The sequence below is a fragment of the Carettochelys insculpta genome, chromosome 2 (assembly GCF_033958435.1).
Source record: "Carettochelys insculpta isolate YL-2023 chromosome 2, ASM3395843v1, whole genome shotgun sequence".
In the NCBI taxonomy this organism is placed as follows: Eukaryota; Metazoa; Chordata; order Testudines; family Carettochelyidae; genus Carettochelys; species Carettochelys insculpta.
In genome coordinates this window covers 184,590,399-184,850,202 of record NC_134138.1, presented here as the reverse complement: position 1 = coordinate 184,850,202, position 259,804 = coordinate 184,590,399, and the positions used below count along the sequence as shown (strand labels likewise).

Below are 259,804 nucleotides of genomic sequence, written 5' to 3'. Positions count from 1 at the left end.
TTAAAGGTGACCCTAATTTGGGTGTCTCCACTTTGTGGGCACTCAGAGCAAGAAACCACATGATCCAATTTGCAGAAGTGCTGAGCACTCCCGCAGAAGCCACTGATGTCACATGAAGTTGTGAGTGGCTGTATAGGCAACCTGTTCAAACTAGGCTTCTTATAGCAAGGCATCTAAATCTATAATTAGTCATCCCATGGCATCTAGTCACCTTGTTTTCAGTATTCAGTACTCCCATTGGGTATGTTCAGCAACGTGAGTTAAGCATCTGTGCTCTGCATATCTGAAAAATCAGGCAATATATCTAAATCTATACTTAGACATCTAAAATAACTAACTTGGGAGCAAACTGGTTTGCAAATGTTGCTTCTATCTCATAAAACAAACATTTAAAAAAATCTCAGTTAAAGGCAAGCCCCAATTTTTTAAAAAAATTGTGTGTCTTGCTCAAGTTCAAAATCAAATATGTGGTGGAACTAAGAATACAAGCAGAGTCTCTTCTGCCTTACACAGAAAAAAAAATATTAATCCTGCCCCAATCCAGTTACCAAAAAGTCCACAGCATACCATTCAGCACCATGACCTAATGATCAAAAACACTTGACTTTCAAGTCTAAGAAGCTGCAGTCCATGAAAGCACTTAAGCACTGGCTCCTAGCCTCCCAGCTAAGACTTGCATCCATGAGTGCTGAATGAAGTACAAGCTTGCCTGCACTGGATCCAGAACGTTATAACACAGTTACATAGATAGGGCAAGCAGAAGGAAACACTACTGTGCTCCAGGCTCTGCATCTCCACATCTTCCTCTACATCAAGGCACTGATCTACATGGGTAATTCTTTTAACTGATTTTTCAAATGTTTGCAAGCTAGAAGGTACCATCACCACAGCACAAAATACAGAAACATGGGCAAACGTCATAACCAAACATCCTTAACTACGGCGAAGTAGCCGTGTTAGTCTGTACCCTAACAAAACAAGGCATCAGTTATGTAGCACTTTAAAGACTAACAAAACAATGTATTAGGTGGTGAGCTTTCGTGGGGCAGACCCACTTCTTCAGATCTGGAGATAGTGCTGTGCTGGAAATGGCATGATGGTTTATAACACAGAGATACAAAAATTGTGACATAAAAACTGAAAAATCAGATACATAGGACAGAAGGGGTGGTGCAAAGTGTCGGGGGGAGGAGTGAGAATTACCATCTGTCAAGGTCCTACTTGAGATCACTACAAATATCAAAGGTGGAGAAGGTGTCTTTGTAATCCATAAGGTAATTGCTGTCTCTTTTAAGGCCAAGTGTCAAAGTATTGAATCTGAACTTGTATTGCAGTTCATGTTTCCCTTTGTAATCTGCTAATCAAGTATCTTTGTTGTAAGACTCATATTCTCAGGTCTTTAACAGTATGGTCCACTTATAGAAATACTCACTGTGAGGTTTGTGTGTATTCAGATTCCTAATGTCTACTTTGTGACCATTCATTCATTCTTTGGCAAAGTGATTGTCCAGTCTGTCCAATATACATAGCAGAGGGGCATCGCCGGCATATGATGACATGTATAACATTGGCTGAGGTACAGGAGTATGAGCCCCTAATCCTGTAACTAATGTGATGGTATCTCCAGAATTAAAATCTGGACAAAGTTGGCAGCAGGGTTTGTTGAAAAGAAAAGTTCCAGGATTAGTATTACTGTGGTATGGCATGTGGCAACGAGTGAGAATTTTCCTGAGGTTAGGTGGTAGGAAAGAACAGGCCTCTCAACCAGCGCCTCTCAGAGTGTAGCATTATATTCCAGTATAGGTTGTAGGTTGTTGATGATGCGCTGCAGAGATTTGAGCTGAGGTCTCTGGTAATGACAAGTGGTGTTCTGTTATTGACCTTCTTGGGCCTATCTCGAAGTAGCTGGTTTCTGGGTATTTGCCTGGCCCTGTCAATCTGTTTTTTTAACTTCTCCCTGTGGATAATTAATTTTTATGGATGCTTGGCAGACATCTTCAAGTTTTTGGTCTCTATCAGTAGGATCAGAGCAGACGCGATTGTATCTAAGGGCTTGGCTATAAACAATGGATCGTGTGGTGTGTCGTGGATGGAAGCTGGAGGCATGTATGTCAGTAAAGCGGTCAGTAAGTTTCTGGTAGGGAGTGGTATTGATCTGGCCATCAGTGATTTGTACTGTGGTGTCCAGGAAATGTATCTCTCATGTGCAATGGTCAAGGCTCAGATCGATGGTGGGGTGCCGGTTGTTAGATCTCTGTGGAATTCTTCCAGAGTCACTTTGCCATGAGTCCAAATGATAAAGATGTTGTCGATGTAGCATAAGTAAAGGAGAGGTAGTAGGGGATGACAGCTGAGGAATCCTTAACTACAGCCACAGACAAGAAGCAGGCACAGCAGTTGCATGCTTTCTCAATATCCATCACGTGTCAGACATCCATGACAAAGCTCCCAAGTAAGAGTAGGCATTTAAGATGCATAGATAGCCCATGTGCTGTTTACTATCTTTGAGAGGCTAGAGGCTTTCTATGCTCAAGGGTAAATATAGTCAACTCCCTGAAAAGCAAATTACCCTTAAAAATCCAAACAATATGCCAGCAGAAATCAATACAAGTTTAGTTTGGGCAGTACATCACAGCACTGGGTCAGGCTGTACGTGCAATACGAAGGATGAGGTATGTGGATTGCCGCTATCCAGCTGGTACTATGCTGCTTCCATGACCAGTCCTGTGCCATGAGAGGAGGACCATTTGCAATCAGGGACCCACAGCAGAGGTCCTAGATCAACCTTCCACGCTGCTTTGCAAGGAGCAGGATTGTATGCAGTAGGCAGAGGGAGGGGAGGTGCACCTGCACAGGCTTCTTTCCTTCCCTCTTAGCAGAGCCATACAGGGACTTCTGTGGCCTTGGGGAGTATGCAAAACGTGCCCTCCTCAGTGTAGAGCTTCGTGAAAAGGTATTTTGCCATGTCCATTAGTTCTGCCTGAGTATTAATTACCAGACAGCCTCTGACTTGTGATATTTATACTCGCAGGGTTGTGTGAGAGCACTACCTTCAGTATGCAACCATCACTGAGATTCTGATTTAAGGGAACCTGTTGTGGTCAGGTTAAAACTATTTTAAAAAAATAAAGCTAGTAATGTTTTAGCCTCACAGAGAAAGAATTTGAAAAAAATTATTGGTGTTTGTGGAGGTTTTGTTTGTTTATTATTTATACTGTTTACTCTGATATTTATCTCTGTTTAGACAATGAAAATAAGATTTAATTTTACTTTTCTTTCCCATCAGTTTTCTATTTTAGCTCTCTAGAACTAATACAAAATGACAAATGTTTATGTTGCAAATATGGCACAGGATGTTTGTTTTTTTTAAATGTTTCCATGGGAATATTTATTTTAATTTAATTAATGCAGTTCTAATAGTCTTGCTAGGTGACAATCATGGATTACTCAAAAAGAAAGGCAGAGACACATTTCCTGCATTCTTAATTCAACAAAAGTTGGATTTCTAATTAAACAATTCTGCTCTTCACATAAATATAGCACCAGATTCCGAGCTGGGTGTACATCAGCATAATGAAGTGATTGGTCTTCTAATATCACATGGGAGATGGAAAATACTGTAGCATTATAACTTTACATTTTGCAGCAGACCTCATTTAAAAGTATATTTTTCTGGCCAGACACCAAACCCTTTAAATAAAATCACTTTTCATTTCTGTAATGCCTTTTATCCAAGATCTCAAACCATTTTGCAAACATGGATATACTATCACAACCCATCAGTGAGAGATGGGTAAGACAGATGTAGTCATCATTTTATTCAACACTGGAATTGCACTTAACTGATTACAGCAGAGCAAGACTTTGAGACAGGAAATAACACTACAGCCAAACAAAACTGCAAGAAAACCTGGGAATTGAAGCTGCATTGAAACTGGGGCTTTTAATAGGCAGAATGTATTTACATGAGTTAAATTCCTGTTGTGACAATTAGATTACAAATTACGTAAGGAAGCATAAGGTGTTTAATGACCATGAGCATATATTACTTCAATTTCAAACCTCCTCTGACAGACAATATCTCCCCTGCTCCCCTAGTATTTTGCAAGCAGTATTACAGAAGCACAGACTCAAAGGGAAGAGGGCTACTTGCAGAATCATAAATAACACTTTCTGCAGCACCTAGATGCTTCTTGAAGTTATACCGTGGGCATCCTGACCCATATTGCCAGGATCACAGCACCAGGAGGTATGATTGTAGGAAGTAAACTTGAACCCACACCACAGTAACTGTAATAAAAAAAAATCCTCTGCAATATTAAGAAATAGATGGGCTGATCGTTTGGGACGCAATGCATCACATTTCTGATTACTTCAGGATTTAGGCAATTAAAACAACTATAATTTCAGCCAACGTTTTATGCTTTTCTGCACTCGTACTTTAGAATAATATTTCTATCTGTTTTATTGTGCAATCACTATGAGCCAGTAGATAATTTCTGGGACAAAACACTGATTATATAAGTGGGAGACATTATTAGAGCTGATTAGAAAAAATATATTGGCAAATCCCTATTCAAAAATGCCAGTTCATCAACACTGCTAGTGAAGTCAGCACTCGTAGATAACTTTCTCAATTCAAAAAGTGTTGAGAATAGAAGTTTTGAAATTCTCGAGATATTTTGTTTTTGAGATTTTTAAAACTAAAAATCACAGGTTAGGGAACCAAAACAACTTTGTTTCAGGAATTAAGCTAATTAATCCCCCAAGAACTTTTAAAAATGAAATTGAAACTAAACATTTTAAAATTAGCAAAATGAAATGGTTTGTGGCGAGGACATCAGTTTTGATTCAGAAATATTTTTGAGATTTACACTTTACATCCTGATTCAAGATAGGGGCAGGAAAACTCTTGAAGGCATTTGTGGAATGGGAAAATAATTTCCCACACAGTTATATGTAAGTGCTGTGTGTACCAATTTATTTAAATTTAATTAACTCATCAGTGAGATACACTATGAATTTGGGCAGGATTTCTAGATCATTCAGCACTTGCTTAACTCAGTCCCCACTGGTGTCATTTTACAATTCGTTTCAATGAAAGCAGAGTTTAGTCAACCCTGAGTGCTTTCAGAAATTCCATCTGCAAAGTTCCTATGTGAGAAGAACTAATATTTGTATGGGATTCTTCCTGGGTGATATTTACCCATGCACAAGGCACTTAGGATGTGTGCTGGCCGTCTGCTCTGAAGTATTTCTTACACTTCTGAAGAGCCTGGGCTGCATGATTTGGCTTCAAATAAAACAAAGCCAGCACTCTAGCCACAGACAAAAAAGTACATGGATGAAACCACTGTAGCATTAATGCAAATGCCTGCAGACATGATCAGACATGAGACACAAGCCTGAAACTTGTGCTGTAACAAAATGTCCAACAAAGGCCCATTAATATGTCTTGAGGCATTTTCCCACTATACTAACATGGGGTAGTTTTACTGTTTAAAACGCATGCTTGAAATTTCATTAAAACATATTTCAATAAAAACAATGAGAGGGTTAAGAAGTTCCCTTGGCAATAAGAGTGCTTTAGATTTTATTCAGATAGGAGAAGTAAGTATCTTACTCTTGGGAGGCTGGATAATACATGTCAAAAGAGTCAAAATGAGTGCTGGGCAGCATGGGGACGATATGATCATTCAGAACTCATGCTTTGGCAACATCCTGAACAGTCTGACTTTAATGGATAAATACAGGAAATCTTCTAGAAAAAAATGTTGTATGGCATTGCTGCCAGCTTGGGATTCTAAAAGGATGAATTTTTCAACTGTTAGGCCCAAATTGCTTGACCACAGACCCAGACTGTATAATACTAGCGCAGAACCCCCACCCCCACCCAGGCCAGAACCAGTCAGACCCAACCCTTTGAACAAATATTTGAAAGGGCAGATGATCTTATTGAAGGACTTTTTACTTTGTTATGGATCTCCTGAGAGAGAAAAAACTAACTTATTTTTTCAGAAGCTCCTACCCCCACATTCCTAGCAGACAGTTTTCCTAATAGATAGTTTTTGACTGGGGCTCTGGAACAAGATACTCCTGTTCAGAACTAGAAAAGATCGCTCAGGACAGGGGATGTTGGCGAATGGTCATCAGTGGCCTATGCTCCAGGATGAGTCAAAGAGGCTTACTGCTGTTACTGAAAGGAAATATCCTTCATAGGGGAATAATCCATTGGTGCTTAAGTCTCTGACTCCAGGTGCATATTAATTAGAAAGTGCAAATTACTATTTCATCCACCAGAACACAAACAGTGAATAAAATGCCAGGAACTTGGAAGATGACTCAGAAACTGAAAAATGAACATGAAGCAGTTCATCATAATTATGCACAAACATGTCCATCAGGAACAGTTCTTCCTAACCCTCAGTAGTCAGTGGTTGATTTACGTCCAGACCCATAAGGGCTTATATTCGTTAGAAATGTTATCTTAGTTGATATAACTCAGGATACTCGTATGTCTATATGCACATTTAACCTTTTTCACAATCTTACCAAGCCCTTTGTTTCAATAATATGTTGCAGCAGAGAGATCCTCCGGTTGGTTATTCATTTTGTAAAAAGCAGATGATGCCACTTAACTGCATTGAGTCTCACTTCGTTTTTGTATTTTGCACCAAAGATATAATAAGGTTATTTAGTCGCCTGCACTTTGTTATTAATACACATTTATACAGTGATGTAACTTTGTGTCCTATTTGACAGTGATGCATTGGGGGTAGAGAAAAATCTTACGGTCAAATATAGAGAGATGCAGAAGAGTAAGTGGACTGAAGGAAATCAGTAGCAGAGCTGACCTTTGTAAACTCACATGCTTGCCTCTATAGGCCTCCTAACCTGGAGGGCTTCAAGAAAGGACAATTTCAGCTTTATTTAAGCAAAGGTTAGTTTATAGTCCTTTCCCTTCTGAAGTAGCCTTGACAGCACAGTAACCCTTCGATTTTATGGAACCTGATATAACAGGCTTCAGCCTGTCTGCCAGCCACCCCTGCTTTCCTTTAAATAAATGCTGGAGACTGACTAGAGCCGCTGCTGGGGCTGAAGGGGTCTACGTAGCAGCTGGAGCCTCCGGGGCCAGAGGACCTAATGGGGGGGGCTGCGGTGGGGTGCAGAAGCTCTCCTTCCCCAGCCCCAGTGGCGCTGAACAGCAGCATTGGAAGTAGAGGCTGCTGCCCACTGGCAGGCTGGGGGTAGCCACACTCTACCTTTGTGTGGGCGGCTCGGAGCTGGGGGCTGGAGGAGCCACAGGGCTGAGAGGTGCAGGCAGTGGAAAGACCCAGGCAGGGATTCAGCTCCTCTCCTGGTAATTGGGAGAGGGAGATGGAGGTGTGAGGGGAAGAATGGGGCAAGGGAAGTGGGGGCAGAGGACAGGAGTGAGTGATGGGCTGGGAAGATCAGTGCATCATCACACAATATAACTATTCAGATATAACAGACTTTTGGCAGTAATGGACACCCCTACCCCCCATTAGTCTGTTAAATCAAGGGCTTACTGAATTACAAATGCAAACCACTCTGAAGTGAATGCTAGGAAGGCGTGAAAGCTCAATATTGATTTTCCTAAAAATCTGCAACTTATTTATAGACTTGTTATAGCCACCCTGAGTTGGGCTTTGGGGTTTAGAAAATTCATGGGTCAAGATGTTCATTGACTTCAGCTTTATTGACATCAGCTGAGGATCTCACCCTGGAGCTAGCGGTATCACTGGGAGAACACAAATGTGTTCACAGGTGTGGGGAGAAGTACCACCCAGGTTACCACTTAAGGTTCTAGGACAACTACCAGCTTCCTCCATTGAGCATTGAATGATAGTTTAATTAAGAGAAGCAACATAGACTACTGGATTTAGCAAGTGACCAGTTCCAGTGCAGACACGTTCTCTCCATGGTCACCATGAGCAATACTCGCATATCCATAGGAGCGCTCTACACAATCAACCACTGCAATGATTATGTTTGGTTTATATTTTCTAGACTTTTTTTTCCACCACAGACAGAGAGACTATTGATCCTGGCCACTCTGCAATTCTTTCTTAATACAGCTTGTTCCTGATGACTTCAATCTTGTCCTTAAATCTCTTCTGTGCTTTATGAAAATCTTGAAATAGAAAGTCATGAACTTCCAAGGATATCTACGTGCATCAGTTTTGCATTGAATTTCAGGAATATTAGCACCCAGGGCAATTTATTTTTATGTATACACTTGCATTTGTACAATACCTGCACCTTGCATCTTAGAATCACAATGCACTTAAATCAACATTAGTACATTGGACAGCTACAGTAAAAAGAAAAATCTCATCTTGCACACAGTCATATCTTTTCTTTACAACTGCACCCACTCAGAATTAAATCCTAAGCCCTCATACATAATTCTGGCATGGAGCAGGCATGACAGCAGACCCAGTAATTGTATCTGCTGATGTTCTGGCTGAATTAATAGACAATGTTTAGGGTGGCTAGTTTCCCGTTTGACTTGGCATTGCTGCCCCAGTTTATTGGATGTATGCAGATAAATGTATCGCTGCAGTTCTTTAAAAACCTATGAACAAACAGTCTTCATCTTAGTGTATCCACAACAAGCCTCAGGTGGCACCTGACCAGGATTTATCTCTCAGTTTAGTCCACTGGTTGGGATCATTAGTTACCGCAGCTTGCAATGGGTACTGACAGGATGCTCATAAATTCTGATCTGTGCCCTCCTCGCCCCCCGCGCCCAAAAAAAAAAAGACAGTAGGAACTAGAGATAAAATAATACACATCTGGATTCTAGCAAGACTCTCTGATATGCCTCCTGACCCTTTCAGATACAGACAGTGTATAGCATATTAAATAGCTCTGCGTATGCAATGGCTACTGCTGAAAACATATTTTTCTTGGCTGCTACAATCATTATCTAAAATACCCTTTAATCTCTTAAAAAGCATTTCCAATAAATATCACTATAGGAACCGAATTCTACTACTATATCTGGCTTCCCTGTAGTTATAAGGTGAGACAGTGACTTTTCTCACTCTCTCTTTGCAAAAATCTGTTCAGCTAATACTGTTTTACAAGTCTTATTTTAGAAGCCTCTTTCCACACCTTTCTTCAACAGTAATAATAGTAAAAATTATAACTGTACACCATCAAAATTCAGTTTTGACATGTTTCTCCCCCTTTCAAGTTTTGTATTGAGTTTTCACACATCCTCACTGTTCTCGCCAAGCTAGCACAGAAGTCATGCACAGCAGACGAGGAAAGAACCAATTACGCCAGAATTACATTTTCTAACCATATGTCTATTCCAAACAGTCCTTTTAAAAGGAAAACTCTAGTAAATTCATAATTGAACCATGAATAATTCCATGACAATACATATACACAAATTCAAAAACATTCATATACCTACTCAATACTTTTCATAAGGAACAGTAATGTTTTGCTCCTGTCTCATCTCCCCAACTATATAGTACTTCAGAAATATTTGTGAATTAAGCTTCACGGCATCCTTGTGAAATAGGAAAGTGGTATGAGTTTCATTGTACTCAGGATAAATGGGGCACCAGGTCACACAGTAAAGCTATGAGAGATTGAGAGAAAGAGAGCTCAGGTCTCTTAATTCTTGATTATGTGCTTTAGGCATAGTTTCCATTGGCTGGGACATTTTTACCATGGAAGCTTTAATGAGCGGTAAAAGGAGGAAACTAAAATCTATTTTCAAGTACATTTCAATGTCCACTGAAATATTTTATTTGTTCTGAAATTATATCTAATATTCTTTTACACCTTTTCAGTCTTCTTCTAAACTTGTTCAGTTTTTTTAAAATTAAAGACCCAATCCTACTCTTTTTGAAGTCAATGGAAAAATTCCCATTGACTTTATTGATGTAAAATGGGGTTTTGAGAGGGTTAATAGCATGAATGGAGAGTTAATAGTTCAAGGAAGTGGAGCAGCCACTAGGCCGTAAGGATAAACTGAGTGTTAATTGGTTGGCAAAAACAACTTACCAGGAATATTTATTTCCTTTGTAAACTATTTTGTCAAGGGGTTCGTAATTCTAAGCAAAGAGATGAGTTGCAATCAACAGGAAACAGGAAAAATGGAGTCTCCCCTCATACCAACACCTACTTTTATGGTGCAGATAATGATTGGGAAAATTAGCTACAGACCATGTCCGTAAGTGAGATATTGTATGTATCTTTCAGGAACACTATGACTAACTCAAATGGATTAAAAAAAGAGGAAAAATAGCAGAAGATGCCAGTACTAAAACCTTCAGTATTGTATTTGGATTCAACAGGAGTTAAGAACTGAAGAATTAAGCCCATCCACGTCCAAAATTCTGCATAAATCTATTGTCCAAGTCCTTTGGTCAAATCATGGCAGCAATTTGGAGCTCTGTTAACATCAAATTTAGCTTCTACTACACCATCAACAGGCAACTACCAACTGCTAATGGTCAGGTAGAAGGCTTGCTGGACTACTGGGAATGGGATGTGCCGGTGTTTAATCTTGTATGTATTTTATTTAAATTACAGTAATACAGAGCCATCAAGTTGTGCACATAGCTCATTTATGGACCCACTTGCTCATTTCTGTTACTCTTATCATACCCCATCAGTATTTCTCTCTCTCTCTCTCTCTCTCTCTCTCTCACACACACACACACACACACACACACACACACACACACAGAGGCTATGTCTACACCAGCGAGATTTTTCAAACAAAAAGATGGGTCTCTTTCAAAAAATCCTGCGGCGCATCTACACACAAAATTTGTTCTTTCGATATTAAATCAGAAGAAGGTAGCACTTTTTCCAGCACCCACTTACTCTCTTAGATGAGAAAGAGTTCCTTTTTCTGAAAGATTCTTTCAGAAAAAAATGAGTGCGGATGCCCCAGGGGCCCTTTTTTACAAAAGAGCAGTCCTCATGGTACCAGATTTCTCAATCACTGGCTCGTTCTTTAGAAGGAGCGTGGGCTGTGTGGATGCTCTATCTAAAGAGTGGATCGATGTTTTTCAGTCCACTTTTTTGTGTGTGGATGTGCTCTTTTGAAAAGTTTTTTTCTGACGAGATCTTCTGGAAGAACGTCTTTCAAAGGATTGCTGTAGTGTAGACGTAGCCTCAGAGTCTGGAGGACCTAATTCTTCAACAAGCTCTCTGTGCGTGGATCTTCTGAACCTATATGAAGTACTTTACAAGACTGGGGCTTGAGTGCCCAAAGCCCTTGACTGCAGTGGTTGGCCCCTAAGATTGTCAGCCCTTTGAATCAGAGAATGTGCCTTCAGATGTATTTGTACAAAGGGGTCCTAATTCTGTGTGGGCTTTTGGTCACTACAAACAGCAAGACAATGCAGTAATCTTTTTCTTTTTTTTTTTTTTTTTTTTTTTTTTTTTAACTCTGAAAGCTACAATGAAAATCAGATTAAAAAGAATATCTACTATAGAAGTTCAAAGTATTAATTATTATTACAGTAAAAGCTCGAGTTACGTGAGGGTTGCATTCCTGCAACCCCCATGTAACTCAAATTTTCATGCAAGCTGGCGTAGAGAGCCAGGAACCAGTCTGCCACTTGGTTCCCAGCTCCCTGCCGCTTGTAGGACCCAGAAAACTGACCACCCCTGAATGCAGGGCGGGGCTGTTCAGTTTCCTGGCTGCCTCCCTTCCTTCCCCCAGCTGCGCAACTGTCTCTGGGCAGCTAGGCAGGCTGACAGCCGCAGAGCAGCTTTAAGTTGTTCTTAACTTGCATTAAAGCAAGTTATGCACAACTCAAAGCTGCCTATTTCAAGGGTTTACTGTAGATATAGAGAGTTTGCTGGATGAGGCAGGAGGAACTAGTTAACTTATAACCAGGGACAATGCCAACCTATCTGCTAAATGGATTGAATAGAGCAGAAATATGCTCCAAGGCCTTTCTCCCTTTACTTCCTGACTATATTTTAAGATTAGTTGCATCTGTAAATTTAGTACATCTATTTGATTTGTCACCATGGTGGGGTTTTTGTTTTATAGCTAGGTTGGAGGCCAAATACATTTTTATTTCTTGTTCATTATAAAAGGAAACTTTTAACTACAACTGCAAGTTCCAGAGGAGCACATAAACAGTGTAGTGAATCAAAAGTCTTCGAAAATCTTTTCCATAGTTTCTAAAGTAACTTCTGAAGATAATGAACTGGTGGTGTTTATAACAGAATTCTAACAGATTATTATTATTTGGTGCCTGAAAGATAAGATTGAAACCATAGGAGGAGGGAATATTATCAAATGATGCAGCGACATGCAATTAAACTAGCACAGTTCAGACAAATGGCCAGAATTCAGCAGCAAGGGTATTGATGTCAGAAGTGATATGAATATCCTTCATAATTTCAAATGTTTTTTGTTTATAGATGAAATGCAAAGCATGGCAGAAAATAGACAGGCGTGGTGGTGCCTGGTTCACAATCCAACTGACACTGATGGAAAGCGAAGTATTGAGATTCATAATTTAGTTTGCATTTGTTTTGTCTATTGAAAGCACAGCAACAATGGCATAAAGGTTACAGTGGTCATTGATCATAGATGTGAGAAATTTATGTCTCTAGATTCATAACAGATTAGCATCTCATTAGTGTTTAGTATAAGCCTCACATTTTAATGTAACATTAAAATAAATCAGACTATAGAATTTATGATTATGCTAGAACATTTGTCACTTGAGGAAGATATAAAGAATGGTCATTTATTATTCCTAAGACATTCTATATGTAATGCTGAATGGAGCAAGAAAGTACAGTACTGAATGTGATTTGACATCTCTCAAAACTGGAGAAGACAACAAAAATTGACAAGTTCGAGCTCTACTGGCTTTTATTATAGGCACAGACATTTTTCCAAAGGTTGCAAATAGAGCTCTTTAGGTGTTGTGTCCTTATTTGTTTTCTATTTAATCTATCTATCTTGAGTTATGCAAGCGTCAGGGAGATTTTATGACAGTTTTAATCTGTATATAGGATTGGATCCAAAGCCCGTTTAAGTCAATGGAAGCACACGGTCTAACCCCTTCGAGTTATGGCGCAAGCCTACTGTTGAGTTGAGTTTTACATAGAGTGTTGACGAGAATACCCAATGCACATGGCTGCTCATAGCTAGTAGTGTGTACCACAGTTCTAGGCATCTGCAATGGTCTTTTTCTTCAGTAGCCCACTGAGGGCACCCACGCTCTGCTTCTAGCTCCCAGCTGTTGCCTTTCTTGGGTCGAGACCCACTTCTGACTAGGATATCTCTGGACTCAGCAATTTTCTTGCCTTCACCATGGTATCCCTAGCACAGTCTGCCTATAGAGACCTGCTTGCTTTCTCTTCAGAGACTGAGAACAGAGGGATAGCTAGCATTATAAGTTACCACGCTGTTCTTTCAAAGCAAAGCTACAGCATTCTTAAACTGTTACAGAGAAAACAATAAAAGAACCAATGATACATACATACTAATAAACCTGCTAGGCATCACCTCACCCTAGGGGTTTCTTTATGGTCACGAATTCATCATAGCTTCAGCTCTCACCACGCACCCAGTTGTAGGAACCCTCACTAAGCCAAGTCCTTCCTATCCTCCACTAATGATTAGAGCCTTCCATGGCCCAAAGGTCAATTCAACCATCTTTCCTTTGTCTGTTGGTCTTGGGCAAGGTGTGAGAGGTGGGCCTGCTCTACACTCCCAGAAGAGGCAGGGCCTCTGGCAGAATGGAAGAGGTTGGGTAGCCAGTCTTCTGCACTGCCCAGAGTGCAGTGCACCCACCTTTCCCCCACTTACTCCAGCCTACTCTGGCAGGAATTTAAAGGGTCCAGCGCTCTGGCAGGCACAGCTGTTGCAGTATCAATGGCAGCTGGGAAACCCAAGCCCATTTAAATTACCAGGCCCTGGGGCAGCTGTCTTTTCCCCTCACCCCCTGGTGGGCCAAGTTCTTTGAAGAAACCTATTTGACCTAGTACATGCCTATAGGCCCAAGGGGTGGCTCCCAGAGGACTGATACAGGAGGAAACCACAATAACATACACACAATTACTTTTCTTATATTGCATCCCAGAGATGGCAACCCCAGTTTGAAAAGGTTTAATGTAATTCTAGAAAGTGTATCTTAAGTCCATAAGGTTTGTTCTGGATATTATATGATATTGTCAATTGATTAATAATTACTAGTATATTCAAATGCATTTAATATAGCACAGAGTCTGCCAATACATTTCAAAAATTGTGTATTTCACAAGCCATTATTTTAATCAGAATGCTTAATAATTTGCTTGATCTTTGGAGGAATTTTACCTAACCAGGGATTATTATCAGAACATTAGAAAAAACTATTCCAGTTGTTAGCTCAAAGCAGTACCAGCTTTATGCACAGGCTGAGTAAGATACAGTTTAGGGCCTCAGATTATGAGGGGCCTTTAAGAGAACAATACACATTTTTGGTAATGCTACAGAGCCTCTTAAACTTGACATAACTCAGAACCTCATCATGTCTTAATCTGGCCCAGGCTCAAAGATTAGGATCCAAATAAAAAGTGGAGGAAATACTTCCCAGTGGAATAAAATTCACAATTCAAGAAGCTATATTAGTGGCACTGCCTATCAAGGGCATGTTTACAGCTTATAAAAAGTTTCAATAAATAATTAATAGATGTTATAAGCAGAGCCTGTGGATGATGGCTGCTGTAATTAGTAAAAAAGGTTTTGAGAATTCAATATGTCTGTTCCACATTGGAGTGAAAACAAGAATTTAAAATGAAGAAGTCTCAATCCTGTCAATTGAAATGTTTTATTTGTGTGTATTGTTTAATTTTGCATATTATAATAAATACAAAGTAAAAAGTGGGTTCCAAAAAAAAGTACATTTTACTGTGAAAATGATGAAATAAGATGGTTTTCACGTTGGTGGAACTCCCCTTCCCTCTGCTCCTGTTGCCTTCTGAAAATAAATTCTGGTAAAACCAGTCCAATTTCATGATGCATTTTTATTTCAAAGGAATTCAATATTCTGACTGCATGGTGCTCTAAGGCTGTGGCTAGAGAGCCCCCAACTTCAAAGGGGGCATGGTAATTAGGGTGTCGGGAGATTACTAATGAAGTGCTGCGGTGCATATGCTGCACTTCATTAGGCTAAATCTCCCCCGCGGCAACTTGGAAGTGTCCAACTTCGAAGAGCTGGCTTGCGTGCAACTGCAGGTCCCTTTACTTCTCAAAATCCGAACCAAAATTTTGAAGAGTAAAGGGACTTCAAAGGAGCATGAGCACTTCAAAGCACCCGCGGCTACACGCAAGCCGGCACTTCAAAGTTTGACACTTCCAAATTGCCGCGGGGGAGATTTAAGCTAATAAAGTGCTGCATGTGCACCACAGCACTTCATTAGTAATCTCCTGATACCCTACTTGCCATGCTTCCTTCGAAGCTGGGGGCTAGTCTAGACATAGCCTAAATGATTATAGCCACATTAGAAAATGGATGGTTCCAAGACATGTAGCAACATTTTGGACTTTATAACAATTGCATAACCACTTATTGAAATATCTGTTAGTTGTTTAACTCTTTATAAACTGTTGATGAGTCTGTCCTTCACAGAAAGTGTCATCCTATACAGCGTTTTAGATGTTTTAAACTAGAGATGTGCAACGTGGAGGGTGGGCCCCTCAGGAGGCCATAAAATTTCCTAAGGGGGACTCAGCACAATCAGCTACTGGACCTCAGGCTAATCCATCTTATTAAAAATGTTGAAATATGTTACTTTTTTATGTATGTGTATTCACATTTATATAGTAAACCCTCGAAATACGTGATTTCAAGTTTCGCTTAACTCGCATTAGAGCAAGTTAAACGTAACTCAAAATCCCGCTCCTCCGGCCCTGGTTCAACCCCCACACCTGGCCCCATGTGGCCCCTTCTCAACCCCGCCGCCCCAGTTCAACCCCTCCGGCCCCAGTTCAAACCCCTTGCAGCCTGGCTCATCACCCGCACATGGTGCCGGCTCCAGCTCACCACCCCCCACACGGCTCTGGCTCAATTCCACCCTCCACCCCCTTTGCAGCCCTAACACATTCCAGGCTTAATACCCCTGTCCCCCTCCTATGGCCCCAACCCACCACCAGGCTTAACCCTCCTGAACTGCGCCCCCCCCAAACCCCAGGACTTACCTTTCAAAAGGAGGTCCAGGTGCTCCTGCGGCTTCCCCAGCTGCAGAACATATGTTCTGAGGGGGAAAAAAAGCCACTCCTCCCCAACCTATGTGAAATTCGAGTTATGCAAGGACGCATGGGAATACAACCCTCACATAACTCGAGGGATTACTGTATACCAATTAATAAAGGTTTACATTCTACAGACTTATTTTCTTTTATGTCCTGAAAGGGTTTCTCTCATATGAACAAAACTGAAATTTCCATCTGTTTGGATTACATTAGAAAGGTTTGGGGGGAGCCTGCTAATTGTATGGAAAAAAGCAGTACCCTACATAAAAAGTTTGCTCACCCCTGTTTTGAACAATAAGACTTTTTCTGTAGGAGACACTGCAAAATGTTACTTTGCAGCAAGTTCTCAGAGTTGCTCATGGCAGGATGCAAAACTCCCAGAAATCCTTGCAGTGCCAGACAGCATGTTATTTTCACCTGCTGCCTTATTCTAAAGCAGGGCTCTTTTTTTGTCAGAATGCAGTGGAACTATATTCCAGAAGCATTTTTCCCTGGCTCGGGATCCCACAGCTGAGGCTGCTGGCCAGGGCTCCGCACCTCAGCCGGCTCCCAGACTCACAAAAGCAGGAACCACCCCCACCATCCCCCAGCCAGGGTTCCTGCAGCTGAGGCTGCCAGCTGGGATCCATGCCCTACCTGGCTCCTAGCTATTGGACAGTGGGGTCCCCCTCTTGCTGGGGCTCCCAGGGCTGAGGATGCCAGCAGGACTTGAGTTTCAGTCCCACTGCTGAATCTCCGGACTTCCATCACTCCCTTTCCTATTCTCTGCACCCCGAGCCCCTATTCACAGGGAAGTTCGGTGGTTCCTTCTCCCACACGGCCCAGATCCTGCCTTAAAGCAGGGATTGGAATGAGTGTTCCCTCTAATATTTCCCATGGATATGCAGAATGAATTTTGTTACATACACCAAGATGGAGGGCCTGTGTAAAGCATCATCTCCATATTGATATACACAAAATTGATAGGGTGGGAGGGGGCTTGTGGCTGGGGCAGCGGGTTGGTGTGTTGGCAGGGAGGGGGAAGTGAGAGCTGCAGCTGGGAGTGCAAGTTCTAGGGTGGACTCAGGGATGAAGAGCTTGGGGTGCAGGTGGCCAGAGGGGTGCAGTGGGTGGAGATGCACCTCTCTGTGCCATGGTGTGTCTACCTGGCACTGCCCTGAACACTTGCATGGCTGCACTTCCCAGAGGGAATTTAGGCCAGAACTAGATGACTTCTTGAGGTTCTCTCCAGCCCTAGTGTTCCATGAGTCTAAGTTTATCCAGACTCTTGAAAAACGGGCATTGAAAAAGTAAAAAGACATTTACCTAGAGCCTGGATATTTTGTACTTATTTCACTCACATTTCTGTCACGTTGTAGTCCATTATCTCTGGAACAGTTCACTTGTTTGCCTTCTCCTCTCTTCCCCTTCTTGTTCCTTTGACCTTTGTAGAGTTGCTCTCAATCTGCTTTGTTAAGCACCAAAACATTTATGCTGGTAAAATGAAATGCAGTGAATACCACTCTTTCAGATAAAAACACAGACCCAAGCCTAGAGTAGTTGTGAAGTTGAATGCTGTACATTCATCATACTTCACAAATGTTTTAACTGCACTAGAAACACAAGCTGTCTTCCCAGCCCACTGGTTGGACCAGCTCTTCCCATAACAGTAGCGCCTACCCCTCCCAATAAAGATCAGGGCTTTGCTATGCTCACCACTGTATGCAACAAGTAAGAGATGCTCCTTGTTTCAAAGAGTTTATAATCAAAGCAGACCAGCCAGAACAAGCAAGTGTTTATTTTCTCATTTAATCAGTGGAAGACTGAGTCACAGAGATTTTCTGAAGGTTACTCATCGGAAAGCATGGCAGATCTTCCTTAACCGTGAAACCCTCTTTCCTATCCTGCGACTCTAGGAATGACAAGGTGGCACAAAACAGAAGATTATGCCTACCCTAGCAGGTAGATCAGCTAGGAAAAGGATTGAGGATAATAGCGAGTCACTGTAAATAATAAATGTCTTTAATGGGTGTGGGGAAATACAAACTCAGAAAATTTATCTAAGAAAGGGACGAGTTATTTTCTTTACCTAAAATCACTTTGTAACACCACTAGATTTGCCTTTTCAAATCCACAGTATTAGTATCACTATGCAACACTGAAATGGAGCACATGGAATAGGGTGATCATCTATCCCATTTTCACTGGGACAGTCCCATATTTTAGGCTATTTTTAACAAAAGAGCTAATTGTCCCATATATTCACTCCCCTTGCTGAGCTGCCCTTTCCCCAGTCAGCACAGGTACATGTAAAATCAAGGAGCTGGCTGGACAGCATGCGCAGCACATACTGACTTCGGTCGGACCACTCACATGCTCAAAAGTAGGAATGCTTATAGTATGGGGGCCACGGACATTTGCAGTAAAATCTTGGCTCCAATGAAATTAGAGAGTGTTGCCACTGATTCAGTGGGGTCTGGATTTTATTTCAGATGAGGCCATTGAACACTGGTATAAAATTCTCTGGATTTTAGTTTCCTTTTGAGTGGCTGTGATTGTCTCTAAATGCCTTTGTGCACAAAATCACTTAAATGGCTCCGCACCATGGTCACTTTAAGCATTCGCTGCAAAGATTGTCTGAATCTCTTCTACCATTCTAGAGAACAGTAACCCCATTGTTGTTCAACTAATATCCACTTCCAAGTATGTCTGTAAAATTCCCCAGAGACACAAGGGACTTTAGATGTTCTTCATATCAAAAGTTTTAACTCCAGATGACCCATGCCCTTTAAATGGGTAGATATTTGTTTTTTTTTTTTTAAATGTTTCCATGTTAGAGTGATCATGTTTCCCAGGGCCAAATACAGGACACCTGTAGGGCCGGGGTGCTCTCTGGCTGCAGCTGCCAAGCAAGTGCCTCCCTCTGACTGCCCCATGCCACGGGGTGCTGGAACAGGGTTGCTGCCCCATGTCTAAGCAAGGAAAATCTGGCAAAAGATTTTCATCTGCTGCATTCAAAGCTCTCATGATTTCTGGTGGGTTTACAGCTTAACTGACATGGTGTGAAAAGTTTTGAAACTTTGGATGCACTAGTACATGTGAAGCTGCAAAGGTGCTAAGATCAGTGGGGATTTTTGCTAAAATTCCCCAGTGTAGACAAGGTCTTTAATGCCTCTGAGTCATGGTGGCTTTTTGAAATTCATAAAAGGTTGGCAAGCATAGAGGGGAGCTCACATGCCAGGCAAAATATTCACCAAGCATTTGGTCAGATCACCATAACCTCACTTGTTTTTCAACATGAGAAATTAATTTTTGGGTGGGAGTCTTCATGTTAGTATGTGAAGCAATTTCTATGCTTTTATAGAGGCCTAAAATAGTTGCTCAGGCTATTATTTAAACTTGAAAGTGAATATGGCTCAAGGTAGCATCTGATGGCTGTGCTGTTGTTTTTTGTGCCAACAGCCTGGTCTACATGCAGTTTACCAGCACAGCCTTGTTTGTTGGAGAGAGGGAGAGAGCGCGAGCGAGAAAGTGTGTTTGTGTGAGAGAGAGAGAGAGAGAGAGAGAATTTTTTTCTACTGAATGAGCTTTACAAGTACATTCCCATGAGTGTATAAGATGCCTTATGCAGTACTGCCACCTCAAAAACTATGAGTCAGCCTTCCCCTGTCCCCAAAATATCATGAGATTGATCCCAAAAATCACATTTGAAAAAATTATGGTGTGTTTTTGGTTTTTGAATTCCCCTGCCCATGACCATTGTGTATAAGGATTAGTGCTGGCCATTCTCCCAAATTCTTGGGGTCAGGTAATTTTACCCCTGCTAACGGTGTTCTCTCACCCCCACCTCCCATTCTGCCCACTCCCTGTCCAGCAATTAATTCTGTCCCCATCCTCCAAATTACTCCTGCCCCCAACCCTCATCAGTCCAGTCCCAGATCCCAATCAGTTCAGTTGCCCCGCCAGACTATCTCTACATCAGTTAAGTGGGCCCACACTGCTCCCGTCCCCCCTCAGTTCAGCACCCCTGGCCTCAGCTCTGCTCCTTCTGGAGCTGTTTGCCCTGCTCCCAGGCCTGAGAAGGGATGCAGGAGTTTCCCTTCTCCCTCTTCCAGAGTATCTTGTCTCATGGGGCGAGTAGCTCCAGCCCCAGGCAGAAGCTGTCATGTCTAGGGTGGAAAGTGCAAGAGTACGTTTACAGCAACACAAGTTTTTCTGCTTCAACAAGACCTATTTTTTTAACCTTCTTTTCCTTAAGCTGCAATATAGTCTTCCTTCATTCCACTTTACTCCCGTCTTCTCCCCCCGTCCCCCAAAAATAGGTGGGAGCATGTTCTTCAGGCATTCATCCTCAAACAATCTCTCATCTGAATACTAACAGAGAGGGAGCCGTGCTAGTCTATATACTATCGAAAAAAAAAGCAGTCAAGTAGCACTTTAAAGACTAGCAAAATAATTTATTAGGTGCGCTTTCGTGGGACAGACCCACTTCTTCGGACCATAGCCAGACCAGAAGAGACTCAATATTTAAGGCACAGAGAACCAAAAACAGTAATCAAGGAGGACAAATCAGAAAAAAATGATCAAGGTGAGCAAATCAGAGAGTGGAGGAGTTGGGGGAGGGAAGGTCAAGAATTAGATTAAGCCAAGTATGCAGACGAGCCCCTATAGTGACTCAGAAAATTCCCATCCCGGTTCAAACCACGTGTTAGTGTGCTGAATTTGAATATAAAAGACTGCTCAGCTGTTTCTCTTTGAATAGCGGTGTGAAAATTTTTTTTCAGTAACATGCATTCTCTTAAGTCATTAACAGAATGGCCTATTCCATTAAAATGTTGACTAACTGGTTTGTGGATCTGGAGTGTTTTGATGTCTATTTTGTGCCCATTAACCCTTTGTCTAAGGGAGTTAGAAGTCTGTCCAATATACAAAGCATCTGGGCATTGTTGGCACATGATGGCATATATGATGTTAGTTGAGGAGCATGAGAAAGTGCCCGTGATTCTGTGAATAACCTGGTTAGGAACCTGGTTAGGTCCAGTGATGGTATTTCCAGAGAAGATATGTGGACAAAGCTGGCAGCGGGCTTTGTTGCAAGGAAAGCTTCCAGGACTGGTATTGCTGGGGTATAGACGTGGCTGTTTGTGAGGATCCTCATAAGGTTGGGAGGTTGTCCGTAAGAGAGAACAGGCATGTCACCTAGGGCCTTCTGGAGTGTGGCATCCTGATTAAGGATAGGTTGTAGGTCTTTAATAATTTGTTGCAGTGGTTTGAGTTGGGGGCTGTAGGTGATGACCAGTGGTGTTCTGTTCTTGGCTTTTTTGGGCTGATCTTGGAGTAGCTGGTCTCTGGGTATTCATCTGGCCCTGTCAATTTGTTTTTTTACTTCTCCTGGTGGGTAGTTCAGGTTTATGAATATTTGGTAAAGATCATGTAGTTTTTGGTCTCTGTCAATTGGATCAGAGCAAATGTGATTGTATCTAAGAGCTTGACTGTAAACAATGGATCTAGTTATGTGTGCAGGATGGAAGCATGAAACCTCACCTAATAAATTATTTTGCTAGTCTTTAAAGTGCTACTTGACTGCTTTTTGTTTTGATAATCTCTCATCTGGTTTGTCACTGCAGTAAAAGGGGCCAATGGCTACTTTTTCATTAGCCATTGAGGTTACCGCTCAGAGGGGCCTTGAAGAGATATTGTGAGGCAGTCATCTTATCAGAGCTGTGTGGCCCAGAGTATGATGTGGCACTATATGGTTTCACTAGATTCCAAAGGCAGTGGGCCACGGGTTGGTTACAGGTAGTCTGACTTGAAAGAAGTAAATCAGAAGGTGGGATTCTGTGTGATTCTGAAAGGAAGCAGATCCCTTCTTAGGCTGGAAGGGTTACTGGGGGATTTCTGAACAAGGACACCATCTGAGTAGGGTATGTCCCTATGCTTGCCCAGAGAAACAGAGGTGTGTGTGTATTTCTGGCTGTAACCCACATAAAAGACTGATTAAATTGAACTCTTGTGTAGTAACCTCTGCAAGTACAACTTTCTACCATCAGCTGTTGGCTTGGAGATTATCTCCGATCCTGGTGAATGGCAAGCTGGCCTCAGTCACCCATTATTTTTGACTGGACTACAGCAATGCAATAGCTTTAGGCATGAAGGTTTCAATGCTTTGGAAACTACAGTGTATATTTGCTCACTACACCAGCACATCATGCCTGGTCTCCACTCCATACACTGGCTTCCCATAGAATTTTGAATCAAATTCAAGAGCTTGATCCTTATTTTCAAAGCACTGCACTTCCTGGGACCAAGTTCTTAATTCCATGGTGTAGAGAATATCAGAGAGCTTTCAGCTGTATGCCCGGTGGAACGCTCTACAACAAGAATAAAACTGGTTTGCACAAGAGTCCAAATTATGTCTGCAGTGTGGCCCAAGATCATGGAATGAACTCCACCAGGAACCAGCTATCATCACAAACTGCACCAACTTCTGATCCAAGTATATTTCTTTGACCCCACCTTCCTAATAAATTTATAGCAGGGTGCATGTGTGTGCGAACACGCACACACACATTTGTGCAATTTTTAAAAGTCCCCCACAACACGCTCAACAGCTCATGCTTCTCTTTGGGAGAGAATGAGAAAACAAACACAACAGGTTTACAGTCCTGTAGCTTAATGCAGCCCTGAAAGGTGTCCAGATACTATGGTGATAAGCACAGTATGAAAACCTATGTAAAATTATCGTAGGTGACTCATGCAAGCACTCCAGAGGTGCATTACCCTCCTGTGCTCCTGCCAACATTTTAATTGCTAAATGTGGTGTCCACACGTGCCCCGTCCCTGTCCTCCTGGGTGACCTCCCTACAACCTATCCCTTTGCAGGCACCTGTTACCTCTGAGAGCATTACACCACAAAACGTGCTTCCTGGCCCACAGTTACTGATTTTTTTATTCAAAGGGAAACCATTCCACAAGACCCTCAGTTATGGATATCTGCTCCATTTAAGGGCCCACCTTTCTCTGAAGCTCTTTTTGTGGAGCTTTGGAACAGAGCAGAACAAGAACCACTTGATGTTCATATCAGGAGAAGAAAGGGGGGATGGCTAGTCTGTCATGCTTTCACATTGAATCTGCAAGGAAAACACAAAAAAGGAAGATCTTGGACAATGTGAAGATCTACTGAGATTGAAGGACAACAACGGGGGTACACTTGGAGCCAGCTAGAAGTTTTGTCTCAAGACAGAGTGAAGAGGAGGAGACGTGTCGATGACCCATGCTCCACTCGGAGTACAAGGGTTTAAGTAAGTAGTAGTAGTTTTTCTGCCCTGCTCTCCTCTGTGCAGTCTACTCACCGATTAAATTCCTTGCTTGCCAGAAGTCAGCTTCTATATGCTGGCATTAGATACACCAGGAAGTCCTTGCTAATGTTTTCCACCATTATGGAGCAGGAACAGCAGAAGTTGGTGTGTATGGAAGGAATACTTGAGGCTGCTGGCATTTCAAACCCCATTTTGTGCAGCCGTGGATTAAACAGGATCTAGGACTTCAAGTGCAGCCATGGAAAAGCAGGTCTGTTGGGAATTCACACCAAAGGAAGCAGAGGAGAAGTCACCACAGAGGAAAAGTGGAACCAAGTGGAGAGCTGGACTGGCAGTAGAGATCAGGTAGGCAGAGAAGCCATCATGTGCAACAGGTGGAGGACTAAAATTGGGATTAGAAAACAAGCACTCACAGGGTTAATATTGGTTAGGAGCACACTCTAAAAGCTAGCTACTATATTTGAAAATTAATTAGTTGTATATTATTTGGCTCTCAACCATGCAAATAAAACTACATTCCCTCCTTACCTAATTCCTTTCCGTTTGGCAAACCCTTTACTTTGGCAGATGTAATACAGAGTGGAAAAATAGTAGAGAGGTTCATCTCTCTCTCCGTCTGCACAGTGCTATTGGACACCACTGTTAAATATGTATGAGTACAGGGCCCATTTGTGTGCTAGCAAACTCCTGAGCATACTACTCATTGTTTCTCCTCTGAATGTGGCACAAATTCACCACTACAGCATTCGAGGGAGCATTCCGGTAAGCAGGGCGCATCCCATCCTTACAGGATTTCAGTGAACACGGCAACAATTTATTCTTGGTGAGAGAGATGTGCATTTAAAAAAAGGGGAGAATCTGGCAGGTTATGCTAATTCACATGCAAGTCAGAATTGGGGAAGAGATGAGTTTGCAGCAGCCCTTTTTAGTATGTTATTGATGACACCTGCCCAAAAGCAGCCTTTCCCACTGCAACTTGGATAGTGGCACATCCCCATTCTGAGGAGATTCCTCTATGGTAAACTGGATGGCACTCATGAACACGTAACCTAAAGTCTGAGTTTGTAGGACCAATACAACTTCTCTGTGTGTACTGCAAATGGCTTCTTTTGTGTGGCTGCCAATATCAGCTCTTAATCCCCATCGTTATGACAATCAGCTTTGCTAAGTTAAAGTTCTTCCTCTGCCTCTAGGCAAGTAGGAAAGAAAAAGACCTTCATTCTTTTCCTGTTCTTGCTTCCCTGCACATGCTTTCTTTCCCCTCCCCCTGCTATCAAACACAGCAACACCTCCTCTTTGTCCCACACAAACTGTTGGCCCCTTCTCACCTTGGAAGACTTGTCCAAATTTGAATATATGGGTCATGTTTAAATACCACCGGAAACCCTCAAGCCAACTGCCTTGATGCTACAGGCTGCAGTCAGTGTATTGAAGGCTAGATAATACAACAGAACCTCAGAGTTAAGAACATCTTGGGAATGGAAGTCATTCGCAACTCTGAAATGTTCACAACTCTGTACAAAATATTATGCTTGCTCTTTCAGAAGTTTACAACTGAACAGTGACATGAGTAGTTTTGAAACCTCACTATGCAGAAAGAAAAAATGTTGCTTAACTTTAATTTACATGAAACAAGCACAGCAAGTTCCCCTCCCTTTTTGTTGTTGTATGTGTGTGTGGGCATCTCCCTGCAGCTGTCTGATTGTATACTTCTGGTTCCAAACGAGGTATGGGGTTGGCCCGTTGGTTCAAAACTCTGAAGTTCTGCTATAATCTCTTCTCATTATCTAACAGGAAATACATCCTGTGGGATCACAGGTTAACCAAGAGTAGGAGAAAAGATCTCTCTTCTATCATTTTCTCCAGCACCATTTCCCCACCCCCCCGGTCATGCCACCCTTTCCACTTATTCCAAGACACTTCTGCCACTAGCCGCTATGCCAAGTTACTGGAAAATTATCCAGAATCTGGTGCATTGTGGGGCTCTGCTACACTGCTCCACCACTAATGTGGTCAGAAACATAAAAAGCAGCAAAAACTGCTGGATGTAGTGGAAGATGGCAGTGCCAAAAATCTAATTTCACTGGTGTCCAGACTGCTATAGGAAGCTGCAATGAAACAAACTAGAATCTGGTAATTGTGAACTCAATTGCTACCTGATTTTTCCAGGAATGTTTCCCAGTTCTTCCTAGTGCAAATGCATTTGTCATGGTTTGCTTCATGACATGTATGCAGAGAGATGAAGACAATTTGTTTTTGGTGTGAGGACCATTTTGGTTCTGTAGGTATGGCACCCCATTCTCCCAGGTGCTGCACCAACAGAACCAAAATCGTCCCCACCCAAAAACAAATGATCCCATTTTTCTGTATGTTTATGTCTTAAACTTTTCCAATTTTTTCTTCAGTATAATTTAATTTTGGATTATAGCAAAAGGAAACAAGTGTTGACTTGAAAAGCAGAACAAGCAGCATCTAAGTATTTATCTGGTGCCAAAAGAAAATTAATTTTTGATGCCAATAGACCGTGAGACTTCCAAAAAGCAAAGAGCTACAGATAATAGGGGAAGTTGGTGTAAAGCCTGCATAATTATAATCACTTACTCACCAAATGTTTTATTACCCCCTCTATAGATTATATTTAAGTTCTACCGGAAGAAAACTAACTGATTTAGATTTTGCATTTGGAAGAGGTCTGCTCCAAGAAAGAGACTCATCCGTATCCACCCTAAATATACCATGTCCATCATTTATAAACATTCAGTGAGAAGCCATGCTGAACATGGCCCTCAAAGGATCTAAGCCAGAGCAAAATGAAGGAAAAGAGTATTATCCCTGCTCTTTTCCTTAGTTGACTGAAGCTCCTTGTTCTGTGTGAGGAACAGTCACTTCCACCTAGCTCCTCAGCAGGTATTTAGGCATCCAGCTCCCATTAACATCAGTGATTTAGGCACCTTGAGATTTGTGTATCCCTACCATGGTCACACGACAGAGGGACAAAGCTCTCTAACTTCAAATCTGCCAATAGGTGATGTAAGTCATTGAGGTGTGTGACAAATGTCTGAAATATGGAACATCTGTGTTGAATGTTGCTGCATGGATTTTTAACATAATATCTTTTTTAAAAAACATGGCTCATTGTGTCAACCAAATAATCCCACTTTTAAAATGGAAAACAAAAAAAAAGGTACTCTTTCTGGTAAAGTGGAAGAGGTCTGTGCTGGAAAATGGAAGACCCATGGTCCACATTCTGCTGGTAATGTATGTTCAGAGGGCCTTTTTAGATGCATAGAATAGAAATTGCTTTTTAGCTGGACCAGCCATAAAGATGGTCCACACCTCACCAGGGGGTAACTTCAATTTAATGTACAATGCTAAATTATTGGCGGAATCAGGATTTCTGGGTTCTATTCTTGGCTTGGAAAGTGGACATGGAAATGTCCAGTGATTGTGTTTTATAAAACATTTAAAAGTATATGGTGCGGTCCCCATTAATTAAAAGCACTTGAGAAAACTGGCTCCCTTTATTGCTTGTGAGTTATTCCCAGAAGTGTGAAATCTAGTAATGAGATTTCAGCAATTCAGATTTGCGAATTTCCCTATTGGACTGTTAGCTGTATTGGAGAAACTGCCCCCAGGTGGTGGAAGTGCTAAAGTGTTTGCAGCATAAGTTGGCACTTTACCAAAACTGGTTATGAAACAAGGAACCAGAAGAGAGCAGACAAACAAAATTTGAATTGCCAAGTACATTGAAGGACAGACTTAATTACAAAGTCTTTCCCACATAAAGAGGAAACAACACAGCAGCAGAGGAGAAAACAAAACAAACAAAGCAAAATCAGAGATTCTAAGAATCAGGAAAAGATGAAGTGGAGAATCTATTAGGAAGTCCTCAGCAAACACTGCTGAACAGATCAATATAACTCGATTGAGCATCTGGATGCTACAGTAAGGGACACCATATTACTTAATGTCGCAGAAAGATGAAATTAAGATTAAAAAAGGGCTTTGCTTAGATACCACATTCTAATTTTTTTGGATGTGGTAATAAGTGACATACAAGCTGGAATGCAATAGAGGACCACATGAGATATTGCAGTCCAGACCACAAAAGCTTAAGCCCAGGTAAATGAATTAGATTTAAGGTGCCACAGGACTTTTTTTTTTTGCTGGAACAGACTAATATGTCTACCTCTCTGAAACGTGCACACAAGCAAACTTCTGGCACTATAGATTCTAGATAATGAGACACACAACAAATGAGCACAGGAGCTGGGTATAAAAACAAACCGGAGGAGTTGGGGCACTTTTTGGCTAAAAATACTTGAAGCTCACCAGAATGCTTTTATTAAAGCAATTCACTTAAATACAAGGCAGAGAGTACACATAAGGCCACACACAGGAAGGTGTTTCTGGTTTGTATAATGAAAAAATGCTGCTGTATTGTCTTCTTGCATATACATTTATATTGTAAAAACAGAATTTTAAGAACTCATGTAAAACGCTTTAACGACACTGTCTGGAAGTGATCTCTCAGGATTTATAAAGTTTATTTTTGTTCCAATCCTGCAAACACTTCTGAAGAAATAGCATGTCAAAATAGTTGCTCTGCCTCATTGGTCAGATGTGACCAGAGAGCCCAGTACAGAAAGCACCTTCCCAGCAAATGCTGTTGAAACTGGCAAGTTTCCAGGAAAAAAAAAAAGTCTTGCTTTGGCAAAATACCGTATTTGATAAAATTTCATGCAATCCAACACGTTCCGATTGTGGACAAATTTGGGTTTTAACATTCTTATATAAATAACTTCCTAATCAAGGCTCTAAGCACTTGAGAAATCAAATCTCACCATTGTAGTCTGATTCTAAGTTCATTTACATTGGCATAAGTGATTAGAATTGGGTCATATCCCACTTTCCTTGACTGTTTTGGGAGGCTATAACCACAATAGGAAAGGGATTTTGGTGAGAAGGCAGCTCTCCTCAAGATGGTCTGGCAGAATTTCTCTTGGACTACCTTTAGGGTAGATTGCAAGTACTATTTATTTCCACTTACTTTTACTTTTTTCAGATCTGCCTTCCCATTTTGCTTCATCTTAGCTCTCAGTCAGGGAATCACCCCCTTTCATAAGTGAGACAATTAACTTCTGGGGACAAAGGAAGGGAATGCTTCTGTTTCCATGAAAGCCTGACAAGACAAAGGGTATTTGAGCAGGATGGCTCCTTCTGAGTGATTTCTATGTTTTATACCCTTGCAGTCATTGGTGAGAATAGAGAAGATGTGAAACAGGTGGAAATAAAAGTTTACGCACACTAGTCCAATTCCTTTCAGGCATTACAAAAATTCACACAACTGAAGCAATTAGGTAGTGAAATGGTGCATTTAACAATATCTGCCTGTAATATATGGTGACAACCTGGACAAAACAAACACACACACACACACACACACACACACACGCGGACAATAATCAAATTTTTTAAGTAGAAACGCACTAGCCCACATCATATAACCAGCCCACAGTATTGACATCTGGGGACACTGCAGGGAGGCATCCTATTGTTTTACATTTTTTACAAAATATACCTTGCTTCTCTATCTTCCTTTGCTTGATAAATTTGTAAACAGGAGTCATTTGCAATGAGCATCCATGATATATGACCACAGTATAGGTCAAAATTAGGGATGTTAATGTTCAACTGGTTAGCCTCATCCTAAACAGATGAGGCTTTCTGGTTATGGTTAACCAATGGAGGGCTGGAGCAGCCCACTCCCCACTGCAAGCAGGGGGTTGCTCCACCCTCTTAGGGCCACTGCGGCTGCAGGGGAAGAGGGCGTGCTCCAGTACAACTAGAGCAGCCCACATCTGCAGTGGGCCTGGCCTGGGAACGCCATGGGCAAGGGCACTCCAAGCTTGCATAGCCCCCACCCCTGGCACAGGGAAGGCTCCAGCCCAGCCAGGCTGGAGTGCTATCCCCCACCTCCGGTTTAATCAGTTAATCAGTTTACACCCCTAGTCAAAATGACAGGGAAGGAACTGTCACGGTGGGACTGTCACTTTAGAAGTATGAGTCTTGCTCTGTAAATCAACTAAAGGCTGAACATTTCTTCTTGACTGCCACATGCTTATTTAGAGTTACGGTCTCCGAGTTCAGTGACATATAGTAACTCCCTTTTAGTTCTGTTACCACTGCAGCCAAAACAGTTGAGTGAGCTGCATTCTGCTGCTCTCTGTGTATGAACAGAATGCCCACTAAGTTCTAGCCTGAGGGCGATAGGACAGACAAGATACCACTGAGGGTGTAATAAGATGAAAAGCACTGGGCATTGCACAGCACTAATCCTTTACCTTATCAATGACATGGGGAAGGAAAGACCCTGGCTTGACCTGTACTGAGTCCAGGGCTGGTGAGTAATAAAATGTCTTTATTTATGAAAAGAGCATATCTGATATGGAGTCACCGAACTAACAATAGATATGAACCCCCCACACTGTGATTTTACAGTGCCTTTGAAGTCCTGTGGTGAAATCAACAACAATCCCACTTACTTCCCTGGGACTAGGATTTCACTCAAGGGTCCAATATCTAACTTCACTGGGAACTGTCTGCATGCAACTGACAGGAGAAGCAAGGCTTTAAAACCACCGATATCCCAAAGCAAATGTGTGGTTCTCAAAGTAAAACAGGAAGACTGAGAAAATTAACTGAAGCCGAGTCATTGTTGAAATAAGTTTACCTGGCCAGGACACCTGAGTAAAAAAAGCTCAGCCATCCCTTTCTACCTGCAATTCATTACTGCTCCTCAGAAGCACTCGGCATTGGTCCCAGTTGATAAAGGACTAGATAGGAATTGTTCTGAGGGCTTATTCCTATGTATCTTTAGAAGTTAGTTTACCTTGGGCTGCAGCCACATTGATAAATTGATTGACAACTCAGCATTTCACTGGAGCTTCAATAAATTCTATTCTTGCCGCTGCTGAAATGTTATGTAACTTTTTACAGCTACCTCTCAGTCCAAATCTGACCATTAAAAGAAAAGCAACAGAGTTGCTGAATATTTTAGACCAGTGGTTTTTGAGCTTTTTTCACTTGCAGACTCCTAAATCATTTCAAATGGTGATCCAGATCCCTTTGGAAATCTTAGGAATTGTCTGTGGACCCTCAACAGTCTGTGGACCACAAGTTGAAAGCTATGGTTTTAGACATTAAACAGGGATGCAGCATACAATTTAAAAGCTCACAATCAAATGATTCCATACCAGCTCTATGCATCCATCACCTTATTAAGGAAGAAGATAATGAGCTCTTCTACGTTTGGCTAGCACAAACAAGATATATTTGCAAAGTCTGCTCTGTCTGGAGGGATGCCTTATCATAGTATTCACTTACAGGATCATTTTCACTGCTTACATCTGTGGCTTCTTTGAAGATAAACTATTTCTAATGAAACACTTCAATTATATTTCCAATATTAACTGATATACAACATTGCTATTGCCAGAGGTAGCAAAGCCCATTTATAAATGTATTTGTAAAGCATAAACAGGGGATGAAAAAGGATTAAACACTGATTTGTTACATATTCTGGCCCACGTCATCAGATGATGATGTAGGTTAGCGTTGCTCCGCTGCCAGCGTACATCAGCTGAGCAGCTGACAATGTCATCTGATAAGAGTGATCAGTTGGAGTGCTCACGTACACTGCATGTACCTTCTGTATACTAGGAAGTGTCAATAATTCTGAAGTGTTGCCTGTATAAATTTGAGAGATTTTATCATCAGTTATTCTTTTGAAGATCGAGACCCTCTGGATCTCTATGTTGTATGTCAACAATCAGAAAAGTGGTAGGGAAACAAAAAATTCACTACCTTTTGTTTGAAAAAACTAGTTATTTGACTCTCTCTCTTTTGGTTTATCATGTCACAGGAAGCTTTTGGAAGTTTTTTTTTTTTTTTGTAAAGCCCAGATGTTCTATACTTGAGCAACTCAAGAGAGATACTGTAGTTAGTTATTAAGCAACAGACTAAAGGTGCTCAGTGGTAACATCTGAAACTTTCCAGAAAAAAAAAACAAACAAACTACCACCACAAAACCAGAATGGTTTGCTTAACTTATAGTAATGAACCAGACCAAAGCACCATGGAGGTCATGTTTGCAAGAATATTTTAAAAAACAGTTTTAACAAGAGGGTGAAAATGTACAGTCACAGGAACTTAATAACTCATTTACTTGGGTATCAATTCAGGAAGGCATTTCCTAACTGCTCCTACTTGATTATTTGAAGAGTCCCACTGAAAGCAACGAGAATCATCTATGCTGAACTTGCATACAAATATCCAACTGTGGTACACGTATTCTGTAATATGTACCAAGAAAAATCTCCAAATTCATTTTTTTCCACTTAGGTTTATATTTTCATTATTTATTAAACAACACACATGACTGGTGAAATCTGCATTATGTAACCGAGACATATCAGGTGAATATATATATATGGTTTTGCCACTTTTTCTTTCTGGAGGTACAGGAGGAGATTTCAGTAAATTGGATAACTTATAGACATTTGTTTTAAATCATGCTCAGACTTATACACAATCTCTTAACAGCATCATCATCAATGGCACGGCACAGAGCCACAAAAAGGTTGTCACAGACATGCGTGAGCATGTGCTGACAATGCTATTTTTTCATCTCCAAGATTGCACTGCCTGGTCCTCTGTGCTTTGCACTGCAGATGTTGCAGAATGACAATGGGGACATCTGCAAATTTAAAAAAAGGGACATTAGTGAAATATTTCTCTGTATTCTGCAAGAAGACAACTGTTATAAGAAAATTTATTTTAGAATTTGGGAAGGTAAATATAAGTCACTCCATGAATTCTACATGTGCTCACTAATAAGCTCTCCTGTGCATGTTCACACATACAAATATACACAGGAAAGCGGTACAACAGAATGTATTATGCATGGAGCCAAGCAGCAGCATATTCCTCCTCGTCACTGAAGTGCTCTGAGAGAAACACTTCAGAACAGAGTGTATGTATATAACAAACATATATGGAAGCCAAATTCTGCCCTTGTGAGGATTAAACACTTATGTGAATATCTCTGTGGAACAAAGACAGCATAAATAACTTGGCGCGCAGTCCTGGCTGTTTGGAAGATCTGTGCTGGTGGATCTTGCTGTGGGTGGGTTTCTGAGCCACATCCCCAGATGGTGTATATTGGCATGGCTTCATTGATTTCAAAGGAGCTATGCTGATTCGCACTAGCTGAGGATCTGAGCCAGTCTCTCTCTGTTTTGCTATCCAAATCAAACATTTTAAACTCATGTTTTTACCCACATATATTCCTTACTTTTGCATTATTCTTCCTCCAATATGCCCCACTATGACTATATGCATTAAATAAGTTTTTTATATCTATAACTGATGCAACCACAAACAGCCAGTACTCAGCAGAAATTCTGTGTAACGATAACTAAACGAAAGAATATTGAGACTCCCACAGTACCAATTACAATAAATGTCAACTTTTTAAACAAATCCCCAGCCCTCTCTGTCTAGGAGCAGTAATTCAGACTGGCTTTTGACATTCTGGTCTTTTAGCCAAAATTTGACAATTCTTCAGATAATTCAATTCATAATGACTACTGCTAGTGAATATTGCCTGGTCCAACAACAAATAACTGTTTTCAAGAGAAAAAATTAAGAGGATTTATTAATTATGGGAACACACTAGTAAAAGAGAGGGAAGAGTTCTTTAGACAATGACTTGACTTTCGCACAAAAAGCGCTTTAGCTAAAAATAAAAATCTTCAGTACCAATTGATTGTCTTCTTTTAACTTTCTGATGTTTTTACTTCTAAAATCCCTGTCCAATTTTTATTGTCTGTGGCCACAGTTGGCCAAACTTTCAAAATGGCCATGCTAATGGCCAAATTGAAGAATATTAATGAGGCGCTGAAGTGAATATTTAGTGCCTTGAACGCATAGCTCGGCGCAGCTACACAGGGGTCCTTTAGGACCCTGCACATTTCAAAATCCCCTTACTCCTCTCAGCTGAGGGGAATAAGGAGATTTCGAAATGTGAGGATTCCTTTTGAAAAGGACCCTCATATAGCTACGCATGTTTGAAAGCAGTGTTTTCGAAGCGCTGTGGCTCGAAGAGTGCAAATGCTAATGAGGCGCTGAATATTCAATTCAGCGCCTCATTAGTATTTTTCAGTTTGGCTATTAGCATGGCCATGTTGAAGGTTTGGCCAAGTGTGGCCACAGCCATATTGCATAAAGTTGTTTATTGTGTTTTCACTTTACTGCCAAAGAATTTGATTTAAAAAAAATGAGAAAAGTGAACATAAACCAAGTTATTTAAATATTTCTTCACTAAAATATGAAGATGCTTTCCTCTGCAGAACAAGTCACTGAATGTAAATTTCTTATTTTATTCTGGAATTCAATTAAAGTAAAACGGGTCAGAGAACTACAATGAAAAAGCTTTTAAAAAAATCAAATTGCTCATTCACTAAATCTCTAAAATACATTTCATGTTTAGATTTGAGAAAAGTCAAAATATTTGTCTTATCTAAAAGCAGCATTTTTAATTTAAATTATACGTATTTTGGTTGCAGTTTGGTTAACCACTCTTCTCCTAAACACATACTGAGATATAGTCAGGTATAATTATAATAATAATTTTATAATCCTCGATAAACATGTGCCCTTCTCTGTGGATGGCAAAAGCAAAGCATTTGTTCTTTTGTCCTTGATAAGGGTGATTTCTCATATCCATGGAGATTAAGTTGGTTGCTTACTGGGCTAGGTATGGGAAGGCACTCTTTATGAAACATATGCCTGCAATGGAACACTGTCACACTGAAGGATTTGGATGCATCTGGTGTGGGGGAAGAAAATAAACACATTACAATGAAATAGTAAAACAACGTAGCTTGTTTAAATTTATTATGATTATAATAAATGTACCTACGAAAAAGACACTACTGACATATTCCATCATTTATGCAGAACAACAACATTAATGTCCTTCAGCTGAACATATTCTGAAAAATTTACAGATTATAGGTGGCACAGGTAGCCTCAGAGTTAATACTGCCCGACACCTTCCATCAATGGAGCTGACAGCCACCATGGGCCTGGGAGCAGGGTGTGCGTGGGGGCGTCGCTCTGCAGCCTGAAAAGAGCAGAACCTTGGGCAGAAGGGGGCAGGGATGAGGGCAGTCAGCCCTTAGCGCTCCCCGGTGCATGGTGCTGCCCATCCCCACAAGCCCTCAGAGCTGCATGGAGGAGCACTTCTGTGGTGTTTCAAAGGGGTCAAGTGCTCCAGCCACCACCACAATAGCACCAGTGATAGGTGAGAGCTCCAGGCCTCTTTGAAATGTTGGGCCCCTTGTGCAATTGCCTCCTTTGGCCAACCTCCTTCCTCCCCGTCCTCCAGCACTGGGCTTACAGCTTTGCTAAACTTGATCCATTTGGACGGAACTTTTCTATGCTGCATGTCTGCCTAAGACTGATTTTTTAATTTCTTTGGTGGTTTTGATAGGGCAGGGTGGGGTGGTGGGGTGGGAGCAGGGAAGGATGTCAGCTAAAACAGTTCAATCATTCCTGACAACAAGGCTGGGGAAAATACCTTGTTTTGCTCATTCTGCAATTCTTTTTTCTACAGCTGTGCCTTTTGATGTCCACATGAAAATTCAGCCAACTGATAAGCATCTGAATAACTTTCACAGGACATAATTTGCCCATATATACAGAAGTATCACTTCACCAATCACTAACATGCAGCTGTCTCTGAGGTAGAATGCATTAAAAACAGGCAACCGTCCATCACTGGAACATCCTCCACTGCGCCAGATTCTCTACCACCAGAAGCCTGTGCTAAGCTTGATGTTGGTCAACACAGTAGAGTCACACTGTGAATCCAGCTTGTTGTCTGACTGAACACCCCATTTCAGTCTTACCTTCTCTTTTACGCCACATCAACATTAATTTGGCAAATGATGAAGAAAAACCAAAACTGATATTAAAATGCTTCCTCGAATGCTCACTATCTGGCTTTTTCATTGAGAAGAAAGTAATCTTATTCAAATACTTAAGTCAAAAGTATTCTCAATTGGAGGGCTCAGGCCAACTTACAACATTGAATCAAGTTGTAACCTTCTCATGCTGATGGACAAGTAAGTGAACAAGCATCACCACCATACGTTTTTGGTGACATAGCACCTTTTCAAAATATCTCTTTTTAGGCTTTGTTATAATTTCTAATTTTCAGTGATAACTTGAGAAAATGTTTTAAAACTGCAGTCTACGATAAATGCCAATAACTTAGCACTGAATGAAGCCACGCATTTTCAAATACTCAGCAGTAAGAGGTTTAGTCCATGAACAACAATAATTTTGTATCTGTATTTCCTAAGAAAGGATTTTCTCTCACATGATCTCTTTGTCACTGAATGTCCTACCTGTAGGAAGTATAGGGGAAAGACATGATTCGCAGATATTCTCCTCTGTTAGAAAGAAAGAGCATTTAAAAATTAGGGACAAAGACCACACTATCATTAAGTCTCAAACAGACATGAACCCTGTTTTTATTACAGAAATTCCAGCATCCACTGCTCAATCTTGAGAAAAATTAACTTTGAAACAGGAGCAGCCTTATTTTCATCATGAAAATATGTAATAAAGTGCTCAAATTCTGTGGTGAATGGACCATTTAAGTACCGTGACTGACAGTCAGATCAGAACCACAAACTCACAGAAAGAGGTCTGAAAGTGATATGGCGGGTTCTTCCATGTACAGCATGCTGTGTGAGAAGCTCTGATGCTCTAACTTTGCAAATGTCAGGCTCTCTCCTGTTGGAAATACCATGGCATTTCCTCGGAGTTACACAACTTCGGACTTCATCACCACTGGTACTTTTGAAATAGTTTCAGATATATTTGAAAGCTGCATTGTAATTTCTTGTTTAAGTTACATATTCTCAGTAAGGGCATATTTGAGTAGCCAACAGGTTCCCAGGAGGCAATACTTTTACCTTGATCAGAGCAGAGACTTCTCAGATCAAGTATGGACATTGACTACCTGTACTTTCCAGAGGATAAGAATTCCTCAGTAAAGATAAGTTCTAGCAGCATCCCACTCCAATGTATGTAAATTAGGTATGAGGCTCAGCCCCATGGCAAGCTTCTAATATGGCCCTTGGCTGGGTACCAATATTTAAAAAGCAAAAAATGTAGTTTTGGAGACTACTGCATTTTGTTTGTACCAACCATCCACACGGACACCCTTCATTTGAGTTCGGTGCATTTTCTTCAACAAGGACAGTGAGTCTGCAACAAGTATCTTCTTGCATCCCTCACGCAGCAAAATCTATCGCATAAAGAACACAACCAGATAAGTTTGTTAAGTCAATTATGACACACAAAGATGGAGAAAACTGCACTCAGATCTGGTAATATGTGATGTGGCCAACCTTAATTTTTTTTTCATTTGACTATTAAGAAATGCCAATTCAGCATTCCCTGTGTCAATGCTTTACAAGTTCTGAACTCAGGGATTTCCTGCAAAACTGAGAAATATTTGATTACCTCCTTGTGAAAAATATCTAAGCAAGCAAAATTTGTTATCAGAATCAAACCACAAGCAAAGTTAAGTTTCAAAAGGCAAATTTAATTTGGCAGGAGGGGAGAGATCATAAAAAATTTAGGTTCCCACTCAATTCAATATAGTGGATGAACTTGCTTATGATAAGCTTCCAAGGAAAGAATACCTAAGGAGAAAAAATGCTCAGAAGAACTTCTTACAAGTTCCTCGAACTACCCCAACATGAAGGAAAGATGGGTAGAATACTAAGAGGTCACTCTGACTGCATCAGACCTGATCAAAAAGGGATCCTACAAAAAGTAGAAACATGAACAAATTTCTAAGGATGAGTATAAAAATGTAGCACGTAAACATACTGTAATAAAATCAGAAAGGCTAAAGCACAAAATGAGTTAGACCTACTAAAGGACATAAAGGCTACGTCTACACGTGCACCCAACTTCGAAATAGCTTATTTCGATGTTGCGACATAGAAATAGTCTATTTCGATGAATAACGTCTACACGTCCTCCAGGGCTGGCAACGTCGATGTTCAACTTCGACGTTGCTCAGCCCAACATCGAAATAGGCACAGTGAGGGAACGTCTACACGGCAAAGTAGCACACATCGAAATAAGGGAGCCAGGCACAGCTGCAGACAGGGTCAAGGGGCGGACTCAACAGCAAGTCGCTCCCTTAAAGGGCCCCTCCCAGACACACTTTCATTAAACAGTGCAAGATACAGAGAGCCAACAACTAGTTGCAGACCCTGTATATGCAGCACGGACCCCCAGCTGCAGCAGCAGCAGCCAGAAGCCCTGGGCTAAGGGCTGCTGCCCACGGTGACCACAGAGCCCCGCAAGGGCTGGAGAGAGAGTATCTCTCAACCCCCCAGCTGATGGCCGCCATGGAGGACCCCGCTATTTCGATGTTGCGGGACGCGGATCGTCTACACGTCCCTACTTCGATGTTGAACGTCGAAGTAGGGCGCTATTCCCATCCGCTCATGGGGTTAGCGACTTCGACGTCTCGCCGCCTAACGTCGATTTCAACTTCGAAATAGCGCCCAACAGGTGTAGACGTGACGGGCGCTATTTCGAAGTTACTGCCGCTACTTCGAAGTAGCGTGCACGTGTAGACGCAGCCAAAATGTGATAAAAGGTTTTTATATATACATACATACATACCAGCAACAGAAAGGCCAATAAAAGTGTAAGTTGTCTACTTAGTATGGACAAAGTACTACTAATAGATGACATAATGAAGACTGCAGTATTTCATGCCTACTTTGTGTCAGTCTTCACTAGAAATGTAAATTGTGACCAGATACTTAACATGATTAGTATCAATAACACGGGGAAAGGAACATAAAGAAAAAGAGAGAAAGAACAGGTTAAAGAATATTTTCATAAGTTAGATGTATTCAAGTCAGTGAAATTTAATGAAAATCACCCTAAGGCACTTAAGGAACTGCCTGAAACAATTCTGGAGACATTAGCAATTATTTTTGAGACCTCATGAAAGATGGATAAGGTGCCAGAGGGACAAAGAAGAGCAAATACAGTACTTATCTTTAAAATTGACCACTGAGCCTAAGTTCAGCTCCTCTAGCAAGCAAGACAGCCTAAGTGAGCCACCCAAAATAAATAACTGAAGGCATCAGTAAGGGGACAACTCATCACTGAGGGGAAAAAAAAAGTCAGCATGTTTGTTCACATGGATTTTCTTCTTGATGCACATGCTTCCCACAAGTGCTAGATCAGAGCTGTTTGGTCAGCCGGTGTCAGCTAGAACCATGACTGTGCCCTGAATGTCTCTGCTCTATACCCTCTTCCCAGGACACAGAGGGATGAACAAAGACCAGCAAACATGAAATGGAGAGCTGCACGTTGTCTATGGTTGGCTCCCTCAGTCCTCTCTCTTCTCATGGCCCATAGGTCATCCCACTGGGTCTTCATGACCCCAGAAATATATTTTTTATTTACCAAGCCTGATTCCAAGTCAGATTTTGTTGTCTTCCCATAGAGAGGAGAATGCCTCCTAAATATACTACTGTAAAAATCTGTACCCTTCCCATTATTATTTCCCTCACTCCTCTCATGCCTCACTTTTCACCCCCCTCAAAAAAAAGGGGGTGGATAGGCATTTTCCTATAGTACCCTAACACTTCCAGCCATTTATACCCTCCACTTTACACCCACATTCATCACTCTTTTCCCAACTTCCTTGCCAGTTTAATTCCCTCACCCCAGCCAATGTGTACTACTATTTAAAAACAAAACACAAAAAACAAACAAAAAAACAAAACAAAAAAAATGAAAGAGAAAAAGGTAACCAGTCTGTTACTAAAATTCCTTCTACACCCTCCAAGAAAAGACACTTAGGAACACATTACTTATAATAAACATTTCCAAACACTGACAAGTTAGATCCTTCGAAGTTTATTTTTGTTTCAAATGCTTTTCACACTGACAAGTCATTTATACAGAAGCACTGGGTGCCAAGAAAATAAATCAAAGCTTTAGCTTTCAGCTCTTGTTAGAGAAAGTCTCAGCCCTTCTACATGTCTTGCACACATTTCATTAGATGGATACCGCTGTTTAGCAATACTGAAAAATGCAAGCCTGGAATCAATAGTGTTGAATTATGTGCAATATTATTACACAGTCCCTAATGATGCAGAAGCAAGGAAAAGGACATCTAAATTTCCAAAACATGAAACATGTTTGTGCAAATATAACAGTCTTGAATGAGTCCCAAGTCCCCATTTGGCTATACTGCATGGCTGGTTTGAAATAACTGATTTCCATGAAACCAGTCTCCAAAACAGCACTCTCGATCAAAGTTCTTCGTTTAGCCTGAGCCCCTTCCACAAAGTGGGCTGTCTGCTGCCATGGAGCCAGCTGTCCAGGACTGAGGGCATGATTATCCAACCTCAGGTATCACAGGTGGTGTCAGATAAAACAGACTGTTGGATAACCAGGGGTCGGATAATCAAGGTTGTACTGCATTTGATACCTAAACTGTAGGCAGTAAGCGTTGAGAAAGAGATAGATGTACCAATACACACATGGCTGTGGAAAACCTGTACAAGACTAATACCACAAAGCAAAATAGATAGAAGCTGTTAAGAACTAATGAATACTTGACATTTACGATGTAAGCTGCACAAAGAGTTTCTGTATAACATCAAATGACTAGTTGGCAGGCCTTATTCTGCTAATAATTGAATAGAATAGGCAAGGGAAAAAAAGTATGGTGCAAAGATGTCCTACATCAGAATTCTGCTGACAGAGATTCAGGGAGTTCAAGGGAAGACTGGGTTATTTAATATCCACTTAGACAAAAAAGAAGCAACAGAGGGGAAAAAAGTGAATGTTTTGGAAGAATCATTTACCATTATTCGGCCAAAAAGGGCATACAGGTAGGTCCCATTAGACATGATTGAGCTATGCTCACCAACAGTGAAAACGGGGAAAATTTACAAAAAAACCACAAATACAGCTAGATAAGTTCTTGGAGAATACAAAAAAAGGGATCTATTCTGGCGATACCATCACTGGATCTAACCGGGTTATTCACAGAATCACAGGCACATTCTCATGTTCCTCAACTAACATCATATATGCCATCATGTGCCAACAATGCCCAGATGATTTGTATACTGGACAGACTTCAAACTCTCTTAGACAAAGAGTTAATGGGCACAAAACACATTAAAACACTCCTGATCCACAAACTGGTCAGCCGACATTTTAATGGAGTGGGCCATTCTGTTAATGACTTAAGAGTCTGCATCTTACCGAAGAGGACTTTTCACACTACTTTGGAAAGAGAGGCTGCTGAACTCTCCTTTATATTCAAATGCGACACATTAGCATGTTGTTTAAACTGGGATGTGAATCTTCTGGGTCATTATAGGGGCTCTTTTGCATACTTGGCTTAATCTAATTCTTGACTCCCCACCCACCCTCTACTCTCTGATTTGCTCACCTTGATCATTTTTTTTCTGATTTGTCAACCTTGATTACTCTTTTTGGTTCTCTACACCTTAAATATTGAGTCTGTTCTGGTATGGCTATGGTTGAAGAAATGGGTCTGTTCCATGACAGCTCACCTAATAAATTATTTTGTTAATCTTTAAAGTGCTACTTTACTGCTTTTTTGTTTTGATAGCATTTAGACTAGCACGGCTTTCTCTCTATATAAAAAGGGATTGTTTCTCTGCAGCAAGTGCCCAGGAACCTTAGCTTATTTTCTAGAAAAGGACATGGTTATTAAAAAGGGAAAAAAAATCAGAAGAATGAGGGAAGAGGGAAAACATCAAACCTTTCACTTCATTTAGTAAATAACCTCACGAACCAAGCCCTTTGAAAATAAAGCGAATTGCATCCTATGTTTTAATTACATTACAATGCATTACGCAGACACTATTGGATAATCTGACTGCCAGCCACGCAAACTGTCACTTTACTAATTAAAGGTCTGATTCAGCATAACACAAATATATCCTCAAGTCATCCCTATATTCAAGAAAGCACTTAACCATGTGCTTAAATTTAAGGGCATGCTTAAATTCCAGGAAAATCAATGAGCACATGCTTAAATTCTTCCCTGAACTGGGACCTAAATGAATACAAATTTCTGAATGAAATCAAGGAAGACAAAAGATCTGTCATAATTAAACCCATATCATGGAGCTACTGTTATAAATAGAAACAGGTAGGCTGTAAAAGTTGCAATGTGCCCCCTTGTGGTCACTCAGAGAGTCAACAGCTTATAGTGTATTTAGGACAATAAAGAATGACGTAGACTAAATAAATGGAAAACGATCATCATAAATTTTCCTGATAGGTTTAACCATTCTTCAGCCAGTCATGCCTGGCATTGGAAAAGCTTCAGAAAAAGGCAACAAAATGATTAGGAGTTTGGAATGGGTGCCATATGAAGAAATATTAAAAAGAATGGGACTTTTCCGCTTAGAAAAGAGGAGCATAAAGGGGACTATGATAGAGGTCTATAATATCATTACAGGTATGGAAAAAGTGAATAAGGAAAAGTTATTTATTTGTTCGCATACCATAAGAACTACGGGGTCACCAAATGAAATTAATGCATAACAGGTTTAAAACTAACAAAAGGAAGTTTTTCCTTCAAACAACGTAAGCAGGTTTGTGGAATTTCTTGTAAGAGGATGTGAAGATCAGGACTTTAACAGGGTTCAAAAAAGAACTAGATAAATCCATGAAGGTTAGGTCCATCAATGGGTATTAGCCTAGAGGCTGGAAATGGAGGATAGGAGAGGGATCACTTGATGATTATCTGTTCTGTTCACTCCCTTGAACATATGGCATTGGCATTGGCCATTGTCCGAATACAGCATACTGGGCTAGATGGACCTATTACCATTCTTACGTTCTTGTGATAGATAAGTTAGGATCAGTCAATAAATATTATAATAAAGTCATAGAAGCCGAGTCAACTCAACATTTAATAACTGAATAGTCATAGTTATTAAAATACTAACTAAATTTGATTATATATTTGATATAAACTAAATAAATCTTGGATTAAAGGATGTCTTTGGCACTATCCTTTTGATACTCATAGCAAAAATGAGTATAAATTGAAGTTATTTTTAAAAATCAGATACCATCCTCAGTGAGGTATATGTAACATTTGCTAACTCTGTGTTGATGTATAAACTACGTTTCACATTCATACATATTGAAGATGAAGTGACTCCTATTTTATCAATGTAGAAAAAGAGATATGATTAAACTGTACAACAAGTGACTGAATACAAAGATTATTTTTATTGAGCTTTTCTATATCAAGAACACTTACTGAGGCAATAGCCTTATTCAAAAGGTAGCTTGACAAAAATTAGGTCAAAATTTTCAGATATGAATGTTTAATATTAGGCATCCAACTTATGTTTAGGCACTTGTAACTTCCACTGTTATTACTAGTGGGGAAGAAACAGACTGAAGGTTCAGAATTTTGGGTCTAGGGACTCTGCTATGTGTGTAGTACTAAGCTTATTTGGACACATCAGCTGTGCAGGTCCGTATTTTCAAATGTTTGAAGTTCTTCTAAGAGTAACCTTAATTCTGAATGCCCTGGGTTTTAATCAGAGGATGTTTAGTAACAAAAATATTCTTGTAGTTTTATAGTACTTGCATGTTCTCTAGTTTAACCTAGTGTAGGTCTGGGAATTGACAGTGTATTCAAGGTCTTAACCAGAATTTAATACTTGATTTGGTAGGAAAACATTGGGGATTGGTATTCTAAAAGAATGTGCAGGTTGTGGCATAATAAATGACTGTGTGTTGATTGGCAAGAAATCCTCTCCAACACAAGTGACATTAATTAGTTATTAAAGACATTCTATCAAAATTATTACACACACACACACACACACACACACTCTCTCTCTCTCTCTCTCCCTCCCCTCATAGAGCTGGAAGAAACCATGAGAGGTCCTGGAGTCCAGTCCCCTGCCCTCTCAGCAGGACCCAGCACCGTCCCTGACAGATTTTTTTTTTTAAGTAGTCTGTTTGCCCCAGACCCTTAAATGGCCTCTTCAAGGATTGAGCTCACAACCCTTGGCTTACAAGCCTAAACACGCAAACCACTGAGCTATATAAGCCACATCTATATGAGTGGCTTTTCCCAGCAGAACTGGGCTTTTGTCAGAAAAACCCGTGGAGTGCCTACACGCAAAATGTGCTTTGTCAACAGTTTGCTGACAAAACCCAGCACATCTGCCGGCAGTGTTATACCCCTCCCCATTCAGGTGTAACGCCTCTCTCAAGAGCGTTCTGTTAATAAAAGAGCCATGTAGATGGCCTGGGGCCCTTTCGTTGACAGGCAGGGTTTCCAGTTCACTGGGAATCCCTGTTTGCAGAGCTTCCAGTCAGCCACTCTGTCAAAAGAGGGATGGGCAGTCTGGCTGCTGTCTGTCGACAGAGCCGATTGCTCTTTCCATTTACTTTTGTGGGTAGATGAGATCTGTCGACAGAGGCTTCCCATACAGATGCGGCCATACAGTCTTGACAACTAACAGGTTGTTTCTGGCTGTTTTCCAAAGAAGAACTGAATGTTTTAAGACAGCTGAAAACAAATTTAAAATTAATTAAATTAAAAAATAAAGGAATTAAAAATAGTATAATACTGCTTTATCATCAGACTTTCAGTGTAACCTTGTGCAATTTGTTGTGCCTGCCAGAGTTCTGACTAGAACTTAACAATATTACAAATGCTGGCAGCAGAACAGCAATTTATTCTGTTAGATAAAGCACTGCTCCAAGGCCTGTCACTTTTGATTCATGAGTGGACCCACTTTTAAGAGAACGCACAGTTTAATGGCTATATAAATTAAAATGTAGTTGTCAGTAGCCTACTTTATTTATGATTTAATATTCACCTCATTGAAAAGTTAGATTTAAAGAGTCAGACATAGAATACAAGAACTTTCAAATTGTGGTATTAGCCTACAATTTATTCAATGTAATACTTCTGGAAGAACTTCAAGAACAGTTCTCTATAAGCTTGAATGCTTGTCTCTCTTTCCAACAGCAGTTAGTCCAGTAAAAGTATTGCCTTGCTCACCTGGATCTCTAAACTACTAACCAGCAGATAAACACAAGTTTAACATACTTATCCAATAATGAATTTATGCATAAAGATGGGTAATATAGAAATAAATGCTGCTGGTTGTGGAGGCCATGAGGTAGAAAAGAGTCATTTAAAACTCTAAAACTAGGGCTAAATATATAAATCTCACTGTAAATTATCAATAACTCATTTTTATCCAGGATAGCAACAGTGGAAGTGCCCAGTGACCTTTTCAGTAAACATCTAAGGCTGCTCAGGATAGGTTGAAAACCTCTGGTGTGGAACTATTGATCATTGTGGGCTGCATCTAAGAATACCTGTATGGCACTCAGGATGTCACATGGACCACAGTTCTATACTGATAAGGAAAGGCAAAACTGGAGTTAGGAGATGCAATATATGGCTAAGGAAGAGAAATTGGCAGAGATTTGGAAAATGCTAGTGGACGGGGAAATCAAATGGGGATGAGGATGCAAAGAAAATGAAGAAACTTCAAAGTCAGCACCGTAGCAAAGACTGTAATTTATCTTTCATTTTCGGCACTCTGGCTTCATATACAGTCCCATTACTCTCAAAAATACTAAAAGATGGAAAGGATTATCAGCTTACCTGTACAAAGCTGCTCAAATTACCCTATCCCCACTGTTACCAGTACCATGTGTACTCCAGCACAGAAGAGAATTTGTCAACTTCAATACATGTGAAATATCTTGATGAACTTAAACACAAAAAAACTATGGATAGAGTCCTCAGATATTACTTCTTGCCATATGTTCTAGTGTGTGCGCACACACACACGCCCATCTCCCATGCACTCATTCTATATAAATACACCTACAGTTAAAACAAACCTTAGTTGCACATGAAGACAAATACAGAAAAAATTACTATACTAATCCCTCAACTTATGCGGAGGTAGCATCCTGGGCAACCTCTGCGTAAATCAAATTTCACGTAAATTGGGGGGGTTGGCTGGGGGAGCAGGCAGCTGGTGAAAGTAGGGGGGGCAGCCACATGGCCCCCAGCTTCTCCCAGCTGGGGGGCACACAGCTGCTTGTACCGCGGTTTCTCCCAACTGTGGGACCCACCATATTTATACTACATTATTATTTGGTAGCAGAATAAATACACTAAACACTCAAGAAACGTGATTTCGATTTGCGCTTAACTGGCATTAAGTACAACTCAAAACCACCACCTCTGCCTCCAGTCCCTGGCTCCCCCAGCTGGGGAGGCCAGTGCACAGACAGAGGCTTGCAGCATGGTTTCTGCCAGCTGGGAGAAACTGCACTGCAAGCAGCTGGGTGCCCATCGGGCTCGCCAGCTGGGGAACTAGGGGCTGGAGCCAGGAGCGGTTCGACCTGCAGTTAACTCACGTTACTGCAAGTTTAACAAAAATAGAAATTGTGCTTCTCAAGAATTAACTGTATTTATTCTGCTACCAAATAACGATACAGTATAAATATGGTGGGTCCCACAGTTAAAATTCTTGACTGCCACACAGTGGCTTCCATGGCATTCTACTTGTCCATCACATCATTTAAGGATGAAAGATTGAACTGATCACATTGGGATGAGAACCTGCATTTCCAAACAGACCCATGTGGTCAAAAGTGATGCTTCATATTTATCAACATAGCAAATCCCCAGTGTGTGTGTGGGGCCTCTGTACAAACTGAGCACCACCTGGATGGATCTCTGGCAATGTTGTTCCACTACAGAAACTTGCTTGCTAGCAGCAGGCTGACATTCCTTGGTATAACGATTCTTGGAATTCATTAATCTTCCATTCTGACACATCCTCACCAAGAAAGTGCTGGTGGAAGCAGTTCCTAAGTTTGGCTTTGGATATGGGTGTTTCCTTATTTTGTCCTGCCACTTCTCATGGAGCTGCTGACTGACACAACAAGAACTGAAACCTCAATATTGTGGTCTTTAGCCTTCATCAGTACCCCGTCTCACTTCCATACCATAGATCTGGTGTACCCCTCATTCTACAGAAGCTGTAAGTTTGAAGTAAGCTTGATGTCAAAGTGTTCCTCACACAGGTTGCTGAAGGATCTGAAATGCAGCATCAGCTGCTCTTACAGGAGCCTCTTTTGAGCATCTTCTCATCCCCTTGATTGGGGCTGGTGCGGCAGCAGCTGCTTAAAGGCTTCTTATCTAGCACTCTGCCTCAACTTCTATAGCTGGTACATTCAGCCTCACCACTCTTCTGAACAGAGGAAGAATAACACTTCCATTTCCCCCCAGATCTTGCAGACACTTGGGGTAATACTAGTATCCCTGTTGGTCTGGGAAAGCCTATGCAATTACAGTACTACAACATCATCTGTCTTCTGAAACTTAGAAGTAATGCTACAAACCCTCTGTGCCTTCCCAGACTTCAATTCATGGATTGAGAGCTGCATCTCTTCTGGACTGAAGTAGGTGGGTCTGCTGGAACTTCCTGCCCCACATGTAAAAGAAGGTCCACAATTGGGAGACAAGTAAGAAACTTCTTGAAGTGATCTTCCCACTGAGACAACTGAGCCTGAAGACTCTGGCCAATTCGGACATCCAGATTCATTTTACTGAACAAGCTGAACAGACACCATAAAGTTGAGTGCAGGATGAGGAGACTGTGTCTGGCAACAGGCTTTTGTAAACTAGCTATGTGAACCTACCATTGCAATTCCTTTTTTTACATGATTTTCTGAAGTCACACCTATTCAGCCGTAGCTTTCACTCTCAGCAAATGTCTTTGAGCACCCAAATTGCAGCTTTGCTTCTTCTTTCGCTGCAGCTGCTGTGAACATCTTCTGCCTTATCCGTGGGTGACACTTGAAGGGCTGAAGCCCTGGCAATGCGCTTGCAGTAGCCACTACCGATGCCTTGAAACATTGTCTTTCCTCATCATATGACAGAGGGAGTGAAACTTCAATCTCTAAAGCTACAGGCAGTTCAGAAAGGAAGGCATCTGATAGCTTGGTTGTAATAAAAGTTTTTGGCCCTTCAACAGGTCATCTTTGAAATTAGAAGTGCTCTTTTAGTCAGCAGTAGCTGATGGGTTATAACTCCTAGATACCCCTAATTTCAAGACTGTGTGTGGGTTTGTATCAGAGTTGGTAGGGAAACCTAAAAAAAATGAGGATTGGTATTTTATGCTTACAACACAAACACTCCCACACATGCTGAAAATTCACTCATTGCTTGTTCCTTTTCGGTCTCAAGAGTGTTCATGGGGTTAGAAAATAAGGAGACCATTTAATTAATACCATAGAGATAAATAATACTAAAGGAGTATAATAGTTTTTCTTTTTGGACTCCAGTGACAAAGGTTTCCCCAAAGCCAGTGTAGACTCCAAGGTACTCGTCTGGGAGTCAGGAGAATGATTTCTATTCTCAGCTATGCCATCCACTTCTTGTGTAAGGCATCTCTTTCTTGTGTTCTTAGTTTCCCCCATTTGGAGAATAAGATAGAATGTGAGTAGACATAGTTAACATGCTCTTAGATGAAAGGATGAAAAATGGCATAAAGACCTGAACATTCATATTAATAATAAGGCACAGCAAGCAGCTAATTTGGTTTGCTGCCCAAATCTGAAGCATCAAATAAATGAGGCAAGATGCCCACCTGTATAAATCAGCACAGTTTAACTGAAGTCAATGAAGATGCAGCAGTTTAAACCTGTGGGAAATTTGACACACGAAATTCAAACCTTGCATGCAAAGATGCATTTTACACCAATGACATTTCAGCAGCAGTTTTACTTCAAGCAGCAGCTTATAGATTCTTCTGTAAGGGGAAATTAGTCCCTGTTTGATTTTTCTTTTGTTATATTGCTGTAATAGCAAGTCAAGCATACATTTCAATAGGTTCCCAAACTTCTATTAGCTCTATGAGATATATATATATTAGCCCTAGAGCTATCTGGATCTATTTAAAATTAAACCACTTAAAAACCACAAAGCATTTCAAGTCTAATAGATTATTTTAGATACCCATTTGCACGGTTTATAATAAATGATTTTCGGATAAAAGCTATCTAACAGCCACTTGAAGGCAAAAATGAAAAAAGTAAATTCCTTTTATGGCATATTAAATAAGCTTTAATTTAAGTCACATTACTGCCATTTAACCTTTCGGGTATGTTATGCACACAGCATCTCTAATGCTATTTGCCATATGGGTCAGGCCACCATAGTCCACCCTGATGTCAACAGAATGCTGTAAGAACAGAACCATCAGTACAGGCAAAAAAGGAGTCATGTCAGAAGTCAAGAGGTTACTACACAGATGCTGTATGTAGTGTTGTATCTGGAAGCTATTTACTTAAAAAGCAATTGCATTTAATGAGATCAATGCAAATCACTACAGGGAAGAACTAGTAGGAGAAACAGTAGTGAGTGGCAACCTGGGCTATAGCTACTGAGACAGATTTCAGGATCCTGACAAAAGGAAGAAGGGTGAGCAGTAAAATACAGACCCTTGATTTCAGAAAAGCAGACTTTGACTCCCTGAGAGAACTGGCAGGCAGGATCCCTTGGGAAATGGATAAGAGGAGGAAAGGTGTTCAGGAGAACTGGCAGTATTTTAAAGAGGTCTTACTGAAGGCACAGGAACAAACCATCCCAATTCGCAGTAAGAAAAGAAAACATGTTAGGCAACCAGCTTGGCTTAACAGGGAAATCCTTGGTGATCTGAAACTCAAAAAGCATGCATATAGGAAGTGGAAACTTGGACAGATGACTAAAGAGGAGTATAAATATACTGCTAGAGAATGCCGGGCAGTAATCAGTGAAGTGAAAGCACAATTGCAGCTACCAAGAAATATGAAGGTTAACACAAAAGGTTCCTATATGCATGTTAACAATAGGAGGGTAATCAGAGAGGGTGTGGATCAGTTACTGGATGAGGGAGGTAACCTAGTGACAGATGATGTAGGAAAAGCTGAAGTACTCAATGCTTTTTTTTTTTTTTTTTTTGGCTCAGTCTTCACAGACAAGATCAGTTTCCAAACCACGGCACTGGGAAATGCAGTATGGAGGTGGGCAGCCCTTGGTGGGGAAAGAACAGGTTAAGGGCTACTTAGAAAAACTACTGATGCACAAATCCATGGGTTTGGAATTATTGCATCCAAGGGTACTGAGGGAATTGGCAGATGTCATTTGCAGAGTCTTTGGTTATTATCTTTGAAAACTTGTGGAGATCAGGAGAGATCCTGCATGATTGGAAAAATGCAAATGTGGTTCCCATGTCTAAAAAAGGAAGGAAGGACATTCCAGGCAACTATAGAACAGTCAGACTTACCTCAGTCTCTAAAAAAATCATGGGAGGATCCTCAAGGAATCCATTTTGGAGCATTTGGAAGAGGGGAACGTGATCAAGAGTAGTCAACATGGATTCCCCAAGGGCAAGTCGTGCCTGACCAATCTGATTAGCTTCTACGATGAGGTAACTGGCTCTGTGGACATGGGGAAGTTAATGGATGTGATATTCCTTGACTTTCGCAAAGCTTTTGATACAGCTTCCCACAACATTTTTGCCAATAAGTTAAGGAAATATGGATTGGATACATGGTCTGTAAGGTGGATAGAAAGCTGGCTTGATGGACAGACCCAATGGGTAGTGGTTAATGGCTCAATGTCTGGTTGCTAGCCAGTTTCAAGTGGAGTGCCCACAGGATTGGTTCTAAGGCTAGGACTGTTCAACATCTTTATTAATGACCTGTATGAGGGGATGGATTGCACCCGCACCAAATTTGCAGATGACACTAAGCTAGGGGATCAGGTAGATATATTGGAGGGTGGGGATAGGGTCCAGAGTGACCTAGACAAATTGAAGGATTGGGCCAAAAGGAAGTCATGAAGTTCAACAAGTGTAGCATCCTGCACCTGGGATGGAAGAATCCCAAGCATTGTTACAGGCTGGGTACTGACTGGCTAAGTAGCAGTGCAGCAGAAAAGGATCTGGGGATTATAGTGGATGAGAGGCTGGATCTGAGTTAACAGTGTGCGCTTGTAGCCAAGGAGGCTAATGGCATATTTGAGTGTACTGGAAGAATCATTTCCAGCAGATCTAGAGAAGTTATTATTCTTCTCTACTCAGCACTGGTGAGGACACATCTGGGGTATTGTGTCCAGTTCTGGGCCTCCCAGTATAAAAAGGGTGTGGACACATTGGAGTGGGTTCAGCAGAGGGCAATGAAAATGATTAAAGGGCTGGAGCACATGACCTATGAGGAGAGGCTGAGAGATTTGGGCTTATTTAGTTTGCAAAAGAGAAGAGTGAGGGGCAATTTTACAGCAGCCTTCAACTTCCCGAAAGGGAGCTCTAAAGAGGATGGAGACTGTTCTCAGTGGTGAGAGATGGCAGAACAAGGAGCAATAGTTTGAAGCTACAGAGGGAGAGGTGTAGGTTGGATATTAGGAAAAATTATTTCACTAGGAGGGTGGTGAAGCACTGGAATGTGTTACTAAGACAGGTGGTGGAATCTCCTTCCCTAGCTTTTTAAGTCCCGGCTTGACACAGTCATTGCTGGGAGGATTTAGCTGGGGTTGATCCTGCTTTAGGAAGGAAGCTGGACTAGATGACCTCCTGAGGTCCCTTCCAGACCTAGAATTCTATGATTTTATATAATTAAATATACCGACATAGGTGGTAGTCACTTCCATTTAAATGACAATGCAACTAAAAGCAAAGAGAATTCACTGCTTATAAAGCTCTCTTCGTTTTCAAAAAATCATGATCTAAAATGTATGTGCTAAACAAGACGACGCTTTCAAAGACTTTGACCGGTCTATGTGAAGGAGACCTCGCTCCCTGCCATTTTATCACAGTCTGTAGACAACAAAAATATTCAAGCTGAATCCCATTTTGATATCTGAAACAAGAGGATAGTGGTAAAAATCTCTTGACAGGCCAGCAGAATAAGCATCTAACATGGTACTGAAATAATCAGGGACTGATGTCCTTCATGGCCCGGTATAGGGCCATCTTTTGCCTCAGCGTCCGAAGAGGACAAGCAAGGATGGGAGTGACAAAAGTTGGTATAATCTACCCATTGGGTTATGTTTGGAACACAGTATTTATAGGACTTTGTAATTGTTTAAAATAATAATGTAACAAAAATAAAGATTTCTAGGGTAGCTGATGGGCCCTATTTTTAGTTATTATAAAGAGGAATCAAATCAATAGAATGGTTACTTCTGTGTGTCTGTGCAAATACATTGGAGGCATATTTGAATTTCTGTATCCCACAATGACAATATCCTTATCCACAAAACCATACACTTTGCTCAAGATAGACAGGGAAAATGGCTTGGTTTGTAAAATTTACTTTCTTAGCACATCATCATCATCAAGAACCATGGGCTCAGCGCCTGTTGGTGTCTGATGCCTCTCTCACTGTTTCCTTCCACCTCTCCCTGTCCATTGCAGAGATGAATTTTCTTTCGGTAGCCAATTTATAGACCCAACCCCAATCGCTCAATCAGTGTCACAGACCTTGTTTACCTGGGCGATGTCAAAGCCCGCATCTTTTATCATTTAGTCGTACTGGCAACAGATTTCATTCATATTGTTGTTTCACGATCAGCCCATCATCACTCATCTGACCAACCCTCCTCCTCTATCCAGGCTTGGGAATGGCATGGAACCCCTAGAGGCTTCATGGCAGAGTTTTCTTAGCACATGATGACACTGAATGGGTGCATCTACACCAGCCCCCTTCTTTGAAGGGGGCATGCTAAGCAGGCAGGTCGGAGGAGGCTAATGAGGTGCTGCAAATCATATGCAGCACCACATTAGCATAATGGCCACCGCGGGAACTTCAAAGCTGCTAACTTCAAAAGCGCTGACAGGCAGTGTCTGAAGTAGTGTAGACATACCCAATGGGTAGCATTAGAACCTAGCACAAGTATCCCGGATGCTCCTCATGCACCACCTCATCTGGGACCAAGCAAAAAAGTGCTGATCATAGGACTCACGAGACACGATGTAATGAAAAGAATATTGTATGCAACAGCCCAAAGCCACCCTTTGCTTGGCAGTCCAGATGCAGAACAGAAGAGAGAATCAGAGTTGCAAACAGCCGCAAAAATTGCTGTGTGAAGTCCTGACACTCATTTCTAAATTGTTTTTGTCAAGATTGTACATTGACACATGGCTATGTCTATACTACTAACTAGGGGGTGTGATTCCTCTGCTCATGTACACACATTTGATAGCAGTGTAGCTGTGGTCTCATGGATAATGGAAGTGGAGGCATGTCTGAGTCATGCTGATTTCATACCCAATGGTTCCAACTGGGTTTCTCCCAGACGTGGCTCAGCCATGCTTCTGTTCGTGCTACCAGTGCTAATGTGACTGCACGACTATTTATACTCACTCCAGCAAAATGCGAACTAGGGTGAATACGTATACATGAGCAGGAGAATCACACCCCTAATTTTTAGTATAAACATAGTTCAAGTAGAAATAATGAAAGGCCGCAACCCAACCCTTTAAATACAGTGAGTCATGACTGTCTAATTTATGTGGCCATCTCTGGCTGTTTAATAACTGAAAAATCACCTTGTCCTTTTGAGAATAAATACCACAGAGGCAGAAATAAAGAGATCACATGAGATCCTTTACCTGCAAATTGTAGTCCTGGAGAATTTTCACCAGTGAATCTCTCAGATTAGGAATCTCCATGCCTTCCTTAATGCGGTGAATCAGAAGAATGGGGTCGACATGGGTTCCAATGTTGTTTAATAAGCCAGTAATAAATGCTGTAGAAAAAAATATGTAAATAAGTCGTAATGTGATGCCCCAGTAAGATGCCCAATACGAGAGTGCTGATAACAGTATCTGCTTTTTAAGGAAGGAGCAGTTATAAAATCAGCAACGTTAGGTCACATTTATATATTTCTTGCACACTTGTCTCTTGAGGAAGGAAACAAGACATACTGTGATTGGTTGACTAATACAAAAGCCTTTGAACCTCTGAAAAGGAAACCTGGAGTATTTAATGGGCCGAGTCTTCAAAACAGAACAAAAATAACCCACAAATTTGAAATTACAGTGCACCCATGGCTAACTGTTTTGGAGGCACTTGAACACATTAAATCACTTTATATTACTTTATATCACAGTATAATTACTTTGGAAGCATGGGATAAAAAAATTAAATATTTTAAGCATGTCTATGAACCTTAAGTAGCCTTTCCTTGCAGGAGTGAAATGCTGTTTTATGCAGTGCTGAGTCAGCCCTTTTACTCACAGATGGATCTCTCATGAGGAGAGCATCTCACAGTTCAGCATCTTCTCTCTGTTCAGGGACTGAGCAGGTCCAACTGAGCAGCTGTGTACACAGAGCAAGAGGGCTGGTGGTTGCAGGGTAAGAAAGGTATTGACTCTTGGTTACCTGATTCTGATTTGAATTAGTGGTCAAGTGGTGAAAAGTTGTGTATAGCAATCCCTAGATTTAGAGAGGTTGCGTCCTGGGTAACCTCTGTATAAATTGTATTTCATGTAAATTGGAGGGGGTGAGGGTGGCTGGGGGAGCAGGCAGCTGGGAGAAGTGTGGGGGCAGGGGACAGCCATGTGGCCCCCAGCTTCTCCCAGCTGGGGGTGCAACACAGCTGCTTGAGCTGCACGATAAACAGCGCAGCTGGTAGAAACTGTGCTGCAAGCAGCTGGGAGAATGCAAGCAAGCCACTCTGCATGCCAGGCTCTCCCAGCTGGGGGGAGCCAGGGGCTCGAGTGGTGGTGGTGGGCGATTTCAATTTGCACTTAACTCACATTAATGTGAATTAAGCACAAATCGAAATTGCGCTTCTCGAGGGTTTACTGTATCTCAACAGTAATCCCATGAGCCATTCAGTGCCTAGGAAAAGGGAGTTTAATCAAGACAGTTTTATAGCCCTGGCTTAAAAAATTCCAAAGGCAGATACAGTCGTATACTGTAGGCAGCTTTAAAGATTTCCCAAGTAACTTAAATTCCCAATGATATATTCTCTCCTGAATTCATTCTCTAATCAAAAATGATGTTGGGTTAACATTCTAGCAGCAACCATGCTGATCTGTAAACCCAGAACAGATGCTTAGATCAGGGCAAATAGGAAAAAAAATCAACACTTAATGATATTAAAGAACTTTTGTCTTCACAAGACAAAACAAAGAATTCCACACTTTAACTCAGGTGTAAAGGTAAAGCTTTCTATCCTGATCTAGATTTTTAGAAATTTGCAAAGTGAAACATAAACTAGAGTAAAACATATGCAATCCCTCAAACTTTCTGTCAACGTTGCCTGAGGATCAACTTTTCAGTAGGTATAAAAATACAGCCTCACTTCAAATCAACATGAAAGAAATAGAATATTTCATGAATTTCTGTAGGTAGCAATATACTAGTTGGACACTAGCATCATATTTTTAAATACTTGGCCCTTTCCTGCCCTGAGATATTGCAACACTGGAGAATTTTTTCTTCAACATGGCAATACTAAAAAATGTTTAAACTACTGTAGAGCCTCTTGTACTAGGTAACCCACGATGGCTCCAAAAATAAATCTGAACATATTATTTGTGCCAGGTACCGGGATAATGGGATAATTCACTTCCTGCACTTCATCAAACACACACGTTCTGCTTACGTGGTTTGTCGATAGAATATAAAATGAGATCTTCCCATAGTTCTCCATCATCTTGTTCTTTAGCAAATTCAATAGCTTTATCTACATCCTGCAATTCTTCCATTATCATCTTCAGTGCGCTACGGCTATTACCCATTCTGCCTAAAAGAAAAAAAAGGAATATGGGAATTATAAAATACAAAGGAAAAAATGCATAAAGCACCTTGTTTATTCTGTGCCTTGATCATGAACAACAGAAGGGTGAAGTTTGAGACCCTAATTCAGCAAACACTTAAGCAGGAGCCTCACTTTAATTACACGCTCAGGTGCCTCATTATTCAACAATGCATTTGAGCATGTGCTTAAGTAAAGCCTCTGCTCAAGTCCCATTACAGTTACTAGGATTGCAGTACATGCTTTAGTGCTTTTACAAACTGGTGCCTTTTGTTACAACACTGAGGGAGGTTAAGCAAGGTGATGTTAATTCTCTCTCTCTCCTGCACTGCAGGTACATCTGAGGTAGGGTAAGTCAAGTGTTGTACTATATATCCACATGTATACACGTGTGCTGACAGAGACATATACATACACCAGGGTGCAACAAGATGCATAGGTCTTGCACCACGTGTTTCTGCTCTCAGGGAACATCTTATAGTCTTCTCCCCAAACCCACTTCCCATCCATATCCATTTGTTACCTTTTGTTTCCTATCTTTTAACCAGCTATTGATCTACGGAGAGGACCTTTCTTTTTATCCCACAGAGCCTTACTTTGCTTAAGAGCCTTTGATATGTAATCTTGTCAAAGGCATTCTGAAAATCCAAGCACATTACTTGTACTGGATCAACTTTGCCATGTTTTCTGACCCCTTCAAAGAATTCTAATAGACTGATGAAGCATGAATCACCTTTACAGAAGTTGAGCTAATACCACCCCAACATTTTACATTTCTTTATGTTTCCGAAAATTCTGTTCTTTACTGTAGTTGCAAATAACTTGTCTGGTACTGAAATAAAGCTAAATGGCCTATAACTGCCAGGATTGCCTCTAGAGCCTTTTTTGAAAAACAGCGCTATCCTCCAGTTCTTTGATTTCCAGCTCTCTACAATTTTGTACCTTGAGTTTTATGAACTCTGAGATGAACACCATCTGGTTCTGATAACTTATTACACTCATCCCTTGCTATATAAGGACAATTGGTTCCCAACTGTTCGTAGGTGAAAACTCGTAAGAGGGGCACTAAATTACCATTAAAATACATGTAAAAGTTTCTGATTGGTTCCTAGTGCTCCCAATTGGGGGAAGGAGTGGCAACATGCAGACTGAAAAGTAAGTGAACCTTAGGGGGTGGTGGTGTTGGAAAAGGTGCACTACCTGTGGGGGAATGCAGTGGGCTGGGGGGTTCCAGGCCTGTGTGGGTGTTGGGAGCAGGCAGGGCTGGGGGTGCATGGGGAGTTGCAGGCCAGGGGTGTTGGGAGAGGGCCGGGCGGGGCTGTGGGTTTTCCCATGTCCCAGCTGGCTGCGCTCTAGCCGTGGGACTGTGGGTTTCCCCACACCCTGGCCAGGGACCCTGCGGCTGGCTCCGCTCCAGCTGCGGGTCTTCCAATGCCCTGGCCAGTGACCCCATGGCTGGCTCGTATAAGCAGGGGGAAGTTCACTCTTTCAGTGAACAAATGTATGTATTTATGTCCCTTGTTTTAGCAAGTACTCGTAAGTCAAGTACTCGTTAAACGAGGGATGAGCGTACCCTATAAATGTAATCAATTTGTTCCACAATCTACTGGTACTTCAGTCTGGCATTAGGTCTCAGATTTATTCCAAAAATACAGCTAAAATGGATGGTTCACGTGGGGGACTCTTCGTCACATCCTTTGCAGTGAAGACCGTGAAAAGAATTCATTTTGCTTCTCTGCAATGAGTTTCTCTTCCCTGAATGCTTCTTTAGTATATGATAATCGATTGGCCCGACTGACTGACTGGTTTTTAAATACTTTTTTATTTACTTAAAATAAATTTGATACTAGTTTTTGTGTCTTTATTAGTTAGTCCTCTAATTTCTTTTTGGCCTGCCCTGCCAAAGTTTATGGTCCTTTCTATTTTCCCTCATAGGATTTGACTTCCAATGTCTAAGGGTGCTTTTTTGCCTTTGACTCGTTTACTGTGTTGTTTAGCTAAGGTGGCTCCATTTTTTTTCTGGCCCAACTCCATTTCTTTTTCAAATTGAGGGCATACATTTATGTTTGAGCCTCGAACAGAGTTTTAAAATACTTATCTTGCGGACATTTCATTCTAATGATGGTTTCTTTTAATTCTTGTAATTTCTATTAATGAAATAGTTTCCTTATTTTTGTGTAGCTTCCTTTTTTAAATTAAATGTTTCTGTGGTAGATTTCTTTGGCAAATTCCACCTTACAAGGATGCTAAATTTAATTAAGTTTTGATTGTTACTACTCAATGACTCAACTATATTCACCTCTTGGTGATACATTTAGGATTAAATCAAAAATTGTCTGTCCCTTTGTAAGATATGGATATATAAGGTAGTTGTATTGACTCTACACCAACTTTGTTTCTAGAAGAGTAAATGTGTTATATGCTAAGATTTAATACTTTACACGTACTTTCACAGCACAGACTTTATGACAAGATTAAAATTATCTTGCCATTTATTACAATGAAAGTTACTTACTCAGAAGGTAGACTGTCTCTTCTACAAAGTACCTCTGTTGGCAGATTTCAAGAGCCTTAAAAAGAGAATATGGAGAACCATGCCATAAAAATTATCAACCACTCTTCCAAAGGCCAAAAAGATAAAGATGCATTACTCTTCTGAACAAGAGAACAGCTTCATTAATATGTACTAGTAGAGTCTTCAGAATTAATTAAAAGAAGAGATTTTTTGGCACGTCTTTCCCTCTGAGGTGGAAGATTTAAGAGCTCCCATTCCTGAGACAAGCAGGGGACACAGGAAATCTCATGTTTTTTTTTTCTTGCATACAATGGGCTACATATTAGTCAAGGGATTGTCTCATAGACCTTCTGCCCTTTCAATCACATAAATCCTAAATGGCAACTATAGTAATGGCTTACATGGAAAAGTAATATAAAAATATTTTAGCTGCTCTTATATGATTTAGCAGCTGGACACAAGTAAGAGATCCTGTACCACATGGCTAGAAAACTTTCCACAGATGACCAACGTTCCAAATTTGAGACCTACTAGCTCCTGGGAAGAAAGTTCTGGACAGTGGACACTCATAGCAAGCCCTCCTCCTGACCAAATAATGGAGAAAGTAGCTTCACTTCTTCAACATCCAGAACTGGAGAAAGTCACACTGAAACTAGTCAGCAGACTGAATGAAGAGACCAGCATTTGCAGGTATTCTAAAGAGGTGACATAGCCCAAGGAGAAAGGATGGGGGGGAAAAGGCACAAGTGGAAACATGTCAGTTGATCTGTACTAACAGAGGAATCCATAATACGAGTCAAGTTTTTTATAACAGGGTTTTCTTCCACCCACTCAGGCAAAGTAGGAAAAAGGTAGGAAGATATGAGTAGGGTTTCATACAGACATCATGAAGATCAGAGAATAAAAGTCAACATCTTTCTGGGAGCACCCAGGTAGAGCAATGCTGTTGCCAATGGAGCTATACCAATTTATACCAGCAAGGAATGTGACTCCTGAACATCAAAAGGAGAATGACACAAGATTGAAGTCTGACACATGGGGTGGATTAAGTCTCCTTCCCACACACACATAGCTCTGTATGGACTGAAAAGCAGAAGAGAGAGAAAAGAACGTCCTGTTGAATACAAAGTCATACTGGGAAGTTCTCCACACTATCTACAAACAGAAAACCAAAATGAAAAAAAAAAAACAAATAAAGCTAGAACCACAGATGCCCAGTCGTCTTCCACTGTGAAAAGAAGAATATAAGGTAAAATAGAGTCTTCATTATTACTGCATCTGGCATGTTTATACACTATAATGCTCCCTATAGAAGGAAGAAAAGCAGATAAATATTTCTCTTGCAGTTTCTCTGATACAACATTTGTGTTGTGAATAATAGCAATTCCTCTCCCCCAAAAGTTTTTTTAGTATGCAAATAATCTCCTCTTGGCCACTTTTTCATCGATTGATAGTGAGTGAGTAGATTTATGCATCTATAATATGGGTCTATAGAATTTATACAGGATAGATGGCTAATTGGAGTGAAAAACATTGGCAAACTGTAAATTTTTGTTCCTCTCATTATTTCTCAGCCATGTGACAGCCTAGAATGATGGTAAATTCAATAATGTTATTTGTAAACTGCTTTGGCAATTTTTCTCTTTTCCCTGCCCACTCGCTTGCTGAAAATGTATTTAGTAAACATAAACAAGATCTGTGGAGTTTAAGGAACTTTCATTTTAATGCAGTGTTCTTTTCTCATACGTAAAATCTATTTTTGCACCTGTCCATTCTACCACCCACTACCCCAAATCACATTGTGCTTTATTTGCAGCCAAGCAGTGGAGCAAAATAGCTTTAGTTTTGCACTTGCAAAATTTACACACTTCCCCCCTCACAGCCACCAGTTCCATCAGTACTTTGAGATACATGTTTTCTTCGTTACTCAGCATGTCATTCTTGAATTCATAAAACATTGCATTTCATCAAACACCTAGAAGAAAAACATTATGTGACGCTTCCTATTTTTCTGGTTAAGTTCAATTGATTGGATGACCATGGGGAAAATTGAAAAAATGAATCAAAAGAAAAATGCATCACTAGTGCACACAAAGGATAGGACAGGGGTCTGCAACCTGTGGCTCTCTGAGGACTTCTTTGTGTCCTGAAACTATAATTACAATTTTTTTAAAAAAAAAACAAAACCCTCCTGATTATTTTTGATAAATGATGAGCATCTAAAAGTACAAATATGAACAACTCATATCTAAATAGCAAACGATATGTGATCTCAAAACATTGGCTAACCCCTCCCTTCGCATCCCCCCAGAAATAGAGAAGGTTCAGGAATGAAAGTCAGGTAGACAGTGGTGCAAACACACATGTAAACTGTGAGGAAATAGAATACGTAAAAAAATTGTGAACATCCTGCAGTAACCATATATTGCATTACAAACCACTGTATGCATGCTGTTCTTAAATAGGGATTACTAAAAGTATGGTTTGATGTTATTTATTAAGGACTGTCTCATATTCACGTGCATTGTGGCTCTTGAATTAATGAGTTTTTTTTTTTTTTTAAACCAAGTTGGAAAAAATGGCTCTTCTTGCTATTTGGGTTGCTGACCCATGGGATAGGAGACACATGAACAGAAAGTCACTTGCACAAAAATTTTACACTACAAATGAGCCCTGAAACATTCTATGAATGTAAATCTGTCAGTTGTATCTGTAAGTGGTGGGACACAAAACCACACGTGAAAATGATTTGGGTGAATACAAATGGAAGCTCTGTTGTACCCCACTTAACAATTCATGCTAAAATGCTGATGAAATGCACCACCTATCATATACAACTTCACAGACAGATCTCTGACTTCTGCAGTAAGACCTAAAAGAGTTAGTTCTTTAAAAAAAATGACTGTTTTACACTAAGGCACTTCAAGAACCTCACAACAGAAGACCTCTATTGTGAGTGAACTGATTATTCTTTTCACTTGACCAGCAAGTCAGACAACTTAATGAGGCAATTTTTGTGTAACAAATTCAACCAACTATGCAGTACTGCTACTTTAAGAGTACATAACCCAAAGTCTCTGATGTGAAGGAAGGAAAGGGGGCTGTCACGTTGGAATGTGGAAAAAAGCAAAGCAAGTACAGCATTCTCTTATGTGTTTATGATGTCAATTAAACGAAAGGAGAATTCATTGTAAAGCACTTTGTTTAAAAATGTTTGATCATAATGTAATCACTACGTCTGCACACACTGAGAGTAGAGTGACTAGATGTTCTGATTTTATAGGGACATTCCCAGCATTCAGGGTCTTGTCTTATATACAACGCCTATTTCCTCTCCCAACTCATCCCTATTTTTGACTCTTGCTATTTGATCACCCATAGTTGAGGGCCACTTTAGGGATAGGTGGTCTGGGCAAACATCCAGGACGCCAAACACAAAGGATGAAATCCTGGCCTCACTAAACTCAATTTCAGGTATTATAGATGAATTGGTCTATGCTTTTTTTTTTATATTTTTTTTTTTTGTGAGAATGCCCCCTGAGGGAGCAGAAAGGATTAAGAATGAGGACAAATATGGTCAAGCAGTTAAAGCACAGGATGAGGAGTTAGAAGATCTTGGTTTTGTTTCAGGTTCTTGCAATTAAGTCAGAGTTGCTTTAAAAGCTACCTGGGTCTCCTTACAATAGGATAAAAAGTACATGCTTATGTACCTTGCAGGGTGTTCTGAGGTCTTGTTTGTGTATGTTTTTGGAAAGTACTTTGGGATTCACAAAAAGCTGGGGAGGGGAGCAAAGGAGAAGACTGGATGAGGTGCCTGTGGAGGGAGATTGGGAGCGCGTAGGCACAAGGACCATAAGCTTGTGGGTGGACAACTAGAGGCCAGAGGAGGGACAAATTAAGAAGCAGTGGGCCTGACTGAGCAAGAACAGGGAGACTAAAACTGAGAATGGACAGTACAGACAGGAGGATAGGGCTGTAGCCAGACAAAGTCTCCCCCTTACAAGCCAGCTTGCTCGCTGCCCCCCCTCCCCCACTGAGGAGCACACAGGGCACAGAAATGGCTGCTGACAACACAGTCTTTGATGCCCTCATTGAGGCCCAGATATGCTAGCTTATCGTGACCCTGAGAAGCAGAAAGTACAGCTAGAAGGCTAACAGGCCAGACTGTCAACATGAGGGGGGGGACCCTCAGAAATCACCCCAGCTGGCATTGATCAATATGATGCACACACACAATCACCCAGAAGGGGACGTGCCCCGCCCGCACAAAAGAATGTCCTGTACTCCTAAATTGCTTATCTCCTGTCTTACAAGTGCAAACTAAGTAACAATTGCCCTTGTAACAAACTGGCGTCACAAAGACAGACCAGTATGATCTGGCACCATAGATAAGAAAGAGAATACGTAACCCAGAAGGAGTATAAAAGGTGGGTCCAGCAGAACTCTAACTTTGAGTGCATCTCCACCAACTACCTGCTGGTCGGGTCAGGTGATTGCCTCCCGAGGTCCACTACTGGGGACGCCCAACCTCGTATTCGTCTTTCCGCGGAATTGAGTGACCGATCCAGCTTGGCTACGCTGGTATCGAGAGACGCAGAGAGGGTAAGATACACCCATGCTAGGTCTCCGACTTTTTTGTGCACAGCTAAAGAATTAGAGCTCTGTAACTAGATGTCATTGTGCCAAGATATCATTGTGTTAGATGACAACAGATATCTTTGTATTGGATTGTAACGTAACTTGTTAACTTAACCTGTACTTTGCTAGCATATAAGAAGTAAACAATAGCCTTTTGTAACCGCACGCTTATAACTGTAGCTTAATAAACTTGTAACTAGTTAAGCTCTGAGCCTGACCCTGCTGTTAACCCTTTTGTCACTGCAACGCAGCCGGCACAACAAAAGAACTTTAACCGTTTGGTTACTACAGCCTGGCCATGGGTGAGAGTGCTAGGAGCTGCCTCCTCTAACAGTAAAAAACTGGGTTGTTTAGGACCCGGGGGAGTACCTCACCGCACATTACCTGGCCACCGGCTAACAAGGGCAGAAGGGAAAATAGGATCTCAATTTAAACACTGAAATGAACTTTTTAAAAAAAAAACAAAAAACAAAAAAAACAATTTTCCCCTCTCCCTAATGGATGTTAAATAGACCTAAAGTTATACACATTTGTAATAGCTAACTATGCATGCAACTAAATCACTAAAACTATACCTGTATTTGCCCTGCTTTCAAGCAATGAAAATAAGCCCTAAACTTAGCAATAAGATTCTTAATTTCTTACTACAAGCCAGAGCTACATAATAAATGTACACAGATACTAAAGCCAATAGCTGAACTATATGTATGCAGTATATAAAATGAAGCTCAGGATCTTCTATTACAATAAAAAAAAGTCATAATCCTCTGTTTTTTCAGTAACAGAAACGCTTAGCTGTCAGCATCTCGACCAGTTCTCTTCTGATCCAGCAGAGGGCAGTGCTATACATATTAACAAATTTTCAGTACAGCACACAGCTGACAAACCAATCCAAGAACCATCTCTCAGATCTCAGGCTTACCTTCTCTAATGGACAATGTGTGCTGTCTCTGAGAAATGGCAGCAGGTTTGGACGATCATATTCGGCATACAGACTGATCTGTTTCTCATGATACTTCTGTCCTTTATGATGGTCCCTTTTGAAAAGCTTGTGCAAATACTGCAAGAACAAAAAATATCAGAAATAAACAAATAGCTACACAAACGTTCACCATAAACTGACCTGATGAGTAACTCACTTGAGAGATGTAAAATAGAATACAAGCTTTTAATAGAAGACTAGTTTATGTTTTTCCTATAGTACCCTATTATGAGATTATCCAAGGCCAACCCTGCTAAGCCACTATTTCTGTCAGTACTTTAAGATGCATGTTTTCTTTGTTACTCAGCATGACATTCTTGAATTCATAAAATATTGCATTTCATCAAACACCTAGAAGAAAAACATTATGGGCTTGTCTACACTAACACCTTCCTTTGAAGGAAGGATGGTAAGTAGGGTGTTGGGAGTTTACTAATGAAGTGCTGTGGTGCATACACAGCACTTCATTAAGCAAATTCCCCCCCACGGCAACTTTGAAGATTTACACTTTGAAGTACTGGCGCGCGTCTAGCCAGCAACAAAATTTTGAGGAGTAAAGGGACTTCGAAGTTGCCCCGGCACTTTGAAATACCGGCCATGGCTTAGTTTTAAACTTCGAAGTTGCTGCGGGAGGGAATTTGCTTAATGAAGTGCCGCCTATGCACCGCAGCACTTCATTAGTAAACTCCCAAAACCCTAATTACCATCCTTCCTTCAAAGGAAAGTGGTGGTATAGACAAGCCCTATGTGACACCTTCTACTTTTCTGGTTAAGTTCAATTGATTGGACAACCCTGGGGCAAGTTGAAAAAAGAATCAAAAGAAAAATGCAGCATGCATGTAATGCATACAGCTTGAAATCAGATATTTCAAACTACAAATTAGCTGCAGATACAAGTGCACGTGCATGTATGCAATGTGTGATGTTCCTCCCCCCACCCCACCCCCCCCAAAAAAAACCCAAGAATTCGGAAATAATTACTTTTAAGGTTATTTTTATTCAATAGGACACAAACAACATTTTGAAACTGATGCACCCTCTTAATTGTTAAGCATGCAGTTAACAAGGCTCTGACACCAAACTACACCTAATACAGGTAGGTGTCTGCTGTACTTATATTTCCATTTCATTTGACCCCATAAGGTTAAGGTTTTTCACCCCACTCCTATCTACAGCAACGGCTGCTAAACAGGACAGGCTTCCCTCCCTAATAGGCTGTGTCTATAATAAACGGCCCAAAATATGCTAATGAGGCACAGATGCAAATTCCCCACACCTCATTAGCATGAGGTCACATGATTTGGAGTCTGGAAGAAGTTCTTCTGGACTCCAAAACGCCATTTAGAAGCGCAGCCCCGGGGGTGGGGGCTGTAAAGAGAGGAGGAGGGGCGTCTTCCAGAAGGAAGTCCTTCTGGAGGCCCCTTCTTCCCAAAAATTTTCAGGACTCGTTTATTCTAAAGTGGCATGTGTAGAAAGGGCCATACGGTTTAAGGTTAACCATGTAATTCTGAATGAATGAAAAAAGTCATGGAAGTTATTGCTCTGGAAATCCAAATGGTTTACTTCTTCTATCAAGCAAAGAGAATGGAACTGTAAGGCCGTGTCCACACTGGCACAAACCTTCGAAATGGCCATGCAAATGGCCACATCGAAGATTACTAATGAGGTGCTGAAAGGCATATTCAGTGCCTCATTAGCATGCCGCCAGCTGCAGCTCTTCGAAATTGGGACTAAGGAATAAGGTGATTTCGAAGTTGGCGGCATCCTTTCGAAAAGGACCCCCGTTGGGACAAGCTCAGTTGGAGTGTAACGCAGCAATTTTGAAGAGCTGTAACCGGCAGCATGCTAATGAGGTGCTGAATATGCATTTCAGTGCCTCATTAGTAATCTTCAATTTGGCCATTTGCACGGCCATTTCGAAGTTTTGTGCCAGTGTAGATGTAGCCCATGTTACATCCATATTCCAATGTATTAGCTGAAAGGAAAGCATCACACTGGGCAACACTTCTGTAAGGGACACAAAAGAAAAAGTAACCAACAGTTAGGCTTTACAGTCCAGAACCGTAAGTGATGGTGCTCAGCATGTCATCAAGAGCATAGAAGAACTCATTAAAAAATAATTGTATTCATCTACAAAAGTCCTTAGGCCACAGTTAACCTAAAATGACAGGAAGAGCCAATATATCTCTCATCCACTCATATAGCTGATCACTGGCTCAAAGACTTCTACATTGGGTACCTTTATTCCCTGCTACTGAAGTAGGAGAGAGACCTGCATAAGAACAGCTAATTGTATTTATAAATTTATGCTAAAAGAGAGATACAGCAGAGAGTTTATTTAGCTCACAAATCAACTAACAGCAAAGCAGTTAATATTTACCACATGTTGTAATTCCGGTCTGTTTTCTAATTCTTCTACAACTTTGTCAATCTAAAAAAGAAAAAAAAAAGGAAACACATGGCTTAGGAACCTTGAGACAGTTATCTCACCTACAAAAATGAAGGGAAGACGTGTTATCCAGACAGTCAGCTAATGACAACACAACTAAGTGTCTATACTCACTGAAATTTTATCTTCATTATCCAGTAGCATATCCACTGCTTTCTGAAAGCAAAGCAAAAGGAGCACAGTTGAGAATGGGTACGCAAAGGTAGAGAGAAGTTACTCACCTGTAGTAACGATGGTTCTTCGAGATGTGTCTCCGTGGGTGCTCCACAGTAGGTGTCGGGCTCGCCCGGCGCCGCAGATCGGAATTCTTCTAGCAGTTTCCACTGGATCGCACATGCGCCGATGCGCGCCGCTCCCCTGCGCGCCCTCGGTCATGTGCGCGATCCGATCCCTGCCAGTTCCTTGACCAACTGCCTCGGATGCTCCTGAAAAACACTGGACAGAGATCCGAAGCAGAGAGGATGGGCAGGTGGTGGAGCACGCACAGGGACACATCTCGAAGAACCATCGTTACTACAGGTGAGTAACTTCTCTTTCTTCGAGTGGTCCCCGTGGGTGCTCCACAGTAGGTGACTACCCAGCAGTAACCCAAGTAAGGAGGTGGGTACTCAATTCATGTGCAGCTTGCCCCTGAGAGGACTGCTGTCGACAGACGGGTATCCTCATCGAACACTCGATGCAGGGCGTAATGGTTGGCGAAGGTGTCGTAGGATGACCAGGTCACCGCTCTACAGATGTCTGTTAACGCGATTCCATTGAAGAAGGCTGCTGATGCCACCACCGCCCTGGTAGAGTGAGCCCTAGGCGGGGCCAGCAAAGGGGTCTTTCGAAGCTCGTAGCACAGTTTTATACAGGACACAATGTGCTTTGAAATCCTCTGGGAAGAGAGGCCTTCCCCTTTCGACCTGGGAGCAAGAGACACCAGAAGCCTGTGCGTTTTCCGGAAGGACTTAGTTCTGTCTATGTAAAAGGCCAACGCCCTTCTCACATCTAGGAGATGCAGGCGCGCCTCCTTGCTGGAGCTGTGAGGCTTCGGGTAAAACGAGGGTAATACTATTGGTTCGCTAAGATGGAACTCCGAGGAAACTTTTGGAACAAAGGCTGGGTATAACCGTAAGATTATCGCCTCCTTTGAGAATACTGTGCAGGGCGGCGTTGCCATCACTGCTGCGAGCTCGCTCACCCTGCGGGCTAACGTAATCGCAAGAAGGAAGGTTGTTTTCATGGTAAGGAGTCGGAAGGGTACCGTGGCTAATGGTTTGAAGGGTGGTCCCGATAGCGCGCGGAGCACCAAGTCCAAACTCCACGACGGTGGTAGCGGTTTTCGAGGGGGGTACGGATTTACCAGCCCCGTCAAGAACCTTGTGATGATAGGGTGGGCAAATACTGTGGGCCCTTCCTCTTTGTGCCGAAAAGCTGATATAGCGGCGAGGTGGACCTTTAGCGAGGGTAGAGAAAGCCTGTCTCGTTTGAAGTCCAATAGGTATTCTAGTATTACAGTTGTAGGAACGTCAAGGGGAGCTAACTGTTTGGCGGAGCACCAGGCTGTAAAGCATGTCCATTTCTGTTCATAAGTCCTCCTGGTGGGAGGTCCTTCGGCTACATTCTAAGACTTGTCGTACTCCCGCCGTACGTGTGCTCTCTAAGGCGCTGAGCCAAGGATTAACCATGCTTGTAGGCGTAGTCCCTGAGGGTGTGGGTGCACTATGGACCCCTGAGCCTGCGTGAGTAAGTCCGGCGCCACTGGTAGGGGGAGTGGTGGACGATCCGACATGCGCAGAAGCAAGGGAAACCATTGTTGCCGGTCCCAAGTTGGAACTATGAGTATCACGTGAGCTCTCTCCCTTCTGGCTTTCTGCAGAACCTTGCGGATAAGCGTTGTGGGGGTACACATGTAGAGTAGAGGGCCCTTCCATGAGACCATGAATGTGTCCCCCAGGGACCCGCACCCTATTCCTGCTCTGGAGCAGTACTGGGGACACTTGTTGTACTGGGTGGCAAACAAATCGACTTGGGGAAACCCCCAGGCACGAAATATGCGCTGTAGCAGGTCGGAGCGGATCTGCCATTCGTGCGTGAGTGCGAAGCGCCTGCTCAGTTGATCTGCCTTCATGTTGTGAGCGCCCGGCAAGTACGAGGCTTTCAACGTTATGTTATTGGCAATGCACCAATTCCACAATCAGACTGCTTCCACGCATAACGCACGGGATCGTGCCCCTCCTTGTCGATTGATGTAAAACATAGTGGAGGTATTGTCGGTATTGATCCCGACTACTTTGCCGTGCAGGTATTTCCGAAAATGTCTGCACGCATTGAACACTGCTCTGAGCTCCAGTATGTTTATGTGCAGTGTCTGTTCCGCAGGAGACCACAGCCCTTGCGTCACCTTGCTGCCAATGTGCACTCCCCATCCTATGTGGGAGGCGTCGGTTGTAAGAAAAATAGAAATTTGTGGTTGGTGGAAGGGCACCCCCACTAGCAGGATTTTCCCACCACACCAGCGATCTCCGCACCTCCGTCGTGGGCGACACTACCCTGTGGACGGTATGGGATGCCAGTTTGTAAACACTCACTAGCCAATGCTGCAGGCTTTGCATGTGTAACCTGGCATTCTGTACCACAAACATAGCTGCTGCCATGTGCCCCAACAGTTGCAGGCATGTTAGGACCGGCACTGCGGGGCTGTACATCATTACTTGCACCAAGGAGCTGATGGTGCGGAAGTGGGCATCGGGCAGGTATACTCTTGATGCGATAGAGTTTATGCGTGCCCCTATGAACTCTATATCTTGTGTGGGTTCAGTCTTTGACTTTGCGAGGTTGATAACTAGGCCCAGCGAAGTAAACGTGTCCGTGGTGACGCATATCATGTGTAGGACCTCTGCCTTTGAGGCCCCTCTCAGTAGGCAGTCGTCCAGATATGGAAAAATAAACACCCCCTGCCTGTGCAGGTAGGCTGATACCACTGCCAGGGTTTTGGTGCTGAGGATAGGCACTCTGGGTGCCCAGGATAGGCTGAATGGAATAATCCTGTATTGGAAATGTTCCCCGCCGACCATGAAGCGGAGGAAGCGTCTGTGTGCCGGGTGGATTGTTATATGAAAGTAACCGTCTTGTAAGTCGAGGGCTGCAAACCAGTCTCCATCGTCCAGTGTCGTAAGTAAGGAGGCAACTGTAATCATCCGGAAGCGCTGCTTGCGCAAGTAACGGTTGAGGCCCCGTAGATCCAAAATCGGCCTCCAGCCTCCTGTTTTCTCCTCTGTTAGGAAGTAGCGTGAGTAAAAACCTTTCCCTTGGAATTGTTCCAGCACTCTTTCCACCGCCCCTATGAACATGAGGTGATCTACCTCCTGCTTCAGCCTCGCCTCGTGGGCAGCGTCCCTGAGGCGAGGCCGGGTGGGAGGTTTCGTCGGTGGAAGTGACTGGAAGGGGATCGTGTAACCCGTGGCTATAATTTCTAGCACCCATTTGTCTGTTGTGATCTTTTGCCACTAGGAGTTGAACGGTTTGAGGCGATGATGGAACATGAGATGAGAATGGCGTTGAGCGATGGTGTTGATAGTGCAGTCCTCGACATACCCATCAAACTTGCTGCCTCTGGGCTTGCCCCGAGGGCGTACGGCTTTGTTGAGAACGTCGCCTGGGGGCCCTGTACTGCTGCTGCTGCTGCTGGCGCCCTTGGTCATAGCCTCGCTGATATTGTGCGCGCTGTGGTTGGTAAGCGTAGAGTCTTTGCTGAGGATAGAATTTCTTTTTCTTGTATGGGGGAGTATAGATACCCAAGGTCTTCAGTGTGGCCCTTGAGTCTTTGCTGGAGTGGAGGACCGAGTCAGTTGAGTCTGCAAACAGCTTTTGCTTGTCAAAAGGAAGATCCACAATCTTCGCCTGTAGATCTCTGGGGATACCAGACATCCTGGAGCCAGGATTCCCTACGCATTACCACTGCTGTGGCTGTTGAACAAGCCGCTGTGTCCGCCACGTCCAGGGCAATCTGAACTCCCGTTCGCGATGCTGCGTAGCCCTTTTGGACAATCGCCTTTAACACTGGCTTCTTGTCCTCCAGAAGTGAATCCATGAGAAAGGTGAGTCTAGAGTAATTGTCAAAGTTATGGTTTGATAGATGTGCCGCGTAGTTTGCCGTTCTCAATAATAGGGTAGAGGAGGAGTAGACCTTCCTGCCGAAGAGCTCTAATTTCTTATCTTTATCCGACCCCCCTGATTTGTACTGGGACGTCTTCGACCTCTGCTGGGACGATTCAACCACCAAAGAATTGGTTTGTGGGTGGCTAAACAGGAACTCCATGCCCTTGGCTGCGACGAAGTACTTCTTATCTGCTCTTTTGTTCGTAGGCGGAATAGAGGCCTGAGTCTGCCATATGTTAGTGGCTGACTCCATAATGGCTTTGTCCAGCGGGATAGCGATTTTAGATGAAGCCGGGGGTCTCAAATTTTTCAGGAGTTTATGGTGCTTCTCCTGCACCTCTGCTATTTGAATGTCCTGCGTGAATGCTACTCTTTTGAACAGCTCCTGGAATTGTTTAAGGTCATCCGGAGGGGAGACATCCCCAGGGGCAATGGCCTCATCTGGGGAGGATGAGGAGGAACCGCTGGGGTAAGCCTCCCCCAAGTCCTCTGGCTCCCGAGTTCGCTGGTCTACTTGCTCCCTGGTGGGCTGTGAAGGGAAGTCTCCGGACTCTGGACCTAATTTCCCCTGGGACAACTGCATTCCTGTCCCCGAGCGAGAGAGTGTACACGGGAGTATTGACGCGTAGTGGGAGAGGACCTGCCCCTGGATCTGGACCTGCGGTGTCTGTGTTCAGCGTGATGAGGACGGCCATAGCAGCATGGGCAAGGGCCCGGTGATGGAGACCTGGACCACGATCGGGGAGTGTACCCATGATGTCTGGGAGAGTGGGATCTCCATGATGACATTGATAGTGGTGAAGCTGGTTTGTGATAGTACTCAAGGGGATCCATGCCCAAAAATGGTGAAGGTGGCCTGAGCCACGGCGAAAGTGGTTGGAGGAACGGAGAGGGAGGCCCGAAATAAGCCGGTGGAGTTGCCGCCCAGCGGCGCGGCGTATGTATCTCGGGATGGGGGTTGGGTGATAAGGGCATCGCAGCCCTGCCTGGAGATGGACTGAGGTGCCAGGTTTTGGCTCTAGCTTTCCCCCTCCCCTGCAGGGTGGGCGCCGCCCCCTCCCGTGCCGGGGATCTCGGCCCCGTTGTCGGTGCCGCGCGGGTAGCTTCCTCCGGCGCCGGTAGGCCCCGTGCTGGGTGCCCCTGCGCCGTTGGCGCCACGGGAGCCAGTGCCGTGTGTGGCGGTGCCGCTGATTCCGGCGCTTGCCGCGCTGGCGCTCGCAGCACCTTCCGTGCCACCTGCTGTATAGTCAGAGGCCCGGCCTCAGCCACGTGTGTTACTGCGCTGCCGCTTTCATCAGCTCACGGCTGGGGGCTCTGCGTCCTGCTCGTCCTGCTCGCTGGAACCACCGACAAGGATCGAGCTGGCGAGAGTTTCCTCCTCTTCTGCACAGAGGGGGTCAAAGAGGCTGCCTTCCTTTTATGCGACCCAGAGGGCCCTTCTGTGTGAGGCTTCTCCGGAGGTTCAGGCTGGAGGGCCTTATCAAACAAGATCATTTTGAGCCTCATTTCTCTGTCCTTCCTGGCCCTGGCTGTAAGCTTAGTGCAGTGTGAACATTTCTGGGTAACATGAGACTCCCCCAGGCAACAAATGCATTCACTATGCCCGTTGGAGGCCAGCATAGCTTTGCGGCATGACTCACACTTTTTAAACCCTGAGGAAGCCATCGCGGTGAGTCTTTACTGTTAATAGGGTACTTAGCCGCTAATCAGTGCGTTCTACAACCCACAATAACATTCACGGCCTTCAGGGAAGCGGAAGGCTTAAACAGCCTTCTTTGTCCACCCCTTTCTCCTCCGTTCCTCTTCTCTCTACTATTTAATATGCTCTTCTCTTTCTTTTTTTTTTTTTGTATAATAGTGACAAACAACGAACTAACAAATAGAACAACTATCTTATCTGTCTCAGGCTTTAGCCGGAGCGGATTCCGTTTGCAGTCGTTGGTGGTTGAGAAGGAACTGGCGGGGATCGGATTGCGCACATGACCGAGGGCGCACAGGGGAGCGGCGCATATCAGCGCATGCGCGATCCAATGGAAACTGCTAGAAGAATTCTGATCTGCGGCGCCGGGCGAGCCCAACACCTACTGTGGACACCCACGGGGACCACTCGAAGAAGAATGTGTGATACCCAGAAAGACTTTTATCGATGGTCACTGATGTGATCATCTGGATAGGGAGACACTTTTCACTGGCATTCATTTGGATGGCAGCCTGCAAAATGCCAGTGTGTAAAAGGAGAAATTACTTTATTTGCAAATGAAATTTATCAAATATCCTGCAGAATGCTTTTTATGAGTTCCTGTAATAAATGGAAGTCAATGTTACTTGCAATTACTATGATGTATGTCAAGCATGTCCATCAAATAATGGGTCCCAGAAGACTGAAGCCTTATGCAACAGAGTCACATAACAGCATGTTATGCAGACAGGCTCCAGGCAGTATTTAACTTGTAATGACAGAAGTCCTGATGCTCAAAGCAAAAATTTTTTTTTAACATTCATAACTGAGGCAGCAAACCTGGGGTACCATGACTATGAACTGCCTAGTCAAGAGCTGCCAGGGCTTAGTCCTGGCAAACCCTGGCATAAATTAAAAGGAAAACATCACATAGACCAGTGCATGGGCAGGCATGAATGCACAGGCATGTGGACAAATGGGTCCCATGTCAAAATCCTGATCTTCGTATTTAATCTACTGCCTCTCTCAAGTGAAATCACAGATGCACTGTACTTAAATACTTATAAAGGCAGCATACCCACAAGGATAACAAGCATTCCAAAGCCCGATTTTAACTTCCAAATTATAGCAGCAACAGCACAAGTGCCAACTAGGCCTATGGGTGGAGTAAATTGCACCCCACAAAGCTCATGTCATTCCCCAAAAGAAGCTCATCTGCCTGCACTCGATCCAGTTTGGAAGAAAGAACGCTGACTTTTGCACCATGTATTTAGTTTTTGAATTTAGTTTGATCAACTTGCACTTTTGTAAGCAAATTAGTCCTCTGAAGACACACAATAGTGGTGAAACCATCCAAGATGTGTGTGAGGTTATCCTTCCTCAAATGTGTATTAGTTTTTGGTTCATTAACCTTCCTAATTTGACTGAAAATGCAGCGAGAATCCTACGGTTTGATGCTTAAAAGGAGTTCTACAGCTGAAGGAAAAAATCCTGAAGTCAATATCCACTATGGCATTTTGGGAGAAGGATTCTGCCCTCCTACTAAGTGCCTCCAAATGTATTTAAAAACAGAACTCCAATCACTTCTATAGCATTTTGTTTAACAGGCATCTAATTTCTGACTTGCTGAAATATTTGAGGCTTAGAAAGAGATAAACAACAGTTAAAAATCATCATACCTCTGAATCAAAATCCATGAGGAGAACAATTTTGTCTCTGATAGAACTGAAAAGATTATGTTTATGGATCAACTGGAAGACATCTTTATGTCTCAGTGTTAGGTAAATTTCAAGAGCTTTGCCATAGCGTTGGTCATAGGTGTATCTGAAAGAGATGACATGATGACACAAAACTGCACACAGCTGCATGTAAGAAAATTATGCACTAGGACAGAAACTTGACATCTACTTATTTTGAAGAATAAAAATGTAAATAGAGGTTAAATAATTCACTGAAAAAAGCATGGGCAAAGTAGTTTTCAACTGTTTATTAAATTAGTAGCCAGTTGTGATTTTTGTTCCATCCCATGGTTCACTTCCAACCAGAAAAGTCTGATTTCCCCACCCTCTCTCACCAAAGCCCTACCACAAAGGCCCTGTCCTTTTGGTTAAGAACAACCAAATAGCGCTCACTGCAGAGGTCATCGGTACTACTGCTTAAAAGGCTGGGAGGGTTCATTTTTGAGCAGTAGGGATATGTTTTCCTCCTTTCAGAGGCTAAATGTGCAGCACCTTTAACTAAGCAGTCAGATTGGGCACACAGCGCACAGCCCTACCATGCAACCAGATCAAGTTAAAGCATAGTTTCCAGTCACACGCTTCAAAGCTAGTGTACAAAGAAATTAGTAGATTTGAAATAGAGAAGAAAGAAATGTCCCTGCTTTTCTCTCTCTTTGGAAGATACACTCTACAAAAGATACTTGTTCTAATAAGAGGGATGTTTTGGCAAGGGAACGAGTACATTCAATCTTGTATCAGAATTCCTTGTCTTTTCTTTACTATTTTCTTTTCCTTAGATGAAGTCAGTTAAAAATAAAGATGACTGCAATCAATACATCTACAGAGAAGTGGGAAATGAAAGTGGTTAATATTCCAGAGAACGGATTATGGTAATACCAATCAAGAGAGGCGGTCAAATACTAACATAACAGATTATACCATTTCAGTAAAGACAATCTTAAACAGTTGGGCGTGTATAAGGGAGTTTAAAATGCACTCACAGTTCTGCAAGAGTTCTGAGCAAGGTGGTGTTCTGTGGATCTTTCTTCAGATGATCCACTACTACTTGGACTATGATTGTATTGTTATAGAGATCTCCAGGCCACTCTTTTACCAGTGTAGCAAAACCCTAGAAGTGGGACAGAGCATCCATCAACAGAAAGAAAGAACTAGCTAAATATTTCCAAGCATAAGTGTCTCAGTTAGGTATCTAAAACTGAACCAGCCATTTTTTCACTCCTTATAATCTGCAAAAATATGAAACTGAGGGCACAAGTTTTGAGATCAGGGGTCTGATTGTTAGAGGTGCTGAGTGCCTCCTGTGAGGGACTCATTGTCCTCAGCTGAAGACAGGGATGTACAACCCTGTTTAATTTAGTTAACCAATTAAATGTTAAGTTCAACTGGTTAACTAATTAAATGGGGTCGAGGAGGGGATGGGAGAGCCCCCCACCAGTAGAGCAAGGCTGCTTCGTACCGGCTGAAGGGCTGTCTGCCTGTGGTGGGTTAACTAGTTCACGTCCCTATCTGAAGACATTTAGCACCTCTCCAGATCTAGTCCTAAAAAGAATTTCATCATTATGAATACAATTATAAACAACTGGCTGTAACTAAACTGACACATTCCCAAATAACCAAACTCTCTGGACTGAGACTTAAGGGATACGCTGATTGCATTCACATTTCAGCATATTTAACAGGTAAAATACTAAAAGCACAATGTGTGGGTCCCTTTAACATAGTTATCTTACCCTCCACTCATCCTTTATCACCACCTTTATTCTTCTTGTCTTCCTAAATCATATTATGCCATTAGTTAGAGACAGCAACCTCTTTGGGGCTCTATTTGTTTTGTGAAGTACCTAGCAATTTTTATACAACAAATGAATTAAACATTAAACAAATGAATGATAATGATTATGATTAGCCAGACTCAACACTTCAGTCTCTGAACAAGGTGCCGTGTTAAATATCTCGCTGTTTACTGCAAACATTACTGGCTTTCATTTTTGCTTTGTTAAACCTAGAATCAGCTCTATTTGACCACAGTAGACACTGCTACCCATTTTTATAATTGCTCTTTAACGGTATCCTAGTAAGGACTAGAACATGTGGATGCGCCGGAATATAATACCTCATAGTCACTCTCCAAAAACTCATGCAGGACCATTTCATAAATGAGAGGCTTCAGAACTGGATCCCGTCTTGGCAGATAACGGCTAATTGCCTACAGAGGGAAACAGAGTAGCACAGGGTTAAAATAAATTATTGTGCTTAAATATCCCATAGAAAGAGCAAGCAAAATGAATCCCTTCCCAACATCTGAGGTATAAAAGCAACAATAGCGCTTGGTGAGCATTAAAAATACTGTAAATCAGATTTTAGGGTTCCATCTGAAAAAGGAGTTTATCTTAAAACAACCCAAATCTGAGTTGCATTACTTACCTGAAAGAGTTTTCATAGGAGAAGATATAGGTGAGATGGGAAATCTGACCCAGTGTGGCTAGACATTTCTTCAGGTAGCAACAGGGCAGTGTGTCACAAATGCATTGCACATTATTTTATAATATTTGGGTACAGGAGTCAGTTAGCCTTCAGCCATTTGAAAAGAAAATCCTATACATTTAAAGTATGAGTTACAACCTCAAAATCTAATTGACTAAATGTGAGGCCATATTTATTGAAAGGATAGCAAAGTACACATCTTGCACAATACAGCACTATTACTTTTCACTTTATCATCTCATCTGTCTAAACAGAATGTAAGATCAGCACCATCATCAATAATCATGGGCTCAGCGCCCGTTGGTGTCTGATGCCTCCCTCACTATTTCCTTCCCCTGTCCAGTGCAGAGTGGATTAGTTTCTATAGACTAGCTCTGCACCAGTCTACTATATCATCTATCCATTCTCTGTGGGGTCTGCCTCTCCTATTCGAACCGTGCCTTATGCCAAATAGCAGGGTCTTGATTTTTTTGTTCGTCGTTCACTCTGCAAATGTGCCCAAATAGTTGTAGCTTCCGTTTTATAACTTTCTGCAGCAGGTTCTCTTTTGGCTGTATCTTTCTATATAATTCCTCATTGGTGATCTTCTGCATCCGTCCTATTCTCAGAATCTTTCTGTAACAACTCCTTTCGAATACCAATATTCTTTTTTTCAAATCTTTCATTATCACCCATGTCTCACATCTGTACAACATGCTGCCAAATACACACATTTTCAAGACGCTCAGCATCATTCTTAAGCTAATTGCTTTGCTTTTCCAGGTCATGTCCAACGCCTTCAAACTCGCTCTTGCTTTCGCTATTCTTGTTGCTATTTCCTTCTTACAGTCTAGATCATACGTTATGTTGCTCCCCAGATATGTGAACTTCTCTACATTTTCTAGTTCAATATCATCAACACTGATCTTCCTTCCTATTTCCTTATCTCCAAAAACCATTGTTTTTGTTTTATCAATGTTCATAATCCGTCTGTACCGCTTCCCTTCTTCGTTTAACACCTGCACCATTTTCACTAGCTTCTCCTCATCTTCCTCAATGACAATTATATCGTCTGCGAAGCTTAAGTTGTTAATTGTTTTCCTGTGCATGGATACTCCTTCCACCTATTCTTTGATCTTGTCCATCGCTCTCTCCAGATGTGTGATGAAGACATTTGGCAATATTGGATCTCCTTGTCTTGTACCTCTACTTGTTTTAAACCAATGTAAGATGGGACTAAATAAAAACAACCAGCACCAAACAAGAAGTAAAAAAATGTCCTTTCCATCAAACAGTGGTAGAGTGGTTTGATCTGATGTCCTATAAAAGGTACATAAAAATTACATCCTAACAATCAAGAGACAGGAACATGTTCCAGGGGTTAAATCAATCTACATCATTCAATTACGGCAGAGCATATTATTACACACTTCAGTTCCATGTAAATATAAATGATTATTCAAGCAAGACTATTTACATTAACAGATTATCAGTGCACACCTTAGATGTGTTATAACTGAGGCACATGGCTGGCGGCCACTGATCTTCAAATTAACAGAAAAAATTACCTGCAACCTATTAGGTTTAGGTCAGAAAACTGGACAATCTGGGACATTTTTTGATTGCCATATTTCATCAAAACTTCATTTTTGTTGCAATTCTCCAAACATCACTAATGTTTATTTTGAGCTGATGGGACACTAGGGCCACGTCTAATGAGTGGCTTTTGCCACAAAAAAAGAGTGCCAACATGACAAATACACTTTGTCGACAATTTGTCAACGAAACCCGGCACATCCGCTGTCAGCCACATACCTCTCCCCGTTCAGGTATAACATCTCTCTCGACAGTGCTCTACTGATGAAAGAGCCGTACAGACCGTCCAAGGCCCTTTTGTAGACAGACAGGGCTTCCGGTTCACTGGGCAGCCCTGTTTCCAGAGCTTCTGGTCAGCCGTTCTGTTGAGATAGGGCTGGGCAGTCTGCCTGCTCTCTGGTGACAGAGAGGATTGCTCTTTCAATCTGTGTTTATGTGTAGATGCGATCTGTTGACAGAAGTTTTGCCGGGAAATCCCTTTCAACAGTGACTTCTGTCAACAGAGGCTTCTTATGCAGACGTGGCCTAGATAGAGAGAGCTCTATGTTACCACAGAGAATTCTTCCCCAGGTGCAGATTTTGCCTAGGTACTCAGGGTCTGATCACCATATTTGCGGTTGGGAAGTAATTTCCCCTCTGATCAGATTAGCAGAAATCATTGGGATTTTTTTCACTTTCCTCTCCAGTTTTGGGCCTGGGTCACTTGGTAGGTTTAAACTAGTGTGAATGTTGGATTCCCTGTAACTTGATTTTTTAAAATCATGATTTGAGGGCTTCAGTAACTCAGCCAGAGGATAGGGGCCTACTGCAGGAGGGGGTGGGTGAGGTTCTGTGGTCTGCAATGTGCAGTAGGTCAAACTAGATGACCGTGATGGTCTCTTCTGACCTTAAAGACAATGAGTTTTGGTAACATTCAAAGACATTGAAGTTTATCAAGCAAAGTTGAGATTCTAAAAACAAAACAAAACAGGGAATGCTTTCTGTCTACAGCAGTTTTGTTAAAAAACACTTTGACTGACTTTTTAAAAATTAAACTTCCTTGCTCTCAGAAGATTCCCCCTCCTCTTATTTTTCTTGAGTCTGGCTACTCTTCCAGGTGATCTTTACACAGTGGCCAGTAAGTAACTCCCTCATTCTTTTGGAAAATGTCAATTGGGAATAGCACGTACAACAAACTGGGCTCCTGCCCTGCAAGCTGCCCTGCACAGGCAAGCCCCCGTACTCCTAAAGAGACCACTTGTAAAAGAAAAGGGAGCTGGAAGAAGCCCAACAAAGCAGCTGGACTCAGGGTGAGGATTAGGAGGAGAGAAATTATTTTAACTGCTCATCTCAAATGTCTATGCTGCTCCTCTCTATCACTCAGTTGCTACAGACAAAGGGCAATTTTTTTCCTTGGAGTCCCATTTTTAGCAGAGAAGCTTCAAATGGAAAACACTACTCCCTTCTGATGCTTGGGATAAAGAATCAGATGAGTTGCTTTAAAACGCACCTAAGAAGCTGGTCTACAGGCTGAGTTAAAATTCCTGTCATATTTTGTCTTAATTTAAGAACACTAGTTAAGGTGGGGGATTCAAGGGATATCAAAGACCTGTGGCTGGCAGGAAAATCAAGAGACTGAAGGACTTGGATGCTTTTGTAGCAAACAAACTCCCATAACACTTGACTCATTACTGAAATGGAATTTACAAAAAGGGGAAATCTACAGAAGCATTGTTCCTCCCTTCACCACCTCTTTTAAACATGTTTTCGAATAATCAGTGATAGGTATAAAGACTTTTTGCATGTGCTGAGGCCATCCCAGCCATAAGTCATTACATGGCTGTGATATCACCAAAAAGGCACAATGTGCCAATCAGCATATGGAGTTGAATCCTGCAGATTCTTAAGGTCTCTTCTGATCAAATCAGCTATTAGCTAAACAGATTGTCAGTTAAACTATTAAGCGTGCTTGGACAGGACTCCATTAAAAATGAGTGACTGGTGAACATGGGGCCTTTATCCACAGCAAAATGTCTGCCTTCAAAAACTATAGGACTGGGATATATACCCCTTTCACTGTTGAGGAATCCCAGAACGTAGTTTCACTACCATTCTGCTCATTTGCATATATACGAATTGGGAACATTTTGTTTATACTTGACACAGTAGCTTACACATGGAAGCTTAATTTTTAAAGATATCCCCTTCAAAACGATCAATTATATCACAACAGGAAACCATGTATATATTTCGGACCTTAGATCCTACCATCTAAGCTGATTTCATTCCCCATTTAGGCTACGTCTACACTAGTCCCAAACTTCGAAATGGCCACGCAAATGGCCATTTCGAAGTTTACTAATGAAGCGCTGAAATGCATATTCAGCGCTTCATTAGCATGCGGGCGGCCGCGGCGCTTCGAAATTGACACGCCTCGCCGCCACGCGGCTCGTCCCGACGGGGCTCCTTTTCGAAAGGACCCCGCCTACTTCGAAGTCCCCTTATTCCCATTAGCTCATGGGAATAAGGGGACTTCAAAGTAGGCGGGGTCCTTTCAAAAAGGAGCCCCCTCGGGACGAGCCGCGCGGCGGCGAGGCGCATCAATTTCGAAGCGCCACTGCCGCCCGCATGCTAATGAAGCGCTGAATATGTATTTCAGCGCTTCATTAGTAAACTTCGAAATGGCCATTTGCGTGGCCATTTTGAAGTTTGGAACTAGTGTAGACATGGCCTTGGTGTTACAAAGTACTTTTGTCTCAATTCATGATCATAACCCCCTAAAATAAATTAGAAATGGTAAAATTTTGAAACAGCAATGTTACTCCTCATGTGTTGATTGGACTATTGATCATAATACATAAAAGCTGAATTAAATTAACAGAGAAATATTTCAATGAGATAAGAAAATTACAAAACCACTTCAGGAAAATGTCCAGTTTAAGATTGGCCTGACTTTATTAACCATTCATAGCCGTCAGGTACCATGAAAACCTGAGGAAGACCATATATGATTGTAACAGGAAATGAAAAAAGAATATTCTGGAAGTTTGGCTTGAAGTAAAAAAATGTAACATATTGCATCTTATGCTCTTATACAGTCTGCTTTCAAAAGGGTGAAAACAGCAAACTGTTTAGAAAGGTTGTAATTTAACAAAGAGGTCTTTGCAGCAAACCTGCAAATATTTTTATATTTTACAGACTGCTGGATGATATAAGTGGAGACAAGAAAATATCCATTATAGACACTCATATCCCCCTCCCGTCTCCAAAAATAATCAAACCGAAGGGTGGAGGGGGAGAGTATATGACAATTTCACCTCCACACACGCTCAGGCTTCTTATTGGACTGAAACATGAGATTTCATTTTCCAATGTTGCAAAGTGCGCACCAAACCACTAAGAATTCAAATAAAGACAGTGCTGGTTGTTTACTAGCGAGGCTCTTAAAAATATAAAAAGGCCAGACATTTCCTTCACTCTTTGAACAGAACTGAACAGTTCAAAACAAGGGAAGGCATGCTGAGAGATCTTAATAATATGTCCCTTTTGTCTTATTGAGCTTGAACAGGAAGACATAAAATTCAGAAATAAATGTGCATGTGTTATCAAAAGGAGGGTACTTAATGTTTTCTACTTGTTTAGGAGAGACTGCACTTTAGCCTTATACTGTAGACAATTTATTCACTCAGAACGTGGACTCTCAGAGTAGCTCGCAATGCTAGTACTTATTTATTCTGTAGTGCAGTGACCATTAAGCAAAAATGATGTTCCATACAGGCAGTTCAGCATTTTGTGGAGGGGACAATAAATCCAGAAACGCAAACTGGCAAAGGGATTCCAGTTAGGATTTTCAAAACATCCTTACAGGTGTCAGGGAAATAAAAAAAAGAAAAATCAATGGAAATTGAGTAATCAACCTTAGACACATTTGAAAATCCTTCTCTCCATAAATAAATACCCTATTTTGTGCAGTAGGTGGGTGAAGGGGTACACACTTAGAAGTGTTTAGGTGTGTACACAATTGTATTATCCTTCAAACATTGTTTCACAACCATGTATTAACCTGCATGAGGACCATACAAATACAATCCTGGTGTTCACAGTTTACATTTTCACTTTAAAAACCATCTGCAGCAGGCTTCTGCATCTCAGATATGCATTCCTGTGTATTAGATACATCTGTAGACTTCTGATTCAGTGAATGTCACCTATATTTGGTCAATTTCAGACCCATAGAACAAATATGGGTCAAACCACACAAACGCATCAGTTAAAAATATAAGATAACCTACCTTAAGCTGTCCTATTTCTTTAAACTTATAAACTTCACATTCCCAGAGTTCTGTGTTTTTTCCAAGTATTTTCTGACATTTTCTGAGGACAAAAGACAGCAATTGAAGTTACACAGAATCATGGAACTGATAGAGACTTTGAGAGGCCATCAAGTCTAGTCCCCTGTACTCATAGCAGAACCCAGTACCATCCAGACCATCCCGACAGGTATTTTAATACAATGTTCTTAAAAATCTCCAAGGATGGAGATTCCACAGTCTCCCCAGGCTGTTTATTCCAGTGCTTAAACAGCCTGACAGTTAGGAAGTTTTTTGTAACGTCCGACCTAAAACCTCCCTGGTTGCAATTTAAGCCCATTACATCTTGTCCTAGCCTCAGAGGTTAGAGAGAACATTTTTTCTTCCTCCTTGTAAACACCCTTTTAGGTACTTGAAAGCTATCATCATCTCATTGTTCAGTCTTCTCTTTTCCAGACTAAAACCCAGTTCTTTTAATCTTCCCAATAGATCATGTTTTCTAGACTTTTAATCATTTTTGTTGCTCTTCTCTGAAATTCTTCCAATTTGTCTACATCTTTCCTGAAATATGAGTGTGGCTGGTTCTACACTAGCCTCCACTCAGCAGAGGGAGCAAGGTAATGAGGCAATTTGAAAAAGGCTAACGAGGCACTAACATGCATATTCAGAATCTCACTAGCGTAATAGTGGCTGCACAAATTTCAAAGTGCAGACTTCAAATTGCAGACAGACAGTGTAGATGGGAGCAGCTTTGAAATAAGCACCCCACTTTGATATTCCCTTACTCCCATACAACTAGATCAGAAAAAGGGAATATCGATGTGGGGTGCTTATCTTGAAGCTGTCCCCATCTTCACTGTTAATCTGCAATTTGAAGTCTGCACTTTGAAATTCACGCGGTTGCTATTATGCTAATGAGGTGCTGAATATGCACGTTGGCACCTTATTAACCTGCTTCAAATTGCCTCATTTGCATGCCACCTCTGACAGCATGGTGGGGGAGTGCAGAAGCAGCCTCCCAGAACTGGGTACAACACTCCAGTGGAGGCCTAATCAGCACTGAGTAGAGTGGAAGAATTACTTCTTGTGTCTTGCTTACAAGACTCCTGCTAATGTATTTCGGAATGATAGTTTGTTTCTTTTTCCTTCAGAGTTACACTATTGACCCATAACTAGCTCATGGTCCATCATGCCCCTTGGTACCTTTCTACACTACTCCTTCACAGGCAGTCAGTCATTTACTATTTTGTACATGTGTAGTGGAGTACTTTGCATTTGTCCTTATCATATTACGTTCTATTTAGCTCAGACCATTTCTTGAGTTTCTCCAGATCATGTTGAATTTTCATCCTAGCCTCCAAAGCACTTGCAACTCCTCCGGTCTTGGTATTCTCTGCAAACTTACTAAGCATATTCTCTACGCCATTATCTAAATCATTTATGAAGATATTGAACAGAACCGGTCTGAGAACTGAACCCCACTTGTTATGTCCTTCCAGCAGGAGAGTGAACCATTGATAACTGGCTGGATAACCACTTTCAGAGAGTAGTTACGTGCCCACTTAACAGTAGCTCCACGTTGGTTGCATTTCTCTATTTGTTATTAAGAAGTCATGCAAGACTCTATCAAAAGCTTTACTAAAGTTTACATAACACCACCTCTACCACTCCCCAACTCCCATTCACAAGGCTTGTCATACTTCCCAAAAAACCCTTATCAGGTTGTTTTGCAAGATTTGTTTTTCACAAATCCATGCCGACTGCTACTTGTTTATTTTCTTCCAGACGTTTACAAATTGATCCTTTAATTACCTTCTTCATTATTTTTACTGGTAGAGAATTTAAGCTGACTGGCCTAAAATTCCCTGGGTGGCTTTTATTTCCCTTTTTATAGATGAGCACTATATTTGCCCTTTTCCAGTCTTCTCGAATCTCTCCGATTCTCCATGACTTTTCAAAGACTGAAACATTCACTACTGAGATCTCCTCCTTGAGTATTCCAGGATGCATTTCATCACATTCTGGTGACTTGACTACAGCTAACACGTATTGCCAAAACAAAACCATAAGGCCATTTGTTATATACAGCTGAACAAAAACATGAATGCTTTGGCTATGTTCCCTCTACTCCCTCAACTTCCCCAAACTAGGCACCTTTCAAGGCCTGGTCTTGTGGCAGTTGTCATTCAGACAAGGTGTTCTGGACACCACTTTCTTCAGAGCATACCAACGCTATTCCTTTGGCATGTAAAAAAGAGTCACTATGGTAACTAGTGTGATATTCCCGTCCTCTTTTTCAGCAGCAAAATGTACCACCACAGCTTTAATTCTACCCACTGCTGATCCAGGACCTGAAATTTATTCCCCACAGTACAAACAAACAAACAAACACACCAAAACAAAAAAAAGCACATGGTTATTTTACTACTGTATTATATTATTTTGGTGTCATCAAAATAAGTAATAAATTTACTGTTTGTGATCTCCCATTAGAATTAAGGAAACTCCATCAGCTCCACAGTAGCTATTTTTCACAGCCCATATACACAGATACGTTCTCAATGGTTATGTCTACACTACCAACTGAGGAAACTTGTGTCAACAGAATGAGTCCACACACAAAAATGATCCACTCTTTTGTCAGGCCCTGGCCCTCTGCCTGGCCCTCTCTCGACAGAACGGGTGACCGGAAGCACAACAGACCGGACTACCCAGTGACCCAAATGCACTGTCTGTTGACTGAGGGCCCCCTGGAGTGTCCGCATGGCTTTTTTGTCAACTGATTTTGTTCAGAAAGGCATTCCTCCTCTAGGCAGAGAGGCAGAACGTTGTTGACAAAAGTGCCAACTGCTGTTGACATTCTGTCAACAAAATGCATTTTGTGTGTGAATGCTCTGCAAGTTTTGTCGTCAAAACCAGCGTTTTGTTGACAAAACTCTCTAGTGTAGACATAGGCAATGAGTAAAGAGTCTAAGCCACTACAGCTTCCATTCATTTAAATGAAGTTTGCCAGAGGCTAGTAGTTCTAAAATCTAGAAATCTTCAAGTGCTTAAATATGGATTTATGAAGCTCACTTCAGGTAGTCAGATTTGAAATTTTTAGTCTAAATAAAGCTGAAGTATAATTATTATTGTGACCTGTTTTCCGAGCTGGCAACAACAACGAACACTGATAATCAAGTAGATTCAAATGATAATGTAAATAGCAATGATATAATGGGGTCTAAAAGATTTAAATCACGCTCTTAAAATGTGCGTGCAGACCTGCTGATAAGGGACAGTGGGAGCAAATGGTGATGCTGCCCCACAGCCCAGCGTTTCAAAGGGGTTCAGAGCTCCAGCCATTGCTGCTGCTACCTCAGTCCCTTTGAAACACTACAGCAGTACCACTCTGCTGCTCCATGCAGCTGGGGGGGAGGGGAGTGGAAGAAGGCCACAATCTGAGCAGTGCTAAATTCTAAGTGCCCGAGGCCTTGACTCTTCTGCTCTTGGTCCTGCCTCTTCTGAGGCATGCAGCCCGCCCTATCTTGCCCCAGGGCCTGGGGTGGCTGTCAGTCCCACTGTATGTGTAGGATATTTCTAAGAACTAAAAAGATGTAAGTGACTAGGAAGGCACAAGTCACCGAAATGAACCTGCAGATGTTTCTATCTTTATAAATGAAAGGATAAGCGTAAAACAAATCATTGGACTACTACTATACTGCTTAATCTAGTTAATACATGCATTACACATAATCACATGCACAGCAAAGACATTTCTAAATATATTACCTGGCAGCCAAGTCATACTCTCCTTTCTCCACTAGATGATTTATATAGGCTAAGCCTATGTCCTATAATAAAGGGAAAAATGTAAAAATGTGAAACTACATATAAAAGTTCTAACGTCAAGTGTTCTTGAAAAATCAAATAGTTAACTGCTGTAATAAAAACCTTTCAGCTCTGTTTGCATTCACTGGCTTGTTAGGTCAATCATCAGTGTTTATGTCCCATCAATATGTCCATTTAAGCTCCTCTTTGCACTTAGAAATAAGCACCTGTACATAAATCACACTGAAATTCTGACAGTCTCGTCTCCGAAACGTATGACACTCTTAAATATTTGTCATGAGTTCTTTAATATTGAGCAGAACATACTACTTCCCAAGCTCTGAGTGGGGCTCCACACTACATCTAAGTGGTTTAGACTGAGGATGAGAAAACGTTGACTCTGAGATGGGACACTTTCTGCATTAACTAAAAAGAAAGGCTTGATGCCTGCGGCTGGAGAGAGAAAAACAGCACTTCTGCTGAGAATGTAACCCCAAGCAGTGCTCCCTAAAGTAGCGGAAATTCTGATAATTTCGCAAGCTTCTCATTTAGTACTGAGAACTAGGGAAAAGAAACTCGGCTACGGACTTTATCTAAAAAGCTCTAATATCACACCAGTGCTATCCAAGCTACTTGTAAATTTCAGGGTCCACTTGCAATTTAATTAAGAGTTAAAAAAAATGTCAATCAATGTTTTGTGCTTATTCTTTAAATACCATATTCCACCTTTAAAAAGGCAAGCCATCAACTCAACATTTAAGTAAATTAAAAAAATGGATTTAAAATATTGCTGGTTTTCATGACGTGCAATATTTTCCTAATTTTACAAAATACCTGTATTCTTCTTACTGCTGCAAGTAAGACTACACAAGCAACAGGGACAACAACCATGCAGGGTTAAACAGTGGCTATTATGAAAAAGACAGGGATTTTTAAAATAGTTTATGAGTGCTTATTTCCCACTGAACTTCAACAGGATTTATACGTCTAATACCTTCCATTGGCCCCTTTGATAATTCTAGCCATCATGTTGTCTTATGTAGAAAGTTAAGCTTTTCTCTAAAGACTTGCAGGTATTATAATATTAGCTGTTACTGGAAATAAGAGTTGGTAAAAGAAAAAATCAGAAGTATAATTTTTAAGTTCACCATTCTTATAAACTCTGAATACTAATATCCTTCTTTGGGACTGACCTCAGAAAACTGAACACTGGTTGGAAAGTATATAACTATTGCCTGGAATAATATGGACATATATAAAGAATGAATATAAAGTACCATGCAGTTATAAAGATCAAAAAAACAATGTTTATTTTGAAGTTTTTAAACTTACCAAAATCTTATGTTTTTTTATGGTCTTCTGACTGATCTCTGCAGCCATCAAAGCCTCCTATAGTCATATGATAGAAAAGTGACATACAAGCCAGATATACAAAACTTCTACATAGAAAGCTCTAGAACTGCATAAATCAATCCCTTTATATCATGCCTTGTGTTTGAAGCACTAGAATTTTTAATGCCATGGTTGGATGAACCACTTAGAATTCATACTCAAAAGCAGCCATCCACAAAGGAAACTGCTTTTGTTTCCATCTGGCTTCACTTCACATTAGTATATTAGGATCAAATTTCAAGACCATGGCACAATACATACTGCAATACCATTGGTTAATGATCAAACAAAAAATCCCTTGCTAGCAAAGCCTATAAGAAAAATCTCTGAGAAATGATATTTTCTTTATTATGTTCAACCAAAACATGGCCTCCTGTCAGATTTTTTTTTTAATAAATTTAATTTGTAGTGCTTCTTTAACTACTTCAAATGTGCAGAAACATATCTGGCTTTTTTAAAGTACAAATGAAAAAAGGGAAAACTTAATTTTGATTACAACACAAGCTATTCACAGATTATTAGACTTAGAGGGCTTTCACTAAGACACACACATAGCTATTGCTGAACAGTGCTTGAATCTTGTGGGACTAACTGAAGTGTTTTGCATAACTACAGAACTGTATTCACCATTTTTGAATTTATTCCTGCATCAGGAAAGTCAAAATTTAGTTAATCACAGAAATATGCACGAAATGGGGACGAGAGCTTTGTTCTTCCTGGAAGACTGTTTTGAATTTGGCTTTAAAATACTTGCATTCATTCAAAAGTAAATTCAAATTAGCCTCTGCAAATTTTTTTTAAAAAGCCTACAAAGTCCTTTAACCCATTCACTATGGGAAATCAGAAACCAGAAAACTTGGGGATTGCATTAATATTGCAGATAAGTGTTTTTAAGTAGAACCATTGCAAATTCCGGAACCAACACTAAGACTACGTCTACACTACACTAAATGTACTTTTTGAAAGAATGGCCTTCAAAATGGCATGGCCAAATGCACAAAGCCACGATTCCCTAACTCGAAAGAGCAGCCCAGCATTTTGAACTGGAGCATCTACACAACCACGGCCGTTATTTCAAAATAATGGGCCACGGAACACTGCAAATGGGGTCACATGGCTGCCACGCCCTTCTGGGGCCTGCAGCCAGCCACTCCCTTAAAGGACCCCTCCCAACACACATTCTGCACATGCTCCAGGCTGCAAGGGTTCTCACAGCACTGCAGGCCCTGTGCTGGGACCTGAGCTGTACCAGGGACACCATGCCTCCAGGAGCTCCCTAAGGGTGAGTTCATCCCAGCCGTGGCCAGCCTGCTGGCTGTGCTGCTTGTGGCCGTCTTCCAGCAGCACCAGAGGGACAGTCACATAGGCACCCTCCTGTGGGCTGTCTGTTAAGGGCTACTTCAGTGTCCCCGACCCTGCCAATTTGGCGACACTGAGTCTACCCCTCCAGCACTGAGTGGTGGGACCACCTCTTGCTGGGGGACTGGGGTGACAACCAGAGGCTGCAAAACTTTAGAATGACCAGGGAGACCTTCAAGGAGCTGTGCCACTGGTTCGCTCCAGCCCTCCAGCACCACAACACCAGGATGCGGCCCGTGTTCCCTTTGGAGAAGAGGGTAGTGATCGCAATATGAAAACTGGCCACCCCAAATACCTACCAGTCTGTCAGCCATCAGTTTGGGGTAGGCAAGACCACTGTCGGGGCAATCCTGCTTGAGGTAAGTCTGGCTAAGGCCACATGCACCCTAGGGAGGAGGCCACCAGAGGGAAGGGGGCCACCATAGGGAGGGGCCCAGGGAGCACACAGCCATGCACTCATGGACATGTCTGTCTTGCACTATCTGCAGGTCGTCGGGGCGATAAACACCCTCTTCCTGTGCTGGGTCGTCACCATCGGGGACCTGGACATCACCCTCGCCGGCTTTGCAGAGCTGGGCTTCCTGAACTATTTCAGCATGCTGGACTGCACACACATTGCCATCCATGCCCTGGGCCACAGCATAGCTGTTTTTGCGAACAGAAAGCGGTAGCACTCTGTGGTCCTCCAGGCCATTGTTGACACCCAGGGCCAGTTCATGGATGTGTGCATGGGGTGATCGGGCAGGGGTGATGGATGCAGGAGGGCACCTACCTGCCCCCGTGGAAGCTCCCGATAGGAGGTATCATCATGCCCCTCTCCACCCTGGCTGACGCCGCATACCCCATACACCCATGGCTCATGAGACCCTACACAGGCTGCACCAACCCGTCCCAGGATGTGTTCAGTGCGTGCCTGAACCAGGCCAGGAACACTGTCAAGTGGGCATTTGGGCATCTCAAAGGCACTTTTGCTGCCTCCTGACAAAGTTTGGAGGTCAGCCTCCATAATGTGCCCATAGTCACTGCGGCCTGCTGTGCTCTGCACAATATTGTGGAGAGCAGAGGAGCCCTTCACCCAGGGTTGGGCTGCGGAGACCAGCACTGCGTACGAGCATCCACCTGCTGCCTCATGCTGCCAGGCACAAAGCAATAGGGTGTGGGTCAGGGAGGCCCTGTGTGAGGTGGGGTTGGGTATTGGGGCAGGTGCTGCGTGTCCTGTAGATGAGTGGCCTCCTGCCAGCTGTGGCAGGGATGGGACCCCCTTCCCCAGGCCCCAGGCATCCTGAATGCCCAGTACGTACCTGCTGCTCCCTCCACAAAGGGTGGAGATGTCCATCTGGAGGGGTCCCACCTGGATGATCTGGAGGGGGCTGGGATGAGAAGGGTCCCACTGCTGGAACACTTGTCATTGCTGCCAGCCTCTCAATCCTCGTTCCTCGGGCAGGGGTTGGGGGCACCCGAGTGTCCCAGCTCCTCCTCCTCCGTGGCCGCCTCAGTCTTGGTGTGGGGGGGGTGGCCATGTCCAGGATGTGTTCAGAGGGTGGCACCTGTTTGGGCCGCAGTAGGCAGTCCAGCTCTTCAAAGTGTGGGCACCGGGTGGGAGGTGCCCCGGAGCAGCTGGTGGCTTCTTGGCTGTGGCAGTATGCCTACCTCGGCTCTTTGACCTTGGACTGCACCTGGTCCCCGATGAGGCTGGGGTGCCCCTGACACTGAGGCTCCCAGAGAGCCAGTTGAATGTGTCCGCGTTGCTGTGACACACCCTGAGTCTGGAGGAGGACCTCCTCTTCCTTGAGCTCCTCTTCGGACCAGGACGGGCTGCTTCTTGCTCATTGCTGGCTCAGTTCTTGAGAGGACTCACCAGGGTCCCCATTAATACAGGGGGATGGTGATCTCAGCCTGTTGTTGGAGGGAGGGCATGCAGCTGAGAGCTCGCGCTCTTCCTGGTGCTAGCACACTCTCAGCTTCCTGCCATGGGTTGCTGGGGGCGTATGTCCTTAAATGCGGCCGGTGGTGATCATAGAGCCCCGCCTGGTGTAGCTAGAGTGTCTCCTGTGGGCCACCACCATGGTGGACCCACTATTTCAAAAAAGTAGAACGCAGTAGGCCTACACATATCCTATTTCAAAGTTACACTTTGAAATACAGTGCTGTTCCTAATATGGGAATGGATGAAAGACTTTGTAATGCGGCCCTCTTATTTCGATCCTGATTTCGAAGTTGCACATTGGCTATGTCTACACTAGCCCCAGAACTCTGACAGGGTCATGTGATAATGAACCCTAATTGAAAGATGCCAATGAGGCGCTGCTATAAATATGCAGCACCTCACTAGCATAATGATGGCCAGGGCACTTTGAAAGTGCCACTTTTGATCGTGTGCAGCCCATCTACCCAGGGTCCTTTTTGAAAGAACCCTGCATGCTTCAAAATCCCCTTATCCCTATAACCAAACAAGACCTTGGACCACACCTGGAATTGGAATCAAATAGAAATAAGGGGATTTCGAAGTTTGCAGGGTCCTTTCAAAGAGACCCCATGTAGAAGAGTCGCGCATGATCGAAAATGGCACTTTTAAAGTGCTGCGGCTGCCGTTATGCTAATGAGGCACTGCGTATTCATGGCAGTACCTCATTAGCATCTTTCAATTACATTCATTATCACGCCCCTTTCGAAGTTCTGGGACTAGTGTAGACATAGCCAATGTGTGTAGACGCTCCGTGGGGCTTTTTGAAAAGAGACCTTATTTTGAAGTTATTTTCTAAATAAACTGCTAGTATGGACATTGACCAGGTATCTAAAAATCAAGTATCTAAATAAATGATCAGACTTTTCAAAGAAATTGAGTACATTAGGCTCCTAGTGTAGTCCCTTACCACTGCTGGTGTTCAGCAATGTTCAGAGCCAGGCTACTTCAGGAATCAAAGATGTTATATTTTGTTCTGAATTATTTAACATTTTGAAAGTTGTGCCCCATATGAAAGAAACTACTTCTTAGCTGGATCTGTGTCTTGTCATCATAAACACCCTTTCAATGTCTAATGCCTCAGAACAGTGACTTACAGTGTACCAAAACTAAACCTTTTTCCTTTAATAAGTATGGATAGTATCAACACAAAAAATATCTGATCCCCAATACTGCTCTTCAAAGCTAAATAGTATTACTAATTTTAGTGACATTTACCAATTAAAACCTGACATAGAATTCTAGAATTGGAAGGGACCTTGAGAGGTCATCAAGTCCAGTCCCCCGCATGGACACACCTTTTCCATCAACTGTGCATTTCGGCTCCAATCTTGCAAAAATGTACGCAATGGGACAGCATGTCAATAAAACTACACACACTTACGTGACTGAAGGATTGGGAAATAAGCTTAAAACAAGGCCTTCCCAATCACATGTGATGGCAATGGTTACCATGGAGAACAAGACGTTCAAACATAAATGAAAGATAATTTGGTAAAAATTACCTCATATTTCTTCTTTTCAAGAAGCCAGTCAATGTGGTCATCTTGGTCCCGTTCTTTAGCCACAACAATATCTCTTGGACTAATAATGTAAAACAGTGATTCACCCTCTGAATGCTCTGCGAACACATGAAATTTTATTATTTTATTTTTCTAAAGTGTTGCATTTTAGCTCACGTTTGGGGAACAAAAAAAAAAAAAAAAAAATCCCACAAGCAAGATGCTCCTGAGGAATATGACTACCTTGGATGTGGTATGCACCAATAAATTAAAACTGATATAAACAGCAAAATAACCCACCACAGCTTATTGAAAATTCTGATTCATCCTCTAGGTATAAACTTTATGATGGTTTAGAACACACTGTTATACTTTCAGAGGACTATTATACTACCTTGCCTGCAATACACCCTCCCAATCAAGGTCAAGGCCATCAAAAGCACAAATGATGGATGCCAGAGCCCCTGGGGACTTGATACATCCCTGTTGCAATGCATTTGCAATGCAGAAAATTAAGGCTCTCTCTCACTCTCATTCACCAACATTATAAATACTTAGTCTGATTAAACTTCAAGTAAAAATTAGCTCAAAAAAGGTCAGATGTTACACAGAACAGAAATACTCAGAACTGCATTTTTTCCCTCAAAGCCTAGTGTGGGAGAACCTTCTCAACATTCTGTAGGTACCAGGATGAAATTTCCCAACACTATGTCCATCTGCGCGCACGCGCACACACACACACACACACACACACTCTCTTACATACATACAAAACTATGTACAGTATGCAATACATTCCAAAACAAAAAGTTTGTACACGGCAGATGAATCAGAATATTCATGGAGCAGTAACACATTACAGTGGGGACGAGTTCCCCACCTCCCCTAGGCAGCAGGCAGCAGTTTACAGCATTTCCAATTATTTAAGGGATGTATATTCAGGTCTGACAGGCCTACTTTGATTTGAAGTTGACTGTATGAGATATATGTGCTGCTGGGTTAGATGATAAAAATCAGACTCAGCTTTGAGAATCCAGACCATTATGAACAGTGATTAATTTGTAATGAAAGAGGAGCCAGGATTCAATTTTTGTTTATTTATTTATTTATTTATTTTTGTATTCATAACTGAGGCAGCAAGACCAGAGGTGCCACAGCTGCGAACTGCCAAGACTAAAGGTGCCAGGGCTCAGCAAAGCCCTGGCACAAATTAAACACTGATTATGATTCTGCCGCATAACACAGGCTACAGAATTTCACCCAACAGTTTCTGCATCAAGTCTATAACCTTTGTTTGAATTAGAGCATGGCTATTTAGAAAGGCAACAAATCCTGATTTAAAGACTCGGAAAAATGGAGAATCCATCACATCCTTAGGTGAGTCATTTCTAGCCTGAAATTGTCTAGCTCCAGCTTCCAGCCATTGGATCTTGTAATTACTCGAGCTGCTGGTTTAAAAAATCTCCTGCTGACAGATCTCCTCTCTGTGTAGGTACTTAGGAGGTACATTTTCAGTGTAACAGGCCTTAGGTCAGTGGAAACGAGGATCCCAGTGCTTTTGAAGATCTCTCTCTTACAGACTACGATCAAGTCACAATCATCTTTTTGATAAATTAAAACAGATGATTCTTCTTCATGCTTCTTCATGCTGTAAAGCAGCTTTTCCAAACCATTAATAATCCTTGTAGTTATTGTTCTGAATCCATTCCAGTTTATCAACATCCTTTTTAAAGTGTGGACACCAGAACTAGGTACAGTAATGGGCTCACTAATGTCATACATCAAGTTCTGCCACCACCTTTTACTACTCTACATAAATCCAAGGATCACATTACTGCTTCTAGCCACAACCCTGTATTGAGAGCTCACATTAAGCTGTTTAGCCATCATGACTCTTACACCCTCAACAAAGGTTCTGGCTTCCAGGAGACGATCCTCATGCTGGGACAAGGCCTACTTTTTTTTAACCCCGAGGCATCTTTTGTGAATTGGCCTTAAAAGACATTTAAATATGCACAAGTAAGCCAGAGCTTGTCTTCATTACCCAGTGACTTCTCCCATTTCTGTGTCATCTTCAAACATTACCAGTAAAAAATTCAGATTTTCTTCTGGGCCACTGATAAAAGTATTACCAGTGGGCCAAGAATACATAGCAACAGAAACTCATGATATGCAACCCAACTGGATGCTGATCTGCCCACAATAAATGCTGTTTTGAAATTTGACGGTTGGTTTTTAATGTCTTAAAATATGGTGCACTGATTTTGCACAGGGCTAACTCTTTTAATCCAGGAGTCTCAAACTCATGGCCTGGGGGCCAACGGCAGCCTGAGCAGTTCCACAATCTGGCTTACACATGGTTGCTCGCACATGAATCCCTGTGGCCCTAGTGTGGGTGTCTGTCCCCATACCCATTCCCCAAACCCAGCCCCACCTCTTCCTGCCCTGCTCTGCCCCTTCCCCTGCACTGCACCCCTTTCCTCAAGCCTCCTTCCCCCAGGGAGACAGCCTCAGCAACTAGTTGGGGGCCTAGTTTGGGGCAGCAATAGGGTATAGTTCATTGCAGCAGCAGGAGCTGTGGGTAAGCTGAGCAATGCAGCATCATCCGCTCTGCCATCCTCTGCCAGGCCAGCCAGGTTGCTCCATTGCACCACAGCGGCAGGAAATGGAGAGCCCCAGCTCCACGGTGGGTTGGCTTATGAGTGGTGGTAGAGTGGAGTAGGCTGCTGCACAGCTCTGCTTCCAGGCAGCTCCTGCTGCTGCAGTGAATGCAGGGGGCCCTGAACTCTGTTGCCAACCTTAGTCCAGCCAGGGCCCTGTAAACTGCCCACCTGCTACACCTTGCTCCAGGTGATGCACTGGGGGGGGAGGGAAGTGCGTGGGCTGGAAGGTAAGGCCAGGAGACATGGTGGGGTGAGGAGGGACACAAAGACTTGCCGCCCCCACAGCCCTGCCAGAGAGGGATGCCTACGGGCTCATTAGGAGCATCTGAGGGCTGGCATTGGCTCTATGGCCAACTGAACTTGAGACATCTAGCTCTGAAGGACCCATCAGCATTGGCAGTGCCAATATGAAGTCCCAGAGTGGCCTAGGTCTGCTGTTAGAGGCGTACAGCCTGACCTAACTCCTTAAGGGCCTAATGGCCTCAGTTAGAAAACAGTGACTCGCCTTCTGCTGTGGGAGGAATGTGGAGACAGAAGCCTCAATTTCTTTTTAAGATCTGGCTCCAGACTCATGAGGTGACTTTGCAGGAGGGGAAACAATGAAAGACTGTGAAATGGAACACACAGTTGTTGCCAAAAAGCCGAGGGTGGCAGAGGGCCGCAGCCATAACTGCTCTTGGTCTCTGGAACATCTTTCGAAGTCAGATGGGTGCTGGAATCATTCCTGATGGTGACAATGACTGATAATAGCTTCCTGTCCCAAGACTCTGGTGCACAGGAGCCAACACTGAATTCCAAGGAGGATCCAGAGTAGTCCAAAAGCCACAGCGGTACTGTGCCACACTGTGTCAGATGATGCCAGCACTGGGAACAACATACTAGGTTTAGAGCTGGGCTGGGCTGGGCTGCACAAAAAAAAAAAGAGTTGGATGTGCCACTACCTTGACAATCAATCACCCGGTGATCTGCTTTTTCTACTGGCAGAAAACATATCAGAGCTTGCAGAAGAACCAATAGCAGCAGGTCTACTCTCCTGCACAACTGAAGAATTTGGCAGCACGCAGTAGAGTCTCTTGCTGCTGTGCTAATCTCAGGTGTTGCGAGAACCAAGAGAGCTCTTTGATCTGGCAGTTGCTGCACTAAGACCCTCTGTACCACAGTACAACAAGTCCTAGTTTTCTATGAAGCCTGTTGACTAGAATTAATTATGCTTCCCGCCTTTATTACTTCATTGATGGCATCCCATATCAAGAACAGGCTAGAAGACTCAGTCACAGAACCAGAGTCCCTTGTGCTAGGTTCTAGATGACGACCATTTGACAAAATATGCTAATAAAGGTTAATGCCAATGTTGTGAACAAACCTCATTGGCAACATTGGTACATTATTGTGTATTATGGCATTATTGTGGCATTATTTTGTGGTTATATGTATATATGTAATCTACATAATTAAATACTCTTACCATATAATGCTTACAGGAACTCCCAGGCAACTGAGAAAATGCAATACAGCATAGTAAATGTAATGTTGGAACTTTCTAGTTTTTTCTATGTTGGCATTCTGTAATTTTAACCTAGTAACCTTCACATTGCTTTAAGCGGTATTTTTGCAAAACACAGAACAATTAATAGCTAATGCCACAGAAAAATATCAGTAGAGGTGCTAAAGGATATGGTAGTAATTTAATGGTCTGACTTCTACAAGAATAATTAGTCGAGGCTGTTACTTACAGAAAACAAAGAAAGAAACAAACAAAAAATCCTACGAAGAGTTACAGAAATGTCTCACCTAAATGATAATCTCTGCATTCATTTTCTTGGAACCCTCTAACAGTCAGAGCATCAGAGGAGATCTCCTCACAAGACTCAGGAAGGGGCTGAATAATATCCAGTCTAGGTCTTGCACAACATTCCATTTCCTGGGAAAAATTCAACCACAACAATGTTATTTGTCTTTTTTACATGAACTGATAGTCACCTGGGAATAAGATTTAAATACAAACTTCTGTAACTCAGTTTTCCAGAATGATAGCCATTTCATAACTACAGAAAACTGGGAATATAAGTCTAGTTCTGACAGTTTGGGTGTGTCCATTGTCGACAGTGGGTATCACTACTACTCTTTCATGTTCACTTCTGCAAAGAGATCTTTGTGAAAAATTATCTTTAGCTGAAATAGTCACCAGACATGAACTTCAGATTGTATGTTGAATTGCAAATTTTGGAGTTCAAAATTTGTGCACTGTTGATTAGTTTTGGTACGTGAATCATATGGTTATTTTCCTATTCTTTCTTTGGTTTGCCATTAAGGTATGTAACCAATCCTGAGCAAAATGCATGTCTTACACATGACTGTACGATCAGAATTATGCATTCTGTTAGGTACATAAATTATAACTTTTCAGTTAAGGACACACTGAGATTTGCACTTAAAAAGATTAAAGCTGTTTGATATGTACAAAAAATATGCCATACCTTAACCAAACACACAGCACTTATTCAGGGTATGGAATTAATTTTCTAAGAATTCACCATTAAATCCGTTATTTCAGACGGATTAACTAGATTTCTAACTGGGCTCCAACGCTTTTTTTTTGGGTGTCTAAACTTATATTTGATTACCTCTTGAAAACAAAATTCCTGACTTTTGAAATGTTAAAAGTAGCTTATTTCTCGATGACAGCAAAAGGTACAAAGGTGTAAATCTATGATTTAATTTCCCGAGTCATATTCCTAACAACATAATGACGATTGTCCCTAGGATATTTATCAACTAATAGATTTCCAGAATTTAAGATTTCAGTTTAAAAATTTAAATAGTGGGCTAGATCACTATTAGATACATCGAATCTGTGCAGAATACAGCTCCACAAAGGAACAGGTTATAGCAACCTAATGCTCAGCTCAACTATATGCTGGTAACAGCCTCAGTGTCTTTTAAAGCAGAGTGCATTTCAGTATAAATTTATGCTTTAAACATCGAGTCAAAGTAGGACTATAGTAATCTGAAAACATAACATAAAATTCTTGATCACTGATGAGCTCAAGTAATGGGAACATAGGGAGTCTGTTGCAGGTATTTGTGGGTGAAGTGGCATAAAGCTTGTGACTTAACTTTTACCTGTGGCTGATTGTTTTCTGACTTTGGGGTCGGGGAAGCTGCTGGTTTTACACACTCGTATTTTTGACCATGCCTAGGCCCCAGCACTGTCACCAAAAAAACCCCACCACACACCCTGGTTATCAATCACACTCAATAAATAAGAGTACAGTAAAGCCTCAAAATGCACAATTTTAAGTTGCGCAACTCAAAATCCCTCCGCCCCCGGCCATGGCTCAACCTCCCACTTCCCTGTACAACCCCAGTTCAACCACCTGGCCCCATTCAAATCCCTCATGGACCGGCCCCGGCTCACCATCCCTGCCCCAGTTCAATGCCCCCCCCGTGGTCCAGCTCACCATCCCCACCACAACTCCAGCTCACTACCCCTGCACGCAGCCCCAGTTCAAACCCTCACACGCAGCTCTGGCTCAACCCCGCGCAGGGCCATGCATCTCTGACTCAACTCCACTCCCTCTGCAGCCCAACCCACCGACAGGCTTAATCCTCCCCAAATGCCCCCTGCCCCCTGACTTATATTTCAATAGGAGCTCCAGGTGCTTCTGCTGCTTTCTCAAGTGCAGAATGTGTGTTCCAAGTGGGGAAAAAGCTGCCCCCCGGCTTACAAAAATTTTAAGTTACACTAGGGTTCATGGGAACACAGCCTTCGCATAACTCGAGGGATTACTGTACTTAGTGAAGATGCAATCTACATTTTCCACTGGAACAGGTACTACCCAAAAAGTGCTAGCCATGTTGAAGAGAGAAGCCAGCCCACTGAGCAGCACTGTCTACACTGGCAGTTTGATCCATGTGACTGCATCACTCGGTGTGGATTTGCTATGACCCCGAGCAACATTTTTATACTGACATAACTTTGTAGCTCAAACCAGGGCGAAGAAGTGGACAGTTTAAGTCACTGGTTCAAATCTAGTCCCAGTTTATAATAACTGCAAGTTATTTGCCAGTTATGAAATGAGTTGGTGGGCACACTGATTCACAAGAAAGAGAATTCTACAACACAGAGATCATCACCAATGGTAACTGTCACCCTCTTGTTGGCAATCACAGCAAAGAGACCTAACCAAGAGGTCCTTGAGATTGAACTGAGATTAAAGACCCTCTCCCATAAGACCTGAGTTACACAGGCAGGAGAGCGAGTGGAACTCTTCACAGCAGCTGTTTGTTTGCTTTGGACAATTAGAGGGCTTCAGTTTCATCAGGTTGGCATTTTTCATAGGTTCTGCATTCACGTTTCAAAAAAAATCAACCATGTAACTACATTAAAAATCTCTCACTGCTGTGATCTACTACTGCTTCACCTGAAACTCTCTTTCCCTCCTTGCTCCCTGAAGCAGTTAGAATTTCTTTCACTTTTCCCATTTACCTCGTGTTTTATCTCAGCTTTTTCAGTACAACTTTTTCATTAGCAATGACTGTCAATTTCCCTGCTTACTAGCATTTCACCGAGCCATTGCCCTTTTCATTTGTTACCTCCAGTTCTTTCAAAAGCCTACCTCACACACCAGAGGAATTACTGTCCTAGCTCTATGGGGAAAACCTGCTGTGGCATTTTCCCCCCTTTAAAATAAATAAATAAAAATAATACTCTGACATCCTGCAATAGGGCCAGAAAGCTAACCCTATTGATTTCAATAGGTTTGAGCATTAGTTTGAGTCTACAGCATTTCATTGCCTAGCAACATGTGCATCCAGTTGCTTGAGGTTACTATAGTGATGACTGTCAAAGGGAGGCACATTATCAAAGAGATGATCAAGAACATCTGCCACACTCATACTGGGGCTTCAAGGGCTTTCGTTTCCCCCACTTTTTACTGTGTATTCAGAAATAAATATATGAGGCAGGCATGGTTGTTTCCCACCTGGTTGTCACATTAATTCCAAGTGCTACACACTTACAAAAACATACAGTGCACAAGACAGATGTCTGTGAGATGAAGGGAACAATCAACTGCTCTCCCAGTAATTTTCACTGCCAAAACTACTCTCACTCCTATCGCTGGAACTGAGTAACTTCACTCACACATTCCTGAAAACATAGTCTCAGCAAGTTGCCCCTCCTTTCAGCTTGATGTAGCCTTCATTCCTTCTTACACAGAGGGGGCAGAAAAGCCAGGGGCTCTCTTTGTTCCCTCAAAAGGAACAAAGGAGACCAGACAGCAGAGCCTCTAAAAGGTAAATACCCTATTCTTCAACATAACCTCTGTTGCCCACATAAGTCAAAGAAGCTGTATCCATTCATCACTATAGAGTAAGATAATGAAGGATTATTTCACAGATAACTGTTGTTTCTAACTTAAATCTGAGGAGGTTTTGCACTGCTGTGCAACTGTAACGCCAAAATAATTACCGTTTTCTCAGAAACCTCCTTTACGTAAGAAAGTACAACAAGCTGGTCACAGAGAGGTGCAAGTCCACTGATGTAGAATTCAGTATCAAACTGGAAAACTGCAACACAGGAAAGACATAGATTTATATAAGAGCATGAACCACTCTCGAAGAAAAACATGGATCTCATTTTCAGAGGTGGCCAGCTGTGCATGCTCAGCATTTCAGATAAATCAGACTCAAAGCACATAAAAAGACTACAGTACTCCTTGCTAGACTCACTAGGTGACAGAAGATTGCAACTTGCAAATGAAACTAAATTAAGGGTTAGAAAAAGATATATTCTCGGGCTCTACCATATGATATCAGTAAGACACTTGAAATAAGAGGGGTCATGGGGATTTTCAGTAGTTGATCACATCACATAATAGGACTTGGAGCTAGAAGCAGAGCTAGTGCAGTTTACAGAAAGTATTAAGAACCTTTTCCTATGTTCATTAAATTGTGGAAACTCACTTAGCGGTTCCCTCTAAAGCTACTGGTGTGATAAAATAATAATCTTAGGAGTCCCACACATCCTCAACTTAAGTTTCACAGTGATTTTTATGAGCAGGCAAGTTTTTTTGTTTTTTTGTTAAGAAAATGTTATCTGGTATTTCCTTCTTTGGCCTGATTTGTAACTGAATTTTCAAGATCACTCCCAAACCCGGGAACTGAATGCTGACTTTAATTTGCTGCGGGAAGGGATTGCAAGACACAATTGACTGATTATGTTTTTTAAAAAGTTGTTTCAGTATACAGTGAATCACAACTTTATACCGCACCTGAAATGGAAATAAATTACATATAGTTCTCCTGCTTGGTTTACATTTGTAACATTGAACATTAAGGAGCACTTTGCTGCTTCTTCTCTTCAATCCTTGACCACCACATAGGTAACAAACATACAGAGTGAAAATCTGCAAGTGATTGCATTTGGACTAGAGAGGTGCATTTTGTACAACCCTCAAAGTAAAGCCAGGGAACATGGATTTTAATTTCCATTTTAAAAGAATCTGACCTTAAGTAATGAATGTCTTATCATTAATTTGATCAGAACAAGAAAGAAATGCATTGTAATCTTGAGTGATAAAATAGAAGAAATCTAAAGAAATGTTCGTAAGAGAAATGGGGAGGTAAGATGGGAAATGATCACAGTCCTGCACGGATATTTGTAACTACAGCCTTATCCATAAAATGAGCTGTGGATAGCCGTAAATATGAATTCCCACTGATATAAACCAGATATCTACAGATTTGCAGGGCTCTAGAAATAAACATCCATTAAGTAAGAAAACCCCTATGAAATAAGAGTTAAAAATAAAAGTAACATTTATCTCTAAAGAAGTTAGCATATATTAAAAAAAATTAACACAGACACTGTGACATCATTGTGAGATGAATGCGTCACAAAAGGTTAAACATTCAATCTACAATATCCTTGGGGAGAATGCACTGACATTTTTAATCCTCTGTGCAATTATTTTGTTCTGTCCTGCAAGACTGACAAGGCTGATCAAAATATATTACATTTTGAGTGCTGATTTTAGAACAGCTGATGTCAGAGACATTATTTACATAATATATCTTGCTCCTGACACATAACATAGTATTTAAGGACTGAAAGGAATATTTAAAGCAGAGAGGGAAAACTTGTGCACAAAATAAAATGAACAACATTAGTTACAAGTAGGAGAGGTTATCACATTGTGGGTAAAGAAGAGGTCTCCTGCTGTGTAAGACATGTAAAAGAGATGGTGTATTCAAGTTGGGGTAAGAACATGGCACTTAGGGTCACCTGAACACCACTTTTCAGGAAAGATGTAGACAAACTGGAGAAGGTAGAGAAATGAACAACAAAAATAAAGGTCTAGAAAACAGGACCTATGGGGGAAGATTGGAACAACTGGGTTTGTTTAGTCTGGAAAAGAGAAGACGGGAGCATAGTAACAGCTTTCATGTATTTAAAAGGATGTTGCAAGGAGGGAGAAAAATCATTCTCCTTAACCTGTGAGGACAAGAAGTAATGGGCTTAAATTGCAACAGGAGGGTTGGACTGGACATTAGGAAAACTTCCTAATAGTCAGGGTGGTTAAACACTGGAATAAAACACCTAGGGTGGTTGTCAGGCATGGTCTATGATGTAGTGCTTCATTTGCCATGAGTGTGTGAGATGAACAGTGAGTCACCATACCAGATATGGACATAGAGTGGAATCGAATGGAAAACTTGTTCTTTAAACACTCATCATGACTTATTGCAGATTCTCAAATTAAAAATGGAGGAAAATAGTTCAGTGACTTCATTCATCCCTTTAGCCGTGCAAGGTGGTTCCTACATTTAATTGCAAAGTGCATAGAGAAATAGCAGCAGCACAAAGATTGGCTGTTTAACTGTACTAACCAGAATGCATAACATGTATGAAACACATACGGCACTTCTGTGGAACTAAACGAATCTTTTCCCAATACCGGCTAGTATTCTGTGGCATGTAGCAACATATTGTAATGCTGGATGATAACATCCCATCACTTTTCATTATCTCACAACAAAGTTCCCATTCAGGACTTCATTTCCTGCCATTTACAGCATACATTTCTCCAGTAAGGGCCTACAGTTTTCCAGGAAATCACACAGAATCCTCATCTTTTGTCTACAGACTAATAGAATTTTAGAAGCTAAAAATACTGATCATCTCAAAAGCAAGCTTTCCTTCACAGAAGTATATTGAAAGGGAAAATTGTGTATGTATGAAAATTACAAACAGGCAACTTCAGCAACCAACAGGCGAGGCATACGGCAGTCTTCATTTCACAGTATTAGCCTCACTTACTTCATCAGGCATTGTGCCGATTACCAATATGGCCTTTTTGTCTTCATGTGAGACTAACGGGTAACAGAGGTATTAATCACCAGGGTTTATTATTTGGGCAATATGGAGTTCTGCTGATTGGATTATTTATTTTTATGAGTTAAGATTTCCAGGGGACTCTTGATTAAATGGTTACATAAATTAATACACAAAGAATTTGGCATTTAACCACTGGTGACAATTTTCTGCTCACTGTGGTCGCTAACAAGGTTTTTATTTTCTTTTGTTTTTGTTTTTTAAGTTCTTGAAATGTGAGCATAGGGTATCCCTCTTTATGAACTAACCTGAAATATTCAGCACATTCTTCCAAAACACAAATTGGTTGTTTTGCTGTCTCCCCCGCAAATTAAACACCAAAATCTGATTAGCCAGGGTCTGAAATTCACCAGTAGCAATTTCACCAGGAAAGGTGTATGGATTGGTGGTGTAAAATTGCACGCCCAGTGTATGCCTCAATTAGAAGTATACCTGGAATGAACAAGCATCAGGAGCTGTGATAGATTGGTCAGACCCTGGAGGTGGAATAAGTGTCCTCGGTTCAAATTCTGGTCACCCTGAAGTCTTTACAAGCTTTGCCATTAACTTGAAGGGACTTTACATTTTACTCTCAGATATCACTGAGGGAGATTGGACAAATAGCATATTTCTTTGCTACTCAGTTTATTCCTCTGTAAGACAGAGCAGTCCGTTCTTACTTCATGGGGGTTCTGAGAGGACTAATTAATGGTTGTAGAATGTTTGTGATCTTTGGTGAAAGACATTGTGCAAGTGGAGAATGTTAATTATTTCCTACTCTTTAAAATGAGCATTTGGTATTGCTTTTGAGATCTCAGCTGAGGAAAGGCTCTCTCTTCAGGTCAGTGCATAAGCACATGCTCTACTTTATGCATACAAAGGAAGTAAGCAAATGCTCAATCTATGATTTCAAATTACCTTTAACGTGTTTTAAATTTAAAAAAGTAACAGAACCAAGAGACAACAGGAATGGCTTAGTGCAATATAAAAGAATATTAAGAGCTCCCGAATCAGACTGAGTAGGAACAGAGATCATAAACTCTTTTAAAATATAACAATGGTCTTTAGTCCAAGTTAAACTTGACATTCAATACTAATACTTTCTAATCAATATGGGACTTCACTGTGGTAGCTGACAGAGCTGAACTGACAAAAATCAGCTCATCTAACAAATTTTTACCCAGGCAGCAACATTTATGGAGCTTTTCCAAGAAACAGCCAACCAGTGAATTGCAGCATATAAAGGAAGAAATAAAAAAGTTAAAATTACTACATCATTGCTACAAGGCTGAAAGATACCAAGTTACTGCTGCAACAGATGCCTTAATATCTGAAACCTGTCCAGACGGCTGATTAAGAGAAATTAAACAAAGCATAAACAAAGGCATCAGCATTTCAAGAGAACTACTGTTAGAACAGTTTAGTATAATCATTTTTTTCTTTCAAGGTATGGGATAGCTTGATTTAGAAGCACAAGAGATGCCACATTTACTTCCTGGCTACACTACTAACTGGTAGCAAACCATCACAGAATGAGATTGCGAGAGAGAATTGCTTTATAATATTGGCACCTTTGCTTTCCAGCATAAAATATAAGGAGCAGGAACTGTTCAGTTTCAATTCAGCAAGCTGTAAGCTACTGTAAAACGTTTACACTCTCTTGATGCCAATATAGTCTGTACTGTTATAAACACATGAACTTCTGATGCACTAGGAGCTTGACTCTGAAGTGATGCAAAACTGAGCACTCAACTTTCAATGAGGAACTGCCCTATCAGTATCTTCAAGAGCTGCAACCCAAGTGTGCAGCTTCACAGTCTGCCTCTGGGATTCATTCCTCATGTGAATTTTGGGGAAAAAAACCAAAGCCTTAGCATAACAATAGTTAATGTGTCTGGTTATTGGTTTGATTTTTAATTTTAAACACAAAGAGGCCCAGATGTTATGCTAAACTTGTCACTAAACAAAACCAAACCCACAAACATCTTGCTTCACACTCTGCTTCACACATTTGTTTATCAGGGTTTTTCTGTCCTGTACACATTCAACAGCGATCAAAGCTACACACGACAAGCACAGAAGGGTTAGCAAAAACCAGGGTGCAGGGAAAAAACAAATTATAAAGCAACCTGAGGACACTGGAGCAGTAGAGACTGCACAACACTACACCAAAAAGAGCAAATGGAGAGGAAGTGGTGAGCAAGGTAATAAAGTGGCGAACAGCTACTACTGAGAAGATATGGGATTGGGAAGTCATTTCTTATGCCGTAGCTTCTATCTCTGTTTTAAGGAGAAGGCCACAACATGACAAAGTTTCACATCTCATGTTCAGTGACAAATAGTGATCCTGGAAATCCACTCTAAATATCCTATTATATTTATATTATAGATGTTTCTCTATATTTTAACAGGTTATTTTTCATTTTTTATCATGGATTATTGGTTTTTAGCATCTCTATATCCATGGCTACATTTTCACTTGTCTTCTTATATGAGGGTTTTAATATATTTAATACTCAATTCGGATTAGTATTACTATAGTTTAAATGATAACTTTTTCTTTTACTGGACAGGACTGCAGATTGGCTGCAAGAGTAACCAGGAAAGGTCAGATAGTCACACCTGTGCAAAAAAGTTACAGAGCTCTGAGCACTCCAAACACAGACTTAGGTAAACGTCACAGATTAAAGACCATCAAGAACTGCGTGCTATTTCACATCACTACCTCTGAATAATCCATGGAGAACTTAACTGCTCTTGCAGTTATTCATACAGAACTGGGAAGAGAGGTCTGCTTTAATAATATAAATATGGAAATTAGTGAAAACCTTTTGTTCTTTTCAAAAGAGACAAGAATTTGTGGGATCATACTTATTTCTACATAACGGCTGGGCAGGTCTCGCATTTCACTGGCATGCCGCTCCTTTACCGAACATATCTAGAAAACAAAGATTTTATTCAGTCCTTTTCAACATGAACTATTTTGCATTCTGAAATACTTTGCATTAGGCATTATTAGAGCTTTAACAAAGCCTGGGCTTTGCACTACTGTAAGCTGGGCAATTACTACTTATCATTATTATTTAGAAGATGATTAAAAACTGATAGAGCTTCAAGAAAGCGCTACTGTAACTGATGGCCACACAAATAAAGGTTGGAGGAGGAAGGAGAAATGCCTCATCATTTAAAATCTACTTGCAGTGGCTCATATAGCTTGGTAACTCTGAGTTTGATTTTGACATCATCATCTTTTATTGAGTGACCCCTCAAGATCCCTGCAGTGCAACTAAAATACCAGATTAAGTGTGGCAGAATCAGACTCTGTGAATTTGTTTAGCTGATTTAGAAAACATTCTTGATCTAGGTGCAAGAATGGTATGAAACAGATGCAAATAGCAAATGTGAAAAAAAACAGACACAAAGCTTATTAAAACCCATAATTCATTATACTTTTCCAAGACTTTAATGTCACAAAGAAGCTTGTTTATGATGTTACCTATCTCACTTTACCCTCCTGCTCTCTATTTGCTCACATCAGCCATTTTTAAAATTTCCCAATGCAGCAGTGTGTTATTAGAAAACATCCAACATTCTTGTATTCATCAGGTGAGAGTCTCCAAGAATTGTACACTTTTTTAGCGTGCCTATTTAAACTACCAGTTCCCTTCTAAAAAAAATGGGACTCAAAGAAAATTATTATTCTTTTTTACCATGGCTGAACAAAATCGTACATCCATCTGAGCAGTCACAAAAAACTCACTTCATGACAAGCTGTTCCTGCTTATGCTAATAAAAATAAATTAATTCAATAACTCTACAGGAGCTTTCAAAAGAGGTAATCTCTTGAAGGCACAGAAAAGAAAAATGTCCCTGGGGATTACACACACCATATGTGAAGAGAAATCTGTCTGACCACTGGGTGTCTGTCATTACTCCTCCTCATAAGGGTCAGCTCAACACTATTTCTATGGCAGCAGGAGTTCTGCACACAGTAGTCAAACCAAATTCCATTCTTTTCAATTGTCTTTGCTTTTCAAAACTAATCCTCAGTTTTTGTCTGTGATAACAGCAAGCATTTATTTACGAGGACAGGTAATTGTACCTTTACTGAAGTTCCCCAGCCAATAATCAGTGTTAAATTATCCTTCCAGCAAAGGCTACAGGGATACATATCTGGGCGAAGGCTTATATCATCACGAGGCACATTGGTAATTCTTTGCTTGGAGATCATGTCAAGTATCTTCACACCCTGGAAGTTAAATACAATACAGTTTCACTTAGTATGCCATAGATTCTGCAAACCACATCTCAAAACAGTTTGTAGTACGTGACAGAGCATTTTGTCTATGGTGTACATTACAGCGAACAGCTATGTCAAAAGAATATATAATAGAAAAATTCTGACCAATATAACCCATGAGAAGAGAAATAAAAAGGTACAAACAAGGAAAACAAACTTTTGACCCACTTAGTAAGTGGCAGGATAAGCTACAAACACATACATAACTGGGAAGTGAAAAAGCAAGCAGATATCAGCAGTTATCTGTGGTAGAAAGAGCTCCAGAAAAGTAGAATTTTGTGAAATTATAGGAAGGCAGGCAGGTACTGGATGTGCCGATGGAGTGAGTAGACCCAGAAGGAGGACCTTTGGTGCAACATTGGCAACTCTGAAGTAGAAAATACCTAGCTGCAGAGTTTCTTTTTATTAAGCTTGCTTGCAATTACCTACTCTAAAGGGAGGAATCTGGTGGGATTTACAGATTTGCCAGGATATTTTTGGGAAGAAGCTGACCAGATATAGGAAGAAGGTGCTACTCGCTGAGTTTCTCCACAGATGTTCACTAAGAGCCAAGGAGCAGACTCCAAAGAAGTTAATGCTGTTTTAAGCAGCACAACCTCTCCCAATGAGATCTCTTTGGGTTTACCTACAGGCAAAGAAGGAGAGGATGCTATGAAGAACGGCCAGTTCCCTGCTCCAGTCTTTACGAGGCTAGCCCCACCTTCAAAATCTGTCTGCACCATGCTGGTGGACCCTAAAAGTTCTCCAGCACATGTTAACATAGCACGGTTTCAGCAGCACCACATGCTAAGGCAGGCTAATGTTTACATCCATCTGGAGCAGATCAAAGTAGCGTATAGACATACACACAGCCATGCTAGGTCAGACTAAGGTATTCTGCCTTCCAACAATGGAAAATGCCAGGTTCTCCAGAAGAAATGAACATAACAGATAATCAAGTGATTCATCCCCTATTTCCCATTCCCAGCCCTGACAAAGAGGCCTGGTGCACCATCCCGAGTAACAGCTATTGATAGACCTAAAGCCCATGGTTCTTTCGCTCAAGCTGGAAAGGTTCATGCTTTTAGCTCTGGAAGTTCCCAATAGATAAATCCTGTGTCCCTTAAGCATACACCCTGTAACTACCTCTTGCTGTCCAAGGCTCAGGCACAGAGGGGAACATTTTGCACATAACAAAGGTGTCTGATGGCAGAATTAGGCCTTAAAATTATCAATTCAGTCTGGCAGCAATTTCAAAATATCTGAGGTCTAAAATATTGCTACGCTACCACCACCACATGTCTAAAAGAACACAAGGGGAGAATAAGACCAACACAGACAAATGGTAATATACAGCAACTTAGTGGAAAACACAAAAGGCACCCTTTAAAGTGGTCTCAACTATATGGAACCCTAGTTGCACTGGATAAGGAGTAAATTAGAAATTAAACTGGTTAGGAGAAAACCAAAGGCTAGTGAGTCAAATTTATAAAGCTTCTAAAGGACAAGCTTCTTTTCTCTTTCTATATACGGAAAAGTCTGGCTGTGACTTTTTTTGCCTCTGAAAGATGGCTTTCAGAATGTTATTAGCATTCCAAGTCCTTGTGGGGTATACTCTCTAGAGACACCTCTCTTCAGTTGTCACATCTTCTCCCAGCAGAGTCTCACAGAATATTTTATTTGCATGGTTCTGAAAAGAATGGACTATCGCTAGTGGTCTTGCTGGAGGATGATGGAGCAGCAGCTGAAGACACATTCCAGTGGGAGACTTGACCAGAGAAAGCAAGTCACCAGTAGGTCCATATGTAACCCACACACTCAGGGGTGCGGTTCACTGTCCCATGTAGCGGCACTTCGACCTCTCACACAGAGAAAGAATGAGTCTCCTCTACAGCCTTAGCTGAGAGCCAGCTGGTTTTTAGCTCAAACTGTTGAGGCTCTTCCACTAAGCTCCAGAGGTCTCAGGTTCCAGTCTGTCAGCAGTCACATATGCAGCAGATTTGGCAAGTAATTGCCGTTGATTACATGGAAATTAATCCTAAAAAAATGGATCGGAACAACTGAAAAAACTCCTTGACTACTTATACTTCAAAACTTAACAGAGAAACGCAAACACAGTCAAAAGGGGGTGAAATCCCATTTTCATAGGTGACCTGGGTTCCTAAGTGCTTAAGTCACATTCGAAAATGAGATTTAGGTGCTTTTGAAAATTCTACCAATGTTGACATATTGGGCTCTGGAGTTTTTACTCAATGTAGGCCATGACCTCTCCTGCAAATGTGAGTGAAAGTCTACAGTCTAAGGCACGCAGAGGGTCCGATTAGATGATGACTGTTGTCCTTTAAGTCGTAAGCTATGAATTATATTTGCGGTGAAAAGGGTCGATTTTCTGCTAAGCATGTTCCAAGAGCAAACCCCTTAGCCCTATCCAAACTAGGATTAAAAAAAAAAAAACCTACACCGACAGGGAACTACACAGACATTGTTACACAGGTGCAAACCTCCGCATAGACACCATTCATCTGCTTAAAGTAGGGCTCACAATAACATGACTCATTTGCGTGGCTTCCCAGTTCAAGCAGCATTGTTGTTAACCCAGGTTTCCACAATGGCAGGGCACATCTCCAAAAGGGGCCTGCACTAATGTAACTGTCTACAGTTCTGTAGAAGAACACAGTAATAAGGAGTGTACTGAAGAACAAAAGGGAGAAGGAGAAAAGAACAGACTTCAAACACACATTCTTTCCTGTGTTTGACTGCATTATAGTCTGAATACTATTGACAAATATTTTTACCATTTAATAGCAGAATATTTTATAAAAAAAGCTTTTTGATAAACTGACACTTTTAAAAATATGCTTCATGTACCAGCCAATTTGACGCAACGATACCAGTTAACTGTCCACATATATTGACCAGAGATAGCTGATCCAGCAGTAAATACTTACCATGTTATTGGCCCAAGCAATCAAGTGTCCTCTCCATTTTACATTTCTTACGTTTCCTTCTCCTTCATGTAAGACAGAAGGCTTCCATCTGTTCATCCAAGTCTTCTCGTATAACAACAACTGTGAAGAAAAGAAGAAAAAACATAGTTCTGTGACACAGTGCTATATAAAATGAAACTTTTTATTAGTGTTTGCAATCTTTGTGTTTAAACTGGAAGACAAAAAAGTGTCATCCAGCCAAACAAAATGAGAAGCAATAATGTAAAATATTTTAAATGGTTTCCAATGTCAAAGAAGTACATTTATTATTTCAGAATTAAAGATACTTCAATAATGATCAGTTGTTATATAGCACTTAGGAAACAGTTTTACAAATGAAGATATAATTACACACGTTATAAAGGTAGGGAAACCAAGACACAGGCATGCGAAGTGATTTGCTCAAGTACCTACAAGTTAGAGAGAAAGCTGAAAATAAAATCCTAATCTCCTGCCACTGGTCCACCAATTTAACCACATGACCACTGCTCCTTTCATGTAATGGGAGATAATACAAAGCCTTCCACATATCCAGCATAACTAGTGTCAATCAAGCAATGGTATGTAGGCCCCAATCTCACTGTGCAGCCTCTATTTCAATATGGCTCTAGATTTGTAAGGCTCCTCTCATGAAGATTAGATTGCAAACTCCTTGGGACAAGAGCTTGCCTTCTGTCTGGAATAAAGGTTTTTATTATATGTGAAAAACATATACAATAATGTTAAGTAATTTCTGAAAAACTGGTAAGTACTTCACTGCAACAAAAAATAACACTCAGTTCAATGAAGAGCATTTCCATGACAGCCCAACAGTTTATCCATTCTACTGTGCACCCTCCCTCCCAACACACTCCAAAATTTTATTTTATAGAGTATTAATATTTCTGTGAGTGCTGTCAGTGTGTTAGCAACATCTGAAAAAGCCAAAGTTGACTTGACTAACTTATTGAACTTATACTCATTGAACTGGCATGTGCATAAACTTATTCCCTGCAACCACTTCTGTATGGAGAACTATTACAACAAACTAAGACACCAAAGAAACACTTCAAACGCAAGAAACTATCATTGATAACCCTACCTACAGACTGAATATTTTTTCTATGAGGCTAGAGCTACACTGTCACCTGATCTCAAAACTGCGTAAGTTATTTTGAAATCAGTGCCTGTTTCGAACTTCATGCTATTCCTCTCACAACGAGCGGTAGCGGGAAGGAAACAGTGTGTTTGAAATAGCCCTGCTATTTCAAACACAATATTTGGCCACAGTTTCTATTTCGGGATACAAATTGTACCCCAAAATAGAAAACTCAGAACAACAGTAGCCTCAATGAATAAATGATTCGGGAATGAGAATTTTAAAAGCTCACTTTTATAATACCAGAGGCTTCCCATGATAGCTTTACTGACTGCACGTCTTTTGTATGACCACGAGATGGCACCAAAAGACAGACACTCCCAGAAAGTTTAGTTTGAGGTGGAAAACGGAAGTTTTATTAGCAAATTTTATATGCCAAATACACTTCAGAGTGCACATATTTTCTAACTGAACACACACTTTGCAATTTCTCCCCATCAAAATGAGATAATCTCACTGAGTCTACATAGCAGTGACACCTGTCAATGTCTACAGATAATTGCTCCTTTGTTCATATTATGTATGAATAAGTCACAAAGTGTCATGAGTCATTTGGCTTGGTTGCTTTAATATAAAATTAAGCCAACTTGAAAAATAACAACAAAAGAACTTTAATACCAGAACTCAAAAATTGCCCCTCTTGGTGACTGCATAAAATTTGAAATGATTTTTGCTAATTTCCATAATATTAAAAATAGGCTTGTTTGGAAAATATAAATTATCCCTCATGCATTTGCTTTAATTCTTTTAAGGTAAAATACTTTACGTGTGATATTTACTTAACTAAACAATGACATTAAGTTTATTACGTACACCATCACTAAGAGTGGTGCTAACTTTATTACTCACACCATTAATAAAAATAATATTGATGCCAAATTGTACCCTTTTCTCTTTGTGATCACACTGTTATGAATAACACACACCTTTTACATATACATATATAGATACATACATATATTCACTGAGTTCTCTTGGAAGAACACTTTCAAATCTCTTCACTATTATACGTGATTTGTGAATTTATGTGACTTTGTAAGGTCTCCCAAAGTGGGTGACAAACTTTTAAGATCAGAGAATAATGAACAATTAACAGTAAACTAGTATAGTTTCGTAACAAATTTTCAAGTGTTTTTTCATTCAGGATAAATTCCTGGCCTGTTCAAAATGTCTGCCCTTTAAATATGAACTAGTGAATAAGAGTAAACCAAATATAGTTACAAAAATACATACCAATCAGGGTTTAAGAACATACAGAGAGCCCTGCAAATCCTCAGATGTCTACTTTATATTACATCCTCAGATCCTTTTTACAGATGCAAATGCTGATGCAGATACCAATTTTGTATTCATGCAGGGCCCTATACATATATCCCTTTGTTTGGTCTTGCATATTACCTATGGTTGGCCAAACGAACTGAAAAAAGGTGAGCTTTTTAATCAGGAATTAAAATTAAAGCAGAATAGAGCTAGTGACAATTAAAACCAATGATTTCCAGAGGTTCTGAGACCTGTCAACTCCAAGCTCCCAAAAGAATCATGAAAATGAGGCCTTAAACTTACTGCTATTTTACAAAATTAAGACTTCCAAAATAAAAGTGAAAATGTTTAGAGTAGTTCCTATACTGGCGCTAAACATTTGTCAATAATATAAATTTAGACACCAAAGATAAATTTGAAGTTCAGCTAAATTTTATTTGAATGTCAACTCTTCTACAGCATTATATAGTATAGGCAAAGTTACACTATTTAGATCCACAATGCGCACCTATTTAGAATTTTTATGCTACTCGCACAAGTATCTGGTGTTGCTTGGCACTTTGACTGAAAGTACAAGAAAATGTATGTGCTTTTCACAATGAGAGTATTAGGCAAAAATGAAGTAAAATGAAGGCTGGAAAGAGGGTTCAGGGTAAGGAGGGGCAGAGGGTAGGTGGCTTAGAGCAGAGAGTTGATGGGGGACCCCACACTCAAGCTGCACCTACCTGGCCCTCCACTAGGCCAGAGGTCATGGTTTTGAGGGATACGCCAACCTCTAACAGCCCCCTCCATCCTGCACCCTGTTAGGTGGGGTGCTGCAAAAGCTGGTCAGGCTCTGGGGGCTACCCCCACCTCTAGTGCTGCCTGCAGCCTAAAGGCTTCCAGAGGGCACCAGGCTGTGGGGGCTGCCCCTACCCTTCAGCTGTCCCCACTTTGCCTGGAGACTGGGGAGGGAGGCTCTTGTAATTGCCCCCAGCCTCCAGTGGGCTCCCCTCCCCTGCAGGCTGCAGACTGTCTGGGGGGTGAGGGGCTCCACTTTCCCTCTCCAACAGCCCCCCCATGGCATACAGGGTGGGTAGTCACGCTCTGGGGGTATCTCCACCCTCCAGCTTTCCCCTGCAGGCTGTCTGGGTGGGGCGAGGTTCCATGGCCTGCACGCTCTCTGGGGAATGCCCCCCCCCCTCCAGCAGCCCCCTATGCAGCCTGTAGGCTCTCTACAGGGGTGGGCAGGCTCTGGGTTTGGGGCAGGAGAGTTACTTACCTGGTCTTTGTGACAGGCAAGATGGCAAAGCTCCAGCCCTGCCAGCCTCTCTCTTGGTGCCACAGCTGCCTCCAGTTGCCATTCTCTGTACCACATCCCTCCTTCTGCCCCCTCCCTTTCCATGTTCTGGGAAATTCTGTGATTTCAGGCACTTCCCACTTCCCAGGCACAACCAAACCCTGACCTTAGTTTAAGTTAGGGTCAGAGGAAGCTGCATATCAAATTTTGTCATTGTAGCTCTTAAGGTTTAAAAGGAGTTATTGAACAAATGCAGCACTGAGACAGACAGACAGACAAATGGGAATGTCCTTTATAAATTCTTATCACAGATGAAACCTCCCAAACCTGGAATTCTCTCCTCCAGCAACACCCATCATCTAGAAGGACCACGGATGTTACTGGACGAGAGACGCAGGTTGGGAGATTAAAAGAGAAGCCCGGTCACGTCAACCGGGGGAGCCCAGTGAAGCTTGTGTCCCTGGCCGGAGGTGACAGCTGGCTGGAGCCAGCCTCTGTGCGGCCAGGGCTGCACCTGGCACTCATGAGGCCACAGCCAGCACCCAAAGGACTGGGACAGTGCAGGCATGAGTGGGGCCAGGACCATGCCGGCAGCCCAGCTGGGACTGCACCAGACACCCATGAGACCAGACTGCGCTGACAGCCTGTCTGGGCCACACCAAGCATCCGTGAAGTGCAGGCTGTGGTAGCAGCCTGGCCAGCAAAGGAGGCCTCTGGGCTGGGGCCAGCATCTGCAGGTATGGAGTAGTGTCTGGCACCCCAGCTAGAGCTGGAGCTGGCCTCTGCAGGGCCCGGGCCCCAGAGCTGCAGCAATGCTGGCAGCCCAGCTGGGGTGGAGCTGGTGCCCACATGGCCCAGGCCATGACCAGGGTCAAGGCCATATCCAGCATGGGACTAGAATCAGCCTCCTCAGCTGTCAGCCAGAGGTGGCCAGGTTGGCGTCAGCCCAGCAGGAGCCAAAAATCTGGCAGGTGAGGGGGCCTTTTGGAGGGAGGTGGGTGTGTGTGAAGAGGAGCAAGCAGCAGACCTCCCTTCATCCAGCAAAGTCCCTCATCCGGGACCTGTCAGGACCCAAGGTTGCTGGACAAAGGAGATGCAACCTGTACCTATTTAAACCCACCTGCTTATAGTGAAGAATATTTTTTGTAGGGAGAGAAGATGGAAGGAATATCTACATACTGCACCACGAAAAAGCCTGTTTTGAACTCTCACTCCTCAGCCACAGACAACACCAATTCATAGGATTAAGTCCTAAACACACGTGCCTATTTTTATGTACTTCAAGTGGAGCATAGGTCATCTACAAATCTCTTCCGCTTCACCCTGCCTTGGGAAAAGACTTGTACCTGACTAAAGGAGTACCCCAGTTGCTGTTCTTCAGTTTCAGCAGACCTTCTCTACATTGTTAGAGGTCTTCCTCTTGCATTTTCCTTGTTGGTTCCTTTTGAGAACTTGACACACTATGCTAGACGAAGGTTTTCTGAGAGTGTAGCCTACCCATCCCCACTTTCTTCTCTTGATTTGAATGTCAAGTGGTTCTTGTCCTGCTCTGTTCCAAAGCTCCTCATTTGTGATAAAGTCTTGCCATTTGATGCAAAGAATGTACTCAGGTATTTGTTTATGAATGCCTGTAGCTTGTGATTTGAAGACTTAAGTACACCAGGTTTCGCATCCATACAAGAGCATACTCTTCACATTTATTTTGAAGATCCGCTGTTTCATCTTCACAGATATTATCTGTGAACTTCATATGGGATGAAGAGTCTTGAATGCAGCTGTTGCTTTCCCTATTCTGGCGTTGATATCCTTGTCTGTTCCTCCATCACTGCCCAGAATACTCCTCCCCAAGTAGGTGAACTGCTCCACATCTTCCAGGTCATTCCCTCCCAGTGTGATGGTGGTGTTGTTCGACTGGTTGATCCTCATTGTCTTGGTTTTTCCCTTGTTAATGCTCCATACTAGTCCAGTCATTGAGGCAGTTTTGTCTAGTGCCGTGACCTTTTGTTTGTGAAAGGAGGGCGACATCATCAGCAAAATCAATGTCCTCTAGCTGTTTGGAAAGTGTCCACTAAATGTGTCATCTCTTGTTCTGATCATAATCTAGTCCACTGTGATCAAGAACAGGAAAGGTGACAATGGACACCCTAGTTACACTCCTGAGAGTATGGTGAAGGATTCTGTCAAGATACCATTGTGAACAACTTCGCATGTTGAGGGTTCACACTTTAAACAGATCAAGTTAATAATTTTGCATGGGCTACCACAGTGTTGCAGCAATTTCCACTAAGTGTCTCTATCAACGCTGTCAAAGGCTTTTCAAAGTCTATGGAGGTTATGTACTGGGGGGGAGAGGTGGTTCAAGCAACTGTTCTATGATCACTTTGAGAGTTGCTATTTGGTCAGTAAGTACAAGATCTCTCACTTCAGAAGCTGGCCTGTTCTTCCCTGACCTGTCTATCAATTTCTGTCTTCATTCTCTCCAAGAGAATCCTATTGAACACTTTTCCTGGAATAGAAAATAAAGTGTTGTCCCTCCAGTTCTTGCATTCCTTCAAGTTGCCTCTCTTTGAAAGCTCTATAAGCTAGCCATGTTTCCAGTCTTGTGGGATCTTTGCACTATCCCACATATTCCCAAAGAAATTATACATCATGTTGACTGATGTCTCATTACTTGCCTTGATTGCTTCTGCAAGGATGTTGTCTGGAACAGGTGCTTTTCAGATGGGCAATGGCTTTTCTGATTTCTTCTTTTGTAGGTCTGTTGCTGTTAATTTGCAGCGGTATATTTGCAGGTGTTCACTCAGGAGGTTCCATGTGGGCAAGGCAGTTCAGTAGCTCTTCAAAGTGTTTCTTCCACCTACTCAGCTGCTCACTTGGGTTCCTTAGCACACCACCCTCCGTATCATATATTTATCCACCGTATGCCGTGACCCAGCTAGCTTCCATGTGATGTTATACAGCTCCTTCAAGTTTCTCTGTCCTGCGCCTTGATGCAATTGTTGTTCAAGGTTTTCCACTAAGTTCTTCTTGTCCCCTTTTACAGCCTTTTACACTTCTCTGTTGGCTTCTGAATACAGGCTCTGAGCTTCCACCTTGGCTGCTCTTGTTTCGTTGTTGTTGCACGAAAGCTTAAGACCTAATGAAGTCTCTAAGGTGCACAGGACTGTCTGTGATCCCTATTTTGCAGATGAACAGACAGAGACCAAACTAAGGAAAACATCCCCATACAGGAGAGCACTTGCACATGTGCCAAAAGTGAAGCATATGCACATATATTTTCCTGCACTGGCCTGTTCCATGTCACATAGGGAATCTGTAGTAGAGGAGGGAGTGGAACCCAGCCTCCTAAATCTCACTCCAGTGTCCCAATCACAAGGCCACCCTTTTGTTTCAAACTATGCAACAGTAACTAATACCGGTGCCAACACCAAGAACTCCTAATCCAGCGACTTCAATAAGACAATATTCTTCTCTCAAAAATGTGTTACTCATTTAACTGCAATAAAACTATATACCCTATTTTACTGACATTTAATAAGATCTATTTCTCTTTTCCTCACACTATGGTCACCTTGAGACTCACTGAACATGAATGTTCTACAAAGCATTTTAGGAGTTTGTAATCCATTGAGCATATTTCTCTTTAACACACTTAGTTAATTTATTTAGTTCATCTTCCACACAGCTATAATACTGAATTGTCATTATCACAAAACCAAGAACAATGTAAACTCCACAGGAGTTAGGTATGTTGAGAGAAAATGAAATGTTTCCTAGACAGGGTTTCCCCTCAACCCTCTCTGTCTTTTTTTTTTTTTTTTGGTTTGGGGAAGGTATTTGAGGGCTTTAATTCCCATAAATCCACCTTCTAGCAGCCAGCACACTCAGTACTTAGTTTTCAATCACAGCAGCAAAAACCACTTGCCTGCATTCTCTGCAATATCCTTCATTCTTCCGCGTTTTGTATTGTTATCTCTCCCTAGTTCTTTGTTACAATACAGCAGTTTTTAAGATGCATATCCTAACATCTGTAGGTATAGATAAATTATAATATGACTTCAATAAAACAATCAAGTTAAACCTGCTCTGACATCATCACACTAGATATTGGTCTTGATCCCACTTTCCTCAGTATTACTGGAGTGTGCTTTGCCCCACTGGAATCATCTGGATTTCTCATCACTTTAGTTGTTTTGTGGTGTTGTAATTAAAGGCTCCTCAGGAATTTTCTGTATGTTGAATGAGCATTCACATACCTACGTTCAACACTGTGCCAATAGCTGTTGCAACAGTAGAAGGAGAAGCCTGATGAAATGTATTTTGTTGTTTACCGGATTGAGTAGAGGACATTTTGATGTTAAAACTGAGTAAATGTAATTTAACTGGATTACTGAACATCATTCTAAGTATCCTGCACTATTACTATATCAGGTTTCTTGGAGAGAGCTCAGAGCTTTTCTATGGCATAAAGCCACTAAAGAGAACAGACTAGAGTTTTGATTTACCAGAGCCTGTCAAGCAATTAGCGCTAATCCTAATTACATGTAATCCTAGTCTTTAAACTATGTATAGGAATCCTCACACATTTGAATAAAGACACCAAAGGCTTCAGCAACTGTAGTGTCAATGGGATAAAATTGATTTTTTCCAGCTACCAAATACTATTTTCATCATAATAATGAAACAAAAAACACTCTTCCCACAAAAACAAAAGAGTTTCAAATAAACATATTGTTTTTACAGAGGAATTATACATGTAAGATGTGGGATATTACCTGTATCTATACCACGTAAACATATGATGTTTAACTTACATAAGTTATTTCTTCCTGAAGATATGAAGATTATTTTACCAAAAAAAATTGCACATTATAGTTGACAGTACTGCTCAGTAGATGTATGGAAGCACTAAACCCTTTTTTCCCTTACATAAAACCAGAGAGGTTAAGTGACAAACTCAATCTACAGATACACATTAATAATGCAACCTAATAACACACATTAAGACATATTTAGCAAGGAGCACAGAATTAGTGAATACTATATATCAAGCAAACACTTCTGTTATAAATGGCAATGCACAAAAAAGGCAGACGAGGACCGGGCCAATAAACAGAGGACTGTTTCTCCCAAATAAACTATAACTAATAACATAGCTGTGAATACATTCCATAGCTTCAAACCCAGGAGGATTCAAGGATGCTGTTTTTACTGTACTGAATCTTAATTGCGTTAATGGAGAGATTCTACTTATCACCAGCAAACCAACTGCCAAAAGCATGATTTAACCTGAAAATCCAAACTTCCCACACCAAGAAGTTAATTATTTGGTATGAAGGTATGTGTATCTTTCTAAACTTCACTTATTTTGAAACATTGTCTAAAATCTCAGGTACAGCTGTTAAATATCTTTACATACACATACTGTATTTATACACAAAAACACATGGTTTATAAATATGATTTACCTATATATACACTGTACAAGTGAAATCTAATTTTCTCTCTCTCTCTCTCTCTCTCTGCCCAAACAAGCTGAACATTATGTTGACTGGGGGAAAAACCCATCAAGTTGCATATATTTTAATATTTGTTTACTAAGTGAAGACGACATCTGTGCTATCAGAGTGCTATCAGTTGAATATCACTACATATATCTTAAGAGTATGTTCAAAACATCTTACATCTTTGTGAGCAAGTCAGAGCTACAAATTACTTTGGCCTGATGGATGCTTCAACCTGTACCTTGTTTAAGGTAAAGTACCCAAATATCTGGATGCAGCCTGCCTTAGTATTTGCTCTTACTTCACCTAAACTAGACTGCTCAGTATTTACTGACTGACATTTTACAGCTTACAAAGCAATCTGCCTTTCTTGTCTGGTACTCTTCTACACAACGCAATACAAACAGCTGACTATCTGGTTTCTAAAAATGGACTATGCTGCAAACAGCATCCTGACAATTTAATAATTTGTCAAAGTAGTCCAACCAGCTATTATGAAGTACATATTGCAGGGTTCAGAGGTAAAGGTCATCTGCTCACTCACCAAGCAAAGTTAAAGTGTATCTGCTGACACTTCAAAAAAAAAAAAAAAGCCAAACAATTAAAAAGAATAAAAAAAATCCAAGACACTGCCTGGCAGACCTGACTATAACACACGAATTTCACTGCTATGCTTATTACAGCAGTTGCAGGTATATGAGAAGAACGCTACCTTCTTCCCATTTGCAAATTGCTCGTGCTCTCTATTCCACTTCTGTGTCAGAATTCATCATAAATTGCAATTAAAACAAAGTAAGAGAAACTTTGTATATGCTGTGTCAAACAGTGACGCCTATGAATGCTGCCCTTGAATTCTAGTACAGGTTTAACCTCTCTAATCCAGAACTCTCTCATCTGGCAAACTCCATAAGCTGGCATGATTTTAGTTAGGGGAATACTACTTACCATGGGCATGGCTAAGTTTCTGATGGCCCCAGAAAGTCTGTTTACAGACACCAGTCCTGGTGCTCAGTGTTCTGTGCTGTTATTTACCTGTAATTTACTTCTAAATATCTTCTAAGATCCCAGTAAGTAATGGAAGTGTTGGTAATGTGCTAGAAAATATTGACCTCCCATCCTCTTGAAAATTCTCTTGTCTGGCACTGGTCAGGTCCTGAGGGTGTCGGACAAGAGAAGTTCAATCTGTACTGAAAAATTATTTTATATGTTTAATCTCAGTTTGCCCCACAAAAATGACTGTTCTCTGTCGTTATGGCATGTAAGATGGTGTTCAAACTTGGGCACGTAAATGAGATGCTCATCTGTCTTTTTTTTTTTCTTAAATAAATATGCTTAGAAGAGGTACTGGGAGCATCCACATTTGAAAATTATTCATGGTACCTTCAATCAGCTGAAATCTATGCCTTATATTTTAAAAAACTGAATAGCAATTTTGAGTGTTCTACTTGAAATATCATAATTTCTGGAAAGAATGATGCACCCTTAGCTTAAAAATTACACTCTTTTATAAGGGGTTTCCTATTGGACACCCAAAAATTGTGACACTCAAAATCACTAGTCAGTCTGAAAAATGTAGGCCCTAGTATTAAGTGCCTGATTCCAGGATGTGATGAACTTCTTTATCTTACTGACTTCAACAGGACTTAACCATTAGCTGAAATATAATAAGTGTCTACACCACTTGGTAAAACAGGCTAACAAAATGTTAATTAATAAACATAAACTAGTTCAGTATACACAGTCAAGAAAGGCTTCAGTAACTAATCAATACTCCAAAAGGTGCCTTCAGTAACTACTTTTTGACAGTAGTCAAAGCAAAATATGTCAAGTCTCATCAACAATATTATCATGCGATACAGTTCGGAAGAACAGGGCAATTTAAAGTATATTTAAACTAGAGGTAAGTAGCCAGTATCTTGATTTTAGAATTTACTTATCTTTCAATCTACCTTTTTAGTTAATTTTGCCTGTAACATTCTAAATGTAGAGGAACATGTATTATTCTATACCATTCATTTAACCAACTGTCAGGGCTCTGTCCCCACTCTGGCACTCCAAGTGTGGAAGTGGGAGCCTGCAAAAACTTAAAAATACCTTGCCCACGAAAGACTTTACTTTAAAAACTTCCCAAGATCACTGACTCTCTGGACCCTGGATGGTAAGGCTGCCACCACCCAAGTGAAAAAAAGAACCCCTTAACCCACGAAGGCACAACTGGGAATGCCCCCCTTGTAGGATGAACCCCAGCTCCTATCCCTCCCTTAGGTGAGAGCCTGGGAACACAGAGCTGTAATTTGACAGCAGGCTTTCTAGTGTAAGGCATACACATACACAGATCCTTCTCAGGACACAAGCATCAGATCAATTGCTTACCAATTGTAATTTATTCACAAAACAAGAGAAAATAAATCATACCGGTTACAACACAGAGAATACTTCATTGCGATTCAGCTTAAAAAGTTACAAGGGAAAAAATTAAAATTACTAATCAAAGCAACAGAAAACAGAGATAGCCTGACCATCTCAAAATCAGCCATAGAGATGTAAGTAGAAGGGAAATGTATATTTGAATGTGATCAGGTTATGGTTATTTTGAATTTGGTTGGACAGGCTATTTATGGAATTCATTTCAATTGCCTTGTAGATATCCTTCTTCCTCCATCTTCTTTCTGCCTCCCCAGTGGACAAAAGATCCTCTTAAACCACAATTGTTCTTTATTCAAAAAAGTCACTCCACTCCCATTGGCTCACCTGGGCTCAGGTTACCTCAGGAAGAGATTAACCCCTTCCCTGGACTCATTAATGACATCAACTGATTAATAAATGCCAGCATTCTAAATGTTAAGTGAAGAACACATTTCAGCTTTATCATAGTCATTAGCTAGCTTGCACTCTATTATTGTTGTTATTATTATTATTATTATTATTATTATTATTATTAAGATTAAAGCCTTTTTTTTCCTTAACAGGCAGAAGCTTACTGCTTCCAATAGCACAGTATTTGTCTTTTCACCTTGCCTCGATGCTCTACAGGTTGTAATTCCCAAATCTAGCATTCTCTCATCCAGCAACGGCTATGGTCCAAGCAGGACCACAGATCTTCCGGGACCAGAGAATCCCAGCCCTGGGAGAAGAAGCGACCAGCTAGACCTGTGGCAGGAGCACAGAACAGGGCAGCCACAGTGGGGCTGGTGGCAATGGGATGCCAGCAGCAGCGAGACATCCTTGACCCCAGAGCAGTGGCCAGGCCTGGGGAGCTGCAGCTTGCGGTGGTTCATTGCAGGGGTTGGGTGGGGATTTCAGTGGTAGAACTCTGAACAGAACTTTGAACTCATGCATCCCAAAACCTGACACACTTCCACAGATGACACTGCGTTCCTGGGGCTGGGTGGGAATCCACAGCTTGGGGAAGCTGTGACTGGGCAGGAATCTGTGGTCCAGGAAATCCATGGTCAGGGCTGGGAAGGAAGCTGAAGCCGGACCTGGGAGCTGGTGGCCAGGACCCTGCGGGAAGTGGGGGGGCAAGCATTGGGAAGCCATGGGCAACAGTGGGGAGTAGAGCCCAGGATCAGGGACTGGAGGCCAGCAGTGGGGCATAACTGATCTCTGGTTCGGCAAAATGCTAGAAGGTCCTAAGAGTGCCAGACCAGGGAGGTTGAATCTGTACTGCCTGTTCTGGTTAGGGATACCTTGTTGTTTAAAATACATGATTATTTCAGGGCTACCATCATCTGCCAAATGCTCCATTTAAAATTACAGAGTTGAGAAAGGAAAATATACTTCGTACCATATGTATCTCTTCTAGCACTTCCATAATACACCTATGCTTATAAAAAGACTATTCTGGACCAACAACCTGGGGCAATTATTTTAACCTAATTTTCAAGCACCCTGCATTTCTTAGTCCAATAAATAGCTTCAACAATGTAAGATCAATATCTTCAGGTACACATAACATTTTGTGTACATAAAAATTGGCTTTGAATTTTTATCTGACCACAGCACGTTTCCTTGACAAATGAACTCTAAAGCATCTACAGAACATTCTAAGTTTAGTAACATAGTATAACTTGTACCATATAAATTTGTTTCAACATCTAATCAGTTTAATGGCTCCTTTGGAGTACAACATTGTTTTTAAAATATGCCCACTCCTAGCACCACACATTGCTGGGATCAAGATTTTATAATTATGTTCGCTAAAACTTGGCACATTATTTAGATGTTTTTTCATGTCTATAACTGGTACATATTATTCACATAATGGATTATAATAGGTCTTGGGCATTATGACATGTTATAAGCCATATCCTTTACGAAGGACTTGACTGATTTGTCTCAAAGTAAATAGCATTAAAGAAAGGTAATTAATGAGCATAGGCCCTAATTCAGGACATGAAATGCAACAATAAAGCAGTTGCTTAATTTTAATATTAAAGTTAACAAAAGGGGATGGAGTTATTCTACATATTATCCAGACATGTAACACCAAAGTAGGTCACATTGAAATTGTTTGCTTCAGATATGACAGGCTAGATTCAAAGGGTGGGGGAGAGGCAAACACAAAGGCTATGTCTACACTAGGCCCAGAACGTTGAAATAGGCATGATAATGAGCCTAAATGAAAGATGCTAATGAGGTGCTGCTATGAATATGCAGTCCCTCATTAGCATGATGGCAGCCACGGCACTTCAAACGTGCCACTTTCGATCACACACGGCTCGTCTACACAGGGTCCTTTTCAAAAGGACTCTGCACACTTCAGAAATCCCCTTATTCCTATTTGGTTATCGGAATAAGGGGATTTTGAAGTGTGCGGGGTCCTTTCAAAAAGGACTCTGTGTAGACGAGCCACGTGCAATCGAAAGAGGCACTTTTGAAGTGCCACGGCCACCATTATGCTAATGAGGTGCTGCATATTTATGGCAGCACCTCATTAACATATTTCATGTAGGTTCATTATCATTCCCCTTTCAACATTCTGGGGCTAGTGTAGACATAGTCATAAGCTTAAATTCTGCCAAAACTAATGGGAAGACCATAACAGCGTTGGTACTGAATGCCATCTCTGCTCTAATTTGAATATGCAACAGATTAAGATCCAATTGTGTAGCAGCATGTCTGTTCAAAGCTGATCGTAGATCTGGGTATAATTTGCAAAGACAAAATATTCAGTCATATTGCACCTTTAGCACTGGGTCACAGCCTTAAGTTTAATTACACTTGAAAAAAAATAAAATAAAAATAAAAAACTAGAGGTTGAACCTCTCTTGTTAGGATATTCTGTTCCTGCAAATCATGGATGTTGCTGGACCAGAGAACCCCAGCCACAGAGGCTGCTAGCGACTAGAGCTCAGGTGCTGTAGTAGCAGGCAGCCCCGGTGGCCCAGAGTGCAGAGCCGCCGCAGGTCTGAAGTGTGCAGCTGTTGGGGGCAAGGAACCCTGTTGGTAGGAGCAGGGTGTCCCAGAGTGGCCTGACCTCCCTTCGTTTGGCAAACTCTGCCCTTTGGGACAGCTCCAGTCCCAAGGATGCCAGACCAGGGACAGTCAATCAGTAACTGGATAAAATAATAGACTTCTAGGGCTGTTTTTATTGCAACATTAAAAATCATTAGGTCAATTAAAATTTTCCTTTGGAAGAAAGCTTTTTCTCAGAAAAAAAAATTGAAGAGAAAGGATGGGGGAAAGCGAGCATGCATTAGGAAACAGTATACCATTTCCCAGAGAGAAGAATATAAAACAGCTTGACACGTAATCAGAGATAACCAGAGAGATAAATTAAATCCCTGATGGGCTTCTTTCCCATCCAGCCTCAGATGAATCCAAGTTATTTTACCACCTAAGAGAGTTTCCCCTCTCTCTGAATTCCCAGTTTCTCCTCATCATTACCACCACACAAAGACTTGACAATATTGTTGTTGGGAGAGACATTCACTGATGTGCATTACCTAAAGCCACACTCACCCTGCTGGGTTGGGCGGCCTGGTTCCCTTATCTGGGTGTTGCAGTAGGTAACACAGGTTTTGTGGCACCACTCACTTGTACTTAGCCTCAAGGGGCACCCAGGCCAAACCTGCACTGACGCTTTGACCAGTATTTTCTGTAAACTGGGCACTTGTGAGGTCCCCACAGGAGAGATTCAAATGTTACGCAGCTGATTAGCACACCACCCACAGCCAGCTTTTTGCTTCTACTGGGGGTGCACTCTCACATATGCCTCAAAGCATGTAATAATGTATTCTGCACATCTTAGGGGCCTCACATCTCTCACACAAGTGATTATGTACTCCATTAAACCACAGAAATGAAAAGCCATGACTGACTTAAAAGGACAAATGTATGATGACTGTTTGGCACACCTTGTTTTTACTTCTATAAGTAAGGGATAGAGCCAGCAAATAAAATATGCCCCAGAAGATAACACTGTTTTCATGTCAAAGGGTTGGCAGTTTAAAGAAAAATTGGCCCATGAAGTCCAATTATTTTCATCAACATAGAACACAAAACTGTTTTATTTGTTTTAGTCCTGTCTTTTAGGTAATTGAGACAACCCCCATATTTTAAAGAAAAATGCTCATTTTCCCAACCAAGACTTAACTTTGTGTATCTTTGGGCTTGTCTACACTAGCCCCCTCCTTTGAAGGGGGCATGGTAATCAGCCCAAGCGGAGAATAGCAGTGAGGTGCTGTGATGCATATGCAGCACCTCATTAGGCTAATTCCCGCTGCAGGACCTTCAAAGTCAGCAATTTCGAAGTGCCAGCAAGCTGTGTAGCTGTGGGCATTTCAAAGTACCTGTGTAACTTTGAAGTACCCTTCCTCCCAACACTTTTGGATTTTAAACAGAGGAATCCCTAAATGTAAAGGAAAGAAAAGAGAATATGCTAAATCATCTATGTCATTAAAATAACTTACCTTTTTTCCTCCTGTTACAAACTGTTTGGAGTGGGACCTTAAAAACTGAGGGTGGACAGCAACTATCTTCATTTAAAGGGGAGAAAAAATATAATTGAATTAAGTATATGTTTATTTGTTAAATTACAACATTAATACCAGTATCAACTTTCATACTGTGCAACCTGTATGATTATGGATTATGAAAGTTGCACTTTTTTGACACAGAGGGCCTTTTTTTTTTTTAAAGGTGTTCTTTTGCATTAAGATGGCATTGAATCCCCCAAGTCGCCAAAACTCAATATTGTTAGAAAAATGTTACAGCAGTTTATTTCCATAAAAAAAGAAACAGACCAAAATAAATGCCCTCTTCCCTGCAAAGAAAAAAGAAAATCAACCAATAAAACAAACAAAAACAATGACAATGCCGACAAAAAAAAAAAACCTCCTGGCTCCTCACACAACCCAACTATTGCAATTCTTTAATGGTGAACAGTTCATCTATGATAAGAGGACTATAACTGATGTCTTCCCTCACTATAGAGGGCATCATCATTGGAAAATCACCCACAGCTTTACCCCAGTGTAGATTTAAGTTTCTATCCCATTTAAAAATATGGGGCTAGCATATCTCAGATCAGAACATTTATAATCAGATCTATAAAGAAAGGAACAGTTTAAGATCTGAAACAACTAAAACATGACAATTTGCCCATCTAATTTTGCTTTTTTGTATTTTAAAAACTCAACAATACTCAGACTACGCAAAAGCTAGATCAGCTTTTCACCAACCTAACCAGTTCAAAAGTTTTGGAATGAGATAGAGGTCTATTTTATAGAGATTTAAAAACACTGAAGCGAAGAACTAGTATTTTTAGCAACAGAATCAGTTGGACCCTTGTTTTGTTGACAATTAAATATGTACTTACTTTAATTGGACAGTCAAATGTTTCATGAAATTCTTCTCCTGAATACAATCCAAATACCTGCACCTAAAGAGACAGTTAAAGTCAAAGCATGTAATACTCACTCTTCAGCAAACACTGTGAGGTGAAAGAAAATGCTTATTCCTAATATGCTTATTAAAACAATGCAATACACTAAACAATCCAAAATTACCTGAAACTTCTTTGGAGTCCATAAAGTTATCTCATGAACCTAAACAGTACCAGCGTACTTCTCTGTAATTAAGTTTTACAAACACCACAAGAAATAAGAGTTGCTTCTGCTTTAAGCTGATCACTTCTGTTAAAGCAGATACTTATCTAATAGATACGAGAAGTATTCACACATTCCTAATATAAACTCAACAAAACAAATATTTCAAAGCTTTTCTTTTCTGAAAAGCTAAGTGCTTTTTTTCCTCTTAAGGGTAAATAAAATTCAGCTTCAGAGATGCTTCTTAGAATACTTCAGGTCCTCAAAGATCTCTGAATCACAAAGCAAAAAATTGGCATGAAAACTGGCACTACACGTTGCTAACAACTCCAACTCCACAAGAGACATATCACTTAGACCATTGTATTTAGGTCAACACAGTACCCATGTAGACACTGCATTGCTTGCATGGCCTGCTGCTGCCTTTAACAGCCAGAAATGTCAGCCCAACTGACACAGGCAGCTTGGGTGGCAGGGCTATAGCGGTCAACCTAGGGTAGCAGGGCTAACAGCTCCGGTAGCCAGTCTGGGGTGGCAGGGCTCCCCCCATGATGCCCAACTCAAGACGGTACAAGAGATCCTGGAAAGGCTGCACAACACCAGCAGGAGGGTTGCATAGACACAAACAGCTGTGTGGTGCTTGTACCTTGACCTATCTTAAGTAAACTTAATTGTGTAACATAGGGTGCCCTACACACCACAATTTTCATGGCCTTTCCGAAAAGCATACAGCTGCACTGTGCTTTTTTTAACTCCTTACACTCAGAAATTCCATCTGTGAAAAATTCCCTCTTCTCTGCTAGTGTGTTGAAATAACTGGTGGTAAATGCTTTAGTTGCAACTATATAAAATAGACACTCTCTTTCAGTTAGAGACAAGCACACTAAATACAGCACCAGCGAACAAAACTATCATCATGACAGAAAAGAGGTTTAATAGGTTTTAAGAACAGAAAAATACTTTCTTCTCTTTAAATAATAGATGCGAATAATCAAATCCATGAATGCAACAGAAATGAGTTTTGCAATTAAATAAAAACAGAACAAAAAGAATATGTATTGAAGTAATGGTGTTAATGACCACGTGACTGGAAGGTGAGCAATATTTCTGGAGAAATATGGATGAAGGCAACACAAAATGGAATACATGGAAAAAAGAAAAACATTTTAAGAAACCATTATCTTATGTTCTTATAAATGGGACTCCCCTGCCCTGTCTACAGAAAGAAGAGTGCATATGTACTTGGGGAAACTTATTTAGCCTCTGTAGATTTGGGGCCAGAAAGTATAAGACACTCATCTCCCTGTTTCTAGCTAGCATCACAGACACTCAAGAGACCCACACTTTTCAAGAAGAGGAATGGAGGAGATGCTCAGGATGCATATGCCAAACAATGGAATGAGTAGATCAGTTGGACTGATCACTTTCCCAGATAACTGGACCAACAACCGTTGGCCACATGTGCTACGTTCACAAGCAAGTGAACTGTAAGCACAGCCCAATCAGGGTTGACTATATATTTATTTATTAGAGATATGGTATAGCCCTTGACTATGATGAAGGTATGCCGGGTTCGAATCACGCTATAGATAGCAGTTTACGCATGTCTGTTGAGTTCCAGTAAGAACTAAACCAGTCACGTCCTAACGTGGTTTCACAGGAACCTTATTCTAATAAATGGAATGAGTCTTTGGAGACCTTCAGTAATTGTTCATTTACTCAAGGTGTGTTTATCATCTAAGCACGGAGCAAACAAGAGTAATGTTTACCAATTACTGTGTAGGCATATAAACAGCAGGACGGTACATACACCCATGGACATCAGACCCTACTTTTCCAAGACATGTAACCCAATAAGCAAATTTTATTTTGCATGTTCAAGGGAATGGAGTCACTTATCTCACTGACTTTTTTCATCTCTCCCTTTTATCAACGTAGTCGCCCCTAATAAATCATTCGGAAATAAAGTAATGGGATTTTTTTTAAAATAAAACTGGATGGTCACCATTGACAGACCATTTCAGTGCGTCTCCAGGAAGATCAAGTCGTGCTATGAGACAACACCAAGGAGTAGAGTGGTGACTCCCCCACTCATGTATATCCACTTACATTAGCACTCATCAAGGCAGCATGAATATAAAACAACAGCTTAATTGTGAGGGCACAGACAGCAGCAGCAGCGGCATGGCTGAGCCATGCAGAGTACATAGCCACCAATTTGGGGCACGGAGAAGGTGAGATTATTTAACATGGCTCAGCCACACCTGTGCTGTCACGTCCTATGCAACTGCAGCTATGCTGCTATTGATAGCTTCACTAGCTTGATAAGAGCTAGCACAAGCACTGTACACAAATCAGGGGTATCACAGCTCTGGCTTCCAGTGTAGACATAGCCTGGTGTATTATAATGAAGAGGTCCCCGGAGAGTACCTGTAAATAGAGCATGAGAGTGCACACACACTGCTCAATAAACTTGGTCTTCCACTGTGGACTTGTGCACCTGCATGTAGTCAAGTGTGCTTTAAATAACTTGCAAGATGGGTTGAACACAGTACCATAAAACCAGTAGCTGGTGGGAGAATTAAGTCAATCTTGATCTGATTGTACATCATCCTCTCCCTGCACAGCCTGTTGCCTGTTCTCTTGCAGCATTCCCAAGTCAGTGCATTACTCATTACTGCATATATAGTTGACAATAACTTGCCTTAAAAAGAGCTGCACAAACTAACTGGGGCCAAGCTACTGCCCTGGAAGCTTGGATATTATTTTCAGACAGTGACAAGCACCACAAAGCTGCGGTGATGGAAGTCAGTAACCTCCTCAGACCAGTTCCTAAACTTTTCCTATTGTGCCCCGTCTCCCTGCCCCACACTCCAACCAGTAATAGAATCTGCCCCATCTCCACTGCTGCATAGTCCAGGCTTCCTCAGCAGAGGGCCCTGGGCTGAAGGCAGAGCTGAGATCAGAGAGAGAATGACAGCAGAGCTTGTCCAGGGGAGGAGCAGAGGTCAGAATGGAGTACGCTCGTCCCTTGCTACACAATTGGTTCCCAAATTTCTGTTCACAGGTGAAAACTCATAAAAGTCTCCAATTTGCTCCAAGTGATTGTAACTTGACATAAACCAGTTGAGTTTGGGTACTTTTCTGATGTATTTGAATAGTTTGGCACCACAAATAGAATGTAGTGTATGTATGTAGAGCAGGGATTCCCAACCAATGGGTCGGGACTCAAACATGGGTCTCATGAGATTTGTTAAAGGTCGCCAGCTGGGCAGTTCCCAGCTGCACGTGGCTGTTAAAGAAGCCATCTGCAGTTTCTTAACACTGCTGCCTCAGGCAGATATCTATCAATAGAGATATCTGCTGGAGATGGCAGCTACCTCTGTCACTAGGGATAGCAACTACCTTATGCCTAGGTGCTGAAACCTTAACACTTGAGTTAATTGCTCAGAGCAGGAGGGCTGGGGGAGCCACCCAGCCCAGCAGCCCCGCTGAAGAGGCTGCAGGAGGAGGAGGAGTGCCTAAGGGTGGGGCTGTTGAGGGTTGTGGAGGAGGGTGTTTAAGACTAGGGGAAGTTTGGGGCTGCTGGGGGGGGGTGTTAAGGCTGGGGGCAGTTTGGGACCTTAAGGGAGGGCAGATTAAAACCTGGCCAATGGCAAGGTCTGTGGGGTGGGCGGGGCGGGGCCTAATACAGTAAACCCTGGAGTTACTCAGGGTCTGTTCCTGCAACCCCTGCATAACTTGAATTTTCCTGCAAGGGGAGGGGAGCCAAGAATCACCAGGGCTGGTCAGTTTCCTGGCTCCCAGAGTGGCAGGAGCTTGGAACCAGGGGCAGGCAGCCTCCAGTCTCCCCATGGCTTGCTCATGGCTGGTCAGTTTCATGTTCCTGCCATTTCAGGGGAGGGAACCAGGCTAAGAGCCTTCTCCCTCTCTTCCCCAGCTTAAGGGCTGTCAGACAGCTGCACGTCTGAGGGAAGGGAGGGAGAAGGCTCTTGCTGCTGGGCTGCAGATCTCCCTGCTCTCTGCCTGGGACTCTGCAGCTGGCTCCGCTCCAGCCACGGGGTTGCAGGTCTCCCTACCCCCAGCCAGGGACGCTGCTCGTATAAGTGGGGGAAGTTCACTCATATAGTGAATAAAGGTAGTATAGTTGTTCCTCATTTTAGCAAGTACTCAGTAGTAAAGTACTTGTTAAACAAGAGACGAGTGTAGCAGCTAGAGCTGGAGATGGGATGGGGGTAGAGCAGGACTATGGCTAGGGACAGAATAGGACTGGGTATCACTCACTCCCACCTCTGGGGAGAATGGGTTGGCCCCCACTGCCAAATCCCCACCGTGCCCCAGTCTGGGAACGACTCGTACAGATGAATGGGTGACATTCAAGTTGAGACTGACTCTGCAGCTACGAAAATCTTTGGGAGTGGAGGTTATTGGGTAGAGTGTTTTCAATTGGCATAAAAACTCAGATTGAACAGAACGAACAAAATAGTCAAACGCAGCCAGAGGAAGGGAAGCTCACTAAGGAGATGGGATCAAAAATAAGAGGTTAAAATATGAGAATCTCCAACCCATGTTACATTTCAGCTGGTTTAATTAAAACACACATGCACCCACACATTTCTTGCATGAACTAAAACCAAATAACCAAAATTAACATCAGCAGTAACTGCTAGAGTTATACGTGCTCCAACAAATACATAGCATTCTGTTGCCCATGCACACACTGATAGACATTTTCAACATTTAGATTCTTTCAGAATTTGGAAGTAAAGTGGATCCAGTAAACTAAAGGGAAAATAACCCCACTTTATAAAACCTGTATTATGTTTACTCAGGGGACATCACAGACCCGTTTATTACTCCTTAATGTCTTTTATGCCAGAAAGAGAAAGTGATTATGTTCAAATTACAAAGCTATATTGGATTTATCCTGTTCTGCCTTCTGTCTCCACTCACATCTCCCACAACAGGAGACCATTTCTTTTAAAAATCCTCTGTATGTGCTTTTATCTACATACAATATCCCTATATCTGATTTTAGACCCACATTCTGGACCTCAATATCCCAGTACACAGCCCCTTAGGCTTAAATGATCAAAAGGGACTGGACTGACAATCCACATCTTCCAGATTTAGTTGTTTGGTTGTTTTATGCATGGGTTTGAAGTCTGAGACACTAGCTCTACAATGATCACTGACATTGGGCCAGCTGGGGCTGGAAACATTTCACTGTTCTCCTCAACATCTATGACTAAGGACCAGTGTCTTCCTCTGTCACAAAGGCTGACCCAATGCCAGGCAGAGGGTGGCAGAAGTGCTGTCTGGTCTTTAAATGACTTATGACTTTCCAGTTACCACCTTTTGGGCTGACAGGTTCTTCTTGCAGAATCAAGCCCAGCATTTAAATTATTCTACAGCTGGAAATCCTGATGTGAACAGTTGCAACACTCACACAACAGGAATTCTTGCGTTTACACACATACTTTGTTAATACATTTAGCATTGTCACAAACACCCTAACTTCCTAAGATAGGGAATGTACATGTATATTTCCATTTCATATACTCACACAATTCCTTATGGTACCACCTGAAGTGCCAGTCATCATCTCTCTCATCACCATTACCTTCCCCTTATCATCAGTGGCCATCATTCCGGCACCTCCCGAGGACCTCATCTCTTTTTCCTACCTTCTTCTAGATTGGGACGCCACTTTTTATAATGTGTTTCACTGACATTGTTATGTTTGATACATATTCAGTAGGGCACGTCTCCTTTCTCCATATCTGTATTTCTTCACCTTACTAATGGTGAAGTGTCTTCTTCCTATAGGTCAGTATATCATTGATCTCAGATTATTATCTTATTTGTTAACTCAGCATCATGGCATTTTGTGGTTATGTATCACATTTGTTCTACTTAGTTATTCAGTCTGGGCTGAACCTTTAATTTTGGGTTTTTCTAAGTACCTGCTAAGTTTGAGGGTATTCTTGGAAGCACCTATACCACATCTAAGTGAAAAGGCCCGAACACATGCACACTGACTTTGCTATCTGGGTGAAAGGTCTCAGGCATTTGTGCACTTGCTTTGTCTTAGCTCAACATACAGGATGTAGTCTAAGTCCCTTGTGTACAGCCAAACTACTTTATTATAAATCAACTTAACCTCTTATAATGAACACACAGTCAAAACCACAAGGAAATCCTACATATTTATTACTTACAGATTTATATAAATGTATTTATATCTATGTACACATACACATAACCATTTACAGCCATGCCTATGGTGAGATATAGGCAAAGCAAGTTGCATAGATTGTCTGTGGTTTGATTTTTTTTTTCTGCACATATTGCATTACCCACCCAGATCTTCTTATTGATTCATAAAAGAATCCACATATTTGGAGAGGGCAAGCTCAAAAGCTTTTATTTCTGAAGCTCCCTAACCTTGGCAGTCTCCAGATGGATATCTCACTGCGCAATGTGGGGGGTGAAACAATGTTCCTTGTCCTCAAGAATGAAAGTGTTTGTTACAGCATGTGCATTTCCACACTCAACATACCAAAAGCAATTGCTGACACAGTCTTTAACATGTTGCATAACTGTTACTGCCAGTGACCATTTGGAGTCACAGGAACAAAAACTTGGCCTTGATTCTGGATTAAAACACAACGCATTTTCCTGAACAATAAACATTTTCTAAACAAAGCCATGTGTTACAATGCACTTTACAAAATAACTGTTTACCTCATACCAGAGAGGTAGCCGTGTTAGCCTGTCTCTTCAAAAACTACAAGAAGTCCTGTGGCACCTTATAGACTAACAGATATTTTGGAGCATAAGCTTTTATGGGCAAAGACCTGCTTCATCAGATGCATGTTTACCCAACATCTGGACTAGAGTATACACATTTCTGCAGATTCCTAAAATTTAATTTACAATTATTGAAATTGAGTGACCCACATTTGTATGAGTTGAGGTTGCATTCTGTTGGATTCTTATTTCAAGTCTAATACACAGGCATAACACACAAGTCCTTATAAAAGGCATACTACTTTTTATAAACATTCAGACCTAACAATCCCAGCACAATGTGTGTGATCACCCTTAAATAATTACTGACCCTCCCATTACCTTGCTTAGATTACATCACTCTTGCTCAATTTCATACAGGCTGCAAAATTCCACAATTTTTTTTCATTAAGCACTAGTATCCCAATTACTAGGTCAAGATATTAACATCAAGATATCCTTGAGAAACACCAAACATGGATATATAAGCTGACTACATGCATGAGAAGCAAAACTCATTTTTAAAGTAAATAGAAATTAAATGGGTTTGTTTTCTCTTTCTTCCTATTGCAAGAGCCAACATTAGTTTTAATTTACTGATCCTTAATGGATCAGTGGATTAGGATCAACAACCCTGCCAAATTAGATTAGGGAAAGCCATGTTATACTCAGTGAGACAAATATTAAGAAGTGATTTTTAATACACTGTGTCTACTGTCAGTATTATTTTCAAGAAGTTTAAATATACCATGTGCATTAGAATTTTATTCCCGCAAACCAACGCTGGAAGAGGCTGCCACTGACTTAAAAACAAAAAAGACATTCTTATAAGCAGAAAATCAATCACTAAAACCACTAAATGTCACAGCTCAACATTCCAGGGAAGCAATGATAATTGTTAGTTATACACTGTACGAATGATATATGTCCACAGTCAAGGAAGTAGGTGCCAGTTTTTTAGGACTGTACATATATTGATTTTGCATTTATTTAATGTGGCCATTGTAAGACACTTTATTCTTCTGATAAACTATGATTGCTTATCAAAAGATTCTATAATTCAAGAGAAACATTCATAACGTGTGAAAATGAAAACTAGCAGCCCACAGAAATCATGCCCACAAAATCCAATTTTGTGGATTTATAGCAGAAAGGCATTAAACTACTGTCTTGCAGGAGCAGCAGACTAGTCACTGAAGTATAACTGGCACAGCAGTAATGATTAAGGTGACATGTCCTCTTGCAACTGCTGTTAATCAGCTTAATACCAGTTATATTATTGACATTCTTGTAATTACTTTTCCTAAGGCACATTTGTGCAAAATATATTTGACTTTAATTATGAGCATTCATAGGTGAGCCCAATTCCTGAAATGGAAGACCAAATTGCTTCTAACATAGGTATTTTCTGCAGAGATATCATGTGGATCTAATGCTTAGTACACAAACTCTGCCTGCTGCCTCTTTAAATATGTGAGTGGCTTAGTTGTACCTTGCCGTCTTCTGAGCATATGCCCATGTGTTCTCCACTTTCATCCAGGCTGATCTGATTTATCTTCACTGGGCTCTATAAAAAGAATATGTAAACTTTAAGAAAAGAAAATTGCATCAATGAGCCAATATCTTATTTTTCCCCTCAAGAATTTAAGCAATAAAATATTGCTAGTGTTTTAGTTACATGAGTTCAAGAAATATATATTAAAAAAGGTCTTTCTGTACCAATGTTAAAATAATACATCTTTGTTTCTAGCCTGAAGCTTAACCCAGAAACCTGACAATTTTCCTAAATACCTAATGCAGAGACTTGGAAATATATGTAAAATGCCATACCTGAACAACTCAGTTTTGGATCTGTACAACATACTCATTATGAGTCTCTCTTGGTATCAAACCACATTTTAAAGAACACGATGAAGAATGTTACACTGGAAGAATTTTCAGCAGTTCCAGTTTGGTCCATGTGATAAAACAGTTATTTTCTCCCTGCAAATGTCTGTTTTAACTTTTTGCTTCTATCTTTCATGCTATCTTTAAAAGACGGTATTTAAGCAAACCAATATAAAAACAACATAAGCTAAGTCTTGTCACAACCAAATACTTTCAGAAAGAGCTGTCAGATAACATCTTTTATGGTAATGTTATCATCGCCATTCATTTAAGAGAGAACAAAAAGGTTATCTGCAGCCCAAGAGATTACATAACACCACTTTGTATGTAATTTAACAAATGCACCCGCTTTTTCCCATAAATAGCAGGCGTACTTGTTATATTGCTTGAGCACAAATATTTAATACTATACATATGCTCCAGTGTATTTCAATCCAGCAAGAGTAAACTTGAGTATTTAAAAATTGCTTGTGAACCATGTTAATGTCGAGCCCGTGTACTGCCAAATAAAGCAAATGTCTCATTTCTTCCCTTGTCACTTGAGGATCTTCACCCACCATTTTCAACATCTCTTACATATTTTAAGTCTTTGCAAAATTGTCATAAAAATTTAAGCAGCCCCCATACAAAACACACTCAACACTTAGTGTAATGCTGAACCTGATGAAAAAGGGAATTGTATATTGTACTCACTTGTGAGAAGAAAAAGAAAAATAACCTAACTCTTAGCAGTGCCTGCACTAGATAAGGAAACTCTCAGCAAACCAGTAATATAGTGGGTCTAATACTAGTCATGCTATTTCAGATACATTGTGTGTTCACACTTGCTGTTAGAATTACACGGACTTATATCACAGTTTCTGGCTCAGCAGACTACAGGACATAGTTTAAGGCCTTTTAGGAAGCTTAAAGCAATTGTGAGGAAAAGGAATCAAGCTCTGGGACATTCAGTTCAATGCCCAGTCTCCAATTCTCCATCATCACCTTGAAAGCATCTGCACAGTATATTTCTGGTTAGCTCAGCATTCCTATTATAGGCTGCTCTCAGTATGAGCCTCAGGGTATGTCTATGCTTGGGAATAAAGTCGAATTTACTGAAGTTGACTTTTTATACACTAGATTTTAAAAAGTCAAATTTGAGTGTCTGAAACTGCTGACAAAGACAATTTAGTGTGTCCCCAGCAGGTTACCTAAGTTGGACTGTGGCAGCAGTGCACTGTGGGTACCTATCACACAGTTGCTACAGACCCGTTGCATTTTGGAATTCTGTGCCAGTGTCTTGTGGGGGGGGGGGAAGTCGCCACAAGTGGTAATGGGTTTCTGATGTCATCCTCTCAGAATTCATTTCCCTCACTTCCCACTTGCTGCTGAAAAAAAACGGGCAAGGGAATTTTCACACTGCTTTTACATTGACTGCCACCCACTATTACAAAGAAAAATATGGATCCCAAAATGTTTCAAAGTCTGGCGCAGTGTTTTGTGGTGACATCCCACACTACCGCGCAGAATATTCTGAATGTACTGCCCATGCACTATCAGTGGTCATGAAGATCTGGAGAGTAGCATCACAGAGTTTCTGGCAGCTCTGCAGTCACTGCACAGCATGGAGCACAGGTTCTGGACCTGCAAAACCAGCTCAGAATGTTGGGATCACATCTTTCTGCAGTCATGGGACAATCAGCAGTGGTTGCCAAACTTCTGCATGAGTAAGGCCACTTTCATGGAACTTTGTAAACTGCTGTCTCCAGCCCTGAAGCACAGCGATACTAGAATGACCACCTGCTTTGACAGTTGAGAAGTGTGGCAATTAATCTGTGGAAGTTTGCAGCACCAGACAGCTATCTGTCAGTAGGAAATCAATTTGGAGTAGGCAAATCTACAGTGGGGGCTGCCGTCATACTGCTAACCAAGGCGATCAACAAGCTTCTCCTGCTAAAGACAGTGACTGTGCGGAATGTGCAAGAGATAGTGGATGGATTTGCTGCCATGGGATTCCCTAACTGCAGTGGGGCCATAGATGGAATCCACATCCCCATCCTGGCACTGGACTACCAGGCCTCAGAGTACATTAACCACAAGGGGTATTTCTCTATGGTGTTGCAGGTGTTGGTGAATCACAAAGGTCATTTCACTGACATCAACATGGGTGGTCAGGAAGGGTACATGACATGCAAATCTTTACGAATTCTGATCTGTTTAGAAGGCTCCAGTGTGGAACTTTCTTCCCAGACCAGAAAATGAACACTTGAGGGTATAGAAATGCCCACAAGTATCATAGGGGTATTAGTCTGTATCCACAAAAACAAGTTGTCCTATGGCACCTTATAGACTAACAGATTTTTTTGGAGCATAAGCTTTCATGGGCAAACTGATGCAACTGACAAAGTGGATCTTTGCCGTTGAAAGCTTATGCTCCACAAAATCTGTTAGTCTATAAGGTGCCACAGGACTTCTTGTTGAAACGCCCATAGTGATTCTCGGTGATCCTACTTACCCCTTGTTCCCTTGGCTCATGAAACCATACAAAGGCACCCTGGACTGCAGTGTGGAGCTCTGCAGCTACAGGCTGAGCAGATGCAGAAGGGTGGTAGAATGTGCCTTTGGTCATTTAAAAGCAAGGTTCAGGTGCCTTCTGACTTGCTTGGGCCTCAGTGAAAAAAACCACTACCCTCGTCATTGGAGCCTGATGTATTCTTCATAACATTTGTGAGGTGAAGGGGGAAAATTTCATTCTAACACAGAGGGCAGAGGCAGAAATCCTGGGCAGAAATTATCAACAACCACACACAAGGGCAAACAGGAAAGCACAGAAAAAAGGAGCGAAAAATCAGGGATTTCTTGAAAACCAAGTTTATGAATGAACATGAAGGGTGTTAACTAGCATCCCCACAACTCCCCTGCACACAGTCAAGCTATTTCCTTGTCCTTTATAAAACCCCCTCCAACCACATAACAACCCTCACTACCACATCCAACCCCACAGCTTGCTAACTAATAAATAAAGCTTTCTTTTTCCAGTCTATAATGTTTTTAGTTAGGGGGCGCTAATGGCAGAGTGGTGGGTATAGGGGAAATAGAAGGAAACTAAGTTTGTGGTTCATCATATGTTAGCCTTCTGCTGGAGGGTGATTCCCTGGGGGTACAGTGCAGGGATCTCCATGACCTTCCCCCACTAATTCTAGGTCCCCAATAAGAGGAGGAGGCAGAATGTTCAGAGGGAGGAGGTATGGAAAGGAGGGGGCATAAATTGTACAAAAAAAGCAGAGCCCCTAGCAGGGGAGAGGACTGATTGTGTTGAGGGAGGTCTGAAATGGTGGAGCCTGGAGTGGCTGGGGATATAGGACCCTGACCAGGGTAGGAGAATGAATGTGGTAAAGGTGGCATGTACTGAGGCAGGCATTGGACAAGGAATGCAGAGTTTGTTGGTTTTGATTTTTCAAGCATTGCTTCCATTATCTCAGTCTGCCTTGTCATTATTGACAGGACTGAGGCATTCATTTTTTTGCTTCATTGTCCACTATGCTGCTTCTCCACTCTCTCAGCTTAACTTTTTCCTTTGCTGCCTCTTCAAAATAATTCTCGCTATCATTTCTTGCTGTGACTACTTCCTCCTCTGCACTGTGGCTCCTGATTTCAGGAAGGCTGTAGCCTCTGCTTCTCTTTGCAAGGTCTCTTCCTGAAAATACATATATATATATATATGTACACACACACACACATATATATATAGAAATATTAAGGGCGCTGTCAGTAGCAATATTTTTATCATTACTCGGAACAATGAGCATATGGACAGAAAGAGTAGCTGTCTCTATAGAAGAACTTATTACAACTGCAAGGTCACTCTGTGGACACAAGGCTGAAGAATGCATGATTCCAAGCACAACAATTTAAGTTCTTATGCAGATTATGTTTACCTTCAACACATGGTAAATATTGCCAAGTGTCTGATCAGCCACCCATGTGGCCCAGAAGGGGTGAGGATGGTGTCTTGTTTAAAAGCAGGCTGCCCCAGAAGTTAAAAGTCATCATTAAAAGTCACTGCAGGCATGCATGTGTACCAGCGGAAGGTCCAACTGCCTGCAGGACTGGGGGAAGGGAGATCTACTACATGTTCAAGCAGATGTTGGCCCAAAAAGGAGGGGGATGACTGCAGCATGGGCTTCTTAAAGCAGCATGTGGATTTTAAAGCTGCATCGTGATGTAAAAGCCAGTAAGGCTGCACGAGTTTTGCTCTGCACTAGGTGAGTCACAGGCAAAAAATCATTAGTGAATCACAAAACTTCCCATGTGTTTTAGGTTGACAAATGAGACATCAGCCTCCTCAGAATTAGAAAAAAGAATAAGAAAAGATTACTCGTTCTGTCCAGATACAATGTTGGAAAATTTGCAAGAATGCTCTGTGGAGCCATAATTCCAGATTACTTAATGGTGGCTTGGTGAAGTAAGGTGTCCTATCATGGAAGCAGGAACAAGTCAGGTCTCCCCAAAAATCTCCTGAGGAGAATCCAAAGGTGCCTGTCTAAGACTGTCAGCTTTATGTCCAAACAGGATCAGCATTCCATCCTGAGAAATATTAACAAGCTGTTCTATGGGAAACAGACATAGACACCTCCACGCCCCCCACAACTGCAGCATACTATTATTGGTTGAAAAAAAAAGCATACTCACCAGAGGTTCCCTCTCCAGCATCTGAAGCCTCCTGCTGAGACAAGAGGAAGGGCTCCAAGTTGAGAAACAGCTCCTGGCTTGCAGAATCTGCCTCTGCACTCAACTGGACCCCACTGTCATCCACCTCTTCCTCTTTCAGCAAATCAGACCACACTTCATAATCCTGCATAGCAGCGCTGTTTATTTAGGAGTAAGCATGGCTTTTGAGGGGCTGCACTGTGAGCTGGTGGGCTGAATATCTGTCTGTGTCTCTCAGCATGTGTTTTGCAAAGTGGGGCAGTTTGAAATCATGTTTGGCAATTTGATAAGTTTGCAAGGTCTGAATTGGGAGTGCTTTATTCCAGGTGGGCCTTCAAAGGCTGATTAGACTGGAGGAAAGGCTCTGAGTTGGGCCTAGCCAGCCAGCAGCCTGATAAGAAGGCAGCCACAGTGAATGAACACTGTGAGCAGCTAGCAGCAGCAGGTAATAAGGAGTTTGCCTGGGAGTTTGCCTTTTGCTGGGAGCCCCATAACAGTTGTCCTCTTCTTATATGTTTGTTTCTCTTGTGCCCTTTTAGGCAGCATTAGAAACACCTAGGGCAACTCTCTGAGGGAAGGGGAAAAATAAAAGTTGACACGTCTACTGGGAAGTCTGCTGTTGTGATTTGAACGGTATGTGCCATGTTTGTCTTCCTCCCGGACAACAGAAAGAATTTCACGTGTCCCAAGTGCAAGCTGGTTGCCATTTTGGAAGGGAAGGTTAGAGGACTTGAGGCTCAAATATCAACCCTCAGGTCCATCAGAGAAAGTGAAGACTTTCTGGATAGAAGGCACCATTTAGAACTGCAGGAACAGCAGGCTGTTCAAAACAAGGAAGGGAACTGGAAATATGTTACCTCCAGGAGCAGAAGAAAAATTCAGATCTTTCCAATTCCAGTGGAGTAAGCAACCGTTTTCAGCCTCTCTGCACAGGTGATACAGTGGAGATAGCTGGGGCAGCTACCGCAGAGAGAGTGGATCATGAGAAGACCCCACAGATTGTAAGGCATGGGATGTGCAGTCCTAGGGATGGGGGTTCTATGACCACCACCCCTAAGAGAAGAAAACAGGCGGTGGTGGTTGGGGACTCCCTCCTAAGAGGGATGGAGTCACCCATCTGCCGTCCAGACCTAGAATCCTGGAAAGTTTGCTGCTTGCCAGGAGCTACAATCTGGGATGTTACAGAGTCTCTTCCAAAAAATCATGAAACCTGAAGACTATTACCACTTCCTACTTCTTCACGTGGGAAGTAAGGATACAGCAAAGTAGGACCTTGATGAGATCACTGCAGATTATGTGACCCTAGGAAGAAAGATCAAGGAATACGGACCACAAGTAGTGTTCTCGTCCATCCTCCCTGTGGAACAAAGAGGTCCAGGAAGGGATCATTGAATAGCTGAGGTAAATTTGCGGTTGCATAGCTGGTGTCGCAGAGAAGGATTTGGTTTCTTTGACCATGGGATTCTGTTTCGTGAACAAGAATTGCTAGGAAGAGATGGGATCCACCTAACAAAGAGAGGAAAGAGAATTTTTGTGGGCAGGCATGCAAACACAGTGAGGAGAGCTTTAAATTAGGTTCGTTGGGCGACAGTGACACAAACCCTGAGGTAAGCGGGAAAGGACAAGGGAACAACACAGTAGGATTCCTGGGTGAAGAGGAGAAAGTGGGCCAATCAGTCACTTCTCTAAGGTGCTTATACACAAATGCAGAAAGCCTGGGAAACAAACAGGAAGAATTAGAGGCCATGGCACAGTCAAAGTAGTATGAAGTGGTTGGAATAATGGAGACTTGGTGGGATGATTCACGTAACTGGAGCACGGTCATGGAAGGTTATAAACTGTTTACAAAAGACAGACAGGGGAGGAAAGGAGGAGGAGTTGTACTCTATGTGAGGGGGCAGTATGATTGCTCACAGCTCCAGCATAAGGAGGGAGAAAAGCCAGTTGAGTCTCTTTGGGTTAAGCTTAGAGGTGGAAGTAACGAAGGTGGTGATGTAGCTCGTGACTGCTATAGCCCAGCAGATCAGAGAGATGAAGTAGATGAGGATGTATTCAGACAGCTAAGAGAAGCTTCCAAATCACAGGCCCTGGTTCTCATGGGAGACTAATCATCCAGACATTTGTTGGGAGACCAGTACAGCAGCACAAAGACAGAAGATTTTGGAGAATGTTGGCGATAAATTCCTGGCACAAGTGCTGAAGGAACTGACTGGGGCCATGCACAGATTGACCTGCTGCTCACAAAGAGGGAAGAACTAGTAGGAGAAATAAAAGTGGGTGGCAACCTGGGCTGCAGCGACCATGAGGTGGTAGATTTCAGGATACCAATAAAAGGAAGAAAGGTGAGCAGTAAAATACAGACCCTTGATTTCAAAAGAGCAGACTCTAGCTTCCTGAGATGGGCAGGATCGCTTGGGAACGAAGATGAAGGGGAAAAGAGTTCAGGAGAACAGGTAGTATTTTAAAGAAGTCTTACTGAAGGCACAGGAACTAACCATCCCACTGCATAGTTAGACATGCAAATATGGTTGGCAACCAGCTTGGCTTAACAGGGAAATCCTTAGTGAGCTTAAACTTGAAAAGGAAACGTGGACAGTTGACAAAGGAGGAGTAGAAATATATAGCGGAAGAATGCAGGGCAGTAACCAGGAAAGTGAAAGCACAACTGGAACTCCTGCTAGCAAGGGATGTGAAGGGTAAGAAGAAGGTTTTCTACAGGCATGTTAGCAATAAGAGGGTTATCAGGGAAGGTGTGGGGCCGTTACTGGATGAGAGAGGTAACCTAGTGACAGACGATATAAGAAAAGTTGAAGTACTCAATGTTTTTTTGCCTCAGTCTTCATGGACGACGACAGCTCCCACACTACAGTGCTAGACAATGAAGCATGGACGATGGAGGGCACACCTCGGTGGAGAAGGAGTGAGTTAAGAGCTACCTAGAAAAACTAGATGCATACAAATCCATGGGTCTAGATTTAATGCACCCAAGGGTACTGAGGGAATTGGCAGATATCATTGCTAAACCTTTGGCCATTATCTTTGAAGACTCTTGGCCATTGGGAGAGATCCCGGATGATTGCAAAAAGGCAAATGTAATGCCCACCTTTAAAAAAGGAAAGAAGAACAATCCAGGGAACTATAGACCGGTCAACTTCACCTCAGTCCTTGGGAAAATCATGGAGGGGATCCTCAAGGAATCCATTTTGGAGCACTTGGAAGAGGGGAAAGTGGTCAAAAGTAGTCACCAGGGATTCACCAAGAGCAGGTTGTGCCTGACCTATCTGATTGGCTTCTAGGATGAGGTAACAGGCTCTGTGGACATTGGGAAAATCAGTAGATGTGATATACCTTGACTTTGGCAAAGCATTTGATACAGTCTCCCACAATATTCTTGCCTATAAGTTAAGGAAGTATGAATTGGAGACATGGGCTGTAAGATGGATAGAAAGCTGGCTTGATGGTTGGGCCCACCAGGTAGTGGTCAACAGCTCAATATATAGATGGCGGACAGTTTCAAGTGGAATGCCCCAAGGCTTGGTTCTGAGAGGCCTGTGTTGTTTAACATCTTTATTAATGACCTGCATGAGGGACTGGATTGTACCCTCAGCAAATTTGCAGATGACACTAAGCTAGTGAGAGGGGTAGATACGTTGAAGGGTAGAGAAAGGATCCAGAGTGACCTAGATAAACTGGAGTACTGGGCCAAAAGAAATCTGATGCACATCAACAAGAAGTGTAGAGTCCTCCACTTGGGATGGAAGAATCCCAAGCATTGTTATAGGCTGGGGACTGACTGGCTAAGCAGCAGTACAGAGGAAAGGGACCTAGTGATTATGGTGGATGAAAGGCTGGATATGAGTAAACAGTGTGCCCTTTCAATTATCCCCATATTGACTGGGTACATGTCACATCAGGACGAGATGCAGAAATAAGATTTCTCGATGCCGTTAATGACTGCTTCATGGAGATGTGATACAGAAACCCACAAGGGAAGGGGCAATTCTTGATTTCGTACTGAGTGGAGCACAGGATCTGGTCCACGAGGTCACTATTACAGGACCGCGAACCCTATGGGAATAGTGATCATAATGTAATAACATTTAGTATTCCTGTGGTGGGAAGAACACCTCAGCAGTCCAACACTCGGGCACTTAATTTCAAAAGGGAGAATTATGCAAAAATAAGGAGGTTAGTTAAATAGAAATTAAAAGCCAGAGTAACTAGAACACAAACCTTGCAAGCTGCATGGAAGCTTCTCAAAGACACTATAATAGAAGCCCAACTTAAATGTTTACCCCAAATTAAAAAACATACTAAGAGACCAAAAAAAGAGCCACCACGGGTTAACACCCATGTAAAACGAGGAGTGAGGGATATGAAGGCATCTTTCAAAAAGTGGAAGGCAAATCCTAGTGAGGTAAACAGAAAGGAACATAAACACTACCAAATTAAGTGTAAAACTCTAATAAGGAAAATCAAAAAAGATTTTGAGGAACAGCTAGCCAAAAGCTCAAAAAGTAATAAATTTTTTTTAAATGCAGTAGAAGCAGGAAGCCAGCTAAAAAAAACAGTGGGTCCCCTAGATAATACCAATACAAAGGGAGCAATCAAGGATGATAAAGCCATTGTGGAGAGACTAAATGATTTCTTTGCTTAGTCTTCATAGCTGAGGATGTTGGGGAGATTCCCAAACCTGCACCGGTTTTTGTGGGAACTGAAACTGAGGAAATGTCCTGGATTTAAGTATCATTAGAGGAGGTTTTGGAGCAAATAGATAAACTTAATGTTAACATATCACCAGGACTGGATGGCATTCATGCAAGGATTCTGAAAGAACTCAAATGGGAAACTGCAAAACTATTAACACTAGTTTGTAACCTATCCTTTGGATCAGCTTCCATACCTAATGACTGGAAGATAGCTAATGTGACACCAATATTTAAAAAGGGCTCTAGAGGTGACTCTGCCAATTACAGACTGATAAGTTTAACGTCAGTTCCGGGCAAATTAATTGAAACAATAGTACATAATTTGATCGGCAAAAGTCAACATGGTTTCTGCAGAGGGAAATCTAATCTGTTAAGAGTTCTTTGAAGGGGTTAACAAACACGCAGACAGGGGAGATTCAGTGGATATAGTATACTTAGATTTCCAGAAAGCCTTTGACAAGGTACCTCATCAAAGGCTCTTATGTAAATTAAGTTGTCATGGGATAAGAAGAAAGGTGCTTTTGTAGTCTGAAAAGTGGTTAAAAGACAGGAAATAAAGGGTAGGCATAAATGGTAAATTTTCCACATGGAGAGGGGTAACTAGTGGTGTCCCCCAAGGGTCAGTCCTCAGACCAATCCTGTTCAATTTATTCATAAATGATCAGGAGAAGGGGGTGAGCAGTGAGGTGGCAAAGTTTGCACATGACACTAAACTGTTCAAAACAAAAAGCAGTCAAGTAGCACTTTAAAGACTAGCAAAATGGTTTATTAGGTGAGCTTTCATGGGACAGACCCACTTCTTCAGACCATAGCCAGGCCAGAACAGACTCAATATTTAAGGCACAGAGAACCAAAAACAGTAAGCAAGGAGGTGCTACTTGACTGCCTTTTGTTTTGATAGTGTATAGACTAGCACGGCTTCCTCTCTGTTGTTATCAAACTGTTCAAGATAGTCAAGACAATGGCAGATTGTGAAGAACTTCTAAAGGATCTCATCAAACTGAGTGATTGGGCAACAGCATGTCAAATGAAGTTTAATGTGGATGAGTGTAAGGTAATGCACACTGAAAAAAAATAACCCCAACTATACTTACAATGTGATGGCGGCTAATTTAGCTATAACTAATCAGGAAAGAGATCTTGGAGTTATTGTGGATAGTTCCTTGAAAACATCCACGTAGCTTGCAGAGGCTGTCAAAAAGGCAAATAGGGTGTTAGGTATTATTAAGAAAGGGATAGAAAATAAGACAATGAGTATCTTACTGCCCCTATATAAATCTATGGTATGCCCACATCTTGAATACTGTGTACAGATGTGGTCTCCTCACCTAAAAAAGATATCCTGGCACTGGAAAAGGTTCAGAAAAGGGCAACTAAAATGATTAGGGGCTTAGAACAGGTCCCGTATGAGGAGAGGCTAAAAAGATTGGGACTTTGCAGTTTAGAAAAGAGGAGACTGAAGGGGGACTTGACAGACATATATAAAATTATGACAGGCATGGGGAAGGTGAATAAGAAGTTATTTACTTGTGCCCATAATACAAGAACTAGAGGACACCAAATGAAATTAATGGGTGGCAGGTTTAAAACTAATAAAAAAAATTCTTCTTCACTCAGTGCATAGTTACCCTGTGGAACTCCTTGTCAGAGGAGACTGTGAAGGCTAGGACTATAACAGAATTGAAGAAAGAGATAAATAAATTAATGGAAGTTAGGTCCATAAAAGGCTATTAGCCAAGGGTAGGAATGGTGTCCCTGGCCTCTGATTGTCAGAGGCTGGAGATGGATGGAAGGAGACAAATCGCTTGATCATTGTCTTCGGTCCACCCCCTCTGGGGCACCTGGCACTGGCCACTGTCAGCAGACAGGCTACTGGGCTGGATGGACCTTCAGTCTGACCCAGTATGGCCATTCTTATATTCTCGTAGCCAAGACGGCATATCAGAGTGCATTAGGAGGAGCATATCGAGCAGATCTAGAGAAGCTATTGTTCCCCTCTATTCGGCACCGGTGAAGCCACATCTGGAATATTGTATCCAGTTTTGGGCCCCCCACTATAGAAAGGATGTGGACATCCTGGAGCACATGACCTATGAGGAGAGGCTGAGGGATTTGGGCTTATTTAGTTTACAGAAGTAAAGACTGAGGGGTGATTTAATAGCAGCCTTCAGCTTCCTGAGTGGTGACAGATGGCAGAACAAGGAGCAATGGTCTGAAGTTACAGAAGAAGCAGAGTAGATTGGATACTAGGAAAAAATATTTCACCAGGAGGGTGGTGAAGCACTGGAATGCGTTGCCTAGAGAGGTTGTGGAATCTCCATCCCTAGCAGTTTTTAAGTCCCGGCTTGACAAAATCATGGCTGGGATAACTTGGTTGGATTTGATCCTGCTTGAAGCAGGGGACTAGACTCGATGACCTCCTGAGGTCCCTTCCAGTCCTATGATTCTGTGATGTGTCTTCCGGGGGAAGAGGTTGCATCTGTCCCCAAAACAGCAGGAAGCTCACCATGATATTAGAATTACTGGGGAGATAGCCCAGACCAACCATTTGCTTCTTTGCACATTTGGTAGTTTCACCTCAGCTGCTTGATTTTAATGCAGCACTGCTGAGCGCCCCGGTGTACCCTTTCAGAATCATGCCTTGCAACATTTTTGCATAAATATCGGCATTGCTTCTAGTAGTTTTCAGCTGAAGGAAGAGAGCTTCTTCCCCCCACACTGCAATGAGATCCAAGATCTCCTGATGGTTCCATGCTAGGGCTCTTTTGTGATCCTTAGAACTCACAGATAGTAGGTGTGCTGTGGTGCTTGGTCATTGGAAACTTCTCCTCACTTATAATCTCAGTGACTATAAAATTGAAGTCAGTGAGTGGTGACAAACATGGATTCTCAAAATATGTTATTATTTTTAAACAGTCATGTTCAACTATTAAACACTTACTCAAATATAACCCATAAGATAACATAAAAAGATATCCTACACAAAACATAAGGATCTTGTGAGTCCAAAATCAAATAATCACCAAGGCTGCAACTACCAAGCTATGTTCTCCAAACTTACTTAGCCCTTGTTGACTTCAGACTACAGATGATAAATTGCTAACTATGTTATCTAAACTGAGGCACTTCTACAGTAACTCCAACTCATCTTTTTTTTTAAAGCATAAGCCTTAAAAAATCCATTAATGTACCAACCTACCAAGGCTCAGTTTGCATTTAACCATACTCAAGAGTCTGACAACAGTTTGTAGAGAATATTGACTTTCAGCAAATAAAAAATGCACAAAGAATTTGTATTTTTTCCCTGTTGCTCCTAAGATTCTTCATTAAATTTTATAGTGGAGTAAAAAAAGTCACAAATGTAAAAGGCAAGTAGATGAAATGGAAACACTACAGCCACATCTTTTTATTTATTTCTCTCTTTGTTCACTGAACAGGTACAGCTGCCATCCTTTTTATTTTTTTTTAAATCTGATTGCAATTGTTGCACACAACAATTTAAAAACCTGTCATGAATGCCAGACCAATAAAAGCAGAAGGGGAACAAACACCCTATACAGAATGTGTCACCTTTACTCAATATAAACGTTAAAGAGGAGGAGCTAGTCAGTGGTAGGAAGTAGATATTTATTTGCTGCCTCATTAAAATCTGAAAAAAAAAAGTTAAAATAGCCAGTAGGATTTATGGCACTTTTTGTTCTGTTCTTTTAGTGGATAGATTTCAAAGGAGAGAAAAAAAGTAAACTAGTAAATCTATGAGCTGCTTCTTACGTAAATAAATCTAAACTTTATGAGCATTGGAAACAAGGTTCAAATCCATGACATAGTCGCACCATTATTATTCAGAGAATAATAATGCTGATACAAAGATCCTATACCACAAACATACTGGGCAGAATAGTTAGGTATATTGCTAAGTGTTCACAAAATCCTTCGGTTGTTAATCCTTTGGGACAGGAACCATGACTTGTTTGTAAAATATCAAACATACTTCTGATACTAGGTAAATATTATACCAAGTATTTTAAAATGTGGAACAAAAGCAATGTGCTTTGACTCTGGGAGGAATGAGGATCCATACCAGGTCTGAAGGACTGAAATGATTAACCTCGTAACAAAATCAGAATTCCATAAAGTATGGTAGTTGCAGAGCAGGAGGAGGAAGAGTCTTCAGCTGAATTTCCATTAGCTGCAGGTTTTATTTCTGATGGAGACATGTTTGGAATGCTGGACAATATAAGTAAGTTTGACTGTTCAAAATCAATAACATCAAGCTGACAGTATGGAACAAAAAATGTTATCTTAATGGGAGGGAAAAGTTTAGGGAAAGGAAAAAAAAGACAGTAGGCATCTTCTATGTAATACAGGCTTTTGCAAAACCCTACATTTGAACGAAACAAAGTCAAGTAACTACTGAAAAATGCTCCTCATTTGATAATCAATTACCTAATGTAAAATGCCTGAAATAAACACACTTAGTATGGATTATGTCAGATCCTCAATTAGGAATAAATTCACAGCCATTCAGAAAGCCTCTTTTAATTGTGTTCTTTGTGGCAACTCCTTCTCCCTTGACACTCATCATCATCCCACCTTATACTATCAGTCCCCCAATGGCGAACCTGAGAAATCAATCTGCTAATGTATAATTTGTAAAGCTCCTCTGACTAACAAATGGATAATTGATTCTTTCACAAATGTTGCATCCCCACGGATATGAAGTCGAATAAGAAACATAAGACTGGATTTCACTTGAATTTCGTGAGACATGCAATATTTACAAGTGAGAATCTAAACGTTTTAATAGTTGTCTGTGACTTCATGCCTTTTAGCCACGGTTAGCGAGCAAGCAATATACACTTTATGGGTGTGAAAAGCAATCTAGAGTTCAATCATACTTATGGTAAAGTAAAATGAGCTTTAAGCGGCTCCCAATGATCACACACTAGAAAAAAGCATCATTTCCATTGGGTTTCTACAAAGACTTTTCTTAAGCCATTAACAAAAACACAACCTAACCCAAGGTTCAGTACAATATAATCACTTCCAGAAGAAAAGTACTCATAGTTCTTTCTGCAATGGCCATGGATTATTATTTCTGGGTCCAAACAACAACAACTGTGCTAACACAAGATTATTAAGCAGGAAAAAAAATCTGTCAGTTCCTGTATCTACAGTAGGTGACCACACTGCCTTATGGAAAATATGGGACACTCGCCTCTGGAGATCCTCTCCCATGTCAGGGCTTCTAGGTGATGGAAGCTGCTGCCCCATGGTGAGGCGCTGGGGATGGGAGTTCCACAGTCTCCCAATGAGGGGGAGTGGAGGATGGAGGCTCGATGACCTCTTGGCGGGCTCAGGAGGTGGGGCATGGTGAAAATAGAGGCTTCACAGCCTCCCAGAAGTGGGGACAGGGAATCCGCCTCACAGAGGAGCTTCCTGCAGCAGGAGCCATCTCACTAAGGCACAGAGTGCCAGGGAACAAGGCAGCTGCCCCATGGCAGAGCTTGCTGGCTGGGGGAGCTGACACCATGGGATGCCAAGGAATAGGGCAGCTTCCCCATGGAGGAGCTCCCCTGCAGCAGGAGCTGCTTCCCTGAGGCACAGGGCAGACACCCCACAGAGCTACTCCCTGGCAGTGGGGTTGCTGCTCTGAGGCACAGAGTGCAGGGAACAGGGCAGCTGCCCTGCAGCGGGTCTGCCTGGCAGCAGAGGCTGCTGCCCTGAGACACTGTGTGCCAGGGAACAGAGCCCCACAAAACACAGGACAATTTACCCATTTTCCTAAAAGAGTTGGAACAGCTTAAATAAGGGATGGTCCTGGGAAAAATGAGATAGATGGTCAACCTAATCGACGGGCAACCCTCAACCTGTTGCCGAGATTTAATTTTCATGAACAAAATCAATTTGTCTCCTACTAGTGCTTTTGTTATTTTAGTCACTTAAATCTGTGCCCACCATCATGGCATTGGGATGATATACAAAACCAAATCAGCACACATTTCCTGCAGCTTCCAGCAACCTTCTCTCAACCTGGTAACTGCCAGTGTTTTCTATAAGATGTGCACATGGGTGGCCTCCCATAAAAGACTCAAATGCCACCCAGCTGATTGGCAGAGTGCCCACAACTGCCCGCAGCTGGCAGCATGTTTCTACTAGTGGTGTGCACCCACAGATGCCTCGATGCACATAACATTTTATTCCACATACCAATGGAAAAAATTGGAGTGAACATTGCCACCAGCCCATTGTTACATTGTCAGCTCTGTGGGACAATGCCCATCTCTGACTAGGTGTTGGAACTGTTTCCACACTTCTTTGACCTGTAGGTATAGCACAATGTAATGTAAATAACTATAAGGAAAAGTCGCCACACAAAAATGTCTCAAAGTTGTGATGCCATTAAGTAGAGGTCTGTCCAGAAATATGAAGTTTGTGCACTGTGTTGAGTGAAAAGCTAGCTCTGGTAGTGCATTTTATTCTTATTTCACTTCATAGCCAGAGGGATGCAGCAGTTTCCCCATTCATAAAAAAGAAAATAATATGCACTTCAACTATTGCATTGCAAATTTTAGGTAGTTCATGTCTGTAAACAGATTAAACATGAATACAGCTGTATAAATATTACTATAACATTATTTCTCTCCACTGGCACTTTCTGACCAAATTAAGTAACCTCAGTGGAGGGCAACAGAAGGAACTCCATTAAGTCTTCCATGCCACAACACACACTCCCTTTTGGGGGGCCTTTCCAGGCTGTGAAGTCATGGAGGAGAAAGAGGGAGGAAATCTGGAAAATTCGCACACCATTCTGAGAAACAAATCAACCACCCTTTTGTGTTAAGGTGAGAAATAATTTTTTCCCCTGACAGATTAGCATTTGATCCCAGAGTTCAGAATGTTGTCAACTCTTTCTAACCATGCTGAGCTGAGTCCAAAATGTGCTCATAATACCCAAATATCTTGTACTAAAATACTTGTAGCAGAAGAAGAAAAATTCAAAGCTATGCTTCTCATGTACTCACAACAAAGTCTTAATATACTGCAAATCTTTTGTAGCTACAGTGCTATTGACTTCTGTGACTCTGCACAAGAACGAGCAGACACATGAGTGAATCCTGATGTCATTTCAGGACCTAAGTATAATATATAGAAAAGGGAGAAATCTGCATCCATACATCCAAAATCTTAGAAACTTCACACATGAATGTTGAAATATATCACAAATATAATCAGTTTTCCACTGGTAAAAAGCAGTATGCTGAATTTTTTTACATTCAAATTTTAATCAAATAAGTATTATAAAGTATTATAAAAATCAGAAAGTGTTACAAAAATCAGAAATATTTGATCCAGTGGATTTCTTCCAAAGTTTGTGCATCTTCATTCTCCAAATAAAAAAAATCAGAAATTGTATTGCAGAAGAAAAAGAATAGCAGTGTTTTGCTTTCTATAGCTCCAGATTAGCCATTATTTCTTCTACAGGGAGGAAATTATCTGCAGACAAAGAAAGATCATGAATGTTTCTCTAAACCTAAGAGAGAGGAGTCAGAGGAAGAATATTTCTCTAAAACTCAGTTTGGCACATGGGTAAAAGGAGGAGACAGAAAAGCCTTCAATGATTTCAGTATTTTCCACTTCAGTGAATTCCGTTTTGGTTTGTTTGGTCGTTTGTTCTTTAATTACAGTGTCAGGGCTCTGTCCCTACTCTAGCACTCACAGTGCAGAAAAAGGGGGCCCACAAAAACTCAAAACACCTTGCCTATAGACAGGGTTTACTTCTAAACTTCCCAAGCTCACAGATTCCCTGGACCCTGGAGGTTGGGGCTGCCATCACCCAAGTTCTCGGAAACCCCTTTAACCCAGGCAGGCACACTGGGGAATGCCCCCTGCGGGGAAAAACTCCAGCCCCTTTTTCCCCTTTACAGGGGGCTTGAGAATAGAGCAAGCTGTAACTTGGCAAGGCACATACACAGACCCTGCTCAGGACAGGGGTATCAAATCAACTGCTTAAAACAGCAATTTATTCACAAAAGGAGAAAATAAATCATACTGGTTATAGCACAGGGGATATTTCCCTGGGATTCAACTTCAAAGTTACAAGGGGAAAAATCAAGTCATTAATCAAAGCAACAACAACAAAAAAAGATATAGCCAATCCAACCAAATTCAAAATAACTATAACCTGATCATGTCTAAATATACATTTCCCTCCTATGTAGACCTCTGTGGCTGATTTTGAGAGAGTCAGGATATTTATGGGCTTCATTTCAAGTGCCTGGGAGACATTCTTCTCCCTCTACCTTCTTTCTGCCTCCCCAGCAGAAAAAAAGCCCCTTAAACTGCAATTGTTCTCAGTTCAAAAAAGTCACTCCTCTCCCATTGGCTCACCTTGACTTTACTTACATCAGGAAGATATTAACCCCTTTATTGTACTTATTCATGACATACAGGTATACCACCCCCATCCAAAAAAAGTTTATCAGGGGATCTCTCTAAATATGGAGCAGATATAGATAATCAGTATGTTAGCCTAGGAATGACAGAATATATCCTGGGTATCTGACAGAGCTTGGATTCAATCTTATTTCTGACTTATCCAAAACTGAATCCTTCATCTATAATAAAACTGATGTCCGTAAGCCCATGTGACCTATGCAACTGCATAGAGACACATCTTTCCAGAATCCATGTCAAATACAGCCCTCCAACCCACAAACTCCAACTGGTGCCAGAAGGCTGATTCAAAGATTAAATCCATTAAGCACTACTTCTTGGCTACCCTATTATACAGGGAAGTCACCAGAAAAAGTAAAGTATCGGAGGGGTAGCCATGTTAGTCTGGATCTGTAACAGCAATGAACGGTCCTGTGGCACCTTATAGACTAACAGAAAAGTTTTGAGCATGAGCTTTCATGAGCTCAGACTGATGAAGTGAGCCTGTGCTCAGAAAAAGTAAGGTCTCACAAACAGAGGTGTGGTGAGTGGATGAGGGACTCTGGTAACATCCGAGGGAAAACTGCTGGCTGTCAGGGATATAAGCAGGTCAGCTGACCCAATATAAAAAAGATGGTCCAAAATCCATAAATCTTAGGGACAGTCCTGACTCTGCTTTCTTCCAATTATTTTTATTAGAATAATGATATCCCATTGTGGCCAATTTTAGTAAGTATTCTTCTATGGATGTTAACTTTCTGATCTGCTCAGGAATTAGGAACTACATTTTGAGGACTAGCTCAAGCTCAGTTCTATGTATGATTGAAGCTACTTGGAGATATGGGCAGTTGCACATTTGCAATCCTTACCCAATTAAAGTATTCCATAGAATTGTCGTAGAATTTAATCCAAGGGTAGAAAGTGTGGGAAGTCCTATGAAACACAATTTATCAATACTCTGAGAAGTAACTGATGACAAAGTTTATGAGGTCATAAAGTTCATATCCCTATCAGTGCAGTTATCCCTCCCTGCAGGTTCTCCGACTAATCTAGTTTTAAAAATGTCACAAGTAGTGAGGTTTCAGTCTCTTGCCAGTCTTGCTACTCTGGAGGTTTTCCAGGTATCTACTCTGTCCCTCTGACCAAAGGAAATTAGAAAGGACTCCTTTACAGAGCTTGCCATTCCTGCTCGTAGATCATTCAAATGACACTAGACGCTCATCTCTTGCTACACGCACCTCAAGAGCTGCATCATTTGCACCTACTCCAAGCTCATAGCATACAAGAAAAAGGTTTCTGTTATGGCTTCTGTTGTGAAAAACATTAAAACAATAAGAACATATACAAAATCCTTCCCTCTCTTACCCCGCTTTTTTTTTTACAAAAAATCCCACCTCACTAGAAGTTGGAGGCCTGGGGAAACAAGTATGAAATATTTACAAATTTTAAACGTCTGAACCACTGGAAGAATCACCAACTGCAGGCTGAACCTGTCAAGTCCAGCACCTTTGGGACCTGACCTGGGCTGAACAAGATAATTTGCCGGACCATGGGAGAGCAATATTGTCTAGTAGCACTACCAACACTTCTGCTGTTTACTGGGCTCTCAGGCGATGTCTAGATTGCTGAGGACTGTTGGCAAAAGATACACAAATTGCACAACTAATTTGCATATCTTTTTCAGACAGTTCTGTCAGAGAGGCTTTTCCAACATGTGGCCCATCCACACAGGGCCAAAAGTCAGAAAAACCCTCTCTGTCGAGACCTCCCTTCTTCCTCATGGAACAACGTGTACAGGGATATTGACAGAATGCTCCTCATTAGCAGATCTCTTCCAAGAGATCTGAAGTCTGGATGTGCGCTCTGTCGACAGAAGCCTGCAGTCTAGACAAATCTTTAGAACACATTTAGAGGTAAATTACAGCTATATAACAGCACAGAACACTCAGAGCTAGGACTGGTGGCTGTAAACAAACTAAGAGACCACACGAAACTTGGCCACACCAATCATAAGTGGACATCCAGCTATTTAAAAATCATACTGGATTATGGATGTTGCTGGACAAGAGCGTGTTGGACTAAAGAGGTTCAACCTGCAGCTTAGTATAGGTTTTTGTCCACTTTAGTACTTATCTGGAAGAAATGGAGGTAGAACAGACAAAGATGCCTCCTACTGATCAGATGGTAAAATGGTACAAAAAAATAAAAATAAAAATTACTTGTTATACTTTTGAAAGAAACCCCAACCAGTTCTGGTAGAGACAGCCTTCAATTATTGATTTTTTTACTAAACTGAATCTCCAGTAAATTGGTTAACATGTGTGGCATGCCCATATTTGAGAAAGGAGAATGGCTATGTTGCCTCACACAAAATGACAACAAAAATATGTTCTTGTCAGACATGTACCACTTATAAATAGGAGGAAACATAAAATAGTTAAAATAGACATTTCAGAACTTTTAAAACAGTTTTCCCTTTAAAATAAAGAGAAGTTACTTGAAAGCAAAGATTGTTTTGCTCCATTAGAGCTACCCACATACAATTATAGCTGGAGCCTGAAAAGTTCCATACACCTCCTATGACATGCTCAGTGCTCTACAACCTAATCAACTTCTCCAGGATTTGAGGGTGTCTTGCACCTCACAGATCCATGGGCAGACTGAAACTACAGTCAATTTTAGTTTAGACAGCTCAGATTTTCCAAGATTTAATGACATCTGAACTGGAGGTTAGAGAACGTGCTGTGTTGCACTGATATTGCCATTAAACAGAGAGGCTCAAGATCTTCAATGACAAGAAGTTGAGACACCCAGCAAAGAAAGAAAAACAAAACAAACAAAACTCTAATGTATATAGGATGATGAGTTTTAGGAGGAATGTCCGTGTAAGTAATTTTCTAAAGAGGAATTGTAGATTAGGGGCATGCTCCAATGACCATAGAAGTCACAGAGGCTGTGGCCACACTTGGCCAAAACTTTGAAATGGCCATGAAAATGGCCATTTCGAAGATTACTAATGAGGCGCTGAATTGAATATTCAGCGCCTCATTAGCATTAAGACACAGCTGCGGCGCTTCAAAGGCGCCACTTTCGAACGCTCGTGGCTCAGTACGGCTACATGGGGGTCCTTTTCGAAAGGACTGCGCACCTTTCGAAATCCCCTTATTCCTCTCAGCTGAGTTTCTGGAGTTTCCTTTGTTTGCGCTTGTATCTGAAAAGCGCATACCGTGTCTGGCAGAGAGATCTTAAGTGATGATCAACCCACGTTTCTCATCCTCAGCAGGATCCTAAACTGCATTTGCAAACCAAGGAGGTGATGAAGAATGAAAGAAAGAGAGCTTTCATATGAGAAGAGGATCTGAATCATAAAGAGTGCAGTAACCTCCTGTATGTAGGATATCATATGCAGTATCTTAACGGTGACAGGAAAAAACTAAATGTAATGCTGAACTGATCCCAAACATCATCTTCAATGCACTTACATATAAAGAGGTTCTATTTCAATATTAAGCAGAGTAGGGAAAAGATCCTCACTATACATTATTTACCATGGACAAACCACAAAACTCCATTTGTTCCTCCCCCGTCCTCACTCCACGTATGTATCATCTATCTTTCTATCTTCAGAACTCCAGTGTCACACAGTGCTTCTTACATTTAGTAATCCATACCAGATGGTTTGCAGTTTCAGGACAAAGGATTGCATTTCTGAGTCCTGAAATGCAAAGATACTGATTTACAAATGGTTGTCTCCCCCTTATTCCCCTGTGGAACACAGGGATGGGAGGAGTCAGCCTCCTCTAGACTGCCACATTTAGGAAACAACTGTTGCTATACAAGTCAGAGTCAGCACTTTAACACCTAATTTGAATTGTTTGAGTTTAGCATCCTACCAGGGCTACAATAATAAACAAACACGCACCTTGTCATGTCTTTTAAATAAATAAGTTACCTTCCAGAAAGGAAACTGAATTAGATATATGAAGTTCATGAACAATAATACCTTAGCCACCATGGAAATAAAATTTTAGTTTTTCCTTCATGTTTTGATCATCGTGTTATGTCCCTGTGATGTCACTATTTATTTGTGAAAGAACTTTTTTCTTTTTTTTAATGGAAACAAAGAGCGTCAGCCCCATTGCTAATGATGCCTTATATAACAAGCACTGTTCTCCAGAAAGGACTAAGTTGATTTTTATTTTCTAACTAGAAAAACATTTTCTAATGCAAATAACATTTGATTAATGCCAGAGTTCTGAATAATTCTGACATGGAAACGGTTATTATTTTGGTTTGTAGACACACAGGACCGTGCTTTATCAAGACAGAAGGACAGCTGTCTCTGGAGTAAGATGCAGTTTAACAAAAGAAAAACAGTCCTGGGGATCAGTAGTACACTAGCTTCTTAGGAACCACTTCTACTCAAATCCTCCCTATCCTTTTAAAAGTTGTTAGGATTTAGAAAATGCACAATAACAACATATACAATAAGTATTCTCTTTGCTGAAAGACAGCACTTTCCAAGCCCTAATGCTGATGAAATCTTACTACAGGGAACATTGTAGCTGGAGCATTCCATTGGCCCAGCGGTCCAGCAGCATATCATAGATGGAGCTCAGGTAGGGGAGTCAGAATGGGAGCAGGGAGTGGAGATGGTTACTCATTAAACAATTGCCTTTTGCCAGCTAATTTAGAAGGTGTTATGCTGGGAAGTTGTGGTTTCTCAAATATTAACAAAGGATAGATGTACAGCAACCTGCCAGCAGCTTACATTCTTAGGATCTGAGCTAATTTTGAAAGCATAAAGAGAAGCAAATGAGAAGAGGCATTCATGATTATTTCTTTACCTGCCCTGCCCCAAAAAATAAAAAGTTTGCTATTTGTCAAGGTTACTATTTTAAAAAGCATTTCAAAAAGCCAAACTAGCATCCTCTGGAAATACTCTTCCCTCTAAAATCAAAGTGGGGGGGAAAAAAAGCAAAATAATATATTGAGAAAAAGATTACAAATAAATAATCATTTCAAAACTCACGTTCTAGTACTTCAACTCTAGGTGGGAGGGCTCAGGTTTCAGGTTCAGTCATGGGCCCCATAAACTGTCCCAGTGCACAGGACAGCTGATAAACCACTGGAGGAGGTGGACCAGGGTGGACACTGGCAGCTGGTTACTTCTCGCGGCAGCCTGTGTCCCGCCCCTGCTCAGAATCCTCCCACCGTGGTACTGGAAAACCGTTATGCTGTACTCGATACAGGAGACCATGACTTACCCCGTGCAGACAAGGAGAAGCCTCGTACCCCCAAGGCTGGGAAGTCTACTGCCACCCCTGCAAGAAGGAAACGTAGAGTAGTGGTGGTTGGAGACTCTCTTCTGAGGGGGACGGAGGCACCCATCTGTCGCCCTGACATTTCATCTCGGGAGGTGTGCTGCCTGCCGGGGGCCTGTATCTGAGACGTTACGCAGGCATTGTCGAGGATTATCCGGCCTTCTGACTACTATCCCATGCTTCTCATCCATGTGGGCACTAATGATACTGCGAGGTGTGACGCTGAGCAGGTCAAGAGTGACTTCAGGGCTCTGGGGGCATGGGTCAGGGAGTTTGGGGCGCAGGTGGTATTCTCTTCAATCCTCCCTGTCAGAGGTAGGGGCCCAGGCAGAGACAGGTGTATCCTAGAGGTGAATGCTTGGTTGCGTAGATGGTGTCGCTAGGAAGGCTTTGGTTTCTTTGACCATGGGATCCTTTTCTGGGAAGGACTGCTAGGCAGAGATGGCGTTCACCTTCCAAGGAGGGGGAAGACCATATTCGGACACAGGCTGGCTAACCTAGTGAGGAGGGCTTTAAACTAGGTTCAACGGGGGCAGGGCAGCAAAGCCTGCAGGTAAGTGGACAGCATGAATACATGGGAGATGAATTTGAAATGGGAGGGAGTATGGGCTGCACTGGGAGAGTAAAAAGAGGGCCAGGGCAATACTGGGAGGCAAGACCAAATCAATGTCTGATATGCCTTTATACAAATGCAAGAAGTATGGGAAATAAGCAAGAAGAATTGGAAGTACTAATAAATGAATACAACTATGATATCGTTGGCATCACAGAAACTTGGTGGGATAATAGTCATGATTGGAATGTTGGTATTGAAGGGTACAGCCTGCTTAGGAAGGACAGACAGGGAAAGAAGGGAGGAGGTGTTGCCTTGTATATTAAAAATGTACACACTTGGACAGAGGTGGAGATGGACGGGTTGAAAGTCTCTGGGTTAGACTCAGAGGAGTGAAAAACAAGGATGAGGTCCTACTAGGAGTCTACTGCAGGACCCCTAGCCAGGTGGAAGAGGTGGATGAGGCTTTCTTTAAACAGCTAACAAAATCATCCAGGGCCCAGAATTTGGTGGTGATGGGGGACTTCAACTATCCAGGTATATGTTGGGAAACTAATACAGCAGGGGACAGACTGTCCAATAAATTCTTGGATTGCATTGCAGACAACTTTTTATTCCAAAAGGTTGAAAAAGCTACCAGAGGGGAAGCTGTTCTAGATATAATTTTAACAAATAGGGAGGAAATTATTGAGAATTTGAAAGTGGAAGAATGCTTGGGTGAAAGTGACCATGAAATCATAGAGTTCACAATTCTAAGGAAGGGTAGAAGGGAAAACAGTACAATAGAGATAATGGATTTCAGGAAGGCAGATTTTGGTAAACTCAGACAGCTGGTAGGTAAGGTCCCATGGGAAGCTAAACTGAGGGGAAAAACGGCTGAGGAGAGTTGGCAGTTTTTCAAAGGGACATTATTAAGGGCCCAAAAGCAAGCTCTCTCGCAGCGTAGGAAAGATAGAAAACATGGCAAAAGACTGCCTTGGCTTAACCAGGAGATCTTGCACGATCTCAAAATAAAAAAGGAATCTTATAAGAAATGGAAACTAGGACAAATTACAAAGGATGAATATAGGCAAACAACACAAGCATGCAGGAGCAAGATTAGAAAGGCTAAGGCACAAAATGAGCTCAAACTAGCTACAAGCATAAAGGGAAACAAGAAGGCTTTTTACAAATACATTGGTAACAAGAGGAAGACTAAGGAGAGGGTAGGGCCATTGGTCAGTGAGGAGGGAGGAACAGTAACAGGGAATTTGGAAATGGCAGAGATGTTTAATGATTTCTTTGTTTCGGTCTTCACTGAGAAATCTGAAGGAATGCCTGACAGAGAATGCTAGTGAAAAAGGGGTAGGCTTAGAAGTTCAAATAAGAAAAGAACAAATTAAAATTTACTTAGAAAAATTAGATGTCTGCAAATCACCAGGGCTTGATGAAATGCATCCTAGAATCTTCAAGGAGCTGACACAAGAGGTATCTGAGCCTTTAGCAATCATTTTCGGTAAATCGTGGGAGACGGGAGAGATTCCAGAAGACTGGAAAAGGGCAAATATAGTACCTATTTATAAAAAGGGGAACAAGAATAACCCGGGAAACTACAGGCCAGTCAGCTTAACTTCTGTGCCAGGAAAGATAATGGAGCTGGTAATTAAAGAAATCATCCGCAAGCATTTGGAAGGTGGTAAGGTGCTAGGGAACAGCCTGCATGGCTTTGTTAAAAACAGATCATGTCAAACCAATCTAATAGCTTTCTTTGATAGAATAACGAATCTTGTGGATAAGGGAGAAGTGGTGGATGTGGTATACCTAGACTTCAGTAAAGCATTTGACACGGTCTCACATAATATACTTATCAATAAACTATGCAAATACAACTTAGATGGGGCTACTATAGGGTGGGTGAACAACTGGCTGGATAACCGTACCTAGAGAGCAGTTATTAATGGTTTTCAATCCGGCTGGAAAAGTATAACTAGGGGGGTTCCGCAGGGGTCTGTTTTAGGACCGATTCTGTTCAAGATCTTCATTAACTATTTAGATATTGACATAGAAAGTACACTTATTAAGTTTGCAGATGATACCAAGCTGGGAGGGGTTGCAACTTCTTTGGAGGATAGGGTCATAATTCAAAAGGATCTGGATAAACTGGAGAAATGGGCTGAGGTAAACAAGATGAAGTTTAATAAGGACAAATGCAAAGTGCTCCACGAAGGAAGAAACAGTCAATGTCACACAAACAGAATGGGAAAGGACTGCCTAGGAATGAATACAGCAGAAAGGGATCTGGGGGTTATAGTGGACCACAAGCTAAATATGAGTCAACAGTGTGATGCTGTTGCAAAAAAGGCAAACATGATTCTAGGATGCATTAACAGGTGTGTCGTGAACAAGACACAAGAAGTCATTCTCCCGCTCTACTCTGCGCTGGTTAGGCCTCAGCTGGAGTAGTGTGTCCAGTTCTGGGCACCGCAGTTCAGGAAGGATGTGGAGAAATTGGAGAGGGTCCAGAGGAGAGCAACGAGAATGATCAAAGGTCTAGAGAACATGACCTATGAAGAAAGGCTGAAGGAATTGGGCTTGTTTAGTTTGGAAAAGAGAAGAGTGAGGGGGGACATGATAGCAGTTTTCAGGTATTTAAAAGGGTGTCATAAGGCAGAGGCGGGGAACTTGTTCTTCCTTGCCTCTGAAGATAGAACAAGAGGCAATGGACTTAAATTGCAGCAGGGGAGGTCCAGGTTGGACATTAGGAAAAAGTTCCTAACTGTCAGGGTGATCAAACACTGGAACGAATTGCCAAGGGAGGTGGTAGAATCTCCATCACTGGAGCTATTTAAGAAGAGGTTAGATAGATGGCTTTCAGGGATGGTCTAGAAAATGCTTGGTCCTGCCATGAGGGCAGGGGGCTGGACTCGATGGCCTCTCGAGGTCCCTTCCAGTCCTATTCTTTTATGATTCTATGAAAGTTTAACACCAGCTCTGATGACATAGGGTTATGACCCACTTAGGGTCACAGTTCACAGTTTGAGAACTACTTGTATAGTGCCTAGTACATAAGAACAGGGTGCTTGCGACCAGAGCTCTTGCAAACAGGCCAACTGCTAACAGGTGGGAGTTTTGAGAGGGGCTCTCCTGGTGAAGGAGGGGGCAATCTACAGCACCTTGAAGTAAGTGGCTGTCTAGAGTGTGTGGGTGTTTGTGTTTGGTAGTTCTGGGCTTGTGTTTGTCTGTCTGTTTGGAGTGCTGAGCTGTCTGTTTGAAAGGCCGTGTGCGCAGGCTGGCAGTTGGAAGCTATGAGCCTTGATTAGGTTTGACATCTAAACCTCTGTGCTGATTGGCTGAGCTGTAACCAGAGGGAGGGGCTATCAGGAAGGCTGGAGCCCTTTAAACCCTGCTGGCAAGCGACCAGGGCGCTTGCAAACAGGCCAACTACTAACAGGTGGGAGTTTTGAGAGGGAAGTTTAGAGGGGGAGCTTAGAGGGAGCTAGTTACTTTAACGTCCTTAAATCTTTTATAACATCCCCATCTGATACTTTTACTTAAGAACCCCATATAGAACTAAAATTAAATCAGAGGAGGAAATGGAGGCAGAAGACCAGCAGCAGAGCGGGGGCTATCCTGTTTATTGCGTTGAGTGTAATATGTATGATTACCTACCCTGTGGGCGGGTGGATTATGTGTGCACTCGATGCAAGGAGCTCCTGGCCCTCAGAGACCGAGTGCGGGCTTTGGAGACCAGGGTGGCTGAACTGGAGGAGCTAAGGGAGGCAGAGAGCAATGTTGATGAGGCTTTCCGGGACGTAGTAGGGCTGTCCCACCTCCAATCTGACAGCCCCAATGCTGTTAAGGAGGATGAAAGGCTCAGGGAAGGAGAGCAGTCAATGGGGGCAGAGGGAAACCATCCCATAGTTGGGACCCTCCTTCCAGAGGGTGCTACGGTATCCTCTCGCGCCAAGGATACCTCTCCGGGGGAGGGAACGCCAGTTGTTAGGAAGAGGCAGGTGTTAGTAGTGGGTGATTGGATCATTAGAAATACAGATGGTTGGGTTTGTGATGACTGGGAGAACCGTATGGTGACTTGCCTGCCTGGTGTGAAGGTTGCGGATCTTTCGAGGCATCTAGACAGACATATGCAGTAGTGGGGAGGAGCCGGTGGTCATGGTACATGTAGGTACCAATGACATAGGGAAGGGTAGGAGAGATGTCCTGGAAGCCAAATTTAGGTTGCTAGGAAGGAGACTGAAATGCAGGACCTCTATGGTGGCATTCTCAGAAATGCTTCCAGTTCCATGCACAGGGCCAGGTAGGCAGGCAGAACTTCAGAGTCTCAATGCATGGATGAGACGATGGTGTAGGGAAGAAGTGTTTAGATTTATTAGGAACTAGGGACACTTTTGGGGTAGGGGGAGCCTAGACAGAAAGGATGGGCTCCACCTAAACCAAGGTGGATCCAGGCTGCTGGCATTAAACATTAAAAAGGTTGCAGAGCAGTGTTTAAACTAAGAGATGGGAGGAAAGCCGATTGGTGCGGAGAAGCACGTGGATCGGACGGAGACTTCTCTTAGGCGAGACTCCATTGATAGAGATTCTCTAGAATTCAATCAAAAAGAGAAGAAGGGAGATGATAAAGTATGGGCCAGATCAGATGAGAAAAAAAATCACATGTAAAAGAATCCAATACGTCAGGCAAGGGCAGGCATATGAATAGTGGTAGTTTTTTAAAGTGCTTTTACACAAATGCTAGAAGTCTGTCTAATAAGATGGGTGAATTAGAGTACCTCATATCAAAGGACGAGATTGACATAATAGGCATCACGGAAACCTGGTGGAATAAGGACAATCAGTGGGACACTATCATACCGGGATATAAAATATACCGGAAGGACAGAATGGGTCGAGCAGGTGGCGGAGAGGTACTGTATGTGAAAGATAATATAGAATCAAATGAAATAAAAATCCTAAATGAATCAAAATGTTCCACAGAGTCACTATGGATAGCAATTCCTTCCTCTGATGGGAATATAGCACTAGGGATATATTATCGACCACCTGACCAGGACAGTGATAGTGATGCTGCAATGATAAGGGAGATTAGAGAGGCTATCAAAATAAAACACTCACTAATAATGGGGGATTTCAATTATCCCCATAGTGACTGGGTACATGTCACCTCAGGACAGGATTCAGAGAGAAAATTTCTTGATGCCTTAAATGATTGCTTCTTGGAGCAGCTGGTACAGGAACCCACAAGGGGACAGGCAATTCTTGATTTAGTACTGAGTGGAACACAGGATCTGGTCCAAGACATAACTATTACAGGACTGCTTGGAAATAGTGACCATAACATAACAACATTTAATATTCCTGTGTTGGGAAGAACACCGCAACAGTCCAACACTCTGGTATTTAATTTCAAAAAGGGGAATTACACAAAAATGAGGAGGTTAGTTAAGCAGAACTTAAAAGGTAGAGTACCTAGAGTAAAATCCCCGCAAGCTGCATGGAAACTTTTCAAAGATACCATATTAGGGGCCCAACTTAAATGTATACCCCAAATTAAAAAACGCAGTAAGAGACCTAAAAAAGAGCCACCATGGCTTAACAACCATGTAAAAGAGGCAGTGAGAGAAAAAAAGGCATCTTTTAAAAAGTGGAAGTCAAATCCTAGTGATCAAAATAAAAAGGAACATAAAAGCTGCCAAGTTAAATGTAAAAATGTAATAAGAAAATCCAAAAAGGATTTTGTGGAACAGTTAGCCATAAATTCAAAAAACAATACTAACATGTTTTTTAAGTACATTAGAAGCAGGAAGCCTGCTAAAAAAGCAGTGGGGCCCCAGACAAGAGAGACATAAAAGGAGCAATCAAGGAAGATAATGCCATTGCGGAAAAACTAAATGATTTCTTTGCTTCAGTCTTCATGGCTGGCCGTCCTTTATGGGTGACCAATCTGAGGAACTGTCCCAGATTGAAGTATCATTAGAGTATGTTTTGGAACTAATTGATAGGCTAAACAGTAACAAGTCTCCGGGACCGGATGGTATTCACCCAAGGGTTCTGAAAGAACTCAAATGTGAAATTGCGGAACTACGAACGGTGGTTTGTAACCTATCCTTTAAATCAGCTTCGGTACCCAATGATTGGAAGATGGCTAATATAACACGAATATTTAAAAAGGGCTCTAAAGGAGACCCTAGCAATTATAGACTGGTAAGTCTAACGTCAGTACCGGGCAAATTAGTAGAAACAATGGTAAAGAATAAAATTGTCAGACACGTAGAGGAACATGATTTGTTGAGCAAAAGTCAACATGGTTTCTGTAAAGGGAAGTTGTGTCTTACTAATCTATTAGAGTTCTTTGAAGGGGTTAACAAGCATGCGGACGGGGGGATCCAGTAGACAAAGTATACTTAGATTTCCAGAAAGCCTTGGATACAGTCCCTCACCAAAGGCTCTTATGTAAATTAGGTGGTCATGGGATAGGAGGAAAGATCCTTTCATGGATTGGGAACTGGTTAAAAGACAGGAAACAAAGGGTAGGAATAAATGGTAAATTTTCACAATGGAAGGGGGTAACTAGTGGCGTTCCCCAAGGGTCAGTCCTGGGACCAATCTTGTTCAACTTATTCGTCAATGATCTAGAGAAAGGGGTAAGCAGTGAGGTGGCAGAGTTTGCAGATGACACGAAACTGTTCAGGACAGTCAAAACCAAAGCAGAATGTGAAGAACTTCAAAAAGATCTCAGCAAACTGAGTGATTGGGCAGCAAAATGACAAATGAAATTTAATGTGGGTAAGTGTAAGTTAATGCACATTGGGAAAAATAACCCCAATTATACATACAATATGATGGGGGCAAATTTAGCTACAACAGATCAGGAAAGGGATCTTGGAATTATACTGGATAGTTCTCTGAAAACATCCATGCAGTGTGAAGCGGCAGTCAGTAAAGCAAATAGGATGTTAGGTATAATTTAAAAAGGGATAGAAAATAAGACGAAGAACATCTTACTTCCCCTATATAAAACTATGGTACGCCCACATCTTGAGTACTGCATGCAGATGTGATCTCCTCACCTGAAAAAGATATGCTGGCGTTAGAAAAGGTTCAGAAAAGGGCAACTAAAACAATTAATGGTTTGGAACGGGTCCCATATGAGGAGAGGCTAGAGAGACTGGGACTTTTCAGTCTAGAAAAGAGGAGACTGAGGGGCAATATGATAGAGGTATATAAAATCATGACTGGTGTGGAGAAAGTGAAAACAGAAAAGTTATTTCCTTGTTCCCATAATACAAGAACTAGAGGACACCAAATGAAATTAATGGGTAGCAGGTTCAAAACTAATCAAAGGAAGTTTTTCTTCACACAGTGCACAGTCAACCTGTGGAACTCCTTACCAGAGGATGCTGTGAAGGCCAGGACTCTAACAGAGTTTAAAAAAGAGCTCGATAAATATTTGGAGGTTAGGTCCATAGATGGCTATTAGCAAGGGGTAAGGTATGGTGCCTAGCCTTTTGTCGAAGGAGGGAGATGGATGGCAGGAGACCAATCACCTGATCATTGTCTTCGGTTCACCTCCTCTGAGGCACCAGGCACTGGCTACCGTCGGCAGACAGGATACCGGGCTAGATGGACCTTTGGTCTGACCCAGTATGGCCGTTCTTATGTTCACTGCAATAACTTGTCCAAGGAAGTCATGGAAATGCCATCACTGGAGATTTTTAAGAGCATTTTAGGCTAACACCTGTTTGGAATCATTGAGGTGATACTTAGTTTTCTCATGAGTGACCTCTCAAGGTTCCTTCCAGTCCTACAATTCTACGATTATACAACCATATGTTAAAAGTTAGCTTACTGATGGAAAAATGCTGCAGTATGTCTCTTACAGCCAGTGGTTTGGTACTATTTCATCCCTAGCAATTTTGCATTTAGAATGCCATAAACACTGCTGCCTCATTGCTGAAGTTAGGTTCTCTGTAGATAAGAAGTCCTTTCAAAGCTGTGTCAAGACAAACGAATACTCAGGCCACTCTCCAAAGCCCTGGTAGCATTCATTCAGAATCTACTAAGATATGAGGGATGTTGACAGGAAATCTGACATACCTCAAAGCCAGAAGGACAACTAGCTATCAGCCAAGAGATACTGAAACTTTAGCAGGGCAAAGCACAACTTTTCTATAATTAAATCATCTTTGAATTGTCTGGCTATGTCAAAAAGGGAGAAGAAACATTTGATATGGGTTTCACCATCACAGGCTGACCTTTAAAAATCCCTCATTCCTGGGTGATGAGTCAGATACCAAGCTAGCCTCCTTTCCTGCAGTTTATGCCTCTCTTTTCTCCCCTCCCTGTCCTTTCCTACTATCAAGAATCACTCTGTGCTTTTGGCCAGACAGCCAAATGCAAAACCCAGAGGGACGGAGACCACTGACAAGTGAGAATAAAGTCTCTGTTCTACAGCCTTGGCTGAGGGACAGCTGGTTTTTAGTCCATGTGGTAGAGCCCATAGTTTTAGCCCCTAAGGTTGCAGATTTACTTCCTCCTATTCCTACCCAGGTCCACTGGCCTTAAACAAACCCCCAGCCTAAGATGCAGGTGGTTGTTCTTCAATACTGCAAAAGACAACTGAATTTATTCCATCTTGAATAAAAAAATTTTTATGTCACCTTTATAAGAAATTATATTCTTAAAAAGGTCTGCAAAATATGCATTTAAAAATTCTACAACAAAAGGGGTGGCTCTTAAATATTTCATACTTTTTAAAAATAATTCTTCCAGCCTTGATGGTTTCAGAAATGTAACATGCAAAAAGATTTCAATTTCTTCCTACCAAAGGGCTGCCTTAAAACATTATTTAAATTTGTCTTCTGCACTCATGCATCACCTTCAAAACATCAAATATTTAAAAACCAACCCCACTTATAAAATGGCTCTCCGAGGGGGAAAGATAAGCTAAGCACAGGACTTCGCTGGTACAAGCCAAGACTAGTTACCATATTTGTTTTAAACATAATGTTTATTACAACACCTGGGAAAGGGGGCATTTACTCTTTCCCCTGAAAGGGTTTTTGATTTGTTACTTAACTAAATGTTTGTACGGCTCTCCTCACAGCTACAAGTCCTTAACCCACAAGATGTCAGCTGAGGCAATAATTATATTAATTAACTGTAGACAGTGGAAGACAAAAACAAAGGCATAGTGGCATTGGCCATTAACAATCTGTATATCACTTCTGCACCCTTCCTTTGTCAGCAGAATTATCAGATTTCCCTCTCCCCCTCCCCACCCTTATAGTCATAATTTTCAAAGCAGTTGACACATTTCATCTCACTCGATGCACTGAACCTTAATACAAGAGAACATCAGTTTGTCAAATGCATGTGACTTGAGGATGTGTATCAATCAATCTTAAGTGCTTGTCACCTACCAAAACAGCCATGCTCCTAAGACCAAAGGGGTCTGAGGTGAGGAGAAGGGGTCTATGTTGGGATATTAGCATAGCAATACATAGGTCACCAAACTGCAGGGCTAACACCAAGAAAACCATTTCTCCCATACTTCCCCCTGCCTGAAGGCCTCCAGACATATCAGGGGCCAGGGGATTCCTGGGAACCAAGGAATTGCAAACTTGAAGAGATCACCTAGTTTACAACAATACTGTATTCTGTCTCCAACAGTGGCCAGTACCTGATACATCAGAGGAAGATGATACAGAACACTCAGGCTTAATCCTGAAAAGATTATTATGCATATGCTTAAAAATTACACACCCTATGTGCAGTAGGGATGTTAAAGAGCGAGTAATGTGGTAACCGAATAACTGCAAAAATTTCTGTTGGTCACTCAGTTAACACCCCCCCCACTCCACATACACACACCCTGCTGCTCTGCACACAGGCTAGCTCAGCTTCTGTCCCAGTCCTGCAGGGATCATGATCTTCCCTGCCAGGGGCTGCTCTAGCCTGTAGTGGCTAACCTTTACGTCCCTAAAGGGCAGGGCTACACTAGTGGGACAGGTTGATCTAAGCTACACAATTTGAGTCATGTTAGTAGTGTAACTAAAATCAACATAGCTAAGGCCTGGTCTACACTAGGGAACAAAGTCGATCCCAGATACACAATTCTAACTATGCCATTAGTGTAGCTAGAATCATAGTATCAGAATCAACTTTGTTCTGCAGTAACGTTCAAGGCTCTTCAGGCTCAGGCCCATGTCCCTTGCTCCATGTAATGGTGCAGCTTACGAGGGTTGACAGCTGAGCCCAGAGAGATTGATTTTGCCAAATCTTCATAAATGCAGCAAAATCAAACTCCAGAGGATTGAACACTGTGCGTCATAATGTCAGGTAAGTATAGACATACCCTTAGATCTACTCAGCATGGGATCCGCAACACATTGGGTCAACAGAAACAACTCTCCTATCAACGTCCTTTTCTCTTCTCATTCTGGAGGAGTACCATGTCAATGGGAATGCGACCGGCAATTTATTATAACAGATATGATCATATAGTCTCCCGCTGGATCAATCATTTCCCCATTGATCTGGTCCATAGTGAAGTCATGTCCCAAGTCCTCCCATTGATCTCCATGGAATTACTCTCAAAGCATAAGGTACAGTAAGGCTGCGGCTACACTAGCCCCCGCCTTTCAAAACGGGAATGCTAATGAGACACTTTGGGATATGGTAATGAGGTGCTACCATGAATATACAGCATCTCATTAGCATAATGGCAGCCACAGTGATTAAAAAGTGCCACTTTCGAATCACATGCCACCCGTGTAGACAGGGGCCATTCAAAAGGACTCCTATTTGGTTTTAGGAATAAGGGGATTTCAAAGACTGGAGGGCGGGGTCCTTTCAAAAGGCCCCTGTCTACACAGGTAGCACGCGATTCGAAAGCTGCACTTTCAAATTGCTGTGGCCGCCATTATGCTAATGAGACGCTGCATGTTCATGGCAGCACCTCTTTACCATAGCCCGAAGTGTCTCATTAACATCCCGCTTTCGAAAAGTGGGGGCTAGTGTACACATAGCCTAAGTGTTTAGATCTCCACAGAGTCAGAGTCAAAATTCACAACTACAGGATAACCTGGACAGAGGAAAAGTTTCTGCCCCACTCAGCACCTGACAGAATCAAGAGCCACAGGAGTTTAAAAAAGCACAAAGGAAGAATCCAAAGAGCTCAGCTACTTTCTAGAGCTTCCTGGTTTTAATCTGAAAAGCATTTTAGGAAGGCACCAAATTACTTCAGTTTCCAACAGAAAGCAAATAATCAACATTAGTTAGTTCAGAGACTCTACAAAGGTACCTTCCAGAGCTAGTGAAAGATGAACAAAGCTAAGCAAAACAAAAGAAACAATACAGCAAGAGTCCAGTCTTCGAAGATCACATTTTGGATCAAAAGCAATTTTAATCATTATGAACAGGAAAAAAAAAAAGGAGTAATTTAGATAATTCAGTTCCTCCAAGTATATATTCCTGAGGCTAGGAAGGAGAGAAAAGAGAACAATGGGACTTGGCAAAGTGAGAGTACCAAGGAAAAACTGTGAAGAAACATCTATTTTTTTTCTGCATAATAATCACATAAATTACCAGTTAATTTCTAGAGGAATCTAAGTGGCAACACCCCTTTTCAATCCAGGAATGAGTTCTCCTAATAATGACCTAAATTACAGTAAAGGGCAGGTAGGGGGAGGTTTTTGTTTTTATTTTTTGGTTCTAAGGAACGTAAGGAATATAGTCAAGTCTCTATATGAAGTATCTTCACCAGCTATAATAACCATCGACGCTTAAGATTGCACATTACTCTTACTTACAGTAATCTTATCTCTCTCACACACAAAAGTTGGTCCAATAAAAATTACTTTAACGTAGATACAGAAGAATGAAAGTTTTGGCTTAAAAAAAATTCTCCAGTCTGTTTTTTTGCATTTGACAATTTTGGGGTAATTTTCCACTCACTTTCTTCATTAAATCTCCCTGTTTGTATAGGTCTTTCACACAATGAGCGAAAAACAGAAGAATATTTTTAAGATACAATAAAACACGATTGTAAAACTACAAAGATGGCAGGGGCCACGGGTATTACCTGAAATTACTTAACTGACTCCTTATAAACAGACAAATTAAGTGGTATAGTTAAAAAGTACACCTACAAAAAGCAGAAAGCTTAACCAATGCTTAAAAATGTAACATTTCTGAAAGAAGTGCAAAATTTATTCTTTAAGTTCTTAATTTGCCAGGGCTGCAAATGATTCCAAGATTCCAACAACCTGAAGCAACATTTCTTTATTGAGAAACCTCATCCTACTCACCTGAACAGTCCTGTTGTGCAAATAAGTTTCACCATTCATGATAGAAAGCCTTCAGCCTCTTTAGTGCTTGGATATAGACCCCAGCAAGAACCAAATGTAACTAGCTCTCCTTACTGCAGAACATTTCTGAAAAAAATCTTAGGCCTCTGAAGGGCATGTCTGGACAATACTATGTGACTCTCGCCTTCCTGAGATGTTTTTGGTATTCCCGCCCCTGTGGGGGAGCAAAATGGAAGTCAAAGGGTAAAAGAAAGGGGAAGGAAGCTATTACTTCCTCATACCATGCTTACATATCTCTGTTCTGTTGTCCAGTGGCTTTAGACCCAGTTCAGGCTGGACAGCAATGATTTTTGGCACGGAAATAGACAGATCAATAAGGACAACCTGCCTCAGAAGCATGCAGCTCTCTATCTCCATCAAAGTTCAAAAAAGTACTGGATAAATTCATGGAGGATAAGTCCCTCACTAGCTATCAGGATAGGCAGGGATGATGTCCTTAGCCCTCTGTATGCCAGGAGCTAGGAATGGGATGGATCGTCACTCATGCAATCATGTATTCATTCTCTCTAGGAAACCTGGCATTGGCCACTGTCAGAAGACAGGATACTAGGCTAGATGGACCTTTCATCTAATGCTGCAATACTGCACCCTCATAACTCTGTCAAATCAAAAACAATTTTGTCAGAATTTTAAACACACCACTTCTTGCTAAACCTTGCTTAACTTTAGCTTTCTGCTCTAAACTACTGATACATTAAAGCTACTGAAAAAAATTACAAAAATGTAACGGTAGTAAAAGTGAACAGGAACAGTTTATTTTCTGCAGATACATGCTGTTCTCAAGTTCATGAGAGCCATTTTTACTCTATTCTAAGAAAATTGTCTTTACAAGTAAACAAGATCTCGAAAACCTCAACCTGGAATAGTAAAATTTTAAGAGAATTATAAGCAAGTGAAAAGAGGACTTGAGTGTTTCTATTATAAAGTAACCTACCTTAAATTTACTATAATAAATATAAAACAGGAGCTGAAAAATCAGACACGTGCATTTCAGGCCTTAATCTATGGGAGAGTCAATAATCAACTTTAATAAACTTTGGATCAGTCCTTTAACGCATACTTCAGAAATGAAGAAATTGGGTTCTACATAAAACACTATTCTTCCTCAAATAAACTGGATAGGAGTAAAATTACAAGTGTGTGTTTCTGGCATATGACACATATGTAAAGTAAAGTAATTAGAACATAGAAAAGAGCCAATCAAAACCCTTCATCCCTTTAAAGTATGTTAGGGAAGTTGTACAGGAGGTCATAACAGATGATCACCATGGTCCCTTTTGGCCTTGGAATCTGTGAATCTATTAAATGCAGTCTGTATCTATCCTGTTGGGTTGATGGCACACACAAACTTGACTCTCACTAATCTCAAGTAAGGTCATTGTCAATCTGACCACTGCAATATATAAAATTTCCTTCAAAGTCTGTTCCTAGGAGACTTTTTTTGTGGATTTTATTTTTTTAAACAATTGTGTGATTAGATTTTTCAAATATAAAAACATAACCTTTCACCTTTCATGTGCAGCTCGCTGTGTCAGCTTCAAAATGTGTGTTCTATTTTGCAAACATGTCAACATCTTGTGATAGATACTGTGACAAGAGGGGACACTGCTTTTGGAAAAAAAGTGATGGCTGCCCACTGGAATTTGTGACAATGTAATGGGAGGAGGGAACTTTATTTCCTTTTTGCTTTGTTTTATTTTAGTAACACAGACCACTCTCAAACCATCCATACTTTAAAAATGTGCATTTAATACCTTAGAATACAGCTTTAAATTCAACATTTCATTCTTCCTCGATGATTCCAGGAACAACAATAAAAAAAGTCTGCCTCTTCTCCTTCAAATCAATACAATCCCTTAAGAGTCTAAGCTTCAAAACATTCACATAAAATATTAGCTTTATATATTTGCAGTAGATAAACTGAACTAGCAAGGCAATCAATCAATTTTCAATTACTTTTGGCATCTTGATAAGATGATAGCACACACACTAACTATCAACAATAGTTGGCTAATAAGTCTGTTAATACCTAAAGGAAGCCAAGAGCCTCTGGAGTAAGTAAATGATTACTGTTAATTACAATCACAAATGTGTGTTTCCTTTTCTACAGTAATAATGAATACATCATACATGCAATGTGCTAGTCTCTTTTTCCATGTTCTGTATTCATCCTCTCATACCAGACATAGTTTTGGAAATGCATTTTTAAAATTCCAAGTACACTGAGAGCAATAGCTATTTAGTACATCACAATATTTTGTATCACAATAAACTTTTTCTAAATTATGTTGTACTTACTACGTCAACCTTTTGGGTGATGTTGCCCTGAACATCAAGTAAATAAACCTTGCCATAATGCGTGCCCAGGGCCAGAAACTGTGATAAGAAAAAAAAGAGACAGGCTGATTAAATAAATACATTACAACTAAAAAAAAAAAAAAAATCCACCACCACCAGGTAAAGCACTCCAGGATATTTAGTAAATTAATTTTAACAGAAACCTGAAAGAAAATATGCTAAGGATGAAGCTTAATTTGGATTCACTGAAAGAATAAAACAAGGCTTGAAGCCCATATTATTGCGATCGTGCAAGTTAGCTGTCAGAATGAGTCATGGGGACCCTCATCTACTGACAACTAATGGTGTGCTTGCACTCTGTACATATTGCCTGATAGACTGTGGCAGCAAATTAAAAATGCAGCGTGAAAGCTAGGGTAACACGTGCTTGAAAATAAAGCTATGGAAATGGTTAAGAATCTATTTACTTTTAGCTCTTCTTTGCCAATAAAATAAATATTCAACCCCTGCCCCCAAAGCTACCAACTATGAGCCCCTTATTGCACAGAGTACCGTAACATGGAAAGCTATGTAAAGATACAATGCACTTAATATTACCCTGATTCTTTTGACACTATGATATTTCAACATTTAATGAGGCATGCATTATCACACCCCCCATTTTATATGATGATAGACTAATTATGAACAATTATTTCTCAACACACAGACCAGAACTATGCATTTTTGACAGATGTGAAAGGAAAATGATTTCCAGGACACCCACGGTTAGCTGAACTGTATGAACTAACCCTAAACAAATGCACAGAAACTTCAGTAATACTTCATATATGATAGAAGGCTTTTCTTTTTCTTTCTTTTTTTTTTTATTTAGCGTTACTCAAATGGCCTAGGCTCCTAAATTCTCTGTATTTCACTCCATGTGAGTATGCTTCATTGCAACCAATAATGAAATGCTCAAATTTACAAGCACTACTAAGCGTGTCAGTCAAGCAGCACAATCTTTAAAAAATAACCCTACAGAAAGTCAAGGTTTAAAAGGATTTATCAAAATGGAATTGCTTAAAATGAAATTTCAGTTCAAGCACTTAAAATATGAAGCTACATTAAAGAGGAGTCAAAAAAAAAAAAAAAAAAAAAAAAAAAGGGGAAAGAAGGGATTCATTAGAAATTCATCCCCTGCAATGCCTTTCACTCCTGCAAGGTTGCCTTTTTTCAGGAAGAAAAAAGTCCCACGGGTAAAAAAATCAATACTGGTTAATAAAACATCAGGTGTGCAGACATAACTAGGTATGACTATTCCACTGCACAGGCCTGCTTGAATGCACCAGGTGCCAGCACGATTAGTCATCCAGTGCAGACAGCGAGCCTGGTGAAAATATGATGCTATAGCATTGAAAGAAAAAATAATTCTGGGGAGAAATTAGTTTGAGTGTATAAGGCAGGCTTTGGGACTCTCAACAAAGCCAAATTGTTCAAATCAGATGTGTGTGTTGAATAGGACTGTAATTTCATTTGTGCCAACTCGTTTATATGGGTATTCTTAACGCACCCCACCCCACTCTCTGGAGGCAGAGGACAAACAGCTAACTCTCCACCTCTGCTTTTGGGCTCTCTGTTGTAACAGACCAATTCCCAAAAGACCAATCCCCTGGCTTCTAATATTATGGATCCTCCTCATAAATAGTACATCCGGTTTGCCAGAAATATAGGCATTTGGATACTTAGAACAGCTTTACTATTGTGTCACTCTTTGTGACCCTATAATTAAAGCTGGTATTCTGGAAACTTCCTTATAGAAAATTCTATTGATCAGTAGGATTTAGAAATCAAGACAGAAAAGAAACCAGACCAGGAGCAGTTTCTTTCCAATTTTCAAAATACTGGTTTGATTTTAAGTTTCTAATGTTTAAAAGAGAGTCGCTGTTTTTCATTCACACAGTTAAAAGATACGAAATTTAAAACACAATCTTTAACTAGCCAAAAAAGTGCCTCTTGAGCAGCTACAACAATATTCTGAGTAAAGAAACATACAACACAAGTCTTAATCATAAATGTATAACTAAACAACATTATCACAGACACCCCCATGGTAGCTGGTAAGAAGCCATTATGGTCTGCCAGAAAATTATAATTTTTAAAAAAAATACAACTGTATATATTACAGTCTTTATATATTTTATCAGTCTGATGAGTTATCAAAGCCACATATTTTCAAATGTACAGCACGTTATCTTTAGTATTTTATATTTTAATATTAAAAACAAGCAAACTCAGAAGAAGAAAAAATGTTTAGCTGATGAACAGAGTTAACAAGAATTGTAGCTGACGTTCCAACTCTATCTTCATCTCAAAAACTGTACTTTTACCCTCATGAAAGCAAGTCCTTCTGTCTTCAATGTTCTCTCACTCTTATGCCTTTTAGACTAATGTTATTGGTCCACGTTTTGAGTTTACTCAGCATAAGATGCTTGTAAAAAGTCAGGAATAAATGTAGTTTGATTATTTTCCTTTTTTACTACCAAAACTTAAGTTGTTTTCCACATATGAATAGCTTTGCCCACTAAATCAGCCCATGGGTTGACTGAGTTAGTTTGGGATGATTCAGGAGGTGCTGAGTTTTTTACTTGATAAAGCCTGGTTGAGACTACATCTTGATCTCTAACCCAGTACTTCTTAGACTTTTCGAGACCAGACAACCAAACAATAATTGTTTTTATGCAGAACACCTATGAAAATTTTCTTTGAAAAATTGTTGTTGGACAAAAAACAAAAACAAAACAAAAAAACCCCAAAACCCAGCAACAACAAAAATGCAGGAATTTAATCAGGTACCATAGCAACGAAGTAGTAACATTGTATCTGGTTTTAACAACAGATAATACATAACCTTGGTGTATGATATAAAAAAAGGTGTCAGGTCCTCCTGGCACACCTGCGAGTTTTTTGTGGAACACCAGTGTTCTGTGGAACACAGTTTAGGAAACACTTCTCTAACCCATCATACTGTTTTTAATTAGAACTAAATCTCCTATAAATATTACACCTTACAAAATACTGAAATCTCACCTCTTTACCTCTTAAGGGAGAGAAAGAAAGAACTGTCCAACAAAAGGTAACTATTAAGTCACTTTATTACAGTTACTTGCAGCATAATTAGCTGAGATGACCTTCAGACTTGTCAGTACCTTTACAAAAAACTTCAATTTATTTATTTATTTATTTATTGCTAGAGATTACTTATAAATTTTAAAAAACAAGCCAACAGCTATTGCATATCCCCATCCAGGAAAAAAGAAAAAAGTACCTTTTCATGAACTGTCATGCAACTGGCAGCATCCTTTTGGAGAATTTCGGTCACTCCATTAGAAAGCCTTTCGTATTTCAGCTTGGGTTCTTCTTCACTCTCATCTTCCTGTTTGAGGAAGAGGAGGGAAAAGAGTTTTTTAAAAATTAAATTTACATACTTAGATATCCCCAAATACCATCACACAGCAACAGCCATAGATGATTCTCTATGATCTCTGAACAGCCGCCACTGTACTTAACATTCCCATTACTAGTACCAGAGTTCTGGTGCAACTAAATATTGCACTGTAAATAAGTAAATGGACAGAAATTGTAAAAGGCGCTTAGCTGACTTACAACAAGCAGGAAAGATGTACATGGTTCTTTGTTAAATAAGGTTACTCATTCTCAATTAAGAAAAAAATAGTATGGATATGGCAAAGCTGATGATAAAAAATAAAGTATGCAGCTGTAGCCACATCTAGCTCTGAGCTGAAGCATGCACATTACAAAAAACTTGAAGACCTTTACAAGATGCTGCACCTCAGTAGGAAGGACAGACACAAAATGCTGTAAATAAAAATAAAAATATCTACTCGGAATATGTTACCTGTGTAAGATATGCCAATGGATTTTATGTTCAAACAGAAAAAAAAAAGGTAGAAATGCTGCTGAAAAACTGTTCGAGAAACATCTGGATACAGTAAACTTCACATGGATAAACTGTGATCTCACACTTTTCTAGGACCTCAAAGCTACCCTGTTGTTACCCTTTAAACAAACTATATAGTCATCCAATCACCATTCAGGATCGAGGAAAGGCACAAAGTGACACTTTACAGTGAACAGTGAGATTAGTAAAGAAAGTAAGTTAGCTGATTGATCAAAACAATCTAGTTATGTACCTTTTATAAAATGAATGCTCAAGGCTCAATAGTGTGCTTAGGGGTGAACCTATGCCAAATGCCCTATTGCAGTAATATATATTTCAGATGCACACATTTTATATTCAATAGTTTCATTTGATACTATAAATTCCAGCATATGACATCCCCCTTTTTTTCCTCACTCAGAATGAACACACCACTATCAAAAAGTGAGAATTCAGTGTGCACACACTGGATATAGCATTCTTTTTTCACTTTCTGCCCTAAAACTGATGTGTATCATTGCCATGTGCTGTTAAAAGAGCTCCAGTGTTTCACTTCACTGATGAGTGAAATGATTCTAATATTGATTTCAAAAAAAGGGTGGAGGAGGTTCAATTAATATTCATAAAGCATAATGAGAGCCTCAGACAAAATGTGCTTTTTAGACATTTTAGACATGCTTTTTTTCCACATCTAATGAGTTTAAAGGCTATACAACTCCTAATGGAGAAACAAAAAACCCAACATTATTTTATTTAAGCCTTTCTTGAAGCACAGGCTAAACCTCTCTAGTCTGGCACTCTCTCCTCCAGCAACATCCGTAATCTACCATGATTTCTGTTAGCCAGACGACCACTTATTGTGGGCAGCCCACGGTCCCATAAAGTTCGTTTACAGCCACCAGTCCTGGTTTGGTTCTCAGTGTCGTATGCAGTCATTTAGCTGTAATTTACCCTAAACGTCTTTTAAGAGCTCAGGAAGCAGTGGAAGTGTTGGTAATGCAGCTAAACAATATTGGCCTCCCATAGTCCCAGCAGATTATCTTGTCCAGCATTGGTCAGGTCACTATGGTGCCAAACTAGAGAGATTCAATCTGCAAAAAACAAACCAGTCTTTTTTTTTTTCCTGTATTAAAAGCCAATAGGATTACTTGATGTACTAAACTACTAAAATAGTTTAAACTGTTATCTACCTTGACATTATGATTTTTTTTCCAGAAAACACAATACAAATACGAAACTACAGTAGAATTCAGTAATTCATGCCACCAACTTACGGTATACATGCTAGAATAAAAGATTCTTTTAAAAAATTGTTAAAGTGTTGTATGGCTGTGTATAAAAGCAATTAATGTAGTGATGTCAACAACCATGACACATGTCAAAATGTCCAGCAAGAAACAATTTTATTCAGTAATTCCACATTGAACAAAGTTGTTACACGTCAGAATGACAATGTCAAATTAGAGTGCTGTATATAAAACTCAGCTAAACTACCTGTCCTTCCAAATCCTTAACAGACAAAAACTGTGAAAAAGTAGTGTTTGTTTACGTATTTTACAGCAATTAATATATTATTATATTTCTTACATGACTGCAAAGAGTATACATGAAATTCATCCGTGATCTGTGCAACCTGACAAACATGGGAAGTAAAGATTCAAATTTATCCTTCGTAATAAGATTCCACATGTTGCTGAAGTCTGGACATCATATGTGCAACCAATGAGAAAAGTTAATTCTAGTCTCTTGAGAATTTTGCATAACAGCATTCATCCACAGGCTGTTAGAGATACTGTAAATAAGTTTTACCTGTCTTATTTATGAGTGAAAACTAAATAATTTCTCCTGCATATGCCTATACAAAAATATATACTTTCAAAACTCAGCACAATGAAGCATTCTGCCAGGCTTCAAGAAAACATAAATAAAATAAAAACTCGAAATATTAGCCACAAAGATGTACCAACTTCATGCTTTTTTGACAGGTATCTTTTATGTAAAGTAAAAGTCAGGTAAAAGGTGAATTTGAGAAGTTTTTGGCTCACTTTAAACAAAAGAAATAAAAAATGATTGGTGAAACAATACAAGTTTACTCTATTGCTACAGACTACCACATTCTAAATAAGAGAGAAAAAACAACACATTATTGTATCTGAACTTAACATCTGACAAATATTTTCCAATCAGGGAAAGCTTTTATGCAGCCTGAATTTCTAAGGTAAACACAAGCCAGCATTAATAAAAAGCAAATCAATAATTTTTGTTAAATTTTAATAATCCTGCAAACCTACAAATAAAACCATCAGAAGCCTGAGTTGAGATGACAGTTAGCTGCGTTTCTATGACAACCTGATAGAATGGTACATGTCCTGACTTGCAGCAAAGCTAAGATATGAACAGAGTGACATTTACCCCATACAAGAAAACTCAGCTTTTCCAAATAAATAAATAAATAAATAAATGAGAGAATCAATTTCTCAACTAACATGGATTTTTTCTAAGTGTATGCCACTTTTAATTAAAAGACAAGTCCTTTAAATCATCCTCAGGCTCTCGTAAAATCTACTTGCAAATGCTTATCACTAATACTGCAGCTTTACATTTTTTCTCACTTTTTTGTTACCCAGAGAACTAACACTTCATAACACCATGTTTTGAAAGGTTTGTCAAATATATTTAATATTAAAACAACACTTGAAAAGATCTAAAGTTAGCAAGTAAAAAATGTACCATTCGGAAGAAAACTGAAGCTCTCTGCAAAGGAGATATTAAAACTTCAGTTTAAGTAAAACAAAAAAACCCTAGGTTACAGCACGACTAATTACTAATTTGTAGACGACAGGGACACCATTTTAAAAATTATTTCCCATTGTTTTTTCTGCTGGTCCATATATCCTTGACATGCTAATTCTGAGAATGAAAACACTCAGTATATGCTTTAAAGATCTTTTCAAGTTACTTGTGAATATTTCCGACTGGAAGCCACATGCAACACTAACACAAGCATCTAATAAATAAGCTTAACAAAGAGCTTCTATTCACAGCTCCATCTTTGTTAATATTGAGCTGCTTAAATAAAATGGAAAGATGTTCATCTTTCCATTCTTCAAATCTGTTTATATATAAAACCGACTACCAACTCTTTTTCAAGCGCCAAACAACATAATAAACTACAGAAAGCTAAAAAAGTGGCATCAAGTCTTAAAAGGGCCAATTTAGTTAGCAGAAGAGATCACTTGGAATTTTTAATACTAAGTTCATAACCCAACTCTCTTGAGATGTTCTGAATAATTCTCTCCCAGCTTCGCCAACAAGAAAGACTGCTGTAAAACCCAATATCAAGTGAAAACTGAAATGAGGTCCTTACAAAGATGATCTCAAGAGAGAATCTGCGAGCAGTTTGAGTTACTCCATTAGTGTATTTTCATTTCTGCAGCTAAAGCACTGCCCACAGAATTGTCTGTCACATGACCTATATGCTCTACTGGTTACAGATAGGCTAAAGCTATGTCTATACTACATGATAAAGTCGAATTTAAGGCAGTTAGCTCAATTTTACAATGTCACCATCTTCACTGTAAATACCATTATGTCGATTTTAGGCAGCGCTAATGTCAATATTATAACATCATGAGAAGTGACTCGAAGTAGCATCAAGTTCAAATTAAGGCTAGTTTGGAAACACGGTGTTTTTTAATCAACTTTATTAGCCTCCAGAGGTGTCCCATATATATCCCACAATGCTCCATGGTCGTCCACTCCGACCGCTTCCATTTCCACTGCTCTCCAGGTGTGCAGGAAGTAGGTCACAGGAACCCTGCGAATCTGAATTCATCACCAGAAAACCCAAAAATTTAGAAACGAAGGGTCCTGTGACACCTTATAGACAAACAGAAAAGTTTTGTTCGTCTATAAGGTGCCACAGGACCCTTTGTTGCTGTTACAGATCCAGACTAACACAGCTACCCCTCCAATACTTGACAAAAATTTAGAGGGAGCCCAGAAGCCAGAATTTCTTTTCGCCATCATATTGAATGACCACATCGGTAGCCATTGCATCAATTGCCATCTCTTTTCACCATGAGCACTCAGGCTTGTGATCTGAGTTCTCAGGGTTGCAAGAGAACTCCAACATGGACCCATCAGGAGATTATGGATCTCCTAGCTGTTTGGGGATAGGAGTCACTGGAAAGCAGACTTCAAGTGTTCAAGTGAAATGCGGTCATATTTGAAAAGATTTCACTTGGGAAGATCAACAGAGCTTAATGCCAGGGCTCTCAGCAATGCCAGGTGAAAGTGAAAGAAATCCAGCAGGCCTATCACAAAGTCTGGGAAACCTTCGGGCAGTCTAGGTTATCTCCAAAGACGTGCTGGTATTATGAATAGCTGGACAGGTTTCTTGGACTTTTCAGGAGGCCCTTCAGGTTCAGGGTGAGCTAAGACGAGATGAGCCTAGTGGGGGGCCAGGAGGAAGAAGTATGGGAGCAAGCAGCAGGGGCCCAAGGAAGCTGTTCCTGACAGCCCAGAGCTCATCACCATTGACCTGGAGCCAGTCCCCTTTATGCCAGTCCCCAAACCCCCAGCTGTTCTGGTGAGTATTTTTTTCAGAATCCTACAAGCAGGTTCCATACCCTGGATGGGTATGGGTACAGGTTTTCTAAGGATCTACGTCCCACAGAACAGCATGTTAACATTTCCGGGGACAGAGCACTTATCCCTTCTGTAGATCTCCAAGAAGGCCTCATTCAGGTACTCTTGTATTTTCTGCACAAGGTTTTTGGCCAGGCCTGACCTACTGCGGCTTCCACAATAGCCAGGCAACCAGATAACTAGATGGTATCATGGTGCCACACAACATTTTAGCAAATTTTCCAGGCCTGTGCTCACACAGGATGAGCATCTCTTCTTTTTGCTATCTGTTATTCTTAGGAGATTGGTGTCTTCTGGGGCAACCTAAAGAAACATGGGAATTTGGATTGGATTGCTTTGCAATGCTCCATGCCATTGTACATTTCCCAGGACCGCATCACCACACCATGTGGCTGGCAATCTGTCTTCTCCCCTCCGTGCAGCTGGCAGGTTCTCTTGGCCTTCTCCCCTCCCACCACATTGTTGGCTTGATCGGGAGCAAGCGAGAAACATCTTCCCCCAGCATGTGGCTTGAAAACTCCTCCCACTCTGTACTGGGGGTCTGCTGTACAGTGGACAGTCTGGCAACCCTCCACGTGTGCAGAGTGAGGATGTCAGGGAGAGGCCCTTTTAGGGAGCTGCTAGCTGCGGCCCCCCAGAAGGGCCTGGAATCCATGTGATCCCATCCATGGCATTTTCTGGCCCCATCATATTTCAAAAGAGCAGCTGGTGCAGTGTGGACACTCTCTTTCAAAGGAGCAGACCAGTCTTTTGAAAAAGCAGAGCGAGCCTTTTTGTGTGTAAATGCAATCTTTTGAAAGGCGATCTTCTGGAAGATAGCTTCCAGAAGATCACCTTTTGAAATAACGCTGTAATGTAGACATAGCCCAAGTGAATGAGAAAGTTTAGTAAAATACCGTGTTTCAACCAGGGTAGAAGTCAACTAAATAAGCATGAGTTAATCACTTATATGAAATAAACACTATAAAGGAAGAATTAGGCATTGCAATTCTATTAAGTAAAGGACAACAACAAGGAATAAAGACATCTATAAACAAGTTCTGGACTTTTTTAATAGTGAGCACTGTACCACTGAGAAAAGAAAATTTTAGCTAGCTGGCTATTTATGCTACATTTCTGACAATACTAGTATAGGAGATGCACAAAGATTCTAAGTGAAGCCAATGGAGAATTACCACCTCCAATTATTCTCCCCACTTGTTCTCAGTCTAGCATAAAGGTTCATAGAGCTTCTTTTGGTTATGCAGAGTGTATAAAACATACCTTTGTGAGCTGGCTCAGAGTAGCTTCACTTGTCACAAGAATTCAACAGAAAAAGAAGGATTACAAGCCTTCTGTACTTTTTACATAGTATCCAGGGAGAATTACTTGCCTTCCTCTCTACACAGAAGCACAAAGTTCATCTAAACTTATCTAGAAGAATTCAGTTATCTTGGGCAATCCATTGCTTTTTTGTCAGCTCAAGGCCATATCAGGCATATTAGTCTCAGTAGGCACCAACATATAAATAATTTCTCAATGTTTACTGCTAGGGAAATTATACGTTAATTAAGTCTGAGCATGTCTGAAAAAATACTCACATCTGATTTGGAAGGAATATGGTCCTATAACAACATGTACTGCTTTTAAGAACAATATTCACAGGTATTCAAATATACCTATTGCGCGATTTACAAACTTTAGATTGATGAGTTTCTATCTGTGTTTCAATTTACAAACATATTTTCAGTACAAAGAAGAACCAAACTATGTCAGACCATCCGCTTCAAAAGTAACGCATGCAGAGGAATATGGCAGTACACAGTACGAGGCTGACTCATTCACCTGCCCAACTCTTCCCAGTTGGTTCGTGCGCTTTGTTGTGTTTATGCGACCTTGATTGTGAGTGATATTAATTTTCAAATATCTTTGTTATTGTGATTATCATGGGTCCGAGACTTGAAGAAGTTTCTTCCGGAGCTGTCACTAAGGCCAAGAAATCAAGGAAAACAATATCTGTGGCTATCAAACATAAAGTTATTAAAATAAATGAAGAGGGCCAGCAATCAAAAGACACATTTGGCACTGACAGTACATATGATCTTCATGAAAAATTAAAAGATAAAAGAAATGGCAGAAATGTATGCTGGTGGGGCTAAAAGTTGCATCAAATAACAAAGGCTAGTGATGTAATAATGGGTAAACTTGAAAGACTTTTAATCCATTGGATCGACAGCCATAATGAATGCAATACGCCTTTGAGCTTCCTCACCGTAAGGGAGGAAACTTGATCTTTGTTTGAGGACCTGAAAAATAAAAGCTGAGGAACAGAGGCAAGCTGGGGTTGCTGAAGTAACGTTCAAAGCAAGTCAGGGTAGGTTTGAGTGCTTTAAAGTATGTTCATATTATCATGGCCTGCGTGTTACAGGTGAAGCAGTATCTGCTGATACTCAGGCAGCTAACACTTTCCCAGCCACATTGCAACCAATAATTGATGAATGTGAATATTCTCCAAAGCAGATTTTTAATGTTAACAAAATGGGGCTTTTCTGGAAAAGAATGTTTTCTTGAACCTTTATTTCAAGGGATAAAACAAAAGCAACATGTTTCAAGGCTTCGAAGGATAGACTGACATTACTTCTTGGTGGAAGGAGGTATAAAATCAAAGACTCTCCTTGTTTACCACCCAGAAAATCCAAGGGCACTTAAAGGCTTAAACAAAGCATCATTACCTGTGGTCTGGTATTCTAACTGAAAGGCATGGGTGACAAAGCAGGTTTTTGCTGATTACATAATAAGCTACCTTTCATCATTCATCTCTAAATATTGTGCTGAAAATAATCAGGATAATAAATGTCTGCTGATCCTCAATAATGCTCCCGGTTAGCATTTCAATGTCAAAGATTATGGCAATAACATTCAAATGGTTTTCCTGGCCTGAAATGCCACTTCCATCCTTCAGCCATTGGCTCAAGACATCATTGCTACGTTTAAAGCTTGCTATCTCATATCTGCTTCAGACAGAGAAGACAAACCAACAATTAAGCAGTCATGGAACAACTACAAAGTCAAGATGGCTATAAAAAATATCACAACTGTATGGAATAAAATGACTCAAAATATCCTGAATTGTGTTTGAAAAAAGCTATTGCCGAAATATGTTCATGACTTCCATGGTTTTGAGGGTGAAGTAAAAGGCATTCAAATTCTATTGTACAACTGGCAACTCAAGCAGAATTCAATGAAGTTGACACAGATGATGCTCAAGACCCGTTATTGTCACATGTTAAAGAATCGTCTAATGAAGAATTAATTCAGCTGGATGCAGAAAGGTTATCAGAAAAGGAGGAGGAAGAATTGGATGAACCAGAAAAAGTGTACACACTAAAATACTCTCAAAATTCTTGAGTGCATTGGAGGCATCTACACATATTCTTGATGACAACAACCCAAACTTAGAACAGAGTTCAGCATGCAAGCAACAAATTCATGAAGACATTCAATGCTATCAGGAGTTGTAAGACAAAAAAAAAAAAAAGAGGTTTGCAGTACAAACTTCAGTTCTATCATGTTTTCAACCCTCAACCTCATCAGTAGGCATCCTTCAGTCTGCATAGACTATGGATCGCGCCCTTTAAAGTTTCAATTGAGGACTTCAGTTACAGCATCTATTGTGACTATAAAGACCCACACGAGAGTGACAGTCCTTGCTGCATCTCTTGCAGATGTAGTGGGTGTCTGGCAAATCCTTATTGTGCTTTCTGTGCGCTCGCTTCTCCTCTGCTAGCTGTCTCATCTTCAACTCGCCCTTCTGAAGGCCCTTGTGTAACCCCTGCCTCCATCTGCTGCGGTCGTCTGCTAGATCTTCCCAGTTGTCCAGCTCGATGTCTACCTCTCTGAGGTCCCTCTTGCAGACATCTTTGTAACACAACTGGGGGCGTCTGAGAGGTCTTTTGCCAGAGTCTAGCTCACCACACAGGATGTCTTTTGGAATCCTTCCATCGTTCATCCTGTGGACTTGGCCAAGCCAGCGGAGTCGACACTGCCTGAGGAGGGTGTGCATGGTTGGGATTCCAGCTTGCTCGAGGACGGCGGTGTTGGTCACTCTGTCCTTCCATGATATTCCAAGGATGCGCCTGAGGCAGCGCAAGTGGAAGACATTCAGCCTCTTTTCCTGGCGGGCATACAGGGTCCAAGTCTCGCTGCCATAAAGGAGGGTGCTGAGGATGCAGGCTCTGTAGACTTGCATTTTGGTGTGAGTGTACAGCTTGTTGTTATTCCACACTCTCTTGCTGAGTCTGGACAGAGTTGTGGCCGCTTTTCCGATCCTCCTATTTAGCTCAGTGTCCAACGACAGGGTGTCAGTGATGGCGGACCCGAGGTAAACGAACTTGTGGACAACCTCTAACGTATAGTTGTCAATGCTGATTGATGGGGATTCAGCAACATCCTGACCGAGTACGTTCGCCTTCTTTAGGCTGATGGTAAGCCCAAAGTCCTTGCACGCTTTGGAGAACCGATCCAGCAGTTTTTGAAGCTGGTCTTCTGTGTGAGACACTACAGCAGCATCGTCTGCGAACAGCATGTCTGTGATGGACTTCTTGCACCTTAGACTTCGCTTTCAGCCTTGCAAGGTTAAACAGTTTCCCAAGGTATTAGGACCCACCCAGAACAAGATGGCACCTCTGAAATCCAAATATGGTGAAGTCATCGCTGACAAAGCCAAACAGATGGAGCGCTGGGTTGAGCACTACTCCGAGCTGTACTCACGCGAGAACGTTGTGGTTGACGCAGCCCTCGATGCCATCAAGCTCCTACCAGTAATGGACGAACTGGACCAAGAGCCGACTGTGGATGAACTGAAGACAGCCATCGACAGCACTGCTGCTGGAAAGGCCCCTGGTCAGGATGGTATACCACCAGAGGTAATCAAATGTGCCGCGGACACACTCCTGGAACCCCTGCATGAGCTACTGTGCCTGTGCTGGAAAGAGGGTGAGGTTCCACAGGATATGTGTGACGCTAACATTGTAACGTTGTATAAGAAAAAAGGAGACAGAAGCGACTGCAACAACTACAGTGGAATCTCCCTCCTAAGCGTCACTGGTAAACTGTTCGCTTGCGTCATCCTTGGCAGACTCCAGAAGATTGCTGAGAGTGTGTACCCCGAATCACAGTGCGGATTCCGCGCAGAGAGGTCTACCGTTGATATGGTCTTCTCTCTAAGGCAGCTGCAGGAGAAGTGCAGGGAGCAGAGAAAGCCACTCTACATAGCCTTCATCAACTTGACCAAGGCTTTTGACTTGGTCAGCAGGGATGGTCTGTTCAAACTGCTCCACAAGATAGGCTGTCCTCCACGGTTACTCAAGATGATCCAGTCGTTCCACGAAGACATGAGAGGAACCATCCAATACGACGGCGCATTATCGGATGCTTTCAGAATCAGGAGCAGCGTCAAACAAGGATGCGTGCTTGCTCCGACATTGTTCGGGATCTTCTTCGCACTCCTCCTGAAGCATGCCTTTGGATCTTCAACAGAGGGCATCTTGCTGCACACAAGATCTGATGGGAAACTGTTTAACCTTGCAAGGCTGAAAGCGAAGTCTAAGTCAACCTCATCACCTCCTCTTAAACCCTCATCACCATCAGCTGATCTTCAACCATCAACCTCAAAAGCTGATGAGAAAACCCCAATTAAGGAGGTTGAACTGATTATGGAGCTGTTTCCGATGACGATACAGGTGATCCTATGGAACTAGTATAAACATTACCTTCTTCACCACGATCTAAGAACTGACTAGTTGTAACAAATGTAATAAAAAGCAATAAAGTAGCACTGTTCTTATTTTTAGGTTTGTACAGCATTGTAACGTGGGAAAAATACTGGATCTGGAACCAGTCCAAAATTTTTACACTGAAATTAATGGGAATTCCATTTTTGATTTATGAATATTCACCTCACAGTTTTCATGGAATGAATTACCTTGTAAATCGAGGGACAGGTGTACCAGGACTGCCAACAATATTAACAACACAACCTGAAAAGGACTCTTGGCCATCACAAAATTTAGCAGGACACAGAAGGCTGGACAAAGGATTGTACATATAAGCACCCAGTCTGGGTGCTTATCACCACTACATGTGGGTATCTATCAGATTTGAAAATCCTGGAGCACATCTCAACAATGCCCACAGAGGAAGTCCATATCAGAACTAAGATAAACCCATTTCTCTCAGTCAAGGAGACCATGTTACATCTCATGCCATTAAGTGTATACTATTTGTGGCCAACGGTCACAGTGGCACTCAGCACAGGAAATGGCTCAGCCCCAGTCCTGACGTACCCACAGGTAGTGTTGGTAAGTCACTGATGTGAACTGTGGGTGCTCAGCAATGCCGACATTTGGCAGTGCAAGAGTCCACCGGCATCTATTTCCCACAGGCCTCTCTCTGTGGCATATAAGGCTGATACCCACACCCAACAACAGAGGAGGTACAGGCTGAACCTCTCAAAACTGGTTCTCTCTGGCCCAGCAATCACAGATGTTCTTGGGCCAGAGAGTCCCAGTGGAAGGCTGGTGGCTGAGAGCCCAGTCAGGCTGGCGTCAAGGGAGCCAGTGGCTGAGCCAGCAGCAGGGGGACTGGCTCCCCTGCTGGGACTTGGTGGCCAAGAGTTGGGTGGGCCAGCAGGGCAATGAGCTATCAGGGGCAGGAGCATGGCAGCAGGGCCTAGCCAGCTGGCTGCAATGAGCCCAGCATAGCAGCAGGCCTGGTGGCCAGGAACAAGTTACAGCAGTGGGGCTGGTGGCTGGTGGCTCGGGTGTGGTCCAGACCCTAGCTGGGCCCATGGAATCAGTGAGCTGGCTGGGAGACCAGCAGTCAAGCCAGGAGCTGATCCAGGCTTGGGGGCCGGTGAGGGGGGCAGAATTGAGCTCCCCTGGTCCAGCAAAGTCTCTCATCTGGGACTGGTCAGGCCCAAAGGGTGCTGAACCAGGGAGCTTCAACCTGTAGGGGAAGTAGCACTTTTACTCCTACAGGTAAGGAAACAGATAAGGGTGAGGATATTGTATCTCTCCCCACTATGGTAATTGTCAGTCTGGCTACTGAATTCAAAAATTAAGCAAAACTGACCACAAGTGAAGATGCCACCCAAAGCTATGTTGTGATGTGGCATTGATATGCAAAGATTCATGTTTGCAAAGGGATTTGGAAATCAATTGTTTAGTATAAAGCATTTTGCTGCACTAACATGTTCCAACCACAAGTGATCACCTCAAACCCAGCAACTAGGATGTGCAATGTGATTTTCCAGTTATCTGAGACTGAAAAGCTGCCCATTCATTCTACAGACAATCTTTATGCCATCTGGAGGCTTGACATGAATGAGGTGAAGGGTCATAGTGATGAAGAGGCAAAACAGTGATGGGGCAATGATGCAGCCTTACTTGACTTCCGTTTTGACCTCAAAGGGGTCACTTTGGAATCTGTTGTTGCTCAATACTGTGGCAGTCATATTGTTGTGAAGCAGCATTAAAATGTTAATTATGAGAAGGGTAGCTGTGTTTGTCTGTATCTGCAAAAACAACAAGAAGTCCTATGGCACTTTACAGACTAATAGATATTTCAGAGCATAAGCCTTCATAAGAACATAAGAATGGCCATACTGGGTCAGACCAAAGGGCCATCCAGCCCAGCATCCCGTCTGCCGACAGTGGCCAATGCCAGGTGCCCCAGAGAAGGAGAACAGAAGACAATGATCAAGTGATTTATCTCCTGCCATCCATCTCCTGCCCTTGTACTGAAGGCTAGGGCACCATACTTTACCTCTGGCTAATAGCCATTTATGGACCTAACCTGCAAAAATTTACCGAGCTCTTTTTTAAACCCTAATAGAGTCCTGGCCTTCACAGCCTCCTCCGGCAAGGAGTTCCACAGGTTGACTGTGCGCTGTGTGAAGAAAAATTTCCTTTTATTAGTTTTGAACCTACTACCCATCAATTTCATTTGGTGTCCCCTAGTTCTTGTATTATGGGAAAAGGTAAATAATTTTTCTATGTTCACTTTCTCCACACCATTCATGATTTTATATACCTCTATCATATCACCCCTCAATCGCCTCTTTTCTAGACTGAAAAGTCCCAGTCGCTCTAGCCTCTCCCCATATGGGACCCGTTCCAAATCCCTAATCATCTTAGTCGTCCTTTTCTGAACCTTTTCTACAGCCAATATATCTTTTTTGAGGTGAGGAGACCACATCTGCACACAGTACTCAAGATGTGGGCGTACCATAGTTTTATATAGGGGAAGTATGATATCTTTTGTCTTATTATCTATCCCTTTTTTAATAATTCCTAACATCCTATTTGCTTTACTAACTGCCGCTGCACACTGTGTGGATGTCTTCAGAGAACCATCCACTATAACTCCAAGATCCCTTTCCTGATCTGTCGTAGCTAAATTTGACCCCATCATGTTGTACGTGTAATTTGGGTTATTTTTTCCAATGTGCGTTACCTTACACTTACCCACATTAAATTTCATTTGCCATTTTGCTGCCCAATCACTCAGTCTGCTGAGATCTTTTTGTAGTTCTTCACAATCCCTTTTGGTTTTGACTGTCCTGAACAACTTGGTGTCATCTGCAAACTTTGCCACCTCACTGCTTACCTCATTTTCTAGATCATTGATGAACAAGTTGAACAGGATCGGTCCCAGCACTGACCCCTGGGGAACACCACTAGTTACCCCCCTCCATTGTGAAAATTTACCATTTATTCCAACCCTTTGTTTTCTGTCTTTTAACCAATTCCCGATCCATGAAAGGATCTTTCCTCCTATCCCATGACCGCCTAATTTACAGAAAAGCCTTTGGTGTGGGACCGTGTCAAAGGCTTTCTGGAAATCTAGGTATATTATGTCCACTGGGTGCCCCTTGTCTGCATGTTTATTAACCCCTTCAAAGAATTCCAATAGATTAGTTAGACACGACTTCCCTCTGCAGAAACCATGCTGACTTTTGCCGAACAATTCGTGCTCTTCTACATGCCTTGCAATTTTATTCTTTACTATTGTTTCTACTAATTTGCCTGGTACTGATGTTAGACTTATCGGTCTATAATTGCCAGGGTCTCCGCTAGAGCCTTTTTTAAATATTGGCGTTATATTGGCCGTTTTCCAGTCATTGGGTACCGAAGCAGATTTAAAGGATAGGTTACAAACCACTGTTGTTAACTCCTCAATTTCACATTTGAGTTCTTTCAGAACCCTTGGGTGAATACCGTCTGGTCCTGGAGACTTGTTACTATTCAGTTTATCAATTAACTCCAAAACCTCCTCTAATGTCACTTCAATCTGAGAGAGTTCCTCAGACTTGTCACCTAAAAAGGCTGGCTCAGATTTAGGAACCTCTGTAACATCCTCAGCTGTGAAGACTGAAGCAAAGAAATCATTTAATCGCTCCGCAATGGCACTGTCTTCCTTGATCGCTCCTTTTATATCTTTATCATCCAAGGGCCCCACTGCTTCTTTAGCGGGCTTCCTGCTTCTAATGTATTTAAAAAACATTTTACTATCATTTTTTGAATTTTTGCTAGCTGTTCCTCAAAATCTTTTTTGGCTTTTCTTACTACGTTATGACACTTAATTTGGGAGTGTTTATGTTCCTTCCTATTTTCCTCACTAGGATTTGACTTCCACTTTTTAAAAGCTGCCCTTTTCTCTCTCACTGCCTTTTTAACATGGCTGTTAAGCCATGGTGGTTCTTTGTTAGGTCTCTTACTGTGTTTTTTTATTTGGGGTATACATTTAAGTTGGGCCTCTAGTATGGTGTCTTTAAACAGTTTCCATGCAGCTTCCAGGGATTTTAGTTTAGTTACTCTACCTTTTAGTTTCTGTTTAACTAGCTTCCTCATTTTAGTGTAAGTCCCCTTTTTGAAATTAAATGCCAGAATGTTTGACGGTCCCAGACCGTCATGGGCAAAGACCCATTTTGTCACATGCAATGTAGTACTAAGTAGGGCCGCTCAGTCATGGATGCAGCAGCCTAACCATTCTACCACTTAAGTCCTCGAAATAGAATGACTGATACATGCACCTACTGTCAACGTGCTGGTTCATGACTAAAAGCTTCCAGATTTCACAATCCTGCTCCTGTCATCATTCACCAGTCACTGCAGAGCTAAAATTTAGGAGAGTAGTACACAGAGGAAGATGTCTGTACGTGACTTCTTTCAACTTGTGGGGGCCGTTGCATGGAATCCACAACAACTGGGAGTCTCCTATCCACTACAGCTTGCATCCTCCTTCACAGCCATTGTAGCATTATCTTTGCTATCCTCCCCCTGTTCTGTTTGATGAGGACATGAGGATTGTTCTTTCACAGGGCCCTCCCCCTTGATCTTGCCGCCATGGAGGGTGGGGGGAGGCCTGCTGGAAGTACCAGACTCCCTGCAGCATAGCTCTCGAATTCACTGGAACACAGAACCCCACTCACCATGACAAGGTGATGATCCAGAGAGTAGGAGGCATATGAGACTACGCAAAGCCCACTGGTAAAGCTGCTTCAAAGACAGAAATCATTCCTTCTGGTCAGATGCAAAAAACAGGGAAGGAATGACTGGATATTTTGGCCATGTCTACACTAGCCCAAAACTTCGAAATGGCCATGCAAATGGCCATTTGGAAGTTTACTAATGAAGCGCTGAAATACATATTCAGCGCCTCATTAGCATGCGGGCTGCCGTGGCACTTTGAAATTGACGCGGCTCGCCGCCACGTGGCTCATCCAGACGGGGCTCCTTTTCGAAAGGACCCCTGCTACTTCCAAGTCCCCTTATTCCTATGAGCAGATGGGAATAAGGGGACTTCGAAGTAGCCTGGATCCTTTCGAAAAGGAGCCCCGTCTGGATGAGCCACGCGGCGGCGAGCCGCATCAATTTCAAAGTGCCACGGCAGCCCGCATGCTAATGAGGCGCTGAATATGTATTTCAGCGCTTCATTAGTAAACTTCGAAATGGCCATTTGCATGGCCATTTCGAAGTTTTGGGCTAGCGTAGACGTAGCCTTTAAGGGATTAGCTAGAGCATACTGCAACTTTGACTGTGGCTTAGCAAGGATGTAGCCTCAGCTGAATCTGCCAGAGTTCGATTTAGCGCATCTGGTAGGGACACGCCAAATCGAACTCACAGGACATCCCTGTGAGCTGCGGTACTCCTTTTTTAGAAAAGACATTTCTCCTGTCGACCTCCCACAGCTGGGCTGCAACACAAATTCAGCATAAGGTACGGTGACTTCAGCTGCACAAGTCTTATAGCTCGAGTTGCATACCTTACGTCAATTTTGTGTCTGTCTGTCTGTCTGTAAAAAAAACCTGCCCTGCATCATCAGTTCAAATTCAAGATCAGGTTAACACCAGTAAAAGATACCACTGTCTAATGGTTGCTGGAAAGCTTACCAAAATGAATTTCTGGTATCAGGCCAGTTCCTAATTGAAAGATGGCCACCTTCAGCAAAGATACAAAGTAGTGAATGCACCTGATGTGTAAACCATCCTCTTAACAGCAGAAAGGATTCTCCAGTCAAGAGCTGAGAACCACTGGTAAGATTGTATGAAGAAATGTGTATTACTGCTCCAGTTATACCTACTCATAGGCAAACAAAGAATAACTCCGTCTCCCTCTCTCTGCAGGACTGAAAACATAACGCCTTTTCCAATGAGGGCTAATCTAATCAAAAATGAATTTGAAATCAATATTAAAAACCTGTGCAAGCTTCTAACCTGTATGAGAATACTTTTGTATTAATATTACTATTGCTATACAACAGAATGAAGGTTACCAACTCATGAAGTCACTCTTGTATTTTAGGCTGCAAAACACTGACCTCTATAGTTTCATGGCGAAAATACTCTGCTTTGCTGAGTAAGGAAATGAAGCAACCAACCATTTGTACAAACCCCAGTCTGACTCTTCATAAGCCAAATCACCAAAAACATACCAATTGCTGGCAAATACGGATTAGCCTGTCAGGAAAATTGGTGTGAGAAATCTTTTCTTCTGATGCATTTTCTGCAGTGGATTTACTTAATCTTTTGGCTTCTTTAGGAAAATGTATTTATACTAAAGCAAGTAACATAGCTGCCCATGAATAAACATTCAGGCTAATGCTACACTCAACCTAGTGCCAGCGGCTTGATGCAAATAAGCAGTCTCAAAAATGCAAAATGGCCACTTATTGTCATATTTGAGAAGCTTATTTGCATATTCATAGCAGAAAACAAGCAGTGAAAATGTGCTTCTGCCAGCAAAACCCCCATGTCGCCAGCTCCTTATGCATGGAAAAAAATCAGGGATAAGGGGCTGCCGACAAAGGGGGCTTTTGCCGGCAGAACCACATCTTCACTGCTTGTTTTCTGCTGTCTATGCAAATGAGCATCATAAATATGCAAATGAGTTGCCATTTTGCATTTCCGGGACTGCTCATTTGCCTCAAGCTACCAGCACTAGGGGGTGAATGTAGCACCAGCCTAAGATGGGTACATTCCAAGGATGAAATAATCTGCAGATAAAAGGAAAAGCACACAACATTTTATATTCTTTCAGGTTTGCCATAGTATAAAGACAATCACACAAGATGTGTGGAACACCAATTCCAGATTCATGGCTACAACTCTGGCTATAAGCCAAGTTGTGAAGTAGAAGTAATATGTAGAGGACATGCTGCATACAAACAATCTCCATAAGTGGCATGTGAAAAATACTGTCCACAAAAGTATTTGGTTTCACACCAACTGTTTGTTTTTTTCTCACTTGAAGTTTGCATACTAGAAATCACAAAATCACTTCAACTGCCTACAATAATCCCAGTCACTGTTATGACATAAGAGCAACATAAGACAGTTTGTTGTATTTTTTCATACCTAGTCAAGTTTTAATAGGGAAATGAAAGCCTAAGAGACTCCAAATCTGAATGAAACTACACCTGTCTAGAGTTACTTGCATTTCCCATTGCTGACTAAAAGGAATTTCAGCAGAACCATTTGTCTCCCTTATGAACATTACTTGGGCACTAACTGTTGCCATCTTGAGATCAACTGTATATGAATACCCTACAGTGCAATTTTAGGAACAATAGTTTGTGAAGTTTCTTTTATCAACTCGCTGAAATGTCAAACTGGTTAGGAAATTATTGAAAAGGAAAATTCAGTGATGCTCTACCCACATGAATGAATTAGTATGTTGGGAAGGCCACATCTGCACACACTGTTGACATAGTAGCTTTTCAATTGCATTTAATTTATATAACATGAAGGGCTGTATTTTTGCCTTTTATATATTCCACAACACACAGACGCGAGAACTGGCACTTCTGTTTAATATTAATAGCTTATTAAGTGAAGTATCTAATTTTCACACAAGAACAGCAGATGTTAGAAGAATATAGCAGTAAAAACAGCAACCCATTTTTCTTGGAAGTCAATCCTATAAAGATGCATATTATAATCTTAGTCACTAGTCATTGCAAACTTGTTTTTAAAATTAATGTATGAAAAGATTTCATTTAAACTACAATACATTATTTACAATGCTCATCCCACCAACTAAAATTGATAAATTATTTGCATGACACATTTTCTTATTAACAGAGGGGTTCTTTTTTATGGCATAACTTCCCTTTCTCCACACCCGATTTAAAAGGCTGGCTTCACTTCAGATATGCAGGAAGAAATGAGCTGTCTGGCTAGTGAGCCTGAGAAAAAGAACATATAAAACCAGCACTTTTTTGTTGAAAAGAGGAGCTGGTACTCAGCTGGATCCCTGCTCCCACCCCACAGCCAATCCCATGGCTGGGGATGCAGAGGTGCCAGTACTCAGTACCGGCAAGTGCCAGCACAAAAAGAGCACTGTATAAAACTTTGCAAGAAGTTCATACACCCTACTTTTTTCATTTGTAGATCTCAAAGCATTGATGGAGGGAAAAAAGGCAAATTGACACAGCCCCCTTTTACAGCTGAGTAAGAAGGCACAGAGTAGCTTCCCAACAAGAACACAGTAAATTGCATATAAGGGCTGATGTATTTTCTGAATCTACTTTTAATTCCATTCATGTCACTAAACAGGTACTGCCAACCTGACAAAAAAGGAAGAGCTCACCTCTACTTGATGATGTGATATGTTGATGGAGACAGTAGCAGGGCTAGGAAAACTTTTTTAAAAACAGACACTATTTACTTTAAACATTTTTAATGTTCTGATCAGTCCCGAGTAACCTAGGAGACTTGAAGTGTTGAGTACAGATATATATCAGAAGACCTCACTAGCTGTCCATTTTCTGAGTTTAGCAGGAAAACCTGCAAATATTATCATGCATGCATGCACAGAATGCAGTCAACAGTTTATAGCACTACTGCAATAACAACAAAAAGATCGGCTACAACTCTAAATACATTTGTTTTTTGGTTTTTTTTTTAAAAAAACAAATAAGTATAACTAAACTTCAGTAGGCAAACAGGAAGCTGCTAATCTCAGAGACTGAAGTACTTATATGATCTTCATCACAGCAGTATCAGAGAATCTTAAAACAATCACTGGATTTTTTTTAATCCTTACAGCACCCCTATGAGGTGGAGAATTATTATTCTCATTTTACAGAGAGGAACCGAGACAGAGTGTAGCTGAAGTGACTGTACAAGGTCACAGAAGAAGTCTGTGGTTAAGACAGGTCTCTTGAGCCCTCGGATGGTACTCCAAATAATTTTTCCACTCTACAATGTGCATATGATCAAGTTAAATAAGCAACCTGCTACTTCCCTTGTGCAGATCAATCATCATCTATACTGTTGAAAAAATATAGGCAAATTGTGGATAAGTGTAATTATTTTGTACACCTGATGGACAATGGTGGCAAAAGTAACATCTACATTCACTCACAAGATTTCACAACAATGCGACAGATTGCTTCATGATTCTGTCACATTATATAGATACTATGAGGTAGCTCAGTGTGATGTAGTGGGGGATACGTGTGTACACGTGAGTGGCTCACAGAGGGTATGACGCTCCTACTGAGGGTAACCGGGGCGACCAGGTGACACCTCTGGACTGCAGACAAAGTAGGTGGACGAGCCTGAGGGGTTTGAATTGGAACTGGGAGTTGGGAAGCTGTTGGTCTGGGCTGGGAGAGAGAGAGATAAAGGAGGGGGCAAGGCCCTGGCTCCTCTCCCCAACATGGATTGGACTGGCTGTCTCTGCCTGTGGTACTGACTCCTCTGTATGACGCTGTGTCCCATCAGCTAATAAACCCGCTGTTCTCCTGCTGAGTGAGTCATTCCTGCCTGCAGATGGGGTGCAGAGCTTGGGGACCCCTGAACCCCATCACACTCAGCCATCAAGCCTTCCTACCGGTTGGCTAGAGCAGCAACACATGCAAAACAGTATTGAGGTTCAGAGTGATAAAAGAAGGGGGAATGAATATAAACTAAGTTCAAGAAGACACAGTACAAAAGAAAGCTCTTGAAAACTCCAAAAGCATGTCTCCTTACTCAAAGGAGATGATCCAAAAGAGTAACTTCTTCAATATCACCATTTTTTTCTTAAACAAACCCCCTATAGTGCATCAGGTCATACAGTGCAACAGGATTTGTTAATGGGGAGCTAAACTGCAAAGCCAACGCAAAACCTAGCTGAGTATTATACTCAACTTACAAAGTCAAGTAAATATATATACATCACAACTTGCTACAACAGGTTGAACCTCTCAATTCTGGCACACTCTTGTTTAGCAACATCCAGTGCTTTTTTTCCCTAGAAAAAGAGGTGCTGTCACTCAGGTCCTGCTTGCAGCCTCAGCCATAGGATCCCCAGCTAGAGGGTGATGTGGGGAGACCCCACAGCCGGGAGCTGGCTGGGGTGCAGAGCCCTGTCAGCAGCCTCAGCCACAGGATTCCCAGACAGGGGGCAAAAAAGGTCCAGAACTCCGTTCCGGTGCATTCCACCAGAATAAAAGCCCAACATCCATGGTCTGGCATGATTTTAGTTAGCCGGACATCCACTTATCACCAGTGTGGCCAAGTTCCCTGGTCCCATAAAGTTTGTTTACAGCCACCAGCCCTGGCTCTCAGCGTTCTGTGCTGTTATATTGCATTAATTTACCTCTAAATGCTTCCTAAAATGCCAGTAAGCAGCTGAAGTGTTGGTAATGGTGCTAGACAATATTGACCTCCTGCAGTCTGGCAAATTCTCTGGTTCGGCACTGGTCAGGTCCTCAGGATGCCAGACTAGAGAGATTCAACCTGTACGTTAGTCCCTTGAGTTATGCCAGGGTTATGTTCCCATGCACCCTTCTGTAAATCAAATTTCATGTAAGTCAGGAAAGCGGCTTTTTTCCCCCCAACACATTCTGAGTCCGGGAAGCAGCAGGAGCACGCGGAGCTCCTTTTGAAAGGTAAGTCCTGGGGTTGGGGGAGGAGGGACAGTTGCGGGGGTTAAGCCTGGTGGAGGATTAGAGCCGTGGGAGACGGGCAGGGCAGTTAAGCCTGGGGTGGGTTAGCGCTGCAGGGGTAATTGAACTGGGGTCACACGGCCATGCAGGGGGTTGAACCAGAGCTGTGCGAGTGGGGGGGCAAGCCAGAGCCAGGCAGGTGGAAACCAGAGCCGCAAAGGGTGGGGGTGAACTGGAGCTGCAGAGCCTGGGGATTGGTGGGGGCAGGATTTTGAGTTGCACTTAACTTACATTAATGCAAGTTAAGCACAACTCAAAATTGCACATTTTGAGTGATTACTGTCCCATGTATCACGAGTCCATTAAGAAGCATTGGTATAAAGTAACAAACATGAGAAGATTTCTTGCAATTAGATAGAAAAATCTAATAAAAATTGGTTTGGGAAAACAAGCTTAATTTGAAAAGTAACCATTTACATGGAGAGGTACATTGCAAGAACCAAGAGTAATATTAAAACCAACAAATTTTGCTTTATGCTATACACAATTTATTCAGACTTTCTTCTCTGCAGTTTAACAGTCAAAAGTCAGTTTACTCTTTTTTTTAAACACTTCATTAAAAATGGGACAGTCCTAATATATAACTCTAGATGTTGTTAAATATGCTGATGAAGTAGCATCATAGAAGCAAACCTGTTCAATCAAAAATGTAGCACACTTGATTGTTTTATGGGTTGGGGAAAATGAAGGATATGTACATCACATGCCATTTTTAAAAATGCCAGAATTTTTTTCAAGATGTTAGTGCTTCAAGATTGCAATGAAAATGGTTGGCAGCTAAAGTACTTTTTTCTCCTGAGAATTAAAATACCATTTTAGATATTTTGTTTGCTCACCAGATCATGGCAGAATAAATAGTAGACTGTCTACATGATAAGTAAAAGCTCATAAAACCCCATATCACATATAAGGATATGAAATAAAAAAGTAAATTGTAGTGTAGTTACAAAAAAAAATCTGCTACAACTGCAGTGTTGACACAGATAACTACCACCTTCACTGAAAGGTTTTCTGAACATATGAAGATATGAACTACCTCTATTAATTTATACCTATGTGCTTTAGAGATTCTAATTTTAAACAACTGGAAAACATTAAAACATATTTAAAATGCCCGAATTCAACTTACAGGACCAGGGAAACCAGATCTGCAAGAAGCAAAACAGTCATTGTAGACAAAACATCACACATCTGAGAGCCACGGTGATGCCCCGACACTGATTCTGTACAAACAGCATCTTGACATTCATTAAGGAACACATAAGTCAAAGCAAACTATGCAGGTGAGCAAATTATTAGCAGTATTTTATCCTTTGTGAAGAGCTGACAATATGCTCTATATTGACAGACAAAAATGGAGCGAGTCCCTGTCTCAACACGCTTACAATCTAATAGAAAAAAAAAATGACAGCAAGATGCTTTTCTGCAGTCACAGTAAGAGTAATAGGAAAAAGTTTCTCTTCTTGTGAGCACACAATTCAAACTGCCAGAGGATTTGTTCAAAGAGGGACATGCAGTCTCTTCTAACCCTCTGATTATTCATTCACCCTTTCCACACACACAAGATTTTTTGCAAGAAGTTAAAGCTTAACATGGACAGTTAGACTTCATTTCCTTTACTAAAAATGCTCATTATTTGTAATTGCCTCTTACACCCAAGAATCTCAAAAGGCTCACATCAATCTTACTATCTATCCCTTTTTTAATGATACCCAACATTATCTTTTCAGCCCCATATTAGGAAGGTATAACTGGGTATTTACTTACTATCATAAGGGTGCATTGCCATAAGCTGGTTGAAAGTTTCTGACATAAGCAACTTTGACAACTTTTTAACCAAATTTAACTCAGGGCAAAAATTGAAAATACTGATAAAATTCAACCCCTTTTTCGCCCCATCTTAAAATGGCCAAAACTGTGTCATGGATGTCCATGAAGGCATGGAATCTATGACTTCCATGACATTTTCTGCCCCTAGATTGGGGCTCCCAGCCAGCCCCTACATTGGTGGGGGCATGCTGCTGTGGTCCAACTGCAGTGGACAACCCCATTAGCACTGCAGGACAAGGGGATCCTCCCTCCCCCAGCAGCACAGGCCCATAGGCAGGAGGACCCCGCCGTGGCAGGGAATCCTGGAGCTCCCATAGGTTCAGCAGGCTCTTTGCAGTCAGTCTCCCTATTTTGCCATGGATATTTTTTAGTGAAAGTGAGGTCTTCTGCAATTTTTTTAATGCCAGTGATTTGCTCATGATTTTACTAGAAATGCCCCAGAAAAAAAATGTAGCCTCAAATATTTATACAGTGCTCTAAGCATACATGGTGCTTTAGAAAAGCAGAAAGATGAGATCCCTTCCCTAAAGAGCTTTAAAATAAGAAATAAAATCATAGGCTAACTGTTCACACACAGGAGACTGAGAAGACAGCAACGGAGAGCAGAATACTATAGTACATAATGGGTTGCATCAGCACATCTCTGTGCTACATCCCAGGGAGCCCTATCTTCACCATGATCATGAGGCAATCCGACCGAGGGGTGACAAAATTCCAGAGTGTTGCTGCCCAAGACCCGGTTGACAAGCTGCAAGCTGGAGTTCTCTTCTTGCAGGCAGATGGGGTGGGACACCAAAAGTGAGTTGCTGAGGCCACTGAGTCAAAATACCATAGTATCCCCTGCAACCAGGAATGAAGGAGAAAATCCAGCCCAGGATAAAACAGTCACCACAGTCACTAAGGAAAGGAAAGGCACGTCCAACCCAGCACAGGGGACTCAAGCCCTCCACATTACACACTTTTGCAATAGGTGAATAAAGACCATCAGCAAAATCTACCAACTGAATAGAAATCCTAACGACACCGAGTGCCTGAAGCCTATATCCCACTGTCCAGTGCGGTTAGCATCCCTAGGCGACGAGCAACATTTCTGTCGCCATCATTTCTTGCTTGTTTTTAGCAGTGGGAGCCACCTGTCGCTATCTATTTGACAATGGATGAAGGTAACCCTCGTTCTAGACAGCATGCTAAGGCAATGCCCAATATGATAGCATCTGTCCATCACCCTATTGAGAGAGCTTGGGAAAGCACTGACACCTATTCCATCCCTTCCTCCAACTCCAGTCTGATTCTGGTGGTCTCACACACTGCAAAAATTAAAGTATATATTATACAATGGCCGTGCATAGTTCTCCTACCCCAGCAGGAACTAAGTTTGGCTGTAGTGCACTGGTGAAAGGAAGGAAGACTCGGATTCATTTCAGTTCCCCTTCTTTAGTCTGAAGAAAGAAAGGGCGGGGGGGTGATAGCTGCCTTCAGCTACCTGAAGGTCCAAAAGAAGAGGGAGCTAAGTGGATCTCAGTAGTGGCAGATGACAGAACAAGTTATAATGTTGGAGGTCTAGGTTGGATATTAGAAAAATATTATAGTAAACCCTTGAGTTACGTGGTGGTTGTGTTCCTGCAACGCCCCGCGTAACTCAAATTTTCAAGCAAGTCGGGGGGAGGGAGACAAGAACCAGGCTGCAGCCTGGTTCCTGGCTCCCCTGGGCTTGCAGGAGCTGGGAAACTGACCAGCTCACCAGAGATAGTCAGCTCCATTGCTCTCAGAGTGGCGGGGAGATAGGAACCGGGGGCAGCCTGGTTCCAGCTCCCCTGGGCTTGCAGGAGCTGGGAAACTGACAGGGCTGGTCAGTTTCCTGGCTTCCAGAGTGGCAGGCAGCCAGGAACCAGGCTGCCCCAACCATCTGGGGAGCTAGGCAGGCTAAAAGCCTTTTCCCTGCCTTTCTCCAGCAGCACTGCTGTCAGGCTGACGGCCGTGCAGCTGGGCGAAGACAGGGAGAAGGGGCTCTTAGCCCACCTAGCTGCCTGCAGCTGCAAACAGCTATGCAGGCTGACAGCCTCAGAGTAGCTTCAAGTTGTGCCTAACTCACGTTAAAGTGAATTATGTGCCACCTGAAGCCACGAATTTTGAGGGTTTACTGTATTTCACTAGAAGAGTGGTGAAGCACTGGAATGGGTTACCTAGAGAGCTAGTGGAATGTCCATCCCTAGAGGTTTTAAAGGCCCATCTCAACGTAGCCTTGTCTGGGATAATAGATTTGTGGTTGGGGTCTCTTCCAACCCTACTCTTCTAGGATTCTTTTCCTCACCGAATAACACCGTGTCTATACTTAAATTTCTCTCATGGTGAAAAATATTTCAAGTTGACAGACTAATTATGATTCAAAATATGATCTAGCAAATGTGTGTTCAATAAACTAAGTTTAGGCTGTAAAATCATTATCAGTTGCATTTCTTAAACATAATATTATATCAAGAAATGACACAACCAATCACATTTTCACTTGTTCAAAGCAGAAACACATGCATTTAACTGTTACTTTCTAACATGATTTGCTATATTAAAATCTTGTGATAACAGACTTTAACATCAAGTAGCATTTTTATGTTTAAGGGTGCACATTTGCTATTAATTTAGCAACATCTCAAATCACCTATTACAGCACAAGCACAGCTTCAAATCACAAGCTACAGACATTCATACACAGATGCCTGAGGTACATCCTTTGCATCATATTGCAAGACTTCACAAATGAGGAGCTTTGGAACAGGGCAGGACAAGAACCACTTGATGTTCAAATCAAAAGAAGAAAGAGGGGATGACTAGGCCACACTCTCAGAAGACTATCATCTAGCATAGTCCATCAAGCTCTCAAATGGAACCCACAAGGAAAATGCAAAAGAGGAAGACCTTGGACAACGTAGAGAAGATCTACTGAGACTGAAGGACAACAACCGGTATACGCCTGGAGTCTGCTAGAAGTTTTCTCTCAAGAGAGTGAAGTGGAGGAGACTCATAGATGACCTATGCTCAACGAGGAGTACAAGGGTTTAAGAAAAAGACAGCTTCTGTTGTAAATAAGCAGCTAACAACAGAAACAAAAAATAACCCTGTGGGTCTCCTGCATATTGATAAAAAATACACTTTAAACACAACATCCACGAGGCGCCTGTTGACAGCCTTACCTCAGAATCATCTGTAGATTCTTCATTCGACCTGATTTCCTGAAAGGGATTAAAAAAAAAAAACAAAAAAACCATGAAAAAATTAAACAACATACATGCTGGGCAAACGATTATCTTTTCTTATTTAATATTACAAACCTTTTCATTAAAGGCAAAAGGTCAGAAGAAATTCAAGTGACTCAATGTATTACAGAAGGATGATTTTTTTCCCCCTGGCTTATCCATACCCATACTGCGTCTAGGATTTATAACCTGATTCCACACTGACACTCAGTGGCACTGGTCGGCTGTGTTGATACTGTTGGCTACCCTAACACAGAGAGCAACTAATAATATCACATCATTCCAGCAATGTGCATCATCTAAGGCTCTAAGGAACAGTCAGGTACCTGTGAAAGGTCTGCCCTCACCAGCAGTGGGCAATCAATCTTTCAAAGCAATCTCCAGCATCTAAGCCCACAAGACAGAACTGCATGCTAAAGTGAGTCACAGGCTAGCTTCTGTATTTAGCCACTATTTGGTCATTAATTCATTGGCTTATTCTGAACTGCTTACGTCTTTCAAACAGTGTCCCAGCGAATTTTATCATAGATGCATATTAAAAAAAAACAACTCTTCCATTTATGCATAAATCAGAGTGCCTTGCTCAAGCTGCCAAAGAAACTGTGCCTTTAAAGCATCTGCCCTTCAAGACAATGAATCTTATCATCCTACAAAAAAGAAGAGAAGAGTCTACTCTTGCTAATCTCTCACCTGTCCACTGGTGAAATCTGCTGATGCCATGCTGCCTCAAAGTGGTCAGCAAAATGAAGATTTACTTAACGTATTTATAGTTATCAATAGCAATAAAAGGTTACAACTAATGTGCTGACAGTGAATGTAAGCATTTTAACAACAGCCCATGATATAAAGAATGAACAAAAGGAGAAGAAATATTTCAAATCTTACGAAGTAATAATTTGAGAATAAGATACTTAGGTACAGCATTTCACAAGAGACAAAGTTACAGACAATGAGAAGAGAGATGAAAGGAAAAGAAAATATAATGATGATTACTAGCATTTTAGCTCGAGTTTGCTGGTCACATTTGTTTATTTTCATGCTATAAAAATGTGCTTATTGTAACCTCTTAGCATATAGTAAAAGCCTTCTCTGCACAACTGAAGATCCATTTTAGAAACCAAGTGAAACAGATTAGAGATAAAAAGTCACGTTGCCATGTATTGTTGGTGACTCCATACAAGGTGTTACCATGCTTACAGTCATCTGCCTTTCCAAGCCTTGCACTACAGTCAGGCCCCTCTCTAAAATAATGTCTTTATATTGCAGACAAATGTTTATTCTCTGTTCATATTACAGCCTGAAAAAGGACAGAAACAACGTATCATCTCTTCTACCCCCATTTTATAAGAGGAGGAAACTCCTAGCATTCCTTCCAGTGAACATTTAAAACATTATTTTGCCTATGGTCTCCCTTCTGGAAGTGGCACGAAAAGCTCAAACCAAGGAGCACAAATTCCAATCAAAACTTTTATTGAAAGTATTTTGCAAGTTACACTTACTATCTCAAAATTAAATATTTAGTTGAATGAAATTTCTTAGAACTAAATTATGTTGACATGCAGAGCACTAAACAAGTGACATGAGCTGTACCACTGCACAATACAGCACAAGGTGCAACACAAAATTTATAATGGACATGCAGTATGTTTTTAGATTTAGAAATGGAAGGACTGCCTTTGCTTCCTGCACAGCATTAAGCACCTCAGTAATTAATAAAAAACTATGAGATCCACAGTTCTGATATTTTCAGTATTCTCAAAAGGTTTCCCTCTTCCAAGGGCAGAATTTATAAAGAGAGGAAGGTGGTCTTACAATAAAAATGAACAGCTGTGTCTATATGAAAAGGAGTACCTACAGCCCCAGGCACATAAGCTCGTCCGCATAGGCAGACCCTATGGCCTCATGCAATTTCATTTAAGTCACTTGAGATTCCACAAGGGGCCAGACATCCACCTGCACATCAAAGCTTCCAGGATCTGAGCAAAAAAAGTCAAGACATTGGCTACATCACAAAAGACTTCAGAAGCTGATTCAAATCACTTACATGTAAATATGCTAAAAGTGATTTTACTTAGGCCATGTTGACATTACCCAGAAGATCGACCCGCCCAGGGGTAATCTTCCAGGGTTCAATTTCACATGCCTGGTAGGGATGTGTGAAATTGACCTATCAGGGTCAGCAGCTGACCCCTGTGCTCCATGCTATCCCAAGAAGTAAGGGCATCCCCACTGAGGAAGAGTTTCTCCTGGTGACCTTCATCAGTGAGGACAGCCAAGTAAGTCGATTGCAGATGTGTCACTTCTAGCTACACAACAGCTATAGCTAGAATTGCATATCTGCTATCAACTTACCTGCCAAGTATAGAACAAGCCTTAGGCAGGCATTAAGATACTATTGTGATGGGTGCTCTTAACCTAATGGATGGTATAAATACAAGGGGGAAAAAGAGATATATAAGCATATATTTTACAACGAAGGGTGCAATATTATTTCTAAAATTTACAGCTCTGGAAGTTTATTAAAATAAATGCTGAGCGCTAGATTCTGCATCACCACTTAGGACGCTGGTAGTGGTTTTTGGGTGTTTAGAACTGACAGGTACTGTGGTCACGATACCAGAGAGGTACTCAGAAAAGCTTTCTGCCCGTTTTCCCTCATTCCCACAGGTAAAACTGGAATAATAACTGCAGTTTTGACAACAGTGGGGTTTTGTTGGGATGGGGTTTTTTAAATGTATGAACCAAGAGGATTATCCCAAATTCTATTTTTTATTTTTAAAATAGTCTCCTAACTGTGAACAGAAAATCCCTGATGAGTGACTAGTAGGTGCCCCGAATCCCAAACAGTGAACTAATAACTGTCATTGGCAAGCCTGTCACACCTGGGTATAGGGATAAGTGGGGACTCAGTGGTGGTACTGATGTATATTCAAACCTACTGGCAGATGCTGGTTTTCAAGAAACCTATGAATGGAAAAATGAAATACAGATGAGAAAAGTGAGAAAAGTTATTCCCTAACTCAACAGACTTGATAATGCATCTCACCAAATGCAGTCTTCGATCCACACTGCAGTGAGAGGGTTTTCCCTTTACACTAAAAACAGATGACATCGACTGACTTAAGGCCCATAATTTACATATGTAAAAAGGAGAATCAGAAAACCTGAATTCTAACAAAAGTTCACCTGCATACACACTTTATTTATAGTGCAGGAAAACCCAGTCGCAAATGACAGCAAGCAAAAGTGAAAAGACCACCCTCATATAATAGTACAAAGGGAGAGAAATCCAAACAATTAAATCAAGCTGTTTTAATAATCAAAAGGTGGTCATAAATAAAATAACATACTTTTAATGTTACATTTGTATTTGGCTTCCCTCATGATATGCACTAATTATTGAGCTCTCATGCCCAAAACCAACAAAAACCCCACCAGTCACGCTGTCCAATCTTACAAAAAGCATGTGTTTAGCAATGGAGGAGATATGTAAAAGCCAGTCTTCCAAAGGCTGCTATACTTGGACTAGGAAACAATCTTAAATCTATTTTATTCTTGTGTCTTATATGGGAACCAGCCTCCCTCCCAAAGAATGTTCCAAAGACAGAAGCTTCCTGAGAAGTATAGTACTACATGTAACAGGTGTATTAAAAGAGGACTTAGGGTTTGTCTTCACTTGCATTCCTCTTTCGAAAGACGTATGCAAATGACAAAATGAAAATGTAAATGATATAAATTTGCATATGTTGTGCCTCATTTGCATATTCTCATTTCAAAAGAGCCTCTTTCAAAAGAAGAAAGCCAGTGTACATGCTGCGCTTTCGAAAGTAAGCCCATCTTCGAAAGAATCCTTCTTCCTTTTATTTAACGGGAAGCAGGATTCTTTCGAAGATGGGGTTTACTTTCGAAAGAGCAGCTTCTACACTGGCTTTCTCTTTTGAAAGAAGCTCTTTTGAAATGAAAATATGCAAATGAGATGCCAAACATGCAATTTTATGTCTCATTTGCATTTTCAATTTGCCTCATATGCACTCATTTTTCAAAAGAGGCATGCAAGTGTAGACGCACCCTTAGGCTGAGTCTACATGGGCACAAATCTTCAAAATAGCCATATTTAAAAGATTACTAATGAGGTGCTGAATTGACTATTCAGCGCCTCATTAGCATTAGGACACTTCCGGCTGCGGCGCTTTGAAAGCGCCACTTTTGAAAGCGCATGGTTTGGCGCAGCTACATGGGGGTGTTTTTCGAAAGGACCCGCACCTTTTGAAATCCTCTCATCCCGCTCACTGATCAGAATAAGGGGATTTCGAAAGGTGCGGGGTCCTTTCGAAAAGGACCCCCGTGTAGCCTCACCAAGCCGTGCGCTTTCGAAGCACCATGGCTGGAACAATCCTAATGCTAATGAGGCGCTGAATATTCAGTTCAGTGACTCATTAGTAATCTTCTAAATATGGCTATTTCGAAGATTTATGCCCACGTAGACACAGCCTTAGGGATGGCCTAAAACAGGGGTCAGCAACCAAAATAGCAAAAGCCTTTTTTCTTTCTTTTTTTTTTTTTGTTAAATTCAGTAAAATCTCAATAATTCAAGAGCTGCAATGTATGTTAATACAACAAGGCTCTTAATAAGTAACGTCTTACCATACTTTTTGTAACCCCTATTGTAAGAACAGCACACACACAATGATGTGTAACATCTATTGCAGGACGTTCACAAACTTTTTACATATTCTATTTCCTCACACTTTACCTGTGAGTGTTTGTACCACTATCTTCCTGACTTTCACTCCCAAACATATTTTAATTATTGCAATTTTACTCCACATTTAATTTCAGTTTTGTTTCTTAAATGCATGTTGCCTTTCACAGAAGGAATTTCCTCTTCCTTTTTAAAATCAAGACTATTAGCAACATGATCAAAACACAGCTACAGTATCATATCCCACAATGCACTGCACACATTAAAGGGGGAATTATCCAACATTTTCTTCAGGCAGGTGAGGCTCGTTAGCCTTGGTCAGTCGCTCACCTAGGAGAAGGTAAACTCTGATTTCAAACCCCTGCTGCCTTGCGGTCACACCCATTCTAGGGAAGGGCTTCGGGAGTTAACCCTGAAGAAAAATCCAGAGTTGGAGACCCGAAGGCAGCCTGATGTTACTTTTGTCATCTTCCTGGCAACTCCTGAGATGCTGCTGATGCCAAACTGTACCGGCTCGCCGTTCCTTTGGATTCATCAGCAACATGGAGAGGGGGGATCCACTACATGGGCAACAGCTCATCCTCCATACAAAATTTGCCCAGGCATGTGCCCTGGAGAGGACACTCCAGCTTCGCCTCAAAGCATCAGCATAACACGGGAAGCAACAGTATACCAGTTATAAGTCATAGCTCGTTGGCGAAGAGCTTGACGCCAGGGGTTGCTTCCGACGGTGGGAGGGGTCATCGTAGCCGCATTGGACAGCTACCACTCGCCTCAAACTGGGCAGCCCCCAGCCAATAAGGTGCTGTCTCGCCACAGTCCATTTGCTTCACCGGGTGCGTGGAGCTTAGGGATCAATCCCAACAGGTGGTCTGAAATCTGTGCACCAAATGAAAAGAAAAAGATACAAAAGCGCCCGGTTCTTAGACTGGGCACCTGGAATGTTAGAACCATGATAACTGGACTTTCAGACAACCTTGAAGGTATAGATCATATCCACAAGACAGCGGTTATTAACAACAAATGGAGAAGGTTAAAAATGGACATTGTCGCCCTTCAGGAGACAAGACTCTCATCTTCCAGCAGTCTAAAGGAGAAAGATTTCACTTTTTTCTGGATGGGAAAAACCCCCTAGTGAGATCAAAGAGCACGGCGTGGGTTTCGCAATTGAGAATAGTCTGATTGGCTCCATCACACCACCCACAGGGCGTTCGGAAAGGCTTATACAACTCCAGGTGCAAACATCTGCAGGCCTGACCAACATCATCGGTGCCTATGCTCCAACACTGACCTCTTCCCAAGAAGCTAAGGACAAGTTTTATGACGAGCTCAGCATCACAATCGAAGAAATTCCAACTCACGAGCCACTGATCATTCTTGGGGATTTTAACACAAGAGTTGGTGCTGACCACTCCAGCTGGCCCACATGCTTAGGGCAATTCGGAGTTGGGAAGTTAAATGAGAATGGGCAGCGACTGCTGGAGCTTTGCTGCCAGCACAGTCTCTGTGTTACCTACACCTTCTTCACGACCAAGCCTCAGCACAGTGTGTCATGGCATCATCCCAGGTCCAAACACTGGCACCAGCTGGACTTGATCCTTGTAAGGCGCCCCTGCATAGGCAATGCCAAGCTGACTTGCAGCTATCATAGTGCAGACTGCAACTCCGACCATTCATTTGTTGCCAGCAAGATCAGGCTTCAGCCTCGGAGGCTTCATCAAACAAAGAATGCAGGTAGGCCACAAATCAACATCTGCATGACCAAAGACCCCAAGAGGGCTGAACAGTTTACCCATGCCCTCAATGCAGCCCTTCCTGGCCCAACCAGTGCAGATGCCAGCGGATGGTGGGCATACCTTAGGGACACCATCTACAACACAGCAATGTCGACTTTTGGTAAGAAGCAGACAAAGTCAGCTGACTGGTTTGAAGCACACTCAGAAGAGCTGCTGCCCATCATTGAGGAGAAGCGGCTTGCAGCGACAACTTACAAGACATACCCTAGCGAGACAAACTTGCAGATACTCAGGGCCACTCGTGGTAAAGTCCAAAGGACAGCCAGGCGCTGTGCTAATGACTACTGGCTTCAGCTCTGCTCCAGAATCCACGCCTATGCAGACAATGGCAACATAAAGAGCATGTATGATAGAATCAGGGAAGCCATTAGACCAATTCAAAATAAGATTGCTCCCCTGAAGGCACTCAATGGAGAGATCCTTAAGGACCACTCCAAACAGATGGAAAGGTGGGTGGAGCATTACTCAGAGTTGTATGCCTCGGAGAACATTGTCACAGAAGCAGCACTGAACGCCATTAGGTGCTTTCCAACTTTGTGAGAGCTCAACAATGTACCAACAGCGCTGGAGGTCAGCCAGGCACTTGACGCACTGGCAGCTGGGAAAGCCCCAGGTAGACACAGCATTCCATCAGAAATTCTCAAGTGTGCTAAGAGCAGCCTGATTCCAGAACTGCATGGGCTGCTGTGTCAGTGTTGGAAGGAGCGGAAAGTAACACAAGACATGAGAGATGCCAACATAGTCACTCTTTACAAGAACAACGGTGACAGAAGCGACTGTAACGACTATCGTGGTGTATCCCTCCTTAGTATCGTTGGAAAGCTCTTTGCCCAGGCAGTATTAAAGAGGCTCCAAGCCCTCGCAGAACGAGTCTACGCTTAGTCACAGTGCGGGTTTAGAGCTAAAAGATGTACCATCAATATGATATTTTCCCTTAGGCACCTGCAGGAAAAGTGCAGGGAACAGCAAAGGCCACTATGCATTGCATTCATCAACCTAACCAAGGCTTTTCACCTTGTTAGCAGAAATGGTCTTTTTCAAATTCTGGAAAAGATTGGCTGTCGCCCCACCCTGCTCAATATCAAGTCTTTCGATGAGGACATGAAGGGAGTCATTGTCTATGATGGATCCACCTCCAAACCTGTCAGTATCCACAGTGGTGTGAAGCAGGGTTGCGTTCTGGCCCCTACACTTTTTGGAATATTTTTTTCTGTCCTGCTCAAATATGCCTTTGCTTCAGCCACAACAGGCATTTACCTTCACACAAGATCTGATGGCAAGCTGTTCCAGCAGTCTAGGCTAAAAGCAAGGACCAAAGTGCAAACAAGGTGCTTGCAAGACTTCCTCTTTGCGGATGATGCAGCTATTACAACTCATACACAGGAGGAACTGCAGCACCTCATGAATTGCTTCACAGATGCCTGCAAAGAGTTCGGGCTTATCATCAATATCAAGAAAACACAAGTGATGAGTCAGGACACTAACCATCCGCTTGCCATAAGCATCAACGATCACCAGCTGGAAGTTGTCCACAAGTTTGCTTACCTGGGCTCCACAATATCTGACTTCTCCCTTGAAAGCGAGATTAACAAACGTATCGGAATGGCAGCCGCCACACTATCCAGACTAACAAAGAGAGTATGGTCCAACAGGAAACTCACAGAGCACACCAAAGCACAAGTCTATAGAGCCTACATACTGAGTACCCTCCTGTACGGCTGAGAAACTTGGACACTGAGCTCCAAGTATGAAAAGAGGCTCAACTCATTTCATATGCGTTTCCTGAGATGCATTCTGGGAATCTCCTGGCGGGACAAGGTGACCAATAACACAGTGCTCGAACGAGCAGGGTCTGCCACCATGCACACTTCGATCAAGCAGAGATATCTGCGATGGCTAGGTCACATCTCCCGTATGCAGGACGGTTGCATACCTAAGGATTCGCTCTACAGGGAACTGGCGACAGGGACCAGGCTGGCTGGAAAACCTCATCTCCGCTACAAAGATGTGTGCAAGCACGACTTGAAGGCTGCTAACAACAGCACTACCACCTGGGAGACACTTGTCACCAATCCATGCCTGTGGAACCAATGGGTGAAAAAAGGACTGTCCCAGTATGAAGACAACCTCAGACAACAAGCAGAAGAGAAAAGAACCCTGAGGAAGTCCTGCCCCCAGTCCATCAACCAGGGCTCAGTGTTCTCCTGTACGGAAAAGACTGTCACTAAAGAATTGGACTTTACAGCCACACCAGACGTTGCTGTCGATCCAACCCCAGGTGCAACAACACACCATAGTCCTCCAGGACTGATGGATGCCTACCTACCTATCCAACATTTTGAGATCACATATCATTTGCTATTTAGATACATGTTGTTCATCGTTGGCCTTTTAGACGTTCACTGTTTATCAAATAATCAGGAAGATTTTTTTTTTAAACTTTGCAGTTATATCATTGGGAGCCACAAAAAAGTCCTTAAAGAATCACATGCAGAGCCACAGGTTGCAGACCCCTGGCCTAGAAAAAACAAAATTTCAGCTGTCTTCCAGCAAATATCCCACCCTCTCTCATAATCATTCCTCATCTTCCAGAAGAGAACCTCTCCCCCACCAATTCAGATGTACTCATTTCTTTCAAGACTGCATTCATGATCTTCCACTAAGGTGAAGCTGCCTGCATACAATAATCAGATGGTACCTGACACTATTATATCTGCCTCCAGATTCCAAAGATCCTGCCTTAAACCCTACCTGCCAGAGTTTATTTTAAAATACCACAGTACAACTAATGCAAAATTTAAAACTAAGCTCCAGCCCTGCCCACACGTGGGTAACTTTGCTCAAGAGTAATCCCGCTGACTTGGTGACAGAATTGGTCCATAAACACATGATATTCCTATTACACTATTTCAAAGGTGATTACTATAATGATTACCACTTTTCCCTATGTAATATACTTTTACTAAATGACAAGGCCCAGTTCTAAATCTGCTGCAAGCACAGAACAATAGAACAAGGCTCTCCAGTCCCAATCCTGCCACCAGGTCAGCAAAGACTGATCTCGACTCACTTCAAAGGGGCTCAAGTCACATGCAGGAATTGCCAGCATGAAGTAGGACTGAAATCTATCTGTTCCAGAATTCCTGTCTGCCACTACCAAATAATTCTTGGAGCAAGGCCTCCCTACCCCAGTGGGTTTCACCCGGATGTCCAATACTTAGAGAAAGCCTTCACAGAACCAAAACCTTCAAGACTAATCAAAAAAGTGTTTGGTCATTCGAAGATTTGACACACCTCCTTCTTTGACTTCACGATATAAAAAGATGCTTTAAAGATAAAACATTTAAGGGAAGCACAGCTCTGGCCTATACCATAGAATGGCTGTGACAGAGATTAAATTTGGACAAACTCTACAGAAAGATTTCCCTGTATAATAATGTTCTCAAGAAAAGGATTTTCTCATACAGTATAATATGACCAATTATAGCAGTAATGTAAAATAAACAACTGGTGTGGAATACTTAAGAATAACTCTACCCCATACACTACCATTAATCCTGTCTTTAAAATAATTCAAGAAATGCTAATATTCACTTCTCATAATCCACAACTGAGATGGATAATTAATTTGAACTATTACTAAACACTTAAAACTGACAAATTATAGGCACCAAACTAAATCAATAAGAATTTCATATAACTAATAAACAAGTGGTATTTAACATCCAATTGCTTTACAAATGTCAGGGCAGTGTGCTGTGTGATTTTGTGCTCTTTAATTCAAGACTTCAAGTTATTTGTACACATATCTGAAAATGAATGACATGGCACTATGGATTCTGATAAGCATAGTTTTTAGCTCAGTTTTAAATGGCTTCAGGACTACACAGTGTTGGTGTCAACAAAGGGGATACAGAGTAACCAGCAACATTTTTCAACAGCCCTCTTCCTGCTTCAAAGCTGCATGCCCCCTTCTGCTTCCCACAAATAACCATTTCCCAGTTCTACTCCTACTGTTCCTGCCCTCCCTGCAACCTCCACTTGCTCCTACTGCCCCCCACATGCCAACAGTTCCTGCTCCCTCCTGCTGCTGCTCCCCCATCCCACACCTGATGCTACCCCCAGCATTATTCCTCATCACCAACCCCTCCTGCAGCTGCTCCCCAATACCTGCCCACTCCTGAAACAGTGCCTGAAACTCCCCGACGGTGCCTGCCCCCCCCCCTAGTACTGCTGCTTCCCCAACATACCACCCCCAGCCCCACTCCTGCTGCCACCCCAGCAACCTCCCCCTCCACAAACCCCTCCTGCTGCTGCTTCCCCCCAGCCACCCCACTGCCTGCCTCCTCCTACACCTTACACCCTCCTGCTGCTGCTGCTGCTGCTGCTGCTGACACCCCAGCGCTGCCTGCCCCCTCCTGCTACTGCTGCCCCTCAGCATTCTCCCCCAATCCCCGCCCCCCATGCACCCCTCTTCTGCTGCCACCCCCCCATCACTCTTCCCCTCCGTGGACTAGCAAGTGCATTGGTCTCCCCCCTCGTTTAACTCCTCCGCGTGCAGCAAACACCGGAGCTCCCCCTATGCCGATGTCAGAGCTCCCTGCGCTGGCCCACCCTTTACCTTCTCCTCTGCTTCCGCCATGGTGCAGCCGCCCCACAGTCACGTGAGAGGCCCATGCAAGCTGGAGGGCGGTGGAGGCAGTCTGGGTAATGTAGTTGTTCGGCTTCCTCTCCCGCGGCCGGGGTTGGGGCTGGGGCTGGCGCTGGCGCGGAAGGAGGGGAAGGGCTCTGCGGCTGGGGTGGGAATTAAAGAGATCTACAAGCGAACGAGCGAGTTTAGTGTATGTATGGGCCTGTCTCATTGGTGCACAGGCGAAACCAGACCTTAGTGCATAGGTCACCTCTAACTGTAATAACTGAGTCAGAGAGGTAGCCCTGTTAGTCTGTATCCTCAAAAACAACAAGAAGTCCTGTGGCACCTTATAGGCTAACATATTTTGGAGCATAAGCTTTTGTGGGCAAAGAGCCGCTTCGTCGGACGAAGCGGGTCTTTGCCCGCAAAAGCTTATGCTCCAAAATATTTGTTAGTCTATAAGGTGCCATAGGACTTCTTGTTGTAATAATAGTAACAGAGCATCGCCAGTTCCCTCTTCTCCCTCCATACACACCTTGAAAAAATCAGAAGCCAGTTCCCACCACCACAAAAAAAAAAAAAAGGGGATTGCCTTAAAAATTACGAGTAATTTGAAATTGGCATTTTCGTGTTTTTTGTCTCAACCCTGAGAGCTAGAAACTTCCTTTTTTAAAATGAAAGCTTGCGATTCTGGTAATATGATTTCAGGAGCTGGGATTTTAAGAAAAACGCCAGGTAGAATAGTGCTTCTTACACTTTTCGAGACCACGGAACACAAAACAATAATTTTGTTTATGCGGAACACTTATGAAAATTAAAAAAAAAGTTGTCAGACAAAAAAAACCCATCAACATATACAGCAAAAACAAAATGTAGAAATTTAATCAGGTATCATATCAATGAAGAAGTAACATCAAAGAAGTTTTAATAACAGAACATACATAACATCAGTGTATTTTTCCAAGTGCTCGTGACACACCTGAGAGTTGTTCATGGAACATCAGTGATTCGCAGAGATAGTTTAAGAAACGCTGAGCTAGAAGGCTTAAATATAATCAAGAGAGTTGGAATCCAGCTCAGTTCAAAAGGGGATTAAATGTTGCTAGCTAACAAAAGTTTAATAGCCCCATATGAGATGTGATTGAGAAGTTACAGCTCCCATGTAACAAACTCACCACCATGCTTTGCAAGTTCTTCAGGTCAGGGACCAACTATTATTATGTGTTTGAAAAGAAACTAGAACATTGGGACCCAACTCTCAGTTGGTTTCACTTGTCACAACTCCTGAAACAGGGACCAAAATCACCTTCTTCCAGTATTGCCAACTCCCATTATTTTTTGCTAGGGATATGATTTTGGCTGAGTGAGAAGCCAGAAAGAAGGAAGCAGAGCTCACACTCTCCAGCAAATTTGAGCCCTGACCCTGCAAAAAAACCCACTCTGAATAGCTGTCTGCCCCATTTGCCCACTACCTGGGGGTACAGTGACCAGTTAGAGCTGCTGTAGGAAGAGCACTCTCTCTTTTTTCTCAACAACCACTTAACAGCAGTGGAAGGGGGCACAAAAAGAATCCAGCGATTCAGTGTAGAGATGAAGCTCTCTCTTTCCTCTCCTCACTTGTAAGCAACGGGGACAGTCCCTCTCATCTCCCCACTTCCTCACTGTGATACCTGGTTTTGGAAGGCACAGGAAGGTGGGTGAATACACTTCAGAGTTCTGCACCTCCACCCCAGTTTGGAAGGGGAAGAAGGGAGAAAAGATCCCATGGCAGCCACCCTCAGTCCTGACAGGGGAAAGTGAAATGCCCCAGGAGAAGAAAAGGTGATGCTGATGGGGTGAACTCATGAGAGGTGGATGAAGGCACAGCTGGGGAAGGCAATCCCCAGCCCTGCCTCTTTCACTCCTCAAGTCCTGCCACTTCAGCTACCTTACCCCTGCCACTGTGGAGTCAAGAACCAGCTGACCCCAGCTTGATTCTTTCTGGCAACCTGGAGGGCTGGGGCTGCCACACAGCAGCCCCAGTGTTCCCTTGCCTACAATACCTGTTGCCCATGGGTGAACTGATGGCACTGGGGCTGAGCGGGACAAAAGTGATGTGGCCGAGGCTGAACTAATGGTGTTAGGGCTGAGTTGAATGGGTGCAAAGAGAAATGAGTTTCGCTGACAGGGGACAGAATTTAATTTCTGAGCAGCCAACAGGCAGATGTGAGAGTGAGAGTACCTGCAGCAGAAGTGAAAACCATTTTACCAATAATATTGTTTAAACGGGCAGCACAAATCATCACATATTCTGGGAAGGGCAGGGTGGAGTCAAAAATCAAAAGACAGTTTAAGATTTTTTAAAATCTCGTGATTTGGGGGTCACTCTTGTGATTTTAGATCTCTTGAAATTATTTCAGAATGCATATTCTGCACATTTAGAACTGCTGTGAAGCTATGATTTTAAAGTCACTGTAAAGAACTTAATACATTCAGTCTGAAATGCAGGACTTGAGATGTCTCTTTTGTACATGCATGTATTTAGTTTTCTTCTCTAGCTATAAAACTAAATGTCTTATTTTATGGTTAAAAGAGTTACATCTTTGCAACTTCTGGACTAATCTAGTATCAGAGAGGTAGCAGTGTTACTCTGTATGTTCGAGAACAACAAGAAGTCCTGTGGCACCTTATAGACTAATAGCTATTTTGGAGCATAAGCTTTGCCCAAAAAAGCTTATGGGCTAATCTAGGTTAATTAAATGAGTTACATGGAGTTGTTCAGGTCATTGTGAGGGCTCAGGAGTCACAGCAGAGGGCATGTTTCAGAGCAAGAGGCTGGTAGGTCTCAGGGGCTCACCAGGACCAACCATGGTGGCGAAGATGGCACTGCTACTGTGGCAGCAGCTCCCCAGGGTGCCTGGAGCTGTGGAGTCAGCCTACTGTCTTCATCCCCGGGTTGTCAGGAACCATGAAGCTCCCTCCCCCATCTTCTTCCTGGGGTTGCACAGTCTACCTGCTCCCCAAAGGCAGCTGGGGCTGTGCTGCCAGCCAGTGCTTCTCCCCAGGGCTCAGGTCTGACTTTGACCTGTGCTTGTTGCCCCCTGTGGTCATTCCTAAGTATCACTGTCCCTACTCTCTTCCCCCTTCCCTTTCTGTTTGATATACCTATACGTATCTCATAGAGCTGGAAGGGACCTTGGGAGGTCATTGACTCTAGTCCCCTACACTCACAGCAGGACTTACCACTTTCCCTGACACATTTTTTTAATTTATTTGCTCCAGACCTCTAAATTTTCCCACTCAAGGGCTGAGCTCACAACTCTGGGTTTACGAAGACAGTGCTCTAACCATTGAGCTATCCCACCCCCATATAAAAGGCAATTACATTCCACACATATCCCATTGTCCTTCACACAACCAAGCCTTCAGTTTGCTCTAAGTAATGAGAAGAAGAAGCTGCATACCGAATTTGGTGGTCGTAGCTCTTACCATTTAGGAGGAATTCTTGAACAGGTGGATTCACAGACAGGTGCACAAACTCTCTCAAATATATAGTAGATAAGACTAAAGTATCATCAGTGTCACTGTCAATAACTGTAGCATACTGTATATCAATACAAATCCATAGCCTCCTTGCATTATGTGATTGAAGCTGTGCTTCGTGCTAGGGTTACTTGAAATTTCCCAGCAATTGCAGGCTCAGACTCAAATATTGCTTTTAAAAAAATACAGGCCCTTGCCACTTGTTAAAGGAGATTCTCTGTTACTCATGTAGATCTATGATGCCTAGTTTTACAGTTCTGTCCATGTACAGTAGAGGGTGGTGGTGCGAAAGCATTAGCGAGTTGACTAGAGTATACAGTAAAGACAATTTTAAAATATCTAAGATGCTGGACAGCAGCAAAACTGAGAGCCTGCCCTTACCAATTTTCAACAACTGATCAGGAACATCCCTGCAACTTTCTAATGGTTTTTCACAAGTAGCTTTATATTTTCACTGTCTTTAATCCTGTGTGCTATACTGACATTTTAAACCCTTCCCTTTTGGGTTCATGTGATACACATGTGGTTTTCCCCTCGTGAGGTTTCATGGCATAACTGAGTCCATTTACCTAATCTCTGTTCTGGCATATAACTGAAGTAAAACCAATTCAGACTATGGGCTAGAGCCTGTATATACATAAAAGTGGTCATTTGCGTCTAAGCAATGTATGTCCCATAATGGTTGCATACTCCTAAAGTATCAGAAAACATTCTCCCTAACATATGACAATATTTTAATAAATGCAGTCTTTTTTTTTCTTGTCCTAACATCAAGAAGGGCTTTTCTCTTGTGTGGGTTTTCAACCAATCAATTGCATGTACAGGTTGCACCTCCTAAAACTGGCAGTCTCTGGTCCTTGAACATCAGGACTACAGATTCTCCTAGCCCAGAAATCCTGGAAGCCTAAGGGCAGGCTGGACAGCCAAGAACAAAAGCAACAGGGCTGGCAGCCTGGCTGTAGGCAGCATGGGACTGAGGCCAGATGCCTGCAGCAGCCCCTCACAGCCCACAGAAAACGAGGCTGGGGCCAGAGCCCCACAGGAATCCGTGGCAGCACCGGGCTGGTGCAAGAGCCCCTAGCAGCAAGTCAGGCTGGACCCCTTTGACAGCCCCTGAGTGCACAGGACTGGGACCAGAGCCTTGTGGCAGCAAACAGAACTTGGGACACCCAGGAGGCCAGCAGCAGCAGGGTGAGCACACAGCCAAGGCAGGATGCCTGAGAGGGTGATAGGTAGACTGTTAGCAGCAGACAATGGGCTTGGGGACCGGTGCCAGGGAACCTCCCTGGTCCAGCAAATTCTCTTGCTCTGGATCAGTCAGGTGGCAGACCAGGAAAGTCCAATCTCTTCTGAAACTAGGAATACAGAGTGAAATCCTAACCCTATTAAAAATAATGGCAAAACTCCCATTGTCTTCACTGGGGCCATGATTTCACCCTAACGGACAAACTATCTTACTTACTCTTTGAAGGCATGTTTACAGAAAAAAGAAACCATTTCCAATATATTTTTCTAGTTTTAGAAAGGAGAAAGTTGCTTCTGGACTGAGACGCGTGTAGCAGGTTTAAAGTAGAATGAATATTGTAACTGACTTATAAATGCCTAAAAGTAAAAGTTTCCTTTGAAATGACAGAAGATGTGACAAATTTTGGCACTCTAACAGATAAAAGAATTTTTTTTCCACAAAAAAAGCAGTTAAACTACAGTTGTCCTTGTTTTGACCGCACATAGAATGCATGGTATAAACAATGGAATTTACTTACAATGTGCTTTGTTCTTGTTTTTGACAGAAAAGCACAAAAATAATTTTTGTTTGTTCAGACTTAAATTATGAATTCAGTCTTACATAATTACAAATGTTTATTGTGTTGTGCAAATATAGTATTTTAGCACCTGATTCTGCCTCTTGGGAGGTGCTGAGAACCATTGGCTCCTAATGTAATCAGTTGAATTTGGAAGTCTTCAGCACCTAAAGCGTTCAGTATCCTGCAGAGTCAGGCCTTTACAGAGCATCTTTCATTCTCAATCAACATTTAATAGAAAATACTTACCTACACTTTTACGTCTATAAAAATGCAGTGCTGTATAGGGTGAATGTTGTACACTGTGAAAACATGCAACAGAAACTACTGTTGTATACATTTTCTCTGTGTTGCTGGAGACACTGTGTCTGCCAAAAAGTGACAGAGATTTTTTGACTAATGTGCTTTATATATTGAGTCTGTTCTGGTATGACTATGATCTGAAGAAGTGGGTCTGTCTCACGAAAGCTCATCACCTAATATATTATTTGGTTAGTCTTTAAAGTGCTACTTGACTGCTTTTTTGGGTCTGCCAAAGTGAGGGTGAGAAGGTTGGGGTCAGCCAATTAGACAAGTATGGGTCATTTGGGATTCAGAGGTCGATGCCAAGCACATCAAAGTTTTGGATTAGGCACATTTTTAGAATCAGAGTGATAGTCTGGCAGTACTTCTAATAGAAAAGAAGGCACATTTTTCATAACATACTTAAATAAGGGTTTTAACATTATTGCAACTGGATATTTTTAAGCCAGCTTCACTGGACGGGGCACATCATATGAATAGTGGAGTCAAGAATACCTAAGCAATTCCTCTATGGTGAACTCTCCCAGGGCAAAAGAAATCAAGGTAGGCCTCGCAAGATGTATAGAGACTGCGCGAAGGCCAACATTACTCATGCTGGATTAAAGCCAAAGCAGCTAGAGCAGCATGCAGAAAACTGAACGCCTATTGATGCTCATGAGAGGAGAAAAGCAACAGCAGTAGCCACAAAGACAGAGCCAGAACAATTCCCTTGCCCCTACTGTGAACGCCCATGCTGTTCAAGGCTTGGACTCCTCAACCACATGCAAGTCCACAACTGATGAGCCCGTGCAAGCTCAAGACATCATTGTCAGACACGACAGACCACCAAGAGACTATCTCCTGAAATGTAGAACTTTCCGCTGCATGGAGTCCTGCAGTGGTCACCTAAAAGAATGCTGATCCCAAGCTGTGTAGTCTACCAAGTATTCCGTTACAAATCTGGATTTCAAATGCTCCAACGTTCAGAAGATTTTTTTATCTATATTTTTGAATTTATCCATTTATATAGATATTATGTGTCATTGCAATATAGGTCTAAATCCATGTACAAATTCCAAGCACCACCAGAATGCAGCTCTTGGGTTTTTGCTTTCCTTTTCTCTGCCTTGAAACATGGTAATAGCAAGCATGCATACCACTTCCTAGATATTGATGTGTCTCAGGCGCTAAGAGTACTCAGTCTGTTTCAAGTAGGACTGATTCAAATAAACTTCAGCTGAGTTATATCCCTTGACCCCTGCTACTACTTACATTGTTAAGAAATGTCATACTTAGTCTATGAGTTAATAGCATTTAAAAACACTAAACCTGATAAAATGTAGCTAATATTGTCATCCAAAGAATAGAAGTTCAAAGGCTTTCCTTGTTTTGTTTGTCTCTGGATTTTACAAAGAAACTTGCAAAATCTTTTTTCTTTATCACATACCAGCAAAGAATTATTTTTGCGAGTCTATTCTCAAATTGAGCCATAGCTTCTAAGAAGTTAACCTTGAGCTTCTTACAAAATTGTTTGTTTCATAAAATGTTTGTGTTTCACATGGTAGCATTATATTGTTTTGAAAAACCTCCCACCCACCTTTTTCTTTTAATACTTTTCAGTTCTCTTTAAAATATGTTATGATTTTTTTCTTTAAATTATTTGAGAAAAGAATGTGATAACCCCTTTCAATTACAAGTGAGAAATATCACGCACATATTCTTTTATGCTTAGTGGCTAGCTTGTGAGACACTTATTGTGCCTTACTACCACTTCCCCTCACAATTGCTCCCATTGACTTTAATAGGAGTACTTATGTGATAATCTGCTGTGCAGTGGGAGTGAGGCTATCACAATCTGACCCAGGGGAAATCCCTGATCCTGTAAAGATTTATGCACATATTAACTTTGTGTGCTTTGAACGGTCACGTTTGTCAATGTAACCACTCATCTATATCTATATATCTATATAGATATATAGATATATCAAACTAAGCCTGTATGGAAGTCTTCACAGGATCACCATCTAAAATTGTACACAGCTATTACTTTATAATCACAAAGTGCCTTATGATCCCATGACTTGCATACTTAAAAACTTACCAATGACGCTCAGAGTTAATGTTCTAGATAAAATCTTCAAAAATGCCTAAATGACCTGAGAAACCAAGGTCCCACTGACTTTCCATTTAGTACTATTGTTATCACAGGTGTATGTGAGTTAAATTATATGGAATACAGACTACAAATGTTATATTAACTATGTTCCTTAAACAGATTTGAAAGTAACGATACTATTTAAAAAGAGAAGGTAAAAATGGAAACATTGATTATATACATATTCTACCATTACATGGTACTTAAAAATTACACTAAATTAACAACACTTGATTCAAAAGTGGAAAGCATGAATAGCAGTGTTACTTTCATTACTTATACTTTAAACCAGCTGATTTATATTCTCTGTAGTTAAAAGTTTTCTCAAAAATATTCTGAATTGTCTTTAAATACAAAAGAAACAACATTTCCTGTAATTTTCCTTTGGCATCACTTCCCTCTCGCCTCTGTTTTCTTTTCTTTTCTATTTTTTAATTTATTAGTCTGATTCTATTGCATGGTACCCTCCCCCTCTAGGTAAAGCATACAAAGAAGATGAAAATGTGTAAAGAAGAGTAAACAAATTAAAGCCTGTACAATTATCTATTTATTAAAGATGAACAGGGACTAACCTCACGGGGCAATCTGAGGTCTCTTGAAAGCCTAACAATTTTAAAACAGGAAGAAGCAGGGAGTATGTATGAGAAGAAGAGATGATGGTACCACAAGATAAGAAATTGCATCTGTTAGTTTTTTGAAATTAAAATATGTGAGATGCAAATGAACTGTGACAGGTCCAAAAACCAGCAGAACCACAGTAAGTTGTATTATGTAGTGGAAGTGTCTGATCTTCACATGGAAACTCAAAAATCCATCAGGCTCATGGATCCAAGCACCCTGCCACAGAGCAGGGATTTGTCAGCAAGCCTGAGAACTAATGGAGGATATAGTTAGTGGACTCAAAATCCACTAACCAGAAGTTGATTGTAGCAGTCAACCACAGATTTAACTATCAGCCTATGGAATATATAAGTAACAAATTCCAGAAGATGCCATATATGGAGGTATACCTGTCTCACAGAGCTGGAAGGGACCTTCAGAAGTCATAGAGTCCAGTCCCCTGCACTCGCAGCAGAACCTTTATGACCCCTGACAGATTTTTTTAAATCTATTTGCCCCAGCTCCCTAACTGGCTCCCCTCAAGGGCTGAGCTCACCATGCTGAGTTTAGCAGGCCAATGCTCAAACTACTGAGCTATCCCTATCCCATGTTCTCTGCCTTTGGGTTGATGGATTCAGCTTTCTGTTTGAGACCTCTTCTGTAACACTTTGTATAGGGGATCAAAAATGAATTCTGAGTCTTGGAAGGTAACAGGCAAAAATGGGAAATGACTTCCTACTGGATTTATTAAATTTTTATTGCCCATGTTTTGGTTTTGTAAAACCAAAGGGTTCAGTTCTGGGTCTCACATTACTTGAACTCCAAAGACTGAGTGGAAGAAACAACTGTTTTCTGGTTGAATTTTTGTCTATTTACACACACACACTTGACTTACGTGGCTTAAACCCTTGTACTCTGCACGGAGCATAAGTCATCTACAAGTCTCCTCCATTTCACTCTGTCTTAGGACAAAACTTCTAGCTGACTCCAGGAGTACCCCAATTGTCCTTCAGTCCTAGGAGAATTTTTCCACATTGTCCGAGGTCTTCATCTTTTCTGTTTTCCTTGCAGATTCCATTTGAGAGCTTTATGGACTATGCTGGATGATGGTTTTCTGGGAGTGTGGCTTAGCCATCCCCACTTTCTTCTCTTTATTTGAGCATCATGTGGTTCTTGTCCTGCGCTGTTCCAAAGCTGCCCATTTGTGAAAAAGTGTTGCCATTTGATGTGAAGGATGTCCCTCAGGCATCTGTTTATGAATGTCAGTAGATTGTGATTTGAAGATTTTTTTAGTATGCTAGGTCTCACATCCATACACAAGCACTCTTCATATTTGTGTTAAAGATCTGCAGTTTTGACTTCACAGAAATTATTTGTGAACTCCATATGGGACTTAGAGATTTGAATAAAGCTGTTGCTTTCCCTATCTTGGCACTGATATCCTTGTCTGTTTCTCTGTCTTTGCCCATAATGCTCCCCAAGTAGGTGAACTGCTCCACATCTTCCAGGTCATCCACTCACACATACACAAATTTATATATATATATGACTCTTAAACGTCTACTTCAGTCGAATATAAGCAAATTTGCATGCCAAACCTATACCTAAGTTACTCCTCAGTTATACGAATATATTGTGTACTGAATCCTTTGTCAATGAAGCACTTAAGCATATGCTTAAAAATAAAAACATTATTGATTTGCACAGAAGACAATGTGAATTAAGCACATGCTTAAGTGCTTTCCTGAATCAGGCCTCATGGGCCTTCCCTGAAAGAAATGATACACTATGCAAATATTTAATCCTCTTACACAGACAATAAGATATATTTAGGGTGGTATGTACCACCTGGCTCTCCTGAATCAGTGAGGACTCTGAAGATCGCCTCCTTACTGTTGAGATTGCAGCATTATTGTCTGAAGATTACAAACAAACCACTAACTAGTGATAACAAACCAGCATTGGTCAAAAATGAGGCACCCAAAATTAGCGATGACTTCAGAAAACATCCTTATAGCATAAGTACATAAGCATCACTAGCCTCATTTTATAAGATAGAAAAAAATGTATTTTTATCTTATAAAATAAGGATAGTGATATTTATCTTATAAAATGTAAATATTTAAAGGCATATAGGTGGAATGCACAATAGAAGGCTACACAGGGTGGAACCCAGGAGAGGATGAGTAAGTAGTCGTGTTTTGGCAGCCCTTGAGAAAACAAATTGTGTTTTGCCATCAAAGAATAAAAGTGATAAAGTGCCTCTTTGCAGATTAATGTTAAAGCTAAAGGACAAGAAAATTATCTGGGCCAAGATTCTCAAAAATAGAAGTCCAAAATAAGGTTCCTCTATCCATATTTAGGCTCTTTGATAAGTGCTCAATTGGAGCTGCTAGGTGCTCCCAACTTTTGCGAATCAGGTCACTTATTAATGTCTGGGTTATTGCTGATGTCTTACTTTCCATGCTCCAACTTGAATTCACAGTGTACCATGGGGGCTGTGTCCACACTACTCCATAATTTCAAAGCAGTTTATTTTGAAGTTCAACTTAGAAGTAACAAACTTGAAAAATGCACAGCCCCCCCACACAAAGCAGATCGAATTCACCATCTGCTATTTTGAAGTAATGGCCCAGCACTTCAAAAGGAAGCATCTATACACCCATGGCCTCTATTTCAAAATAAGAGGCCAGGAAATGCCACGGATGGAGGTTGCAGGGCTGACAAGCCCTTCTGTGGCCGCAGCCAGCCTCTCTTTTAAAAGGCCCCTCCCAAAACACACACCTGGCACATATTCAGGGCTGCCATCCTGTACACAGCACAGCACACCATTTCCACAGACCTGAGCCCCAGTGGAGACCCTTATGGATCTTCAGCAGTTCCAAGGGGATTTCCTCCAGGCCATGGCCAACCTCCTGCCAGTGCTGCTGGTGGCTGTCCTCCCGCAGCACCGTAGGGCCAGCCGCATAGCCCCTGCCCCACAGGCCCTCTGCCAAGGCCAGTGGCTGCGCCCAACTCTGGTGATTTGGTGACACTGGGGTTTTCCCACCAGCACTGACTGGTGGGACTGCCTCATGCTGGGGGGGCTGGGATGATGACCAGTAGCTGCGCATCTTCAGGATGACCAGGAAGACATTCAAGGAGCTGTGCCACTGGCTCACCCCAGTCCTCCAGCACCAGGACACCAGGGTGAGGCCCACAATCCCCCTGTGCAAGTGAGTGACCATGGCCCTGTGGAAGCTGGACACCCTGCACAGGCACCACTCCGTCTGACATCGGTTCGGGGTGGGCAAGGACACCATCAGGGCAGTCCGGATCTAGGTAAGCCAGGCCGGGGCCCTGCACCCACCATGGAATGGGCATCCAACAAGGGGGTGGGAGGGTGGCCATGCAGGGGGCCAGGGAGGGGGGCCCTGCACAGGCACAGGTACCACCCAGCCATGCATTCACGGATGCATCTGTCTTGCACCCCATGCAGGTCATCCAGGCAATCAATACCCTTCTCCTCCACTGGGTGGCTACTGTTAGGGACCTGGACATCAGCCCCACCAGCTTCATGAACCTGGGCTTTCCCAGCTGTTTTGGGGTGCTAGATAGCAAGCACATCACCTTCCGGGCCCCAGAACACAGCATTGGTGCCTTTATAAACATAAAGGGGCACCACTCCATGATCCTTCAGGCTCTTTTCGATTCCCAGGGCCAGTACATGGACATGTGTGGGATGGTCAGGCAAGGCCCATGAAGCCTGGGTGTTTCAGAACTTGTGGCTTGGCTGCCAAATGCAGGAGGGCACCTATCTCCCCCCATGGGAGGTCCCAGTAGGAGACATCACCATGTCCCCCTGCATCATGGCCGATGCCGTGTACCCCCTGTACCTGTGGCTCATGAGGCCCTATACAGGACACATCGACCCATCCCAGGACATGTTCAACACACACCTGAACCATCCCAGGAACACTGCTGAGCAGGCATTTGGGCGGCTGAATGGGCAATTTAGATGCTTCTTCATGAGGCTGGAGGTTAGCCACCCGAATGTGCCTGCTGTGGTTGTGGCCTGCTGTACTCTCCACAATATTGCCCCAGGTGCAAGGGACCCTGTCGAGGCTGGGATGGGGCTGGGACAATGGGAAGGTAGGGGTGTTGTGGGGGGGGGTATGGTGGCCTCAGGGTCAGCGGGAGCCATGGAGTGGGACAGGGGTGCTGGTGAGGAGGGAGGGGGCTGCTCGCCCCGTGTGGCACTGGCCACCAGCCCCTGGCTGAGCACCACATGGGCAGCAGGTGGGAGGGTGGGCAGCAGCAGGGCTCCAAGGTCGGTGGGCACCTCAGGAGTGGTGGTGGCGGGGCTGTGGGAAGTGCTGCGGGGGATGATCTCTGGTGGGCTGGCAAGTGAGCGGGAAGGTTGGGTGAGGCAGGTGGCCACAGCCTGGGTCAGAATTTCCAGGCTGTCTGCCATCCATACCCATTCCTGCTCCATCGCCAGCCAGTCCTGGAGCACTGTGGTCACCTCCTGCAAGAGGGCCCTGTTGGCTGCCACCTCCTTGTGCTCCCATCAGCGGCAGTGCCCGGGCCATTGGCAACCACACAGGAATGTGAAGTCAGGTGGGGTGGCTGACTCATGGCCCTCTGCGGCTGCTGGCTGGTCCCAGATGGGGCTGGAAGATTCCTGGACAGCAGACCTATGGAGACAGAACAGGACAGGGGGACAGCCTGTGAGTCCTGTGTCCTGACTCCAGGGCCTGAGGCCCCTGCTCCGCTGGCCCCCACCCTACCACCCTCCTGTCAGATGTCCCAGGGTGTCTCTTGGGATTCCAGGTGCAGAGCGGTTCCCACACAATGAGGGGCAGGACGGGTTTGGTGCTCCCCTCTTCCCTCGGTGTGTGGACTGTGGGGGGCTGTGCAGAGGTGGGCATGGAGTGTCACACAAGCATGTAGCCCCTTACCACTTGTGGCAGGGGGCAGGGTTCCCCTCCCCAGGCCCCAAGGGATCCCCACGCTGGTACTTCCATGAACTCCAGTGAAGCCCGGATGGAGGTGTCCCGGCTCAATGTCCCAGAGGGGATGGCAATGGCAATGACGATGACGATGGTCCTCCTAGGTCTCTGTGGGGGAGGGGCAGCGACAGTGTCCAGGAGGTGCTCCAGTGGTTGCACCTCCTTCAGCCCCAGGGTGCGGTGGAGCTTCTTATAATGGGGGCACTGAGTGGGCCGTGTCCCTGACTGACTGGCAGCCTTCATTGGAACATACTCCCCACTCTTGGTGGGATGCCCCCAGCCAGTGAGGCCCCTGGCCAGCTGGTCATACACATCAGCATTCTGTTGCCACATGCTGGTTTGGAGCAGGATGTCCTCCCCCCGCCACAGCATGAGGGGGTCCTTCACTTCATCCGCTGTCCAGGAGGGGCCCCTTTTGTGTTGTCAGTGGGTGGTCTGCTGGGACCCCTGGCTGAGCTCACTGGTGGGCTCTGGTGGGGGCATGGGGCTCCTGGCGGTTGACATGGCTGGCTACAGCCATGGCTGTCAATGCAGTGTCTTCAGGGAGTGGTCGTGCTGCAGGGAGATCATGCTCCCCCTGCTTGTAGCATGCTCTCAGTTTTCTGCCTGGGGCTGCTGAGTAGCTATGTCTTTATGTGCAGCCAGCAGTGACCATAGAGCCCTGTCTGGACTGGCCAGAGTGTCTCTGGGCTCCTGCAGGCCACCGCCATGGCAAGCCCTCTTCTTCAAAGTAATGGGATGCGAAGTATCTACGTAAGTCCTATTTCAAAGTTACTATTTTGAAGTAATGTATCACATGTGTAGATGCTCCATGATTAACTTTGAAGTAAGCCCTAACTTCAAAATTAAGTTTGAAGTTCATTGCTAGTGTAGAAATGGTCTGGGTTATCCATAGTTTACTCTACAGTACAATTAGATTATGTAAGTATTTCACTGATGTACTTTCACAATAACAAATATATTCTATGTTCCATATGTATGGCTTCTTTTTTTGCGCTAGCGCAACTAATACAAGCCACTGATCATGGATAATCAATAACAGAGGTAGGGATAAGTTTATTAAAACAGTTAACATAGTAACCAGCCAACAGCATGTTTCCTTTCACAGGTGACCGAGCATTAGAAACTGCTTTATCCAAACATCTTACTTTAAGATATCACTAACAGCCACAAAAAATAAAGACATTAAATAATATTTTCCAGCTGTATTATACCATGTTATCAATAGTTCAGTAATATGTTGTGCAAAATTTTGTCTATTCCTAGTAGCCTTTTGTGAATTTTAAAGGAAGGGAGGGGTATAGCAAGGCAGTTTGAACTAAGCGGATATGAATGGTGTATTCCATTTCTTCTTTCTAGTTTGAATTTCTCCTTAGACAAGCATTCTTTCATGATAAATGTTCACTAGGTGGGCCAAGTCTTGCAGCCCTAAGTCAGATAAAACACCCATTGATTTCAGTGCGTGTTTTGCCTAACTGCTGAGGGAACAGATTCCAAAATAATGGTATTTTCACCAGATTCAATCCAGAGAAGATATGGACTATCAGATAGTGGTTTTTACAGTAGACAGATAATCTGTCATGAGGATCTGAAGACACTTTTATTATGGCTTGCAGGTCCTCACTTGTCTTTCCAAGGCATGGCAAATCTCTTCACTTGTATCACACCTTTTTGTAGTTTAACTGTGCTTGGAAGTCCTTTTTTACTGAGGCATGGGCAGTATCTATTTGCATCACTTTCACTTGCTTTGATTACAGAAAGAACTTACAGGTTACATATACGTGTTGAAGGAGTAAACAGCAACCCTCCCCAAAGAGCTGTAAGGTAATATTTTCAGATGCACTAACCATTGGTCTAACTCTGCTCCCATTGAAGTCAATGGGTATCTTATAATTGACTTCAGTGGAAGCAGAGTTAGTTCAATGCTGAACTATTTTGAAAATTCCATCCATTGTTCCTTAAACAGCATAAGAGATACTAAATTTCATTCTGCTTCTGGCTGTTTTCTTCTCGTCTTCAACCCTCAGAGGAAAGACAATCTTTGGTGGCATTTCTTCTGTTCTTTTTCCTTCATAAGTATTGTTTGTAATTTTTTTCTTTAGTCCTTCCTGGCTTATTATGCTATTACAGATTTTTAATTACATTGGTGTTAGTATTAAATAGATCTTAGGAAAAAAATATCTGTAATTTACCATGAGAGACATTTGGTTTCTTCTTTTGGCAAACATGTAACCTCGATGAACAGTACTTAGCTTACGCTTACCTAAATACTGTATGTACAGGTTCTTATTTTTCTACACAGAAAATGATTGATGAGGTTATCAGAGTCCCTACCTTGAGAACTACAGTAGTCTTTCACCTCATAATATTTTGTCTATAGGCTTGGAGTATTTAGCTTGGAGTATTTGACTTTACCATATTTTCTACCACCTAACCTCTAGCTTTTACATTATCTTGCTTAACAGAGATTCAGAGAGTGAAAGAAAATAGAAGACTAAAGAACAAAAAGAAAAAAGGATAGGAGAAGAAGCAGTATATACTGATTACTTCAGACCCAGCAATACTCCTTCTCGGGTATGTTAGTATTATTACACACCTTAAGATTCTGTTTGAAATCCTAGCTTCATTTCAGCTAATGGGAGTTTTGGCATAGACTTTGGTGGGAGTAAGTTTCACCTGAGGAATCCAAGATGCTTCCTTTCCTGTTTATATGAATATTAACAACATTGAATGGACATGGAAATGATACTCTCCCATGCCTGTAGAAGATGTTCCTACAAGTTAAAGTTGAGGCACATAGCACGTAGTTCCATATCTCTTCCATGCATCTACAGGGGACTTCATTCTCAGAGGTGGCCATAGAACTGCCTTCACAAGCACCATATTCCTTGTGAGCCACAATGTTGAAATGCACGCTGGGGCTATCATTGTACTATAACAATGTCTGCACAGGTCATTAATGTGCGTGCAGTAACCTGCTTTGCTCCCGACGGACCCCTTGCCTTGTGATGTACTAAGCTGAAGAGTAGACAAGTCAGAAGTAGTTGAATTAATTTTCTGATGTGGGCTAAGGGAAATTAAAGTGGTGTAAGCTGGAGCATCTTGGCATGGGTGTGAATACCTGACAGGACACCATCATCTTGTAAGGCCCCATTAATTTTAGTGTCACTACTTGCATAATAATAAGGTGCTACCCAGCTTAATTAACTGTGGGAGACTCTAGTCCTTTATTATGAAATGAAAGAAAGCCTATATAACACATTAGACCCAGTTGTTCACTAGTTCTATTGTCATAATTGTAGGGACAGATTCTGATACTTTAATTCTTGTTGACTTGTGCTTTATTCCATGAATAGTCCCAGTGACTTTGATCAGGATTGGGGTCCTAATTCCACTGAGTTGACTGAGTTTACTCATGGAGTAAGATGTTGCTTAGCATGAGTAAGTGTGGAAAAGTCTAGCCTGACCATTAGTAGTGGCTCCAGTGTGCCTCAGTGAATTCACTTTTTCTTTGTGTTCTTTAGTTGTGGTGTAGGTTACCTCAGACACCATCTCTTTTGAGACCACTGTCTGACTGCAATAGACACATATAAAATTATTCACATTCCTAGAAAATGTACAATATTTGCAATTGCTACATATCAGCACTGTGAAGTCTTAATTTTTATTTACAATAACAGTCCACCTATCCTGCTGTAGCATGGAAAAGGGGCCTTCATGATGGGAAAAAATTGCATTTAAACCCACTTTAGGGTGCGCTTTACTTTGGCAGGGTAGTGGAAAGAAGCCCTTCGTGTAACCAAGAACTAGGCCCTGAGTTTCTAATTTTTCTCCCTTAATCATAAATTCCCTTACCTTGAGATATATTTTGCATTTACTGAAAGTACAATTCTCGCTGATCTTTGTGTTTTCTGAGACTCTAATCATAGCCTAGCTTAAAAAAAATCTCATAAAACCGATTGCTTCCTTCATTACATCTTTACCTGCTTGTACCAATTCTTTCCTCTGTCTCTTACAAATAGGTTTTCCTTCCTATCTTTGTTCCCTTCCCTTCCTCTTACATCCCCTCAGGATTTGACCCTATGCCACGTAGCTGAAGCCTGACAGTTCACCCCAGGACAATCCTTGATTATGAAGCAATGTCAGAGTCAAAATCCAGGTCCCTGGTGTGCAGGGTAGTGCCTTTAAGTGGTGCCTGAGGTAATATACAGATTATTTAAGTACTTCCTCTTGCCTCTGTCCACCCTCCCAGTGAAATACCTTGTCAGCGAAATACATTTTCAAGGAATTTCATTTTGATCTGGAAGACTATCAAATGCTGGTAATATATTTGCAGATTTAAGAAAATTAAAATATAAGACTATCCATGTTCTGATATGCAAATGCACCTGACTTAAAATGTACAGCACCACCCTCCCACCGATGTACAACTACGGAAAGGTAAACAGTCACGTTGAAGTCAATGGTCCCTATTAAAGAAGTGATTCACCTTCAAAGACTTCAAAAGATATAAGTATTTCGGAGACAGAAGGCAATAGAGCTTTTACATGAATACATATCATTCCTTCAGCATTTGGTTAGAGTATAAAAATGTTAATGAGATGATTGCTATCTTCAATATATGTGGATAAATACAGCTGCCACAAGAAAATAATAGGACAATATAACCCCCTAAAAGCATCTTTTAGAATTTGCAAGGCACTGCTTTCATTCTTCTCATTCTTTAGATTAAAAGGAGGCATTTTATGGATAATCAGGCTTTCCTGAACCCATAGGTCAGACAACTGAGGGGTTGCATAGCCATTGTGTGCCAAGTGTTCATCAAAGCAGTGGCAAGATACTATTATTCACCCTGCAACAAAATGAAACTTTGCATTTACTTTAATAAGAAAAAGGGCCATCTGTGCATCATGAAAGAGATTTTAGTGCAATGCCAAGGAGCAGTCTCAATTTTACTCGTGCCTTCTGGGATATCCGTGCTGATTATGTGAGGTGACAGGACTACCAGCAACTCTTCTCTCCCAAATGCTTACTACCATTCAGAGAGGCACCCAGACCATTTGACAAACATGAATGTATTTTAGCCTCGCAGAGCTCCTATGAAGTTGGTATCACAATCTCCATTTTGCAGAAGACGAAACTGAGGCACAGTGCCATTGTGGGACTTGCACAAATTCACCCCATAATTCTGTGGTGGAGCAATGGCAAACCCCAGGTCTCCTGATTCCCAGCCCTATGCTTCAGCTCAATACCTTCTTTCCTCTGGTTTGTCTTTTTCCTTTAAGCAAATATTGATTTCTCTCCCCTGCTCAGAAATGGAACAGAAATTAACATGGCTCTTTTTTTGGTTACTTCATTATTTGTGGGTCCTGTGGGAACAGTATCTGTGAGTTACTTGACTTTGCTTGCCCAGTGGGGGCACTGAGAACATTTTTATTTGATTATTTTTGATATCTGTTAAAGAATGGCTATTAAAATGTTTGTGAAAAAGTGACGGGCTTTTCTTTAAATATTTAACATCAGGCAGATTTTCTAGTCTCTAACATTTGAAAAAGACTATACACTTCAGAGGGAACAGTGTAGGAGTACACAGAGATTTTGTCATTTGTTTTTTGTTTATTTCTTTTCTTTTCCTTTTTGTATCCTGCTCCTTAATATAAATGCCTCCAAATACACATGACAGGACATAGTTGCTGCCTGGAAAAACAAAACAAAACAAAAACCCCACCTTTCTAAATGAGCATAATATCTATTTTGAAATCATCATAATGTGGAGAAGTAAGGAATGGGAAGCATCCAAGGGGAGATATGAAAGGTGTAAGGGGCCCTCTGCAATAAGAGCTGGAGGTGGTGCAGAGCATACTGGAATACTGGAGAATTACTAACATACTTACAGTAGACATGCAAAACCAGCATTATACTTATAGGCTACGTCTACACTAGCGCACTACATCGAAGTAGCCTATTTCGAAGTAAGAACAGTGAAATAGGCTACTTCGACACGTATCATCTACACATCCTCTGGGGCTGGTGCCATCGATGTTCAACACTGAAGTAGTGACAGGGAACGTCGAAAGGAGCCGCCCTGGAAGGAAATGCGGAGCATCCACATGCACAAGTGCTCCCAGTCGAAATAAGGGGCCAGCAAAACCTGTGGATGGGGTCACAGGTGGGACTAGCCCTTCTGGGGAAACAGCAAACTGCTCCCTTAAAGTGCCCCTCCCAGACACACTCGGCTTGGACAGCACGAGGTCTGCAGAGTCGACAACCAGTTGCAGACCCTGTGCATGCAGCATGGACCCCCAGCTGCAGCAGCAGCCAGGAGCCCTGGCCTAAAGGCTGCTGCACACGGTGACCACAGAGCCCTGCAGGGGCTGGGCAGAACGTCTCTCAACCCCTCAGCTGATGGCCGCCATGGAGGACCCCGCTATTTCGATGTAGCAGGACGCGGATCGTCTACACACGCCCTACTTCGACATTGAACGTCGAAGTAGGGCACTGTTCCCATCTTCGGATAGGAATAGGGATTTTGACGTCTCACCACCTAACGTTGATTTCAATGTCAAAATAGTGCACAGTGTGTGTAGACGTGATGCATGCTATTTCGACGTTGGGCCAGCTACTCTGAAGTAGCCGGCTAGCGTAGATGCACCCATAGAGTATGTACAGTCAAGAGATATGGGACATTCCTCAATATATTCTGCTAATTTTGAAGACTGAGACAAAATAACATGAGTATCTTCAGACCACATGTTCAAGAAGGTACTAAATGGATATTGAGATCTGGAGTCTATTCTCTTGATTTACTACATGATGTGGAAGAAGTCACTTAACTATTCTGAACCTCGGTTTCCACATCTGTATAATGGGAGTACTAACTCATACTCTCCTCAGATCCAAAGTCTTCTGAATGGAAGGCCCCTGATTCTTCTCTCTTTACTTGCTGCCTTACTTTTCAAGTTGCCCCATTGAATTCAGTGGGATTACAGAAGGAGTAATAAAGCACTTGACATGAATCAGTGTAGAAAAATCTTTTCCTAAATTATTATAATTGCCATTATCTAAGACTGTTGATAAGATTGCAAATTCAATTTGAATTTACAAAGTAGCAATACAATATATGCATGTCTATTTTGTCTGATTATTTGTAATGTTTTACAAGATCAAGGTAAAAACTTAGATGATAGAGAAGAAAAAACTCACCATGTTTCCTTAACACCAAAGAACGAATTGACAGAAACAAGCGTTAAAAAAAAAAACTCTTCTCTGAAGAAAGATGAAAAAGATTCAGAGTAACTATGTCTCATTAGCAGTAAATATAGTCTATCGCAATCCATACTAAATTTGAGCTTGTATCATCTAAGAAAATATTAGGCACCAAAGGTATTTAGTTACACTGTTTCCCAAATTTATTTCAAAGTGTTTAATTTTTGTTCAGGCTAATAAATGAGGTTACACTGACTCTTCTGTTGAATTCTAAAATCTTTCATTGTGAAGTATAAGATGTGAGAGGATTGTAAGATGAATGACAGTTCTGCTCATTATTCAACGAGCCTCACAACAAATGAAAGGTGTATCTTCAGAGCACACTTCATTTTCTTTTGCTTGAGATTATACAGCCTCTTTTTGCTAAAAGACATATTTTTTGATTAAGATAATATTTTTTCTTAATCGATATTTTTTAAACCTCTGGGTTATTACTTCCTCAAAGGCACTTTTTATTTTGTTCCCTAGATTGGTCTATGTAGCTTATGAGAAATCTGCAGAACAGACGTACACTATTGTTTACATTAAATTTTTCACGTTATTTTCTGTGGTTGGGCAATGTTTGTCTTCAGCATACTTTGCAGTTAGGCATCAAGCACTTGAAATATGTGTTTAAATATAACTGGGAGAGGAGGGAATAAGCCCCTGGCAAAGTAGAATCACATGTACCACGGACTAATGGTTAAAGCAAAAGAACAGGAGGTGTGCATTCTGCTCTTGCTGCCTGTGCCACGCATTTCCTCTATGATCTCATTCAAGTCACTTAGTGTCCTTGTGTCTGAGCTCCCTCCTCTCTGAAAAGGGGTTAATGACACAAGGCCACTTAACTATCTTTCTAACATACTTTGAGATCCTCAAATTAATGGCCGGTGTAACTGTTAAATGTTTGTAAATTGAAATTTTCTGGTGACAGGAAAATGGGCTGCTATTTTTTTTATGATAGCAGATCTGCAGAAATTACAAATAACTATTTCCATACTAGTATTCCTAATTCAGTGACTCTTTCAAACTTATTCTTCCTCCTCTCCAAGATGTATCTTTGGAGCATACTGCAGAGGAAATTCTGTAATTCTTAATGGAATAAAAATCTTTCTGGTGAAAGAACTATAGGACTTACTTGGCCCTACAATGTCTCTTTTGGAACAGTCCTACTCCAGCTCCCATACTGGCCACTCAGTCCAAAATGTATGTCCTTTAATCAGCTGTAGATCAACATAGAGCCTTTGATGGTTTATTATTTCTTGTTGCTCCGGCCAATACAGAATGATGAACATGGTGTTTGAAATCGCTGATGCTGCTGAAAAAACATACTACAAAATATGTCTTGCTATCTTTTGTACTTGATTACCAAGCTAAAGCAAGACTTTATAATAAATGGCAAATCATGATCACTCCCTTTTGTATGTCTGTCATCTATCTTGTTAAGGAAAACTTGAACAACTTTGACACTGCTGTGAAAAATAATTCAATTGAACTTGTGAAACTTTTAGTCTACTCGCTCATTTGGAGAACTTGCTATGCAGGTTCTCCACAAATCCCCCATCTTCTCAAAGTGTGCATTCCTTTTTTCTCAGACATCATTACTCTGTTATTTCTGTTATAGCCTTACCATAAACCTGAGCGCTCATGTAAAAGAAAACAAAAGCCTTGTTCTGATTTCATGCCATTTTCTATCCACATGTGTTGTTTATGCTGCACCTGAAACTAGCCTCATTTCCTTAACTTAAGTAGTAATTTGTGATCTGCCTAGTGTTGGTGAGATCAGAATCTGGCCCATTTTCTTTCTTTCTTTTTTAAAGTTATTGATTTAGAAATATTTGAAACTTTTCAAAAGTAGAAGGTAGAAACAGCATTTCCAATTTATACAACTTAAATATTTTTGTGTATTGTATAAATAATATAACTTGCATAAGAAAAGTAGTAGGCCAGTTTTAAATAGTGTGATCTAGGCCAAGTAGAGTGGAAAGAAAACTCTCCAGCATAGTTCAAGGCACAAAACATGGATCTGGATTCCAACATTCCCATAGTTGGTATTTTGCATCCGCCCTCTACAAACAGAGGGACCTGTCTGGAAATTTGGCACAAGTTTCAGAGTTAAACTTTTCCAAATTAAGCTGTTTGTATCCATGATTTTTATATGGTCTCATCTCTTGAAATCATTGAAGCCATCAACATCAATGGATGATTATTATATTATCTTGTGGTCAGGTCAATCACATTTGAAATGCAAAAAAACCAAGAAGCCCTGTGGCACCTTATAGACTAACAGATATTTTGGAGCATAAGCTTTCATGGGCAAAGTACAAAGGAGAAAAAAATTTGCAATAAAAACTAACAAATCAAATAGGATTGAAGGAAGGGGTGAGGGGTGGGGGGATGCTAATTGTCATGTCCGAGATAATTATGAGCATCAAAGGAAGGAAAGTGGGAAAGTGAGAAAGTCTTTTTAAAATTATCTTCCATCAGCAAATCATTCGTATTCATGGCAGAACAAACAAGTCACTAGACCACCAGGGAGCAAAGGCAGATTTGTTGCTCCAAATTCAGGACATTACAGTCTTCCCAAAACTCCTGTGTTTTCAGATATGGCTAAGCTCTGATCTGATGGAGGAAAACTATAGATCCAGCTCCAACAGTGGTCCTTTGCTTCTATGCTACTTGTATTACACAGCATGGTGACTTCTCTGAAGCACTGGCATGGTTACGTAAGCAGTTCCAGGCTAATGGCTTATAAAGTCAGTCTCTTTTCCTACACTATGCATGAAGACCCTTTTATCTGTGTGCAGCCTCAGTGAAATTAATAAAACTCTGCAGGGGCTCAGAAGTGTATGCTGAGGCTTCTTCCAGAACAGAGGCCTAAGAGACCAAACATTCTCATCTCTATCCAACCAATTCCTGTGTTGTCACTGCACGGGAGAGGTATCCTATCTGCTTCAGCCATTCCAGTTTCTGGCAGTAAGAGAGAGTCTGAGGTTTTCAGCCCATATTTAGTAAAGCTCTGCCCATCAAGGTAGCCACTAGTAGACTCAATAACCAGAGTTCACTAGAGCAGTGTTTCCCAATTTTATTTGGCCATGGAACCCTTTTAAACCTGTCTCAGCCTGAAACTTTTCCGTCCTCGGGCTTAACCCTTCTTAGCCACAAACCTGCCCCTGCCATCCCCAGGATTAACTTGCCTCAGTCCCAACACCCCCCATCCCCAGGATTAATCCATCTCAGCCCCCAACCCACCCCCCAATCCCCAGAATTAACCTCTCTCAGCCCTGAACCCACCTCACCCATCCCCAGGATTAACCCACCTCAGCACTTAACTGGCCCGCCAGGACTAACCCATCCATAGTGCTGTCTGGGGACCCTGTGCTGCAGTCTATACCTCCCTACATGGAGGTGTTCTGCTGGCAGGGGTAAGCTGGAAGGGTGTGGCTGCTCAGGTAGGGAGGCGAATGAGGGGATCTCTGTGACTCCCTACCCTGCTGCCGGTGAAATAATGGAACTAAATTCAGTTTGTTTAATGGCTGGATCCCTTCCACCACCCTGCCATCCACTAAATCAATTAAATTTAGTTCTACTGTTTCAGCGGTGACAAGGCAGAGAGCTGCAGAGGAATTTTCTTGCAGAACCCTTATTGTCACTTGGTTCTGTGGAAGACCATTTGGGAAACGCTGCTTTAGAGTATAAGGGAGCCTCAGAAGTGCCTCTACTCTCTCATTTGCTCACCTTGATAATTTTTTGTTCTGATTTATCTACCTTGATTACTATTTTTGGTTCTCTGTGCCTTAAATATTGAGTCTGTTCTGGTATGGCTATGGTTGAAGAAGTGGGTCTGTCCCACGAAAACTCACCACCTAATAACTTATTTTGTTAGTCTTTAAAGTGCTACTTGACTGCTTTTTTGTTTTGATAGTGTATAGACTAGCACGGCTTCCTCTCTGTTACTAGGAAGAATGGTGTAGGAGCTGATGTAGTAGCTCCATGCCTTCAGAGGATCCCTCCTGTGCAGGAGGAATCCTTAGGTGACTAGCTAGTCAGGCTTCAGTGCTGGTTTACACTGCGGGAGCATTGCAAAGCAGGTCCTATGCACCAGACAATGAGGGCCACAGCATTCAAAACTATGAGTAAACTTAAAATTATTATATCTATAGGGCAAAACTAATTCTCTTAAGCAGGATTTTCTCCTTTCGGAAGTTGGAAAGGATTGTTACAATGGTAACACTTCCTTTTTCCCCCTCAGAATTCATATCATGAAACTGGAAGGGACCTCTAGTGGTCATTCAGTCTAGTTCATTGCACTCATCGCAGGACCTAGTACCATTCTGGACAGAGTCTTTTTTAAAATGCTCCAGACCCTTGAAAGCTCCCCTCAAGGATTAAACTCACAACCCTGGGTTTATTGAGCCAATGCACTGACCACTGAGCAATGTAACTGCCCTCATTAATTTGCAATTTCTTTGAATCAGCAGCACTATCTCTGTGTGTGTGTGTGTGTGTGTGTGTGTGTGTGTGTGTATATAGTGCTTAGCGCAGTAGAGGTCTGGTCACAGTCAGGGCCTCTGTCTAGCATGTGTGCACTTATGGATGGGTTTACCAGCAAAGGAATGATAATAATACCCCAAGCATTAGTCCTTTTAAGGCTCTTTCCAAAGAGTTTTCTATATTATACATAAAATGGTCCCAAAACAAAATCAACTGAAAAACAGTGGGTAATACTCCCCAGTGGTTTTCCCAACACTAGCGAGCCAGCATTGGAGAAGGGACACTCTTTCTGTAAACCCCCAATTGTCCTGTCTCTTGTCGCAAGGTAGTACTGTAACAATAATAAGAATAAGAAATCCCCGTCGTTTGCTTTTCCAACTGTCTTCCCCACGGCATCCTATTTGCTCCATATCTATGTTATTTAGATTTACTCTTTGATGCAGGAGTACCTTCTCCAGCTTGGAAGTATGAGGGACACAGGCGTCGTGTTCAGTAACTGTGTGCTCTTTTAAAACCATTCTTCTAAGCAAAACAGTGTGTGAGGAACCTTCTAAGGTCAACTTCAACTACTGGAAATCTCCAGCTGACATGGGTGTATGAGATATGTGAGAAGCACACACTAGAGAATAGGATGTATCACTGAAGGAACACTAACCTACGACGGTCCCTTTGAAGCACTTAGGAAGCTTCTGCAGGCATTTAGGCTTCTCAGGAATTATCTTTGTCACGAGCAGCAGGTAATGTAGGCAACGGAAGGCATTGCCTTCCCAAAACTCTGTATGTGCTCCAGCTGTCTGGCAGGGCTAGGACAGTGGTGTGGCAGTCCAGCTCTCTGGCCGTCCAGAGGGCTTGGGTCACAGTGTGGCATGGCAGCTCAGGTCTCCAACTGCCAGGCACTCTGGCCAGCTGGGGAGTATGGGGCTGTGCCACCCACTGGCAGGAAGGACACTAAGAGGTCTCGAGATGTGCGGGGCTGGAGGCTGGTTCCACAGGAGGGTGAGTTTTTGGAAGTGGTAGGGCCTTGAGTGGAAGTGACAGTACTAGAGCTTGTCTTCCCCAGCTGGTCCTTCACCTGCTGCCCATGGTCTTTGTAATACGTTAACTGAGGTTGAACAGTGAAGAGCCACATCATATGCTGAGCCATTCAGGGCCATCATCACTTCATAGGAGGGGGTCCCAAAAAAAGATAAGGTTAGGGACTATCTACACTTGGAAATGTACTGAAATCCTGAAATCTGGAGTACTTTTATTTCAGTATAAGCTGATGTAGACACTCTCATTCTGAAATAAGAGTACCCTTTTCTGATTTGACTTACCCCATTTAGACACTCTTTTTATCTTGGTGGTTGGTGGGCAGGGGGTTAAAGAACAGAGATGAACTTCTGAGGAGCAATCTTCTGCCTCTGCTCATACAGGAGCACAACCACCACCTTGCTTCCTCAGCATGTATCTGTCTTCCCTTGGCTTGGGGAAACTGTATTGTGTTAACTTGGATCAGGACAAGCAAGATTTGGATTTTTCTTTGGGCCTGATCAAAAGCACATGGAATGTAAAGAATGCCATTCACTTCTAAGGGCTTTGCACTAGGCCCTTTGTTACTGAGGCATGATATTGAGTTGGTCATGTAAGTATAACAGGTTGATTGGGTTTGTTTTTTGACTAATTTCAAGCAAATGTTTGTAATCAGTGTGTCAATCTCTACCATTCTGTTACCACAAAACCTTTGGTTTGCTTAAATGAGGTAAATGCAGAGAATTTAACAAATAATAATCTCCCCATTTTATTTATTATTTAAACCCTGGTGCCCAGAAGCACTACTATTTACTAGTGTGTTTTTTAAGTTGAACAAGTTGAACATTCTGTTAATTATTTTTCCAGTCTTGTACTTAACACTTTGGTCCTTTGATCATTTAGAAAAGGGAGATGGAACAGCTCTTAGTATGTCTCCAGTTAGACACCTACATAATGAGGAACTCAAACTTAGTGGACAGAAACAGCAAAAATTCTGCTTCTAAAAAGTAAAGTGACAATAAGAAAGTCACAGTTATTATGAAAACAGTATAATACAGTTACTCAAAAGTAGGACTCTCTTAGGTCTAACGATGGCTATTGTCCACAAAACAGGAAGGGTCATAATTCTTCTTTTGAAGTGGCAGTACAAAAACTTTCTAGCAGTTTAACATTTGACTTTAGACAGCCTCTTTCTAATCCTCTTTTCCTTCTGTACACAGTACAAACCATATTAAATGCAGAAATGGTGCACCACAGATAATGGTGTTTTCTACAACCTTCAACCAAACCACCATAATTCAGAAGCCTAGAATAATTGTGAATCTTGCAGTTAAACTGTTATAGATATGGGGAGTAGAAATGTGAGACATTCCAGACTGTATTTGTAGTGGTAAAAATATTTACATTCCAGTGTACTGTGGTTTGGTTAAGAAAAATAATTACTTTATCTTACGAGAATAGCAGACTGTTCTTTTCAAAAATCCTGAAAAAAGTCAACTCAGAACAGGCCATTAAAAATAATGAATGAATATATAAAACAACCTGCCCCCAATACACACCAGACCCTGCAATATTGACTGAAGTGAGTTATCTTTACTCCAACTGCTAAGTTTTGAAGGACCAGATGCTGTTTCATTTAACTCTTATTTTTAATTTCAATTATCCTTTTATCTTTTTATCTCTTGGACTTTATTCCAGATGGCTTTCTGGCCATCAGCAAAATTGGTGACAGGAATAAAAATAGCAAAATATTCTTTCAAATTTCCTTGACTTTAGAGTTGACTTTTCATTCTACATGAAGGCCAGTATGGACTTTGCTCTGACTGCTGATTATACAGGGATGATGTTCAGATGCTACCACAGTGGGTGTCAGGATAAAAATATAAATTCATTTTAATGTCTTGATGTGGTCTGAAGTCAGCTTTGTCTTTCTGGTGTTAGTAAAACTCATTCCTGGCCACTGGGTTTATTACTGAGAAGTTTTAGGACCTGTGGGTCAAACTTCAGCCAATATAGTATTATCTGTGCCATCTCACACTCTGGCCGTTTCTACGCAGGCCAACTTCCTTTGGAAGTGGCATGCTAATACACGGAGTGAAAAACGCTAATGAGGCATGGATGCAAATTCCTTGCGCCTCATTAGCATAACATCATGTGATTTGGAGTCCGGAAGACTGTTCCCAAAAAGTTTTGGGAAGAAGGGGCCTCCAGAAGGAGGACTTCCTTCCAGAAGCCCCCCCACCCCGCCCCATCCCCCGGGGCCACGTTTCTACATGGCATTTTGGAGTCCAGAAGAATGGTCTTGCGGACTTCAAATCACGTGACATTATGCTAATGAGGCGCGGGGAATTTGCATCCGCACCTCATTAGCATCTTTTGCTCCCTGCATTAGCATGCCACTTCCAAAGGAAGTGGGCTGTGCAGAAACAGCCTCTGAGGCTGGGTCTACACTAGAGTTTTGTTGACAGAAGGGGCTACATAACTCAGGAGGAGTCTAAACACTTAAAGCATTCTGTCGACAAAGGCTCAACCAAAACTCTGCATTTTCTTTGACAGTATTATCCCTCAAAAATTTGAGGCATAACAATCTCTGGACAGAGTGCTGTCGGCAAAGGTGCAGCGTAGACCCTTCTGTCAACAGAAAGAGCTTCTGGTTGCCTGGCAGCTCTCTTTGCAGAGCTGCCATTCTGCTTTCTGGTACCAGAGGGCAGTGCAGTCTGGCAGTTCTCTGTTGACAGAGCAAGTTGTGTGTAGGTGCAATCTGTTGACACAGGCTCTGTCAATATTTCCCTGTCGACAGTACATTCTGTCGACATATGCTTCTAGTGTCGACATAGCCCCTGTGTCTACACGAGCCCCTTCCTTTCAGAAGGGGTATGTTAATGAGAGGGTTTGAAAGATGCTAATGAGGTGCTGTCATGAATATGCAGTGCCTGGTTAGCATAATGGCGGCTGCAGCGATTCAAAAGTGTGGCTTTCGAATCGCATACCACCTGTGGAGACGGAGATCTTCCGAAAGGACCCCACCCAGTTTTTGAAATCCCCTTCTTCCTAGCACCAGATAGGAAGAAGGGGCTTTTGAAAACTCGGGGGTCCTTTGGGAAGGTCCCCGTCTCCATGGCGGTGCGCAATTCAAAAGCCGCACTTTCAAATAGCCGCGGCTGCCATTATACTAATCAGGCGCTGCATATTCATGGAAGAGCCCCATTAGCATCTTTCAAACCCACTCATTAACATGCCCTTTCCAAAAGGAAGGGGCTCGTGTAGACCCAGCCAGCCTGAATGTCTCAGGCAATAACAAAACCATACAGCTGGTGCTTCATTCAACGCACTCAAGGAAATCCATTGAGTTGCTGGGACAATAACTTTAGAAATGGTCACAAACAACATGCAGCCCTGTGGCACCTCAAACTACCAAATTTATTAGGTCATGAGCTTTGTGGGCAAAACCCACTTGCTACTTTTTCTCATGTGACCAGAAAAACATTCAAGAGGTGGGTCATATCTTCAAGTTTTTAAATGATACAAATATTTCCTGCTTCAAAGCAGGCAATGTAGGTGCTTTTTAAAGGACTCTTCTATTTAAATGGGGGGGAAAATCAACAGATATCTGAAAGGAAACCCTACTTTTGAAAGCACCTTTCTTTCTAATTTTTTTTTAGGAAGAAGGATGCTTTTGAAAGTGGGGTTTCCTTTTGAATGAAACCCTTCTACACCACGGTTTTGGCTTTCAAAATCAGCTCTTCTGGAATGGAGAGCCCATGTGAGTATGCAAATGAGGTGTGAGATATTTAAATCCATGCTCAATTACATTTCCAATCAGCCTCATTTGCATGTTCTTTCCGAAAGGGAGGAGCAGTGTAGCCACAGCCATTGGGTTCTTTTATTTGTCTTCTGGCTTTTGAACCTTTAGGTTTCTCTTGGGTCACAGTTTCAGGCTCTTTCCCTGCAACCATCGGGATAGAAAGTAACGTTTTTTTTCCCAAATGAAAGATGAGAATTTCATGTAACAAGATGATCTCCATGAGGTGGAAATGTTACTTATTTTGAATGCTGCATAAAATCATTAGTTACCCCGCCTTTGCTTCCCATCTCCACCACACATACTCTCAACAACACTGTTGTGGCACATATATGCCATAGGATTTTTTCCCCCATACCTTGTCATTGTGTCTTCCAGCACTCCTAGAAGTACTGTTCATAGGTAAGCCAAAGTAAATTTGTTATACTGTGTATAACCAGCCAGATTTTCCAGTGCATTAGTGCTCTATTTGACACAAAAAAGGAAAGGGCCATCAGGCAGCCAGTTACAATTCCCTGTCCCTGGGAGCTTGTCTGTGCTATCCTTGGCATGAACTTGGGCAACCCACCCACTGCTGTAAGTTATGTTACTGGTGTATGGTCCCTAAGAATATGTCTACACAGCAAAGTTACTTTGAAATAGCAGCTGCTATTTTGAAATAACCACACGAGCATCTGCACAATGCAACTGCTGTTTCAAAATAATTTCAGACTAGCAGATGCCTTATTTAAAAACTGATAAACCTCATTGTGGCCAGGGCCACACTCCAACCTCCCTTTTAGAAGGGACATGTAAATTACAGCCATTCAAAAATGCAAATGATGCATGGACATGAATATTCAGCAACTCATTCACATAACAGCAGCCCTGTCCCATTGAAAGTGCTGATTTCAAACTAAAAAGAGCTGTGTAGATGGGGTTCCTTCAAAAGGGTGCCCTGATTTCAAAAGCACCCTTCTTCTCCAAAAATATTGGAAAGAAGGGTGCTTTCAAAATCAGGGCACCCTTTTGAAGGAACCCTATCTACACAGCTATTTTTAGTTCGAAATCAGCACTTTCGATGGGCTGGGAGGTCAGCATTATGCAAATGAGTCACTGAATATTCACATCAGCACTCCATTTGCATTTTAAAATTGCCATAATTTATATGCCCCTTCTGAAAGGGAAGGGTAGTGTGGCCATGGCCTGTATGAGGAATACTGTCTATTTCTAAATAGGTATTTTGAAATAGGGGCTGTGTAGACAAGGAATAGAACCTATTTCAAAATAAGCCATAGTGATTCCAATGGCTCTATTTCAAAATAGACTCTGTTGTGTGTTGATGCTTTATTTTGAAATATCTGAGTGCTATTTCGAAATGCATTTTGTGCATAGCTGCGCTATTTCAGAATAAGCCACTACCAAATACCTCTTTTGGAATAGCTTATTCAGGAATAATGCTGCTGTGTAGATAGAGCCAAAGAAAGATAGAGCAAAAGAAAGGTGTTGCATAGGTGACCCAGCTGTATAAGCCACACTTTCCCAGAAGCCACTTCATGCCAAATGCATGTGTTCTGGAACTCTACAGCTTTGGAGGGGATCAGCTGTGAAGGAGTTGAGCTGAGAACTGCTTTTCTGCACATCTTGAGCCCCACAGGATCAGGTAATGTGGTGGAATTCACTGCAGGTAGAACCTGAGGGACTCCCCCTCTGTTCCTCCTTGGGGTGGGTGAATGAGGGTAGTGCAAAGTACTAAGGGGGTGGCTAGTGTTAGCATAACAACAGAACAAGCAGGTGGAGGGATAGCTCAGTGGCTGGAGCACTAGTTCTGTAAACCCAGGGTTGTAAGCTCAGCCCTTGATGGGTGTTCCCAAAGGTCTGGGACAGATCGGATTTTTAAAAAATCTCTGTGTGATGGTGATGGGTCTTGCTATGAGTTCAGGGGACTGGACTCAATGACCTCGCAAGGTCCCTTGCAGCTCTATGAGATATGTATATGTCCATCAAAACAAAAAGCAGTCAAGCAGCACTTTAAAGAATAGTAAAATAGTTTATTAGGTGAGCTTTCGCGGGACAGACCCACTTCTTCAGACCATAGCCAGACCAGAACAGACTCAATATTTAAGACACAGAGAACCAAAAACAGTAAGTAAGGAGGACAAATCAGAAAAAGATAATCAAGGTGAGCAAATCAGAGAGTGGAGGGGTGGGGGGAAAGATCAAGAATTAGATTGAGCCAAGTATGCAGACAAGCCCCTATAGTGACTCAGAAAGTTCCCATCACGATTTAAACCATGTGTTAATGTGCCGAATTTGAATATAAATTTCAGCTTGTCCACTTCTCTTTCTAAAACGGTGCGATAATTTCTCTTCAGTAACACACATACCTTGAGGTTATTGACAGAATGCCCCATTCCATTAAAATGTTGACTAACTGGTTTGTGGATCTGGAGTCACCTAATAAACTATTTTGCTAGTCTTTAAAGTGCTACTTGACTGCTTTTTGTTTTGATAGTGTATAGACTAGCACGGCTTACTTTCTGTATATCTCCATGTTTAACATTGGCAGCCTCTCTTAATTCTAGTCACTTGCCTTGGACAAATGAGGATCTGCTATTAAAATAATAATGCACAGCTGTCTAGCTATTCTTAAGTTTAAAGTGGGTGGAAAACACTGTCAAGTCAAAAGGGCAACATTCTGCATCACCTTTGCATTCACAATGTGCACATGTAAATGACTGCATAAGTAGTAGGGCAATGGAGAATCAGGCCCCAGGCTTTCATCAAGGCTTTTGCTCCAACAGATTTGTGTGTGCTGGGTTGCAGTTTCCATTCCTGAGTACTTTTCATTTATTTTTTAAAAAAATTAATTTAACTTGCCAGTGGATCAGAAGAGCGGATGGGATTGGTTCTCCTCTGTATTCATCCTGCCGTAGTAGACATAAGGAAGTCAGAACATCATGGAAAGAGCAGTAGACAGGGATGGAGGGAGAGCAGTAGACAGTGCTATATTCACAGAGAGTTCCATTCTGGCAGCATGATCACAGTCACATCCATCTTTTATGTACAGCAGTTTGTTCTCTCCTTCTGAGTTTGTGTAAGTTTGGAGTAGATCACTCAGAGGAGTTCCCAGGGGATGAACTAGGGAAACCTCCAGACCTCACAACTCTTTCCCCAGAATAGCTACAGCTGAGGTTATTGAAGCAATCTGACTGGAGTCTGAGCATTCCAGCCCTTCCCTGCCCCTGTGGACCTATCTGCTGGGACCAGAAGACTACTCTTCCCCACTCCAAATAAGGAACAGCCGGGAAAGCAGGGAGGAGTCTATGCATCCTCCTGAGAGTGCTATCAACCTACCTCTGACACTTAGACATGGGACATTTCTGAATTGCCACTGGATGATATTCCTGCTCCATCCTGCCCTGCTTTCAGAAGCACAACCTTCAGTGCTTGTTATATTGTTTCTTGGCCTCTTCTTCCTGCCCTTCCTTTTCTAAATCCCTCCTCTTCTATTTCCTTTACCACCGACTGACTCCAATATGCCCTTTCTCCACCCCCACTTTTACTCTGTGCCCTTCCGCACTTCAAAACATGCTATAATTATATGTGGGATATTAATAAAACAAATAATGCAGATAGGACACAAGTGCATCCAGCTGACCTGACGTGCTGATGTCCACCCTGATCACATGACTTGGCTGCTGTGTCCTCTCAACTCACTCTTACACTGCTTATTGTCTCTTTGGCTGCTGTGCTCTGTGGGTCAGGCATTGTTTCTTACTGTGTTTCCTCAGCCTCTAATGCCATGGGGACTCAGTTCTAAAGGGGGTCTTTGGGCACTACTGTCATATGGATGCCATAGTAGGTAATAATAACAGTCTTATTTTGAATGATTGATAGCATGCATGGATTTCACAGTCTACAAACTCTGCTGTTTTTTTTTTCATTTCCACACGTTTACGCTGCACTGAGCTCTTCATCCCTCTCAGAGTCCTAGAGCCTGAGCTTCATGCTGAGCCTGAACATTTGCTCTACAATTAAACAGCCACTTAGTCCAATACCCAGCAGCTGGATTGAGCTGGCACTAGCTAGCCACAGGTGGACATACTTCAGTGTACATCTACTCTATGGAATTAAGTTGCATTTGTTAAGGTTAATTTTGTAGCACCCAATTTCGTAAACTTGAGCAAGCCTGGCCACGCTGGCACATGAAGTCAATGGAATGCATCCCCATTAGGGTGGACAGCTTTGACTTTGTCAGCAGTACACTGTGGGTACCTATCCCATGATTGCTGCTACTCCTGGCATTGTGGGTTAAACTCCCAGTGTCTGAAGTGACAAAAATGTGTGGGACGTTAAATGAAAATAAAAACCTTTACATAGTTGTTTTGTTTTCCTGGGTCAGGTATAATGAAAACTAAGAATTTCCTGTGCTACATGGACAGTGGCAGCATTTATCTCGTATCACTCACTCATTTTGTAAACTCACAGATATATAATAGCACTCGATTAAACCCAGTCAGAGACTTGGGGACTGATCCTTTTTTACTTATGTTCCTAAAATGTTTAAAACTGGTGCACAAGAAGTGAAGAATTTGGGCCCTGCTTTCTAGTTTTAATAGTTTGTGGAGTACTAGGGCTAAAGGCATGCCACTAGAGAATCTGTTCAGATGCATTTTAACAATAGAACAACCCATAAGCCCTTAAAAGAATATTTATTTGGGAGTTATTTTTATTCTTATTGCTAATATGGACATTATTTGAATCAATTAAACATTAAAACTGCACAGTAATTGCATATTTATGTTTGTGTGCATAAATATACATATTACCAAATCCTCTTGTTCTTATTTTATTCTTATGTATTTGTACTGCTATCTCCTGCCTAGAATGAAATTGATAGAATGTGGTGTAGGACTCTCTATTTGATTACCAAATCTCATTCAAGCAGAGTCAGGTCACAAACCTCCAATGGACAAGTATGTGTGAGTTTTCAATCAAATCTGACAGAAATTAATTTGAGGCTAACATTTTCCTTTGAGATATTTTTCTTGTCTGCTTGTGTATAAAACATTAGCCTTTTTCTTCTGGCACCTCATAAAGAGTGCCCTGATTTTAAGGGAATAGCTTCTCCCTTGCTGAATAATAGTAGGGTTTGATTTTATGTAGGACAACATCTTTGAAACTTGCAGTATCCCACCAGTGAAAACACTTTCATGTAAATAGGTTAGAGCTGTAACATTAAAAAATATATATGAAGGGGTTTATCTTGTGGCTGAATTCTGCTTCAGACATTTTATTTTATTTCTATATCTTCACATGGTTATCAATGCACAATTGCTATTGTTTTGTCTGCTGTCTCTCCAGTAGGGGCTTCTTGCACAGGGTCAGAACAAAGGTAAAGTCATACACAGGTTTGGGACTGATGTGGGATTCTAAGGGAAGGTATGGAGAAACTGCAGTTATACAGAGCCACTGGCTTCCATGAGGGTGGCATAGAGGTGGCCGAGAATGGTTATGGAGAGTTTGCATTACCATTGTGTTTCCAGATGCACTTCCAGTTTCTCCCAACCACTACAGAAGATCTTCTGTTTTATTTATTCAGGTTGAGTGCAGAGAACAAAGACTGGTCCTTAATAATTACTTAGCAGACTACTAGTATTTCTGTTGAACAGATAGAACTCTGTTTGGCTTGATTCTGCCATCTAAATTCAGGGGAGTTGAGGGAGGCCCTATTCATCCTTGTGGGTCCCTTGTGGGTGTGGGGCCTGGGAAACCCACCCTTCTGGCCCACGACCCAGCCCCACCACTTCTCCAAGACCCACCCCTGCCCTGCCTACTCCCATCCCCATTGTGCCCCTTCCTCCAAGCCCACTATCCTCCTGAGCAATGTGACCTAGAGGATTTTACCAGGAGGGCCTGGTGGTGGCAGCAGGGGTCAGGCTTCCTCCCCGCACACACATACTCTCTGTGGAGGCAGGAAGCAGAGTGACACCCCCCCGCCCCCGGCCAAGCCTGCTCAGATTCCCTGGCTCCCATCCATGTCACTCTACTTCTTGCCACTGTGGTGAAGTAGAGTGACCTCCTTGGGAGATGGTGGAGTGGTGCAGACTAGGCCCAAGTCACCACTTCCCACAGTTCCCACCACCACTGGTGGGTGAGCAGACAAGCCCGACCCCTGCTGCTGGCTCCAGTCCCCCCCAGTAATATACAGGCCACCCAGGGCCTTGAAGAGCCACTCAACACAGAGGGCTCTGGGTAGTCAAGATGAACTGTCCTATGGGCAGGACATCTCTGCATATGCTCAGGATGACTAGGGTCTGCAGGGAAGGTGCTAAATTACCGTTGTGCCTCCCTTATTCTACGGTGGCTGGAGCCTGGACAGGGTGATGTCACTACCTCTCTGTGGCCCTCCAAAGTGTGCTCCAGTGAAGATAAACATTAATATCAATATTCTTGATAGCTATAATTCTTTAAATGCACATCAACACTTACACGAATAACTTACTAAAACATATTAGAAGCAAGAGGAAGACCAAGGGGAGGGTGATAACATAATAACAGAAAATGTAGAAATAGCAAAGGTGCTTAGTGACATTTTTTTTCCATTTGTCTCCAATAAGGTAGGTAGCAATCAGACACCTGACATAGCGAATGCCAGTGAAAATGGGGTAGGTTCAGAAACTGAAATTGGGAAAGAACACATTAAAAATTACTCAGACAAGTTAGATATCTTCTAGTCACCATGGCCTGCTGAAATCCATTGTAGAATACTTAGGCAGCTGACTGAAGAGCTATCTGAGCCATGAGATATTATCTTTGAAAACTAGTGAATTATGGGAGAGCTTCCAGAAAACTGGAAATGGGCATATGTAGTGCCCTCTATAAAAAGAGAAACAAGGACAACCCAGGAAATTACAGACCAGTCAGCTTAACTTCTGTAGTAGGAACGATACTGGAGCAAATAATTAAGGAATCAGTTTGCAAATATCTAAGAAATAATAAGACGATAAGAGTAGTCAGTATGCATTTGTCAAGAACAAATTGTGTGAAACCAACCTGATAGCATTCTTAAACAGGGTAAACAAGCCTTTTCGATAAGGAAGAAGTGGTAGACATGGTATAGCTGGACTTTAGTGAGATATTTGATAAAGTCTTGCATGGGACTCAGATAATGGCTTACAAAGTAGATTTATAAAGTTTTTGGATGATACCAAGTGAGGAGGGGTTGGGAAGGCTTGAGAGGACAGGATTATAATTCAAAATGATCTGGACAAACTAGAGAAAAGGTTTGAAGTAAATAGGATGAAGTTCAATATGGATAAATGTAAAGTACCCCAGTTAGGAAGGAGCAATCGGTTGCACGTATACAGAATGGGAAATGAACTGTCTCAGAAGGAGTACTGAAGAAAGGGATCTAGTGGACAACAAGCTAAATATCAATCAACAGTTTAACACTGTTTCAAAAAAGCAGACATTTGGGATGTATTAGCAGGAGGGTTGTAAGCAAGACATGAGAAGTAAGTCTTCTGCTCTACTCCCTGCTGATTAGGCTTCAACTGGAATACTGCATCCAGTTCTGGGTGCCACATTTCAGAAAAGATGTGGATTAGAAATAGTCCTGAGAAGAACAACAAAAATTATTAAAGGTCTAGAAAATATGACTGGTGAAGGAAAATTGATAGAATTAGGCTTATTTAGTTTGGAAGAGAAGACTGAGATAGGACATGGTAGCAGTTTTCAGGTACCTGAAAGTTTGTTACGAGGATGAGAGAGAAAATTTATTCTCCTTAACCTCTGATGACAGGACAAGAAGCAATGGGCTTAAATTTCAGCAAGGGCAGTTAGATGTTAGGAAAAAAATAATCCTAACTGTCAGGGTGGTTAAGCACTGGACTAAATTACCTAGACTGTATCTAGACTAGTCCTGAACTTCAAAGGGGGCATGGTAATCAGGGTGTCAGGAGATTACTAATGAAGTGCTGCGGTGCATATACAGCACTTCATTAGTCAAAATCTCCCCACAGCAACTTCAAAGTGTGAAACTTCAAAGTGCCAGCTTGTGTGTAGCCATGGGTCAGCTGCAGTTGCTTCTAAGTGCCCGCGCTCCTTTGAAGTCCCTTTACTCCTACATACAAGCTGGCACTTCGAAGTTTCACACTTTGAAGTTGCTGTGGGGGAAATTTTGACTAATGAAGTGCTGCATATGCACCACAGCACTTCATATGTATTTCCCAATACCCTAATTACCATGCCCCCTTCAAAATTTAGGGCTGGTCTAGACACAGCCCTAGGTAGGTTGTGGAATCTCCATCAATGGAGATTTTTAAGAACAGCTTAGACAATGGTGTAAAGAATGGTTAGGTTAGGCAGGGTCTAGAAGATGGTGCTTGTCCTTCCATGATAACCTCTTGAACTTCCTTCCAATTTTAAGATTCTATGAATAATCTATATGTCCACCTTCAAATTAGAAAGGAGTGGCGAAGACCACATATGCTTTTTGTCCCCTCCTTCACACTTTGTCGGCCTTTGCCTTCAGACTTATGCAGAAGAATTACTCAAGCACCATTTTCAGTATTTAACTTCTAATCGGCCAGTATCTGCAATCCTTCAAAATGTGTGGCTCTCTGGTAACACAGCCCATATGTTTGGGTGACAGCAAAAAAGGGTGGTATTTTGGACAAAAGCAATCATGTCTAGCAACTGTAAAGTTCTTCCCTCAATGAGCATAAGTTATTGCAGACCTTAGCTGAGATAACATGTTCTTTTGGTAAGCTATTGTGATAGCACATCCATTGATACTATTGCAGTTGCATACTTGGGCTGTTGGAGATAAATGATGCTTCAAGGGACAGTGTGAAGTTGTTTGATGCCTAAATTCAGAGGAAAGGTTTTTTGGGATGTTTTTTAAACAAACTGTTCACAAAGCCTAATGTAAATATAATTATTTATGGAGAAATAGTTGAATTAAAGTAGTTTTTGTATGAATTTTATCACTCCCTTTCTATGTTTACAGTCCAAGTACTGCAGCATTGTATCCGGAAACCTGAACTTAAAATTGAAATACAGGGGATGCTGGCCAGCCTATTTTTGTTGCCCTTGCTAAATGAATTGCAAAACCAATAGCAGAACCAGGGGAATCAATTTTGATTGTTAATAGTCTTTCAGTTTTATTCTCTATGATGATTAGTAAAAAGAAGAGAAATATATTTTTAATACACATTTTTTCACCTGGCAATATCCTTCAAAAACACAGCCTTGCAACCCTTAGTCATAAATAGCTCTATTCACACAAGTGAAACTACTGGTGATAACAGGGACTTTGCAGGACAAGAATGCTGGGTCCCATATCAAATGACTAGATTACACTGAACTATATATTTTTTTTAATCTGTGACATACAGTAATGTTAATTTTCATTTTGATAGTCTAAATATGATTTAATCCAGGTCACATTATAAAATGTCTGATGCAATATCTCTTTGTTTAAAATGTTGGGTTAAACTGTAAGGCTACGTCTACACGTGCATGCTACATCGAAATAGCTAATTTCGAAGTAGCGACATCGAAATAGCCTATTTCGATGAATAACGTCTACACGTCCTCCAGGGCTGGCAACGTCGATGTTCAACTTCGACGTTGCTCAGCCCAACATCGAAATAGGCGCAGCAAGGGAACGTCTACACGCCAAAGTAGCACACATCGAAATAAGGGAGCCAGGCACAGCTGCAGACAGGGTCACGGGGCGGACTCAACAGCAAGTCGCTCCCTTAAAGGGCCCCTCCCAGACACACTTTCATTAAACAGTGCAAGATACACAGAGCCAACAACTAGTTGCAGACCCTGTATATGCAGCACGGACCCCCAGCTGCAGCAGCAGCAGCCAGAAGCCCTGGGCTAAGGGCTGCTGCCCACGGTGACCACAGAGCCCCGCAAGGGCTGGAGAGAGAGTATCTCTCAACCCCCCAGCTGATGGCCGCCATGGAGGACCCCGCTATTTCGATGTTGCGGGACGCGGATCGTCTACACGTCCCTACTTCGATGTTGAACGTCGAAGTAGGGCGCTATTCCCATCCCCTCATGGGGTTAGCGACTTCGACATCTCGCCGCCTAACGTCGATTTCAACTTCGAAATAGCGTCCAACACGTGTAGACGTGACGGGCGCTATTTCGAAGTTACTGCCGCTACTTCGAAGTAGCGTGCACGTGTAGACGCAGCTTAAGTGATCTTGATTTTCTCTTACACCAGTGATGGCCTCACAAAAAAATTCTAAACACCTTACAGAAATTTAGATTTAGTTAAAGCGATACATAATTGTATTGAATTCAATAGCATTGTGTTGATTTGTACCAGCTAGGGAGTTGGCCCTTATTTTTTTACACTTAAGCACTATTCATTTTATGTGATTTTCATCATTATTGATAAGAATATTCCATTGATATGCAACACTTGTAATCTGATTTTTTCTCTACATATATCTTTTTCATAGCAATCTCTGTTGAACAGTTTGTTTTCTATTCAACAACTAAGTCCATTCTTATCTCAAAGGTTGGTAAACGGAAAAGTGTTCTGTCATTAGCTGAGCCATGTCAAATGCTTCTTCTCCGGTTTCCCAATATGCCATTAATGGGTTTGTCCTTTTCAGAACTGATGGAACCCCTTCATGCACCTCTCACTGGAGGCTTATTAGCATCCATGTCAAGAAAATGTGTAAAGTCTTTCTCAGTCAAGACTGAGGGATGCAAACAGGCAAAAAACAGAGGCCACAAGGAATTGGTAGCATTTCACTGCCATGGTAATACCTGTAATTGTAGTTGACAAGGTAATTAAAACCTGAACATATTCCAACCAAGCAACTTGAATTACTATGATACACCATGAAAGTGGCATGACCTTCATTGTGTACAATGAGATGAAATTGATTCTCTGAATTTTATCTCATTTAAGCAACTGTCCCAATTATCTGCATCCTATTAAGTTTGCTTTGACTATTAAGATAATTAAAACAAAGACTATTTTCAATGTAACTGTTTTAGAGTACTGTTAGCCTCCTCATCTCAGGCTAGACTCATGGAGACCAAGCTGCCTGAAGATTCTGGGTCCTGACAACTCTTTCTTACAGATAAGCCACACCATACCAAGTCCTGGGGAAAGCGTGTGCCAAGAATTGCACATACCATAAGTTAGAATTTTGCATACTGTATTTTATTTGTCAAATCAACAATATAATCACACAAATCTCAATTATTGTGGTAATTTATTTATTTATTTTTTTAAAAAAGCCTGTCAGCAAAGCATATTTGTGGTAAAAAAAAAAGATTCAGGACTGATTTTTAGGTGAACAGATTCCTTCCCAGGCAATAGTGATACAGAACTTTGAGTAATAACTCATTTAAACTACAATACAGAAATTTATTCCTCATACCCCTCAGAAGCAGTCCAAAGACTTGAGGGAATCAGGGTAACCAGAAGAGTTGAAGAGGGAAGTGATTGCTGGGAAGAACCCTGGCAGTGAACCTGGACAGTTGGGAGGGAGGTGAGTGGAGGTGGGAAAAGTATGCTCCTGCCCTCATCCACACCTGTCCCTCTTCACCTTCCATGCTCCCTTGGCACCAGCACAGAAGAGGGGCTCTTTGCTCTGGCCTTGGGCAACACAGGGCATGTCTACATATCATTTTGGAGCCATTAATCCAGCCCAGACTGATAGACTTTAGTCAGCAGAGGCAACACTAAACCGCACTCTAAACCTGGCTGTGCAGATAGTGCTTTAGAGTTGAAGCTTGGGCTCTGAAGCCACAACTCCCCTGCAACCCCCATCACCACCACCCCCTGCTTTTACAGCCCAAGTGCAAAGCTGCAACTCCAAAGTGCTGGCCAAACAACTATTTTTAGAGTGTTTGTGGAAGTTCTGCTAGCTCAGGTATGTCAAGCAGGGGAGGAGGCCTGCTCCCATTCCTGTGTCAGAGTGGTGCACGTGCAGTTCAATGGCAGCAGAAACTGTGAAGACACTGAGCAGAATCAGAGCAGACAAAACTTTCAGAGAATGTAGTTGTCGAATTCTAACAAGTCTCTACTGTTTATGTGCAAACTGCATATGCTGGGGTCTGCATTATTCATCACTCAGCAGCAGCACCTCCTTGTGATGCACCTGGAAAGTTAGCTCTGCTACCTGGTCTGCTCTCCCTTCCAGCAGTTACTCAGTCTGTTACTCACTCACTCGTTGCATAGCTTCTCATATGCTGGGAGTGGCCGCATTTTCCTCTTCGCGGCTTAGCCCTTCAACTGAGTCATGCTGAAGTTTTCCCTCTGAGGTGATATCATCAAAGTCTGCTCCAAATGGGCTCTCTCTAATGTTTTATTCCAGCAGTGATGTGTAGGGGAAGCCACATCCATCCTCTCTGCATTGGGTTCCAACCCAGAAAACCTCAGCACAACTAGCTTTGCATTTATATTCTTCCAGTCCATACTCCCTCTTCCCTGGACTGCTTTCTCCTCTGTTCTACCCTTTCCCCTTTTGTCTAGGCATAAGGCTGTGGGGAGAAACCTGCAGTTAACCACCTTTCTCCTTTTGTAGAGCCCACCCCTCTCCGCTCGTACCTGGACTTCATCAGCAATTAGGCCCTAGAATTCTGTGGGTTTCCTCTAGATGCAGCCTAAGGTTAATTAGCCTAATTCACCCCCTTCAGTCTATCTGGGGTGAATGCCCCATCGCACTGCAGTTTTTCTGAGGTGTATAATTTAACCAGATTTCGGGTGTATTTTCTCAGAGGTGGTAAAAGGCACACCTGTGTCATCAAGGAAACTCCACTTCCTCACCACGTTGAAATTTCTTCTTGCAAGCCATGGAGTGCTGGAGGAACTCAACAAAATGGCTGTAATAATTTCACATTGACAAGACAATGCTGTTCTCTAAGTTCATTCTTAGCAATGGCTGAACTGTTTAAGTCAAAACTTTAAACAAAAAGTGATCTTGAAGCAGGTATCTGGCAAAGAAAATTTCAGCCCAAAATTCAAGTTTAGCTAAATTATAAGCAACTGAAAGCCAGGTCTTTCAATGGAAGATATTACACAATCTCACTGTAGCTGTTGCTATCAATTCTGCCTATATCAATAATATTAATTATGATGATAATTAATAAATATAATCTAATGAAACCCCTCACCATGTGCAAAGAGAGATAACATACAAATCACCACACTGACATATGCTACCAAAGAAACAATGAGTTATATTATAAAATTGATACAGGTTTCCATAGCTTTACTCTAACCCAGGGGTCTGCAACCGAAATAGTGAGAAGAGCCATTTTTTCAAAATCAATACTTCAGGAGCTGCAATACATGTGAATAGGAGATGATCCTTAATAAATAACATAAAACTGTACATTTTGTAAGCCCTGTTTTAAGAACAGCGCACATGCAATGATTTGTACCAGTTAGAAAGTCCCATCTCCAGGCTTTACCTGCCTCAGCCCCAGAAATCTGCCCCGTCCCCAAGCTCCCCCAGCCCACCCCCATATCCCCAGGCTTTATCCCTATCAGCAGCAAATCAGTCCCCATTCCCAGGTTTAACCCACCTCAGTTGCCCTGCCCCTATCTGCCCACTGAACTGGGATCTTACTTGCCCACCTTCTGCTCTCCCACACATGTTCTCTGGGTAGCCCCCGCCCTGGATCCCCTCCAAACTTCTCAGGCCAGAAAGTGCCTGCAGCATCCTCAGCTGCTCCCCACCCAGCAGCACTGACGCTGGACTCATTGAGTCCCGGGACCAGGCATGAGCTGGTCTGGGTCGTGGGGGAGCTGACCTTGCACAGCAGGATGCAGTTCCAGGCTCTGGCAGCTGCTGCGGAGTGAGGAGGAGCTGGGGGGTGCTGTGCTGCCTGGGAGGAAGTACTGGCCCTGCAGAGAGAGAAGCTGTGCCCCCACCTCCTCTTGCTCCTTAGCGCAGCTGCACAGCTCCAGCAGGGGAAGACTC

At 41.9% G+C, this 259,804-nt stretch overlaps 1 protein-coding gene across 3 annotated transcripts; it reads right to left on the bottom strand.

The window, feature by feature from the left end:
- Nucleotides 1–31,622: 31,622 nt before the first annotated feature.
- On the bottom strand, nt 31,623–215,997 carry VPS41 (VPS41 subunit of HOPS complex). 3 transcript variants are annotated; one of them, XM_074988088.1, is made up of 29 exons: nt 215,934–215,997; nt 204,752–204,790; nt 177,975–178,082; nt 174,668–174,745; nt 135,896–135,970; nt 127,383–127,445; nt 126,475–126,540; nt 110,341–110,460; nt 107,216–107,362; nt 105,985–106,051; nt 100,210–100,307; nt 96,528–96,657; nt 92,077–92,192; nt 87,190–87,246; nt 85,819–85,880; nt 82,030–82,111; nt 75,813–75,905; nt 74,680–74,807; nt 73,640–73,784; nt 66,254–66,295; nt 66,071–66,121; nt 63,631–63,768; nt 58,071–58,125; nt 55,403–55,543; nt 53,400–53,536; nt 36,847–36,946; nt 36,039–36,083; nt 34,374–34,453; nt 31,624–32,320 (listed from the first exon to the last, which is right to left on the bottom strand). In XM_074988088.1, exons 1-29 carry the CDS (start codon nt 215,952–215,954, stop codon nt 32,240–32,242), a joined length of 2,565 nt encoding a protein of 854 aa, XP_074844189.1. In that variant the 5' UTR covers nt 215,955–215,997; the 3' UTR covers nt 31,624–32,239. The 3 variants fall into 3 exon arrangements, with proteins under 3 accessions (XP_074844190.1, XP_074844189.1, XP_074844191.1); XM_074988089.1 differs by lacking the exon at nt 135,896–135,970 and having other exon boundaries at nt 31,623–32,320; XM_074988090.1 differs by lacking the exons at nt 127,383–127,445; nt 135,896–135,970; nt 174,668–174,745; ... (1 more) ...; nt 204,752–204,790; nt 215,934–215,997 and having other exon boundaries at nt 31,627–32,320; nt 110,341–110,462; nt 126,476–126,526.
- Nucleotides 215,998–259,804: the final 43,807 nt, after the last annotated feature.

Bases quoted from the DNA above. Each gene is read 5' to 3' on its own strand.
- VPS41 (XM_074988088.1), bottom strand. From the start codon at position 215,954: ATGGCGGAAGCAGAGGAGAAG. The intron at 75,906-82,029 runs GTAGGTTATCTT...TTCCCTCTGTAG, and splicing joins AAGAAATAGGACAGCTTAAG to GCAATTAGCCGTTATCTGCC. The intron at 63,769-66,070 runs GTAAATATTAAC...TTGTTCTTGCAG, and splicing joins GACCGGAATTACAACATGTG to TATTTGCACAAGCTTTTCAA.